This window comes from Thamnophis elegans, chromosome 9, assembly GCF_009769535.1.
Source record: "Thamnophis elegans isolate rThaEle1 chromosome 9, rThaEle1.pri, whole genome shotgun sequence".
Taxonomy (NCBI): domain Eukaryota; kingdom Metazoa; phylum Chordata; class Lepidosauria; order Squamata; family Colubridae; genus Thamnophis; species Thamnophis elegans.
The window spans coordinates 31,698,237-31,956,125 of record NC_045549.1 but is presented as its reverse complement, the minus strand read 5'-3'; the positions used below and the strand labels follow the sequence as shown (position 1 = coordinate 31,956,125).

Here is a 257,889-nt window from a genome sequence, read left to right as displayed (position 1 = left end):
ATTTCTAGTGGCCATTCACTAGTTGATGCATTTGTTTGTTTGCGCCTCTAATGAGAACTGCAGGCACAATCACATAATCTTACATTTTGTTACAGTGCAAAGAAAAATGCCAGGAAAACTGAAGTAATTAGGTCCTTGGTGTAAAATTAGTTACTACGTTGCAGGCAGAAAAAAAATGAAAATAAGAGTTCTGAAAAAAACCTGATTCTTTTAATCCCATGATCCAGGGTGCAAACCCTTTATTACGAATGACAGAAAAATGTATGCTTGAAAGAAGCAAACATTATAATTAGAAGTCTGAATAGCTTTCTAACATAGAATTGAGCAGTTCCTGTAAAGAAGTCCAGCATCTCCACGCGCTAAGGCATAATGCTTTTGTAGGTATCTTTGTCATGTTTGAGAAGCTTTTAACAGCAGTCACAACATTTAATACCTCCTTCAATTTTGCATCACTGAGCAAGGTTATCACTTATCTTAGAGACTGTGCTGGCTCCTAAAGATTTATTTCTAAATTAGGAAACCTAAGAAGATGCTCTGAAATCCCATTGCCCCTGACAAAAGCACATGGGAAAAAAAACAATTTCCCCAAACTTTATGGTCTGACTGCCAAGAACTGGCTTCTGAGGGTGAGTGAGCCATGGCCTATAGCTCTAAGCGTTTTGATCCGAGTTAGACGGAGTTAGAAAAAAGGCTCAGTGTTGCCTTGTAGAAATAGGTCAACCCAGATCTTCTATTGTGGAAATAAAAACCAAAGGCCAGCTGAGAAGGATCCCCAAAGAAAGGCATGGCTTGCTTGGGCCTTCACTGGTAGCTATTAGCAATGCAAGCAGAGATTTGGGATTTAAAAAAATAATACTAGGGCCAGTTTATTCATATGACTTAGGTTTTTTTAGATATTTCCTATTTGACAAATTAATATCAGAATTATAATGAAATTACCTCAAGCAGCTGATTCATATCAGATTTTTTCCCCACATTGATTAAATAAAAAAAATTCCTTTTTATTTTCAGCTGTTGTTTAAACTCTGACTGTAAATATTGGTTATTGTGTTTCCTGATTTGAACACTAGAGAACACTGGTTTACAGAAGCTGGAAGAATTGCATTAAAGCCCCAGAACTTAAATATATCAATAGAATTGCATCTAAGCCTGGCAGGGAACAGTAAGTTCTTTTTAATAACAGCAATAGCCAAAATGCACACAAGCTTATTAAACTGCATAGATCAAAGCAATTGCTGGGTTAGAATTCGCAATGTAACCTCCACACAAAGTTATTGTATGCAGACTTCAGTTTGTATTGGGAGATTTCCTCTTTTTCTCTTCCTGCTTGTATGTAGCCTTGGATGTATCTACTGTACATGTAAGCTCTAGATCACATTTAGGGTGACCTGAGAATTTTGTGGAATTTTAGTATGTATGTCATTTGTTTGATAAATATTAAATTGTTGAATTTTAATTTAAATTGTATATCAATTATCTCTCTTGCACATTAGATCAGAATGTGGAAAGGGATTAGACCAGGGGTGTCAAACTCACATCATCACGGCGGCGTCATGTGATGTATCAGGAGTCCCCCCCCCCCTTCGCTAAACTGGGCGTAGGCGTGACCAGCGCGTGATGCAGTCTGCCCACGGACCGGGAGTTTGACAGCCCTGGACTAGACATACGTATGCTAGTCTTCCCTTTTCTCTAGCTTGATCAAATTCTTTGGTTTGAATGTTTGTTTCAATGTAGAAGCAGTATAAACAGGCTTCTTGTAGAGGGGAAGAGATTTAAGCCTCTCTCCCTCCTCCCCTCTCTCTCTGTTCCCCTCAAAATATGGAGTATATTCTGCTAAACAAGGAAATGGATAAGGCTTCAAGTAGTTTAAAAATAACTGTTGGGTTTCACCCACTTTGTCTTACTCCAGATCACAAGAAAATTATATTGTCCAGAATCAACATAATTCCACATAAATAAAATAAAATCAGCTTGAAGCAAAGTTACTCTGCTTCTTTTTACTGCTATTGCTTTTTTACAGTGAGTCAAAGATTTAATAGTATGCTATGGAACAATAGTAAACTCATCATTTTCCATCATTCACCTTCAGTTCTCTTAAGTTATAGTTTTAAAAAGACCAAGCTTTTAATATTTGTAAAAGTGGGAAGTGCTGGTTTATCTAAGTAATTAAGAACATCTCTTTCTTAGAGGAATGTTTATTCTGTGTTTGGCAAGCAGCCTACAATATTGTGAGGTGGTGAAAAGCCGAGGTGGTGCAGTGGTTAGAGTGCAGTACTGCAAGCTACTTCAGCTGACTGCTAGTTCGGCTGTTCAAATCTCACTGGCTCAGGGTTGACTCATCCTTCCATCCTTCCGAGGTGGGTAAAATGAGGACCCAGATTGTTGTTGGGGGCAATATGCTGACTCTGTAAACCGCTTAGAGAGGGCTGAAAGCCCTATGAAGCGGTATATAAGTCTAACTGCTATTGCTACTGCTATTGTGAATGTTTAAAAAGGAGGCTATGTTTACAACACATGCACATTTATTTATTCCATTTATTTGCCAAATTTGTATTTTTAAATTCTACAGTATGTGTATTCCAAAGCTGTGTAGATATAGTCCTTGACCATTCATTTAGCAATTCATTTAGTTTGAAGTTACAATGGCACCCAAAAAAGTGACATACATAGATTTACAACCATAACATCATCCACATATCACATGATGGACACTTTGCAACTGCTTACATTTACAACTACTTGAGGTCACATGATCACAATTTGTGACATATCCAACCAGCTTACGACAAGTAAAGCCAACAGGGAAGGTTTTAAAATTGGGATCCTTGCATAACAATCACACTGCTTAACAATGAATTTTCTATTCCCAATTGCGATTTTAAGTTGAGGACTACTTGTACATGCTTCCTATCCCCACCTCACTTCATCCCATTGTTGCTCATAACTTGTGAAGTGGATTTGGCTGAAAGTTTGGGAGTATTTTTAAGATCCTATTCAGAGCTTTGAACAGGTATAGATACTCTATCTGCATAGGATATATGAAATCCTGAGAATAAAGTGCATAAAGCACTTTAACCATCAAAAGTAGTATTGAGAAAAAAATATATAGGAGAGATGCATTACTGATTCTACCAGTTACCAACTTTGAAGGCAAATGGACTACCATAGCAATCTTAACCCTAAGCAGGGGTAGTATTCATTTACCTTCCCTACCGATTTGCAAATGTGAGCACACTCGCATGCTAACTTCGCTCGCACCAATCACCTCCGTGTATGCACACAGCCTTCTGCGCATGCCCTTTTGGCGAAAAAAGGGCCTAAATGGGATGCTGTAGAGCCAGGGCCAGTGGGTGGGGCCACGCACGATTTCCACTACCGGTTCAGGCAAACTGGTCCAAACCGGTAGAATACCATCTCTTACCCTAAGGGATATAAAAACGAAAGTGGTATCTGATTTAACTTTTAATGATTTCTCCATTGCACAAGGTTTTTTTTAAATCAGTCAATACCAAAGACAAGTTATAATAAAACCTTTAGACATGATTGTACTAAAATAGAACACCTAGCCAAAGACAGGTTTGGGAAGAATTGATGAGTCTAATACCCTAATACCCTTACTTTTATTCTGCTTCTAAATTATATCAGTATATTAATTTACTGCAGCTTATATCAGTGAGGGAACTAGAAGGGCATGAACTGAGCCACATATTAAATATTGATAGCTGAGTGCAGCTTTTACATTTGATTTGTCAGCTACATATTCACCAGAGGCGTGTGTTCAGTGAATGTGAAGGAATTGGAGTAATGGTGTTGAACATTTCAAATATTTCATCAAGCTTTGTTAACTCTGTAGACCAGTGTTCAGGGAATGATTAAAGCTTCTAACTAAAGGAGAACTATAAAATAGCTAACTCAACTGATGTTGGGAAAATAAAACGGTCATGCTACTTCCCAACCTAGTGTCTTCCAGACGTAGCAAACCATTGCAATATATCTGCAGGGCAGGATACCAGAAAGGTTGATCTGATGTGTTAGCCATCTTTGAAGGCTCAGTAAAACTGCATTAAAACATGCTGAAGAGGCTAAATGCTACTGAATCAAACTTGCTACACTTGCTTGTAGTTCAGCAGTTGGGGTTCCTATTATGTATAGAAGAAATCCTTCAGCCACTCCCTACCATCTCCCATTAGAGGTTTATGATTGGAGATTATGTAAATATGGTCTTGGCCTTAGCAATCTAACGAGCAAAGTTAACCATATATGAAGCACTTCAGGGGTGTCCGCAGTGCTTCTACCAGCAAAAATGGGCTGCCAATCTCCATTTTCAGCTGCCACAGCCTCCGGCAACCCCCTGTCATTGAAAGCTGAGCGTCCCCAAAGGAATGACATCGAGCTGGCCATGCCCCCCTGCCCCCCCAAGGTCAAACATAATGCAGCCGTCAATGAAATCATGTTTGACACCCCTGAAGCACCTTGTATGGGATTGTAAGCACCCCATTTGTGTCTAAACCTATTTCATAATAATAGCAAGAACAACTTGATCACTTATTAGATGGCTTTTCTCTGCCCCATATTGATCTGTGATGTACTTGTTACTTCTAGCAGTTTAGGACAATTTAGGATAATTTTGCTTGAACATGCTATTAAGCTAGAAAAGCTTCCCTTTTAATCCCTTAGTCATAATTGGCCTTGTAATCCTGAAGCCCAAGTTCATGGCAATTATAGACTGCAGTTCCATAAGCCATTGAACCATTTCCTGGCAAAAGGCTGGAAGATATCCACTGTTGCTCATACAACACATATTCTAAAATGTATACATGGTGATAGGGAAGATTTAGGATAAATGTGAAATGGATGCTTTGATTTTCCTCAAATATAACAGGAGCAATTAGTGTGTGTGTGTGTGTGTGGCGGCCACCTATGCGGGGAGCCCTGTGACGGTCACTTGGATTTTCTAAAGGGCTTATTTGAATAGCCCCCTCGGAAAGGCTTGTGAAACCCCTGCTGTTTGCCCCTGTCCCTAAACAAGGACCTATCCTGGGAGCGATCCTGAGGGGGAGCGTAGGCGCGACTGGGTCCACCCAAGGAAGTGGAGGGCTCGTTATTCCAAAAGGAATTCTTATGGAAGGGCTGGCCCTTCCGTTCCTGTTTCTTTGTGACCGGGGGGAGTACTTTGCGTTTGTCCTTGGTCACAGTTAGGAACGGAAGCTACTTTCCATTTCGCCTTCACGTCAGCCTGCCAGTGGTGGGGCCACAGCAGGCGCCTCGAGGTGACATTCGAGGCCAGAGCCCTGGAGGAAAATTTAGTGGCTGCCAGGGTACTCTACGGCGGCAATAATCTTAGTGATATCTTGCCTCATTCTGGAGTTCCCTGCCGGAAACCCAGCCCGCAACTTGCGAAGCCAGAAGAGGGCTGCCCTACCAAAATAGGAGGAGCTGGTGGAAGCATGCATGGCCCAGGCAGTGGCCTGGTGAGTCTTAAGAGCCGCGGATACCGCCCTCTTGTCCTCCGCCTTAAGCCCTTCCAGCAATTCCACGGGAAGGGAGGAGGGAGAGGTAAGGGACATAATAGGGTCGTCCACTTGGGGAAGCTTTAGGAGCTCCTCCAGTGGGGCCTCCATAGTGAACAGTTTCCTGTCCGTCCCACTGGGATTGGCCATTGTCCCCGGCTGTGACCATTGCCATTGGATAATGTCTATGAATTATTGAGGGGCTGGAACCAGGTCCAGAGGTGGAGGCACCTCCTTAAATAGGCCTGCACCGGGATCCTGGGGCCCTATGGTCACGCCCGTGGCCTGGTCAGACGGAGGTTTGGCCTCAGGGGCCGGAAGACCCATTTGGGGTCCCGCTGCCTGGGCCTTGGTGAGAAGAGCCCGAAACATGGCAGGATTAAACAGTCCTGAGCCGGTGGTCTGCTCAGGGGTAGTATTCTCATCGTCAAAGAGAACTGGGATCTCTACCTCAGCCTCCTCCAGATCCGATACCTCACTGTCCTGTTGGGGTAGGAGATGGTGCCCTAGCCTCGGGAGCCTTACGGATCTTGGCCTGGCTGGCAGCCGGCTTGGGAGTCACAGAGGGCAACTTGGCCACTAACTGCACCATGCCATTGGAAATGCCTTTAGATATGGCACGAGCCACAACTTCCTCCATGGCCCTAGATAAAATGGGCTCCTGACCTTGAGGGTGCGGGGGCTCCAATTCTGAAGGAGTCAAGGATTTCCACTCAGCCCCTGAATCCAAGTCTGCCAGGGAGTCTACAGCCATGGAATGGGTAGGTGATCCCAAGGATGCCCTATGAGGGTTGGAGGAGAACCCAAAATCCTCACTGCCTGGGCCTACAGGAGATTCCCCATGCTGGGAGTCACCTCTGGGAGACCCACCCCCGATCTCACTTAGGGAGGGCTCCACTGGATTCTTGCGCTGTGCGGCCTGGGCCTTCTGAAACTGTTTTACCAGGGCCTTCTGACGGTGCAGCGCCATCTTTTCCTTAGCCTTAGAGGCCATCCCCGTCTTAGGCTGATTCTCCCTTCGGGAAACACCCCCCACAACTCCCTTGGCCGATGGATTGGGTCTTCTACATTTGCTGGGAGTGGGCCCGGTCTTTTCCCCTTGCCTCTCTTCCATGCTGTGAAGGCTGAACTGCTCTTCCACTCTGGCAGCGAAGTAGACCAGGCCTGAGGTATGCAGGGCCTGATCCACGCATTGGGCCTCCGAGGGACACTGAGGCCTAGCTGGCTGAAGAGAGGAGAGGGAGGCTGGAGCTGGCTGAGAAGAACAGCCTCGTGCCGGCAGATCCGCGCTAATGGCAGGTAGTCAGGCTGATCAGGCCCAGGTTCCCTGCAGCCGTTGATTAGAAGGAAGGGCAAGAGCCTGCTTGGCCACCCAACGTGAGGCTCCGGGGTTATGGCGGCCCTCCGCGGCGATCCACTGGTTCTGACAAGCTGCACGGCAAAGGCTGGAGCCTGGGAGCAAAAGCGCGCCAAAATGAGGCTTTTAAAATGGCAGCTGTTCACGCGCGCGCGCGCGCCTGGAGCATCCTCGGGAAGTACAGAGCCTAACGCTCCTGTCAGAGACCCCTGACTGCCTGTCTGCCCCCTGGTACTCACAAAAGTTGCAGCCCTGGAGGGCTTCCGACTCAGCAAACTGCCCAAGGCAATGCCCGGGCTGCCAGTGCTCCAGGGAGCCTGTCAGCACGATGCGAAGGCAGATAGATCTAACAGGAGACTAGCACTGCACTAAAACTAACTGCAACCTAATCTAACTCTTTTAAATTCAAAGGAGCTACAATCTCTACAATTAAGGTAAAATTTGGGGTCCAGCTTGCTGCATAAGGACTGGAGCCCCAGAAAAGACGTCCTGTAGGGCGACTGAGTTTTTTGAAACTGAGCCTCTGAGGCAACTAAGAGGCGGAGCTACAATCAAATTTAAACTCAGTTCCTTGGGCAGCAAGCTGAAGTTAACCCGTGCTTGGACACTCCAAGCAGCGCGTAGGAGAATCTGGCATTTGAAGCACGCAAATCTTAAAGCTGTCAAGCTACAAGACCCTTGCGCCCCTAGCCCTTTAGAAAAAAAACCCCAGGGTGTTCAAACTTGACAGCTTTAGGACTTGTGGACTTCAACTCCCAGAATTCCTCCTCTCACTCTTCATCTTGATGATGTGCGGACGGGCGGGGGGAGGAAGCTGGAACCGGTTCTAAACGGCACGATAGATTTGTGGAACCTCTTCTAGAAGAGGTTAGAACTGGCAGGAACCCACCCGTTATGTATGTATATACTAGAACTAGAATAGATTAGGCATTGGAATCTGTTTTCAAAAATATTCCTACATTTCACCTTATTCAGCACAATATGTAAAATGAGGAGTCACATCTAGGATTCATTATTCTCTGTCAAAAGGTGTTTACCATTTAACTTGATCTATAGCCACAACTTCTGCCTTCCTTTCCTATTCTAAAGCAATTTCCTGACTCAATTTTTAAAGTTGGTTACTGAGGAAGAACATTACAATAATTACGTGTTTAATGTGAACATTTTCAAGTAATGTGCTGTGTATGAAAGAATTATTTTGCATTGCTTCCTGTGAAGATGTAAGCCTTAAAAGAGCCCAAGGCTAATAATTATTGTAATTAAAATAAATAAATCAACAAATAAAAACTGCTAGAGCATGGCTAAAGTCCACTCTGATGCAGCATGGTTTTATTGTCTTATAGGGGTCAGACTATATTTTGGTGCTCTGATGTTTCATCGAGGTTTTCAATAGCACAAGTTCCTGTATATAACCGAGATCCATTTGCTATACTGCTTGGGCATGCGAGCAATTATAATCCAATAATAAGCTGATCTTGCTGCCAAATTAATCCCCCCCCCCTTTTTGTATACAGAGAAGCTCCTAATATGAACGACTTAGTTACTAGGAATGGCAACACAAACTTCTACAGCAGATCTCAGAACAGTCCAAAACCTCAAGAAGATTGATGCAGTAGAACATGAGTTAGAAGCATATCTACTTACCTGGGAGAGGACCCTGATCTCATGAGTCATCAGAATATGTCTTTTTTTAGCTAGCTTCCCAAGTACTATTTCATGATGCATTGAGTCATATAGCTTCCTGGGAGTTAGTCTTGGTCTGAAATGCCTTTGAAAATGAATATTTCATTCATAAGGTTTTGGCCTGAAGTCTCCTCTTCCACTTCTTGTCTTTTGTTCTAGTTTGAATGATAGCACATCCAATCTGATTTTCTCTGCATAATACTGGAAATATTTAATTTGTGATTATCTTTATTAAAATCTAAATTGAAATATATTATCCTTAATTATTTTAACCTTTAATCCCAATACATTACAGGTAGTTCTCACGTTACGACCACAATTGAGCCCAGAATTTTTTCCCATTTTATGACTTTTCTTGTCACATCTATTAAATGAATCACTGCAGTTGTTAGTAACATGGTTGTTAAGTGAATCTGGCTTCCCTATTGGCTTTGCTTGTCAAAAGATCGTGAAAATTAAATTGCCACCTTATCCTAGGATGCTGCAATTATCATAATATGAACCTGCTGTCAAGCATCTGAATGTAAATCACATGACCACGAGTTTGCTGCAATGGTCATGAGTGTGAAAAATCATGATGTCACTTTTTCCAGTGCAATTGTAACTTTGAATGGTCACTAAATGAACTGCTGTAAATCGAGGCGACATGTATTCAGTTTTTTTTTTGGCTTAGAAATGAAAATGTATATTTAAGAAGAAGAACAAATAACAAACAACCTGAAAAATGTCTGTAAATCTTAATAGATTCTATGATGGCACAATTCTCTTTTATTGCCATTATCTAAGCACTTTTATTACACCTGTTTTGGGATATAGTATTCTGGATTATTAAACCATATTTTTTTTAGAGATCCTATCCTCTTCCTCTCGTGTGTGCGTGTGTGTTTCCATTGGGAGCCACTACTATTCATGCTTATGCATAGAAATCTATTCAACTAAGAATTAGCACTGTTGTGGCCCTAGATAAGGGTCAATAGAATTCAAGAGGGGTTGGGCTTAGTCTGTTTGTGATTATGTAGAGACTCTAGGCCAGGGGTCACCAACCCCCAGTCCTTGGACCGTCACCAGGCCATGGCATGCCAGAAACCGGGCTGCACAAACAAGTGAAGCCCCATCTGTGGGATGCAGGTAATACATGAAACCACCTCTGGTCTGCAGAAAAGCCTCTTTCCATGGAATTGGTCCCTGGTGCCCAAAAGAGTGGGGGCCACTGCTCTAGGCTGATTCCTCTTTTGACTCCATCTCCAGATTCTGCCACTTTTTGTCCTACAGTTTCTGATCATATCGAAAAGGAAAACCTGTCTAAATGTTGCCTATAAATCATATTTCTTCCTAGTCTCCCATCCTATACCATAGTTTTTCAGTCAGGCATTACAGGATACCGTTGTTTCATAAAGCTTTGCCTTGCCAAGGAAAAGGAAAAGGAAGGAAAGGAAAGAATGAAGAAAGAGAAGAAAACAGAACAGAAGAGAAAGAAAAGAGATACACGTTTTATTTTCTTTCCATTTGAAAATACGAATTTAAGGGATAGTTTTAATACTTATAGATGCTAAAAACAAATAAATTAAGAATACATTTTGGGCTTAAGTTTTTTCATTGAATTCTGGAATTATGACAATTTAGAGATTCCTTTTGGATAGTAAATCAGTGAGGTGGGTTGCAGAATTGACTGTAACAATCAATCCCAAGGTATGGTTCTCTGTACGTTTTGAAGATGTCAGTGTTTCATTTCCACCAAGACCTGAAATTATTGTCTAAGGCTTTGCTGTTGAAGAGCTTGATAGACAGTTTAATCCCTTATTATTGTAGAATTCAGAAGGAATGTTCTTTTTAATGGTGTCCAAACAAATTAACTGTTAAAAATAAGCCTCACGAGCACAGTGAGAAAATTCCACAGACTTAAGAGAGCAGACAGTGTTAAGAGCCTCAGTCCCAGTCTACATGCCCGTAAAATTGACATAACTTCAGTTTAATGCAAAGTGGAACTCTTCTGCACATAGAGTGCTTCCCTGTTGATTTCTAGAAAGTGCAGCAGCTTATACTCCCTGCTGGTGTCCATTAACATATCCATGAATATATAAATGCAAATTGGTGTTTCATGTCTTTTTAAAACCAATCTCTGGGATTTTTTTCTTTATTTAGAAGAAGATTACTATAGCTGGAGTTCAGATTTAAAAAAACCTCAGACATGCTTTGCATGCAGCTAAAACATTAGCTCTTACAGTACCATGTGCCACAGGAAATCAAAATAAAGTGAACGTGGTTTTAAACAACAGTTTGAAATGGCTTTTATTTTTCTTTTGTGTATATGTGTGTCTGCAAAGAAGTCACACAGACAGTTCCCCATCATTGGATAATCCCCCCCACATCTAGTTTTAACTTCATTAGCTCCCCCCCGCCAATACTCCTTATAAGCACATGTGTTTTATGAATATTAAAGAGAAAATATTTCATAATTGTGTAACAATGAGAGCTGCTTCTTGCCAAGCACCATGTATCTCAGTGTATACTCAGTGGCAAGTAGAAATGGCTTGCACATATATCTATATAATATATCTATATCTATATATCTATATCTTAGACATATAGATAGTTACAGCTTTCAGCTATAGAAGAAGCCCTAAGTGACAACATTTATACGGCAATCTTAAGAGATACATATCAACACATTAGTAGCCTGGGTACCGGGTGCATAAGATCTGTGGGAATAAGCTTTTCTTTTGAAGCAATGCTATTCAGCAGATAAGAGATCAGTGTTTGCATCCCAATATTGTGGTGTGTGTTTTATCACTTGCCCTCTTGCCTCCCTTGTTATAAATCATTTTATCATGCCTGCATTGTACATAACCCCTTAAATGCCAGAATGTTGATGTTCAAGTCTGATCCTGCAGATAATTCCCATTGATTCAGATGAATATGGCGACCAAAAACCAGTCATCTATTTAAAAAAAGCTGATACTTGTTTTTGAACTGTAATCAGAATGCTTTTAGAACAAGCCTGTATTTCACTGTAACTAGTAATTACAATATCTCATCTTATGAAAGGTCAGCTTCTGCTGCAGAATTTGGATCTGGGTAGGGCATCTGTTTTAGCTTTGTTTGTCTTGTCAGTGAATTATGTTTGTATATGTTTACAAATTGTTTGTGTAAGAAGAATAAGAAAAGCTCCAAGAGGAAAAAGATTGACAAGAACTCAACCATTTTTAAAGATTTTTCTTTTCTCATAGCATTAAGAACCGCTAAGAAATACACATAAAACACTGAGCTCTGTTTATTAGCTTCAATGTTGATTAATAATTGATTAAACTTGTATGCCACCTTACTCTCAATGTCACTGATTCACAAAGATCTAACAAAGAAATCACAGTAAGATCAATAAAAGATAAAAAAAGATGGCAAGTATGACAGAACTGACGGAATGAAGGGAAGGGTCTCATTGTTTCTCACTATAGCCTAGGTGAAAAACCATATAGATCTTCTAAATATATAAACAGATAATCTCCAAAAATATGCCCACTACCATGGCCATAGTTTATAATTTGCAAACATGACTCCTAAACTTTATTTTGAAGACTGCAGTTTGTGGTTTCCTAAATGTCTAAATTCATAATTATGGTAACAGTCTCTCTCTCTCTCTCTCACACACACACACAATATACATACATAATTTATAAACCATCAAGCTCACTCATTGAGTGACTCTGGGTAGTGTACAATGAAACATATTGGTCTGCTGGGATACCATTATCATGGAGAAATGCTGAAACAGCAAAAAAAAAAATACATACCTATTATTATTGCTATACTCTTACTCAAGAGTTCTCTTCCATTGGCTACAATCCGGAGGTGGCATTTGCTCAGGTTCAGGTTATGCAGCAGCTGTGCCCATTTCTGAATGATTCATGCAATCACCTTCTATTTGGATTACTGTACTACACTCTACAACACGGGGCTGTTCTTGAAGAGCATTTGGAAGCTGCATTTGGTTCAGAATGGAGTGGTGTAGGAATTGTTGGGCATCTCTCACTATGCCTACATAATATCATTGCTCTTTGAGCTGCAGTGGCTCCTAAGAAGTTCTGGGAGCAATTTAAGGTGCTGCTGGTTGACATCTATAAAAACCCCTAAGGCCACACTTTTTGGTGCCATTATTTCTGCTCACATCACCAGATGTAGAAGCAACAACATGTTCTAGGTCCCATTTATTAAACAGTGCCATCTTATTGGACTCAGGAGCCATGTATTCTCTGTGACAGCGCCTGCCTTATGGAATAGCATCCCATCAGAAATCTGAATGGCAATGACCTTGTTAACTTTTTATAAGCTTGCTGCATGTATTTTGGCCAAAAGGTTAGGCAAGTTCTGGTGTTATGGTTTTATGATTAGGATGTATTGTTTACCTTGGGTGCTGTGATTTATTGTTGGTTTTAATCACTGTATGCCATCCAGTGTCACTGTTGTTATATGGTTGGTTATCTAAATTACTTCAATAAGGTCAATAAATTATATACATGTATATTGCTTTAATTGTCACATTTCTTCTTAATCACTTACATTGTGGTCCCTGTTTTATGGCAGTGGAAACAATTCAAACTCAGGCAATAATATGAAAATATGAGTTTTATTTAAATAAAAATACATGCACGCATAATGTACAATGGATATGGCTTACACATATGAATTCTTACAGTTTCTAAAATAATAGGCAAAATGATTTAAAAAAAACAGATAACATGCATAAAAGCAAAATATTTATAAACCATGGCCCAATTTAATAAAAATCAAGCAGGCTTCCAAAAATACACCCAGGTTGTTCCACAATTTAATTAAATGTTTCCATTTACTTCTTCATAATGATGAATGTTTTAATGGCAAAATTAATCATTGCTTCTTCACATTTCTTCATGTGAACAGCACATATGTAATAGTAATAATTTTGAAACTGTATACTAAGCCACAGTCAAGTAAAGTTTCTGATCATGCGTGAAGGTTATTAATGTGCTAATAAACTTTGTTTAAATTTTTGCTCTGAGGAAACATTTCTCTATTTCTCACATACTTCTCTTGCTATCTGATATCACAAACTGTTTTTGAAAATCCACTTTCAAAAACAGTTAGATGCAGTATGTACAAATATGATTGTACCTGTAGGGACTTGGAATTTAGGTGGATTACAATTATAAACAAACATTTTCCTATGACACTGAATCATACATCAGACCCTGTATTTTATTTGCAATATTTTTTCAATGATTATAATTACCTGCCTTTTAAAAATTTTACATGATCAATGATTGCTCACAAAAAAGACCTATTACGGTTTTTTTTGGAATTTGATATCAGAAAATGAATGGTACCTCATACGGTTCCAGAAACAAGAAAGAAAATGCCACAAAGTAAAGAGAGGAAAAAGATTCTTCTAAACAATGTAATGCTATAAAACAATGAGCCTATACTAGTGTGTTGTACTACCATTTAAAATTATTAAAATATAGATTATTTTCAGGGATGTTTGCAGAGGTGGGTAAAAGATCAAGATCAAGATGGCAGCTGCAATCAAACAACTGATGCCCTTTTTCTTTTGCGTATACACATACAAAGGGGAAAGTTTTAGTCATGGCCACCATCTTCACTTTTTTTTATATCTGTTCTGCATTCATCTCTGAGTATTTGGACAAATACACACACTCTCTGTCTCTGTCTATTAAACATACCAGGTATATATGCTCGTTCAGTTAACATTTTTCATGGGACTATAATTTAAACTGCATTATATTGATAGTTTTGTATATCAGCTTATCCTGGCTATCATAGAATTCTTTCTCATCTGCCATACAACCTGGGATGAGAATAAATTCTTAAAATATTTCATCTTTCTACAAGTTAAAATCACATAGTAGCAACAGCTTGAAAATGAGTTGTATATAATGATCTTAAGAAAAACTGTTGGGGTGTTTAGTTGTAGTGTAAGGACTATAAAACTGAAGTGGAGAAAAGAATTATCAGTGGATAATTCTTCAGGACCTGCCCAGCAGAAGTAATTAAATAGTAGCAATCCTGAATAGCCTTTGCTCACTTCAGTCAACATGTATAGAAAGAGTACTTGGAAGATGGTATTACTTGCTGTTCATTTTATGAAAAGTATCCCCATATTGTTCATTTGAGCAAGAAATGCACTTTGTTATTAGAATATGTTGCTATATTATTTCAATCCTAATGGATATATAATGCAATTTTTTCATGTACAGGTCCTTCCAAAATCATTACATTATATGCAAATGTTTGATGATATCTCGTATTCAAGTTTCATGTGTAGCTAGCTCTTTATACATGCTTTGATATTTTGCTGCAGGATCTGTGTTTCAGGAATATGCTACTTTAATAAAAAACTGACTATGCACTCAATTATTCATTCCCATGTAAAGCAAGCAAAGAATAGGAAATTTACCTCACTGATCATTCAGTATTATTAAAATGGGGTGCCTGATAGCATTTTAACACTATACTTTTGGCACTATAAAGAATGAGAAGCCAATGTCTTGTATCTCAAAACAATTTTGATTCCTAAAAGATCATGTAAGCTTCTTACAAAGGAATGGATTTACAATCCCCTAGAGCATTTTTAAATATAATTTTAAAATATATTGTTCTGACATATTATAACAGAGATCTGACCTCTGTGGTTAAAAAGAGATGAAAAAGAAGAAAATCAACTTGGAGTTTGATACTTCACAATGTTTGATTCAATTTCCGGGTTATTATTTCTGCAAAAAATTAGTTACTTTCATTTTGTAAAACAGTTGGACAACCCCAAGAAGTATCATCGTGCTGCCTGTAGATAATAGAAGTTTTGGCTGGACAAAGTCATTCTAAATGTTTGAATTGGATATATTTCAACATCCTGGCCAAATTTTTATTTGCCAGATGTCACTGTTTCATAATAAACATGACATCAATCTAAATTTCTTAAAGAGCACCATTTGTATAAATGATAGCTTACATTGTAGCAACTATGAGTCTAATACACTAACCTTGTATTTTACACAAAAGGCACTTTTTCCAATTCTGTATTAACATTCACAAATTAATTTCTAAATAAATCTTACCTTTTAGCATGTAAAAATAAAGTTTAATCTTCCATGGATGATAATAGATTAACCAAAATGTCAACTAATCAACTCTTCATTCTGATCAATATTTAATTCTAACAGTTCCAACAGTATTTAAATCCTATAACTTTTATTCAAATGTAAACATTCTTTTAAGCTACCAATAAAGGCTCTTTACAGTATTTCCCTTCTTGCTTTCAGTATTTTCAAATAATAAGTTTCTAGTATCTTCTTATAGACTGTCTTTAATGTTCTTTTAGTTAAGAAACACTAGTTCTGCTTACAGGGTGGTTGCAACATGCCACCAACATGAATTAACTTAAAAGAAAAAGCTGGAAGTAAATATAGATGGAACTGCAAAAATAACCCAGAAAATGTGATACCTCCACATATTTAATAAGACAAAGTAATAAAAATCTTTTCTTCAAATTCTATTATGAATTTTATATATAACACCAAAGTAGCAACTTGACATTGCTCTTACTTCCAGCAAGCAATATCAAGAGCTAGATTTAAAGTCCAGAGTTATGATTTACCTTTCTATTGGACTGTGGATCAAACCTTTAACTCTAGTGAGCCTATGATATACATCGTATTTTATGGAAATTCTGTATTTATTGAACAGACAATTCAATGCCTGGATGTTCAATCTATCATTATATACTGAAATTTCTTTTGAGTGATGGTACAGTTTGGTAAAACAAATCCTAGGTATGTCTGCTTAAAGGTATTCTCCCAATCTGTAAAACACACAAAACATATGTGCGTTGACTAATGAGTGGAGCTGTGTAATCCTGCAAAATTTCAAAAGGGCATTTTTGTCTAAGAGGTTAGGTGTCAGCTTTTCCATATGTTCCCTCTGGTGGCCGGTAGTACTTGGGGAAAGCCATCAGCTGAATCATGTTGAAAGCATACTTTCTGCATTTGATATTCTTCAGGACATTTTCTATGCGGCATCCTTGTCTAGTGCAGAGGGGGGGAAAAAGACAACTTCGTGAAACAAGTCATAAATAAATATGTTTTATTTTGTACATTGCAGAGTTTTAGCAACAATTGAAGTAAAAATAACAAAGATAAATCTACAATATATTTCCACAAGTGATGATACATCTTACAGAATTAGATCCAAGGCCAGGCCAATACAGTTATTGCCCTCAAAATTAGGTTATATATATATTTATTCTCACTGTGGCTTGATTAGATGTTATATTTATGATATATTTACTCTAGCATTAGAAATATATTTATTTTAAAAATTATCTTACTTTTTTCAGATTGGTTTCTTTTGCTCATTCATACATGTTAAAGTTTACATGTAACTGTAAGTGTGCAGTTTCCATGAATAAGGCAGTTTTAATGAAATCTGGCCCTATAAATTTGCAAAGAAAAGGTCCACCTTTGTCTCATTTTAAGTTTATGATGAAAGAAAATAAAATGGCTTTCATGGAGCCCAAATCAACTTTCTGTTGTACAAAGAAAGGATGCGGATTCATACAAAGTACAAAATTCACAAGAGCCAACAAAATGCAAAGAAAACTTGTTTAAAATAATATAGACGGATTTTGTAAAGAAAAGGCATCAAAAGCAAAAATTACAAACAGGTTAATTATGTTACACAACATAAGTTATTATATGCCATAGATGGCTTCACAAAAAAGAGTTAGTTATGCAACAAATAATTAAATGGAATACTAAATTATTTGTTAAAACAGAAAGACTCTACTGGTAAGAAATAATGAAAACAGCACACTGAAAATTAATCTTTTGACCTTACCCAGAACACTTAACTTAGTTTTAAATGTCAATGTGTAAATACTTTTCTCTATCTTCTTACATGTTTTGACTAATCGCCACAGAAAAAAATAATAATCACGCTGAAGGTTTTATCATTACATTTTCATACAAGGAATCATTTTATGTGGCTCCTGGCATGAAAACTGCAAAGATAGCACTGTTAAAGGGAATGATTCTATCTAGTAAAGTAGAATTTGGCAATTTTCACACCTGAGTACAAATATTATGCTGGGAAAAATAACTATTCCTGCAAATCTGTCCTGAATTAAAATAAAGTGCTGACAATCCCCTAAATTGGAATTTGATTAGAAGGGGGTGAATCACATTTCATGACTAGGTCACATCTGATCAAGAAACCCTAATGTACATTGGCTGTCTTGGAACTAATGAAACGTGAAAAGGTTTGCTAGAGCTAGATGGTGGATTAAATCAGTTGAGCACAGTATACTTTCTTAATTTCTGGGACGAAAAGGAGAATGTATGCAGTTCAAGACATTGGCTTCTTAAGAACTAGTCTGAGGGTTCAAGAATGTACAATATAGTACAATGGGTAATTTTAAAGTGTTTTTGTTCCTTAAAAAAAGCAACAAACAGAAGTGAACTTTACTGATATTTTGCTAATAGTAAAGCAAGACTTAAAATAAGCCACACAACCAGCAAGTGTGAGCTGACAAGCAGCAAGGCGACAGGATAGAAGTGACGAGAAGTTGGCTTGTTATCAGTTAGACAGCCTGTCTCGGGATCATCCGATTCATTCAGTGCTCCCTGGGTTTGTCTGCTGTTAAACAGGGGAAGTTAGGAACAAATAAAAGACCATTTAATAGGAGAGAAAAGCAATACTTTGGTATTCCAACATCAAAATGGCCATGCAGGATTACAAATCTATACTACATAATTCTATTTTGGGGCTTGACCATCATTCTTTTTAAAATCACATGTTAGGGCTATTCTTTAAAAGGAAAAAACAAGTACCCAAAACTTCCCACTGGTATTATTTGCCACATTACATTGCATTTGTAATTCAAAATGAAATAACTCACATCAAATGAGTAAAATAAATCTGAAATGTTATGAACTGGAAATAAAAGATAAAGGTACTGTATGATTTTCAATATTGGGGGGGGGAATCTCATATGCAACATAGTTTTCAGCATCACCTAGAATTAAAATGGATGGATAATGTTTGTTTTTATACTGGTTTGTTTAGTGGAACTTTATACACAGATCTTAACTTATCCTGCTACTTCTGGATATCCTTGAATCATTGACTTGCCATTCAAAATCTAGCCTCATCCACTTGTTCTGGGATTCATGATGGTTGCACCATCCCAGGGTCATGTGATCACCATTTGTAACCCTACCAGATAAGCAAAATCAATGGAAAAAGCCAGATTCACTTAATGACCGCATGATTCATTTAACAATTGCAGTGATTTGCTTAACAACTCTGGCAAAAAAGGTCCTAAAATGGTGCAAAACTACTTAACCACTGCCTTATTTAGCAATAAACATTTGGGCCCAATTGTGGTTGAAAGTCGAGCACTATCTGTAATTCAGGGCCCGGCTTCATTGCAAGAAAACTCTTTATCAAGATTGCTTTTGTTTTTGAAATTATTTTACAGTTCAGAGACCCCTCACTGGAAAATCTTCCTGGAGATTTGCAGGCTGTTAGTACATGTAGTTTTATTGCAAAGTAAAGGAGAAAGCAGCAAAAGTATGAAAATATGAAGAAGTAGAAGTAGATCCAATTCTCTTATCTTCAAAGAAAATACTTTATAAGACAGCATATGCTGCACATACATTTTGACATTTTAATTTTTATTAATAACATACTTGGATAATGTGCTAGAAGTAATGGAGCCATGTAGGAATCACTGGAAAACAAGAATTTATGTGGTGGTACATTTCTTAAATTCCCATTCCTATCCAATGAGTGTCTAGCTTCCAAAAGGAAGGGGCAGCAATTGGTCATTTGAAGAGCAAAAAACTCAGGAATTTGTGCCAGTTTCCTTTTCTTGGACAACAGTCAGGGAGCTGGATTGCCTTGAACTCAGACTGCCAATGGTTATTCCACGTCTATTTATGAAAAGAACTTCCACAACTTAGTTCTGGATGAACAAATGGTCCTGTGGTGAAACTTTGTAAGGAAAACTAAAATTATCATTCTCTATGAAATATGCTCTCCTAGGTTTTGAGTTCTTCTGAGCCATGATTCCACAGGATAGGGAAGTAAGGGCAGTAATGATACTCATGGACACTATGGCGGTAATCAGGAAACATAAGCTACAGATGACAGGCTTCCTGTATTTGAAGCTAGGCTTTACAGAGTTGGAATTCTTGTTGATCTGCTATCAGTTTTGCTATACCTATAGATGGGGTAGCTTTGTGAGCTTCAAGAATTATTGTTCAATTTTTATTGTAATGTTTCTGTTTTTTTGTGCTGAGGAACTTCAATATTTATACCTTAGGAAGGATAGATCTGTCCCAGGTAATAGCGGCTCATATGACTCATATATTGACTCATATACTGTAGGTAATCATATCATAGGTCTAATTTTCACTTCGGGGCAATTTAGGATGCTGTAATTATAACTTTGCTATCTAGAGACCAATGATATGCAGAAATAAAATTCTATCCTGGGTTAAGCTAGAAACTAGTGTATGTAGCCTGATATGCTGTTTGGCCCCACACCACTGTATATTCAAATGCCTAGGTGTTATCTTATGAAGTGGAGGATTCCTGAACTTATTATTAGTTCTGGCATATCAGTAGACAGTGAGGAGAAGCTTTAATCAAAATATTTGTGTGTACACTCATTTTTAACCCTTTAACTACGTACTTTAAGAATAGATCGCAATGTATGTTATAGATGGATGTTTTTCAAGATTCAGTTTTAAAAACAGAAACTTTATTTGGTGCAAATTGCAGTAGCCCACTTTCTGGCAGCCAAAACAATTTACAGCTATGTAACATTAATTTTGCAACTAATGCCAACAGATTTCCAAATACAATTTAAAGTAAAGTAAAATTCTACCCCAGGGGTCCCCATCCCCTGGTCTCTAGGCTAGTATCGATCTGCAATCCATTGAAAATTGGGCTGCACAAGCGGCAGACCAGCATGCAAAACTCAATTTGTGAATGCATAAGATTAGGTTGCGCACGTGAAACCATCCCCCTGCCACTGCCACTTGCTCCAGGTCTGTGGAGCTGAAAAGACTGGCGACCACTTTCTACCCTATGAACCAATCTTCATGGCTTGGCGCCAGGATATCTTAAAAAATATGCTAGTGAATGGGACTGGCTGATCCCATTTGTTTGTCATGTAAAAATGGTTTAAAAATGTCTATATGTATGGTTCATTTAGTGCCCTCTTTGTAGGTATTTAGGAAGGGTTAGTGTTCCACCAAGCTTTGGATCTGTAAGGATTGTCACTGTTGCTTATGGACAACAGATTTCAGTTGGCACTTTCTATCTGGTTTTATGTATGTAGTTTGTTGTGTTTATCTTTGGAAATGTCTTTAATCACTTTCCAATTCAGCATTGCATATATATATATATATATATATATATATATATATATATATATATATATATGTGTGTGTGTGTGGTGTGTGTGTGTGTGTGTGTGTGTGTGTGTGTGTGTGTGTTTTATTTGTGCTGATAAATAAATAAAGGGAGACTAGGATAGATCTATTTCAAGCTATTTAGCTCTCATCAGCTAGCCATACCTTACTGGGATTCGAACCTGTGCTGTATTGCATCTTAGGCAAACATCTTAGCCATTATGCCACAGGTCTCCTCCTTATCAGCTGAAGCCAGGGAAGAAGGTATATATTTAGTGTCACAACCCCTGGTAAGCCCCAATTATGGGAGGAAGCTAACTGCTTCCATCATCTGTCAATCGGCTCGTCACAAGAGTCCATCACGACAGAAACCCAATATTTTTACTGTTGCCTTTATATATATATATATATATATATATATATATATATATATATATATATAACACACACACACACACCACATACATATATACACACACACACCTTATTAAGATTAATTATGATGTCATTTTAATAAAAGAAATCATTCCACTTATACCATAATTGTCAAAATTAGATCATTCCAATATTCCAGAATTCTTATATTTCTTTTCAGTAAGAATCTGGAATATTTTATGAACATTTTTCCAGTACCATAAAAGGAAAGCACTGTAGTTTTCAATGCTAGCGGGATTTATGGTGGATCACAGCAATTAATCTCTTCACAATGGCTAGTTTTCTGCAAGGGACCAGAGACACGGGAGAGGGTCGGGGTATTGCGGTCGTAACAGGGAGGGGCAGATACGGCGGGGACTTCAGGGCAGGCCATTACCCGGGGAAGGAGGGTTCGCTACATCACAGAGATCCCTCCTTCCGGCCCTGGGGAGTCCCACTCCGAGACCAGATGGCGTAAGTAGTCAGGACCCTGGTCTCAGCTGTTGTCGCTAAATGCCAGGTCTGTTGTCCATAAAGCTCCTCTCGTCCGGGACTTAATTTTAGACGAGAGGGCAGACCTGGCATGTATTACTGAAACCTGGCTGGGCCCAGAGGGAGGAGTCCCCTTGTAGAGCTGTGCCCAGAAGGATTTTCAGGTGCTGCATCAGCCGAGAGCCCAGGGAAGGGGTGGGGGTGTGGCCGCCGTCATCCGGGAGTCGTTAGTTCCTCGTAGGGTCCCTGCTCCGGAGATTGTCGGGTGTGAGTCTTTGCTGTTAAAGTTGGACCTCAAGGGTCAAGTGGGGTTTGCTGCTAACGTACCTGCCTCCCAACAGCGTTGCAGCAGCCCTCCCCTCGCTCCTCGAATCGGTAGCCGAGCTGGCAGTTGAGTTCCCTAGGCTGATGGTCCTGGGGGACTTAAACTTGCCATCGCTCGGTGAAAAACTCTGATGGGGCGCAGGAGTTCATGGCTTCCATGACAGCCATGGGCTTGACCCAAGTAATTCGAGGCCCAACCCATTCAGCGGGACACATGCTTGACCTTGTATTCTCTCGGAGCAGTGGATTTACGATCTTGGTCTGAGGGGGAGCGACATCATACCCTGTCGTGGTCAGACCACTGCCTACTGAGGCTCGACTTCCGGAGGCCAAACCCTCACTGTAGGGAGGAGGGAACCGACCAGGTGGTTCCGCCCCAGGCGCCTTATGGAGCCATCAAGGTTCCAGACAGAGCTTGGGGTTATTCCTGACACTTTCGCCACAGTCCGGTGGAGACTCTGGCTGCTGCGTGGCACTTGGCAGCGTCAGAGGCCCTCGACCGGATTGCGCCACTGCGGCTCCTCCGAGGCGGCGGATCCCGGAGACCCCCTTGGTTTACTGAGGAGCTCGGGAGATGAAGCGCCGGAGGAGATGCCTAGAGCACCGTTGGAGGTCCGATAAGTCCGAATCGAACCGAGCAATGGTAACCACCTGCACCAGGGAATATACTAGGGCACTTAGGTCAGCAAAAAGATCACACATAGCCACCCTGGTTGCATCCGCTGAGTCCCGCCCAGCCGCCCTGTTCAGGATAACCCGCTCCCTATTGAACAAAAGGGAGACGGGGGAACCCCTGCAGGGCAGAGCTGAAGAATATGCCCAATTCTTAGCGGACAAAATTGCTCGGTTTCGGTCGGACTTGGACTCCACACCTGCAGTTCCAGCTGAGGCACAGGGGGATCAAGTAGAACAGCTCTGGGTTGAGTTTCAGGACGTTACCCCCGGGGATGTGGACAAGGCCATGAGAGCTGTAAGTTCCTCCACCTGTGTTCTGGATCCGTGTCCCTCATGGCTGGTTGTTAACTGCAGTGAGGTGACATGAGGCTGGATCCAGGCGGTTGTAACCGCCTCCCTTCGGGAGGGGAACTTCCCCGCCGCACTGAAGCGGCGGTGGTGAGACCCCTCCTGAAGAAACCATCCTTGGATCCAGCTGTCCTCAATAGTTATCGCCCGGTCTCCAACCTTCCCTTCTTGGGGAAGGTTGTTGAGAAGGTGGTGGCCTTCCAGCTCCAACGGTCCTTGGAGGAAGCAAACTATCTAGACCCCTTCCAGTCAGGCTTCAGACCCGGTTACAGCACAGAAACCGCGTTGGTCGCATTGATGGATGATCTTTGGAGAGCCAGAGATGAAGGACATCCCTCCATCCTGGTCCTCCTTGACCTCTCAGCGGCTTTCGATACCATCGACCATGGTATCCTTCTGCGACGACTGCGGGAGGTGGGAGTGGGAGGCACCGTGCTACGGTGGTTCTCCTCCTACCTCTCGGACAGGTCGCAGTCGGTGTTAGTGGGAGGGGAGAGATCGTCCCCAAGGCCCCCTAAATTATGGGGTGCCGCAGGGTTCGGTCTTATCCCCCCTACTATTCAACATCTACATGAAACCGCTGGGAGAGATCATCCGCAGGCACGGGATTAGATACCATCAATATGCGGACGATACTCAACTGTATCTGTCCGCCCCGTGCCACATCAATGAAGCGGTTGACGTGATGGGCCGGGGTCTTGAGGCCGTTATGGACTGGATGAGGGTTAACAAGCTTGTGCTCAACCCAGAAAAGACCGAGTGGCTGTTGTGTTTTCCCTCCCAAGATTTGGCAAACATTCCAACACTCAGGCTGGGGGTCAATTCTACACCCCTCAGAGAGGGTTCGCAACTTGGGAGTCCTCCTGGATCCACAGCTGTCATTCGACCACCATTTAACGGCTGTGACCAGGGGGCATTCGCCCAGGTACGCCTGGTGCGCCAGTTGCGACCCTACCTGGACCGGGAGGCCCTCACAACAGTCACTCGGGCCCTTGTGATCTCTAGGCTGGAATACTGCAATGTGCTCTACATGGGGCTGCCCTTGAGGAGCATCCGGCGACTTCAGCTAGTGCAGAACGCAGCCGCGCGAGTGATTGCGGGTGCACCCCGATTCACCCGCATACACCTATCCTCCGCGAGCTGCGCTGGCTACCTGTCGATCTCCGGATGCGCTTCAAGGTGATAGTAATCACCCATAAAGCCCTACTGGCAGGGATCTGGATACTTGAGAGACCGACCTTCTGCCAATGACCTCCCCTACACCTATAAGATCCCATAGATTAGCCTCCTCCGCATTCCGATCGGCCAGCCAGTGTTCGGCTGGCAACTACAAGGAGGAGGGCCTTCTCAGCAGTAGCCCCGACCCTTTGGAACGCTCCCCGTGGAGATTCTACCCTCTCCACCGTCCAGGCCTTCCGCATAGCCTTGAAGAACGGCTCGCCCGTCAGGCCTGGGGATAAGAATTGCTACCCCGCCCGAATGATGAATGAAAATGTTCTTACTATTTTTATTATATGTTGTTGTCTTAATGTTGTATTCCCCTCTCCCTGGTTTCTGTGAGCCGCCCTGAGTCCCCTCAGGGAAAAGGGCGGCCTACAAATGCTAATAACCATGAACAAACCACTAACAAGGCATGCTTGCAAACAAATGATATTAAATATGCTAGCTGAGCAACTTGCTCAGAAAGAATGTAAGAAGAATATGGTATTTTGCTAACCAACATGGCAAATGTTGATGGTTAATAGATAATTAACATAGTCATTTGTCTGCACTGTTAATTGAATCCTAGCCGTCATCTGAGTAGGCCCTAATGGCAAAATCAATTCTTGATTACTTAATCAGGATTTCTCAGGATTTCTATTACTAGGACATATTTGACAGGGCTAAAAATCACTTAAGTGAATCTGGCACAAATAGGAATATGACAGATCATATATATCTTCAAGTCAACCTTGATTTTTGGTGACTGTATGGACAAGTCGAGGCAATTTTCCCCCCCTGGCAACATTTTGGAAGTGTTGCCACTGCCTTCTTCCCGAGATTTCGCGAGACTGATAGACATAAAGTTACCCTACTGGTTTTGTGTGTAAGAAAGGACTATAATGTGTGTGTGTGTGTGTGTGTGTGTGTGTGCGCACGTGTACACATACACACATGCAAGTATATAGATAGATCTATATGCACACATAAATATATTTTATATTAATTTTAATGTATGCATTTTTAAGGCTGTAGTAAAATAAATTCAGAAGCGTCTAATTGAAATCAAGGAAGAAAATAAAAATGTCACACATTTAAAAATCAAAACTTTAAGAGACTAGAAATAAATTCAAGAACCAAATAATTAATGAAAATTAGATTCTTAACCCCCCATTCACAACTATTGCTACTGAGCACAAATTAACAACACTTCTGTTTCAAGCTTATCTACCCCGAAACATATATTCCAGATTTTTGTATTTTCATAGTAAAGAGCATTCACTCTGGTACACTTAGCTGACTTTTCCTTGATGGTGTTAATAGGGAAATGTTACAAGGATTTCTTCCAAGAACATCTCAATTACAGAAGCAGAATAAGCAAGTAGTTGATGCATCTGTTCGGATATTGAAATTGAGATTGCTGTTCATATACTCATGGTTTGGCCAATATATCACTAACTTCTCTAACTGCAAAATATTCACTAACTAACATCACTGACAGAAAAATGTGGTTTTTACTCACTGATGTTTCCAAGAAGTGGCTAAAATTTGATTACTTGTGTTGCAAGCCATTAGGCTTAATTGGAACTTACATACTGTAAAATTTGTAATTTATCATCTTCAGTTATTGTACTCAACTCACATCCTTTTAATTTGTTTCTTTTAAAATTATATAATGGCTACTTCATCTTTATGTTATTTTTAAGCTGCTGCTTTTTGGTATAATAAGCATATTAGTCTAAAACACAAGATTGCAGCACAAAAATAATTAGATATATACTGGGGAACATGCAGCTTTTTCTTTGCTTGTAGTCTGTATTGCTTTTCAACTTTCTAGTTTGTACTGCTTTTCAACAAAGCTACATCACCTAACAAAAATACTATAGGATTAAGAATTGAGGTATGGCCATCCTCCTCCCCTTTTTGTATCGTTTTAAATACCGTATTTTTAGGAGTATAAGATGCACTGGAGTATAAGATGCACCAAGATTTTGAAGAGGCAAATTACAAAAAAAGTTTTTGCACTCTGCAGACCTCCCAGAAACAGCCCGTTTTTCATGAAAATGGGTCTGTTTTTTGTCAAAAAAAGGACACACATAGCATTTAGGAGGCTTATAGAGTGCTCCTGGGGGCTGGGGGAGGGGAAAGCCTATTTTTCGTTCATTTTTGCCCTCCCCAGCCCCCAGAAGCACTCTATAAGCCTTATGGACAGCCATTTTGGTGAAGGGGGCAGGGTTTCAGGAGGCAAAAAAAATGCTGTATTCAGTATAAGATGCACCCAGATTCCAGCCTCTTTTTGAGGGAAAAAGGTGTGTCTTATACTCCGAAAAATATGGTACATCATAATTTCAGATAATTTTATCTTCTAGCTAGTATGATGAAGAGATAAGAAATAGACTGACAAGGTGCAATGTTATAGCTCAGCAATAGAAACAGTTGCTAAGTTTGAAAACTGATAACTTGCTATTCATGTATGTATGACTACAATTCTGATCCTTGGTGCAGTCAAATTTGCTGGCTTGCAAAAGTAATTATTAGACTATGAACCATGTATTTTCAAGTACAAGGTAAGAACTGTTATTTAAATAAAGAGCAAAGATACAAACATACATAGCTTCATTAATCATAACTTATAAAATCAATATTGAATTGTATTACAGGTATTTAATATCACAACCTTGAATTAATTTAATCTAAATATAGTCACTTTGCACTTCAATAGAACTGTGGCTCTTTTTTTGATTGAAAGAAAAATATTTAAATTCTAACTAGATAACTGCTGAACAAGATAAGATTAGATCAATGAATTTTCTGATGCATATTGAACAGCTTTAACAAGTATGTGCTAAATTTATCACAAATTGAGTTTTGGCAAGATTCAATTTAATACAATAAATCATTCCATGAAAGAGGAGTGATAGAAGAGGATTTTTTTTTTTTAAATGTTGGGATTCAAATTTTTCTTATTTATACATTAGCAGTTAAAAACAATGAGAATATTTTTATCATGGTCAAATATGGTGCAAATAATAAATATGGAATCATAGATCTCTTGGCAAGCACGTATTTCTGATGGCATACTAATCTGATATTAATCTCAGGGTTTTTTATATCTTCAAAGAGGATACAAAATTGTGAAAAGAATTGCTGATGCATACACAAGGATACTTAAGCAAGAGCTCCAAGGAATATTTCAAAATTCAATTCCCCCCAAAATATATAGCTGAATAGTTCTAGGGATCTTAATAGAAAAGCCGAGATATATCAAACAAGACAGTTATAAATTGGCTTCAGATTCTACTCTCTTAGCATATGAAGTTGTCTCAGCTGTTTGTTTTGAATAAACAGATAACGTACTAGCCAGGGTTTGGCAAGGAAACTGAGAACCACTCAATAATGTTAGCAGAAAATCTAGGGTAAATATGTACATTGTCTCCTGGCATTTTAGGAAGGCTTTTCAGGTTGTAGAGCAAATAGAACTATACTTATAGTAACAGGGTGAGAATACAGAAACCTGATTGTATCTAGATGATATGTAATATCTGTATAAGTATTCCTTCTACTTTCAAAATGCTCTTTTGGTTTGTTAATCTCCTTTCTGGTCTTTCCATTTAATCTGAGGGATGGTTTTTGCCCTCCCAAAGTGATCTTTTTATTTATTTGTGTTTGCTTGGAAAAAAATGCAGTGAATAAACAGCCACTGGGGATGAGGGGTTTGGATTATATTTTTACTTTTTTATAAAACTTTCTTTGCCTTCAAATATAGTATATCATTGATTATCATAGGACAATTACACTTGGCAAGTCTCCAAGAGACTGGCCTTCTCTTTCATGGTGCCTGCATTTCTACCTCCCAAACATGAGGTTAGCTTCATCCCTCAAGATCTGGCCATGCCTTCAAACCTGGGGATTCCCAGGGATTGGGAATATCTTGCATAGCTCCTTACTATGGCTAACTTTATCGTCTCTGATTGTGTGCTTTGTAAAGTAGTTTTTTAAATTTTTTTAATGATGAGTGTTTTTATATATTTGTTTTTCTGTTAATAATTGTGCATGTCAGGCAGAGTTACGCTCTTGTGAGATGGGTGGTCACATAAACATGATGAATAAATAAGTTTCATAAGCTAGTCAGAGCCTGCTGGATTGAGCAGCGATAGAAATGTCAGTAAATAAATAAATCATGGAGTCTTCCAGCAGAGAGTGGGACAGACTCTCTATCACATCTGTTTTCTTATTCTAACCCCCAAGAGATAATGGGAATAGACTTCCCTCCTTAAATCTCATTTATCTTAAAAGCTCATTGAACAGCTCTTCCTTAATTGATTTCTGAATTGCAAGTTCACCAAGGTTGTTTCAATATATATTTCTTTAGGAGCAGTAGAAACAGTTAATTTCGTGGTTGCCCCAAAGGTGCTTTTTCAAGAGGCAACTGGACTTTCTTGTTTTTCTTTCAAGACATCTCACTTCTCATCCAAGCTTCTTCTTGGATGAGAAGTGAAACATCTTTAAACAGTTAATCATAGTTAATAAAAGCTACTATTGAATAAAACACCTACATAAATTGTATCTTAAAATAGAATAGCATTTAGATCAGTGTGAGAAATAGTATTACTTCTACATATAAATATTATACAGGAAACACATGCTTATTTATTATATTGACATTTAATGAAATAGATTATGTTGCTTTTTATCTTTCAGAAAATGGAAATACAGTTGCAAGAAAAAGTATGTGAACCCCTTGGGATTACGTGGAGTTTTACATGAATTGGTCATAAAATGTGCTCTGAACTTCATCTAAGTCACAACAATAGAAAAAACACAGTCTGGCTAAAATAATATACACAAACATTAGATGTTGCCATGGTTTAAATTGCACATATGTAAACATTCACAGTGCAGGGAGGAACAACAACTGTGGAAGGAACAACACCCGAAAGTGACATAACTGAACAAAGATTAATGGATCAAAGGTGCTTCAGCACCCGTAATAAAGTTTCACAGAAGTGGAAATGCAACATCTAGAAATATTGGCTAAAGAGTGATGATGAACAAGCTGAAGAAATTGCTCCAACACTTGAACAAATTGACCAGCCGTGGAAGAAACGAACATACAGGAGAAGACCCTCCTGTGCAACAATGATTATGTGAATCAAAGCACAGAAAATTGCTGCAGGCTGTGAAAACAGAGAACAGCATAAAAACAACAGAAACAAAGGCAGAATATAAGGAAAAACAGCTGGATGACAGATTAAAATAGATGGAAAACCAAAGCTTTGCATGGACAGCACTTAAAAAACATTGGAGGAAATGTGATGACAACTTGACATGGCTTAAGATGGGAAATCAAGAAGAAACAGAAGGTTTAATACTGGCTGCTCAAGAACAAGCACTACAAACTAATGCCAGGAAAACGAAAATACAAAAATCCACTGACAACTCATACTGCCGACTTTGTTATTGATATGTGAATGCAGCAGAATCGCACAAACTGATTACAAGCTAGACATGACCAAGTTGCTAAATTAATTCACTGGCCATTATGTTAAAAATATGATTTATCTGTAACCAGAAAGTTACAGGTGAACCATTGGCTTAATAATTGGTTGACCCTCTTTTGGCAGCAATAACCACAACCAAACATTTCCTGTAGTTGCAGATCAGACCTGCACAACGATCTGGAGTAATTGTGGACCACTCCTCTTCACAAAACTGTTTCAGTGTAGCATATTCTTGGGATGTCTGGTGTGAATAGCTCTCTTAAGGTCATGCCATAGCTTTTCAATCGGGTTGAGGGTCAGGACTCTGATTGGGCCACTCCAGAGGGCGTATTCTGTGCTGTTGAAGCCATTTTTGTGTTGACTTATTTGTATGCTTGAGTCATTGTCCTGTTGCATCACCCATCCTCTGTGGAGCTTCAGTTGGCAGACAGATGGCTGTACATTTTCCTGCAAAATGTCTTGATAAAACTCTTGAATTCATTTTCCCATCAATGACAACAATCTGTCCAGACCCTGAGGCAGCAAGTAGCCCCCAACCATGATGCTCCCTCCACCATGTTTTACAGTGGGGATGAGGTTTTGATGTTGGTGTGCTGTGCCTTTTTTTTCTCCACACATAGTGTTGTGTGTTTTTCCCAAACAACTCAATTTTGTTTCATCTGTCCACAGTATATTTTGCCAGTAGTGCTGTGGAACATCCAGGTGCTCTTTTGCAAACTTCAAATGTGCTGCAATATTTTTTTTGGACAGCAATGGCTTCCTCTGTGACGTCCTCCCATGTACTCCATTCTTGTTTAATGTTTTCCTTATTGTAGATGTGTCAACAAAAATGTTAGCATGTGCCAGAGATTTCTGTAGGTCTTCAGCTGACACTCAAGGATTCTTCTTTACCTCATGAAACATTCTGCACTGTGCTCTTGCAGTCATTTTTACAGGAGGACCACACCTAGGGAAAGTAGCAACAGTGCTAAACTTTCTCCATTTGTAGACAGTCTGTCTTACCATGGATACATGAGCATCAAGCCTTTTGGAGATACTTTTGTAACCCTTTCCAGCTTCATGCAAGTCAACAATTCTTGATCGTAGGTCTTCTGAGAGCTCTTTTCTGCGAGGCATGGTTCACATCAGACAGTGCTTCTTGAAACCAGTAAACCCAAAACAGGTGTGTGTTTTTAAAGGGCAGAACAGCTGTCAGCAACACATCCAATATCATCACACTGATTGGAGTCAAGGTTGGCTCACTCCTGGCTCCAATTAGCTCTTGGAGAAGTCATTAGGCTAGGGGCTCACATACTTTTTCCTCCCTGCACTGTGAATGTTTAATGTCATGTTCAATTAAACCATGGCAACATCTAATGTTTGTGTAGTATTATTTTCAGCAGACTATGTTTTTCTATCGTTGTGACTTAGATGAAGTTCAGAGCACATTTTATGACCAATTCATGCAAAACTCCACATAAACCCAAGGGGTTCACATACTTTTTCTTGCAACTGTATGCCTGACGGGTTGAATCCATATTCAGCTTGTTTTGGTATTCAGGTTTCCATTGTAGGAGATGACCAGGCTGAGCCCAAGGAGGTCAAACTCATCATCAATCATGAGTCCTTGAATGTCCAGAGGAGAACTAAGTCCAGCCCATCTTGAATTCCTTTCTTAACTTCCACTAATTCCCCTTGACAGTTAGTAGTTCAGATTCTTGTAGGGAGCTTAAGCTTCCAATAAATCTTTATGCTCATTTGAACTGCCTGAATCTCCTGATTTCTCTGGGCCATGAAATTGATACAAGTGTAGAAAATCTATTTCTCGATATTCAGAATTAACTTGTAGCTAGTAAACAACTAGGTGCTTTTTCATTAAGATTAGTTTTGGATGATGCCAAATTGCAGATTTTGCCTATGTCTAATTCCCAAACTTGTGTTGCGTTTATAGCAGGCTTGTATGCAATGCAAAATTCACTAACTCTAAGTTCTCATTTCTCCATTTTCCTTCTAAACTGTAGTATTTCTATTTCCAAAGTATATATTTTAATTTGCATCAATCAGGAAATGTCACCAATATAGATAACCTTTTAACCAAGTAGCATACATTGTTATACATTTCTTTTGCCAATAACATTCATATCTGACTTACCTGACAATTACATATTCTGCTGAACCATTTAATTCCCCTTAATTCTAGTTCCAATAGCAGTGATTCTAGAAGCTATTTTCTAAGAAATTGGGAAAATGCTATATTTCTTTCCCCCTTTTTGTACGCTTTTGAGTCAGTTTTTACTCATGGTGACTTCCTAGGCTTCAGAATCAAAAAAATCTTGTAAATGTTAGTGTATCGCTATACTGTATTGCATAATTTTTATTTATATCACTACTGCAAACTCCAAAATACCAAAGATTAATACATTATTCATGGGGTTAAAAAGCTATCATTCAAATATCAAGACTGGTCTACCCTGAAGAATGATAATTTATCATTAAATCATAATAAGTGCTATGTTACGATGGTTGAGCTTGTGTGATATTGTTGATGTAAGCTAGCATTTAGTGCCAAGAGAGGTTCACTTTGCAATGCTGTTTTCAAAATGGCAAGACCATCATATGACAATAATTACAACTGATCACTGTTAGCCTAGTCAATATAATCATCACTACTTTACACCATTTCACATTGCAGAAGTAAGAAATGATGCATGTGCTTTGGCTTTCATTCCATTAGAGTGCTTTCAAGTATTCAGAGAATGAAAAGCTTTTCCTACTGCACAGTCCAAAGGACTTTTTTAAAAACTCAAGTCAAGTGCCTGCATTTTCAAATATGTAACTTTTTAAAGGAATGTTTTATCAAACCATCATATAAATGGAGAAACATATATTTACCTAGTAGCATTTATTTTAGATCGTACTTATAAAATATTTTTAAATGAAAGATGTTTAAAAATGCAGAAATCCTTCAAGGATATAGACAAAATTTTCTTCTTTTTTTGAGCTCTAACTTTTTAACATCTCCAAAAATTTGCAATAAATTCAGAAGAATTATAACTTTATTCAGTTGCATCAATTCTGGGCAGATATGCTGATATATCATTTTCATAAACAGTAAAAACACTTTCATGGCAGTTTTCCCCCCATACTAAAAAAAATGTTCCTTATATCTATATTTTGTGGAATAATAAATATGGGAGCACTTTTTCTATGGAAAGTAAAGACAACTGGCTTAATTTGATCTTACTGACAGATCATTATTCAGAGCTTCATTTTTTGTTACCTTGTATGATTTAATGGGTTATTTAAAGTAGTCCCCCTTAGTATTATTGTTAATAGAAAAAGCCTAAAAACGAATACAAGGTTATAATGGACGGCAGATTATTTTTTAAAAGTTCTTTGACTGCTTATGCCATTACTTGTTAATGGTGTTACTTAAATTTTTATTCTGGTGTTATATACATTCCATCAGGAGTAATTCCTGAAAACCATGTATTTTAGTTTGATTCACAAATGGGAGAAAATATGACTCTAGGATGGCTCCACTATAATGGTTAACATCCACTCTCTCTTGTGGTTTTTTATATTTCATATTTTTAATGATGATAGTTTTATATATTTATTTAGTTAATTTTTATACACCACCCAGAGTCACTTTTTGTGTGATGGGCAGCCATATAATGCTTTTATTCCGCCACAATAGATATCTTGTTTTATGGATTACAAGCTGATCGTGAAAGCAGAGTAGCTGTAAATGAATAGAGTTTAGGATTAAATAAATAAAATACACCAATAATCAATGTAAGCACATTCAACATGAAAGCTAGAACATGCATTGCCAATCATGAATGAAAAGCTAAACAGGGATAGGATATATGGCAATAATGGAATATGTGAAATAGTGTAAATAGTATCATGCAACATTAGCAATTTATAAAGAGGTAAAGAATTGAATTGTTCTATGGTCCCACTGATTTATTATTATAGTCATTAGCAGCTTTTCCAAAAGAGTAATTCATCCATTTAATAGAAGGGCATTATTTGAATATCTAATTTCTTTAGTCAAGTCATCTGCATGCAGTTCGAATAATTTATAACAGGAACTGTTATGTTTTCTTTGCATAACAAGGAATATTGATAAATGGCTAGACTTTTAATTTTCTACTGGATTTCAAAGCATGATCAATTAATTCTTGCCAAACAGTTATTCATGAAAGAAGGTATCTGGAATTCAGTATAAAAGAGTTAGTTACCAAGTGTAAACAATGTTTATTTTTTAATTTAAAAAATGTGTTTTTCAGCACTTGTCCAAATTACCAAGTGTACATAATGCAAGTTCCTTTGAAAATAATAAATCTGACCTTTACAAGCTATTATTTTGTTTCATTTAAATTTATTGCCAATAAGGAAATCAAACCACCTCTCCTAATTACGTAGCTTGATTAATTTAATCAGATTCATTGTATAATTACAACTAATTGCAAAGTAATTTAATTTTAAAAAATCAAGTGCCAGCTTAATTAAGTTTGGTTGCTGTACTTTATTTGTCTTTAATTGAAGAAACTCATAAAAGAACCAAGGGAAATAAAGTATGTTTAAAACATAATATATATTTAGCAGTATTCTGACAATCTTTGTGAGAATTCATATTTTAGAAAAAATATATATATATGAAAGTTCTGAAATATGATCCTGGCTTGGGAAAGTAATGAAAACGTCACTTCTTTCAAACTGTACCCTGATTTAGTCAGGGAAGCATAGATTAAAACACATCTAAGAGCTGCAGTGGTGCAGTGATTAGAATGCAGTACTGCAGGCTACTTTTGTTGATCACCGGCTGCCAGAAGTTTGGTGGTTTGGGTCTCACCGGCTTAAGGTTGACTCAGCCTTCTGAATTCGGTAAAATAGGGACCCAGATTGTTGGGGGCAATATGCTAACTCTGTAAACCGTTTAGAGAGGACTGTAAAGCACAGTGAAGTGGTGTGTAAGTCTAAGTGCTATTGCTATCTGCAAACTTGAAAATATGGTAAATAGATAAAATATGAAAATATGGTAAATAGATAACAAACAGTGAAGATTAAGAACATACCTCCTCATGCAGTCCAGTGCTCGAATAAAGAAATCTTTGTGCAAATGATGCTCATCTCTTAAAATTGAACATTGTTCCAGTGTCACTGACATTGATGTCCTATCTTTGGCACTTTTACAGCAGGTGAACCGTACACCATTTAACTTGCGGCAAATCTATAGTGTAAAATGAAGATATCATTTCTTTTCTTTCATATTATAATTTTACACTTCTATACACTTTTACATCCTATTGTTAAGTGCTGTTTTTTGGGCATAATAAAGTTTTTGTTGGATTGTTTATAATGCACAAAGAAAACCAAGTAACTATATTCATAGGCATATTGCTTTATCTAGCACAGGGGTACCCGATCCTGTGGCCTGGTGCTGGGCCACATCTGTTTGGAACCAAGTGTGGAAATGGTGGGGTGAGCGTGTGTGCATGTGAAGCAGCATTGTGGTGTGTGCACATGTGCAAAACCATCCTCTCTCTCACCCACCACTGCCCCCTCAAACAAGGCGGAAAGGTTGGGGAATGCTGATCTAGCATACATAACCATATGCTGTAGAGAAACCAATTCATCACGTCTCAAAAATATTTTCAGCTTTGTTCTTTTGATAACACAAATATAGTTTATTCATTAAATAATACTTTTACAATAATTGTCTATAGTCAAGCAAATGTATAGAAATTTGATAAGAATATAAATGAAATAAATAAAAATCAAGTTCTATTAATATATAGAATGAATATCAATCGTTAGGCTGAATGCATCAAAATTCGCAAGACAGACACCAGTGACAAAAATAAATGTTTTGACTTCGAGTTGGTAAGTCAATTCAAGATGTAGTCTCACAGGAAATTCATTTGCGTTCCTATATCCACTCTTCCCCTGTTCTATGGTTATAGGGAAATGTTTAATTAAATGCCAGCAAGTCATGATAGGGGAGCTATTTGACATGGCAGTCAATGTAGCCTGATATGTAGACATTAAATAATACAATTTCACTTAACAGTGCTTAACAATTTAACTTGTACTTTTGTGAATGGTGGTGGTAGTTTTCATACGCTATTTATTTTTATTATGAATGGGCCTTACATAAGCTAGAATTCATAATTTTTGGATAATTAAAGATGGGATTGCCAGATTTCTTTTGGGATTTTGGTTCTGGATTTCATGGAAATAAATGGCAAATTGAAGACAGTTACAAAAATGGAATCAATGACTGTGGCCGAATGAAGAGTTATTGAACAACTGATTTTTTTGCAATTCCTCTTCGGACATGGACAGGACTTGAAAGTGACCTCAAGTGCTCTAGACAATTGCTCCTCATGAGGAGACTACAAGACAATGATTTCTACTGGGTTTAGAGCTCTGGAAGATGAGGTAATAGTTATTTGAGCAAATTAAGTTGACCTGCTTTTGAAAGGAAACTACCAAATTTTTTGGAGTAAAGATGCACTGGAGTATAAGACGCACCTTAGTTTTTGGGGGAAAAAATAGGGGGAAAAAATTCTGCCTACCAGATATTCATTTTTATTCCCATAACATCAGAAAAGCAAGCAAGCACAATAATATAATAAAACAACACTATTGCCACTTTTTTCTTTCTCCATTTGGCTGAGGAAACTCTTAATAAGTTTAACTAGATGTTTGGGCATTCATCCAAAAGCACTTCACACCTAGTAAAAATGTAACAAAGCTGAATCAACAAACCAGCCAAGCCCTTGCCTGAAGGAAACCATTGAGAAAACTCAGATAGCCAATAGGAAAAAATCTTGCCCTGCCCTTAAAGGGATCTTCCGATTTTCCCTAACCCTAACCCTGTAGGCAAAGCCCAGAAGATCACTTCACTTGTTAACACCTCATTAGGGCTGAAAAAAACTTCTAAAAGGCTACATTTGGAGTATAAGAAGCACCCACATTTTTAGCCTCTTTTGGGGTGGGAGTGCATCTTATACTCTAAAAATATGGTAAGTTTGCAAGTTTGGAAATTGCTTGTTAACAGTTTTTCAACTATTGTGGACTTTTGGATTGACAAATCTAATATCACTAGTGAATTTCCTTCAATCTTCAGTGAAAGAAGTTTTAAATACAAATTTAAGAACTTCGAAACATTTTAAAAAAAGAAACAGCTAAGAAGGATGAGAACTTTGAATTTGGAAAATTCCAAATCGATCAATAATCCAGACTGATTTGAAATTAAGTTTTGGAAGTAATTATCAGAATGATATTGAAAGAGATGCCACTACACGTTTGTACTATATATAAAAGAAATCAAGTGAGAATATAATTAAAAGAAATACTCAAATAATAAGCCATGATAGTTCAGGATAATTTTCCTATATTGGATTTACAAAAGACACATTTAAACTTTGAAGAATTTTGTGAGACGAGACAAAGAGAAAATGAGAAGAAATAAATTATTTAAATGTGCTAAAATGAAAATTATTAAAAGTGGAGGGAAGGAATATAAAATTGGCTTATTTGAACAAGATTATATGTTTATGTTTGTGTGTGTGTGTGTATGTATATGTATGCATGTACATATGTATATATGTGTGCGTGTGTGTGTACGTACACACACACACACACACAAACACACATATATATATATAACATTACTAGAGCAAAGGACGTTAGTGACTGCAAGTCTGATTTTATTGGCTCCAGTAATCCACCTAGAAGCAACTTACAGCAAGAGGAACAAAAAGCACTCACCAACCTGAGGAAAGACAACAACATAATCATTATCCCAGCAGACAAAGGTAATGCCACAGTGGTGATGAACACGTCTGACTACCAAGCCAAACTATTCAACCTACTCCAAGACCCCGCTTACAAACCTCTAAACACAGACCCCACCATCTACCTGGAAAAACCACCAAATCCAAAATAAAAGCCTCTCCCATCAGTGAAGAGATCCGGGCAAAGAATCATCCCCAGAGAGAAATCTTCCAGATGCCCAAAACTATATGGCCTCCCCAAGATACACAAAGAAGGAACACCACTCAGACCCATAGTCAGCTCCATAGGCTCACTTCTACAGAATCTTGCCAAATTCCTTGCCAAACAACTCCAACCCTACGCAGAATCCATCACCTCACACATATAAAACTCATTCCACTTTATAGAAAAAATAAGAAACTAACCTACAACCCAGTGACCTACTCATGAGCTTCAATGTCATATCCCTCTTTACCCAAGCTCCTATAAAAAGAAGGCTTGACAGCTATCCAGAACAAACACAATCCCCCCAAACACATCCTGGACCTGACCAACCACTGCCTAACCAACACATACTTCATCCATAATGGACAAAGATACAAACCGATAGAATGAGCACCCATGGGATCACCCCTCTAACCCATCATTGCAAACTTATACATGGAATATTTGAAACTAACGCCTTAGATAAATCTGAACACAACTCAAACTCTGGCTTAGATATGTTGATGACACTTTTGTGATTTGGCCACACGGGAAATAAAAACTGGACAACTTCCTCACACATCTCAACAGCCTACACCCCTCCTTTCAAATTGAAAAAGGTACAAGACAGGGCTGCCCTCTGTCTCCATTATTGTTTATTATAACCTTGGAAGTATTGTTGAATAAGATACGGGGCTTGAGCGGTCTAAAAGGGATTAAGATTAGACAGCAAGAATACAGAGTCCGCGCATTTGCGGACGACCTGGTTATAATATTGGAACAACCGCAGGAATCCAGTAGGGTCTTAATGAATACGATTAATCAATATGGTCAGGTTTCGGGATTCAAAATAAATTTAGGAAAAACCAAAATATTAGCTATAAATATGAATATCAAGCAGAAGGAAGAACTGGGAGCGATGTTAAGATGTGAGGTAGTTAAAAAAGTCAAATATCTTGGAGTTAATATCTTAACCTCAAATGGGAAATTATAGAAGCATAATTATGAACCACTTTGGCATAGTATACAGTTGGAGTTGAAAAGGTGGGAGAAACTACATTTGTCTTTGCTGGGTAGGATAGCGGCAGTGAAATGAACATTTACCAAAATTTTTATTTCTTTTTCAAATGTTACCAATACTTAAAAGAGATGTGAATCTTTTAGAATGGCAGAAGGGTATCAACAAATTTGTATGGGCAGGAAAGAAGCCGAGGGTAAAGATGAAAATAATGCAAGATACACGTGAAAGAGGAGGATTCAAATTACCTAATTTAAAATTATACTATGATGCAGTGGCATTATCTGCAATTAGTGACTGGACTCATTTAACCAATGATAGAATATTGAATATCGAGGGATACGACTTGGTATATGGTTGGCATGCTTACTTGTTATTTAACAAAAAATTGGATAAGAATTTTAAAAATCATATTTTAAGAAATGCTTTATTGCGGGTCTGGAAAAAATACCAATACAAACTAAATGATAAATTGCCCATGTGGGCAATTCCTAGACATGCAATTGAAAATATGAATACAGAACAAAAACACGATAGAACCACCTATAGACAACTTCTTATTTTAGAAAGAGGAGTATTGCAATTAAAATCTTTAGAGGTACTTAAAGAAGAGAAGGTAGTTCAAACGTGGTTTCAGTATGGTCAACTACAGGCCAGGTGGAAAACAGATCAAAAAATTGGCTTTGTAAAAGTTGAGGATAATTTGTTTAAACAAATAAGAGATCAAAGCTCAATGCATATAAAGAGGATATACAATGTATTAATACAGATGGATTCTGAAACGGAACTGATTAAGGATTGTATGATAAAATGGGCTCAGAATATTGATGAACCAATAATGCTGGACACATGGGAAAGAATTTGGGTAAGAAATGTGAAATTTACACAAGCACAAAATCTGAGAGAAAATTTTTATAAGATGTTTTATAGATGGCACTTAGATCCCAAAAAGCTTGCTTCTATGTATCCGAATGTTCAACCTAAATGTTGGAGATGTGGTTCTCTTGATGCTACATATTTTCATATATGGTGGACATGTCGTAATGTTAAGGCATTTTGGATAAAAATATGGTGGATTCTGCAAAATATCTTCAAAAGAAGGATAAAATTCACCCCCCAGCTGTTTTTACTAGGTATATGTATTGACTTTACGGCAGCAGAGATTAATTTGGTTCTGTACTTAATAACGGCAGCAAGACTCTTGGTGGCGCAATATTGGAAGAAGAAAGATTTGCCTACAATTCAAGAATGGACTTTAAAAGTTATAAACTTAGCCGAAATGGCAAAAATTTCAGCATATCTCAAAGAACATTCAAACGAGAGATATAAACGAAACTGAAAAAAATGGATTGATTATATACAAAGTAAACATGGGATTAAGAAACTCCAGATAGCTTATGTTTAGCATCAGTAAGAACTCAAACTGTTTAAAATTTGGGTAACAGTAACAGCCTACACCCCAAAATACAATTCACTATGGAAATAGAAGCAAACAACCAACTTCCTTTTCTGGACATCCTAATCTACAAAAAACCCAATGGCTCCCTAGGACACACCATCTACCGGAAAAAAACACACACCAACCGCTACTTAAACACACAATCCCATCATCACCCTGCACAGATCAACTCTATAGCCAAGACTCTCATCCCCAGAACCAAACGCCAAGCCGACAAAGACCATCTGAAAACTGAATTACACACTCTCAGAAACATATTAATCTCCAACGGATTCAAAAGAAGAACAATTACCAACCTAATCCAAAGGGAGACTCCAACAAAAAAACCAAGACACAGAACAGGACAACGGCATCGCCCTCCTCCCTTACATCAAAGGCACCACAGATAAAATCAGCAAAATTCTCCACAAACACAATATCAAGACAGCCTTCAACGCTGACCAAAAAATAGCCAACATCTTAAGAAACCCCAAAGACAAGATCAAGCTAGAAAACCAAGGAGTCTATGAAATACCATGCAAAATCTGCCCTGCAACATACATAGGACAAAGAACAGGAGAATAAATGCACGCATCGCAGAACACAAGAACGCAGTAAGAAAAAAAGAAAAAACTTCCTCCCTTTTCCAGCACCTTAAAGCTGCAGGACATGAAATTAATTCTGAAGGAACCAAATTAATCTCCAAAACTGAACACTTTAACAAGAGAAAAATTATGGAAGCTATTGAAATAGAGAAACACCCCCACAACATGAATAAACGTGACGATGCCTCCTGCCTACCAGACATCTGGAAACCAGCCCTGGTAAACAAACGAGCCCCACCCACCACCCAGGCCGTTACAACACAAAACAACAATGGACACACAGCCAGCACCAATCTACCAATCATGATACAGCCACACAGCCAATCAATCCACTTACTGAAACAACGCCAGCACTCCAAAACACCCCGACCAAGATTTATAGAAAGATGGCAGCTCCAACCACGTTTTAAGCCAAAAACTCCAGCCTGAAGATGGTGAGTGATACCTCGCCGAAACATTGTCAAGACAATCTCAATCTTACACAGGAAAAGATCTGAATACAACAAGACCAGCATACCTACACCTGTGAAAATCTATGAAAACATATTTGTGTGTGCGTGTGTGTGTGTGTGTGTGTGTGTGTGTGTGTATGAAGCCTTAATGGACTTTTGGTGATCGGGACTGAAATGTTACGTTTTGAGGATTTTTTTATAGATAAGACACAGGATATGGGAATTAGCAGTTCTTTCTTGTATTTTAAGAAAACAAGGTAGAAGATGGATATTTATATTATAGAAATTTTAAGTAGCAATGACTGTACTTTTGCATTTATATCTATTATTTTATGTACGCAAAAAGCTATATAATGAGTGATAGGTTCAGCAAAGTTTAAAAATAGGAAAAAAACCTATCAACAAGATATACCCGTGGAAGTATTTAGTGCCCATTTATAATAAAAAACATTTATGATATTGAACCTTACCTGTCAAGGTAAGTTGTTCAAACTAGATGCTGCACCAAAAAGACCCAATATCTTGAATCTACTAACCTAGTATCTTCTGGTGTTAAAATATATGTAGGTGACAGCAAGTAGCAAAAAAGTAAAATATAGCAAGCAGCAGTCTTTCATTATGCTTAGAAACCATTTTGGATAGTATTATAGATGCTGACAACAAGTATAAATAGCTTTACCATAAGCTCCATTTTCTGTTTTTAAAGCAATTTAAAGGAATATAATACCTAGATAATCTGATTTTGACTATGCAAACTATTTCATTTTGCTTTCAAAATAGCTAAACAGCAAAACAGCTGCGAAAGCAATCTAAGAAGAAATTCCAAGAATTTTTCAAACCTGATAATCCAGATAGCAATGACATTGTCAATGCAGAACTGGAATGAGATGAATCTCAATTAGCCACTATCACAGGCTATTTCTCATCTGCACATTTTCTTCATAAAGTTCTTTATATTTGGACCCATATTTTGCAGCAAAAAGTCACAGATAAGTACTATTTGAAACATTTAATAGATCTATTGGTAATTGTTTTTCCAATAAGAATGAAATGTTTTTCACTTGCCAGAATTATCTCATATTAATTAAATAATTTTCAAATATGTACTATGTATAGTAGAAAAATCTGTAACACTTAATGCATAATAACATGACATCTTCAATAGCAAATGTCCAGAGAAAATTGAACAACTCTGCTGTTGTTTAAAACTGCCATGTGGATGACTAACCCTAACCCTTTACTTCATTCCCATATGGTCTGTTTTCTTGAAATCATTATCTTTCTTTTTTTTTCTTTTTAATTGGTTTTATTGCAATTTGTATCTTTTGATTGTTGTGAGCTGTTCAGAATTTCTGGAATTCAGGCAGAATATAAGTTTAATAATAAATATTGACTACAATAATCTAGAAATAATGTGGATAGTATACTTTCAAAAGTAATATTGTAATATATATTTGTAATTTGTATCATATCGTATTTGTAAATAGTGTATTTACAAAAGGTATGGAATAGCTTTCACTGATAAAGTGAAAGAACAATAGCATTTTATCTTTTTTCATTTAATTGCCCAAAATATGCTCTGGAGGATCTCTCTAACCCAAAAGCAATTTTTAGGTTGAATTTTTGTTGAAGATAATGAATCAAGTTCAATTCACAAGGTCCCACATAGTAGTATTACTATTTGGTGAAACTTATTCCAAGAATCTATTTTAGGTAAAGGAATATTAAAAGATAAATCGCAAAATGAATAATGAAGCTTTATTTAAATCAACATTCAGGAGAAATGAACATATGAAATGTTGTTTCACATAATCATTGTCACTTTTAGGGCCTGAAATAAAATATGACATACTGTGACATACTGAGCTGAATATAAAACTACGTAATGTGTAGTCTTTTGCTCACTTTCTCTTCATCCATATGTAGGAGCAAATGCCTCATAAGACACGTTTAGCTTGTTAACTCTGTTTTCAGTGTTATGCACAATTCAAATAAAAGTTGAGACCATCACTGTGGTCAATTTTCACAAAATCTTTTCACTGCCTCATACATATCTAATAAGAAAGAAAAATAGAATAAAATAAACTGATTCTACTGCACCTTACATTTGAGATGATTTTAAGAAAGCGGCTCATGTAATTCCTGCATGCAAAAATGCCACAAATCCTTTAGGATTATTTTTCAAATCAATAATCCAGAAAATTATGCTATTTAGTATAACATCAATGTTACTTCCTTGCAAATGAATTTTGAGGCAGTGAGAAAAATATAAGCCACAAATAATAAATTCAAAAACAAAAAAAATATCGGCAAACATAGGGCTAAAAATATTGGGGAGAAGGAAAACAGGAGCAACATTAAAAACTATTCATCCAACAGTCACTCAGAGAATTTTTTTATTTTATTATAAAAAGTAAATTAGTCCCTGCAGATTTTTACTTGGTTACTTGTTGCCATCTATAGGGGCAGTGCTCATCTACATTTCAAGTCCATTGAGTCAGTGCTGCCTGAAGAAATTTCCGCTGTCAAGAGGCCAGCATGACATCACAGAACACTTGTTATCTCCCCACCAAATTGATTCCTATTTATCTACTTGCATTTGCATGCTTTCAAATTGCTAAGTTGGCAGGAGTTGTGGCTAGAATGGCAACTCACCCTGTCATGTGGAGCTTGGGTCTTGAACCTGGGCTGCTGGCTTTCCAGCTGTAAAGCCTAGCAACCTAACCATTGAGTCAGCATTTAAAGAAGACCTGGGTAGATTGTTTTTAAGAGATATGTAATAAAGGTAAACATGGGTACCTCACACATTTCAAAAGGCAGAACAAACCAAGGGCAAGAATGCTTTGAAAAGTCGCTCAATGATGACCAAAAATGATGCTCTATGATTTAAAGGGCCTTCTCAATGGTCTCAGTATTGAAGACATCTATAACGGTGAAGGCATTTCATCAGGTATTTTGTTTCCCAAATTATATCTGTCCCTCCATGTTATAAGCAAGCCATACATGTGTTTCAGTAGCTAATTGGTATTCAATCTGTAGTGCTTCAACAGAAGTGTGTAACTGGGCACATGCACTGACTGTCACATTCTGAACTGCTGCCACTTCCAGATTAAGTGTTCTGCAGTAAGCCAAGTATGATGTTGCCATTACATGGATAATAGTAGGTATCTCCATCAGAAAATTCAGCTAGATTCCAAATTAGATTAATTGATTGATCAAAAGTCCCTGAATCTCCCTGTCATATTAATGCTTTATTATTACTAATTACTAATTTATAGCTGCAAGAAACTTGGATCTAATATGTTCAATAAGATGGTTGCATTATAATTCAACAGAATATATTTCAAGATACATTAAATAATAAACTTATAAAAAACTATATTAAATTACTTGCCCCTGGAAGAGCATCATTTCATTTAGTAAGTTAGCTTGCTAAAGACACGTAGGCAGCAAAAATTACTGCATATTTTTATTTTTATATGCACGTTTTTAAGAATTATAATTCCACAGGATCACCACAGTTCAGTGATTCGAAAAGTTTTATTTACTGGGAAATGAGTGTTCATATATTAGATGGCAGATTCCATAAGCTAAGTGACAGTTGTTTCCGTAGAAGACATTTTCCATGTCTTTTTATCTGCTTTTAATAAAGTACAGTTTCTCCTCATAGGTCTTATCTTTCTGATCTTTTTTTCCTGTTCTGTTGCCAAACTCTTTGTTCTTCAGCATCTGTTTGGTTCAGTTATAACTACTTTGAAGTTCTAATTTTAATTCAGAAAAGCCCAGTCAAAATTCTGTAATGAATTGAACCTAATTTTTAAAAATAGAAGCACAAACGTGAAAGCCTCAACAATTCTTTTGTAGTGCCATCTCATATACAGTAGTAGAAATTAGAATATCAGATATGTGAATAAGTAGAGATCAATGCTTTGTGGTCCTCGGCACAGCTGATATTCTAAAAGTATAACTGTTATTGATTTGTAACATGTAACTATTAATAACACAACAAATGAACAACAAATAACAAATCACCAAAGATGCTGGACAAGGACACTGCAGTTTCTTAGCAAGAGCTACACTTGAGTAGGTAATAACCCTATAGCTCAGTGGTCCCCAACCTTTTTATCGCTGCGGACCAGTCAGCCTTTGATAATTTTACCGTGGCCCGCTGAGCGCGTCGATGACCAGCGCTAGTAGCGTAGCCTTGCGCAGGCGCAGTTCAGTATGGCTAGCGTAGATAGCGTAGCACAAACTGCGCCTACGCAAGGCTACGCTACTAGCGCTGTCTACGCTAGCCCTACGTAGCTGCGCAGGCGCTCTTAGGTTTTTTTCAGGAATCGGCCAGCGCTGAAGCGCTGAAAAGGAATGAGAAGGGCGGCGCTGGACACAGGCGATCATGGCCCCCGGCCGCTGCGCGGCCCGGTGCCAGGTACTCCACGGCCCGGCACCGGTCCGCGGACCGGGGGTTGGGGATCACTGCTATAGCTGAAAGAAATGGTACATGCAACAAGTAACAGAACATGATACTTGCACTCAGTTACAGATTAAAAAACTCAGAACAGAACTATAGACAGCCTGTCAAACTGATCATCAAAGCATCAGAAGATCTCAGGTCTTCAGAAACAGAATGTGTTTTTTTAATACATTACAATGGCTAATTGATGAAATACTTGTAACATGTTACCTGTGTAAGGGCATTTGCATATCCATCATTTCTCCCCATTTTCCTCTTTACCTTTTCAAATCCTATGTTAGTTTAATGCTTCAGAGATCTCCATGAAGTGAGCTACTCCTTATGACAGCTTACGCTTTTCGTAAAATTTTAATTGGAAGGTGTGCTACCAAATTCTTCCTAGTTTTGGCTATCATAGACTAATAAGGCTACCTTTGTATAGTGCATATACTGTTTAACTCAGAATAACTCATTACACTGTGTTTGGGTTTCTAGTGGACTGACTCAGTCTTTGTGCAGTTCCATGATGGTATATCTGTTTGATATGTGAGCTGATTTTATATCCAGTTAAAGTGGGGTTATATGAGACATCCCCAAAACTAGTTTGAATGCTGTGACTCTACGAATCTTGTAAATGGATGGAATTTTAAATTTTTAAATATAAATTTCCCTATTTATGCTTGCTTTCTCCACACTAGCTGTACCACTAGATCTTTCAACAGGAAGGGAATCTTGAAGAAAACAAAACCACTGGTTTTTTTAGTGTTTCTTAAAGCATGGTCTGATGATTTTAGTGTTTGAAAATTATTTGCCAGCCTATATTGAAAAATAATGCAATAATAAAATCCCATCAAACGATCATGAGATGCACTATCAAAAGGAAATAACTCATTTTTAATTGTTAGCACAGTAAATATCTATGAATCAGTGCAAACAAAACCTCTATTGGGATCCTTCATAACTTTTAAAAGTGGGAAGGCATCTTGAAAGAAAAAAGTTTAACAACCATTGCCCTATAAGAAGAGTGTGATTATTTTGCAGACAGACAGATCATGAATGTAATGATAGCTTCAACACAATGTAAGAATGTATATGTACTTTCTCATTAGCTTGATGAGTGGGTTTGAGAACTTAATTTTTGTCACAGGAATAGCTCAGGAGACAGCAGTGCTTACCATTTTTTTCTTAAGAGTTAATATTGAGCAAATGTTAAAATAATTGTGGATCCTCAACTTTTTGAGTAAATATGGTGGCAGTGTTTCAGCCTATTTGCATCTACCTCAGACACTGTATTTGCTTTTCAATAAGACAGTTTTCTGTGAATGACCTTAATTTGCTTTAGCCATTGCAGTTGAGTTCATTTAAGCTGAAATGAACAAGTTTCAACTAGAGTTTAAAGAACAGAAAACTTTAAATGATATCAGAATTTATACTTAATTCTCAAATGATAGATTGAAGAATATGCTCAAAGAAAAAAGAAGCAAAGGTCAGAAAAAAGCCCCAAACTTTCATTTTAATTAGTAAAAATTAAATAGTTAATCTAATTACTCCCCATTTATTTAATCACGTTTATTTCACATTGAAACAATTTGATGACAACTTTGAGAAAGCTTAGAGTGGGCAGGGGTTTCAGGATCTGGAGAAGATCCTGGGATATTAGAATAGAATAATAGAGTTGGAAGGGACCTTGGAGATCTTCTAGTCCAACCCCCTGCTTAGGCAGGAAACCCTACACCACTTCAGACAAATGGTTATCCAATATTCTAATGTACACTTTTGGCTTTCTAACTTCCAGGTATTTGAAGAACTGTAATATGTTTAGTAGCATAATTTATCCTAAATGTTATACAATAGATAAAACTTTCATTCCAATAATTTCAAAGAAAAATATTTTAAATGAAGTTACATTTAGCTGAAAATCTCAGGCAAGAATAAATCGATATGCATCCATGGGTGAACTGGCATCTAAATTCTGTTTAAGATATCTTCAAAACTTTAACTTTCAACTTGCATGGAGCGAGGGATGCGGCTCACCCTTCTAAGTTATGTTATCTATCTATATACCATATTTTTTGAAGTATAAGACGCAACTTTTTCCTCTCAAAAAGAGGGTGAAAATCTGGGTGCATCTTATACACTGAATACAGCATTTTTGGCCTACTGAAACCCCACCCCCTTTGCAAAAATGGATATGCAGAGGGTTTGGGAGGCTTGCAAAATGCTCCTGGGAACTGGGGACAGCAAAAATGAGCAAAAAACAGGCTGGTTCTTGCTCATTTTTGCTCCACCACAGTCCCAGGAGCACTCTACCAGCCTCCCAAAGCTCCGCAAACGCCCCCCCCCTTTTTGTTGCAAAAACCGAGGCATGCAGAGGGTTTGGGAGGCCTCAGAGTGCTAATTTTTTTTTAAAAAAAAAGGTTACCTCCTCAAAATCATGATGCATATTATACTCCAGTGCGTCTTATAGTTCAAAAAATATCAGTGTAGCTCACTTATACAATGATAATCTCTTGTTTGACAATATCAGAGCCAAGGTGGCGCAGTGGTTAAATGCAGCACTGCAGGCTGACTGCTAGATCAGCAGTTCAGCGGTTCAAATCTCACCGGCTCAGGGTTGACTCAGCCTTCCATCCTTCCGAGGTGGGTAAAATGAGGACCCGGATTGTTGTTGGGGGCAATATGCTGACTCTGTAAACCGCTTAGAGAGGGCTGAAAGCCCTATGAAGCGGTATATAAGTCTACTGTTATTGCTATTATTGCTATCTAATTTACCCTGACTTATTCCTATGACAAGCCATGTGGCTATCTGATGTAACTCTGTACAACACAGACATTTGCTTATGTCACCAGTTGCCTCAGCAACTGGGATTCCTGATGACCTATTGTTGGGCTCCCTGTCTGACATGTTTGAGACTCTTTCCATAGAATTTTCTTGGTGACGTTTTTGTTGAAAAAACCATGTCTCGAAAGACATGGCCTGCTGGGTAATCTCTGTATTATCTGAAACAAACTGAAAATTTCTTTCAATTATTTAGGTCAGGAAGTTATAATATTAAAGCTTGCCAGAACACTAGCTCTTTTCTTTCCCAATTGAAGTCCATGGTTATGTGTGTGTGTGTGTGTGTGTGTGTGTGTGTGTGTAAAGCTAGCTGTTACAACACAATGTGCAAATTGTTGTCTGAATTCAGCTGCTTCCCTTGACATGAGGCAGTGTTAAATGGAAGTGATGTACAACAGATCAATTAAGTTGAAGACGTATTAGCAAGAGCATCATTACAGCAATGATGGTTACTACTGTGACTCCCACTTCTCACAACTGTCATTGTTCCAACATAAGTACACTGAAGCAGTTCATAAAAAGAAAGAATGGAAGTGCCACCAAGATACATATATTAGTATTCTGTTTTCTCCAGTCTTTAATTTTCCATCTTGACAGATGCATTCTGAAAATAAATGTAGCCATTTATGGAGAAAATAATCTATCTACTATAGATCTTTTACTGCTATTAACAAAATTAATAAATCAGTAACTATTTGTTATTAGGAAATTCACCAACTATATTACATGGTCCATGGGCTACTTAATATCTATCTTCCCAAGGAAAAAATAAAAACAACCTAGAAGAAATATAATAATAAATAATAAATCAAGCAGCTGATGACAGATTAATGGAATAAATAAATAAATAAATAAATAGAGCAAGTATGCCTTGAATAAAACCCAGGGCTTCTATATAATTAGAGAAGAATCATTTATAACAATTATGATTTGATTTCCATCAATGTGAATTTGAGATAATATATGGTGAAACTGTGGTTAAACTTTGGCTTTTAACAAAGAAAAGTTCTTTGCATCAAACTACTTCTAATACAAAATAAAAGTCAGAATAATTTGCAAACATCTTTATATACATATATTTGAAGATTCACAGTTCAAGTTGGAAACCTTGTCAGACATCATTATTCTTGTGAAACTCAATGAAATTGTGAGGAGAAGATCAGGACAATGGGGATTGCTATAGTTGTATACCTTGTATTCCAAGATTGAATTCCAGGAGCAGGGAAAAGAGGGAACCTTAACTGAAATCCTGTCTGACAAGAAGATTGACTGATTTTCTGGTTTCACATAGATCTTGGATGGACAGATTGCATAGTGATCCATTTGCTGAGTTTGAGGAAGTCTATCCTAACTACCTGGCTTATCAGAATCTTCCTAATATCTATCTCTTCCCACTTACGACTATAAACAGGTTGCTTGTATCTTTCAATTTATATTGTTTTATTTGTTTACTAGTACGATTTGATAGCTTATTAGCAACCTTGACTATCACTAAGTGTTGCATCTTTTTATTCTTGATGAACGTATTTTATTCTCCTTATGTACACTGAGAGCATATGCACCAAAGGTGTGTCCAATCACACTTGGCCAATAAAGAATTCTATTCTATTCTGTTCTGTTCCATTCCATTCCATTCTATTCTAAGGGTTTGCTTGTAGAGATAATGCCCTGATTATTCCCCTGGCTTTTGAAGAGGTGTCTGGAAGGAACACGAGAGGCTCTTGCCCCAAAAACTTTATTGGTGAAGTGCTGAGCTTACTTACTATCTTTTCTTAGTAACTGGTGGGCTACTAAGAATTAGACTCATAGGATGCTGCATTAGCAGTGCAAAACTGCAAGGTCTGTATCCCCTAAAATAGCAGATAAAGGAAGGTATGGAAGCAAATACTTTTCCTGTGCTGAGTTCAAGATAATGGCCAGTGAGGCTCAGGCAGACCAGGGAGTGAATGCAAGCTTCCTCCCTTATTTTCCAGGATCATCAAGCTGCATCCAGTTCTATTCTATCCTGAAATACTTTTTAAATCCATTATTCAGCAATTATGATGGTATCTGGGCATGCTATGTAATCAGCCCATTATTTTACAGAATATATCAAGAACCATAGATAGTAAAAAACAAAATGAATAAATAAATAATAAAGTAGATTCATAGACCTGCTCTTTGTACATTATGACAGCAAAATTATATTAATATAGTTTGGCCACAGGAACTGTCATTTAAATAAGCCTAATTATTTCCAACTATTTTCTTAGTATATCTTACTAATGAAAATGAAATCTAATCCCAACACTTCCTGATTTCACCTCTAGTGTCAATCTTCTCTATTATATCTTGTCGTTCTCAACTGCCCATGAGATGAAAATGCAAATATGATATTCATAAAATGGCTACAGAATCATTTCAATTTCTTTCCTAACTTCAAAACAAACTTCCAGCCAAAACCTAAAATAGTTAATCCCGGTAGAAAAAGTAATTTAAAGTCTATGATGTACAGATAATGTTTTCAAAAGAATATGTAATATCAATATGTGGAGAGATTTAGCATCAACAAAATTTCAAGCAGGGCAGTAGAAAAACTGGCTTGGGTAAAGCATGCATGTGCAACTGATTTAGTTTGATAAAGTACTTGGAAGGAATCTAAAAATATACATATTTTGTAATTAACAAAATTAGAGTGATTTAGAAAAAAGTAAACTCATTAATGACGTTCCTCAGCTCTTTGGGGACCCAAAGTTTAATTTAACAAGACAGAATGACTTCAATGGAATTGCTGTTTGATGAGGCTTCTTACCGTTGCAGCCAACCACATGATTTCTACATTCTTTCTTTTTTTAGTTTGAATATTTTGATGAAGATTTTCTAGTAATCCTTTTAAATCATTCTGGTCCTGAAAATGTGGTAGGCCTGAAAAGGAGAAGGAAGCAGTGATCATATTTCCCATTCATTAAAAAAGTAGCTACGCAATCCTTTCAAATGCATTATTTTCAAACAAAGGTATATCACTATTGATATATTGACTGACCCATAACTATGTTCATTAATATAGATACTACTATTTATGAGTTTCTTCTGAACTGCAAAGCACCCAGTGTTTGTGATTTGAATAAAAACTGGAAGCATTCCACAATAGAATTTATTTCTGTTTCCTCTCTAATCATTCCGAGTGCTGTTTTTCTGTAACTGCAGCAAAGATGAATAAAAAACATTGCACCCTTGATGGGCAGGAGAAAGGGAGACATGAGGAATTAAGAAAAAATAATAATAATAATAACAAAGATCTTAATTCAAATCACTGTCAAATGTAGGCTCTTTATAATAGTTTTATTACTACTGAGTTTTGTGGACATGGAGCTTTAATCAGAGAAATTATCTAAAAACTATAGAACACACCGGCTATTCATTTCTAGAACACAGTAGCCCATGTTATAGCGATGATGACAATTCTTTTGATTGGGTTAGTTCAACCCTATCACAATATCTGAGACTTTCCTTCAAATAGTTGTAAGCCACTGTGTCTTACACTGTGGCCTTTCAGCTCCAGCGGTCCTTGGAGGAAGCTAGCTATCTTGACCCATTCCAGTCCGGCTTCAGGCCTGGCTGCAGCACAGAAACCGCTTTGGTCGCATTGACCGATGACCTCTGGAGAGCCAGGGACGGAGGCTTCGCCTCCATCCTGGTTCTCCTTGACCTCTCAGCGGCTTTCGATACCATTGACCATGGTATCCTTCTGCGACGACTGCGGGAGGTGGGGGTGGGAGGCACTGTTTTGCAGTGGTTCTCCTCTTACCTCTCGGACAGGTCGCAGTCGGTGTTAGTTGGAGGGCAGAGATCGACCCCTAGGCCCCTAACATATGGGGTGCCGCAGGGTTCGGTCTTGTCCCCCCTACTTTTCAACATCTACATGAAACCGCTGGGCGAGATCATTCGGCGGCACGGGATAAAATACCACCAGTATGCGGACGATACTCAGTTGTATCTGTCCGCCCCATGCCAACTCAATGAAGCGGTGGACGTGATGAACCAGGGACTTGAAGCTGTTAGGGACTGGATGAGGGCTAACAAACTCGTGCTCAACCCAGACAAGACCGAGTGGCTGTTGTGTTTCCCTCCCACCAATCCGGCAAGTATTCCACCTCTCAGGCTGGGGGGTCAAACATTATACCCCTCAGACAGGGTCCGCAACTTGGGAGTCTTCCTGGACCCACAGCTGACTTTTGAACATCATTTGTCAGCTGTGACCAGTGGGGCATTTGCCCAGGTTCGCCTGGTGCACCAGTTGCGCCCCTACCTGAACCGGGAGGCTCTCACAACAGTCACTCGTGCCCTTGTGACCTCTAGGCTGGAGTACTGCAATGTGCTCTACATGGGGAAGCCCTTGAAGAGTATTCGGCGACTTCAGCTAGTCCAGAATGCGGCCGCGCGAGCGATTGTGGGTGCACCTCGCTTCACCCACATAACACTTATCCTCCGCGAGCTGCACTGGCTACCTGTCAATCTCCGGGTGCGCTTCAAGGTGCTACTTGTCACCCATAAAGCCCTACATGGTAGTGGATCTGGGTACTTGAGAGACCGCCTACTGCCAATTACCTCCACGCGACCTATTAGATCTCATCGATTAGGCCTCCTCCGAGTTCCATCTGCCGGTCAATGCCGACTGGCAACTACGCGGAGGAGAGCCTTCTCGGTGGTAGCTCCGACCCTATGGAACGATCTCCCTGTGGAGATTCGTACCCTCACCACCCTCCAGACCTTCCGCACAGCCCTCAGAATCTGGCTATCCCGTCAGGCTTGGGGCTAAGACTGTAACCCGCCCGAATGGTATGAATGTTGTGTTTTTTAATTATGTATTGTCTTATATGTTAAAAAGTTTGTCTCCCCCTCCCTCTTGGATTGTGAGCCGCCCTGAGTCCCCCCAGGGAAAAGGGCGGCATATAAATAAACTTCTATCTATCATCTATCTATCTATCTATCTATCTATCTGTCTGTCTGTCTGTCTGTCTGTCTGTCTGTCTGTCTGTCTGTCTGTCTGTCTATCTATCCATCTATCTCTTGTCTTTTGTTATCTTTCCTTCTATTTTTCTACGTTTGCTTTTGTTTTGTAAGAGGAAAAAAAGGAAAATTTATCTGTCCTTCCATATTTGGCGAAACTCTAAAAAGATAACTATATTGATATCTTGCCTCTTTTGAGTTCTTACCAAATGTGGGGCAAGGTAGGGTTTAAACAGATGAAGGTTTGAATTTCTATTTTATAAATTTAGGTTTTAAATGTAAGAACAAAAACAAAAAGTAATCATATAACATTTGCCTTCTTAAGAAATCACACAGAAGTAGTATTTGCATGTTGACATTTTAGAAAATATATTAAAATTCAAAGCTGCAGGTTGTTTGGAAATCTAGGGACTGGTGTGGCTGGGATAAATATTGAATTAACATATTATTAACATCTAGTTCTAACCTACTGCAGTTATTTTTCTAGCTGTAATCAGAAAAAGTGCTTGATGTCTCAAATATTTTTGATTTTTCTAATTACAAAGATGAGTGTTTTAACGTGCAAAAAATGAGCAGCATTAGAACATTTTTTGATCATCTGTCATAGTTAAACACAGGTTTAACCTCATTAGCATTAATTCCAGTAGCTCCAAGAGACTCAGCAAATAAAATCCCATAAATAACATTGTTATCAGCCAGAAAAGACAGGCTTGCATCTGTTCTGGAAATGCACTAAAATATTGATTAAAATCTATTATATCCTAGGGAGAAAGCAATTTTAAATAACAATAGTCTTCATGAAAATCCAGGGGGGGGGGGAAATGCTGCCGTGAACTAAAGATCACCTGAAATAAATAAATCCTTGTTGAATAGCAACAGTGATTTTAAGTCCCTCTTTTGCGGTCGTCTTATATTTTGATGGGAGGTATAATCAGGACTTAACCTGAACTAGGGATTTTCCAGGGTACAATGCGCAAATGCTTTTTCATTACAAGGACAAAGAAATAATAAGCAGCCCAAAAGTCAGTCTACAAAAATAGGAAATTCTATTTTCCTCTATTTGCAGCATTTGGTCATAAAATAAAACGCATAGTAGAAAGAGAAGAAAAGGAAATTTTGGGGCAAGGAACTGAATATTAACATGGAAACAGTTTAATACATGGAATACCTACATCAAATTACATTTGATGTTCTTGTACAATAAGTTTAAACATTTTTATATTAGATGTGATTCCACTCCAATTTTCCACACAGAATGCGGAGATAGGACTTTTAATTCTTCACTTACAAGCCACAGTTCTTATGAGTAAAATTTACTCTCATGAGATATTCAGCATACTTTGTTTCAAAGTGGCAAGGGGAGGAAGAGAAAGAAGTAACATTGGTTACATCCAGAAACCTTCCCTGAATGTGCAAATAGGGAGAGCAATCAGGGGAACTTAACATGGAGTTTGGTAGAAGGAATATGGGCATCCATTCCAATTACCCCTGAACAGAATGAAGACAGAAGGAACCCTTGTGGTGATGCAATACTTGAAGAGAATCTAAACAAACATTCCTGTGGTTCTACCAGAATAGAAGGCAAAATAACATAAATAGAGAGGTTCTATTCTTGCACATACCAGGGAAGGTGAAAAGTTCCTGTACAGAATAAGAGAAGCAGAGAGAGAATTGAAAGCTGGAGTAGTTACTGGGGGAAAGTAAGGGAAGTATGTTACCCAGTAAATCAAGAGAAATAGATGGTTTTCAGTGATGGAGTTCAAAGCCTTGTATCAGCTTCTTGCTCTTGAGGACACCCCATACCTAGCTTGATAAGTCTCATCAACCTAGTTTATCAGAACAAGGTGGAAAACACTTCAACCATGGAGTTGAAGAAAAACAAGTTTGAGAAAAGAGAAATGCTGTTGCAATGATGGGGGAATTCCCTGTGAAATGAACTGAAACTGCATTAAGACTATGCAGATTAATGTGACGTCATGGGAGGTGTGTTATCTTCCAGGTCCTTTATCCTGATTATGACAGACAAGTTGCTGTGTTTCCTTAATCAACAATATCTATTTCTTCCTAATAATTCATGTGATGATGGATGACAATGCCAATAGATACCATAAACAGATCTGCCTAAATTATGAAGCCTGGGCAGGAAAGTGCTTCTGTTAATCCTTTTAATAGAGGATCAAGGCATGAGAAAAAAGAACAAGATCTTGTACTTGAGTGCCTTTTCTGGATTTATATTTTTCATACATACCTACATGAAAAAACTCTGGCAAAAGGTGGCCTACATCTCACAAAGCCTGGGAAGGATATATCTGGAAGAATGTTGGCTAGAGAATGATAGGTGTCAAAGGCTCAGAATTGAACATAATGCCAAAAAATGGGTTGAACAATACATAAGATAAGCATGAAAAAAAAACAGACTTAGAGATTGGTAGAAAACTACAATGGCAAGCTAGTAGAGTTAGTACTTACAGTATAAGGAATTTCTACACAAATGCCAAGAAGAAGCAACGGTTGAAGAAGTAAAAGTAACTGGAATCTTGGGAGAAACGGATCATGCGATCCTTGAGTTCATGTTCAAGAGAAGGAAGAATAGAGAGAAGTCAAACCTTTATGCTAACTTTCAGAGAAGCAGATTTCAATGAACTGAGGTGGAAGGTAAGTCAAATCCAGTAGATTGCAATTCTGAAGGAGAAATATGTCTGGGAAGGATGGAAAGTTCTGTAAAACACAATGCTGAAACTGCAACAGCAAACAATTTATATTACAAAGAAAAATAAAGTCATCTACAGGTCTCAGTGTGGATATAGACAGATATTCTAAAATGCTGAAGAGAAAGGGAGATGTATAGGAAATAAAAGAAGAAACTTATAACAAAAGGGGGCTAGAAGCCAGTCACCAGAACATCACAGAATGAACTGCAGATGAACATTGTAGAATGAATTGAAACTTACAATATATATTACACCCACCATCTCAACAAACCCTCTTCTTGGTGGGGGGGGGGGTTGTTGGGTGGCTGTGTTAGCAGTACTATGTTGGGATTGGTCAGGCGACTGGCAGAAACAGGACTTCAGCTGTTTAGATGTTGGGAGATTCCTGCCACTTGCTAATGATGAAGGGCCTCTGCTTGCTGCTATATGTGCAACCTAGAGACTGCTGCTTGGAGCTTGCCTTGGCAGCTTTCCAGAGCCGAGGTGGCGCAGTGGTTAAATGCAGCACTGCAGGCTACTTCAGCTGACTGCAGTTCGGCTGTTCAAATCTCACCAGCTCAGGGTTGACTCAGCCTTCCATCCTTCCGAGGTGGGTAAAATGAGGATCCGGATTGTTGTTGGGGGCAATATGCTGACTCTGTAAACCTCTTAGAGAGGGCTGAAAGCCCTATGAAGTGGTATATAAGTCTAACTGCTATTGCTATCTGAACGCCCATCCAGGATGTCGGAACTCTAGAGGTATTGTTATTGGCTAGGCAGGGAGGGAGTGAGGGAATAACAAATAGACACCATGGAGGACGTTTTGCCTTCCTTTCTATTACTCCTGAAGATATTCTGGCTTTCAACGGCTGCTTGTAAATGTAATCATCTGTGATTTATTTGTTGATGAGAGGGCTGATCTGGCCTGCATTACCCAGAACTTTTGGAGGTATGGTCATATGGATTTTAGGTGTGGCATCAGTTCAGACTCTGGAGCAGGAAATTGATGATTATCATCTAGAAAACTCCTTTAGTCTCATGAGCGGTGCAACATCGGCTGTCATATATGAGATATGTTCATTAAGTTGTGCTTGTTGCTATTGTACTAACTTCTCTGCTGCATAGCAACTTCCCAGACTGAGTTCACTGAATCCATTCTGGGTTAAAAGCAGAGTTCTCTAGTCCCCAACCTCAGGTCTATGGATCGACACTGGGTTGCGGCTTGCCAGAAACTGGGCCACACAAACAAGCGAAGCTCCATCTGTGGGATGCAGGCAACATGCGAAACCATGCCCCCTGCAGTCTGTGGACAACCTTTCTCCATTGAACCGGTCCCTAGTGCCCAAAAGGTTGGGGCCTCTGCTCTAGGCTTATAATTTTAGGGGAATTCAATCTACCTCCATTGGGAGTGTGGTCACCATGATAGCCACAGTACTATCCCAAGTCATCCAGTGGATACACACCATCTGCCGTAGCTGTGTCTTTTTCTTGGGTTGAACAACAATTACACAATCCCAGAAAATGGATACTGGACTTTTGTTGAGCTACTATGGAAGTTATATAACTTAATGATTGTGTGATTAATATTTTATTGTCTTTGTTATACTTTGCTGGTAAAAATCAAAACAAACATGAAATAGAAAATTATTCACAATTAGAACCTATGAAGATATTATTTCACTATTATTCCATGTAAGCCTTCAGTCAGTTCCACCAATGTTGATGGGAAATTCTATTTCAAGTGAAAGAAATTTGGGAAACAGAAAGGGCAGTGTTTGCAATAAAATAATAAAAATCCCTCAAGTTTATTTAAAAAAAAGGCTCCGTAGAAACAATATTACCTTATGGTTTATGTAACAAATGTAACAAATTCAACATAATGAAATTCTATTAAAATGCTTACAATCAGGAGGCATTTTTTCCATTAATAACTTATAGTATTCTTTTAGCAATTCCAAATTTTCCTGGTTAAGGCTTTCTTGCAAGGAGGTATCCCCAAACCTAAAGAATCACAAAACATACATGGAAAAAATAAGAACAAAAATGGCATAAATGCAGTAATGAACATGTAAACACGATTCAATCAGAGAAACTGAACAATCTCAGCTTTATGTTTACTAATATGGGTTAATTATTTATAGCATTCTAAAGAAATGGTCTGAAGTATGTGTGTAGATCATATCTGTAACTCCTTAAACCAACCATAATATAAAATTGCCCTCACAATTTAAAGATCTTAAGAAAAAGGCTCTATAACAGGGGTGTCAAACTAGTGGCCTAAGGGTTGGATATGTCACGCACAGGGCACGTCCATCAGCTCCACAAAGGGAAAAATGTCATGAAACATCACATGATGGGAATGTGATGTGGCAAGTTTGACACCCATGCTATATAACATGGGTCATGGAAATAATCTGACGTCAGTATTTATAGTTTTGATTTTACTTTATCAGTTGAGATGGCATAGCTGCCCATTCTGATATTTACTGAATAGTAGACTTGAAACTGGAGGTATCACAACAAAAACAAATACCGTATTTTTCGGACTATAAGATGCACCGGTGTATAAGACGCACCAAGATTTCAAAGAGGTAAGTAAAAAAAAAAGCTTTCATCCTCCCTGGCCCCCAGAACAACTGCAGGCTTCAGCAGTGCTGGGGTAAGGCAAAAATGCCCCCATTTTTCACCAAAATGGGGGCATTTTCCCTTCCCCCAGCCCTACTGAAGCCTGAAGAGTGTTTCTGGGGGGGTGGGGGAAGGCAAAACACCCCTGTTTTGGTGAAAAACAACCCATTTTTCACAAAAATGGGATGCGGGGGCAGGCTTTGGGAGGCCAAAAATGGCTATATTCGGTATATAAGATGTACCAACATTTTCATGCTCTTTTAGGGGGGGGGAAGGTGTGTCTTATACTCCAAAAAATAGGGTAATACCCTTGATTGAAAAATTGGTTGAGAATTGCTGGAAAGTCCTCAGTAAAGCATAGATTATGTCTGTGGAAATATTGATGGAATAAAGCTCCAATGTACAGTACTTCTGCCAGTTTTATGCAATGGTGGGTTCCAGATTCCAGTCTCTAACCATTACAAATATTATCTGTACTGTTTTATAGAGTGGATTTTTGGTCAAGGATCTATCAAATGAAGCCACACTGAAAAAGCCCTTCACCTACTCTTGATTGCTGTTGACTTGAAGTACATGTAATATCAGATTGTCTTTCTCAAACCAAGAGAGAATTGGTCTGAATGTATCATTATTTTTCCTATCCAGGAATAGCAGTAACAAATATTCTCTTGTTTAGGTGACTAAACAAGAGAATAAAACAGACAATTATAGTTGTTAAGCACATTACTGAGTTCTCTTGAAATACTTAGGGATTTTTAGTCAATGAGGATCTAACTGAAAATGAAATCTTTCCTGATATTATTTATTTATTGCAAATTCTGTCTATTCCTAGCCATCTTCTTCTGAATTAAGGTTGGAAGCAAGGTGGGTTAGCATGCAGTACTAGATGCTATTCTAAGTAATTTTCTATGGAAGTATCAAATTATAAAAAAACCATTCAATTTACAGCAGCTAAATTCCAATTCTGACATGGCTGAAGAACACCTTGGCTTTACATTCTTTGGCCCAGTACAAAGTAGAGAGTCAGAGGATATGACCATATCCTATAAAAGCCATTCGTTGGATGTCATACCAGTCATACACAAAGTATGCTTTGTTTTGTTTTACCCTGGCCTAATGCTTCGTCTCAAAAAATGCACTCTAACCCTAACTTTATTTAGCTTTATTCTGCATTGAAAATCTTAATTTCACTATTCCTATATAGGATTGACAATTTTGACATTTATTTTTACATAGATTCTTTTCTTAGCACATTACAACAACACCTAGATTATTCTATTATTTTCTATTATGCATCTTGATTCTTTAAAGCATTTAAAATATTGAATTAAGCTGAAGATGAAGAAATATTATTTCAGAAGTATTAAATTTTTTCATAATATATGCACTTAGTAAATGTCTAAATAGCTAAAAAAATCATTCTAATTTGATCAACCTTATCCATCACAGTCTATTAAAGAGACATTAAAATGGTTATTTCTTCAAATGTCCACTATTATCGATACAATGATAGCATTTACATTATGTGCATTCTTTATTTGTTCACTCAATCAAGAGCTTACAATCATGCTTTTTTGTCTGTCCTTCTCTGGAATAGTTTCTCATCAGTAATTTGGATGATTAATTTGGATGATTAAATCCCTGTGGATCTTTAGAAAATTGCTAAGCCTTGACTATGTTACCATGTTTGGGGAGAAGGGCTTTTACAACTCGCCCTCTGAATGAATAGCTCTTTTTTAATTGTTTGATTTCTGATGGAATTATGTGTATCTTAAAAGAGTTTATAATATTTTGGTTTAAATTTTTGATGATAAAATATTTGTTTTAATCCTAATCTTGTAGTGGTAAATTGTACCTACATAGAAGAAGTTAATCGGAATGGCTACAAGTTGTCTATATTTAGCTGAAGATGTCAACATTTATTTGGACCTAAAAATGGAAAAATCTCTTCAGATACACTGTAGCTGACCAATCAGTTGCTGAGACACAAAGAGGAACTATTAGGCCAGACATGCTGTTCAGATAGAATATTGAGGAGATGGTCCTTTTCTCTCTCTCAAATGAGCTTGACTACTCCAGTCATAAACATGCACCACAGTTCCTGACAAGGATGTATCTTTCATGGGATGAGTTGTTCTAAAAAATGAAATAGTGCCTCTACAATTATGTAGCCAGTGGATTCTTGGTAGACATGAATAAATACTTAGTTTGCTTTATTAAAGTTATATATTCCCAATTATGTATTTTTTTCACTATTTTAATGTCAGTTTATGAATAGAAAAACCCAATATGCACACTTCGTAGATATTTTCCAATTTTCATTTCCTAATATATAGAATGTTATGTATTTTTAATGTGCATAATTTTGTGTGCGCGTGTGTATCAAAAAAAATTGAGTTTCAAACTGTATAGTTTCTGTAAAAACCAGTAAGTTCCAGGCTGCCTATAGAGTCTCCTGTAAACAGCTATAGTTTATATAGATATGAACAGAATGATTTTATCATTTCTCCTTTACTGTATCTTCTCCAGGTAAATTATCATATCCAATCATTTAATTATTTCATGGGATGTTAACATATGGGTAGTTTTTCTATCCATATATAAAACAACACATAACCCTGATGATTTACCTTTCTGCAAGTGTTTGTTGTTCATTGATTCCAACATTAAAGAGGACTGGATAGACATAGAGCAGTTTTCCATCTTTAATCTCTTGAGGAAGCAATTCAAACATCTTTTCTGGAAGCTTTATTTCTATTATATAATGTTCCCTATAAAAACAAAAAGACAAAACTAAATTTGAGTTGTTTCACTTTTTTTAAAAAAAATAACTATATTTTCAATCTGTTTTACTCCCAGGCTGGTAGATAATAATATCTATATTTAAAGAGCAGGATGTTTTCTAATCTTTTCTAATTGAAAAAAAAATTGAAAAATCCATCAGGACACCCAATATCCCTCAGAAAGAAATCCGGAAGAATTGGAGGTTTCAGTGTGGATGCTGTTCCATGGGCCTGATATTAAATTGGAAAAAGGCCTGATGAATGATATTGCTTGAGCAGGGTTGTCAGACTCAAGTGCTTAGATCTGACCTGTGGGGCTGGCTTGGAAACAAGAAAAGACCGGCCCGTGGTGCCTCGGCAGTGAAAACCTGAGCTCTGTTTTTGCTGGCAGAGGGCTAGCAAAACAAACTAAAAACAAAAGGAAAGGAGAAATGTTTCCCTTTGGCATTTGAACATGCAAGAACGGACAGGAGAAAGGGAAAGAGGGAAAAATAAAGAAAAAGAAAGGGAGTTGGGAAGAGAGCAAGGAAGGAAAATAAGGAAAGAGGGGAAGGAAGAAGAAAGGAGAATGAAGAGGGAAGGAAAAAGAAGAAAAAGAAGAAAAGGAAGGAAGGAGATTATAATGAGAGTTAGGAAGGGTCTCAGGGAAGTCCTGCCTTAGCACTTGGCCACCACAGGTTTCCTGAGTGATGTCATGTTTGCCATGCCCACACCTACCCCAGCCATGCCCCCCCAGCCCTCAGAGGTCAAACACAACCCTGATGCGGCCCTCAATGAAATTGAGTTTGACACTCCTGTGCTTGAGTGATAGAGATCACGACAGAGGGATATTGAATATTCACCACCATTGGAAGATCATATCTGGAATATGACTACTATCTTGAGTTGGATCTGGGATAACTTGGGATATGCCTATGGCTGTCATGATGGCCATGAACTCCAGAGCCATTTCCAAGGCCAAATCCAGAGATAGCAAATTGAAGTCTCCCAGGACCATAAGCCTGGCAAACTCTACTCTTCTTCCTGAGATGGCCTACAAAAGCAACAACACTCCCCACTGATCCTGCAAACCCAATTTCAGACACAGTCTCATTTCCAGAAGTTTGGGCCCCCAAACTTAATAATAATTAATATTATTAATTCCCTGATGGTTCCATAAATCCAGCCTGAGGGCTCCAAGCCAACAGATCAATTAATGTTTTATTATCCCATTTATAACACAAATTGGTCTGTAATTCGGAACCCTTATCCAGCTTAGAAAAAAATATTACGTAAGTTCAGTAAATAAATAAGATCTTTTAAAGTTAAAAAGACCTCTAATAAAATATTAAAATTAAAATATTATATAGTGCTTCTATTAATAATTGGAGCCACCAGTACACTGTTTACAGTACTGGTAGTCCTCGACATACAACCACAATCAGCCCAAAATTTCGATTGCTAAGCAAGACAAAATTGTTAAGTGAATTTTGCCCCATTTTACGACTTTTGTTGCCAGTAGTTAAGTGAATCCTGTCAGTTATTAAGTTAGTAACATGGTTGTTAAGTGAATCTGGCTTTCCCATTGAGTTTGCTTGTCAGAAAGTTGCAAAAGCTGTTCACATGACCTCGGGACACTACAATTGTCATTAAGGCATGCCAGTTGCCAAACATCCAAATTTTGATTACGTGGGGTAGTGATCAAATGGGGCATCTGCAATGGTTCTAAGCGTGAAAAATGGACATAAGTCACTTTTTCACTGCCATTGTAACTTTGAATGGTCATTAACATGGTTGTTAAGTGAATCTGGCTTTCCCATTGAGTTTGCTTGTCAGAAAGTTGCAAAAGCTGTTCACATGACCTTGGGACACTACAATTGTCATTAAGGCATGCCAGTTGCCAAACATCCAAATTTTGATTACGTGGGGTAGTGATCAAATGGGGCATCTGCAATGGTTCTAAGCGTGAAAAATGGACATAAGTCACTTTTTCACTGCCATTGTAACTTTGAATGGTCATTAACATGGTTGTTAAGTGAATCTGGCTTTCCCATTGAGTTTGCTTGTCAGAAAGTTGCAAAAGCTGTTCACATGACCTTGGGACACTACAATTGTCATTAAGGCATGCCAGTTGCCAAACATCCAAATTTTGATTACGTGGGGTAGTGCTCAAATGGGGCATCTGCAATGGTTCTAAGCGTGAAAAATGGACATAAGTCACTTTTTCACTGCCATTGTAACTTTGAATGGTCATTAAATGAATGACTGTAAGTCAAGGACTGCATGCAGCATCAAATAAAGTGAGATGGAAAATTAAATCCAGTAAAAAATGTGCGAAAAAAGTTTGCTCCCTCCTGCAAATTTAAAAAAGGTAGGTACCAAGGGAATAATTATTGTTAAAATCCTTGTTTCTAAAAATCAAATATATAAAAATCCACACATTCTCTGGTGTACATCTGCAAAATAATAAACCATTAGAAAGGTATCCAGAATTATAGAAAACACAAGGTTGCAATGTGTCTACACTCCATAAATAATTTAGAAAAATATTTTAGGGATATATTAGCATATGTATGAGCTAGTGTCCATTTATAGAACATAGGAAAGAAATTATATGCAATGTATAAATAATCATGTTTATTTCCTTGAAGGCACCTAGAGCCCAGTGCAGTAATATACGTATTTTATGTAACTTTAGAAACGGAAACAAGTTTCAAACTATTGGGAATACAGACAAAGAAGACAATAGAAAAATGCAGTATTTCAGATACTTCAAGTATTTCAGTATTTCAGATTTTTCTTTATTTGCCAAGAATCAGACCTCGAAAACACTCACTGATTACTGATTTTAAAGTTTCCCTTTCTCATAAGTGCACTTTGATTACTTTCAATTGAAAATCTAAGAAATGTTATCAGGTGGTCTGTAAACTATAGGCTGCAGAACTGGAGAGTGATACTGGGGTTCTTCAATACTGTTTCCTATTAATATTGATCCAATCATCTGGTAATATCTAGTATCATATTCTTTCATGACTGAGATTAATTATTTTTTGTTTTTTGCAATTCCAAGACACTCAGGATTTCCTCATTTGAATTATGAATACAATTGCAACACTTATTGTAGCCAGTAGAGGTTTTATAATATTATTTTTATAGATGCAAACATAGTAATCTGTTTATTATCCACAGTTTGTGGATAACAACGAAGAAACTTTAATTATAAAGACTTGGCAATTTCAAGGTTATAAGAAGTTCCTTGTTATTGAAGACTATTGTTTTCATTATTATTATACTTGACCTCATCAAACATATTTTCCATATATAGTAAAAAACAGAAATTGAAGACAAGGAAAAAATGTAAATTTAAAACAAAACCAAGAACGCCAAAAATATTTCCATTTTGTCTCTCCCCTCCCTACATATTTTCAGCATTAACTCATGTTTATTTTTATGTTCCATTTCATACGAAGTATGTGGTAGCATCTACAGTATTATTGTTATCTTAAAACATTTAAATAGTGCTATGTTTGGATCTGATGACCAGGAAATGAGCAGTGTCCCTGGCTGATAGGCTGGACTAGGGAAATTAAAAAAAAAAAAATCCTGAGAAGGCTAAACAAACTACTTCCACAATACTGTTCAGAAAACTTCATGGGCATATATTCGTACAGACATCAAGAGCCAGATACAACTTGAACAAACTTTCTATTCAAATCTATTCAGCTCTAACTATATAATATTCTGAATGTATACTGCTGTTAATGTTCTTGTAATTCTGTTTCTTTTGTACTTTTAAATACCCTGTACTGTGTATGTGTGGAAATACAGGCGTGCTGCAAAGCAGAATTGGTTCTTTCACATTTGGAAGACGTCTGTGTAATGCTGAGTGAGTATGCAAAATTGAGAGTGAGGGTAGAAAGGAGATAGAAGTGAAGGGTAATGAGAAGAATGGTAATGATGGGTGTGGAAGAAAGGGGAGATCTGGGAGGCAGTGAGGAAGAGTAATCTGCAGGGAATTTATGGAAACCTCTGCCTTTTACTTTTCCCCTAGCTTTATAGACTCCATGATCCTATGAGCATGAAACTAACTTGCATAAGTTTCAAAAGGCATTGAGATTCAAAGTGGAGAGAGGGAAAGAGACAGAAGTATAGCAGGTAGGGGAGGGAAGAGAGTGAGGATTCCTTAACCCGGAGCTGTACTTCTCTTTTCCTTTCTGCTTATGTGGAGGACTGCTGCTTTGATCTAGAAACCTAATTTAGGTTTTATTTTATAGTTTGGCATGCCATGGTCTCACCACAGTATCTAGTTTTGACCAGTGCCATTTTCTGAAGATGGAATACTGCCTCAATATATGTATTATGTTCCATGTAGATTGTGGATACTCCTCACAGCAATCTTGATTTCTAGGCCTACATCTTATGCAAACAAAGCTTTAGCCTTGTGAGAACTCAGTTTAATCTGTGTGGACAAGCCAACTATGAAAATACATTCCAATCTGTGTTGTGAGGCATCAAGCTTTCACACACAAAGTCAGAGTTCTGCATGGGTTGTGTATCCAAAGCTGAATTGCTGCCAGAACTTGTTCCTCCTGGGATTGAGTTCTAGCAGGACTCCAATTTATGTACAGGAAATAATAGATGGGCGAGGAAACTCACGTAATGCTAAACTGATCCCTGCTAAACTGATAGCTGCCTGTTCCACTGGAACAAAGGGAAATGGCTCATTAATTCTATTCATGGAGGGAATCACAAAAATCATTTATCATTTTAAAAGGTTGTGGCACTGCAGAGTTTGGAAACTCTGTAATAATATTTAATTGCACTGATGAAATCTGTGCTAGCTGCTCTTACAGGGATCTGAATGGAATAGGCTGGGATGCAAGACAGCTGTGGCTCCCTCAGAAGCAGAACATTTTTTTAAAAAAAATTAATGGAATTCCACTGCCAGAGGATCTCTTGACATGATTCTTGTGGCTATTCTGTTCCCCCACACCATGGCGTATTTCATTAGAAGAAACCTTCTGCACAACATTTTGTACCCTGAGTTGGTAATGTTGATGAGGTTATTAAGAAGTCTGCTTGGTAAATGGCCTATGCTTAAAACAATGTTTTGTATAATGTTTCTTCCTTTGCCACAGAGTCACTGAGTCTGAAAATGCAGGAAATTTATTTCTGGCAGGCTGTCGTATTTTAATTTAGACATTATAGCAACGATGTCTCATCTTACTATCGGTCACTAAGTTAATGAGGCTCCGTTTGTTTGTGGAGGCTGTTTTTTAAGGAGGGTCCCTATGTTTGTGGAGTTTAAGTACTACTCGTGACCCGTCAAAACCGCGGAGGACAAAATCGCGCTCGACGAAAGCGCGCATTTGACGTCATCACAGCGCGACGAAAAAAATTAAAAATTGAAATAAAATTAAAATTAAAGCAAGCCGATTCACATAAAGGTAAGGGTTAGGGTTAGGGTTAGGTTAAGGGTTAGGTTTAGAGCGTTAGGGTTACGTTTAGCGTTAGGTTAAGGGTTAGCGTTAGGTTTAGCGTTAGGTTAAGGGTTACGTTTAGGGTTAGATTTAGGGTTAGGTTAAGGGTTAGGTTTAGGTTTAGGGTTAGGTTTGGGGGGGTTAGGGTAAGGTTTTCGCTTTATTTTTACATTTTTCGATCACAGCGCGATGTTTTCGTCGCGCTGTGATGATGTCAAATGCGCGCTTTCGTCGAGCGCGATTTTGTCCTCCGCGGTTTTGTGGTGGAATTGTACTACTTGCTAGGAGAATAGCACAAAGTTGCCATGAGGTCGGCAGCCTCTACAAGAAAACTGAATCTCACATCGGATCGACTGGACTCTCTGCAAAAAACAAAAAGGTAAGTTGGGTACTTCTGGGCCCTGGAGTTGGTTGAGGAGCAGATTGAATCCTGCAAGTCCCTGGAGTTGCCAGTTGGCTCGGCAAGATGGCTCGGCCTACAGGCTGTAACTGCCTACCACGTGCCAGTTGCTTCTGTTGACCAGCTTTAGGTTCTCTTGCCTGGCTGAATAGCCAGTTGGAGTAGACCAAAGCCAGGGAGACCCTGAAGAACAGGGAGAGGACCATGGGTGCCTCGGGGGAGGGGGGGAAGGCTTCAGAGCCCAGAAAGGTGAGCCTGGGCCTGTGCTAGGCTTCCAAGCACCCCACTTCAACCTTGAAGGATTCAGTGCTCCACTCAATGACCTGCAGGTTTGTTCAACAATTGCATAGGGGACAGCAGTGATGGGGTTATTGGAGGAGATAGAGGATTCTTAACCATCATTGCAACATGCAACTAAAATGGGCAAGCTCCATTATAGTTACATCTTGAAGACTACCTGTATTCTTCTAATTGTAATCTTTTGTTGGGCCAATTTTGGTCTTAAGATAGCAAAGAAACACCTATATTCAAGCATCAGAAGACATGCTGCTGAGTGTTTTTCATATAAAAAGAAAGACACCTATTCTCCTCTCTTCATTTTTGACAATATAAAATTAAAATCAAAGCAATTTCTCTCCTTAATGAGGCCTGCAATTTCCTTAAATAGAACATCATATCACCTGCAATTTCCTTAAAAGGTGTTCATTTTGATTTCTGTCTCTTTCTTAAACATTACATAACTTCCTCTTCAATTTTTTTTTGCACTACATCAAGTTAACATTTTTAAAAAGAACAGAATACGTACCGTCTTCCAGTTATAACAGGCAGTATGTCATCTGATTTAGTTTCAGTTATTTTAAACATGACTTTTTGCAAGTCTGATATTCCTACAGCCATATCTTCTAGCATCCCAATTTCGTCACCTATAGTGAAAAAACAATTTTTAATAAAAAAGAAAAGAAAATATATATGACTAGAAACTCTGCCTAGTTTAAAGGAAAAAAATGTAAATCAAACATAGATGTCAGTTTTTAAAATTAAACTATATCTACATTTACCATGTGTTTACAAAACGTGTAGTTCTTCCCGCTAATTATTTGCTTATTACGGGTTTCTTTATTTGCATATTAACTAGAAGTTTCTGGATATTTGTTATGTTTTACAACTTCTATGTAAATTCCTAATTTCCCACATAGTAGCAATATTTGGAGATATTTATTCACAAAAGCAGATGTAGGCCCAGATCTAGGATAACATACTGCAATGCAGTATTACTGCACCAAGCCATAAATAATGTTTGTTTAATCTGGCAGGGTATGTTATATGAACCCACTATGAGCACATTTCGTGAATAAATCCATCTTTTCCCTCATTATTGCATAAAACCAACCATTCAGGTTTTTAGGATATTATTACATACAACATTCTTTGGCTGATGTTGGCTTTCATTTGCATCAAGTTCTTTCCAACAATCTAGGAGACTGTAACATATTGGCATAGTACATTTTCAGATCCAAATGATATGGCCTTTTGTAATTGACAGATGGAAATTTTGTTTATTGTGGTTGGTTGCACAGTTAGCCAGATCTTTAGACTGGATTTGGGTTTTTTTTGTCCACATATTGCAGTGGTGTTAAACTGGATTTCTTCAGGGGCTGCATCAGCATTGTGGTTTTTATAGGTGGGCCGCCTGAGGGGGAACGGGACAGACACTTCCTGCAGCACTCTGCTGGCCAAAACAGACGGGGGGGGGCTGTGTGCGGGGCGCCCAATTCACCATTTTCGGCCTGGATGGCCTCCTGCAGCAGTTTTGGCTGGCACTGTTTTGGCTGTTTTTAATCTTTCTATCCAAGGCTTCTAGATCAGCTTGAGTCTAATCCATTATTCCCATTGTATATCTAATGACTGGAATTGCTCAGGTATTAATTGCTTTGATAGATTTCCACCACTGAGTTTGTGGTTTAAGATCTTCTTCCTCTTTTGATGAGTTCACTACTAACTTTATCGATTTTGGTATGCTTTATGTTTAGTCTAAATCAGGGGGAGGGGTCAACTCAATCCCATTGCAGGTCGATTTTGTTTGTGCTTGGGGAGCAGGGATGGGCGTGGCCTGGTCATTGTGACTGACTGGGTGGGCATGGCTGGGTTGGGCTGGGGCGGCATGGGCTGGTCCCTCGCCATTTTCAATCCGGCCTGTGGGCTGCATGTTTGACATATCTGGTCTGAAGCATACCCTAGTATTTCTACTCATCTTTTCACTCAATCTCTTTATGTTATTTTCATGGAGCATCTAGATTCCTTCAATATTTGAAGTGATGATGAGCAGCCCTCTTCCTATCCAGGATCAGGGACAAATAATGCACAGCCTGAAGCTGTAGCTGGTCTTCTCAGCCATAGTTGCACCTGCTCCTTGACCAGAAGATATCAGTACAGGAGAATCCCAGATTTCAAACCGGTTCTGTCTGGTTAGTAACATCCATTCCAAAACCAAAGATGAAAGCTTCCTGGAGTTGGGCAATCCAAAAATCTGAAGCACTCAATCTTGCTTGGGTTGAATTGAAACCTATTGTGCCCCATCCAAGCTCCAACAACCTCCAGGCATTGAGACAGAGTCTCCATGGCATCACTTGAGTGACCTGGGGTAAAGATACAAAGCTGAGTATCATCAGCACACTATTAATACCTCACCCTAAACCATTGGATGACCTTACTCTGTAGTTAATGTAGATGTTAAACAGGAGGGGCCACAGGCTGGATCTTTTCTATCAACAGCGACTGGAACCAGTTGTAGAAGAAGAAAGAAAACCAAAAGAACATGATGTCATTGATTGCCTATTCCCAGAGTCATCTCAGAAGAATACGAAGATTGTTGATAACAAAATACCTGAGAAGTCAAGAATGGATGCACTACCCCCATCTTGCTCCTGCCATTCAAGAGTGCAATCAATACAAAGAGCCTAAACCAAGTCAATGGTTAGATAAGAAAAATATGTGTCCTAAGCAGAAATGTAATTTGAGCAAAAGAAATTCTCAGATTTGACCCTCCTTAGTTCTCTTATGGATAAAGGAGGCGGTGGGGAGACTCTTATAACAGAAGATTGGAAACTGGACAAAAATTATCTCAGTTGATGGGGGTTTAATGATGGGACCTTAAGTAGGGGTGAAATACTGTTTCATTAAGAGACATCTGAACCATCTTCTCCTTCAAAAAGGAATTAACCACTATCAGAACCCAAGTGTACATCTCTTCAAGGAATGCCTAAACTAGCCAAGAGCGAAAAAATTTAATAGAGAGGTGGTTGCACTAATAGTCCTGAGGACCCTGTCTACTTTCTCAGTGTAACAGATCAAACTATCCTCAGATAACTGAGCAACACCCCAGTAACTTCTGCAGCATCTGCATCAAGGCCAGAGTGCAACTTTAGAGCAGATGATTGACTTTGTCAGATTCTAGCATAATCTTTACAGCAAACCTGAAGGTGACCTCCAGAGTGACTCCCACCAGGAGGGACTGAGATGCTCTAAATAGGCTGCTGGATAGCTAAATGCAGGTGCCATAAAGCCAGAGAAATAAAAATGTTTTGCCACCCCACTACCATGAGATAGATCCTATAGCTCCAACTCATGTTTAATCAGATTTGCTACTTATCTCCTTTTAGAAGATATTTGCTACGTGTCACCCTTCAGCACTCTTCTAGGTATCTCTTTCCATTTCATCTCTCTTAGGTACTCTGAGAGTAAAGTCAATTCAGGGAGTGAATAGTTATCTGAGGTACATACTTACTATATGTACTGAGAAGTCCTTCATACTGAACAATTAGGCCCACTGAATGAAGTTGCTGGAGGAAGCCTTGATCACGTAAACTGGAGTGTAACTTGATGATGAATCCACAGATCAATCCAGCAAGCTAGGTTAATAACAATAACCACACAAACATATATATTAATTGCTTCAGCCAAAAGTTGTAATTATTGTAATTATGTAAATCAAATCAGAACCACTGGATCCAATGCTCAGTATATTCTTGCCACAGAAATTAGTCTTGAAAAATATGGATAAGTGGCAGGAAAGAGGGAATAGGTTCTTGGATGTTTATTAATCATAAGCTAGTATCCTTTTGATGTTTGGGCTGAATAGAGTCGGTTGGTAGCCTGCATGTGGCCTACAGACCGTATATTAGGCAGGCCTAGCATTCTTTTTCAAATTTGCACACAATATACCCATTAGTTACTGTTTTGAGAACAAATGACTGCTTCAATGTAACTTACAGACTTTTTATTGCTACCGATGAACCCTACAATCTTAGGCGAGATCATTAAAACATACAATTATATATCTGCTTAAGAGCCAAGGTGGCGCAGTGGTTAAATGCAGCACTGCAGGCTACTGCTAGATCAGCAGGTCAGCGGTTCAAATCTCACCGGCTCAGGGTTGACTCAGCCTTCCATCCTTCCGAGGTGGGTAAAATGAGGACCCAGATTGTTGGGGGCAATATGCTGACTCTCTGTAAACCGCTTAGAGAGGCCTGAAAGGCCTATGAAGCGGTATATAAGTCTACTGCTATTGCTATTGCTATATCCTCCTTTTTTCCTGATTAAAAAATAAAAGCTACAAAAGACATCTTAATAGTATAGTTCTATGTAAATTATACATACAGATTGGACCTGCAAAGTCAAAGCAGCCTTATCAATTAGTCAAGGATCCTATTTCATCATCCTGAGAGTAACATAGACCCACAAATCAGACAAAAATGGAGCTCTTGCTGAAGTTCAGGGCTGTCAAACTTTCAGCTTGTGGGCCGGATGAGTCACATGCTGGCCATGCCCAATTTGGGAGGGGGGGAAAGTTGCAATATGACATGTAACGACATCGTGATGGCTCAAGTTTGACACCCCCACTCTAGTTCTTGTTTTCCTTTTCTTTTTCCTTTAGCTGACATTGGCTGATTTCAAAAATATTTGGATGTCTTTGACCATGTTGGCCTTCTGAAATGCATTAACAAATTCCTGAGCACTGGGCCAAAGCATTAGATAAATTCATTCTTTGAATAGAAATAAGTTCTGGTTGCCTTATTGTTCTGTTTTTAGGTACTTTGTGTGTTTTGTTATTGGCTGTTCTATTTTCAATGATAAAATAAATCCAACAGACCAATAAGGAAGCTTTCCGCTGTTGCTATTTGTGAGTTTAGTGGCTGTAGTAATATTGGATCTGATAAGTATATATTCTTGCCAATAATACTACACGGATTTCTTTTTTATCTCATCAGCAGAAGCTAAGCTTATGCCTACTCCTCTTTTTGTTTCACTGCTATTCTGTTGTCAAGGACTGTCAAAGCTTTCAGTGTCAATTTTAATACTTTCCATAGCTTTTTTTTTCTCATTTAGAAAATTCAACACCGTTATAATGAATTATTAATACATTAATGAACAAAATAAATAAATAATTGAATTAAAATAGTAATCAATCCTCAAAGTACGCAAAAGGAAACAGTCACCTTTTGTGCTTCTTTCTTTCTACTAGGCTTATGTGCCTCTCCAGCTGTTCCTGCCTTTAAGCTATTGTTGGCCAGGATTCTGTTGCTGTGACAGTAAGGGATAATTCTTTGGGAATGAACTAACAGGTGATTTTTTTAAACAAAGAACCACTTCTGTGAGATCAGCAGGTTTATAAAATCTGAAGTGTCAGGTTTCAATGACACTGCTGGAAGCTGATCTCAGCTATTGTGAGACAAGAATAGGCTGAAAAGCCTCATGTTTAAGCAACATAAGCACTGCCTTTTGGATTTGTGACTATATAGACAAAAGACTGATCTTTGCTTAAATAGTGATAGTAGATATTAATTATACTAATTATACTAGTACTTATAGTAAATACTAATTATAATACTATTTATAATAAAATCATTTTAAAACCTTAATGTTACTTTATTATCATTAATAAGGATCATTCAATTATTGAAATCACTTGCAATTTTTATAGATCAGCCTTCAGGAGGGCTAAATGGCAGACATTATAGACAAATAATGTTGATATATAGTTTTTTTTTAAGCAGTGTTGAAGTATTTCAATAATGTCCTCTGTAGTTGTCTCTAAATATCTACTTGTGTGGTTTGTTGATTATTTACGTATTTACTTAATCATCACAAAAAGAAATAAAGCGAAATAAATAAACAAGCACTGTTTCAGAACATACCAGAGAAATCCATTAAAGACATGAGTGTTGGCTTCAAACTGATTGACAAATGAGCATTTTATAATAAATAATCTTGTGCCTGAATATCTGAAATATGTAGTATGTATTACATCTGACTAACATTTTGCCAGTAGAATATTCTTGAAATGAATATAGCTCATAAGCAGGTTGTGTCTTGCAAGAAGGCCAGTGAACTATGAATGGAGAGCAAAAGGAACATGTCATTGGACAGACTGAACTCTTTGATGTGTTGTACTACAATTTTCAAAATTCCCAACTAACTTGCTGAAAGTTATAGTTCAACACAGTGATATGAAACCAGATTGAAGAAGGATGCTTCAGAGAAACGAAGATGTTCTTTGCTGACCTTAAAATTGGTTCAATTAATGCTTACATGATTTACATCTATTATTTTTCAATAAAATAACAGATTATTAAAAGAAAACACCTACTGCTTGACTGAAGACTATATCTCTTCTTAATGTCAACATTAAGCACTGTGGCAAACAACATGAAAGCTCCTGAAGCAGAACAAAAGACATTGACTCCTTTGCTCTAGTCACCACTTCTCTAATACAGTCGTTCAGTGTAACTGTGAGAGGGTACAGTTGTTCATACCAGTCACCTGTAACAAATGAGGAACATTGACAGTGACCATCAAAATAGAATTGAAATATATCAGAACATATGCAACTATCATATCTCATTCATGTACATACTAATTTAAGATTATGTGCCTGATAATGAGAACTTCATTTTCCTATGTAGCTTATTATATAGTCCTCTGCTTCTCTGTACTACTATAGAAACAATATAAACTATAGTTTATTATAACTTAAAGTAGCACTAAATATTCTTGATTGATTTCATGTGGATATGCTGTACATGTAGCTATCTTAAACTATTTTTGTAACATTTCTGACATATTTATTTCAGAAAAAAACCTGAACGAAATGCAGATTTCCTCAATCTGGTGTTATTTTTGCCTTGGAAATTGTTATAATTTTTGTTCCAACATTCATGAAAAAAAATCACCAAATTTTGCTTTGTAACTATTTTATAATATAAGAATGTGTACCATATTTAATGATATTTTCAGTTCCAAATAATTTCCCATTTTTATCTTCAAAAGATGAAGAAAGGAGAAAGAAGAATAAAACAGAAAATTGTCTTTCTCAACCCTTTACTGGATTGTAAGCACCGTTATTATAGATACTATATTTAATTTGTCATGGAACACTGCACCATTTGTGCCTGCATTATCTAATGAGTTTAAAACAAATCCATAAAATGTTCTGTATCTTCCTACTCTATATTGTCAGGTGAACCTCCCCCGGATGAAAAGGATAAAAAAATTAAATAGAGTTGAAGCAAAAGAATTCACTCCCATTAAATATTAAAAGCCACTTTGTTACTCACTACTGCTCCTTCAGTATTTGAAAAGTGCATCAGTTTGAAAGGACTTGCTCTGTCTTAGTTATATCATCACAAATCAAATCATATCTATACATCATTTTGTCATGCATTCCACCCTCTCTCTTAACTCCAATGAATTGCAGTCCACTACTGATCTATTAAGTATTAAATTCACTTCCATATATTTTCATGATCTCATGATGTAGGCAGATCTGTTTGTACAGTTCCAAACTGTCATATCATTTCACATGACTTCTGCCTACATACAATTTTGTGAGTATTCAATAAATGCTAGAAACTTTTTAAAAAAAAAGATAAATGATACAAATATAACCCAACAATTGCGAAAAGAACAATACAAGAGATATTACTAACATGATGGAACTAGACAAGTATCTATGATAGACATGATGGACCAATTTGGTAAATACTATCCAATATTATATAGTAAATAGACATCTGGCATGCAGAACCTGGAAAAATATTTGAATACAATATTATAAAAATTAAAGCTCAATAAAAATATTTTAATTAAACCATAACAGAAAATAAAACTAAAGAAGCAATTTAAAAACTGAAACTGAACAGAACTCCAGGAGTTAATGGTACCTCTAAAATATACAACACTTACTTATTAAATTCTAGGTTGCATGAGTCCATTATTCTGGGTGCTTTGATATTCACAATAGTCAAAAAATTGCTAATAAAACCAATAAAACAAGTGTACCTGGAGGGAGCAGCAACCAAGAATCTTGTCCCACACCAGAGACAAAAACAGACAAAATTCCTGCTTATCCATATTAGAGTGAGGGGGAAAACCATAAGATGTTTAACTATTTAGATATTTAAAGAGGCATTTAATTATTGAATGCAATTCTATCATAACTGCAGTGAACAGACAATAAACATGCTTTTTTTTTCCATTTGGACATAATGGTGGAAAATATATTCCTGAAGCCTTGTGATAGAATCTTAAAATAAAAGCTTGTTTAATGTCCAAAGATGGATGCCATCCAAAAGCGTAGCCCATCAACTTCATATCCCTGGCAAAATGTTCCACAAGGAGAAATTCTACATATTATAGATTGCTACCTGAGAATTAAAAAAATCCAGGTCAAAATAACCCATTAGGTAACAGCAGTTTCTGTTTTCTCAGATTCTTATTTCATATCTCATGGGTGACTGCAGGTTACAGCTGAATGGCAATTCTACATTGTTTTTCTCTCACAGTGGGAAATTGTAAAAAAAAAATCTTACTAAATGGAAACTAGCTTGACAGGGAGATAGGGACAAAAACCTCAATGATATCTGACTTTATATCTTCACATTGTTTTCCACCCTATTTTTAGATGGGAGCATATTCCGTTTTCATAATCCATCTCCAGGTTGAAGCACTACAGCTCAAGAAAAAATATATTATTCATCTATTGAAAATGAAGTTTTTTAATATGTAAAAAACTGATAACATGCAAGCTTAACCTATCCATACTTTTCATCCACTTAAATATTTTGAAATTGCAATTTCAAAAGTTTGGTGATTTATTGGAATGTTCCAGCGTTACCATGTTGTATTTTTCAATATATTTTTACACTTTATACATGTGAAGAAAAACAACAACCAATCAAAGAACAGGAAACAAGAAACTACATAGAATCTAATGGACTATGTTTAAATTATTATACTTTAGATATATGTTAATAATGTCAAAATATTAACCAGCAGGAAATTAACCAAGTAAAAGGATAGAAATTATGGAAGAAATTGTTCCTTGTGTAACAATTAAGTAAATAAATATCAAGGAAAAAGGCTGGAATAGATTCCGGTACAATATAAAATACTTGGTCATTATATTCTGAATTGATAATGTAAAATTTGTGAAAGGATAACATCTAAAATGTATAGACCCCCCCAAACCATAAATCTTGTAGAACAATATAAATTCAATGAATTACTTCATGCATGTGATACCAGTTAAAAAACATTACTGTAAGTTCTGCAGTGAAACCACTGCAATTGAAACTAAGGAATTGAGAATTATTTTATGATAGAAATGTAGTTTTTAAAATATTTATCAGTTATATAAATTAATAGTAATTTTATCATATTTTTTATCCTCAAGGCCTAATTCATTTGGGACAGCAAATATGGCACACTTTAAAGAATTTGTCAAAATGCCTCGCATATTACTTTTACTTTCCTAAATCCTAATGTATGTAGTACCAGCTTCTAAAATTCAATAAACTGTCAATGCATGCTGGCTTGTACAAGTTGCCATTTTCAAATATTTAAGCTCATAAACATTACCTATTTTTCATGCAAAGCTTGCACAGAACACTAATAATAGGTGATGCTCATTTTGCCTTAATAAAAACATCTACAGAAAAGTAACCTTTTCTATGAGTTTCACCTCTGCTCTCTGCAGTCCCTCAATAACCTGCAAGATCAATTCATAATGGAATTTAATTGTGGAAAAACTCTGCTCACTCATTCATGCCTCAGTCACCTCCTGTTTGGATTACTACAACATGCTTTGTATGGGACTGCCCCTGAAAACTATTTGGAAGCTGCAACTGATTAAGAATGCAATGGTAGAATTAATTTTGAGTGTCCTACGATCCAACCTTTATTACAATCTTTAGGACAGAAAGTTTGCCATCCTCCTAGGTCAGGTAGAGTAGAAAAGCTCTAGGTTACTTCTTGTAACATAATGGATGACCTTGGGAGCACAAGGGGAGAGATGTTGCCTAGAAAACAATCAGACATGAGAGGCAGGGATTCCCTATGGATTATTGGCCAGAGGAAGAAATTTAGGAAGTGATAATAGGAAGTTTGTACCATCAGACTTGAAAGATTCTGTTAATGTATCATTTCAGTAAAGTAGAGTTAGCTCATTTAGTTATGTTTCCTGTCTGATTTACCTGGCTGACATCTCCCTTTAATGTTGTCTCCAAATGAGACCTGATACATGCCTTCTTAGCAGCCAACCCACCCTTCCACTTGAGTTCCAAGAGATCCCAAATCTTTTAATCTTCAGGAGACCTGTGAACAGCTGACTTTTCCCCAAACAATTAGACTTGGGTGGGGATTAACTGGAAGAATATTTGGTCTAGTGCCTGTGGAGAAGGAATGTTTTATTTTTAAATCATGTTTTTATGAATTATTATGAGTTGGTAGAATTGTTATATGGGACAGGTAGCCATGCAGACCAATGTCATGTAAATTAATAATAATTTTGAAAAAGACTGCCTTGTTTGCCATGAGAAGCACAGTTGAAACTGACATAAGTTGGATATTATTTGTCAATTTCATTTTACTAGTGAAGAAGAATTGGGAATCTTTCTATCTTCTTTAACCCTTGATATTTCTGTCCTTGATATAGAATTTTTTTTATTTCTGGGAATGTGAATAAATTCTGAACATGTATACATATTATTCATGCATGGGTGTATAATAAATTGTACTTTCACCAGCAGTGCAAGTTGTAGTGTAAATTCAATTAGATACAGTTAGAAAGAAGTACTATGCTTGTTTCTAACTGTATCCAACAAACCTTTATTAAATTATTATGATGGCCTTTGGGCAAGAAAGATCTATGGTATATTTGGTTTTCCTAGGAAGTTAAAGCAGAGAGACAAAAACAAGAACCTTGGGTTCTTGTGGTATCTCCATGATGTAAGAAAAATAGAATTGACTATCAACAAAAGTATTATAGTAGCTTCTTTACCAAGGTATTATGAATATTTATATTTCAGGGACCCTAACCAGACTGAAGTAATAGTTATGAGATTTAGCAATAAGTACACATGATGAACTCCAATTAGAACAACAAAATTATAAAGGAAGATATAAAGGTCCACCTGAAGATATATGCTGAGAAATGTGCAGATTTTCTGGGAGACAAAATTGCTCAGCTTTGTTCCTAATTAAATGCTTCTTTCCTCTTTTGCCAATCTCAGTCAGTGTTGATAGGTAGCAAGAGGTAAGTACTCTCGTAGTACTCTCTTTGCTTCTGTTTAACATCTACATGAAGCCACTGGGTGAGATCATCTGTCACCATGGACTGAGATATCATCAATATGCTGATGATACTCAGCTGTATGTCTTAGCCCATGGTGAGTTAAGTGATGCCATAACCTCCTTCTAGTATAAGTGTATTGTCATTGTACTTAAATACAACAAAATTGGTTCTCACAGTGCCTGGAGGCTGTTAGGGGCTGGATGGGCAGCAACAGGCTGAAACTGAATTCTGGCAAGGCTGAGTGGTCTCTGGTTTTGGGGTTCTTTGCCACCTTTGGTCTTGGATGGGGTAGTACTGCCCCAAACAGACCCAATGCATAATCTGGGGGTTCTCCTGGATTCATGACTCCTGCTCAAGGAACAGGTGGCAGTTACAGCCACACAGAGCCTTTGAGCAACTGCAGGTTGTGCACCAATATCGACCAATAATCCCTACTCATATTCATTCATGCCCTGGTCATCTTCTGTCTTGACTATTGCAATGCACTTTATATGGGATTGCCCTTGAATAGCATCCAGAAATACAGTTAATTCAAAATGCAGCAGCCTGCATGATTTTGTGCAGACCTCGATGTGCACATGAAGACACCGCATTGGTTGCAGATTTGCTTCCAGTTGCAATTGAAGGTGTGGTTTGTCTCCTTTAAAGCCCTTCATAGATTGGGACTAGATTATCTGAGGGACCGCCTCTTGCCGGTCACATCTACTTGACCGGCTAGAGCAGGGGAGGCAAGGACTGTTACGGGTTCCATCCCCTAAGAAGGTACATTTGGAGGTCCAGAAGAAGAGCCTTCTCTATGGTGGCTCCTTCCCTTTGGAATATCATTCCTTCAGAAATAAGACTGGTTCCCAATTTGACATTCTTTTATAAATCCCTGAAGACTCAGAAGTGGGACAGAGCCCATGAAATGACTCATTTGACTGTGTGCTGTTGCTGGGGGTGGCGGGGTGGGGTTATTGTTCTTTCTTTCTTTTTTATTTTATTTTATTTTCTATACTGTGCTTTTATTGCTTGAAGGCTGCCAAGAGCGCTGTGAGTGAGTAGGTGGCCATATACATGCCCCCCCCAATAAAATTAATTAATTAATAGATAACATTATAGGACATGTTGAGTCTTCTAATCCAACATCCTGCCCAGATCATGAATCCTGCTACTATCCCAGACAAAATTTGTTGCATGAATGAGAATAACAAATCTCTTTGATAAAGGAATTCCATTTCATAAACAGTTTAATAGAGCTGTTATTAATTCAATAAATACAGCATCAATGGTCATCTACAAATGGCTTGTCAAAGAACAGACAAAATTAGGAGATTGATTTGATTTAGTATTCAAGAAAAAAAGTAAGCTGTTTGCTAAAGTTTTATGTCATTTATCCATCTTGTTTGTTCATGCCATAAACTGAGTGAATGTGTAGATAACAAATATAATCAATCCTATCAATAAATTCCTTTATACTGGAGATTTGTGAGTATTGTATATATGTGTATATGTGTGAACACATACACGTTTCTGTAAATAATGCACAAGGACTTTTTTTTTTAAAAGAGGGACATATAGTGTATGAATTTCAAACTTTCTACTGCGAACACAACAATTGTATAATTGCTTTATAAAAACATTATTTAAAAGGAATATTTTGTATCTGCTTTACTCTGCAATGAAATCATAATGCTGATGACACCATAGATGGTTACTATGGAAACTGATCTGAAATCCAGCCTTAAAAGATATTCATCAAATTTGAAGAAAAATAAGGGGAATATATCTTTCTAGTTTAAGATTGGCAATATAGGGAAATTTTAATGCAATTGGCAATATAGAGAAATTTTAATGCAAAAGAAATATAAACCAAAGATAGAACTACAAAAAATTGTTCCACAAACAAGCATACATAACTATCAAAGGATTCTCTTCTGAGAAAAGAAACATTCAGGAGGATAAAAGGATCAGAAATAGTAAGACAAAGAACTGAAAGTGTGAAGAAAATAAAATAGTAAATATAGTTGAAAATAATTTACTCCCATTCACTCTACCTCTCTGTTTTCCATCCTTGCAAAAATCTCTTGCCTCCTCATACTGCTTTATGCATTGCCTTTTCCTTTTGAAATGTTCTTTTTTATCCTTTTTGGGAAAGCCTAGCGTATGTTTATCTCCTTCTTCTCAATTGTGTATACTGTATATTTGATTTATGATGAGATGGTCATTCATTCTTTCTATATGATCTATGTTTTTTCTACACTTCTATGTTTTTTTAAAATAATAGTCATTAATATTTGTATTCAGTCCACATTCACTCATTTTTAACAATCTCTTATTTTACCACACATACTTAAATAATCTATTCTCATAGCATTTATTGTACTTTTATGTTTCCCAGACATTGCTAACTCACACTTCTGTATATTAAATAGATAGAAGCATGTATAGTTGTTTTCCATTATTTTGACAAACTTTCATGTTTTCCAGCAGACGATAGTACCCATTACTTTTCTATGCACATTTGATTGAGTATCTTAACATTTCTTCAGTTTTCCCCATGTTTACCAAGTTTAAAAATTATATATTTGCTGTTGTTTTAGATACTTATATGTACATTGAAGTTTGCAGTTCATGTTCATTGACAAATGTGACAATCTTGATTTTTGATAATTAATTTAGCTATACATATTATTTACTGATCAGTCATACAATCTAATAAGGTAAAGGTTCCCCTCGCACATATGTGCTAGTTATTCCAGACTCTACAATCTAATACACATGTATAAAACAACCAAGGGGATGTTATACATCTTTGTATGTCCTGTTCGCTATTGAATCATTTGCAAAGCTGATGCTTTTTATAATATTTTAAAGTGTGTTTAAGAACCTGTATTTCATGATAAACAAAGTAAAATACAGAGTGTAGTCATTTTGTATTATTTTATTCTTTTTTCATATAAAATAGAACAGAATAGAACAGAACAGAATTCTTTATTGGCCAAGTGTGATTGGACACACAAGGAATTTGTCTTTGGAGCACATTGCTAAATATTCACAGAATAATATAAAATTAATATGAAAGTTATTTTTCTTGAGACAAGGTATTCTACAATATGTTGTTTCCCCCTAGCTGCTTCAATAGATATGAATAAAATCTGTTTAGTCCCAATTGTGGGGGAAAGAACTTCTTCCCCAGTTTGTATGAAAAATGCAGAGAAGTCCATATCTGAATAATAACTACATTTAACTGTTTTACTCTTTGCCCAGAGACTTTTATTGCGACTGCAGATGCATTAATGGACTTTCATGAGAAGGATTTTATTAGGTATTTATAATAGTTGCAATCCCTGCTTATAATCACACCATACATAAAGGCAACCACAGATACATGAGTAGAGGCACTTTGAAATAATTTATTATCACTTATTCAAAAATATAACATTTGTTTGGAAAAAAAAACTTTGGACATACTAAACCAGAATATTTATCAGTCAAGCTCATAATTGAATGGGAAATGTCACTGCAATCCATAGTAGTAAAAAAAACACTGTCAGTTGAGAACACTTGAATTGATTGATTTGAATTTATTAGCTACTAATGTCCAAGGGACCCTGGATCTAAAGATGAGGTCTCACAAATAAGAACTGCTGAAATGAGCCTATTTCACAAAAATCTAACAAAAGTGTTTACAAGTGTGTACTCCATAACTACATTAAGGCAAAAAAAAAAAAAAAGTAAGGAAATTTGATCTCACAGTGCTGGTTGAGAAATGCAGCTTTAAAAGGCCCTGAGGCTTATGTGAAAGTCTGTGATACGCATTCTTATATTAAACTATCTGCATTTCACAATTCATCACTTCAGGAAATGTATCCAATTGCATGCATGAAATGAAATCTGTGCTGTTTATTTTTAAAATATTAATATTAGAATTTAACAAAGATTTAAAAAATAAAACAGAAAACTGATTACATTTTGTAGAAATTCATGATATGGTTAGTAATCCATCTATTTTGCCATTCAGTAACTGCATTTCTAGAAAGGTTGCAAATTTTTTGGCATTGAAAGATCATGCATCAGTCCAGTTAAATGAAATTAGAATAAAAAAGCTTCACCAAGTTGAAAAATTGAGCTACTTTTGAGCTATCAAAAATAAAGACTGCCTATTCCCCCAAATTCCTTTTTAAAAAACATTTAATATAATCAGCAATATATACATTATAAACCATTTCTAACTTATTCTAATTCTTTTGGCATGCATTTTCCCTCCAGATACTTTGTCTTTCAGAATGACTGTCTAAACCATAAAAAATGTGCCCATCAAAAATTGAAGGCCTCTATCTTTTTCCACTTCTTAGTTATAAACACTCATAGAATGATAGCCTTAACATGCTATTCAGTTAATTACAACTCATCATACATTTTTGATCTATTTCATCCAAAATTTATCTAAAAATGCACATTACTTATATATCTATCTATCTTATATACATCTATATATGAAAAGGACAGCAAAACCCACAATATGACAAAGCTAATAGAAAATAAAGGCAGGGTAAAATGGTGGAAAGCTTTTTTTTGTGGCAAATATGATGTTTGAATGGGTCTCAGGGCTGTCTTTTTCAAGAGTTTTCTGGAGGAAAACAGGAGACTTTTCTTTTTCTGACTCCTATTAGCCAGAAGTCTTGGACATAATAGTCTGGGACAAACTAAACAACTATCCAAATGCTTTAATGCATTCCAGACTTTTTTCGTTATAGAATACATTCAACTCACTTTTTACCCAGGTAACTTTGAGAAGAGTCGAATATAAATATCTAAATCTTACATAATGACACAAAAGAAGTAACTGCTTATAACATGGCTGTTCCAAATAAACAATCATAATTTAGTGGCACACGCAGATTATGGATTCCCAGTTCTTTAAAAAGCTGCTGAATAAAATTATGTAGTATGTGGTCATATATTAGGTAGCAGCAATTAATTAGTTATGTAATTTATGTATAAAGCTAACTGGGCCAAAATACCTGAGCTTATATTAACAGTATTATATAGCACAGCATGCCATTAACTTTACACCTCTGACATTCTATTTGTATTCCCTGAAATCTATTGTCTGTTTTCCCTTTTGGTTTTACAGTCTATCAATATGTTTCTAGAGCTGTTAATTTTTTCATGACTCTTACATTTTCTTTACTATTTAAACTGCAAACGTAGCTATGAGCAATTATCTTACTGCTCTTCAGGTACCTTTTCTTCCATTTAAAAGCCATTCATCTTCAGTTTATCATTTTCAGGTAATTAGCTTCAATATTACACTTTATATTATTTCATTTCAATCTTTAACTCTTATATCTCTTGCCATACCTTTTCTCACATTTTAAATCAACTATTCTATTTTTAATAGTAAATTTTTAAGAGTTGGAATCCATCTTTCTTCATTAGTATATAGTTAAGCTATATTTATAAAACCTGACATTGACTACACTCCATGGAATTAAGGGGGGGGGGCATACAGTATTTCAAAATAAGTTATACACTATGGTATTAGAAATAGTAGCTGCGATAATTCAGAGGCTTATCCGTCAAGTCTTCATGCCCTTTTTGTATTTCTGAAATTTCATTATCCTTTCCACTGCTCACAATTTTTTAGAAGTTTCAGAAATATTATCCCAATGTTTAATAATAATAATAATAATAATAATAATAATAATAATAATAATAATAATAATGCCCAATGGCCAATTAATTAAATGCAAAGAAAATGAAGCCTACAAATACTTAGGCATTCTGCAGTTGGATAACATCAAGCATGGAGAAGTAAAAACTATTGTCAGGCGAGAGTACACCAACAGAGTTAGGAAAATTTTGAAATCTAAATTGAATGGTGGAAATACAATCAAGGCCATAAATACCTGGGCAATACCAGTTATAAGATACACAGCTGGTATAGTTAACTGGACACAAGCTGATTTGGACCTTTTGGACCGAAAAACCAGGAAACTAATGACAATGCACTACAGTTTACATCCACGTGGTGATACTGATAGACTGTACCTGCCCCGAAAATCAGGTGGCAGAGGATTATTACAAGTGAAGCAAACAGTTGAAGAAGAAAAACATGCACTGGCTGATTATTTAAAAGAAAGTCAAGAACATCTATTAATCGAAGTAAAGAACAAAAATCTACTGAAGGCCCAACAGACGAAACAAGAATACAGAAAAGATGTGATAAAATCAAGAATGGAGAGTTGGCAGAACAAAGCACTGCATGGCCAATTTCTGGAAAAAATAAAAGATAAAGTGGACAGTGAACAAACTTGGTTATGGTTAACAACAGGTACATTAAAGAAAGAAACAGAGTCACTAATCCTGGCTGCGCAAGAACAAGCTATCCGCACAAATGCCATTAAGGCCAAAATCGAAAAATCCTCTGATGATGCCAAATGCAGACTTTGCAAAGAAGCTGATGAAACTGTTGATCACATACTCAGCTGCTGTAAGAAAATCGCGCAGACTGATTATAAGTTGCGGCACAATTCAGTAGCACAAATGATCCATTGGAATTTGTGCAAAAATTATAATATTAAAACAGCAACAAACTGGTGGGAACATCAGCCTGAAAAAGTCACCGAAAATCAGATGGTCAAGATCTTGTGGGATTTTCGCACACAAACAGACAAAATACTGGCGCATAATACACCAGACATCACACTGGTTGAGAAAAATAAGGTCACAATCATAGACATCGCAATACCAGGTGATAGCAGGGTCGCTGAGAAGGAACATGAAAAAATCGCAAAATACCAGGACTTAAAAATTGAAATTCAACGACTATGGCACAAACCAGCAGTGGTAATTGGCACACTAGGTGCTATTCCAAAAGCACTGGAATTACATTTAAAACAGTTAAAAATTGACAAAATCACCATCAGTCAAATGCAAAAAGCCGCACTGCTTGGATCTGCACGTATATTACCAAAATACGTTACGACCTCCTAGGCCCCTGGGTGGAGCCCGACTAGTAACCAATGCCAAATCCGGCGAAACAACTGGCCGCTGTGATACAATTGTAGTATAATAATAATAAATTCAGTAGCACAAATAATCCATTGGAATTTGTGCAAAAATTATAATATTAAAACAGCAACAAACTGGTGGGAACATCAGTCTGAAAAAGTCACCGAAAATCAGATCTTGTCAACATCTTGTGGGATTTTCACATACAAACAGACAAAATACTGGCACATAATACACCAGACATCACACTGGTTGAGAAAAATAAGACCACAATCATAGACATCGCAATACCAGGTGATAGCAGGGGTCGCTGAGAAGGAACATGAAAAAATACCTGCAAAATACCAGGACTTAAAAATTGAAATTCAACGACTATGGCACAAACCAGCAGTGGTAATTCCAGTGGTAATTGGCACACTGGGTGCTATTCCAAAAGCACTGGAATTACATTTAAAACAGTTAAAAATTGACAAAATCACCATCAGTCAAATGCAAAAAGCCGCACTGCTTGGATCTGCACGCATATTACAAAAATACGTTATGACGTCCTAGGCCCCTGGGTGGAGCCCGACTAGTAACCAATGCCAAATCCGGCGAAACAACTGGCCGCTGTGATACAATTGTGTAATAATAATAATAATAATAATAATAACAACAACAACAACAACAACAACAACAACAATACCACCTTTATTTTGAAAACAGCATGCAGTTTACAGGGAGGTGACAGCTAATTTATAACTTCTGGCAATATCAGATTATGTTACCAATATATAATCTGATAAACAGCCTTCTAACATAAAAGGTGAAGAACTAGAGCATCTGATTTACTGTTCTGTTTTATTTTATTTTTCCTTTGCAACAATAAAAATGCATTCCTTACCACTTATTTGAGATTCTGATGAAGGTTTTTTTTCATTTTCCTTACTGATGCTGGGAGTGTTCTTCTTTTCAAGCAATCTGTCCACCATTGCAATAATGCAGTTTAAACTCTTCCCTACATTGGCCCACACCCTATCCTGAAAAAAATATCAGTATCATTACTCAGTATTAACAGATTCATGAAAAAGTATAATTGCTTAGTTTATAAGGGTATATTATAGAACAGCAATGAGTAAAATATCAAAGAACAGGGTCCTGCATTAATCAATCTTAAACAGATCTTTGTTGCTATTTTTAAAGCATAATTCTAGAATAAAAATGTTACATAATTAGTGCTGTAGGATAAGAACAGACAGAGCTGGGGGTGGAGTTACAGAGATCCAAGTCTAGCCTCCTGTGAATTCCATTGTCCCAATGGTTAGAATGCAGTACTGCAAGTTGCTTCTGCTCACTGCCAGCAGTTTGAATCTCACTAGGCTGACTCTGTAAATGCTTAGAGACAGCTGTAAAGCACTGTGAAGTGGTATATAAGTCTAAGTGCCATTGCTATTGACTCTTATCTAGCACCAAATTAGTGCTGAACTTTAGTTGATCATATTCTTGACTTGAATAAATCGTCCATGCTTCAACCTTAGAAATGATCCCGATTCTTTGTGTCTTAGAGGTGCTGCTACTACTACATCAATATACATTAGCACTGTATTAAAGCATTCCGGCATAGATCTTCATGAGCTCAGCTTTTACAAGTTTAAGTTAAATATATTTATGTAAATTATTCTCTATATCCTTAGCAGTTCCAATCATTCATTTAAAAAGTACACTGGAATCATATAAATGAACTATACATAGACAATTGTAACTTTCCTCAAAATGAAATATATGTGCATAATAAACTTATAGAATTGACCACAAAGTCTTACTCAATACTTAACACTTCTATATGTTTTATGTGATTATACACACATAATTGCGCATGCACATACACACCAATTGTTCTCTAGGAACTTACAGCTACAATTATAAAAGGAAATTAGAATTTTACAAGCCCAAGAAACATGTTTATTCCATTTTCAGGTAAGCAAAGAATACAGTTTTATGCCTAGAAAAGTGATGATAGATTTTAACTGCATAAGGTGCATCGTTGGAGCCAGTTTGATGTAATGGCCAAGGTTTTGACCTAGAAACCAAGAGACTGTGGGTTCTAGACATGAAAGCTGGCTGGGTGATTTTGGACCAGTCATATGCAAACATGCATTAAACATTTAGATACACTTTGCAGAATAAAAGACATTGTATTACTATTAGAACTGCCTACTGGGTTACAGAGAAGCTAACTTTTGCCTTTGGGTGTAAGGCAGGCAGAGTGGAAGAGGACAGTTTTATATTAGCTCCAGTATTATATGACAAGATCTGAATTATTCTCAGTGAAGTGTTTCTGATAAACATTCATTTCTTCACATTCCAGAAAGGAGTTGCTTCTCTGTATACTAGATTATTCATTCCCATCGGTGAACTAAATATGCTGCTTTTCATCTAAAATGCACTCAATCTATTAACGAATACGACACACAGAAAATGTATTTAGGAATGTTACTTAATTATTGTGTCTTAAATCTTCAAAGTACAGCAAAGTTCTGCAGATCAAATGCATCATTTCCCAAAATACAAACCAATATGGAATAAATTGGTTTTTAAAATACTCTTTTCTCCTCTGAACTGTGGTCAAAATGAGCTTTAGGTTTTGCTGACTACTGCTCAGATAGTTCTTTATAACAAGCCATATTACCTAGTCTGAAATAAACAACTGTGGTTTCCAAGCAGCTTGCTGCCCACCAAATGCTTGCATTATATATAATGTGGTGGATTTTTTTGTAACCCTCCTTACAGGAAGGCTTTAGAACAACAGGCAAGAAAAAATTGGGACCAACCATTCTGAGACTGTGACAATCAGTTTTAAAATGTTAACATTGTTTTGTACAGCCCATGAATGCTATTAGCAATTATATTTTACTCAGCAACTCAATATAGAATAAATCTTAACCAGCTATCAGTATTTTAATTGCTTTTGTAGTAGAAAGAGTAACATTTAATATGAATACTTAGAATACCCCTGTCAGGCAATGTTCCTTATGTCAATTTTCTTGAAAATACTAGCGGAGTTATTAATTTACTGAATACTGAATTAGCTTTTCCCAGGGAAAAAAAGAGAGAACAATTTGCCCTACCGGAGGATTGAATATGTAATTTTTTCTGCTTTCTATTGTTATATTGTGTTTATATATTTACATATTGTTTTTACATATTTACATATTTCCATTGGGGGGTTTACCATCTCTAATGTTTGTGGGAGAGGCAGATATGGTGGGGGCCGAGGACCAAATTATGTTCGGGGGACATGGATTCCCTGTTTTAAGAGTGATCACGCGTTCTGACACTCATCACCCTTCTCGCACCCCTGGGTGCTCGGGATTACGGGACCCTGGTCTCCGGCTGGTGTCGCTTAATGCCAGGTCCATGGTACATAAGGCTCCCCTCATTTATGACCTCATACAAGAGGGTAGAGCAGACCTGGCGTGCATTACGGAGACCTGGTTAGGCCATGAGGGGGGTGTTCCCCTTAGTGAATTATGCCCACCAGGCTTCCGGGCGTTTCACCAGCCGAGAGCCCAGGGCAGGGGCGGGGTGGCGGCGGTGGTTATTAGGGAAAGTCTCGGATCTCAGGAGGTCACTGTGCCTCAGATAGGCGGGTGTGAGTCCCTTTTTGTGAAATGTGGCCTTGGAGTTCAGGTGGGCCTTTTTGTTATGTACCTGTCTCCCTGCTACTTCATCGGCCCTGCCAGAGCTGCTGAATGTGTTAGCCGGATTGGCGGTTGATTTCCCCAGGCTTATGATCCTGGGGGATTTCAATCTGCCTTCCATTGGCAAGACATCTGAGTCAGCTCAGGAGTTCATGGCTTCCACGACAGCTATGGACCTAACTCAGTTAATTCAAGACCCCACCCATAACAGGGAACACACGCTCGACCTGATTTTCATCTCTGGGCAGTGGATGAATGATCTAGATTTAGGGGATATTTCTATCCAACCCTTGTCATGGTCTGATCATTTCCTCATCAGGCTTGACTTTCATACTGCTACCCTTCGCCCCAGGGAGGCAGAACCAACTAGATGGTTCAACCCCAGGCGCCTGATGCACCCTGAAAGATTCCTGATGGAGCTTGGAACTTTTCCTGAATCCCTTGCTCACAACTTGACTGAAGCCCTAGTGGAAGTCTGGGATAGGGTGGCCACTGGGGACTTAGACCACGTTGTGCTTTTGCAGCCTCTGACCCAGTGTCGATCCCAGGTAGCCCCCTGGTTTACCGAGGAGCTCCGGGAGATGAAACGCCGGAAAAGACGCCTAGAGAGTGGTTGGAGGGCCAGCCAGTCCGAATCTGATCGAAAACTAGTAAGAATTCATATTAAATCCTACTGTGGTGATAAAAGCGGCAAAACGGCAACATTTTTCCTCTCTTATCGCATCTGCAGATAACTGCCCAGTTTAGGGTGATCTGCTCCTTACTTAACCAAGAAACTAGGGAAGACCCCTTGCAGGGTAGGGCTGAAGAATTTGTTCAGTATTTGCAGGATAAAATCGCTCAAGCTTGGACTCTGACTGAGTAGATTTGGGCGAGTCGATGGGGATGAATCTTGTGGAGACTATCTGGGATGAGTTTGACCCTGTGACCCCTGAGGGCATGGACAAGATTATGGGGAGACTCAGTGCTGCCACTTGTGTGCTGGACCCGTGTCCCTCTTGGTTAATTTTGGCTTCCTGGGAGGTGACACGAGGCTGGCTCCAAGCGGTTATCAACGCTTCATTGAGAGAGGGGTTCTTTCACACCGCCTTGAAGGAGGCAATGTTGAGGCCTCTCCTTAAGAAGCCTTCCCTGGACCCAGCCTCTTTAGCCAACTATCATCCGGTCTCCAACCTTCACTTTGTAGTGAAGGTTGTCGAGAGTGTGGTAGCACCTCAGCTTCCCCAGTACCTGGATGAAGCTGCCTACCTGGATCCGTTTCAGTTAGCAATAGCAGTAGACTTATATACCGCTTCATAGGCCTTTCAGGCCTCTCTAAGCGGTTTACAGAGAGTCAGCATATTGCCCCCAACAATCTGGGTCCTCATTTTACCCACCTCGGAAGGATGGAAGGCTGAGTCAACCCTGAGCCGGTGAGATTTGAACCGCTGACCTGCTGATCTAGCAGTAGCCTGCAGTGCTGCATTTAACCACTGCGCCACCTTGGCGCAGTTGAGTTGAGTTGAGTTTCAGGCCTGGGTACAGCATGGAGACGGCATTGCTTGCGTCAGTTGATGATCTCTGGTGGCCCCGGGACAGGGGCTGTTCCTCTGTCCTAATCCTATTAGTCCTCTTGGCGGCTTTCAATACCATCGACCATGGTATCCTACTGCGACAACTCAGGAGGTTGGGAGTGGGGGGCACTGTTTTGCGGTGGTTCTCCTCCTACCTGTCGGATCACTCACAGTTCATGTTGACGGGAAGACAGGGATTGACCCCGAGGCGTGTCACTTGTGGGGTGCCCCAGGCGTCGGTTCTCTCATTCCTCCTGTTCGACATATATATGAAACCGCTGGGTGAGATCATCCGTGGTTTTGGGGTACGGTATCATCAATATGCTGATGATACCCAACTTTTCATCTCTACCCCAAAACACCCAAATGATGCCCTCAACGTGATGTCCCGATGGCTGGAGGCTGTGTGGATCTGGATGGGGAGGAACAGGTTCAGGCTCAATCCCTCCAAGACTGAGTGGTTGTGGTTTCCATCATCCCGATTTGTGCATCTTGTTCCATCTTTGATGATAGGGGGAGAAACTTTACCCCACTCAGAGAGGGCCTGCAATCTGGGAGTCCTCCTAAATACGCAGCTTAGTTTAGAAGAACACCTGACGGCCGTGACCAGGGGGGCTTTTTAACAGGTTCACCTGGTATGTCAGTTGCGCCCCTTCCTGGATCGGGATGCTCTGTGCACATTCACTCATGCCCTCGTCCTTTCTTGCCTGGACTACTGCAACACTCTCTACATGGGACTGCCCTTGAAGAGCACCTGGAGGCATCAGCTGGTCCAGAATGCGGCCATGCAGGTTATCATGGGGGTACCTAGGTGCTCCCATGTTACGCCCCTTTTAGGCGGCCTGCACTGGTTGCCGGTTGTTTTCCGGGTGCGATTCAAGGTACTACTTATGACCTTTAAAGCGCTCCATGGCTTAGACCCAGGGTACCTGCGAGACCACTACTGCCACCGGTAGCCTCCCACCGTCCAGTGCGATCCCACAGAGTTGGCCTCCTCAGAGTGCCGTCGGCCAGACAATGTCGGCTAGCGACCCCCAGGGGGAGAGCCTTCTCTGTGGGAGTGCCTTCCCTCTAGAATGAGCTGCCCCCGGAGCTTCGCATAATCCCCAACCTCCAGTCTTTCTGACGCGCCCTAAAAAGTTGGCTTTTCCAGCAAGCCAGCCTGGCCTGAAAAAAATAAAATAAATGATTGATTTAATTGTTAATTTTAATCTAATTTTAAGAGTTATTGTTAATATTAATTGGGTTTGTTTTTGGATACTCTATCTAATTTCCTTTTTAACTTTTGTAATATGTGATTTTTTTTTAAATGTTGTACGCCACTCTGAATCCTTGGGAGAAGGGCAGCATATAAATCCAATAAACCAAACCAAACCAAACTGTTTTTATCATAATACTGAATATCATACAAGAACTTTGATGTAAATGAATATCATTTACATCTTAAAGAAGAAAATTAAACAAATGTAGAAAAATGATATTGTGCTGATAAAACAGTAATGGGTATCCTTCTGGCTACTGTTCCCATAAACTGGCAGATAAACTGATGGATTTCTAATCTGATCCAGGAAGGCAGACAGGTTCTGGCTCAGCAGAATGCAAACCAAGATTAAGTTTATTCCGTCTGCAGAAGGAAAATGAAGAAAGAGAAACTACACTAGATTTCAAACCACCAAGTCCCCTTGCTGCTTATGAACAAAAATATAAAAGTGTTTTTTCCCCTTTTATGCCATTTTTGCATTTACAGAATTGTTCTCCTAAAACACACAAAATTATTTCTGCAATTTAATTGCAGAACATTTTAATTCACCTGGTATCAATTCTTTTTTTATCTGTGGTGGTTAAAGTGCTGGACATGGATTGGGAAGACTTACGTTCAAGTGTCCCTTCAAGCACTGAGCCATCCAGGAACAGTGGACCAACCCCACCCCACCCCACCCAGCCCCAAAGGACTGTTGTTAGGGGAATAAAATTATAGGATACTGACAAGAAAGTTTGTCTCAAGATTACAGAGGGTGGCAAACGTAAAACCATGTATTACAGATAATCTTTACTGCTTGGTGCTACGACTATTTGAATTAAACATACTGTATAACAATCTTATGACCAATATTTGCATTTTAGGTATCTAATGTCTCACAGTCATATTATTGCCATTTACACAGTTTGCAACAAGCAGAATTAATAGGCGAAAGATTTATACGATCTGAAGAGAAACCAGAGTATGAGCAGAATTAATAGAGAAGAAAGTAATAAAGATCCTAAATTGTGGTCACATGATTTTCCAGAAGGCTTCGGAATTAAGTTGCTGGTCCCAATTATTGTTGCTAAGTGAGGACTACCTATAATATCTTATCTTCTTATATACCTGTGCTCCTAAGGGACTCATGTCAATTGACAACATATATTAAAATCAACATAACACAATAATTGAGGTAATAGAAAATAAAATAATGGATTACAAAACTAAATGAAAATCACAAAAAGTTTTCTTCCCATAAGGCTTTTAACATCTCTAAGAAAGGAAGTTCCAGGGATCCTGCCAAATCTCATACTTGAGATAACCTTCAACATTTTTACTCAGGAAGTGCTGATCCAGTGGCTAGGCTCTACCTGAACTAGATGACTCTGAGAGGACATCTGAAGCAGCCATCACTGGCTTTAAATGGCAAGAAAAACTGGATAAACAAAATCCCACTCTTTTTACATGTGTACCAGGCATATAACACACCTTAAAAAGCACAATGCTTTGAAGCCAGTAATGGTCAGTACATACTTTCCCTAGTCATGAGACAGTGGATGTCAAAATCTTTATAGGTCAAAATCAGCATTCTGAATTGTATCCAGAAGTTAATTGGTAATCAATGCAGGGCTTACAACATTAGTTTTATGTTCATATAGCAGCTCTCACTAACTAGGTTTGGCTACTGCATTATGAATTAATTTCAGTCTCTGAATAGTTTCCAAGAGACATATAGAATAATATAGGTCTGTTTATTTATTTATGGCAAATAATGGATGAACACTTTATCTTCCAACAACAATTCTGGTACTTACAGATCAAATGCTTTTGCCAATCTGGGCACCTACACTGAGTTAAAAGTGCCCAGCACCAATCTGCAAGATAACTTTCCCCCTAGAACAATCTGCCGTATACCTCCTATCACATCTCCTTCTATAAGTCTCTTGAAAAATCTTCCTGTTATCCTCTATTTCCCAGATTTCTCACAGGTCTCCTCCCCAGCAGAGGACCTGCACTGGAATCCTGGCCTTATGCCTAAACCACTTCTTCTCATCTATCCCATGCTCCTATTCCATAATCTAAATAGACCAATCTTCTCAAAGTAGTCTACTCTACACTCATTTCCCACAATTTTTCCCATTATTTTTTGTCCATTAAATGCTTCTATTTAACACCTCATACTCCACAGACCTGAAATGATATGATTATTCATCCACTCTCTCCATGCATAGTAGTGGCGCTCACTCAGATCATCTTTAAAGAACTATTGTGAAGAGATGTTTGCAAGGCTGACAAACCAAAATTATGATATGTAATCCTGAAATCTGATACTAGAGGTTAGCATATTTGTGGACTCGGTGGGAGTTACATTTAAATAGACATTATGAGTGTAATGAGGGAGAGCGAATGTGTCCAGAATGAAATAGGCTTAAAGACAACAAGCTGGTGGAAAAAGAAAGAGAGAGAGAGGATTGGGAATAATTATGTTTAAGAGTTTCTTCTCAGGCCATACTTTATAAAATGAATTAGCATGACTTAAATGGGTCAAACAAATGTGTATGCTCTACGGAATGGAGAGCTGGTGTCTGACAGAAAGCCACTTGAAGAGACTAGAAGCATTTAAAATGTGGATTTTCAGGAGGCTGCTATGTATAAGTTGGGTTGACAAAATCAGAAATGAGGAGGTGATAAGCTGCCTGGGAGAGCCAAGGGAAATAATCAAAACCATAAAAAAGTGAAAATTAGAATATTTTGGACATGTGATGCAACAACCAGAAAAATATGGCATACGTCACTTAATCTTCCAAGGAAAGATTGAAGGCAAACGAGGTCCAGGCAGAAGAAGAACACCATGGCTTCAAAATCCAAGGGACTGGTTTGGACAAAACTCAACAGCACTTTTTTGTGCAGCTGTTGATAAAAATAGGATTGCCAACATGATTGCCAACATCCAATGATGGATATGGCACAAGAATAAGAATGAGAAATGTGTATGCTAGAACATACTGTATTTACTCTTCCAGTTGAATGCTAAAGAGAATTTTATAATACAAAATGAAGAAATAGGCAGGATTTTCTAGTATGCTATTTTGTTCAAGGTATCTTATAAGCTAAATTTTGGCATCTGTCTAAAAAGAAAATACTGTGTTTGAAACGTGGTGAAAATAGAGCAAAAAAAAAGTAAGTTTTTAGTTTCAACTACGACAAGGTAACACTTTCAGGTTGAGAAGTGTCTGGATATTTGTAAAGATTCGATTTCTATAACTTTGAATAAAACTGAATTTTTAAAACTCAATTTCAGTTAAATTATTTTTAACCATAAAAATACGCTTTCTCAATAACCAAACTATTTTATAAATATTTTTTTTAGGATGGCTCTTCTTCTGGATTTGAAACCACTGTTCTATGTTGTTATCATCTTACTTCAAGAGATCACTAGGTTAGGCAATAGTGTTTTAAGAATTCTATGTCATATCTTTCAAAAAATATAAGGGTAAAATAGATACTCCAACTTCATACTTATAAAACCTTAAACTACTTATAAAACTTTAAATATACATCCTTTGTAAACAAGAAACACCACTTAAATAAAACAAAACTACAAGCCCTCCACATATTCAGAGTAGATCAGAAATCATTTGCATTTCTTTCTTGGATCTGAGACAGAACAGTACCAATATTTGGATCTTTCTTGCTCAACTGGCCTTTTACTAGAATAGAAGATGAAACCTCATAGCTTTCATTTCATAATTCTGAAATGTATACGTGTACATATATTAAAATTATGAGGATTAGAACAATGGAAAAATGGAAAAATTACAAAGCAGCTTGGTTAGGAGGCAACTCCTGATGAGCAGAAGAAAAATAATAAAATTGATATATGCAAGAAGAAAAATAAAAATGAGTAAAGATGAACTATGGCAGTTGTAATGAAATAAAGTACTTTGTTTAATGTATAGAATTACTATTAATCATTGAAATACTGCATGTTACATTGGAAAAAGAAATGGTCACAGTTCTGAACCACAGGCATTTAGTCTTGCTGAAATCCTTTTCATAGTATATTATAAATTAGTGTCAGAAAAAAATGCAAACTACCGCTAGTGCATGGTATCAGCATTCAAGTTAAAATACTTATTGAATATTAATATGTAGTTTAATGAAGGCATAATAAATGTTAAGTGTCTACTTTAATATCACATGAAGTATACTATACTGGAAGCATACTTTTTTCAATCAAAACCTGTCAATCACTACTTTAGTGTCACATGAATCCAGTATTATTGACATAACTAAACTGGCAAACTCTCCAAATATAAATATTTGATTTGATTTGATTTGATTTTATTAACATTTGTAGGCTGCCCTTTTCCCTGAGGGGACTCAGGGCGGCTCACATAAAATCAGGGAGGGGAAGTACAAACAGTGACATAGACACATATAATAAAAGTAATAAGCAACATACATTCATCATTCGGGAGGGGCAACTATCCTTGTCCCCAGGCCTGACGGGCTAGCCAGTTCTTGAGGGCTGTGCGGAAGGCCTGGACGGTGGTGAGGGTACGAATCTCCACGGGGAGTTCGTTCCAAAGGGTCGGGGCTACTACTGAGAAGGCCCTCCTCCTTGTAGTTGCCAGCCGGCACTGGCTGGCCGATGGAATACGGAGGAGGCCCAATCTGTGTGATCTAATTGGTCGCAGGGAGGTGATTGGCAGGAGGCGGTCTCCCAAGTATCCAGATCCACTACCATGCAGGGCTTTATGAGTGACTAATAGCACCTTGAAGCGCACCCGGAGATCGACAGGTAGCCAGCGCAGCTCGCGGAGGATAGGTGTTATGTGGGTGAACCGCGGTGCACCCACAATCACTCGCGCGGCCGCGTTCTGTACCAGCTAAAGTCGCCGGATGCTCTTCAAGGGCAGCCCCATGTAGAGCACATTGCAGTATTCCAGCCTAGAGGTCACAAGGGCCCGAGTGACTATTGTGAGTGCCTCCCGATTCAGGTAGGGTCGCAACTGGCGCACCAGGCGAACCTGGGCGAATGCCCCCCTAGTCACAGCCGTCAGGTGGTGATCAAACGATAGCTGTGGATCCAGGAGGACTCCCAAGTTGCGAACCCTCTCTGAGGGGCATAAAATTTGACCCCCCAGCCTGAGTGATGGAATATTGGTCGAATCTTTGGGAGGGAAACACAACAGCCACTCGGTCTTTTCTGGGTTGAGCACAAGCTTGTTAACCCTCATCCAGTCCATAACGGCCTCAAGGCCTCGGTTCATCACGACTGCCGCTTCATTGAGTTGGCACGGGGTGGACAGATACAACTGGGTATCATCCGCATATTGATGGTATCTGATCCCGTGCCTACGGATGATCTCTCCCAGCGGTTTCATGTAGATGTTGAATAGTAGGGGGGATAAGACCGAGCCCTGAGGCACCCCATATGTTAGGGGCCTAGGGGACGATCTCTGCCCCCCCACTAACACCGACTGCGACCTGTCCGAGAGGTAGGAAGAGAACCACCGCAACACGGTGCCTCCCACTCCCACCTCCCGCAGTCGTCGCAGAAGGATACCATGGTCGATGGTATCGAAAGCCGCTGAGAGGTCAAGGAGGACCAGGATGGAGGAATGTCCTCCATCTCTGGCTCTCCAGAGATCATCGGTCAATGCGACCAAAGCGGTTTCTGTGCTGTAACCGGGTCTGAAGCCTGACTGGAAGGGGTCAAGATAGTTTGCTTCATCCAAGGACCGTTGGAGCTGAAAGGCCACCACCTTCTCAACAACCTTCCCAAGGAAGGGAAGGTTGGAGACTGGGCGATAGTTATTAAGAACAGCTGGATCCAAAGATGGCTTCTTTAGGAGGGGTCTCACCACCGCCGCTTTCAGTGCGGCGGGGAAGTTCCCCTCCCGAAGAGAGGCGGTCACAGCCGCCTGGATCCAGCCTCGTGTCACCTCACTACTGTTAGTAACCAGCCATGAGGGACACGGGTCCAGTACGCAGGTGGAGGCAATTACAGCCCTCATGGCCTTGTCCACATCCCCGGGGGTAACATCCTGAAACTCAACCCAGAGATGTTCCACCTGATCCTCTTGTGCCTCGGCTGGAACTGCGGGGATGGAGTCCAAGTCCGACCGAAACCGAGCAATTTTGTCCGCTAAGAATTGGGCATAATCCTCAGCTCTGCCCTGTAAGGGTTCCCCCGCTTCCCTTTTATTTAATAGGGAGCGGGTTATCTTAAACAGGGCGGCTGGGCGGGACTCAGCGGACGCAACCAAGGTGGCTATATGAGATCTTTTCGCTGCCCTAAGTGCCCTGGTGTATTCCTTGGTGCAGGTGGTTACCATTGCTCGGTTCGATTCGGACTTATCGGACCTCCATCGGTGCTCTAGGCATCTCCTCCGGCGCTTCATCTCCCGGAGTTCCTCGGTGAACCAAGGGGGTCTCCGGGATCCGCTGACCCAGAGGGGCCGTAGTGGCGCAATCCGGTCGAGAGACTCCGATGCTGCCGAGTACCAGGCAGCAGCCAGAGTCTCCGCCGAACTGTGGGCGAGGGTATCAGGAATAACCCCAAGCTCCGTCTGGAACCTCATAGGGTCCATCAGTCGCCTGGGGCGGAACCACCTGGTCGGTTCCTCCTCCCTACGGTGGGGGTTTGGCCTCCGGAAGTCGAGCCTCAGTAGGCAGTGGTCTGACCACGACAGGGGTATGATCTCACTACCCCTCAGACCAAGATCACACATCCACTGCTCCGAGAGAAATACGAGGTCGAGCATATGACCCGCTGAGTGGGTTGGGCCCCGAATTACCTGGGTCAAGCCCATGGCTGTCATGGAAGCCATGAACTCCTGCGCCCCATCAGAGTGTTCACCGAGCGATGGCAAATTAAAGTCCCCCAGAACCATAAGCCTGGGGAACTCAATTGCCAGCTCGGCTACTGACTCAAGGAGCGAGGGGAGGGCTGCTGCAACGTAGTTGGGAGGCAGGTACGTTAGCAGCAGACCCACTTGACCCTTGAGGTCCAACTTCACCAGCAGAGTCTCACACCCGACAAGCTCCGGAGCAGGGACCCTACGAGGTACTAGAGACTCCCGGATGGCAACAGCCACACCGCCACTCCTTCCCTGGGCTCTCGGCTGATGAAGCACCTGAAATCCTTCTGGGCACATCTCTACAAGGGGGACTCCTCCTTCTGTGCCCCGCCAGGTTTCAGTAATACATGCCAGGTCTCCCTCTCGTCTAAAATTAAGTCCCGGACGAGATGAGCCTTGTGAACAACAGACCTGGCATTTAGCGACAACAGCCTGAGGCCAGGGTCCTGATTACCCGCGCCATCTGGCCTCGGAGTGGGACTCATAGGGCCGGAAGGAGGGATCTCTGTGACATAGCGAACCCTCCTTCCCCGGTAATGGCCAGCCCTAAAGTCCCCGCCATATCTGCCCCTCCCTGTTATGACCGTAATGCCCCGACCCACTCCCGTGGACGTGGTTCCCTCAGCCACCCCTATGGCTCCCGCATTCCCCGGCAGGCCCTCCGAATCAGTCACACTCATATATTCACTCAGTCAGTCCCCACGTGGTAATTAAAACACAAAAATACAGCAAAATGGAATAGTAAAGTGGGATCATTCATTCTATCACTAGCAATCCCATGCACTCACCATACCAATGAAAAATTAAAATTAAAATTAAAAATTACGGAGCACTGCAACAGTGCGCTATCAGGCGATGATGTAACAAATGAGGAGGGAGCTGCTCCATTCTTCTCCCTCTCCTATGTCCCAAAGGAAAGTCCACAGCTGGAAGGCCAGAAATTGATGATATACAAGGCAGTCGCATGTGGGGGGGGGGCAAGGCAAAAATGCCTGATGTTTGTAAGCAGAGTCTGTCCAGTCTTGTCCCTCTTAAAGACCCAGAGGAGGTCAGCAGTCCACGTAGAAGACAGTCTCTTTCCTGAGGTTATATAAGGTCCATAGTCCAATGGGCCAAAGTCTGAAGCTGGCCCCAGCTGCTCAAGGCAGAGGGGGAGAAAGCACCAATTTCGTTGGTGCCAAGGCCTTGTCCCTACAGCTGCCATCATCTATTGCTCCTAATAGGCAATCGATAAGATGGTAAAAAGTCAGAAAAAGCTTCCCAATGACAGGGGGGAGCGACAAGGAGCAATGCCTGAGGCAGCTGTGATGATAAAGGGGCCAGAGGATGGGGGGGGGAGGAGGAGCGTTCAGGCCTCTTTTCTCTTCTGATCAAGCGTAGAATAATAATAGAGCTACTCAGGCTCCGTTTTCCATCTTCCATTCAGTCCCCAGCCGAACAGATAGCGGCCCAGAGGATCGCAGGGCCACAGGATAAGCAGGCAGCTGGCAATAGAACAACAGAGTAGGACGGGGGGGGGGGAAGTCCGGGGGGGGGGGGGGGGGGCTACAGCGGTGGCAGATACAACCAGCCGCCCAACCCACAGCTCCCAAATGATTTCCGGCAAGTTCTAATAACCCCCGCTGTTCAGATGACAAAGAACTGAGCCCCCCGAGCTCACCGCACCACTCCGAGTCCGTCACAGCCGGCAGAGAGAGAGAGGGAGCGCCGAGAAGTTACAAAGTTGCAAAACGCTGAGATCGGCAGCGTGGCGCCGCCATCTTCTCTCTCACGCCGTAGATCGCTGATCCGAGCCGCCGTGGTTCCGCTGTTCCAAGGGACGGCCACAGGTAGCTGCCGACGGAATGCTGGCCCTTACAGGATTCCTGGGACCAAGCCCTTCCAGGGGGTTATGCTGATATTGTTGGTGGACTCCGGAGGCTCTAGAAATCTTTAGTATTTAGCACCGGCTTCTATGGAACGAGAAGCCAGGCAGCCATCCGGGTCCCGCACATGCGCAGAATGACATTGGTAACATCAATAATTTGCAATGAACAAAGTTAGAGGACAAAAATGTGATTTTGAAGTTACTTACCCACTCTTCCTCATCGTATTCTGAGTGGTGAGGTATGGAATCTTGTCTCTTGATTTGTGATGGATGATCCTGATTTTGCTGTTCGCTATTTTCTTCAGTGTTATTCCTTGGTAAAGTTGGTTTTTTTAAGACACAACCAGGGCGGGCTGTGTATAAAGCTAAAAGGGCACTTCTGATAAGCTGATCCTTAAAGGCATGCACAAATAACTCTGTCTAAAATTAAGATGAGTGTGCAATCAACAAAAGGTAGGTAATGCAATCACAGAACTAAGATAATAAAATATACTCTTCTGGCTCTCATGATATGCTAAGCACTATAATACTTGTTGAATCTGGGTATGTGCTGTGTGAACCCTGTCATTATGGCTTATAAATGATCATGGCTCGAAACTTAAGTGAGCTACGTGAATCAAGCCACTGTACACTATTCCATAGCTAAGAAAGTTCAAACACAATTTTGCAGGATAAAAACAGTAATATAACCTAGTCATTATGCAATTCATTTTATTTATGTGAATTTCTGTAATGTATGAAAATTGGAGCTATTCATGCTGCAAAGCATGATTTAGAATCTCTCATCAGCACAGGACACCTCTGCTATTCATTAGTTGTTTTGTTCAAACACTGAAAAAAGTTGTGCTTGCTTTAAGAGTTGCATTCACTCTAATGTCAACCTCCAAAAACAATTGAATTTTTTTTCATGCTTGCATGGAAACCAGAAATATGAGAGAACTGCAGTGCTGATCTTACATAAGATCCAAAGTACTTATTCCAAATATTTTTCAAAGCTTGTATACTCTAATGGATATTATAAACTTTAAGACTAAAATTTCTATTTTTAAGTAAAAATAAACACTATCAAACTCAGTGAGGCTTATTTTTGAACAGATTTATGTTATGGAGTCAATAAAACATCTTTTGTGTGATCATTGTTAAAAAAAGGCAAATATTTAGACTCATAAGGAGCTAAACGAAGCAAAAGCATAACAAGATTGCATTTGAACTATAGTATACAGGTAATCCTCAATTTACCACCATTTGTTTAACAACACTTTGAAATTATGATGGCCTCTGAAAAAGTGACAACCTGTTCTCAAAGTTATAACCGTTGTACTACCACCATAATTGTACTATTACAATTTGGTAACTTGATAATTGACCAGAACTGGTTGCTGTGTCTTGTGGTCAATGTGATTGCAATTTATGACCTTGCCAGCTGGTTTTTGCCAAACAAAGTCAATTGGGGAATTCAGAATCACTTAATGAACGAATACACTTAACAACCATGTGATTCGCTTAATTACTGTAATAATTCACTTAACGACTGTAGTAAAAATGTTGTAAAATTAGGTCCAGTCATGTGATGATTCCCTTAACAGCCACATTGCTTAGCAACCAAAATTCCGCCCCAATTGTGGTAATAAGTCAAGGACTATCTGTATAGTTCTGGCTACTACATATCAAACATATTAAAAGTTGCTGTAGAGCATGATAAATTGAAGGAAATAGCAACCAAAATAATTAAAGTCCTTAAGAAGCTTCCTAAAAAAAACCTATACGGGTCTAGGCTTTTCGTATGCAGTTAAGTTTAACATAAATTTAATAATTAATCATAATGAAAACATGAGTGGGGGCATATTAAAAGTATATAACAATGGTTCATGTAGAAAAAATAAATAGGAAAAATTTCTTCCTTATTTCTGAATTCTGCGAATTCAAAATTCATGAGTGAGGGGACATATTAAAATTCTAAGAATTCAGAATTATTCATTGGAAACCTGGAAGCATTCATAACTGGTAAAAGGAAGTATTCCTTTACATAACACATAATTGAACTTTTAAAAAAAAAACATATACCATCAGATATATCAACTAATGGGGAATGGGCATGAGATTATCAATGACTGTTAGTCCAGGTGATTTTCATTATCTCAAATGCAAATTTATAATTTCATACCATTAAAATATGATGAATGTCATTATAAGTTACTGGCAAAGGAGTATATTAGAGGCTCTGCAATTTGCCTTTTCCTTATTCCAAAGACCAATAGACCAAAAGATGTCTGAATTCAAAATGTCAAATTCTGTTTAATGAATAAAGCAGAAAAGGCCACGATTTGTTTAAAACAAATATATGGGTATGCAATGTGCTTAACAATAAATGGCACTTCAAAGTTATAACAGGTTGAAAGTTGTTCTCCATCACTGTTAATTTCCTTCTTTTATAGTTATGCCACAGTACATCAGGCATAAATAATTATAAAGGAACAATACACTATTAATGATATATATGAAAATGAGAGTTCTCATTCTTCAAAAATAGTAAAGATTTATTATTCATCAGCTGCTAGTTTAAATGTAATATGTTACAGACTTGTCTGTTTTATATTAAAAGCATCAAGATTAAAAACATTGCTTGATAACAATCGAAACAGAGAAGAAAAGAATATGATAATCATCTGATGCTTGTAACTAGTCAACTGTTCCTCATACAGAGGAAGACAGATTCCACAGACCAAAGCAATATCTAGGCATCTAATAATCTAGTTTCCACAGTAGGGATTGTTTTTGAAACTTACAGTTTCTGAAAGCATTGTTAAGGAATTCTTCAAGCTTTCTGGCAACTGCTGTCTGGCCGAATTAAGTAACATGTCTGCATGACTTGATATGAGAGGCTGTAATTGATTGATGTTACTGAGAACTTCTTTTGCCTTGGCAGTGTTTTCAGGTGAATAATAAATACACTGGTACCCAGTACTGCAAGGTAAGACATGACACCAAATAATTCATTAACTATTTTTCAGCTTTAAAGGATAATATTTTACAGTATATATGTGACTGTATGAAATGAAAATAAACATATTTACACAAGGATAATATTTTATGTACATGAAAGATTTCATCAGTTTATAATGAACGTGGAAAGGTATTATAAAATTCATTGTCACACATTATAGGACATTATTTAAAAACTCAATTTACTGTAGATTAGAACATTTTACTGTAGGCCTTGAAAAAGATGGTAACCTTTTGTTAATAAATGCTACAGGCGGTGTTGCTGAAATTAATTATTCTCTGAAGTTTTCTGAATAATCTGTTGCATATTACATTATGAAGTACAATCAAAACAAGCAGACACAAGCCTTATCTTGACAATTGTGAAGGAAACAGAGATTTATACAAGCTCCAACAAAAACATTTGGTAATTTGTAATAGCCTTAAGGAAGATTCTTGTTCCTGGTTTTTCTTCCTCTATTGATAAGCTACTTCATTCTTTGTGCTCAATTCCATTTATTATTTTACTTGCTATATAAAATTATTCTCAGTTAGCTTTTCGGGAGCTTAGACTATAAATCAAATAAACTAAATAATAAATATGGAACAAAGAATACAGAGACTATTCTGTGTTTCGCTAAGACAAGTCTTAAGCAATGAAGTAGGAAATCAACAATTTTTATCATAATTAACAAATTTATCATTTTGTAGGAAAGTTCCTTTTATCATCTTGTTGTACGGTGCCCAAAGTCATTTGTTTTATAAGATGGGCAGCTATATAAAATTTAAAAATAAATAAAAAAGATTAATTTTTTTTGGTGTATTGTTTGGATTCAAATAGTAAAGTTAAGCCATTATAGTTGTAAAAAGTTTTAAGAAGTGCAAATGCTAGTAGTAGATAGAATGTATGCCTTAAAAAGTGAAAGAAGTGCCTACTTCTGCCTACTTTGTTATATAAGAAAGAGTTAGGTATGTCAGGGGAAATTTAAAGGTACATTGGGAAGTTGGAATGAAATTTTGTGTGTGTGTGTCAAAGATCAATAATGAATGTATTTAATGTACATTCTGCTTAAGGAAACATTGTGCAGTGATCTAGTCATATCTAATGAATATATAAAGCCAGAATTTAAAAAACAAAACAAATACATAAAATGTGACTAGGATGAGGGGAAAGAAAGGGGAAAAGGTGGGGGGGACTGAGAACATGGTATTTGGATAGAGGTTTTTAACAAAAAGAGATCTAACTCTAAAAAACAAATGATCTTGCATGGTTGAAATACAGACCATTGACAAGAATGGAGGGATTGGAGGTAATAAATGTGTTGTTTGTTATACATTAGATTGACTGAATTTACTTTATTAAACTCATGCCTTTAATTCTCTGCCTTATCATTTTATGACTTTATTTCTAAACTTCGTCTAATGTTGCTTAGAAATTCTTGAAATTCTTGCAAATGAACCAAAAGTAATTAAGTCTGTTAATTCTGATTTAGTGATAAAATATCTAAGAAGTTATCTAAAACCTATGTATCCTAATTGAGTCACCAAGTTATTGCAATTAATACATTGTTACATGCTACTGAAAATGTATTCTGGACACACAATATGTAAGTTGTCATAATCACATATTTAAATGTATAGATATGGCAAGCTAAACTACCATTACGTCCCAGAAGGTGGAGAGCTTAAAAGACATTTTAAAAACTCAACAGTTTTTTTATATGACAAATTAAAAAGGACGTGGATTTAACAGAGGTATTCTGAAACAACTGGAAGACATAATCAATTGCAAGATTATGGAATTGATGGCAGTAGCTAAAGCAGAAGATAATTGGAAAGATTTTTGAATGCATTTATTCTATCTATCTGTCTGTCTGTCTATCATCTATCTATCTATCTATCTATCTATCTATCTACCTACCTACCTACCTACCTACCTACCTACCTACCTACCTACCTACCTACCTACCTACCTACCTACCTAATACAATAAAATAAAAAACAACTACTGTGTTTCCCCGAAAATAAGGCAGGGTCTTATTTTCTTTTGACCCTCAAAATAAGTACTTGACCTTATTTTTGGGGAGATCTTATTGTTTTTGAGGTATAGAAGGCGGTGAGCGTGGTCACCTCATGGCTGCTGCTGTGGTGCAATATTTTCAGGGAACAATTATTTTGGGGGGAGGGATTATTTTAGTGCATGCGCTCAAAAGCCCGATTGGGCTTATTATCCAGGGAGGTCTTATTTTCAGGGAAACAGGGTAATATATGGCATCATTTATATTCAATTCAGCAATGGTGGGCAATCATTTTGTACTAGTGGGAACATTCAGAATGTTCAAAGCATATTATCTGATTTGACTATTCACAAAAAGATTGTTATGGTAGTCTACATGTTCAATGACAAAGTACCTTTATCAGAAGACAACTGAATATTGCCCATTAAGTCTTTAGTTTCATTCCCTATGTTTTCTACCAATCTCAACTTAACTATTACATTTCTATGAGAGACGGACAAATTTTCAGATAAATAAGTGAAACTAGGCTTTCTTCTGTTTAAACATATTGATGAGATCTAGCTTAAAATCTTTTTTGAAATAAAAACGAGGATGAAACTCTGCCATTTTGATTTACCCATGGTAATTTTCAATTTTTAAATTAAAATCTATATATTAAAATGCATTTATTAAAGTAAAAATATCAGCCGCATAAATTAGATAAAATAAAACTTTGGCTTAAAACCATTTAAATATTAATTTACTTTTGATAACTTATGCCATGAACAAAGCACAAAATTTAGCAGTATCAAGGAAAATAGTTGGTTTTTGGCCTTATCAAAGATGAAGCATGTAAGATGTGAAATCCCTGTCATTCTGTATAATTCATAATGCTTGAATTTCTTTATTGGGAGAATAGAAAGGGAAAATATAGGCTATTAACTCTGCATTTCCTTATCCACACTGGCACAGTCAATTTTGAATGGGATTACTCAAATATTTGTAGAAGAAATGTATTATACTGAGCCAAGATATATTGAAATAATTTTAGAGTAAGAAGAGGCAAGGCTACAAATGTTGGAAAAACCATCATATAAATGCTGGCAATCTATCCTTGTTTTGAAGATCCAAGTCTCAAATTGTTTGTCTAATAGTTCTTTCAGTGTTATCAAAGAGTTAAGGTAAAATAAATCCTCAGGAAAACTGTAAGAATGGAACTTTATGATCAGTATTGTTCTTCCAGAAGATTACCAAGCTTTCTCCTGCAAACATATATTTTAACCAGCTGTTTAAAAGATAGCGCCAAGTGGTCTCTAAGGCAACAAGTCCTATAATTAGATAGAGCAGAAAAAGGTGACAGATGTCTTTGGGTCAGTTTGATAGATAATACAATGCAGAATAGAAAAATATCAAATACAGACATTTAAAAGGACAAGATTACTCACTCCAATATAGGGAAAGAAAAATATACATGAATGTTTATAATCACAGTGGATAAAAATGTTGCAGATAAAAACATGTTATTAGCATTAACACAGAAAAGCAGTTCAGGGAAATATTTAATTAATTAATTAAGGTTTAGAATAGTTTTCTTGAACCTAAATCTTTCCAAATGTATTGGACTTTCACTGCTGTAATATCCAGATGATGAACTGGAAGGTTTTCCAAGCATTTCATTGAAACTTGTTCAAAGGGAAATAAATATTCTCAATATTTATCAAGTAACTTTAAAGAATTTTGATTTAATTGCATTTTAATTAATTAAATAAATTAATATTAATGCACATTACAAAGAGTTTAAAATCCATTTGCCTTTTGTCCTTTATAAAATCCTATTCCCCCATTTATAGGTGCATAATACAATCAGATATAACAGATATTTGGATCTAGAAGTCATTCTTGTTAGTCCATTAAATCAAGAGTTTACTGTGCTGATTTACGTAGTAAAGGGAAAAAAAACCCTGACATTTATTGGACTAATTTGACTATATTTTTCTGGTTCCCTAAACATGCCTCAACTATCTATATGAGCTGACACCACTTTCCTGCTTCTTCTCACTTCTGCTCTTTCTGGTCCACTAATTCTGGCTAAAGTAAATAACAGTTAATGTTATTTTTAAATAAAAATTTTAATTTCATCTGAACTATAAACCTAATAGTTGCATTAGGAACAGTAAGGAGAACAGGCTCTTTTATCTTTGGTAAAATAGATTCGTTAAACAAAGATGTGTTCCTTAATCGAGCCATTTGTTAAAGGAAGGTCTGTTCAATTTTTTTTATTTCCTATTACAGTAATAGATGTACAGGTATCTGCAGATTAAAATTGCTTTTTTAAAAATAACCGAGTGTGTTTAAATTACCTTCATTAATTAAAATCACTCTACAAGTGATTTAAACTTTAATCACCTTCTAGACTTTCGACTGATTTAGGAGGCCAATTGTAGTATTAAGGCATAGCAGCTTGAGCCAAAATTAGTGTTTGCTTCTTTGTTCATAGTTTTTGTTCTTCATTTTCGTAATAAGCCTTCAGGGACAGTTTGGATTCCTTTGGGTTTGTAATGGGGCATTTAAAAACTTCATAATGAGAAGCCTGCATAGTTTTCCTTCAGCGCATCTCATCTGATTAGCTTTTGAATGAGAGGGAAAAGTCTTCCATGCACAGTATTCTGAAAATGATTTATGGATCCTTGAAACCCTGAAATGCTGTATAAATTTAACTTAAAAGCCTTCAACTATTATGGTGCTGCATTATGTGGTTTTAAAAAGTAATAATCTAAAATAATCTTTCTTTAGTGAAAACACAAATAATTCATTCTATGTGAAGATGAAATGTTCTATATAGTAGCAATTCAAAATAAATTAAGATGAAAGTCCAAACAATTTACTTTATGTATGATTATGAAGTTTGCTGCCAAGGAAAGCTAATGGTATAATAAATCAGTTGAATACTAACACATTATTACATTTTTTTCCGCTAGGAATTCTTTGTATCTTTCAAAAAATGACCAAACTAATCTAAAAAGAAGAACATTTTCTATATTCTCTCTCTCTCTCTCTCTCTCTCTCTCTCTCTCCCTCCCCCCCCCATCAGAAATTCAATACTATGTGAGGTTAAAAATACTTCAATTAAAAATATATTAGACAGGCTATCTTTCAATGAATTAACTCTAATTGAGAAATTGGTCTTTAGCTCTATATACACATTTCAGAATGGCCAGGTAAGTAGAGTTTAACATTATGAAACTACAGAGAAAAATATTTGGATGAGAAAGCAATTACTGATTTTGGACACATAACGTATGGAAGTAGTAGACAGATGCACTTGGAGAATATAAATGTATTAACTTGCTTGCTGCTGATTCTCCAACAAAGTCGGCATTCCATATAGACTATCCTTTGAAATCTTATCTTTCAAAACAAGCTGCTTTTCATAAGGAAGTACTGTAGTATGCTGTTTCTGTGTCCCTTGTTTATGCACTTCTATTTTATTTATTGGTTTAATATGATATAATTTATTTTATTATCTGCCTACAGTCTATTAGGATTGGGTCAGGATAATTGCTGGAAAATAAACAATTTAATAAAAGCCTGCCAGATGACCAATTAACAATTTACGTCAAACATTTTTGAAACACCCCAAAAGATTAAAACCTGCAATCCTAAAAGTTTTCTACAAAAAAATAAAACATTTTCTTAAATCAATTTTCAGTCAACATTTTAAAAAGGAGTATGTTATGTATTCCAGGAATGTTCATGCAGAGATGAGCACACACTGTCCAGCACATTCAAATTACTGCAGTTGAAACAACAATATATGGAAGCTATGGAAGAAGTGGATTGCCTGGACCCTTTTTAGCCATTAGACAAAAACATAATTGGTTATTTGTCACTGATGATTTATTGCAATGGACTCTACATTCAAAGCTGCCCTTGAAGACTTCCAGGCAAATAAAACTAGTACAAAATGCACTGGCCTTAATGTTAACTGGGAGAATCAGACACTGCCATGAAACACAAATGTTGGCAAAACTGCATTGGGTGGTGGTTTGTTTCTGATATAATTCAGATGATGGCAATCACTTTAAAATTCCTATGCAGCTTGAAGACTGACTATCTTTGAAATTGCTTGCTTCAAGCAGAATCTACTTAGTCAAAATGTGCTAGTAGTGTTCTTACTGAGAGTCCCCACCTTACAAATGTGATTTGGCAGTGAACATTTTCTACATGATGTCCTTTCTTGTGAATAGTAGTTTAAGAACCACAGTCCTCAATTTACTGTACAGCTCATACTGGAGAGACAGATGCTTTTTACAAGTTCATTTTAATTAATCTCTCCCCTCAAATAAAATAGTTTGCTCTTTACGGGCTTGACAATCAAAACCTGTATTATGGCAGCCTTACAGCTGGCCCAGTTTATATAGATAATCTGGAATTGGTCATACTAAATAGCTCTGTTAGAGGAAACCTAAATGGGGAATTAACCTTCTGGAGATCCAAAGGAGCAAGTGTGGTTGATTGTAAATTCCATGTACTTATGCTCATCTAAAAATACTATCTAATACTAATAATTCTCACAGTTCAAGGTTCAATGCTGTTTTATAGTTAAAGACATGTTTGGTTTCTATGAGTGCCAGAACCTGGTTCTATCACCTTGTTTCCTGGGTGAAATTGACACTTCAAAATGTCTGGCTTTACTGGTTCTCACATACTGTTTTAAACCAACCTGGCTAAAAAAAGAAAATAGCAAATTCTATTCCTTAGGACAGTGTTTTTCAACCTTTTTTGTGCAAAGGCACACTTTTTTCATGAAAAAAATCACGAGGCACACCACCATTAGAAAATGTTAAAAAAATTTAACTCTGTGCCTATATTGACTATATATAAAGTAATTTTCCCACGGCACACCTTACACTATGTCACGGCACACTAGTGTGCCGCGGCACAGTGGTTGAAAAACACTGCCTTAGGAGTTTCTTTGGAAAGTCTTCATCTATTAGGGCTTGAAAATACCAGGAAGTAAACAATGCATCTGGGATACTGATTTACAATCATGTTTAAGCCTAATATCCAACCATACAGTTTATGGATTCTTCTCAAATAATCATGTGCCATCATCATATCTCTCTACAATTCTAATTCTGAAATTCTGTTGGGCTTTCACTTTGGACAGAATGGATGCAGTATTCTCTGCTGTTCTATAGGGGCAGTATAAAAATATCCCTTTTCAGTAGTGCTTATGTCCATGTGGAAATGGCTTTGTAGAATCCCTAAGCCATATGCTCCTTTGTTGCTTGCACTATAGGAATCAAGGAAGATGTACTGGTACATTTATCCCATTTTAAAAAAACTATCCTGGTAAAGAGCACAATGTCTATCTCTCACTGCTTCTATCTAACAAGGACCATGACATATGTTTACAGGTTTTTTATCCTGTGCTATGACAAATAGAATTAATAACACTGATATGTAATTCTCTCTGTGGGCAAGTGGGCCGTCGCAAGCTGTTCTTCTGGTTTCCAGTGCGCCCATGCCTGCTGGCAAGTTGATCTTCGCACATGCCGGAGCCCCAGAAACCTGACAACCAGCTGGCTGGTGCATATGCGCACGCTGGCCACCTGGTCTTCGCGTTTCTGGCACTCCAGCGTCTGCAAAGACCAACTGGCCAGCATGCATGCTTGCACCAGAAACCAGACCAGGTAGCCAGCGTGCGTATGCACACTGGCCAGCTGGTCTTTGAATTTTCGGGGCTCCAGGGCACATGCGTCCATGCGCGCACATACGTTTCAGTTTGAACATTTGGTGCCGAAAAGGTTAGCCATTCCTGTCCTAGCATCATATTATGCTCTTATTGTATTTATAATTTTTCTACAATTAAGTAGTGCTTTCTTATGTAGGCGTGTATTTAGCTTGTTAGTTAGGTAACTGTAGTATTTGAAGTAAATAAATGTTCATTTTCAAAATTACAAAATTAATACAGATGAACTGATGGGTTTTATTTGGATCATATTTTTAAGCGAACTAAACTAATTATCTTCTGAGGCCAATATACAATTTAGAATACAGTTAATCTTCACACAGTTTTCCAAATTCTGTAATATGGCATATGACTCATATCTAAAACTATATATAAAATGCATCAAAAACAATCTTGTTCCAAAATATAAATATTTATTGTATCCAGAAATACATACAGGTTAATGCATACATTGTATGATTTAACTTTTACTGATGAATTTATGATTGAACAACTGAATGACATATACTATTCATTCTCTTCCATTCATTTCTTTAAGTTCATATTATGTTGTGATTTGTAATCACATTCTTAAAAAAACTTTGTATGCTTATTTTTATAGTTTTTCAGTTCCTTTTCTATAAAATTAGAATGATTTTTTTTATAATTAGATATATAATTATTTAATTTTCTAAACAAATTCATATTAATGAGTTACCATATACTCATTTAGGAAAAGCAATAAAAAAGAGAATTAATAATGTTGATAATCCTTATCTCCATAATGCAGGGAGAAAAATTGCTAGAAATGTTGATATACAATTTAAAATTAGTTTGTCTGGATTATTTCTAAATTAATGGCAGTGTACTTACTTTCGTCTTTCTGCCTCAAATTTATTCAATAATTTCTGAAGACCACCATTTTTAAATCCCTGAAAATGTGCTGCAGGAGCTCCCACAGTGATGACATCATAAAGAACATCTGCAAGAGAAAGATTACATGCTAAATCGTACATATAGGGATGCATAATCTTACAGCAATGAAAAGTAGTTTTAATAGTTCTAATTAATATAAATGAATTTGCCTCTCTGCAAATGAATTTCACCAACCATCAATTCCCAACCACCTGCAAATGACCAGCTTTACCATTCCAAATTTGGAAGCTCCTTTCCCTCCTAAAAGCCTTGTTTACTGTCTCATCTGCTTATATTTTAAGGCTTCTTCACCAATTTTAAATTAAGTCAAGAGCTTACTGTATTATATTGTTCAAACCCATCTAGGAAATATTCTGAGGAGACAGTCCTTTATGACAGGAAACAAAGAATCAAACATATTTCCTGCTTCTTCACCCAGTTATTATGATCATGCTTTTGTCAGGCCTGCAGTTATATTCCTTTTAGGATATTTGGCCTGCCACACTCTCTATTATTTTCCTATGCTGTTTCATTAGTGTAGTAGTTGGGAGGGGGGAATAGAAAGGAGTAGAATTGTGGAATATATTGTTGTCATTCCTTTCTAGAAGCCAAGGTCATCTTTTGTCTCTGTACCTCTGCACCTGACCGGAACCAGCTGGGTGGAGATGCCAGCGTGGCTGAAGAAGATTGGACCATGTGATGGATTTATGGGTGTGGGGATAAGATCATGAACTTTCAACTGGGTGGAATCCCGGAAGTTTTCAGATTTGGGATTTCCACAGTTCGTTGCCAACATGTCTGTCTTATTAAATTGAAACTTTAAGGATAAGCCTTGTACTCTGATTTAATTCTGCATGATATTTGGAACGCTGACAGCTTTATTATTAAGAACATATTTAGCAATTGGTTTTATTGTGGTAAGATAGCATTACTGGATTACTATTATGCTTCTTGACAGTTTTAGAAATTTCATAAGAAAAAAAATCCATATGATACTACATGGAATGATAACAGAAAATGCAACTTTTTCAAACACAGTTATTAGCAATAGCAGTTAAATAGCAGTTACATAGACTTATATATCACTTTAAAGTGCTTTACAGCATTCTCTGAGTAGTTTACAATGTCAATTGCCCCCAACAATCTGGCTTTTCATTTTACCAACCTCAAAAAGGATAGAAAGCTGAGTCAACCTTGAACCAGTTAGGATCAAACTCCTGGCAGTGGGCAGAGTTAGCGTGTAATATTGCATTCTAACCACTGCGCCATGACTCAATTATTGGTTCCTTTCATTTTAGTAGTTATTTACTTAGGTACATATATATTTTCTTCCTATTTTCAATATTTTTATTAAATATTATATTATACAGATACAATTAATACAATTACATACTATAGGAATAGATTAAAAATAAAAATCAAGAAAGTGCAGAAAAAGCAAAGAGAGAAAAGTTAGAAAAAGAAGCCTCCCCCTTCATTTGCAGCAAGTCTAAACAACATTACTAATTTATCATCATCTTAAAATATCATCAAACATCTATCCCCATACCTTACATTCTCTATAAGCCCATCCCTGAAACTTCATTTCTACATATTAATCAGCAAAGGTCCGGTAAGGGTTATCAGAAACACTATGTAAATATTATCAATTTTATCTAATACACTCAGTTTGAATCTTTCACTTTACATTTGGATCTTCATTTCTATTTAAACATATGCTGTATTTCTTCAAATATGGGTATCTGTTTGAATAGTAGAAGTTCAATTCCAATCAGAAAAAAATATTAAATATCACAAAAAATAGCAATCCATTATTTTAAAAGATTTTCAAACTTTAACAAGCAGTAAAAAAAGGAAATTCCAAAATGATTAAATAAGAGGATGTTTTTTTAAACCTTGAGACCATAAAATGGTATATCAATAACTCTGAGCTTGCTGAATCCTAGTCCCAGCTGTTTGTCATACAATAGTTAGTACATACAGTAGCAAAATGTCAATATCTGTACGTGTTTATAAAAAAAAATTCAGTTGTATTACATATGTTACATATGTTTTACATATAGGTAACCTCAATATTTTTTCTTGCTCCAGAGATAATTTTTAAAAATCCAGTTGGAGTATCCATCTGCCTTTTGACTGTAATGTCTGCCACTGGACACAGGACATCAATTCACCATTACACATTGGAACCAGCTCTATTATGTTTTTATTCCTAATGTTTTAGGAATTTGCTTCACTCTTCATACATATAATACATTATTTGTTCAATCTTTGTTTTGTATATTACACAGCGAAACAAAGATTAACACTGTATTAATTCATGCAGTTGGTTTAATAAACTTCTGTTTATTTTGGAAGCAGTGTATAAAAACTATTCATAATTTTATGTCTGTATTAGCATTATTAAATAGATGTTCTGGTTGCAATAGGAAACATGTCTTTTTGTACTTCAGACTCACCAATCTAATTCTTTGTAAGAAATTTACCAGTAAAATAAACAATGGAATAAAAATACACATATACACAAATTGGTGAATTTCAGTCTTCTCAAATATGACATGCAAGCTGCATTATATTGTAAGATGTTCATTACAGTAAATTACAGTAAATTACTTCAGCACTGAAAACTCAAGGATAAGAGATAAGGTAAATAAAACAAAGAATTCACAATGCAAGCAGATATGCAAACATCTTAGCATCTTAGTAAGACCTTAAAAATTCTACTAAAACTGACTTGTCTCAATGTCCACTAAAACAATTTAATTTTAATCTGTTTACTTTGTTGATATTAATATTTTAGCTATTTTTACTTTGTGTAATTTTAGATATTATCATATTTAATATAATTTTAGTCCTTATATTATAATTTAATATAGGCTGCACCGTGGAGCTTACAGATATTAGTATATTTTATAAATGTATTTTAACTCTGTTTTAAATAATATTTTATTATCTGCATTGATATGTGACTGCAATAAATTTAATTGAAATAATTTCTGTTTAGTAGTATAAACAATGGTCCAAATCTTGGATACATTAAACATGTTTAGAGGCTGCCAATGTAAAGGATCTACCATTGCCCCATAGTTTTATTTGCATGTTGAATTTATTTGTATTTAAATCAGGGGTGTCAAACTGGATTTTTTCAAGGAACGGATCTGTATTGTACTTCTCCTCCGTGGGCCGGTGGCGGGGACCAGGGGGAAGACAGGACAAACATCTCCTGCAGCGCCCTGCTGGCCAAAATGGGGTGCGGGTAGAATTTTACCGTGACCCGTCAAAAGCGCGGAGGACAAAATCGCGCTCGACGAAAGCGCGCATGTGACGTCATCACAGCGCGACGAAAAAAATTTAAAATTGAAATAAAATTAAAATTAAAGCAAGCCGATTCACATAAAGGTAAGGGGTTAGGTTAGGTTTAGGGTAGGTTAAGGGGTTAGGGTTAGGTTGAGAGCGTTAGCGTTAGGTTTAGCGTTAAGTTAAGGGTTAGCGTTAGGTTTAGCGTTACGTTAACGGTTAGGTTTAGGGTTAGATTTAGGGTTAGGTTAAGGGTTAGGTTTAGCGTTAGGTTTAGGGTTAGGTTTGGGGGGGTTAGGGTAAGGTTTTAGCTTTATTTTTACATTTTTCGATCACAGCGCGATGTTTTCGTCGCGCTGTGATGACGTCAAATGCGCGCTTTCGTTGAGCGCGATTTTGTCCTCCGCGATTTTGTGGTGGAACCGAATTTTACTAGCCAAAAAGGGACATGGGGGCCTGCATGTGCCCCCCTCACCTCATTTTCACCCTCCATGTCTCCTGAAGGACTCTGCTGGCTGAAAACAGGTCTGATGGGTTCCTCGTGGGGCCTGTTTTGGTCAGTACAGTTTGCGTCCATTTTGGCAGCAGAGACACCGTGGCCAGTCCTTTGATATTCCCAGGCTGGCCCTGTGAGCCAGATTTAAGCACCCTGCGGACCAGATTCAGCCTGCAGGCCTTAAATTTAGCACTCCTGATTTAAATGTCTGATGGGTCTTTTAGTGCCCGAGGCATTAGGAATTTGTGGGAGACTCCATTAACCTGCTGCTTTTCTACTGCATAATTTATATTGATATGTTATTTAAAGTAATTTATGTTAGCTTTACATTTTTCCTTATCTTTTATCCTTCCTTATATAAGTTTCTAATGTAGTTTTGGTCTTTGGCAATAAATAAAGATAATATAATATTAAGATTTTTTTCCAGGTTTTGTTATTTTTTTTAAATGTACATTGTACCCAATTACAATTACAATAGCAATAAACATATCTATTGTAAGAAAAGCAACACACAACTATAACAAAACTCCCATGAGCTACATAATTATAAATCCTCCAGTTGAATGAATAATTATCCGTCAAAAGTAATTTCAACTAAACTTTTTAAGTTTGCCAAACTTAAAAATATGCACCCAAATCAGGCTGAAACTAATTCCATAATTAAAGCTACACTTGGTATGTATATAGAAAATGAATAACGATAGATAATATAAATATAAATATAAATGAAATATAAAACATTCATGTACAACGATGATAGTGAGGAAAAAGCAGAATTAGGGTTAACTTGTTTTTCAAGAAGGAACACAATTTTATATACAGCTCTGTACATTTCAACAGCAGAAATACCAAAATCTAAAAGTTCAACCAATAAAGAAAGAAAAAGATATTTCATGATTGAAGTTAAATTATTAGGTAGTGAACCATATGGTGTCATAAAGCCTACCTTTTATGCAAGGACCCTGAACAAGCATTCTCTGCAGATGTAGATTTATTGGAACAAATTCTAGTGTTTTTTCTCCTTTACTGCAACTTGATTTGAAAGAAGAGCCTGAAAAAAATGATAAAATATCCTTAACTTAGGATCCAGATATCTCCTCTTTATTAAAAGCTAGGAAGATATTTTGAAGATATTGTCTGTAACATTTTTGGGTATCAAGAATCTTTGTGCTGCAGTTTCAGTTGGCACCCAGACAATCTCAAGAAAAGAGACCTGCTTTAAAGAATTGCTGACTAGTCCTATAGGACAGTGCTGTGCTCCACATCACATTTTTCTTTTTTAATCTGAATACTGCTCTATTTTCAATTTGTAAGAGTTCGCACCATAGGAATTCTATGATGTCCAAATGCAAAATGTCTACAAGATATAAATTGGATGTGAGAAGTGGAAAAGAGAAATTTAGGAAATATGAAGGGAAATTTCCAAATATCATTATTCAAGACTATCTACACTATTGTAATCAAAGGATTGTCTCTTTTTAAATGGTATATGAAATCCAGAGAACCATCCACTTTAATTAACAGGAACACAATCAGATGGTGATTAAGGCCATAGACCAGCATATTTAATTAATATATGGTTTTACTGACAATGATGATATATTTATTATATATATTTAGTAAAAATAAAAATAAAACTTTGTGGCATCTTAAAGACTTTTTAAAGCAATATCTGATGTATAATATTTAAAGTGTGTACATTCTCCTCTTATGGGAGGTGATGTCTATAAATAGTAACGTTAGAAGTAAATAAAATGAAGGACAATAACTTTTATAGCAAAAAACCCACATATTCTCACCTAGAAATGAATGCATCTAAACAACCACTGCAAAAATCATTTTAAAAGTCTGTAGCATTCTCATTTTATAATCAAGTACTGTAGTTAGTCTTTATTTAGCAGTTGGATATTCTTGGCTTTGGGAGATGAATGCCCATCTCCTAGTTCTAGAATTTTCAGTGCAAAATGTCTGCAAATACCTGATCAATACCTCTCCATTGCTCTCCTCAATTATGAAGAACTCTGCTACTGTGTATGTACAGCAAACCTGAACTAACTCTGTTCTAAGACATAATTGAAATTAGTATAAGTATTTTAGAAATCTTGATATAGAATGAATAAAATACAGATAAATAACTGAGATTAACAGTCAAGAATAATAGAGGCACAAACAGCGACAATAACCTCCCAGCGGCCAGTAAGATCCCACAGATTGGGCCTCCTTCAGATGCCGTCAGACGGACAGTGTCGGCTGGCGGGCCCCCGGAGGAGAGCCTTCTCTGTGGCTGCTCCGACTCTTTGGAATCAGCTACCCCCAGAGATCCGGACCATACCCACTCTCATGGCCTTCAGGAAAGCTGTAAAAACCTGGCTGTTCCGGCAGGCCTGGGGCTGTTGACCTCATTGTTCAGGTCCAGCCCCAATTAGAATGAATGTATTTGGTGTTGTGATTTTAAACTGTCTTTTTTTCTCTCTTTTTTTTCTCTCTCTTTTTTTGTAAGCCGCCCGGAGTCCTTCGGGATTGGGCGGCATATAAATTTTGATAATAAATAAATAAATGAAATAAACTCTTAATATTTAAGAACCACGGTGGTGCAGTGGTTAGAATGCAGTACTGCAGGCCAACTTATTGCTCATTCAAAGTGTTCAATTCAAAGTGTTCAATTCTGAACTTGTTAAGTAACTGATAAGATGAAGAGGCTTTGTGGACGATCTATTTAAAAAAAATCTTTAACTAAAAAGCCCTGATCTGGCAGTATTTGTGCAACCCCGATAACCTGAGAATGAAACAGGAGATTCTTGGTATCATCTGGGCAGTGTTTCTCAACCCTGGCAATTTTAAGATGCGAGGACAAATTCACAATTCTGGGAGTTAAAGTCCATACAGCTTAAAAATAGTCAAGGTTGAAAAACCCTGATCTAGACTCTGAGAAATCTTACATTCAAGTAATATCATAGATGAAATACTGTAATTTTTCTCCATAAATTTGAGAGAAAAGGAAAAGGTCATATGTACTACATACCTGTATAGAATAAAAATTCACAAATTCATATATTTAATTATTAAACATTTTCTGACCTGTATATTTTCCAAGTTCTGCAAGCATATTTTGGTACAGGATCAACATTTGATCACAGTGTGCAATAACATTTTTACGCATATTGTCCCAATGTGGAGAAAGCTCCCCAAGTTCTTTAAGGTCCTGATTCCTGTAGCAAAATAACAATAAAACTTATTTTATAAATCCAATGCTACAAAAATATTAGTACAAATTAAGTGGTTAAACAGCTATAGTATAACAGCTAGTTTTACTATTCTTATTTATATATAATATTATCCTAGGCCTAATCAATAAAGTACTTTTTTTTTGCAAAGAATGAATTTCGTTAATTCAAAGAATCTTTGAATAGGGTAATGAAATGCTAGACTCCAGGCAGTTATAAAAAGGTTTCTTAAACTGGCACCATGTCTTGCTAAGAATTCTAAGAATGAAAATCTCCATATATCTACATTCTAAAAGGCTGCTAGACCATCTTAGACACACAAATGTTGGTCTGTTATTTCTATGTTTTACAGAAATATAGAAATATATTTGAAGAAATATAATACAGGTGAAATAAATGGAAGTAAGCCTTGAGTCAGTATCTCTTAATAGCCATGTCCCACCTCCTTCCATTTACATTTGAAGAGATGTTATCTTTTAAAATCTACATCTCAGCAATTTTTGCAATTCTAATTTTGTTCTCCAGCTTTTATGTGAACATAAGCTGGTTTCCATCTGCGTTTACTGCAACGATTGGCATTTTTTAATACTGAAAAATATATTATACAGAAAAATATGGAACCTAAAACAACAAATCCACCAGCATCAGTAACAAGACTCCCAAAACTCAACAAATAATGAATTCCCCAATTAAAATTGTTTGACTTGGATGATGAGAATGGCACATTGAGATTTTCAATTTTTAATGACACCACTTAAAGAAAAGCTTACTTTCACTTTTAATATGTACTATCAGGATATATCTGTCTGGATTAATCATCTTGGCAAGTGCACCTGCTAAGTGAAAATGTTAGGCTAATAAAAGATAGTCAATTCACAAAATTACAAAAGGAAATCCTTTAACAAATTGCCAGCTTCCTACTAACTGGAGACTGACATAATTGAAACAGACTTCATATCAGTATTAAACATATGGAAAACGTTTATTGCTAGACCTACAACTGCTTGGTTCCATTGAATATAGAAAACTGCAGTAGTTCCTCTTGTGCTGGGTGAAATTTGATTTTAACATATATTAATTCAAGCTAAATGATACTACATATGTCTGTTTCTCCTTGATGTTAGATATTATGGTTGGTGAAACCTTGCTGAAAACAATATAATTGTACAGCTAATTCAAATACATTTTGAGATTATCAAATATCAAATACAGAAAAACCATACAATTTCAAGGTTCTTGCTGAAAAAAATAACCTCACTTAGCCCTTTCATTCTTGAATTTAAGCAATGTGTTGGCATGGGACTCTGCAGCAAATCAACTTTACATCAAAATGATGATACGTGTACTGATGTAAATTCTACCTTTATATAGTTGTGTATTAGTGTCTGTTGCAAGTTATGGTATTTGCATAATTAATAATACATATAAAATAATAATTCTGGGTGTCTTTATTTTTTAGTATTTCCAGGCTCTATGGTTTAATAGTTAGAAGTGCTAATGTTTCATCTAAATTTATTTAAACTTGGATTTTAGATGAAGATGTAGGCAATTTTGATTGCCATGACAGAGGATATGTATCAAAAAGGAGAAAGTATATACTAGTAACTATATTATCAACTTCCAGACTGCTTGCATCAACTAGGGGGACATTACCTCATACTGGAGTTTTTATCTCTAGGAGCTTATATTATTCTACAAATTTTGTTTTTTTTACATCTCCCATCCTTCTCAACATTTATCTCTCAGATAAGGTATAACAAGGTTATCAATTTCATTATGCTGGAAATGTAAGATAATAAAGGGCACATGAATGTTTCCTTTCATTCCATTTTGACATTCTTAAATTCATTAAAATATTTGAGCTTATTTTGAAGTATGTACAGTACTTCACATTTGGAATGTATAAATATATGAAGAATTATTTTTTAAACATGGGATGTAGAAAAATTAGTTCTTTTATGATGGAAAGACATTTGTGAGCACTGTAAGACAGGAATTCATTAATTAACAGGAGCCAATATGGATTTATGCCAACAAATCATGTCAGACTAATTTGTTCTTCTTTAATGATAGCGTTACTAGACTGGATGATCCTATGCTGTAGTAGAATATATCTTGAATTTAGCAAGAGTTTCATGCTGTTATAACATCTTTATTAACAAAATGATCAAATATGGGTTTGACAACTCAGACATTATTTGGATCCACAATTGGCTCAAGGACAACTCAAAATAGTTATAAATGGCATCAAATCTACCTGGAGAGACATATTGAGTAAGATGTCATAGGAATCTGTCCAGATCCTGTTATGATTCAACATTTTTAAAATGATATGGAGGGAGTTAAAGAAATGCATACCTAATTTACAGGCAATACAAAACTAGGAACATTTACTAATATTTAGAAAGAGATGGGGAAAATTCAAAAAGATTTTGCTTAGAACAGTGGATGGAAACAAATGAAATGAAATTTAACATGGAGAAGTATAAAGTCATAGGTAAACAACAACAACACACATTCAAAATCTGGTTCAAGAACACCACATGCAAGAAGAACCTGTATGTACTAGTGGTTCATAAGCTAATTATGTCTGAACAGCATAATCCAACACTGTTTAAGGAAGACAAATAGCATCTTGAAAGTCATTAAAAATCCAGATTTAGAGAGAAAACTCTCCTGCTCTATTCTGTTTTGGAAGGCTTCACTGGGATTATTATATTCAGTTCTACATACTTCAGTCTAAATTGGAACAGTTTATAGCCAAATGAAGGCTACCATATGGTGAAATTACTAAAAACCAAGTTTTACAACGAACAGTTAAAAGACCCAGTTTTCAGAGGAGAATAACAAACAAACAATAATAAAAACGATCAAAACAGAAATGAGTAATAATCTCCAAGGAAAAGCATAAAAATATTTTAAGTAACAACAGAGAAGTGGAGGGAGAGAAAAAGTGGAGGACTAGCATTTTTACATACTTTTTATTTATCTTGTTATAATGGAAGAGATGATACCTAAGGAATTATTAGCTATTTTCTATTATTTATCTCATTTTATATTTTCAGATGTGCATGATTGATTTTAGCCTTCCCAGGGAAATACAATACAATACAATACAATACAATACAATACAATACAATACAATACAGGAAGGGACCCTGGAGGTCTTCTAGTCCAACCCCCTGCCTAGGCAGGAAGCCCTATACCATTTCAGACAAATGGCTATCCAACACGACTACATGAATTAATTCTACTTTCCTGTCAGGCTACATTAACAGAATCTTGAAAGTCTGAAATTACAAATCATCTATGGTCACTTTTAACAGATACATCAGGAGACATCCTTCTTAAGTTCCTTTCTTTGCCTATTAAATATTTCCTGGCTTTTTATCTGTTCATTTCCTAGGCAGCATCTCTTCCCCTTAACTCTCAAGGTCATTTCCACATATTTTATACTTTTTTACTTGTTTATCTTTTTGTTTGTTTGTTTTGCCTTTAAAAAACAGGACTCCACACTGTCATGCTAGCCACATGACTGTGAAAAGTGCTGATTCATGTGCTCGAAATGGAGATGAGTGCCGCCCCTTATAGTTGGCAACAACTAGAAGTAAAATCCACAGGCATTCTTTCTTTTACTTTTATTCTTTCGTTACTTTTAAAGCCCTACATGGTATCGGACCTGGTTACTTGAGAGACCGCTTCCTGCCAGTCACCTCCCAAAGACCTATTAGATCCCGCAGACTAGGCCTCCTCCGAATTCCATCTGCCGGCCAATGTTGGCTGGCGACCCCCCAGGGGAGGGCCTTCTCTATGGCTGCTCCGGCCCTATGGAACGATCTCCCCATTGAGATCCGGACCCTTACTACCCTTCTGGCCTTCCGCAAAGCAACTAAGACCTGGCTGTTCTGGCAGGCCTGGGGCTGTTGAATTATCCAGCCCCATTCGAGGTTATGACTATTGTTGAATTTTAAATTGCTGTTTGTACCCCATCCCCTTAGAGCCAAGGTGGCGCAGTGGTTAAATGCAGCACTGCAGGCTACTGCTAGATCAGCAGGTCAGCGGTTCAAATCTCACCGGCTCAGGGTTGACTCAGCCTTCCATCCTTCCGAGGTGGGTAAAATGAGGACCCAGATTGTTGGGGGCAATATGCTGACTCTCTGTAAACCGCTTAGAGAGGCCTGAAAGGCCTATGAAGCGGTATATAAGTCTACTGCTATTACTGCTATTGCTATTGTTAGCTGCCCTGAGTCTTCCGGGAATAGGGCGGCATACAAGCCAAATACAAGCCAAATAAATCAAATCAAATCAAATTTTAAAAAAATAGTTTAATAATTTTTTATATCTATTGCATTTTTATTTCCACCTTCATTTTAGCTTAAAGTTCATTTTATGTATCTATTTGTATTCTTTTCCTTTCATTTGCCTACCTTAATTCAAAGAATGGTTATTCAGAATTCAACATTTCTACAAGTATGTACTTTTTACATAAATAGCTCTTTTTAACAACTGGGTGTAGAATGAAATGAACATCCAAAATCAATACATAGATAAGCAAAATACCTTGTTGTATTAAAAAAACCCTGAAAAATCATCAATGAAATTTATTATATTAATATGGATATGCTGAAATGAATTTTAGACAAAAGGTTTATTTATATATATATATATATATATTTGTGCTGATAAATAAATAAAGGGAAATACATACACTCTAAATATATATATATAATATAAATATAATATAATATAAATATATGTATATATAACAAAAAGGCAACAGTAAAAATATTGGGTTTCTGCCTGGATGGTCTCTTGTGACGAGCCGAAGGACAGAGAATGGAAGTAGTGATCTTCCTCCCATATTTGGGCATACCGGGGGTTGTAAAAAAAAAAATCTTATATATATATATATATATATATAAGGTTTGATTCCCAGCAAGGGTATGGCCTTTATTTATTTATCAGCACAAATATAACAATATATATATATATATATATATATATATATATATATATATATATATATATATATATATATATACACACATACATACATACACACATACACATACGTATACATACATACATATATGTTATATATATATATATAACATTTTATTATGGATAAACCTAGGGCAATATTAATGGTCTGATTATCAGACCAGTTAACTCAAAACGTAACTTGTAACATATAAAAACTGGCTAGCTAGAATAATGTGATTAAACTTCTTGAAGTCTTCTACTATATTTCCCCACTGAATGCTAATTCAGAAAATACTGTAAAGCAACTATAAAGCAATTTCAGATCTGGATTGGCCATACTTAGTATAGGTAAGCCACTAGATTCTCCAGGAAACGCTATAAAAGATTTTCTGCTTTAGCTGAAACTTGCCTCAGTTCTAACGCCTGTTATGGCCCCTTAGCAACAGTTTGATTCTTTTACGTTATCTCCAGTTTACCTCCACTGGAGCAAGCAGACTGGAATTCTGAATTCCTCGCCTTTTAGTTGATTACTATAATCGATGTTTTAGTCAATTTCTACCAGCAGTTTTCTAAAGACTTTTCTAACAGCACATTTTTTTTAACATTTTCATTTCATTTACCTTCTGAGATCTTCCTTTATGTGTAGGCTGATGAGTTCCTTGGGAATATGAAAAGAAAGATTGCTCTCAAACATCTGTTCTCGTATATACATCCACTTGTTGTCAGAAGTGGGGAACGTATATAATTTACATATTGGGTTTTTTAACACTGTAAAAGAGAAAGAATGGGATGGCTTAACTGCAGCTTACATTTTTTTCAAAAAATACTGCAATGTATATTTCCCAAGTAAGTGAAAGTTGTAGTTTGAAAAGCAGAAAGAGTAGTGACACTTGAATTCTGGTATTGAAAAATACTGAGTATACAGTAGACAGCCAAGAAAATAAATCATGAATCAAACAAGTCAACATAGAGTTCTCACTCAAGAAATAAATGACCATGATGAAATATTAGGATGGTGGGCCAATAGTGGAGGGCAGTTCTATTAATGATTCTCTTAATTCTATTGTTAGTGTCTGCAGTAGGAACTTGCTAGGATATAACTCTTCCTAACTATTTTTTTCCAATCTGCTTCAATAACAGTCCCTTGGCACATAGAGTTGTGTGAATTGAAGGGCAAGATAAATTAATAAAGCTGGATTGAGAAAGTCTTCACTTTAATCTGGGATGGCACAGCATGAACAACCATGAGAGCTCTATGGAGTGACAATGTTCAGCAAAGAAGCAGATTTTTCCTGCACATATTATACAACAATTTTATTGCCTGCTGAGTTTCCTCAGGCTATAACAGTGCTGATTTGAAGGGTTTGAAGGGATTTTGAACATCTTCTAGTAGGAGGTCCCTAACCTATGGGCTGTGGCCCACTAGCGGGTTGTGAGGGAATTGCAACTGGGCCACAGAAATGACCCATGAGCAGGGTGAGTGCATGCACTCCAATTGTGTGAGTGGCAGGCCCGTGTCCATGCCGCTCGCTCAAATGAAACTGCGTACATGCGCACACACTTGTCAGCTACTCACATGGAACCATGCCCTCTCACCACCACCCCCTTCCTGCAGGTCCGCAGAGCCAGAAATGTTGGGTGACTCTAAACCCCTGCCCAATGCAGGACTCCTCAGACTATTCTGGACAAATGGCTGTCCGGTCTTTCCTTGAAAACCTCCAGTAACAGAGCATCCACAACCTCAAGAGGCAGTTGTCCTATTGTTTAATAAATCTCAGTCAGAAATTCCTCCTTCATTCAGCTGTGAATGTCCGACTGTAAAGCTTCCACTCATTTGTTTTTATACTTGAAAAGTGTACCATAAAGTTGAAATTATACTAGTAAGCCAATGAATTATTTTTGTTTGGAAATCAGCATAGAGAATGTACTCTGATTATCCTCTTTTACCTCTGTGTAGCTTTCAATCAATCATGTTATCCTTCTGAATTGTCTGCGAGATTTGAAATTAGAGTCATTGGTATATTATACTATTTTTCAGTCAGGTTTCATATGGTGCAACTAGGAGACAGTTTTTTTTTAATGGGAATTGTTACATGGAATTGGCCCTTGGTTTACCACTTTCAGAATCTACTTGAAACTATTGGGGGAGTTTAGTAGGAGATCTAATATTGGATGCTACACCAAGTGTCAAATTCCACATAGATCTGGGTGAGATCAATAAAGCAAGAATTACACAAATGTCAGTAAAATATATTTAATATTAAACTTGGAGTAAATGGACAATAGGAATTTAAAACTCTCATTTAATATAAGTGTGTGAAGGCAGGATTCTTTATTAATTTGAAACATTTATCAAGGGTTTTTTTATTCCCTGAGTTAAATTGCCATTTAAACTACCAATGTACTTAGCTTCCATGTCTTACTTGTTTATATCTATTTTCTCTTCAATTATATAGCCATAATTGTTCACATGAGGATCTATTTTTTTATGTTAGGAAATGGTGTAGCTCCTTGGCATGCTCTTCATAAAGGGGCTGAAATTGAATTTGTACAAGATGAAAATATTCATAACACCAGAGAGGAGGTAAATTTGCCTGTTCCAGATAGGATTTCATTCTCCTGAGCTTCTGGATTCAAATGTCTCTCTTTTCCAAATTGTTAAAGCAGTCAACGATTGATAGGAAATATGCTAACTTTTTGAAAGATAATTACTTAAAACTGTGATCTGTATGCTGGTAATTTCTATGCTTCACTAGAGTACAGTGTTCTATGTGGGATTGCTTTCATTTAAATCTAGAAACCTCAGTTGATACAACATTCAGCAGCCATGTTGATTTTGGAAGAAGTAAACTGACTTTATTATATTTATGATAAAAGTACTTCACTGATTCCAGTTTATTTCCAGGAAAATATCATGTGCTGGTTACTATATTAAACATCCTTCAGGTTTTTGATAGAATATCCCTTTTTATATGAACTGTCATATTTACTGAGATCTTATGAGGACACTGGCCTCCAGATGCCATGACATGGGAGTAGGATATTTATATTGTCCTTCCAACTGTTTAAAAAAATACTCCCTGAAGTTCTGAGGAAACCTAGTATCTTTATTAGTCTTTAAAAAGCCTTTAAAAGACATTGTTTTGTCTTTGTTTTTCAATGTTGTTTTTAATTGTTTTAATTATTGTCATTTAATTGCTATTTTAATTGTTTTTAATATCTCAATTTTACATTTCTTTTTATTGCCAAGTATTAAAAGAATTCATTTTATATTAATATTTGTTCATAAATCCATGAAAACTTTGCAACAAAAGACTTGTGATTTGTATGAACTTGTGTCAGCCTCTGTTTTGCTGCTTGCTTTCGGCTGCCATTGAAACTGGGAGGGGGGGCATAGTATGTGGGTGGGGAAGTGTCAGCACAGGAATGACTGTAAAAGGGAGGTGTTCTCACCATCTACTGCGCATGCTGCAGATAAAGGATTTGCCGCCAAGGCCAACTGTCTAGCATTCCAGCCTGATGATGCTTTTTGAAGATGTCTCCCACATGACACCTGTGGGGTTGGGTCACATATTGATATCTATGCTTACATGCACTTTTGCCTCAGACCTTGCTTTGCCTAGCTACCAGGGGTGGGTTCCTACCGGTTCGCACCGGTTCTTGCGATCCGGTTTGTCAGTGAACCCGGAAGTAATTAACTTCCGGGTTCCTAGCTCCTAGCCCCTGTCGCTGGGTGCCTGCAGGGTTTTTCTTTTTAAAAAACGCCTCTCCGGAGAGGAAGCCCTGTCAAAGCGCACCTTTCCCGCCTTGGCGGCTGCAGGGACCACCCCACCGCTTTATCTTCCTCCTCCTCCTCCTCCCCTTCTGCCCTGAGCAGCAGCAGCGGCAGCCGAGCTGGGAAATGGGCGCTTTGGCAGGGCTGTGGAAGCCCTGTCAAAGCGCACCTTTCCCGCGTCGGCAGCTGCAGGGACCGCCCCGCCGCTTTATTTTCTTCCTCCTCCTCCTCCCCTTCCGCCCACAGCAGCAGCAACGGCAGCCGAGCCGGGAAAGGAGCGCTTTGGCAGGGCTGTGGAAGCCCTGTCAAAGCGCACCTTTCCCGCGTCGGCGGCTGCAGGGACCGCCGCGCCGCTTTATTTTCTTCCTCCTCCTCCTCCCCCCCTTCCGCCCGCAGCAGCAGCAACAGCAGCCGAGCCGGGAAAGGAGCGCTTTGGCAGGGCTGTGGAAGCCCTGTCAAAGCGCACCTTTCCCGCGTCGGCGGCTGCAGGGACCGCCCCGCCGCTTTATTTTCTTCCTCCTCCTCCCCCCCTTCCGCCCGCAGCAGCAGCAACGGCAGCCGAGCCGGGAAAGGAGCGCTTTGGCAGGGCTGTGGAAGCCCTGTCAAAGCGCACCTTTCCCGCGTCGGCGGCTGCAGGGACCGCCCCGCCGCTTTATTTTCTTCCTCCTCCTCCCCCCCTTCCGCCCGCAGCAGCAGCAACGGCAGCCGAGCCAGGAAAGGAGCGCTTTGGCAGGGCTGTGGAAGCCCTGTCAAAGCGCACCTTTCCCGCGTCGGCGGCTGCAGGGACCGCCCCGCCGCTTTATTTTCTTCCTCCTCCCCTTCTGCCCGCAGCAGCAGCAATGGCAGCTGAGCCGGGAAAGGAGCACTTTTGCAGGGCTTCCGCCGCGCCCCCAAGGACCGCTGACCTCGCGCTGCCGCTTCTTCTTCTTCCCCGGCCTTCCCAGTTAGCTTGCTTGAAGCTCCGAGGAGGCGGGAGGAGGGTCGCAGGAGTGGAAGTGGGGGGAGGTCTTCCCAGCCGGGAAGAGCTGAGAGGCTGCCGGCCCCTTTCGCAGGAAAGTTAACTTTTCTTGGCGAAATCCTGCCCCCCCCCCCGCGTGGGTGAGCTGTCCTCTTCCCGTAAGCCGCCCGGAGTTACCTGTGTGTGAGGTGGGCTGCCCTATGCATTTGCGTGTGTGCGCTGGAAAGAGAGTGAAAAAGAGAGGGAGAAATAATTATATTAATTAGATAGATCAGTCTTTCTCCACCTTGGAGACTTGAAAGTGTGTGGACTTCAACTCCCAGAAAGGGAGTTGGGAGAAAGGGAGAAAGGAGGAGAGAATGAAAGGAAGATGGGGGAAAGAAGAAAGAGGTAAGGAGAGGAGGATGGAAAGGAGAGAAAGAGGGGGAGAGAGGGTAGAAAAGGGAAGAGGAAGAGCAGGAGTAGGAGAAAGGTAAGGGAAGGAGGAAGAAGGAGGAAAGTAGAGAAGGGAGGGAGGGTGAAAAGAAAGAGGTAAGGAGAGGAGGATGGAAAGGAGAGAAAGAGGAGGAGAGAGGGTAGGAAGGGGATGAGGAAGAGCAGGAGTAGGAGAAAGGTAAGGGAAGAAGGAAGGGGAAGGAGAGGAAGAAGGAGGAAAGTAGAGAAGGGAGGAAGGGAGAAAAGAAAGGGAAAATAAGGTGGTGTTATAACAGGAGGAAGGGATGGTAACAAACGCAACCCAAACTGTATATTATAACCTATAAATGAAATAATAAATGTATAAGATGATAAATGTTAAAACACTTGTAACCAAACGACATGCTATATGTGATGATGGGTTTTTTCTTTTGTTTTGTTTTGTTTATTGTTGTGGGTATGTGTCGTCGACGTAACAAAAAAAAAATAAAAAAAATATTTTATAAAAAGGTGGAGAAACACTGAAATAGATGATAATGAGGGAGGAGAGGGGAGAGGGAAGAGAGAGACCATAACTAGCTAGACAGCTAGGCAGGCAGATAGAGGATGGATAGAGAGAAAGAGGAGAGATAGGTAGGCAAGCATATAGATGGATGGAGAAAGAGAGGGGGAAGAGGGAGAGGGATACCTAACTAGATAGGCAGGCAGATAGACAGACAGATGGATGGCTGGATAGAGAGAGAGAGGATGTATATAATTAAGGTGACCAGACGTCCCTAGCGATGTCGCGGGCTGGCCGTAACTGCCGCGGCCTAGCTCCCCCCCCCCCGGTCAATGGGTCCCCTCTTTACCAATCTGAAAATTCTGGTCACCCTTACTTGTTAGGTAATTCTGAGGTGGTTGATGGTCTGTGAGTGCCTGTCTTTATAATTTTCCACATTGCCTCTGATGGTTTTTATTCCAGGACTTTGTCTTTCCTGTTCTTAGGCTTAGGGAAAAAAAAACTGGTTTCATTGGCAGTCTTTTTTTTTTGGGGGGGGGGGATTTTTATTTTTTTGGTGTTTTCCTAGCACTGTCATAGTTTGTGGGTGTGGGTGGGTGTGTAATGTCCCACAGTTATCTATGCATTAATAATGATCTAGTAATATTAATAATATCTAGTAATTAGTAATATCTAGTAATAACATCGTCTTGGCCACTTCCACCAGGTCACATGGGTGGCAGGCCACTCCCATCCGATCACATGGGTGGCAAGCCACTCCCATCCGGTCACATGGGCAGCAAGCCACTCCCACAAAGGAGGCCACGCCCACAGAGTAGGTTCGAACAATTTTTGAAACCCACCCCTGCTAGTTACTATCTACTCATGACCAGTAAAAGTACTCTTACTTCTGCAAAATGGAGTTGAGTGGTTTCTTTCTTGGTTACTGAGCGAAGCAGCCCTGACAACTTGTCTTTCCCAATCTGTGCCATTCAGATGTGTTCAATTTTGTTATTATGTTGTCTGGGGGATTATGGAAGATACAATCCAAAATTAAATATTAAGTTACACTATGCTTCAGAGAAACCTCTGAACAGAGATAATTTAAAATTTCCTCTGCAGTAGTGGCTCTAATAATGTCTCTCATAAGAGAAATTGCTAGTAAAGAACAGAAAAGAAACTTAATTTTGGAAGGTCAAATATTAAGAAAAGTCCCCTTATTTCCTTTATAGGGTCATTATCCTTATGGAACCTTCTCTGACTGACTTTGATTTTTTTTAAAATAAAAATAAAATAAAAATCATGTAGATAAGCTAATTGTCAGGGTAGATCAAAAACAAATGGGCAATATACTAGTATTATTATTATTTATCATTGCTTATTTCACAATAAAGGTTTCATAATTAATAAAAGTATTCGAGCTTTGTATACTAAAAGATATTTAAGAATAAAGACAACAATCTTCCACACCGAGAGATTTTATAATTCACAATTTTCAATTCCCTCATTTTATATTCAGAATTGCTGTATCCAAAAGGATACAGTGAACAGTTCAAGATACAGAAGTTAAACAAATGTACTGTATGTATGTGCATGCGCATGGATTCCACAAGGTCTCTTCAATGCCTGTTGATATCTATATAAACGAACACATTTATCACATTCTCATATGACTGTGATTAAATGCACTGTCCAAATGATCTAGGCCAGGGTTGTCAAACTCCCGGCCGGCAGGCCACACTCCCACCCAATTTAGCCAAGGGAAAAAGATCCTGATGTCATGTGACTACCGCTGTTTTTGTTGGGAAGAATTTTAATGGCGTGTCCAATAAATTGGCTGGATGAGGAACACTACACTGAATCACTATCAAAGAAAGTACTTTAGGGGAAAGTTCAAGTCAAGGGAATAGTGTTAGAAGCACAGAGCTCTGCTTGAAATTGGAACTCCGGTTAACAATTCTGCCTGTCCGCGAATAGTTTGGCCTATACATCTGCCATCATATACATTCCAGATTACACTAATATGCATTAAGTACAATTCTGACCTTCAGTGTAAACCAGCAGAGAAAATGGATGAATGATTTCATGGAATTTCTGCAGGGGATGAACACATTTTCCAACAGTTTCAAATGATTTCTCCTCTGCTATAATAGGACCTACTGCTCCCAAAAAGAAATTCTAGATGACAACATTTACTGAAGCTATAAAAACCAGGGTAACTGCATATAGGTGGAAAGATGATTGTACAATAAGCAAGACATTTGCATATACACTTTGACCCTTACTAGAAGCTGGCAGAAATCATATGAGCCTGAAGCTAGCTCACCCTTTTAATTCAATACTAGGTTAGCATTAAGCATTCAGTTAATCTCACCATTATAAATTAAACCGTACATACCTGCATTTAATAATGGTAAATTATCTTTATTAATTATGTTTTTCTGGAGATGAACATGAAGAAACCAAGGCACACTGAAGATAAAATTAGCATAATACAGAAGTAAAATAAGAGTTATAAAGCAATCATACTATATTCAGGATAATATATTACCCTGGTTAAATACCAAAGTGCATACTGTTTCTTTACTGTTATCTTTAAAATGTTGAAAATGTTGCGAGTTTGAGTGGAAAATATGTTTAACTTCTTACAAAATGAATTAAAGGCTCTTTAGAAAAACTATTATCTTTATTCACAAGATGCTTAAGAATTATTCTTATTCCTTTGGACGATAGTATCCATAATTTTTTATGTTTTTGAGCAATAGCTGGAAGCTACACAGCATCCAGAGAAGACCAATTCCTTCCATCCCAGGAAGGAGCAATACATATTATTAGACACACTATTTTCATCTTGGTTTACTCCTTTCATCCCCTTCTCCCTCTCCCTTCCCCTCTCTTTGGCAAATTCACATATCATATTCAGCCGGCTTTTTGCTCACCAAAGAAAGTGTGCTTTGAAAGTCCTTGACTAAATAAGTAATCTAATATGTGGCCGTAGATCAATATGCTAGGCTTGATGCAATGACTTCTCTAATTAAACTGTCTCAAAATAAATTGGCTTAAAAGTAGCAAAAAGAAACATATTTGCACCCATGCAGAACTTATTGTGTCAATCCAGGAACTTTAATGTAGGGATTGAGAAAAGTAACTAGCTATAACTTTCTTGCCATAGTGTCTGTCAATCACAGGAATGCATCTTAAAGCAATTCTTTCCTAAAATAGCAAATGCTAGAAAGCCAATTCTTAAGATTGAGGATTAAAATGCCCTCCTTTGTTTTCATAGTTCTATTCCTTGTAGAGCAAAAGTGATGGAGTATTTTAAAATATGTGAGGCTAGGATCAGTGGTGGGTTTCCATTTTTTTTTACTACCAGTTTGCTTGTGAATGTGTGCTTGTGCATGATGTTTCTATGCATGCACAGAAGCTTGTGGGTGGGCGGAGTCTCCTGCCGCCACTACCGGTTCGCCCAATCCGGGCAAAATCAGGAGCAACCCACCTCTGGCTAGGATGAGCCAAAATGAGAGCAGAAGAACCATACATTCATCAATAACATGCCTTTTTATTAACAACAATAACAGCACATCTTTGAAACAATCTGCTCCATTTCTATGATAAATAGAAGTAGGGAGAAATAGGATAGCAGCCCAATTTATACTAAGCTAATTACATTTCATTTGTTTCAAAGTTATTTTCTTTTAACAATATGTTAAAATTCTATACCAGATAATAGCTTTGGATATACAATTTTGAAAGTTACACACTTTTCATATAGGTTTCTGAAATAATTGATAATTCTAATTTGTGAACAGACCTGGGTTTTTACCTTTTGTTCTTTTCCATCTGTTGTGACCTGATTTGATTCCTCATCTTCAGTCTTCCCCATGTTTATAAATCTGACATCTATAGTGCCAAATGGCTTCCCACCATCTAAACTCCTGATATGGAAAACAGAAGGGAACTTCATTTACATCCTTATAGCAGTTTCATTAACCAAATGATGGTTATTCTCTATTAAAAGCAATTAAGAACAACGCGCTGTCTTGTAATCACTGTCACAAATCATGGGATTGTTCCTTATTTCTAATGGATCCTGGCATTTAAGCAAACAGTATATCAATCATCACATTTACAATCTGAAATGCTGCAGCATATATTCATTACTTTTCTCCATAACAATTGCTGAAGCGAATAAAGCAAAATATCCACAGAGAGCTAAAACAGATACTGTTCTTAAATATTGACCACTATAGTGAATGCAAGAAGCGTAACATCTCTTTTGTTAGCCTGTGATGTGTTGTTCCACATCACATCCAAATTTACAAGACCATTACCCTGTGTTTCACATGATATTACATTCAAGGGGAAAAATTACCGTTCTAGAATTTTGCAGATTTGATACATCTTACCTTTTCATTTATGTACTGCCAAAATAATACAATTCTGCAAATTACCATTATGATAATATATTTTCAAAAGTCACAATATGAATTCAGCATAAAAAGGATAAATATTATGGAATGAATATCAATTCGCAAAAGCCCATTAAACAACCCCATGTTGCAGCTTAACAGAAGGGCAACACAATTAGTGCCAATCTGGCTTCTGGATGAAGCTTATGACATAAAGTGGGGAGTCACCACAAAAAATACTGCTTCTAAATCCCAATTTATGCCTCTCATATATCATAAAGATTAGTTCTACCTATGGTATAAGGAACTAGAGCTATGCTGGTCAGTTGCTCTAATCAGTGACATCATCAAAGTAAAGTTAAATATCCACCTAGTGCAGATATCATCAGGTTACAAAATCTATTATATATGATAGATCTAGACCTAGGGCAGGGGTGTCAAACTCAAGGCCCCCCAGGTGCTTAGATCTGACCCACGGGGCTGCCTTGGAAACAGTGAAGGATTGGCTTGCAGTGCCTCTGCCAGTGAAAGCGGAGTTCGGGAGACCTGCATGTGCCCTTCCGAGATCCATTTTTGCTGGCAGGGGGTTGCAAGAGGCTGTTGCAGCTGAAAACAGACCTCAGTAGCCCGATTTCGTTGGCAAAACACTCAGGCTGCCATAGGCGCCCCCAACCCAAGTGATATTGAGCTGGCCATGCCCCCTGAGGTCAAACACCACCCTGATGTGGCCCCCAATGAAATTGAGTTTGACACCCCTGGTCTAGTGCATGCTATTTTTCTTGTTTTTTTAAAACCAGCAGGAAAAATATAACTTTTAAAACTACAGAATAGACCCCCCCCACCCGCAAAAAAAACCTTAAATACATGCACATATTTTGCAAATTCTCAACCATGAAACATGACCTTGAGTGTTTCAGGTGATGGATGGTATTGTTATGGACAGCTCAAACTGGAAAGAGTCTGAGCTAGAAGATGCTGCTCCTGGTGGCCCAGATGAATGCTAGAAAAAAGCTGGAAGTGCTACTCCAGAGTCCCCAGAGAATGCCATCCTCAAGGAAAACCTACCAATGAGGCATCTAAATCTGAGGGAGATAAGCAATACGCAGAGCAGCCGGCAGCATGAGGTGATAAGAGATGGAATACATTACTTTCCCTCTAGCTCAAGAACTCAAAACACCAAGCAGCACAAAGGCATTCTGTGTGACTTCTTGTCTTTTGTTATGTTTCTGAACTTGATTACCTGTGGTAATAGGCAGCTCTATTTAAGAACCATCACTGCCCAGTAAGTTTTTGTTCAGGACAACTGCTCCATTTACCCAATGCTCTGTTCATTTACTTCCCAAAAACTTGCTTGTGGAAACATTGTTTGTTTCTTACTTGTATTTGCTACTCCCAAGTAAAATCCATTTACCCACTATGGATCCGCATATGTACACGCTTGATCTGACACAGATCCTGTATCTCCAATTTTAAATTTCTCTGAGAAACACTATCCGAGATCATCATATTTAAAACTATAGATCAATATTTAAAAGTCAAATATCACATCCTTTGAATGTACCATGTATCCTTTATTAACACTTATTTGTGTAATAATTCATTCTGTGCAGACCCCAAAAAATAACAAACCTCTTCTTCCAAAATTTGATTTGTTCATGATAGGAGTAATGATTTGGAGTATAGGATAAATATACCCAAATTTCCCTTGCAGATATGCTTTGTGTACCTTTGCTGTCATTGTGAAGGCATTATTCTGCTCAGTTGCAGATCTGTAGTTATAACTTTGCACACAGGAGTTTAAAGTTTTTACCACTATGTGTTTTGTTTCCAAAAAGTTCAAAATGAGGTTTGCTCAATATATTCATTTTTCATTGCTTGCTACATGATTGTAGGGTCGCGTGTGTGATCATGTATTTCCAATTGAAGTTTGCACATACTTCAAAAACAAAACAAAACCAGATAACATTATTGCACATGATTTGTTTACCTAAAAAGATAAAAGGATAATTCAAGTATAAAGCAAAAAGAAATAGAACAAGTAATCTCCCAATGGGAGTGAATAAAATCCTCCAGCATATCAGGTAAAATTTGCATTAACTTTAAATAAAGATAGAAAAGCACTAGTCATTTGATGGCAGTTTTCTTAATTTGTAATTAACAGGAAGACCTACCTGAGGCTAAGAGTCAACTGCTGCTCTTCTGACTTCACCAACTCGCCTACTTTAAAAGTAGCAGAACCCAGGAAACTTCGCTAGAAACCAAAGGAAAGATTAGATATAGAAAGATTCACAAAACACAAAAGGGTTTTATGAGATATACAAAACACAGTGTTTCTCAAATTGTAATGGCTTCTCTTTCAGCCAAAAAAAAATACTTGATAACCTTTATAGCAAAAGATAAATATTAAGTAGCAAACTGAACATTTATTCACCACTGAATGTTTTCACAGATCAATGATGCTATTCTGGAACAGGAATTTCTTTTTCACTAAAAACAAAGTGAATTGACAACTTGAAAAATTGCATGCTGAAAATATAAAGCTATAAGATAAGGTATCTTTTTAGGTCTACTTATTTTGATATCCCAGTTAAGGTTAACTGTGAAGCTGTTTGCTTCTGTCATTCATTAGTCAGACTTGCAGGGAGTATCAGTTATTTGCCAAATATGAACATATTTATTTTCCAGAGGTATTTCTACATACCGTATTTTTCAGAAGATACACCCTTTTTGCCTCAAAAAAGCTGAAAATCTGGGTGCGTCTTATAGACTGAATACAGCATTTTTTGCCTCCTTAAACCCCGCCCCCTTCACCAAAATGGCTGTGCATAGCCTCTAGGAAGCTTTTAGAGAGCTCCTGGGGGCTGCGGATGGCAGAAATGAACAAAAAATGGCACTTTTTTTGCTCAATTTTACCTCTCCAGCCCCCAGGAGCACTCTATAAGCTTCCTAAAGGCTATCCATGCCCTTCTGTTTACGGAAAACTGGCCCATTTTCATGAAAAACAGGCCATTTTTGGCTCATTTTGGCCCCCTCCCCCGAGCACTCTGCAAGCCCCCTAAAGGCTATTCATGCCTTTTTAGGGGAGGAGGGAAACAGGCCAGTTTTCACGAAAAACGGGCCATTTTTGGGATGTTTGCAGGGTGCAAAAACTTTTTTTTAATTTGCCTCTTCAAAACCTTGGTGCGTCTTATACTCTGGTGCGTCTTAGACTCCAAAAAATATGGTAGCCATTTTATTTATTTTTAAGAGTCAGTATTGACTCCCTGTGGATACCTGGACTAGTCCTTCAAATCTTCTTGGCAAGATGTTTCAGAAGTAGTTTGCCATTGCCACTTTCCTAGGCCTAAGAGATGGTGACTGACACTGATAATTCTCAAAATAATATGACTATTCATAGAAAAACTTTGTGGTATTCAATGCAGACAATTTTGGCAAGAGTGATCAACAAATGTAATGCAATGAAAAATAAAATGTCACTTGGAGTCTTTCTTCAGATTGAATTAGATGAAAAGGAAAGGAGTAGAAAGGAAAATATCAATTCTATATTTATACAGAAAGGTACTATAGAACTGTTACAGAGTCTGGATTACTTCCTACTATAATCAGTGATGGGATTCAAAAAATTTTACTACCAGTTCTGTGGCATGGCTTGGTGGGTGTGGCATGGCTTGATGGGCATGGCAGGGGAAGGATAATGTAAAATCTCCATTCCCACCCCACTCCAGTGGAAGGTTACTGCAAAATCCCCATTTCCTTCTGATCAGCTGGGACTCAGGAGGCAGAGAATAGATGAAGGTGAGGCCAGTCAGAGGTGGCATTTTGAGAGTTCCCCAAACTACTCAAAATTTCTGCTACTGATTCTCCAGAACTGGTCAGAACCTGCTGAATACCACCTCTGACTATAACAACATACAAACAAAAGTACCTAGGAAATGCCATGGTTGTATGTTCAATTCTTGAATATTTTGCATAGATGTAATTTAGGAAAGTTGTGAATAGCTAAGCATTACAATGTTAACATCATTTTACCATTATCTGTTCTAATGTAAATATATATAGACACATATATCAACAATTAACCTACCCCACTGTCTGTCCTTGGATCTTTGTTTTCTGCCAGGATGCTAGTCCGAACCTAGACAAATCAATTGACAAATCAACAAATAATTTAATTTAAAGTTATTATTTGGGAGACTAAACTAAAGACAATTTAGTTAATGAAAGTAATTCAACCTTAGAATTTCTTTTTTCCTGAACAAAAAAGTGGTCCTTTGGATCCAGCCGTCCTTAACAATTACCGTCCAGTCTCCAACCTCCCCTTTGTGGGGAAGGTTGTTGAGAAGGTGGTGGCCTGTCAGCTCCAGCGGGCCTTGGAGGAAGCTAGCTATCTTGACCCATTCCAGTCCGGCTTCAGGCCTGGCTACAGCACAGAAACCGCTTTGGTCGCATTGACCGATGACCTCTGGAGAGCCAGGGATGGAGGCCATGCCTCCATCCTAGTTCTCCTTGACCTCTCAGCGGCTTTCGATACCATCGACCATGGTATCCTTCTGCGACGACTGCGGGAGGTGGGGGTGGGAGGCACTGTTTTGCAGTGGTTCTCCTCTTACCTCTCGGACAGGTCGCAGTCGGTGTTAGTTGGGGGACAGAGATCGAACCCTAGGCCCCTAACATATGGGGTGCCGCAGGGTTCGGTCCTGTCTCCCCTACTTTTCAACATCTACATGAAACCGCTGGGCGAGATCATTCGGCGGCACGGGATAAAATACCATCAGTATGCGGACGATACCCAGCTGTATCTGTCCGCCCCGTGCCAACTCAATGAAGCGGTGGACGTGATGAACCAGGGACTTGAAGCTGTTAGGGACTGGATGAGGGCTAACAAACTCGTGCTCAACCCGGATAAGACCGAGTGGCTGTTGTGTTTCCCTCCTGCCAATTTGGCAAGTATTCCATCGCTCAGGCTGGGGGGTCAAACATTATACCCCTCAGACAGGGTCCGCAACTTGGGAGTCCTCCTGGACCCACAGCTGACTTTCGAACACCATTTGTCAGCTGTGACCAGGGGGGCATTTGCCCAGGTTCGCCTGGTGCACCAGTTGCGCCCCTACCTGAACCGGGAGGCTCTCACAACAGTCACTCATGCCCTTGTGACCTCTAGGCTGGAGTACTGCAATGTGCTCTACATGGGGCTGCCCTTGAGGAGTATTCGGCGACTTCAGCTAGTCCAGAATGCGGCCGCGCGAGCGATTGTGGGTGCACCTCGCTTCACCCACGTAACACCTATCCTCCACGAGCTGCACTGGCTACCTGTCGATCTCCGGATACGCTTCAAGGTGCTACTTGCCACCCATAAAGCCCTCCATGGTAGTGGATCTGGGTACTTGAGAGACCGCCTACTGCCAATCACCTCCATTCGACCAATTAGATCTCACCGATTAGGCCTCCTCCGAGTTCCATCCGCCGGTCAATGTCGACTGGCAACCACGCGGAGGAGAGCCTTCTCGGTGGCAGCTCCGACCCTATGGAACGATCTCCCCGTGGAGATCCGTACCCTCACCACCCTCCAGACCTTCCGCACAGCCCTTAAAAACTGGCCTTCCTGTCAGGCCTGGGGCTAAACATTGCAACCCGCCCGAATGGTATGAATGTTGTGTTTTAATGATGTTTGTTCTATATGTTAAAAGTTTGTTCCCCCCCCCCTTTTTAAGTTGTAAGCCGCCCTGAGTCCCCCCAGGGAAAAGGGCGGCATATAAATAAACTTAAATACCAAATACCAAATACCTTCTCCTCTATTTTATTTAAAAGGAAATATTTTATGTCACGTTCTGAGCATGCTCAATAAAGTTGTGTTTAAGTGGGAGTTGCTCGACAGCTGATTGGCTGACCGTCTGACAGCTCCTAGTATAAAAAGGGAGCTGTCAGATGAGAAGCCGCTGTTCCAGTCTGAAGCCGGTTCCACACTGTTAGCTTGTTACTTTGAGGAATAAACTTGTTAGCCTCTTTATTCCTGCCTCCACCTCAGTCATTCCGGCATAACCCACGGTCCTAGTACACAATACTGGCAACGAGGATGGGATCGCCGAACTGAGGCGTGAGTTAGTTGGTCACTACCGCTGAAGTCACTAGCTGAGTCACTAAGGAACCGAGTTTCTCTGTCGCGACGAGACGTCGCTGCCAGCCTGACAGGAATGGCCACGTTAACATTTGTGCTATTCAGCCAGGGCTCCGAGACGTGGGAGTCCTATACGGCCCGGTTTGAATGCTTCTTGGTCGCACACGACCTCACCGAGTTGACGGATGAAAGGAAATGCACATTTTTCCTGTCAGTTTGCGGAACTGATGTGTTCCATACGGCAAGGGCTCTCACAGCCCCCGACCCCATCAAGGCAGTCCCGTGGCAAACGCTGATGGCCAAGCTGAAGAGCCATTACACCCCATCGGCATCCAAAATTGCCCACCGGCACGCCTTCCATCAGTGGAATCAAAATGAAGGCGAATCCGTTAACAACTATGTCGCTGCGCTATAGTCAGCAGTCCTTCACTGCGAATTTAGGGACCTCGACGAGGCCCTTCTCGACCGTCTGGTTTGTGGCATTCGCGACCTGAGGCTCCAGAGGCGCCTTCTGGCGAAGGCTGACCTGTCCTTCCAGTCCGCTTTTGATGAAGCTCGCGCTGCTGAGCTGGCTGCATCCTCCCTAGCCACCATCACCCAAAACCAGCCTGCTGCCAGAGTTCACCCCTCAGGAACTTTCAGCACGGCTGCCACACCCCAAGGGGATGAGAGCGAAGACTCAGACCCCGATGGGGAGAAGGACATTAACCGCCTCCATGAGGCGAACAAAAAGAGCTTCCAAAGACGCAGGGGTGACCCTAAATCTGCATGTAGTGGGTGCGGAGGCAACCACGAGAGAGCTGAATGTAGATTCAGGCAAGCCCTCTGCCAACACTGCGGCAGAAAAGGCCACATCGCCAGGGTGTGCCGGCTGCCCAGCCCATGTCCTCCTCAGAGTTCCAGGCTGACAGGTCGCGGCAGTTCCGGGGCAGGCAGGACGGTCATAAGAAACCTAGAGTCGATTGCCATGCCATTCTCCGGAAGGTGACTCACTGTGACCTGATCAACTGGCAGTCATGCCACAGCCTACAAAAGACGATCCAGCTGACTGTCAACATTGAAGGAAACCCATGCCAGATGGAGTTAGACACTGGCTCAGCAACCTCTATCGTATCTTGGAGCACAATCAAACAACTCATTCCACATCTTGCTAAGCGCCGATTACAGAGTTGCAATTTGACTCTTAGAGACTATCAGGGCAACCTGATTCCTGTGATCGGCACTAGCAAAGTTAAAGTGTAATTCAAGGGGTTTGAAGGCCGGCTGCCACTCATCATTGTAGAGAGAAAGCTTCCCAGCCTTCTCGGCTTGGACTGGTTTGAATCCCTCGGCCTGCAAATCAGTGGCATCCATCACATCGGGAACTCAGATCTGGACTGCCTTGTAAACAAGTTCCCTGCAGTTTTCGATGGCCAGCTGGGCCAATACACTGGCACCCCAGTGTCCTTCAACCTCGACCCGTCCGTGCCACCCATCAGAATGAAGCCTCGGAGGGTGCCCATTGTCCTCAAACCAAAGGTAGACGTGGAGCTTGACAAGCTCGTAGGCCAAGGGGTCCTGGTGCCGTTGGACCATGCGCATTGGGAGACCCCCATCGTCTTGCCCATCAAGCCAGATGGCAGCGTCAGGATCTGCGCTGACTATCGCTGCTCAATCAACCGTGCCCTGCCATCCAACGTGTACCCGGTGCCGGTGGTCCAACACCTACTCCACACCTTGGGCGAAGGCTCCATCTTCGCTAAGCTGGACCTCACCCCAAGCCTACCAGCAGCTGGTAGTCAACGATGCCGTGGCAGAAGCTCAAACCATCATCACACACCAGGGCGCCTTCAAGTGCCACCGGTTGCAGTTTGGGGTCAGCATCACCCCAGGACTCTTTCAAAGTTTGATGGAGCGGCTGCTTCAAGGACACGAGGCATCATCCTGTACTTTGACGACATCCTCATCTCTGCATCCAACCACGGTGAGCTGATGGCGCGGTTAAGAGCTGTCCTACACAGGTTCCAGCAAGTTGGCCTTAAGGTCAAGAGAGACAAGTGCCAAGTTGCCGTCTGCCAGGTGGAGTTCCTGGGGTTCTTAGTTGATGCCCAAGGCATCCACCCGACTGCTGTCAAAACCAAAGCCATCGTGGAAGCCCCTCCTCCGAAAAATAGAGCCGAATTACAGGCCTTTTATTTATTTATTTATTTATTTATTTATTATTTATTTATTTATTTACACAATTTATAGACCGCCAATCCTGGAGGACTCCTGAACTTTTACGCAGTTTTCCTGCCCCACAAAGTCGCCGTGGCCGAACCGCTCCACCGTCTCCTGGACTCTAATGCACCCTGGCTATGGGGCCGCAGGGAAACTGCCGCCTTCCGTGCTGTCAAGCACTTGCTTGTCTCGAACGCCGTGCTGGCCCAATACAGTGAACACTTGCCTCTTGTACTTGCCTATGATGCTTCCCCCTACGGGGTTGGCGCCGTCCTCTGCCACCAATTGCCCACCGGCATGGAGGTTCCAGTGGCCTTCTTCTCCCGCACCCTGTCCCCTGCGGAACGGAACTATGCACAAATAGACAAAAAGGCCTTCGCAATAGTGGCCGGGGTGCACCGGTTCCATCACTACATCTACGGCCGCCGTTTCCTCATCGTTACCGACAACAAGCCGCTGTTCCTATCTGAAGCCGGTTCCACACTTTTAGCTTGTTACTTTGAGGAATAAACTTGTTAGCCTCTTTATTCCTGTCTCCGCCTCAGTCATTCCGGCATAACCCATGGTCCTAGTAAATAATATTTTATAATTCTCATCGACTCCATCTTCTTCTGGTTCTAATTTAACTTCATAGTTTCACCATTTAATTTATTTAAGAGATTCCTGAGGTTATAAATTATTTTACTAGAGACCAATTAAGTACTAGGTAATCAAACTTTTGATGGATAAGAAGCAAGTTTGTGATTGAGCTTGGTTGGTTGTTTCCTTGAATTGATGATGTTACCTAGTTTGATAATAAAATATCTGCAAGAAAATAACGAAGCTCAGAGAACACCAAGGACCCCGCAGTTCAATCCTGAGCCACAAATATTCTCTTCTATCAGAAACAACATTTCAGGATCTATGGTAACAAAGTGGGTGAGGTGGCATCCTATATATGAAATAGGTAGCTTCTGGAGGTACTTTACAGATTTCTCTGTATGGTATGTTCTCTGTATGGTATGTCCATTTTATATCTTATACTATGTTTTTTCTCTTTTCTATCTCAACATGACTGAAAAAAAGTTTGCCCTGCCCAAGCAATAGACATAAGTTAGTAGTAAATAGTAATCTGTAAAGTGTGTTTGGATAATAATCTTCAAGTACAACTTGTGCACAGCCAATTGTAGCAAAGTAGACTTTGAGTTGCATGTATAGCTCAAAATTCTCATGTAGCTGCACTGAATCTTCAAGTTTTCCATAATCACAAGTTGTATACCGCTGACTATATATCTCTAAGGGACAAACATTGTTTATTGGTTTCTTGAAATCATCAATCATTACTAAATCTAAAATATGGACTAATTAGAATATCCTTTTACAGTCTATAGAACTTTCCTTAGCTCCAGCCTGCACTGTCAAACTCAAGGAAGATACAAGTTATAAAGCAAAACATCAGGAATTTCTAGACAAAAAGAGACAGATTTTCTTAGTAATAGTATTTTAAAGCAGTGTTCAGCAGACAATATAATAGAGTATTTTTATTTAGAGGACTTCTGTTATCTGGCAGGCATATTAAGCATTATCACTGCAGAACTGTGCAATCACCATGCACGTACTATAGCTTCTTTATATTATGGGCAGGTAGGTTTTCTGATACTTGCGTATAAACAAACTGAAAAGGATAACTTAAGAAACATATAACTTTTTACAATCTAAATTCATGAACCAGAATTTAAGCTATGCCCAGATTATGATTTTTCCAGGATTTAGCAATTTCAGACAGCTTTGGTCTGCTTACTCTATGATATGAACTAATGCTAAAATATGCTTAAAACCAACCAACTAAAACTTCATAGTTGGGTTTGTGTTTTTGTTCGCATTAAACAAGTTTGGTAGATGAAAAGTTGAACTCCAACTTTTTACAGCATAAGCCTATCAAGAGTTTATGATGTTGAATTACATATATGTAGTGCTTATACAAGGCTATAGAGTTTATGGGTAGCAATTTTAATCCATTAATTAAAATGGTTTCTAACTGACAAGAAAGCTGCTAAACTACAGTACTTAGGCAGCAGAGTTAAGAATAAATTCAGGCCCCCAAATGTTAGACTATGTTAAAGATGGGTGGGAATATTTAAAGTTCAGTTGCTATTTTACATTAGCCACTTTCCTTCCCACTTTTTTTTAAATTGTAAAGCTAAACATGAAACAGCATGTTCATAAGTGATACCCGTTTCTAAGCTGCATTAAGTTCAACACTCCACTAAGGGATAATGTTGTTTATTTGCCTTTGTTCAGGATGTTGACTTAGCCAACTGATTTACTCAAGGCAAACCAGTTTATTATCAATGTAAGAAACCAGCCATTGAGAAATGGCCAGAAGTCTTATTACTTAGATTACTTACCTGACTGCAGTATCATGTTTATCACCATGATTGTAATTGTTGAAATGCATGTTACCAATGCCAATGTAGAAGAGGCATTTTGCTTTTAATCCAGCAAAAAATAGGCCACAATTTAACACATATTTTCTTGAAAAATGTGCACTTAATGTAGCTGTAATTCATTAAAATTATTAAATTAAAAATCCTTTATTCAGGTTGACGCCATTGTTAAAAGACACAAAATCTTGGAAGAATAAATGCAAACATGATTCTGCACAAATGCTTTTGAATCACTTTAATGAAGAATCTGTTGTTAAACTAGTGCAAAGGTAAAAAGAAATTATTAGGAAACAAAGATTGTTCGTATATCTCACTAAGGGTGAAATTCTTAACCATTTATTATTATTTTTATGTCTAAAGTTAAGAGCTATGATGCAATATGTCAATATACTGATTTTTAATGTCATGAATCAGAATAGATTTATACAAAAGTACATGAATAATCTGCATTTCAGAAACTCAATTTAAACAAATCTGCTGCACAGACGGAATAAAATAAATTATAACAGATACTCTAATAAAAAGTAAAGGCTGAATACCGTAGTGGAATTTGAAAAATTCAATTAGAATCTTCTATCTGACCTCATGTCAAGTTTCCCAAAGCATCTTAAACTTAGCAGAAGCTTCCCAGATATTTCAATAATGTGATTATAAACCAAATCCTTACTGTAACCCAGGAACAGCAGTCATAACAAATAGTTGATAGTTATTGAGCAATACAAGGGAGATTCATAACTTGTATTTCCTCTATATTCATACCCAGCATTTTTTTCATTACATCACAACAGAATTCATGCTTTCCATTTCTTGTATGAGCCGTTATTGGCAGTTGCATATTTATAATCTCCACATTTCTGCTCCCAGACTCTCAGGATCAACTAACAGGATCTTGAGAACTACATATCAGCTAGCTCACTATAATCACTGACTCTTTATGTTTGCTACTGAAACCAGCTCTAAATATTTTTAATCACCTCACATTTTTCAGTGACAGAAGCATATTTTAAGCTCCCCTTTAGAATTTATTCACAAAGAAGCATTTTAAGTGTAGATCAATTCAGATTTGAAAAACTTTGGGTTTCTTTACTGTATTAATCTTGGCAAGCAATGAGACTGCACATTGAACCACCTATAACCGTGATGGCGAACCTGTGGCACGCGGAGCCACTTGTCAGGGCACACGAGGTGTTTCCCTGTCAGCTGGCCAGTGCGCATGCGCACACTGGCCAGCTGTCTTCAGCCTTCTTTTGAGCCATTTTTCGCCCTCCGGAGGCTTCCTTGAAGTCTCTGGAGGACAAAAAACCAGCCCTATGGCCAAACCGGAAGTTCAGGAACAGACTTCTGGTTTTTTGCCCTCCAGAGCCTTCAGGGAAGCCTCCTGAGGTCAAAAATCGGCCCTATGGAAAAACCATTTCCGAACTTCCAGGTTCCCCATAGGTCCGTTTTTCACCCTCTGGAGGCTTCAGGGAAGCTCCTGAGACCTCCGCAGGGCATCCGAGGGGGCTGGGGAAGATGTTTTCACCTTCCCCAGGCTCCTAGAAAGCCTTTTAAGCCTGGGGTGGGCGAAAAAAACCATGCCAAAAGCGGGGAGGGGGATTGTGCAAGTGTGCGGTGGTGATGGTGGTGTCGCATGCATAGCACTATGGACGTGCGCACAACCCCTCTGCTGTTCCCCTGCTTTTGGCATGGGAGCCAAAAAAGGTTTGCCATCACTGACCTATAATATTACAGCTATAGTTAAGATTTGAAAAAAAAAATCATTGTAGATTCCCTACAATGGAATCTGCCCAAATAAATCATCTAATGTTTACATAACACTATAGCTATACTATATAAAACCCATTTAATGTTGGGTTCATGGAGTCAATGGTTAAAGTAAAGAGAATTGGGATGAATGTTCTTCTTTTGGGGCCAGAAATTCTTCTAAGTGGATATGACAATCATTTTAATAATAATAATTATTCCTTTCTTGTGTTTTCCCTGCTTTTCTCTGCTGCATGGTGTATAAGACTGGATCTTCTTTACCAGCAGAGTGGTTATGACACTTGGCCTAACCCTTATTCAAAAGCTGGAAGAAATGGACCCTTTTTATTTCTTATTTTTCTTTTGTGGAACTACCATTTTTCAGCTGTTCTTTTTAAAATAAATACACTTTTTTACCATTTATGGGACATGGGGGGGAGGGAGGGAGGGAGGGAGAGAAATAACAGCTACAATCTGCATGACAGTAATGTCTTCTAACTGCATGGAACTGAAATTTATGGGTGTATTTTGTTATTGTTATTGGTTTTTATTTGGAGGTTGTCTCTTGGGGTCAGATGACAGGAATGTTCTTTAGTGGCTCACATGTTTAGGGCACTGGACTGAAACTGGCAGGCTCACATTTGAGACCCAGTTGCTGTTGCGTGGGGTGAGGGTGAGCTCCCATCCAGCTCCTGCCAGCATAGTTTGAAAGCAAGCGACCACAAGTAGATAAATCAGTACCACTTTGATGGGCAACTTAATAGGGAAATGAAATGAAACAAGCAGAACTCAATAAAATGCCATAAGGTAAGGTAATTTTTGGATAACTCAGATAATTCACTGAAACACTTCAACTGGGTAAAAAAAATGGTCATATATTGAAAGACGGGGATGAAAGTTTACTGCTTTCTAGATTAAGTAAAGATTAAATTAAAATTTTAATTTTTTTTTTTTTTTTTAAAGGTATGGGCAATTTGACTTACACAAAACTGTTAGTTCAGGCAGACATTTCAGTACTACAAATAACTAGGAATAGCTCTCGTAAAAGACCAGCAAACAGTCCAGCAAACTGTGAACTATTATAGTTGAAGCTGATATAGTTCTTCCATACATGGGAAAAGATGAATTAAAATGTAATGTTTCATTCCATTGAAAACTCACTATGCTTTGCCTTTAGCCTAAATAAAGCCTAGCGAGTTTCTGAACGGAAATCAGAATAATATATCATGCCACAATAAAAATAATCTGAATAGATCTCTTTATTAACATCATTGGTGAAAGTAATATTTCACATCCAAATAGTATTATTAAATTATCTATTTTAGAAATTAACTTATTGGTACATATTTTCTCACCATGGACAAACAACACGATTTGATAAATAAAACTGAAGTTAATAAATATAATAGCATGTGTGCATTTTTGTTAGTTGAATCAATACAATAATTGGAAATAATCTCCCTCATTCACCCATCCATCATCTTAGCCAAGTGAAAAACGTCAGTATGGAACATCAGAAAAGAAAATTAACAAAGGAGGGAAAAAGAAAAGAAAGCATAGTCACCATTTTTTTCAGGTATTACATGTTTGTGGCCTATACTTAAAGAGTATGAATGTTTGCTTCAGAAAGTCTCTGTTGTTCTAACAAGGGTATCATACAAACATGGTACATGAACTGTATATACAGTAGATACAAGAAGACAATAAGAAACTTTTCCTATATTATTGCAGCATCAGGTTCTAGGACAGATCAAGGATGTAGTTGTTTTTTAAAAAAATAATTATGATAACAACAAAAATATATGAGGCCTATCCAATAACCCTCTTTGTCAATGTCTGAGCAATTTTTCTACATGTGCAATTTATATGTCAAACATGCTTTTTAAAAAACATATATATTTACATCATCACAGTAATCCTTTGACCAAATTGAATGCAACAAATGTATTGGAAAAATATTAACACTTGTCATTTGAGCTTATGTGTCTTCATTTGTAATAGTACAAATTGAAATGCAGCAGAAAATTGCTACTTCATTTAACTACTGGCTCTTATCTAGTACAACTGTGCCCTGTAAGGCACTTTGCATAACAAAGTCTATTGCCATGTAGCTGTCTTTGATGTACTTTGCACAAAGAAGCTTTTTACAGATTCCCCTGTTGCAGAAATGTTTGATCCATAACGTATCAGGAGAAAAAAGACAAATACTGTGCAGAAAAAGGCACATAATTTCTAGTAAAACACATTAATCTAGTGAGACAATATAAATAGCTGAATGCTTCCTCTTGAATTGTAGAATGGGATGATGAAAATCATTGCTAGAACAGAGCAAACATTCTAATTTTAAAAAATTGAATCTACATGGGATGGACACATGATCAAACCTCTTCTACTTATATTTTGTAAATATGAGTTTTATTTATGTTGAAGCTTACTGCTTAGTAAGCCATTTATAAACCACGACTCTTGATAAGCCAAGTAGTTAATCTGTTAGAAAAGGGATTATTTCTTACTTCCATGAGAAGGCATGGTTAATCATAAATTTCATATTGTTCTCAGAGTGGAAGCATGTTAAGCTAAAGTTTCACAGCCAATGCTCTAAAGCCATGAACAGTATTCTAGAAACCTACAGTGGTCTATATGGACATTGCAGAGGAGTCTTCTGTAGAAGTCAAATCCAAGATTTTTAAAGATAAAAGTTCTAAATCTCAAGAGAAAGCCATTTTTTTCAAGATTCTAGCATCATTTAGCTCCAATGCCACATTATGTTTTTTAATGCCATAATAAACAACTTTGAGAACCATTGCCTTCTACCAGACTAAATTGGACAAAATATGGTTACAATAAATTATAGCTTGTCAGTTTAATTGACACTTTATCATTATTTGACCCATTTATACCTCACAGTTATAAAACATAAGCTGAAAAAGTAAAGAAGGAAGAATAATTTAAAAGGGAAGATAGAAGTGTCTCACCTGAAGTAAGGTAGGAAACCAATAAGCCAAACCAAATGACCAAATAAACCAAGCTTACGTATATAAACTATTAACAGAAATTAAACAAACCTTGCTTCTAAGTTGCCCAAACAATGTTACCTATTTTAATAAAGTGTAATGGCTCCCTCAGGTGCCAGTTTGAACAATAGGCTGCTCTGAGGACATCTGACAGGGACCCAGGAGACATAGAAGGCTCAGGGGAGGGTTCGGATGGTCAAGGTGAAACTGTGTCAGGAGTGTCAAGGGAATCTGAAAGCAAATGACTGGATGAACGTCCGGTTGCACAGGCAGGATAGAGCCAACTGCAGCTAGTAAGCATGGACAACCAGCTGGCCACACAGCCAGAAAAAAGACACAGCTGCAGCCAGTCAGTGATAAAGAGTGGCCTCCTCAACTGGATCCTAGGTCATGAGAGAGCAGAGAATGGAAGTCAATGGAAGTTAGCGAGGCTACTCATGAGGAGGCAGCCTCACCTTTCCTAATGAGATGCACTGGTCAGGACATATTTAGTTTAGTGTTTGGAGTCTGAGGGTTTTCAGAAACAACTGTTCACAATCTGTCTTTAATGTGTGCTCTTGACTTCCTTGGACCTAATTACTTTCTTGTGCCTTGACTCTTTTGAATCCATGCTTTGGACCTATAGACTTGCATTGTCCTCACAGTGCCATCATCCCTTTGAATCCTCATGTTTTAGGCCTATGGACTTGTATAGACAGTTGTGCTGTATTCCAAATGATTCAGTGCTGACTTCTTTGTGCCTTTGATTAGTTCTTGACTTTGTTGGGCTTTGACTCTATTGACTTTGCTGGGAGCAGATTCCGGAAGAACTGCACTGGCAGTTGGGATCTGAGGAATGCCAAAGGAGCTTGGTGGTGTGGAATAAACCCCACTTTTGTGTGTGTGTGTGTGTGTGTGTGTGTGTGTGTGTGTGTGTGTCACTTGGAGCAAGAAATAAAGAATCTTAATTAAACAATATCTTCTTGTATTAAACAGCCATTGACAATGGCAATATAAAACATATAAAATTGTAAAAATGAAGAGATCACAGCAAGTATAACTAGTGTAACTGAAAGTCACACAACTTATTAGATGAAGTATGGGTTAATATTTTGACAGCCCATGTGATAAAATATACTGTATTTTTCGCTTCATAAGACGCACTTACCCCCCCCCCCAAAAAAAAGTGGGTGGAAACGATGTCAGTCCTTTGATGAATAGCAGCGAGGCCACAGCGGCGAGGACCTCTTACAGTGCTGAACCCAGTCTCTTCTGTCTTTGTCATTGCCCACCTCTTCTGTCTCTTTTTCGCAGTGCAGAGTCAATAGGCAGAGGTAGTACATGAGAGGACACCTTTCTGGTCCTCTCAGGCTCCGCCTGATATTTTTGTTCTTATTTTCCTCCTCTAAACCTAGATGCATCTAATGATCTGGTGTGTCTTATAGAGTGAAAAATATGGTAGTTGGTATATAAGTAATTGCAAACTTGAAAGCATCTGGGAATTTAAAAGTAAGAAAAATAACTTTACATGTTATTTAGTGGCCTAATTGCATGCATCAACTGCATAATATTTCCTCTTCCTTCTTGATATGGCATTTATAATTCCTTGCAGGTATTCCAAAATATTTCAAATGATGTGGGGATAGAAATATTGGCTAGGTAACTGACAAGATCTTCAATAAAGTTGCAATTTCATTATGTTAAACAGTTACAGAACTTGAATTATTGCAACATGTCCATTCAAACTTTACTCCCCTTTATTGCCATAGGGATGCTGAGGTTGAAGTCACAGGAAATGCATGTCCCAATCTCCCTTACATATTATTTTCTAAGACACTTTTATGGGTTTTCTACCATATTATTCTACTCTAACTATCATAATTATAGAAATTGAAGTAGATATTCATAAACCATTTCACCAATCACATTTCAAAAATATTTAATTCAATTATAAAATAAAGTATACCTTGCTATACTTTAGGGAAGGACATGGAAAAAAATATTTTTTGTTCAATTCCTGCTCTTGAAGCAATGAAAAATGAACAAGAATACAAACATATTATTTGTATTATAACAGAGGTGGGTTCCGACTGGTTCAGCTGAACTGGTAGTGGTATGCCAGTCTGGGTCGCCAGAACCGGCAGTGACCCAGACCTGTCACACATCCGAACTGGTTCCTCAGTCAGCACGGAATGTTTTTTTTAAAATTTTAAACGTTGTGCGCATGCGCAGACCTATTTATAGGCAACTGCACACACGTGAGCGAAGCAAGCTGGCGTGTGCAAAATTACACACACACCAAACCGGCAGTAATGCCAGCAGCAACTCATTCCTGAAACATACCCTCAAGTACCAAAAAAAAACCCATAAATTAACAAAGTGATAACCATAGAAAAGGAATCACTAAAATTACACATCAGAGCTGAAGTCTGTATGATGTATTTTCCTGCTGAAAGAAAAACAAGTTAAATATGTCTATTCGAAAACTTCCCAGATTAATCTTCTAAGGCAGAAGTCAACTGCATTTCATTGATTTTCTATTCTATTCCTCAAGAATGATTTATATAAATCTAGTTTTATTTTTCCAAATTAAGGTATTGTGGCTGCAATGACAACAGAAAAATGTTGCCAGACCGAAAGCAATCTTTCTAAATGGAAATATGAACTCCTACAGAAAAAAGCTTATGGAACTATAATTCCTTCCTAACCCAATACATACTGATATTAATCATTTGCAAAACTAACTATTGATGAGAATGAGAAAATAAATACAAATCTTTTTCAATTACCATGAAATAAAATCTATAAGTTTATCCTATTGATGCCATATATGGAGTTATGTCATTAATATTTTTATATCTTAAAAATATTATTTTTAAAATCTATTTCTTAGCTGTCTTTAAGGTCCATAATCTTCCAAAGGTGATTTATAGTAAAAATAAACAAAAGCAACAAAATCATACTGAACCTAATTTTTTTTAATTAAAATACCATAAGTACTTAAAGTTTATGTAATATGTAGAATCTTCATCAATTCTTATTTAAAAATACACTGGAACATAAAACAAATAATAAATTATAACTCATCAGAAATATGCAAAATTGTTTCAAATCTTTGGCATGGAGGAAAAAATCCTAAAAGTAACTACAATACAGTTGTTTTAAATATAAAGTTTCAAGCAGTTCTATACAAACTCTATATAAATACTTTAAATCTTGTGCTTTAAATAAATAAATAAAATAATTATTTTTCATAATATATTCACATTTTAAAGCATTACCGATGGGCTGTAAGAATGTGAGCCTCACTATCAGAATACCGCAATTATATTATCTTTCTTCTCCTCAAGACTGACCTTTCAATGTTACTTAACAGTCAATGATCAGAAACAGATTTTTAGGGTTTCTTTTTTTTTTTCTAGACATTTTAACTTGATCCATTCCAAATGCTGGTCATCCACCATTAGGTGGATGTGTTATACAAAACATTAACTCTATTTTCTGAGCTAACCTATAATAACTTCAGCAAAATGCAACATGGAAACGCCAAGAAATAAAAGAATGAAAAAATAATAAAGAGAACCGATTAAAAGATCGTAGCAAAAGTAGTAGTAAGATACCTACTGTGTCCTGAGATTTATCCTTGACATCATAGACTGTTAGCTTTATTTTAGTCTCCTTGTAGATAGGATAATCTGGGGGGAACGTCACACCAGTCAAAAACAGTGGGTCTTTTGTTCCCTGCATAGCAAAAGGACATAATTCAGATTTAGCTAGGTAGCAGCTGTGTACCGTCTTGGATTCAATTATGGTCAAGAGCAGAATAGTTACAGAGATTTCCAAATGCAGTACTTCTAGATAGAAAAAACTGATTTTGATTGCCAACTGAATCAAAAATGCAAATTATAAAAGCTCTCAAAACACAGACGAACGTTTCAGGATGCAAAACTTAAATTTGCAACAGTTAACTATTACAGGTGATTGTGTTAGAATATGCAGTATTTTTTTAATACTAACCAGGAGGAGCAGTTCATCCACTGATCCATTATTGAAGTCATGTAATTTTGCACATATTTAGTTTATGCACTGCCATAAAATGTCAAAACGTGGGAAGCATAAACTAAACCAAAAACAGAATTATAAACAGTTTGGGGAATAAAATAAATAAAAGAGTTAATAAATAATAAATAATAAATAAATAATAATAATAATAAATAAATAAATAATAACAAATAAAGTAAAATAAATATTTTTAAAATAAGTAGAATAATATGGTTTGGAGTGGGATCCGAAGCACAAGTTTAGCTAATTTTATCAGCCCATAGAACAAAAATATATTTTTTATATTTTCAAGGTTGCAAACTAATTATGAAAATGGGAAAAATTCAGAAGCAATCCATAATAGTGCATAAGTCATGCAGCAAAGCTACCTGTACAATTTATGACTATTATAAAGATATTTTGTAATTTGTTTGTAGCTTAACAGCTGTATATTAGCTATTTGGAGGGCAAATACAGGTAATCTTCAATTTATGACCCCAATTGAATCCAAAATTTATATTCCTAAGTGAAACATTTGTTAAATAATTTTGGCCTTTTTACAAGTCACCCTTTCCAGAACTGTTGTAACTTCAAATGGTGAACTGTTCTAAATTGAGGATTACCTGTACCTGCATGCAAACACAAAAACATAAAATTGCCCAGTGTCAACTTGTGCCTAAATGATTTGCTCCGAAAACCAAAGCTCAGCTTCTCAGTCTACACTGACCTTTTCCACTCAGTTATATATTTTAGTCAGTTATCGGCACTTTATATAAAAAACTAAGAAGCCATCCAGAAGATTATTTCAGGAATGGATGAATTTGACAACCTAATTTTTAGAAATGAATTTGAATGCGGTTGAGTGCAACTAAGTGTTTTGTTTTCTCTCCCAGGAAATAAGGTAAATACATCTCAATATGCACTCTGCTAAATTTTTTAAGATTAATCTTTTTTGATTCTTAACAAACATGACAAGAAGTAGACAAAACAAAAAGGAACCAAGTTAAATTAGAAAATGCCATGTTTACTTCAATTTGCTTATAAAGTATGCCAATATAAAACATCCTCTAGAGACAATACACTAGTAGCCCAACACACCTGAAAATAACTTACTTGGGAAAGAAAGATATAAAATATAATCCATTTTGTATAATCTGTATTGTGACTATAAAGAACAAAGTGCCTTGCTGTACATAATATATGAATATAGAATTCATAGAGAATTAACATTTTTGTAATCAAACTTTTATATTAGTTTAAAACAATGACTTTGCATTTTTAAAATTCAAATTAGTCAATAATTAAGAATCCAAACACCAGTCTATACCTTAAAATGCAAGCAATCTTTAGCAACAGCAAAAGCATTTAGACTTATAAACCACTTCCTCAAGCTTTAAAGCCCCCTCTAAGCAGTTTAGAGAGTCAGTGTATTGCTCCCAACAATCTGGGTCTTCATTTTACCAACCTCAGAAGGATAGAAGGATGAATCAAACTTAAACTGCTCAGAATCAAACTCCTGGAGTGAGCAGTAGTTAGCCTGCAATACTGCATTCTAACCACTGCACCATAAGGGCTCTTAAATGTCCCTCTGCAAAAATAACTTTATTTTTGCAGGAAACACTGCAGTTATTCACACTGGTTAAATGAAGAAAAGAAAGGACAGAAAAGGGAAGGGAAGGGAAGAGAGAAAAGAGAAAGGAGAAAGGGCAAAGAGGAAAGAATCACCTCCACAATTTCCGTGCTTGCGTATCTTGTTTGGTTCTGTTCCCCTGGATGCACTACAGTGACCTGCACAAATGTATTCAGTTTTCGATCCCGTGTAGGAGCCACTAAATCTTTACATGCTGAAATGGTACAGAGGGGGAATGAAGAGAAAGAAAAGGGAAAATCTCATTTAAAAAAAAACCTAAATCACAATGAGCACATTGTTGTGTGAGAGGCAGATTGAATAATGTTTCGAAGCTCTAGAGACTTAAGCTTGTTTAGCAGAGGAAGTCTCTTAGAAATACTCCACAAAAATAGGAAATCACATGCTGCAATCTATTTTTTTTATTCAACTATGCCATTATGCACTTCATGCAAAGATTTTCTAAGAGCTCATTTCAATTTTTGCAAATTAATACATATATGTATATATACCCATCATACTGTTATAAACCACCTGAGTCACTTAGGCAAATTGGGTAATATAGGAAAGAAAGGAAGGAGGGAAGGAAAGAAGGGAGGGAGGGAGAGAGGGATGCATGCATGCATGCATGCAGGCAAATAGGCATTTCTTTGCCATGTCAACTACATTATGTATAGCTCAGAAAAGTATTAAGAAACAATGAGGCCAAAAAATTAAGAATGAGGTAAGGAAATATAGCTAAATATTGTTCATAACAATTAACATCATTCTTCATAACAAAGTTTCATTATACATTTTCAAACTTCTCTAAAATTGCAAACCATCCATTATTTCTATGGATTATTTAGAACAATTCACACATTTTCTCTCACTGTTTTTCAGAACTTGATCAACTCTACTCAATCATGACTTTCTTGGTCTTCTTTTCTCATAATATGTATCATATATTTCTTTTGAGATATGATCTAATTGATTCTTGAGACTATACATCTTTCATACTTGTTACTCTTTGTATATTGATCCACATTCATTCAGCAGCTATCCATTTCTAGCTTTTCCTGTTTCACCATATATGGTGTGCGACATGGAACAATTGATGGAGGCCACATTGCTGCACCCACTTCACTGTGGGCTTATCCACCATAGCCATTACACTGGAGGCTTTCATCTTTGGCTGATTCTCTGCTGGCATTCCTCCCATGGCAATGGTCTGCTGGTGCTCCGCCCTCACTCCCTTGTCCTGGGAGATTCACCAAGGAACACTTGTCCCTGGACAATTCACTACATGGAACAATTAGCTGCACCTCCTGATGACTGGGTGGGGCACGCCTTGGGTGCTGGGCCGGGAGTCAGGAGAGGTGGTGGTTGCTGTGTGTGGGGCAACCAGCCATATAGCATCTCCAGTCAACAGTCCTTTAAAACAACAAAGGGGAAAGGAGGGACAGGACAGAAAGAGCCTGACATTTTTTTGCAAATATCATTCTGTCACTCATTCCCTAAACAGTATCCTTGAGAAATGAGTTTTTTTACAAGAAAAGTGCAAAGTTATGGGAAACATATTCTTTAAACTAAGAACAGTTCAGATAGGCATGTTTTGAAATCCCTTTCATAAAGGAGACACACTATTTTTTCCATTTACCGTATTTTTCGGAGTATAAGACGCATCCTTTTCCCCCCAAAAAGAGGCTGAAAATCTGGGTTCGTCTTATACACTGAATACAGCATTTTTTTGCCTCCTGAAGCCCTGCTCCCTTCACCAAAATGGACGTACATACCCTTATGGAAGGTTTCAGAGAGCTCCTGGGGGCTGGGGAGGGCAGAAATGAGCAAATGATGGGGCGTTTTTTGCCCCCCCCCCCAGCAGCACTCTATAAGCCTCTATAAGGCTATGCATGCAATTTTTTTTTGACAAAAATAGCCTGTTTTTGCAAAAAACAGGCCTTTCTTCCTCTTTTTGCCCCCCCCCCCCCATGGAGCACTCTGCAAGCCCCCCAAGGCTATTCATGCCTTTTATTTGAAAAAAAAACAGGGCCTGTTTTTGCGAAAAACAGACCGTTTTGGGGAGGATTGCAGAGTGCAAAAACTTTTTTTTCCCTTTCGGAAAGCTCTTTAGTTAGAGTGATTGATAAGAATTACATTGATCAAGTGCTGTCCCAGCAGAAACAAAGCCTTAGGTGCTGCAGGTTGTCAGTGATTTCCTTCTCCAGCACATGGATAAATACACCTGGAAACATCTACCTACTTACCTACCTACCTACCTACCTACCTACCTACCTACCCTCTCTCTCTCTCTCTCTCCCTACCTACCTACTGTATTTCTCTCTCTCTCCCTCTCTAACCCTCTGTCTACCTACCTACTTTAAAAAAAAATTTCCTCTTCAAAACCTTGGTGCGTCTTATACTCCAGTACTTCTTATACTCTAAAAAATACGGTAATCTTTTTGCATTTCCTTAGGAAATTACACAATTCTCTCAAAAACATTTTCTACTTGGCAATTAGAATTTAAAACTTATTTATGTGTTTAATTAATACGTTTACTCATAGAATTACCAAAATACTGAAAAGCAAAGCATATTAATAGACAAAATAAAAGCAATAACATTAAAGTTTTAATGGAAGGATGGGTGGTTAGCCTATCCCTTCTCAGCAGTGACCCTTAAAATTACTACTTTTCCCATGTAGCAATGATACTTTAAATGACTTTTCATTCTCTACAATGGAGAAAGTTCAAAGTAGTGCAAAACTACTTAGGTAAAATTAGCTGCTTGCTGAACATTAAAATTTTCCATTGAGATAAGAGCATAGCATGGATGGCTCGCCAATGATATTTCAGGAATAGAAATTACATAAGCCTGCTTAAATATATCCCAAGGCAAGTGAGGAAATTATACAATTATTACAAATTGTCTTTGCCAAAATAGTTTCCATCATCATCTTGCCACTTCTGTAATGTCAAGCACATTCAAACATTTTGTTGATAAACAGAAAAATTAAACAAGCAATATAAAGATTTGCCAAATGCTGCTTGATAATAGGTTTTCATTTTAATAATTTTTTCATTATCTCAAACATCTATATTCAGAACTACCACAGTTTTAATATGAGCTAAAGAAAACCATGCAAAGGTCTAACAAAAACTTTCAAGGATCTTTTCTTCAAGCACAAATCTATGAATAAACAAACTTTTCAGGCATCTAATACTAAGATATGGTTTTTCTATACCTGAACAAATATTACGTTCAACATGGTTCAGTCTTTTTAATGCTCATATTTTGACCCATTCTCTGAAGTTTCAATAATTTTCCTTCTGCTGAAGTATAATAAAGCTATCTCAAAGGTTCTTAACTAACATAGTACATTAGCTAACATAAAAAGCATTTCATAAGACTAATAAAAATGCAAAATAATCATATTCTGCAATCAATAGCATAGGTGAATCTTTAATGTCACATTCAGAGAGGCTTATATTCTTCAGCCATTTGTATAACATGTTACAAATCTGCTTCACTCCCCATTAAATATTAAGAAACATTTGATTTGTTCATACTAGACTAGTGACCCCGATTTTCTAATCAGAACACAATGTTAATTTTTATTTCTGCATAATAATTATATACTGTACTTCAAAAGATATTGTGATTGTGAAACTTCTTATGCTAAATACAATATTTTGTATGCAAGTTGCATATATTTCTTATGTTAAGCATAACAAACATTATGCAGGAAACCCCAATATTGTTTTTTGGATTCACCAATATTCAAATCATTTTATTTTTATTGTACTCATTGTTTTTTACTTAGGATAAAACTTCTGAAGCTAAATGAAATTTTAGGCAGCCTGGACAAAATTGTAACGGGGAATAATTCTTCTACTTTATTCTCCTTTTCCCAGACCACGGCTCAAGTAGTCTTCCTGGTTCCAGGCACAGAATTCTGAAATTCTGTGAAACTGAAAGAGAAGGCTACTAGGGAAAAAAAATCCCATAAAGAAACAAGAAAGAATATATATGTATATATATATATATAATTATAATTATATAATTATAGCTATATATGATTATATCTATATATTATATATACATATTATAAAGATATAATACTCTTGAAATACCTGATCAAATGTCATAAGAGAAACAAATCATACTTCTAATAGTAACAAATCAGTTTTATTCCTAACAATCAGTTGTTTTTTTATTTTGCTGCCTCCCTAGGACTAAGAGAAGTGACTAATCCAAAATCATCCATCTGGCTTTGCATCTAAGGCAGGACTAGTCTGAGGCCTTAATCATTAAAAACAAACTGGTTTTTAGCTGTCAACCTAATATCCTGTTCTTAGAACATAAATCATAAAAATAGATTGTATCCATGGCATAAACTAATAAAGAAGTATATTCAACATCTTTAATGTTGCAAAACTTAACCAAAAGCCCATTACTAATAGCATACAAAATAAAAGTGACAAACAATGGAGCACAACAGGGTGTTCAGAAAACCACCTGATCTTAAATAACTTAATGTGTAAATGCACTTAAATTTAAAACTTCTTCATACTTCTTATCCTCAAAATACATAGCTTCTTCTGCCTTGTTGTTTATACTTTTAGTCAGAAAAGCACTATAATAATAAAACAATATATTATTACTGTAAAAGGAGAATTTAAAACTGTGCTTGTTAAAAATGGTAAAATCTCAGCAGAATCCACTCAGCTCTTAAATAAATTTATAAGTTCAGATATCCATAGATTTATTTTTAACTTAATGCATAGTTTAACAACATGATCTTTGTTATCCAAAGCTGTGAATTCCAGTTGGAACAAACCTTATACTTCACCCAACTTTACCAATGTTTCATGTGACTGATACAGTAGAATCTCTGGTCATGAACGCTTCTGACCATGACCGAATTGGATTCCCCCCCCCAAATCACTTTTTTTCCACAGCAGATTTCCCCTTCTGCGCCATTTTTTTGTAAGCGCCAGTTTTCCAAAATTAGGTTCAGATCACAACCAAATTGGTTTGCAACTAAAGTTATGGAATGAAATATGGTCGTGACCAGAGGTTCTACTGTATATAACTATGTGGCATATATATATATATCTACCAGAAAGAAAAAAGGCAGGGCCAGGACAAACCCTACCAGAGGTGGGTTGCTACTGGTTCAGCCCAGTTCGGCCAAACTGGTAGTGGTATTTTGGCCTGGGTCGCAGAACCGGCAGTGACCCAGGATGGCCACGCCCCCGAACTGGTTCCCCGGTGGGTTTTTTTCCCAATTTATAGTCAACTGTGCACGCACGAGGGAAGCAAACCAGCAGCAATGCCAGCAGCAACCCACCCCTGAACCCTACCTACCAAAAACAACAACTCAGAAGTAAAAAAGGTTAATTCAATTAACCTTAATAGTAGCAATTACTATTATCTGTAAAATTAAGGGCCCCTTTTATAAAATTTATTGATGTCCTTTCTTTATACACCAATCCTTCTTTGTCTCATGAATAAACTCCTCTCAGATACAAAATCTTGCAAATAATCCTAGGTACACATACATAGACACACACACACACCTTTTCTTCCACAGAAAAAAGTAAAACAATAGGAAAAATCTGAAGGTGATAGAAAAGATAGCTTTGGGAAAGAGAATAAGGAAAACTAGAGTGGAGGTCATGGGAAAAGGAATACAAGAGAAAGCTCTATTTAGGTGTTTGAAAAAGGCAAATACTTTGTTTAAGCAAGAGCTAATCTTTAATGGGATTATCCTTTGCAACAGCGACATGTACAATCTTTACATATCTGCTTGGTCTTTGTTCTAGTATTTATTGTTTTTATTTGGTATGTGCCTATATGTAAGTGAAGTGCAAGAATTATTTCTCCAAAGAATAATTCTGTTGAATAACAGATAATAACTGTCCCAACCCTACCAGAGAGCTTCCATGACTGACTGGGAATGTGAACATGGATCATAACTTCATAACTATTTTCCCACATTGGCTATCGGCATCTAAGCATCTCCTGTTCTTTCCAGCAACTTTAAGATCCCTTGCCAAGGATTATTTAGGTGGAAATAATGTCATATTTCTATGTGATAATTATGTTTATATATGTCTATAAAGAAGGCCTATTTCTTTCGGAGCTCTTTCTCTAACTGGTTCAGGATATTATTATTCAGCAGAAAAACAAAAGCATTTGTCAAAATCAGAGCAAGGCTTATTAATAGAAAATGTTGAAGAAAAAAACATCTAATACATTTGGAGCACAACACAATTTTTTCTGTGAAAGCGTTTTCTGCTGTTGGGATGCTTTGTCATTGATAATTGCCTCCTCTTAGAAGCCACACAAATAGGAAAAATAAATTAAAATGTCCCACCTACTGTGGTGATTTATTTCTTCTACCTGATCTTCAATGTAAAGGAAGAAAGGCAGGCAGGAAAGAAGGTTAATACTACATTCTTTCTCTGTATAGAGAAGGAAACTATAATAAAAAAGAGTGCTACTGCATTTTCTACTGATAAAAAATCCGCACCTTATGGACAGAAACTGTATCTAAGATCTCATAAAAATAATTCAAGATTTGTTATAAATTATTTCAGAAATATCACTTCATTTTCAGACTTTCTAAAATAAAAAGACATTTTAGAAATATTAACATAGATTGTACACTTTGTCTTACCAAGACTGAATTCAAACTTTGGTTCATTAACAAACTTCTTGAGACCTATTGGTGAAAGCATATATTATATTACATTACATTACTATATTGCATTATAAAAGTATTCATACATGAGAATGTGTATATTGTATTACAGTAGCTACAGCATTAAGGAAAGATTTCCATCAGCAGCATTTTAGACTATCACACAAGAGCTGCCCTTCTCCATTTTTTAAATCTATCACTATTTTACTAACTGGAATTATTTATACTTAACAAACACATTTTATCACCACTATTTATTCACACCATTCACTATTCAGGGTACATGCTCATTCCTTCCCCATTATAATGAAAAGCAAAACATATTTTCACTTCAGCAGGTTGTATTACTACATACTGAATGCTATAAAGATGTTAAAGTACTTTATATTCTTTAATGGATTAGCCCATCCCACTTGCTCCTGCATAAGAAACTTGCTTCAAATCCCGTCTGCCTAAGAATTTTGGCTGGCATGGTTCAGAAGAAGAGTCTTTTCTGCTGTGGTCCCTCCCCGTGGAATATTCTACAACCAAATATGAAATTGGCTCCCATCTCCTGGCCTCCAGGAAGAGCCCTAAAACCCTATTCTGCCAGCTGGGATGGAGCCCTGCAAGGGGTGCTCTTTGCTCGGGTGGCTGACAGGGTAGAGAGAGGATTCCCACCTCATGTTGCCTGTCCTCTTGGTTTTTACTCTTTAACTAATCTTTTGTAATTTTAATTAAATTGTTTTGTATTATCTTTTTACCATTTTGTAAGCCACTCGAGTCACGGCTACAGTAGGATGGGCGGCACATAAATCTAACAGAGAAATATTACAAGGCAAAATAAGGTTACAACTTAAATTATGAAGAATTTTAAAATGAAATTTGTTTGTCTAAATGTCATAAATTCCAATGAATGGTTTTTTAGCCTGTGGAAGGCTGCTGTCAAAGCCAACATGCTTAATTTAGTATGCTTAATTTAGGATATCGAGACTTTTGCTACTTCATTTAGAACAGCAAATGTAGCTGTTACTACATCATTAGCTGTTGTAAAGCTTTTTGAAGCAGTTTCACAGTAATAGAGCAATGATGAGCACACTAACCTAAATATCTAATGATTCAGAAGTACAATCAACAGGGTTCAGCAGACTGAGATATGAGATTTGGAGCTAATCATTCTCCAAATCCTGTTGCCAATTTGTAAAATGGAAATATATTTTATCTATGATATTTTATGAAAGTGAGTACCTACACATTTAGAATGAGTTTTTCTAAATCATTCACAGGATCATGATACAGCAGACAGCTTATATACTGGATTTACTTACGTGTGAGTTTAGACTCTGCATAATTATCCGCCTGTGCAGATGGAATAAACTGCTGTTCTTCCTCCGGTGCTCTCTCTTCCTTGATATCCATAGTCAATCTCTCAAGCCACCAAATTTGAATTCGCAGTTCTTCAGAATTTACCTGGGTGCCAACAGCCCAAGATTCACAGCCAGTCTTAGTCCTTGGTGCAGCTTTAAGATAAAGATCTGGGTCTCCAGACTGAAATTCTGTGTTCAGAAAACATTTGATGAAAAAAAGAAAAAGAAAACATTTGACGAAGTTCCATTAATCCAAACTTTACCATACATCTTTTTGAAAATTAGCAACATGATGTTTCTAGCAACAATTTTGCACATATTTCCCTCCTGTTACCAAAGCATAAATAATCAAGCTGGTGTTTCATAACCAATCCTAGAAGTAGATGGCAGCATGAAACCTCTATTTCAGTGATGGCTAACCTTTTTGTCGAGTGCCAAAGGCACGTGTGCACACGCAATCACCCATAATGCAATGTACATGTGACCCCCCCACATGTGCACCCTGCCCCTCACACATGCGCTTCTCCCATATGTCCCCACCTGCCCCTCACATGCACATGTGACCCCCACACATGTGCTCATGACCCCATACATGGGCCTCATCCCGACACATGTACTGTGACCTCACATGCATCCCCACCCACCACTCATGCATGCGCATCTCCCACATATGTCTCATCCCCCTCACGCATGCACAGCAGAGACCCGAAAACCAGCTAGCCAGCGGGAGGCACACACATATGCAAGGTGAAACTGAGCTGAGGCAATGGCTCGCAAGTCCGCAGAGAGAGCTCTACGTGCCACCCGTGGCATGGGTGCCATAGGTTTGCCTTCATGGCTCTATTTGGTACATTTTTTCAGTCCTCTCTTGGCAAGACAAAGAACTGCAAAAGCATATTTCCCTGGAGGTAAAAGCTCAGATGAGTAGATTTACTGTTACAAAACTATAACATCATTACAAAACAATTCCACCAACTGCAGTGTATAAAATGCAAGCTCAATGTGTAACGATCAGTGTTCAATTTTTTTCCTGTTATTTCTCCTGTCCACTTTAGGTAAAGGGCTAGAAAAAAAATCTCTTTGGTAGGAAATACAATTTCCATCCATTCCTGGTTTTTTTTTTTTTTTTGTAACAACTGAATTTTATTTTGAGTTGTTTACTTTTGATCGTGTAAAAACCAAGTTTCGTATTTAGAATTTCAGCAAGAGGTTTGTTCATACTTTTAACTTAAAAATTTTTGTAGTCTGAACAGAATTAATCAAATGTATTTTTGAGATTCATTTGAGAAACAAGTATTCATTATTTGTTTTTATTGAAGCTATACATTTCAAGTTGTATATATTCCTGTCAGAACTCTGCTAACCCTAACCTTGTCAATGAAAGTCAGACTGTCTGGGAATTATAACACTTGAAACCTTCCCTGGAACAATTCCTCCTTCCCTTGTCTCAGTTTCCCCAAAATGAGCAAAACAAGAGCTCTGATCTTCAGAGATATAAGGAATTCTACTATAGAACTGGAGGGATTAGTGCTTTTTGCCCATGTAATGTCTGATCTTGGGAAAAGAATATCCATATTCCCTTCATCACTACTATCAACTAGTTATGACAAATTAAAAGGAATTACAAAGCTTGCTAGAATAATTTAACTTTGAGCTGCAGGAATTTGTGCTACCTCTTCTCTTTTGCCAATCTTTTCTAAATACCTTGTGAAGACTGCATTTCTTCCATAACCTTGGGGGTAATTTCATGAAAGATTCAAAGATTTACCATGTCTTGCTAAAGTCAGTAATGGCTATCAATGGCTCAGCCTATAACGCCCCAAAAGTATATTAACTCTAAGCTATCAAACAAACAAACCAAAATAAATCAGAGGAGTTATTGGTGGCTATTTTGTTGTCTACAGGTGAAACTAATCAAGAGAAGGACAATATGGAGTATGACAATAGGCTATTTGAAATTACCTGGCATTACAGTGTGCCAGCAGCAACGCTGATTTCTTTGTTGCCACGTTGTAAAGAGAAATTACGGAGGTAAAGTTTTTCATACCTTCATAGATGTCAGGCTCCAAAAGTTAAAAAAAAAGACATCCTGAGATTCTCCTAAGCAGTTTCCTTTATTGTGCCTCACCTATTGATAGAAATCTTGACAAATTGAAAGAAACTACTTGCACAATATCGCCAACTGAGCAATTGCCAGAGCTATTTACGATGCCAATAGGAGGCTAATGGAGAAAGCAAAATATACAAATTAAATCAAATGTTCAAAGTTTGTTGAAAACTATCAGCTGCAATAACCATTGCATTATATATATTAACTTTCTGAGATAATAATTAACTAAAAAAACCTCCCAACAGTTGATGCATTTGTGAGATAAAAACATCAAGTGAAGTATGTGATTGTCAGGATATACCGATGCTGCAGGAGAAAGGAAGCTGAACAATCAGATGTGTGATAAAATATGTGAAAGCACAGCTTTCCCATTTTTTCCTTATTTTTGTAGCAGCAGAAACAAATACACAATCTGATAGCTTATGCATCAATTACATGCATGCTAATATTCAAACTATAAAGAACAAATACTTTCATAATATACATCCTAAACACATTTGCCAGTGTAAGATGTAATATCAATATCATACCTACATTTAAACTATTGGTTAAGAGAAGCCATTGACTTGCTTTGCTGAAATGGTATACCCGACTAGAAAATTCCAAGGTCTACATAAGTATAGAAAAGACCTGCCCCCAATTTACTGAGCTATATAAAGGAAATGAGCTATATAAAGGAACAAAGAAACAGAAAAGAAGAAAAGAGAGAAAGATCAAAAAGTTCAGACAATTGTATTTTAGTGTAAAGCATGTAATACAAAATTTCATATATAATATGATACCTCTCCAAGCAAACAATGAAGGCCAGAGTTCAACCCTGATCTACATATAAATAAACAAACAAACAAATAAATAAATAAAACAAAGGAAATGTAGTATATATTTGTGTGTACACCCCCCCACACACACACACACTACATTTCCTCGGTATTGTGTGTGTGTATGTGTGTATATATACATATACATATACATACACATACATATATATTAATCAGGGTTGAACTCTGGGCTTCGTTGTTTGCTTGGAGATATTTCATTACCTGAGTAGGTAACATTATTTGCACTAAATGGGTGTCGGTTTATTACATTCATTAATTTATTTATTCACATTGACTGTTATGGTATTTTTAACATCTGTTCTTTCATATGTTAATATGTCAGTCAATAAATTTATTCACAACTACAATCTGCACAAACCTAAGAGGAGATACTATTCAGTTATGTTGTGGAGATATAGTTATTCTACATCAGTTCTAGGTTTTTGGCCGGTCTTCTCCTGAGTATCAACTGTCTAAATTTTCCTAAGACAAATATGGTTGTCTGCCATTTGACTCTAGTTAATTACTCAATGTTGTTTTCTGCCAGCTGGTCAAGAAATATTAAATGACATATATTTTAAGGTTTCTTATGTTTTTAAAAGTTCCTATTCGTTTTACAATTAGTTTGGCATTTCTTTTATTTTTCTACACCTCTGTCAACTGAACTATGTTTGTTTATTATGTAGACTATGAATATTTTTACATAATGTACATGTACTCTTAGTAGAACTAACAATGTAGAATAAACAAGATCTCCTCAGATGTCTTTCTGTTACAGGTAGTCCCCAATTTACATTCATTTATTTAGTTATCATTTGAAGTTACAATGGCACTGAAAATGACTTATGATAGTTTTCATACTTAGGACATTATGTGATCAAAACTCAGGCATTTGGTATGCATTTATGAAAGTTGCACTGTTCCATGGATATGTGGTCACCATGACCTTCCCACCCAGCTTCTCCCAAGCAAAATCAATGGCAGGGGAGCTGAATTAATGAGGGTGTGAGTCACTTAAGAACTGTAGAGATTCCTTGAACAATTGTGGCACAAAAGGTTGTAAACTGGGACAAAACTCACTTAACAACTCACTTAACTTGCTTAGAAGTGAAAATTTTGTGAATTGTGGTCGTAAGTTGAGGACTACCTATACTGATCTCAAATATAAGAATTCCCCCCATGTTCTTGCATTTGCATACCTTTTTAATGGATTTTAACCTTTACAATTACATGAGTCTCGAATTTTGTAACATTTAATTGGCATTACATATATAGAGTTGTAAATTCTCAAAAACCCAAGAACAAAAATTTGAACATCTGGATGGAACCAATTTAAATTAGAAAAAAAATCCCATTTTATTGTCAAAAAAGAATATATAGCTACCTAAGCCATAGACAAGTTTGACTTACCATTAGTTTTTCAATAATGCCTTTCTGGTTGCTTTTGTTCATAATATACTTGGTTTGTTCTTCCTCAAATTTGTATATTTAACGTAACTCTAACTTTCATTCTTCAAATAGCCATGGTGAGTTTGCTTTTCCATATAATTTCATCATCGACTTTAGCAAAACAATAGGATGAATTAACAATTGAATCTTTGTCTTTTGCATTATTTAATAAAGTTTTAAAACAGAAACACATTTATACAGATAAGACTAGCATTTTACTATCAGACCATGGTAGTATGTTATCCTATTCTTCATCCCCCTTGAAAGGACCAGTCAATAATAGCAAGGCAGCTTTTTAGTGGACAAGGGCTGCTCTTAACATTTGAAGTAAAAAGGTGGCTGAATGTGAGAGTAAAGGTGCAATCATTTCATGCATGAGCACGAACAGTTTTAAGGCATCAGGGGAAAGTTATTTATTTCTGTGATATACATAATTGTACAATTTTGTTACTGTAACTTTACAATAAAAGCAATATTAATACTTGTCATTAATGCTTCCTTCTGGACTATCTCAAAGGGCTGACAAGATGTCACTGATAATCAGATGCATGGGAATTGGTAATAAGTCCATACGATACATCACACATTGGTTTCAGGTACCTTCTTTAATGTAAGCAGTACATAAAATAATGTAATTACAAATAAAAATCAACTTTTAGAAAAAAGAGTAGCATAAAAGTGATTGAAAATAACATAAATGTGGAAAAGTATATGTTATAAAGGTTGTAATAAAAGAGTAGAATAGAGTAGATAGAATAACAGAGTTGGAAGCGATCCTGGAGGTCTTCCAGTCCAACCTCCTGCTTAGGTAGGAAACTCTATACCATTTCAGACAATTGGTTATCAAATCTCTTTTTAAAAACTTCCAGTCTTGGAACATTCAACACTTCTGGAGGCAAGTTGTTCCACTGATTAATTGTTCTGTCAGAAAATTTCTTCTAGTTCTAGTTCTAAACCTAGAACTAAGCTATTCACAAGCTATTCTCCAAAGCACCTTTATTGCATTTAAAATACAATAAATTGCTTAAATTATGATGAGTGTGGAATTAGGAATGGAAGTGAGACAAGATTCTTCTAGTTTCGATCCCTCCACATCAGCAAATATAGGTGGCACAATGCCTCAATGGTTAAGACACTGGGCATATCAGCTGGAAAGCTGAGAGCCTGGGTTTGAAACACGAGTATTGTATGATGGGGTGAGCTCCCATATTTACCAAGCTCCTGCCAAAGTAGCCATTCCAAAGCATGCAAATGCAAGTAGATAGATAAGTACCACTTCAATGGGGAGGAAACAGTGCTCTGTGACATTACACTGGCCACATGACCATAGAAACGTCATCAGATAGCGCAGGCTCAATGGCCCTTGAAATGGAGATGAACACTGCCCTCTATAATCAGTTATGACCAGCGAGTAGTGATTATGATTCGCAGAAACTCCATTCCCTTTTTCCTTTCCATCAGCAAAACCTGCAGTTATCACCCCAATGATCAGACAAAAATAAACTAGTTACAACTTTGTAAGAATACAGAATTACAAATAGCTCTATCTGTCCATCCTTATACAGATGAATGTTTTCCTATAATTGGTTATAAATATAGGAATAAACCAAATATCCTTCTGATTCATAAATTACTTGGTGCCACTATGATTTATTTCCATTAGACGATATTACACTGCTGCATAACTCTCTTGGGTTTAACCATTTGACAGATGTGTTTTACAATTGTTGTCCATACTAGTTAGTGTTCAACAGATATATTACACTAATTCATCTGAAAAATATAAATTATCAAGCTAACTACAGATAAGATGTAGGTTGGTATTAATTTTACCACTGGCTCCATGGTTCTAAAATCTTGTAATATAATCTCATGGTTTGAATAACTTTATAGCCCCATAAGAGGTTTATGATCTTGTGCAGACACTAACAGAAGATACTATAAAAAATGAGTCTGCAGCTGTTCTGAATTCATCCAAAACTGTTATGTTTTTAAACTTTTAAATGTTTTCAAAGTATTATTTTATATTCATTAAATTATAATTGGAATGTGTGTTACAAATAGATATATTTATTAGTTAGCAACTCATTAGCAGTAAGCTTATTTGGTTTTTATCCATAATGTCATAATGAAAGGAAGCGTGGAACACAGAGGTGCAATTACAATATTTTTGACAAAAGAAAATAAACATTAGAAATCTAAATTTTATAATTAGTAGTCCTAAAATCCAAATTAGGATCATTAATAAGTTTTGGGAGTTTTCAAATTCCTTTCAACAAATACCCTAGCATGACATCTTTATAAAAAGAATTATTCTATGCAGAGTTTACAATTTTATGAAAAATCATTTGCCCACTTTCATACTTGTTGAATGTCTGCATATTGTCGTCAGTGAATATTATCGGAATGCCCGAGTAAAGAGGTAACACCAAAATTGGTGCTTGTCTTATTTCATAAACCAAATAATTCAACATATGGATATTATAAAAGTCACTGTGCCTTTAGAGTCAATAAACGATCGTAACCATCTTCAACTGCAGCAACTAAAATTATCTAGTTTTAATTGACAATCAGTCTCTCATAATGCTGGATAGGAATTTCAGCTTACTTTTCCATAGGAAATGCATTCAGCTAATACACTTGACAGTTTTCTAGATTCATCTGTGTTTTGGATGCTATCACAATCATTACGTAAGATTTACAATTGAACTTTGACTTGTCCATTCCAAAATGCTATTTTTTTCAAAACCTTGCTTATAAGGCTGTGGTCTATGTCTGGCCCAATGACCCACTACTCTTCAGTTTCAACTGACAAGACAAATGGACTGATACTCTCCTATTGAATTTTTAGATATGTAGCAGAATTCACAAATGATGCCAAGCTGTCCCTATCTAAAAGCAGCAACTCAACTCCAAACTAAAACATCACCAACTCCATGCTTGACATTTGCGATCATGTCTGGTTTCTGCTATGCATAATAATGCTCATCTAGCCTGAAAGGTTCTGCTTTTAAACAGTTCCACTTAGTGTCTGTTTAAAAAATAACAAAAGAAACTTCATCATCTCTAAAAGGTAATTCTGTCCTGTTTTCTACATGATGGACATCCAAATATTTGAAGCTTTATTAACAGTACCCACATACCTTGTAAGTCAACTCTCCTCTACAGGTCTATGTTTAATGGGGATAAGGAGGCCAACTGTGTTATACGCACAAACATTATTTTTATATTTTATATTACTATTTATACCTAGTATCCTGATCATCTATATTCACTTTACATAGTACAGTAAGTAAGGCAGGACAGAATCTGTCTTTCTAGATTTCAGAAAATTATATGCATGATAAACTGAAAGACATACATTTACATCCTTTCCCTTGTTTTTGAATAAACGACCAGGATATTTTAAGTACCCATATTAATTACCGTGTCCTCAGACAATAAAGTTCAAGATCAAGCTATGTGATTTTTTTATTATCTGATTTATAAAGCATTTCAGGCTCTATTATTTGAAATTTAGAAATTATGGAATTGAAGATAGCACTAACTGCAATGTTTTTTAATTCATATAGAGTATGAAGAAATTCAGAAATAGAATTGATTAGTATCTGAAAAGAGAGAAGAAAAGGAATGCATAAAACTGCAACAGTTCTCTTAATTCCAAAATGCAGAATTTGGCCTAGATTTGGAATCCTTTCTACAGTTTCTATAATTCTGTGTATCTTCTGGTGTTGATATTTAAATTTTTCTCTAGGTGGGTATCTTTACATGATCTGATATAAAAGCTTTTTATGCTCAATACTTTAGGATAAAATGTAAGTTTAAATTGTAGAGTTTTGTAGATGTTTTGTAGAAATGGTTATCACCAAATGGCAATGTTCAAAAAGCCAAATACATAGCAGAAAAAAAGTCAGTGCTCCAATAAAACTCTTTAGACAAATTATGAGATCTGAAACTAGCACATTGAAATAGTTCAAGAGCTGAGTTCCTGTGATTCAAATTGACCTTCAAGTAACCAGAAGTATAAGACAGAATAAAAGGCCGGTTTACAGCATCCAGCATAAATTGACAGGAAAAAAAGGTGAAACTTGAAGGCTTATCATTTTCCCCCGGTGAATTTTGTTCACCTATAAGAGTGCTATGTTTCAAGTATGCCAAAAGCCAGCAAATCAATTCAGCAGAACTCATGAGGCCTTTTTCAGGATCTGCTGCATTAAGTAACCTAGAAAACTGTTAAGATTCAAAATTATGTGTGCATGGAAGGTAAGAATGACAGCAAGTGACTACTAGCTTCTTAAAATTATACAGAGGACTGAGGACAGCAAGAGAATATATATATTTACCGTGATGTTCACCACATGCAATGGAAGCTTAAAAATATTAACTTCTAGGGTGTTTTTAGTGGCCTAGTATAAATTATCGTCCAATTTGCAAGTCTAAGATAACACTAATGAGAACATAAACTAGGATTCTCGTTAAACAAAAATCATAGATTTTAGTGCTTCCTTCAAAGTAAAGTCTTAAAGGGATGGAGCTCTTGGGAAATTCAGTGAAACAACCAATTCTGTAACTTGTATATGTCCTTGGTCTAGAGCCAATAGAACAGTTAATCTTATTTGGAGACTGGGAGTCTGAAGTAGAATTCTGAACAGGCGCTGGGCATGCTTCCAAAATATTACACTATATATATCTATATATCTATATCTATATATCTATATCTATATCTATATCTATATCATCTATATATCTATATCTATATCTATATCTATATCTATATCTATATCTATATCTATATCTATATCTATATCTATCTATCTATCTATCTATCTATCTATCTATCTATCTATCTATATATATATATATATATATATATATATATATATATATATATTCTGTTCTATTTGTGCTGATAAATAAATAAAGGGAGACTAGTATAGATCTATTTCAAGCTATTTAGCTCTCATCAGCTAGCCATACCCTTATTGGGATTTGAACCTGGGCTATATTACATACTAGGCAGACTTCTTAGCCATTAGGCCACAGGCTCTTATCCGTTATCAGCGAAGCCAGGGTGAAAGGTATCTATTAGATTTCTTTTACAACCCCCGGTATGCCCAAATATGGGAGGAAGATCACCACTTCCACTCTCTGTCCTTCGGCTCGTCACAAGAGACCATTCAGGCAGAAACCCAATATTTTTATTGTTGCCTTTTTGTTACATTTTGTTCTATTTGTTCTAACAAAAAGACAACAGTAAAAATATTGGGTTTCTGCCTGGGCATACCAGGGGTTGTAAAAGAAATCTAATAGATACCTTTCACCCTGGCTTCGCTGATAATGGATAAGAGCCTGTGGCCTAATGGCTAAGAAGTCTGCCTAGTATGTAATATAGCCCAGGTTCAAATCCAAATAAGGGTATGGCTAGCTGATGAGAGCTAAATAGCTTGAAATAGATCTATACTAGTCTCCCTTTATTTATTTATCAGCACAAATAGAACAAAATGTAACAAAAAGGCAACAGTAAAAATATTGGGTTTCTGCCTGGATGGTCTCTTGTGACGAGCCGAAGGACAAAGAGTGGAAGTGGTGATCTTCCTCCCATATTTGGGCATACCAGGGGTTGTAAAAGAAATCTAATATACATACATACATACATACATACATACATACATACATACATACATACATACATTGTTTTTGTAGATTTTCACGGGTGTAGGTATGCTGGTCTTGTTGTATTTGGGTCTTTTTCCATGTAAGATTGAGATTGTCTTGGCAACATTTCGGCGAGGTCTCACTCGCCATCTTCAGACTGGGTTTTGGGCTTAAAGGGTGGTCGGAGCTGCTGTCTTTCTATAAATCTTGGTGGGGGGTGGAGTTCTGTCTCTGTTTCAGTAAGTGGAATGATTGGTTGTGTAGTTGTATCATGATTGGTAGATTGGTGCTGATTAGTGCTGGCTGTGTGTCCGTTGTTTCATGTTGTAATGGCCTAGGTGGTGGGTGGGGCTCGTTTGTTGACTCAGGCTGGTTTCAAGATGTCTGGTAGGCGGGAGGTATCGTCACATTTATTCATGTTGTGGGGGTGTTTCTCTATTTCGATAGCTTCCATAATTATTCTCTTGTTGAAGTGTTCAGTTTTGGAGATTAACCTGGCTCCTTCAAAATTAATTTCATGTCCTATAGCTTTACGGTGTTGGAAAAGGGAGGAAGATTTTTCTTTTTTTCTTACTGCGTTCCTTTGTTCTGCGATGTGTGCATTTATTCTCCTGTTTGTTTGTCCTATGTATGTTTCAGGGCAGATTTTGCCTGGTATTTCGTAGACTCCTTGGTTTTCTAGCTAGATTTTGTCTTTGGGGTTTCTTAAGATGTTGGCTATTTTTGGTCAGTGTTGAAGGCTGTCTTGATATTGTGTTTGTAGAGAAATTTGCTGATTTTATTTGTGGTGCCTTTGATGTAAGGGAGGAGGGTGATGCCATTGTCCTTATCTGTGTCTTGGCTTTTGGGGGGACTCTCCCTTTGGATTAGGTTGGTAATTGGAATTCAATTTCTCTTGAATCTTGGACTGGATATTTCTGTAATTTATACACCACATCTGAAGGCATTAAACTTCCTTTTATCTATTTTATGAACCGCTCTTTGATGGCCTTTGTTTTTATCCCAGAAGTCCAAAAACTAACTGGAAAATATCAAAGCTTCTGGTAAATATTTAGACCTACCAGCATTCCTAAAACACTACATGATGGACATATGTACTTGCTTCCACCTTCAAAGCCATAAATAATTTCTTATGTGTCTGCAAAGATGGATTAAATCTATGATTATTCCTATTTACAAGAAATCTATCAAATGTGATCCAATATGTCTCCAATAATATATTACATGCTACATTTCTATATTAACAAACTTCTGGACTGGATGTCCGCCAAAAACATTTTGGCCTAAGGCAAGCAAGCTGTAGCTCCAAACTTTTAACTATGGATCAATATCATACTGCATACTGTAACTGTCAGTAAATATGACAGTAAATATTATTGTCAGCCCAAAAATCATTTTCATGTACTTTATTGACTTCAAGAAAGCCTTCAATTGTGTTAATTGCATTGAACCTGTGGAGAGCCCTGCAAAACCTGAAGCTACCAACACATCTAGTCAAGTTGGTGCAATCATTGTAGATAAATCAGGAAAGCACTGTGCAAATACCATATGGAGACACCAATTGGTTTAAGATTGCATTCTCTCCCTCTTCTTATTCAATCTGTATGCCAAAATGATAATGAGGAAGCTAGATCTTGAATAATCAAAAAATGAAATAAATATTGTAGGAAAAAAGGATCAACAATTTTCAATATGCTAATAATACAACTCTACTCCCAGAAACCAAAGAAGGCCTGGAATATCTGATCAAGAAAATCAAAGAAAAATGTGTGAATTTTGGTCTCTTTCTGAACATCAAAAAGACCAAACTGCAAGAAATGGAAACATCAAAATAGAAATTAACAGTAAAGCAATAGAATACATGGAAAAGAATCCATGAATCACAGATAGCGCTAAGGGTTGAATGGAGCACAGAAATAAAATGTGGGATTGCACTGGGTGACACAGCAATGATGAACGTGAGTTGAATATGGAAAAGCAAGCACATCAAAATGGCAACCAAACGTAGGTTAGTCCATGCCATTGTGTTACCTGCAGCTACCTATGGTTATGAAAGTTGGAGCTTAAAAAAGCAAGGCAGGAGGAAAAGTGACTTATTTAAGCTATGGTGCTAAAGAAGGCTTATATGTATTCCTTGGACAGCAAAGGTGACTAACAAGCAAATACTAGGGTGCTAGATGTGTCACTGGAAAGGCAATATCACAAAGCTGCATCTTACTTATTTGGGTCATACCATTAGGAGAATTCAATAGAGAAAGCAATTATGTTTGGAAGACTTAGCAGTAAAAAGAAACCAGGCTGTCAAAGAACAAGGTGGCTGGTTATCATCAAAGCTGGTGCTTTAAGTTTTAGAAAAACTCAAAATAGTAGTACAAGATTAGAAGTTGTGGTGAGATCTGGCTGATAGAATCGCCAAGAATCAGACATGACTGAATGGATAACATCATCATTATCATTATATAGTCTTTAGAGACCCAAAGACAGCCTTTGATTTTGTTCTATAAATATGCCTCTAGATCAATGATAGCTAATCTTTTTGTCGTACACACAACAGTGCGTGTGCATGTGCCCACACCCATAATACAATGTGCATGCACAGACCCCTTCCCAGCACCTTAATATGGGACTAGAAGCCCTCCCTAAAGCCTCCTGGAACCAAAAATTGGATGCAGGGGGCCGCACCCCCTCCCACGCTTCCCCCCCCATGCATCCCTATGCAGTTACAGGACTTATGTCAGCCTTGTATGCAGTTTTATTCCTCTCTAGCATTCATCTCCATTGTTCAGTGATGCATTTCCTGCCTCTCTAGGATTTACTTCTATCTACTCCTGTAAGGCACTTCCTGTTCTTGTTGGATGTATACTGATGACTTATATAGTGTTTTGCAGAGACCCGAAAATCAGCTGACCAGTAGCGCATGCTTGTTGGAGCTCAGTTAGGGCTCACTCGCCAACAGAGAGGCCTCTGTGTGCCACCTGTGGCACATGTGCCATAGGTTTGCCAACAAGGCTCTAGAGGATCAACAGTTGGCCATCTTCTTAAACTAACAAACCTGTCTATCACAGCACAACTACTAGCAAAGGTATTAAGCGAGGCTGTAATTGAACTATTATTTAAGATTTATATTAGCACTATTGATGGACATTTGCTAAGCCAGAATTTCATCCTCCTGCCTTGCCCACGCCCAATTCTCCTTTGATGATGCAGCCATAAGGTCAGTAACCAAAGTAGACCTTTAAAGATGACTTTAAAGAGTTTTCTCTATCATTTTTCTGTTCAAGAGATCACCTTGAAATAAACTACAAAACAAAAAGTATTGGTATTTTTTAGAAAGTACTTTAAGACCCTAATTATATAGACCAGGGGTATCAAACTTGCAATGACATTTTGTCATCATGTGACGTATCACAACTTTCCCCCCTTCACTAAAACAGGTAACTAGCAGGTAACTTGGCTCTTACTTACTCAGCTGGCAGGTAACTTGGCTCTTACTTACTTGGGTTGACCTATGGTCCTGATGGCAGTGCGCTATGTGGTTGGTTGAGTGAGAGACAAAAGGCATCCCTGTACCATTAGTTCCCTTGCTTTTAGCGTTTATTTAAGTGTTTTAATTTTAATGTTTTTTATATTTATGCTTTTATGGCATTTTAAGATGCTCAGAGTCACATTTGATAGTTAGATGGGTGGCATATTAAATGAATGAACAAATAAAATCCCTTAAATATCTAGATATCAGTTTTCAGTATTCTATCTGATAATCTATTCAAACAAAAGAGCTTCTAGTAAAAGCCCCAAAACTGTTCCTTGCAAATGCTAAATTTGCACATCAATTTTGTAATAATTATGTCCCAGAAGCTATTAAAATATTTAAAGCCACAGTTCTGGGTTTGATGTTGTATGGTGCTCAGATGTGCATGTACAAGTTTAGTTCTAGTTTAGAAGCAATTCAATTAAAATACTTGCAAATCTTCCTACAAATTCCTTTTCAACTTTTCATGTTCTAACATAACTAGAATTAGACTGTATTCCCCTTGGGACCTGATTAAGATTTCGCCGTCTTAGATTCTGACCGAAGTAAGTAAGTGTAGACCCATTTCATCTTGCTAGATAGGCTTTCTTCCATCTTAAGACAAATTAATGATATTCTGACATACTGCAGTCTCACCTTGTCAGCACTCCCTGCTGTGGGACTTGATAAAACCTTGGCTGAATTAAGCAGAGGATTTAGGATCTAGATATCTAAAACAATTGAACCAAATATGTCATCCCTTTTACAGCACAACTGCACCTTCTCCCTAGACTATCCCTAGATATAAGCTATCCCAATACAGTAGAATCTCTGGTCACGAATGCTTATAACCACAACCAAATCAGGATCTGACCTAAAAATTAAAAAATAAAACATTTCATGGCCAATTTCCCCTTACGCACCATTTTTTTTGGGTAAGCGCCAAATTCCCAAAACAAACCAAATAGGGTTGCAACCAAAGTTATGGAACGAATTATGGTTGTGACCAGAGGTTCTACAATATAAGCTTCCCATATGAAAGCCAAACTTGTTTCTATTCAGACTCAGAATTACTGGTGTTCTCACATATGCTACTAGAATCGCCAGTGTCCACTCAGTAGTAATCAAGTTTAATAATTCCAATTGTGAACATGCTAGTTTCATTTGTAACAGTAGGCCATTATCCTTGTCCAACTATGTTTCCCACCAACTTCCCTAGAAGGCAAAACTCGAGATACAGTGTAGCCTAGGGGGGTGAAACCCTTCGCCCCTCAGAGAGGGTCCGCAATTTGGGTGACTTCCTGGATCCTCAGCTGACATTAGAATACCATCTGTCGGCTGTGACCAGGGGGGCTTTTGCCCAGGTTTGCCTGGTGCACCAGTTGCGGCCCTACCTGGACCGGGAGGCACTTCAAATGGTCACTCATGCTCTCGTCACCTTTAGGCTTGATTACTGTAATGCGCTTTACTTGGAGCTGCCCCTGAAGAGTGTTCGGAGACTACAATTGGTCCAGAATGCAGCCACGCGACCGATATCGGGTGTACCTAGGTACACCCCTGTTACACCTATCCTCCACGAGCTGCACTGGCTTCCCATCAGTCTCCGAATGTACTTCAGGGTGCTGGTCGTTACCTTTAAAGCCCTACATGGCTTAGGACCTGAATACCTACGGGACCGCTTCCTGCCACATACCTCCCAACGACCTATAAGATCCCACAGATTGGGCCTCCTTCGGGTACCATCAACCGGGCAATGCCGGTTGGCGACTACTCGGGGGAGGTCTTTCTCTGTAGCTGCTCCGGCCCTGTGGAATGATCTCCCCGCAGAGATCCGGACCCTTCCCACTCTCTCGGCTTTCCGTAAGGCCACTAAAACCTGGCTATTCTGGCAGGCCTGGGGCTGTTGACCCCAAAATATGGTCCAGCCCCACTTGGAATGGAGTGCATGGTGTGTTTTTAAGTCTATCTTTTCTTTTTTTCTATGCCTTTTGATTTATTTGTATTGTGAGCTGCCCGGAGTCCTACGGGATTGGGTGGCATACAAGTGTTATTAAACTTTGAAACTTTGAAATTTTTGGGAACCAGGAACAGGATTGAGTAGAATCCTGTCCCCTCCTGGCCTGACGGAACTGGCTCTATGGCCCTGATATCCCTGAGATGCCTGATCTTCTGTTCCATAAGTGCTCTTTTGACCAGGCACGATGGAACTGGGCATCTGATAAAGTGCTGGGGGGGAAGGGATAGGAATTCCAGGGTGAGTCGTAGCCTGATTGTTTGTAGGACCCACTGGTCTGATGTGGTCTGCTCCCTTTGGGCGTGGTATAACTGAAGATGCCCTCCTATGGGAGCTGACCTCTGATAGTCATTTGTATCTCCTGAAAGGACGGGAGCCAGACCTCCCCCCCCCCAAAAGGGATGTCTGGAATAGTGCTCCTGGCAACCCCTGTCGCGAAATGACTGACGGTCCTGGGACTGGTCGGCCTGCTGGGAGTACGGCCGATGGGGCGGAGCGGAACTAGAGGATGGTTCCGTGTTCCGAAAGGGCTGCCTCCTGTAGGAATAGGATTCCTTCTGGTCTGACATCTTAGTGACCGATGGCATTACTTTCTTTTTGTCCTTGTTTTCTACTAGGACCGGGTCTAGGACCTCCCCGAAAAGCTTGTCCCCTTTAAAGGGAGCAGAGACTAGCTTCCACTTGGAGCGCATGTCCATGTTCCAGTGCCTGAGTCATAAGAGGTGCCTGGTAGTCACATTGGATGCCAGGGCCCGCGAGGCAAATTTGGCCGCGCTCAGGGTGGCATCAGCAGTATACTCCGTGGCTGCCACAATCTTATTGATATCCTGCCTTAATTTGGTATCCCTGGCTAGAATCTTAGTCAATAACTGTCTCAATCAGAGAAGGGCGGCCCTGGAAAGAAAAGAGGTCTTAATTGCCCAAGCGGCCGCCTGGTGCGTCTTTGATTGGTTGATTTATTGGATTTATATGCCGCCCTTCTCCCAAGGACTCAGGGCAGCGTACAACATTAAAAAAAACACATATTACAAAAGTTTTTAAAAAATTAGATAGAATATCCACAAAACAAACCCAATTAAGATTAACAATAACATTTTTTTAAAAAATCAATTAAAATTAACAATAATCAATAATTTATTTTGTTTTGTTCAGGCCAGGCTGGCTTGCTGGAAAAGTCAACTTTTTAGGGCGCGCCGGAAGGACCAGAGGCAGTCTCAGACTTCTTATCCTCCGCCTTGAGACCCTCCAATAAATCAGGTAGCTTAAGCAAGTCCTTCAGGCTGGCATCTACCGTGTACAATTTCTTATCATTGCCACTGGGGGTAGCCATGGTGGCAGGCTGAGCCCACTGCTTTTGAACCATGTTGAGAAAGAGATTGGGAATTGGCACTATCTCTTGGGCCAACACTGGTTCCTTAAAGAGGTCCCCGGAAAGATCATCTGGGTCATTAACCGTCTGAACCGGGGGCATGGATCCCATGCGGGTCGCTACCTTAGCCTTATCCAAAATGGTTTTGAAGTTGGCTAGCTTAAACAGACCTGAAAAGGTAGGTTTTGCAGAGGTGCCACCCTCGGCCCCAGAGAACTCAGCTTCCTGTCTGGGTAGGAAATCCTCCTCCTCCCATTCCGAATCCTCAGAGGCTAGAGAAGAATGGGGAGACTGGGGATCTTGGGTAACAGAAGCCACCCTGGGAGCTTCTGGGGGCTGCAGATGTCAGGTCTTGCGAGTGTGCTTGCCCTTCTGCTGCATGCCTGCCTCAATGCCCTGGGAGATAGCTCTGTTAATGACCTCCTGCATTTCCGCTGAGATCAGGTCCCCAATCTTCAACAGGACGCACCCTGGGGTCTGGTCTTGGGTGTGGCTGCTGTGGTGCCAAGGGCCCCAAGACTGGCCCCTCCTCCAGATCCGAAGGACAGGCAAATAGGTCGGCCTGATCCCCCATATAGATGCCCAGGGAGACCTCCATGGCCAAGGAGGCCGTGGGAGAAAATTCCTGGCCTTCCTCCTCACTGTCGGAAATAGGTGAGCAGGAGGAACCCCCAAGGATGGCTCCTCAGGAGTCACCAGTTGGGAGGCTTGGGTCTGCTGTTGGGTCTTGGAGAAGTGCTTTGCAAGGGCCTTCTGGCTGCGTAGGGCATCCTTATCGGGTCCCGATCCCTGCTTAGGCCCTGGCCTGGAATACGGCTTAGAGCCCCTAATTGCCTCCCTGGCAGCCACGCCTGCCTGCCTAGAAAAGGCATTAGAAGGGGCCTCCAACTTCCCAGGCTCCTCGGGAGTCTGATCTGCCATGGCACTGAACCCAACTTAAACAGGTAAGGGGCCTCCACCACTCACCACCTCACAGCATCCCACCACCGACCAAAGCGCTACTGAAGAGGCACAAAAGGTCACAGAATCAAATACAATCAAAGGTTAGGCGCGAGCAATCACAGCTCCCAGCGCCCGCAGGAATGATTGGATCATGACCCAGAGGGCCTCAAACCCCTGCTGCTGTGAATGAGATGCTCCGGAGCTAGATCGCCAGCCAGGTCAGTCAATAAGAGTTCCGTGCGGCTCCTGCGATGAGTCAGGCTTCAGGCAGCTGCGGCATGTGCGAAGGATCAAAAGCGAAACCAGCAAGGCTAAAAAATGGTGCGCGGAGCATTTTCCCGCTTCGCCTGCACTTTAAATTAGCCAGCTGAGCAGAGGAGAGCCCAGAGAAGCCATGCCGAACGCCGGCTCCGAAAAACACAGATGACGGCCTACGGAGCTCTCCGCAGGGATTCCCACCACAGTGGGGGTGCTGCGGCAGCGCTGGCATCGGCGCTCTTACCCACGGGCCTCCCCAACAGCTGCCTGTGTCCCCCAATGGCGCCTAGAGTAACCAGGGCACCGGGAAGACAAGGGGGGTGAGACAACAGCCGAATTAAAGAAAGGGGAATTTTGCTCACCAAGCCTGCTCTAATTTGCAATGCTATTTTACTTACTGCTAGCAAGAGAGTCCAAGCAAATAAACAGAATTGAAGAGAAACTCTAAGCGCGTCCACTGGGCTAGCTGAATTGAAAAAAACTGAAGATAATCAGCACCAGAGGTGTGGCTTAAAGTTTCAATTCAGTTCTGGGCAGTTTGGCTGTATTTAACCCTTGCTTGAACTCTCCTGAGCAGCGCCCTGGAAAAATATGGTATTCATCCCCCATTGCCAAACCCAAAGGAATCAAGTGGAGCATGCATCTAGTCCACAAAGTGTTGCTTCTGTCACGTTGTCAGACCACACTCAATTTACCCACAGAATGTTGTGCAAATAACTCAAAGAAATCTATGGATTCATTGTCTTCCCACCCTAACATGTCCCGCATTTGAATATTTATAGCACAACATAATCCATGTTCATCCTTTTTAGGAAACAAAGTTCTCAATGTAGTATTTTGCCTTTCTGACCAAGATCTATTGTGAGCTTACTAATGGGAAAGCTTGAGGATCACTGAAACCTATTTGCTATCCTCCAACAATTTTGGTGCCTTCCATAGTTACCATCCATAAGAATAGGGAAATCAGGTATACAGTTTAAACATTAATCTATACAGTGCAGATCAAAAGGAACATTTAAATCAACAGAATATTTTTACCATTATTTATGGATCCCATTGAAAGGACATTGTGATAAATGCCTTCATTACTATAGTTATTATTATAATTATATATACTGTTTATAAATGTAAAGATGTTCTCAGATTAACCTCAGCTCCTGGTGAATACAGATAGTCCTTGATTTATGACCACCATTGAGCCCCAAATTTCTGTTGTTAAGTGAGACATTTATTAAGTGAATTTTGCCCTATTTTACAATCTTCCTTGCTACTGTTGTTAAGTGAATCACTGCAGATTCATTTATTTGTTAAATAAATCTGGCTTCCCAATTGATTTTGCTTGTCACAAGGTTGCAAAAGATGATCACATGACCTTGGGACACAGCAATGGTCATAAATACCAACCAGCTGCCAAGCATCTGAATTTTGATCAAATGGACAAGGGAATGCTGCAACGGTCGTAAGTGTGAAAAATGATTGTTAAGTCACTTTTTTCAAATGGTATTGTAACTTTGAACAGTTTCAAATGGTATTGTAACTTTAAATAAAATGTTGTAAGTCGAGGACCATCTGTATTAATAACTGTATTTAAAAAAACCCACAAGGAAGTTTCAGGGCTGTACATTACCCTGGAAAGTGAGGAGAGGATAAAAGACTGGAATAAGACAACAACAATCCAGTTCTGTATCGTTGCCAAGAAAATTATGACTTAGATTATGTCTAAGAAATCACCAGAAGGAAACTTTATCATTTATATTTGATAGAAGTCATCTTTCTTGAACTAGAGAGATGATTCTTCACATGGATGCCTTTTCTAAAGTAATTTATCTTCTGAGATATACTAACAGAGTATCTTTTGCTTTGAACAACCCAATCATCCTGGCTCTCATGTAGTTTCTTTATGGTCCCAGTAGACGATAAATGCATCTATCATCTGCTTTGTTTTATTTTATTATTTTATGCCTTTGTCCAGCTTAAATTTTATTATTCATGCATGACTGGTATTGTACTATTAAAGTGATTATGCACTCTAGACGTTGATATAGAACAAGTGTTTAAAATGAGAATTATGTGCCTAAACAATAAAATGTCTCAAAAATTCTTTTTTTAACCTATTCCACTAAATATGAAGAATGTAATGGCATTAAAGGTAAAGGTAAAGGTTCCCCTTGCAAATATGTGCTAGTCTTCTAGGGGGCAGTGCTCATCTCAGTTTCAAAGCCGAAGAGCCAAAGCTGTCCAAAGACGTCTCCATAGTCATATGGCCGGCATGACTAAACGGCGAAGATGCACAGAACGCTGTTACCTTCCCGTCAAAGTGGTCCCTATTTTTCTACTTACATTTTTACATGCTTTTGAACTGCTAGGTTGGCATAAGCTGGGACAAGTAATGGGAGCTCATTCCGTTTCGCTTCTAGGGATTTGAACCGCCGAACTGCTGACCTTTCTGACAGACAAGCTCAGCATCCTAGCCACTAAGCCACTGTGTCCCTATCACTACCACCCCAAATTGCAATGCTTAAACTGTTAGATTGTCAGAAGGCAATGATCCATATGAATAGCAAAATGGTTTCAAGTATTAAAATTCCTCAGGGTGAAAATTGCACACACACAATTATGGCATGCTGATTTCCATTACAGGGTCCATCAGAAAAAACTAGTATTTCTTCCATATTATATTGGTTGTCTCTTAAAAAAAACAGAAAATAAGCTAGTAGATATTTTGTTGGAACTGGCATTGATGTCCAGACTTTGAAAAATGATACATTAAATTTCAAATTAACATAAGAGGATTCAAAAGACAGAGAATAGTAGGATCAAAGCATATCCAGAAAAGAATAATTATATTTCCAATAAATTCTGAAGCCTTTCTATTCTTCTATTATGTGTCTCTATTTAATTTTTGTAAGTATCTGACATAAGATTTAAACTTCAGAGATGATTCAGTGGTAATTAAAATTAATAATAGAAATACGATGTTTCAAGAAGATGGATGCAGTTCTGATAAATCAACATTGGTCATAATCTCATATACTTAAGTATAGAAATTTAATGGTTTGGCAAAAGAAAAAGAAAAAGAAAGTGTGTATTTCAGTAAATCAGAACAGTAAATTACACTCTGCGTGTTTTTCAATATGATAAAAGGCAGCATTTATTATATGATTCACAACAGTCCAATTAATAACAAGCCTGCATTTACAATTCCATCTAATTGTGATTATACAGAAATGTTAGTGGGCTTTGCTCTGTGGTTGCTTATCCTAATTTGGGAGGGGGGGGGAATTTAAACATTCAAGAAGCCTTTAAGTAAAGATAAATGTTCCCCTAGCACATATGTGTTAGTCGTTCCTGACTCTAGGGGATGGTGCTCATCTCTGTTTCAAAGCCGAAGAGCCAGTGCTATCAGGAAGATGTCTCCATGGTCATGTGGCCGGCATGACTAAATGCCAAAAGCTATGGAACGCTGTTACCTTCCCACCAAAGGTGGTTCCTATCTTTTCTACTTGCATTTTTACATGCTTTTGAACTGCTAGGTTGGCATAAGCTGGGACAAGTAACAGGAGCTCACTCTGTTACGCAGCGGTAGGGATTTGATCCCCCAAACTGCCGACCTTTCAATTGACAAGCTCATCATGTTAGCCATTGAGCCACCGCATCCCTAAGAAGTTTTTATGTTTGATTGATTTAATGTCATGTGCAAATTGGGAATGCTGCTTTTCACTCTCAAGCTAGTCTGAAATTGTAAACTGTAAACAGACATGCTTCCGACTGTTCCAGTTTCCACAATATAATGGTGAAGCAAGCCAAGTTTGTATAAAATTACTTGTTTACAAGTTATTCTAAACAAACCTTGGCTTGCTTAATTCCTCTCACAAGCAGAAGAAGCTAAATGGAAAGTCAAACATCCTGTGCTAGAACACAATGTCCTAATGTCTGCGGTCATATTTGTTTTAGAGTAAAGAACAAGTTATAATTATCACCTTTGAAGAGGCAGTAAACAAACAAATATTCAAATAAGCACTGCAGATAAATTAAGAAGGAGTAAACCTTTCTATTTTGAAGGCTTTATTTGAGTTCATAAACAAAGGCTGATCATTATTATTTGGGAGCAAGATAAACACCCATTTGAGGAGTACTTGGAAAAGGAATACTTTGTAACTCATGGTCTATTTCAGAGGCATTAGCTAAATTTAATATTTTTTGGTACTGTATGTTTCCAATATCTCCTATAGTCAGAAAAGGTAGTTATATATTGTAAGATTGGACCAATATCATACACCAAATAAATACACTTTAAGTTTAAGTGCTGAATAGTCTACTTGATTTTTTTTTAAAAAATGAGAAGATATCTTAAATTTTACATGGGTAATAGTAGCAACACCTGGCTTAGTCTGTAGAGCATTGCAAATTGAGTAAGCTTGGTTTGTTTTAGATGCAAGAGCGCTAAAAATATTACAGCTGTCAGCTAGATCTGGGAGCTGAAAGATATGCCAGCAGAACATAGTAGCATGTGTCACCAGGAGTTTTACTTGTCTTTACCTTTACAGAGTAATTCTGTATTTTTATTGTACTGGACACCACTCAGGCTTCTGAGAGAAAAGGAAATATTTAAACAGCGTGCATAATAAATGCCACTGTTCATTCTAAAGTGCTCCTGTCTGTCAAATATACTTCTGCACCTTTGGACGTATTCCTATTCTTGAATATGTATTAAAGAAATATATTCAAGGCATGTACCGATACCCAATTCTTCTTCATTTTCTAAATCAGAATAATACACACTGTAAGGTTGCAAGCACTGTGTGTATCTCTTAAACCTTTCCCCAAAGTCTTATAAAATTGAAATAGGTACTATGACAAGGAAGGAAAAACATGCAGAATGTGTTCAGAATTTTATACAACTCCTCAGTAGCAGTTTAACTCTGGGTGAAGGGGGAAAGAGGAAAAAAAAAAGGACTTAAGATAGGAGCTGTCCGTAGCATTCCAAAGGGTGGCAACTGGTTTTAACAGGGACGGTTTTCTGGATTTTCTTAATCTTTAAACTTGTTCTCACTTTGCCAGCTTTTTCCTCTACACCAAATTTGTTCCTATTCTTTTTTCAGAATAGGAATCTGTTGTGGCCCAGCAGGAGCCGTTGGAGCTGCCACCAGACTCTGACAGTGAGGGGCCCTATGAGTCGGCCCTGGAGGATGTGGAGGACTCTGAACAGGGTTCCAACTCTAAGCAGGGCGCAGAGAGACTAGTTGGCCACCAGGTGGCACCTGAGCCTTGGATCAGTGGGGAGGAGACAAGGGAGAGTGATCCAAATACCAACAGTGAGTTGTTCCGGGATGCACGCCATCGAAGAGCTACTCAGCGTCAAGAACAATTACATAATTACAGGAGGTAATTATGCTCAACTGATGGTCATTAGGCTCCTCTCCAGACTATAAAAAAGACTGCTTGTGCCACGCCCTTCTTCCAGAAGTCAACGCTTTGACTAAAGAGAAACTAACTTGGCAGGCTGGATTGCTGCCACGGTTTGTCTGAATTGCTGCCAAGGTTTGTTGGACTTGCTGCCAAGGTCCTTATCTGTTTGTTTACTTGGCTTTCAGCCACCGAGCGTCTGGTCTTGCTATTAAAGGACATTCTCATTAAGCGTGTCTCGGCTTTCGTTACTGGATGGAGGAGGGGGTCAGAACAGGAATCACACACAGAGAGAAAGTCCTGAACCCTTTATATAATTTCGTGCGCAAATTCTTTTAAGAGGTGGGGGAAAAATAACTAAAGGAAAAAGATGGGTGGATATTTACATAGGCATGGTATTTTCAGATAAGCTGAATAATATAGAACAAAAATCACAAACAAGAAAAAGTCACAAATGAAGGATAAGAAAATAAGAGTAGAAAACAATGTATTCTTGGAAATCTTTTTACTAATATAATTCACTATATCATTTCATTCCTTTTGTCCTTGTAAAGCATTTTTGTTTCCACCACTTCCAGACAGTATTTACCACTGCTTTTTGCTCTCTGGGCTATTCATTTTTGATCATATAATTTCTCATAACTTTCATTATTACCTATTCTTCTTGATCCATTCAATCTTCATTCGTATATTTATTTTGAGATTTGATCCTCATTCATTTATACCAGTCATTCATTTCTGCACTACATCCATATTCATTCAGCACACACTTATTATTGACCATATCTCTTTATCACATAAAGTTCGCACTTAACCATCAACTTGGTTTAAAATAAAATCCTCAAATATAGGCTAATATATATATTTAAGGAGATTTTCTTCTCTGGTGTCTTGAGATAACAATTCAAATGTAATGTTAGCTGATTAAGGTACTGCAGCTAATTAGACACTAATTTGTTAGGTGGCTAACCTAACCTTATATTTAGGTGGCTAAATATAATTCCACTTTAAAATGCTTCAAAATCCAAAACTGAAATATCTGTACATGACACAATGCCTATGAAACATGGAGAGATTTTGTTATATCAATATCTATTGAATATGATATCACTGAAGAAAAATTCATTCTATTATGTCTTTCTTTGAAAGTTATTCCTTCTATGTGTGCTATTAGTAAACTAAATGGTCTGGTATCACCCAAATTCATTGGCTTACATTTTTTGGTTTATTAAACAAATTGAAGGAAGTTCAAAAATTCTTGAACTTTATATATGAAATATTAATTTGGATTAAATAGACCTACAAAGCTATATTTCCAGAATTAGAACTGTAAAATTTATCTTTCCCAAACTTGTACATTTTATCATACAAAAGATGTAATAAGTCATGTAACTTAAGCTCATACACCATAATAGCCAAACTGTCTGTAAACAAGATTTAATCTGCTTTCATTTTATATAACTGTCAGGAAAGCAAAAAATCAATCAATATACTACTTTTAAAGTTCATGATATTCTTTTCTGTTAGTGTAGATTAAGACAAAGAGAAATAATTATGCAAAATGTATTAATATTGGAGAAGTTAATTATGGTTATAATCTGTTATGAGAATAAAAACAAATCCCAGTAGCACTTTAGCATGCCCATACACACAAAAATACCACAATTTCTTGACCTCATTATTTCTGTTTGGTTTATGCCATTTTAGGAAATTAGCTTTAAAACCTTTTTTTCAACTTGAACATTTCCAGCCATATTAATGTTGAATTACTGCTATCCACCCCTGGTCTTTTGACTTTCCTGCCTCAAACATTCTTATCTTTATTTACTTTAATTTTAGGGCTAATGTTTTCAAACAAGTCACTTAACCAATCTGCTCTGATAAAGCCAAAGGTGCCTGGTGGGTGGGGCTGGTGGGTGGGTGATGCTGGTGGATGGGGTCAAAAATGCTGACAGCAGTGAATGTGCTATCAAAGTCCTTTACCTTTGCACATGTGTGCAATGTCACTGTTTAATTGTGCTGCCATCTAGCATTTTTAGACTATGCTGACCAGGCTGAGCATGAGGGAGGGTGAAGCGCATGATCAGTCTCGAATCCCTTTGCATCCACAAGAAATCTAAGCCCAGTACACCTTGAATTCTGTTGATTCTTATCTAATTCCAATTTGCTTTGAATGTTACTAGTTCAGATTCTTACCTAGAGCATGGTTAACAGTGAAGAGAGAGAAATCCTTTCACTATAAGTGTAAATCATCATCTTCTTTTTTCCAATCTCAGATTATTTGACTAATTGAGTCACAATCCATCTGCTAATCAGCACCAAAGTGGTAATATTTAAGATGATGGGAAATTAGCCCATCCTCTTCCTTCCAGTAATTGAGCCCCTGGACAACAGAAAATGTTTTCATTTGTCAAACAATTTTATTAATACTCAAATATTCAGGAAAGTTCGAGTAAGTTCTACATTACAAATAGTAATATCAGTCTGAGAACTCATTTCATGAAGAATAAAGGACAAACCACATGTTCAGTCTTATATAATAGTTGAATATAATGTAAAGTTACATTATTGACAGCTCAAGACCAGAGACAAGGCAGCAAAATCCAATTAAGTTCAATCCTTTATTAGCTTAGCTCTAGTGGACAGAATCTTGCCAAACTAAAGCTATAACTTTTTAATAATTAGATCTATCCTAAGGGATTCTAGGGTAAGGCTACCCTGAACCTCTTCCCTCTTGCTCACCCATCTCAGGAGAGGTAGTCTTTTAATCAGGATTTCTTTTTGGGAAAGTTCTATGTTGCCAAGTCTCCCCCACTGCTGCTGCAGGTGGACGTTGATCATGTATAATTGGATACCGCAATTATAAAAATAATACACTACACTGTACTTCATTGTATGGTCAAGACTATCTTAGTACAATGGAAGCTATAAGGTCATACAAACAGAAAAGAGTAACTGTTAGCACTGTACTTTGTTTGCATTAGATTATACATTATTGTCAAATAATATAAATTATGAACTGTTCTAGCTTCTCGTTATTTAGTTATGTATCCAACCATATCAAATAATCATTCATACACTTAACACTTACAGTATCTTCAGTATGAGAAAAATAGAACTAGATGCATTCTGAGAAAAAATAATAAATTTCTTAGCCTAGTTTATTGCTATAAGCAAACGCCAATCACACAGCAATTAGTCAGATCTTTCAAGCAATCTGCAAGATTTTGCTAAAACTTTAATGATAAAGCAATAGTATATATCTTTGAAGTCCTAAATAAATAAAACACACATTTATTGACAACTTTAAAGCATTGTGTTTGCCCAGAGAATATTTGATAATTTCATGGAGGTTATATAAATATATATTTACATTCAGGGTTTGCTGAGCCACATGTTATAATTGGAACAAATTAATTTTCCACATTTTCTCTGTCATTACCTGATGTTTTATCTTCATATTTTATCCTTCTTTCTCACTTAAGTTTTTCTCCTGTCCTTATTTTATCTAATTCCAACTTTCATTTCTTATCCTTCTTTACTCCCCTTTATTTTAGTGTAGTTGAAAATAGTAACTTATTTACTTCTATGTTTTCCAGTAGAAGAGAGGGAGAGGTCACGTGTGGGTATTCTCAAAGCCTGATTGGTCCAAAGATTGAGAGAAAAACTCTTAAATGCTCCTTCCTTCTCCTTATTTCCCAGTTTCCTCTCAGTCTTTTGGTCCAAGCACTATTGAGTTATTACTAGGTCAGAATTAATTTATTGATACAGATCTGTAATTCGATTAATTGACAACTCTAAATTTCTAAATTTCTTCAAATTCTGCTGCGAGCCCAAGGAACAGTCATTTCTGCCTCGCGTGGTCAGGGAGAGCCCCGTGGGGCATTGCCCTCCCTCTCCATGGGTCTCGAGCTCTTAATCATATCCCTGGGCCAGCGGGGGTGACGAGCTCAAGCGCAGCTTCGGGAGCCTTCCGGATAGCGAACGGCAAAACTAGAGGCTTCGGATTATCGGAGCTCACAGAGAGCGCACAAAAAAGCTCCGCTCAGTCACCGCCTCCAAATAGAACGGCTGCCAGCATCCGCGCTGTCCCAGGCTTCAGAGACACCGCGAAGCCATTTTCTAGAACAGGCAAGCCTCGCCGTGGAACTTTCAGGGCAGGAACAGTTCTATCCCATGCGAGAGACGAACGGCCACGAAGTTTGAGAGCCAGTCGTGGCCGCCATTGACTCAAGACGAGCGCCCGGAGTTCCATCTGCCATTTTGGGACGCCATGTGCGGAAGGCCTCTAACGGCCACGTGGGCAATAGAAAAGGCCTCAGTCAGGAGAAAGTTTTAAAACAGCCTGCAAAGCTCCTGAAGGTCCAGGCTCCGGCAGGGCCTACAGAGGTTTTATCTATTCACAAGAGTGGGACGATGGAGGCGAGACCAGAGGTTACTCAAGGCCCGGTAGAGACTTCCATGGCAGTTGGGGAGGACCAGGGCCAGGGTTCGATAACCAGGGCACCTGCAGCCAAAACCATGGCGACTCAGCGCCAATCTAGAGCCATAACAAGGGAGGAGGCAAGGAGACAGAAGGCCCTGGAGAAAACTTTTGCCAGGGCTGAGAAGCAAGCCCAATCAACCAGGCCCAGATCGATCAGCAGGCCCAGATCCCCAGTCAAGCCTTCATCTAACCAATCAGGTTCTCCTAAGGGGTTCAGCCCGTCCTCTCCTTCAGTTTCCCCGTTTAGATCCCATGCTTATTCCAGGCAGGGAGTGTCCCCTTCCCCTTCTGCTTCCCCAGAACCAGCAAGGAGGGTGGCTGTGGACCCATTGGAGGGCACCTCCAGAGCCCACTAGCCTGCACCTAGATTGGCTCCACAGGATCCAGGCTCCTCTCATGAGAACCTAGAGGACCTGGAACACCTCTCTGAGAGCATTAAGAGGCATTTCAGCAGCCATTTCCCAGGGCATCACCCAGAGAGACAGGAGCTCCCAATCTTCTAGAGCTCAGGTCAGCCACAACCTGCAGCATCACAGGATCTCATAGCAACTATGCCCAATATGGGTTCCTTACTTTGCCCAAAGATATGACCAATTCAAGCCAGCATTCAAAAATACACTAGACTGTGATTTATATATCTCAATCACAGTAATCATCAGATCACCAACAATTTAAAGGTTCCCCGGAGTTTATGGGAGATAAAGAATCAATATCACGAGCAGATAGAAAATCCAATTCACTTTTAACACATAAAAATGAAAAATAGTCTTTTTTCTGACATGCTTTCAAAGAACCTTTTTTTAAAGTTAAAAGTACTATAGGTAAGTTCCAAATAATTTCAAAGTGAGTCTAACACTATGTGGTAAATCTCAAGGTTTCTTTATCCACTGTGAGTTTCAAACAAAATAAAACTCTGTGCATTCTTTGAATACATACTTTAAATCAAATCATTTCCTGGCAAATATAAGGGAAAGAAATGGAAGCAGTAACAGATTTTATTTCCTTGGGCTCTAAGATCATTGCAGATGGAGACTGCAGTCATGAAATTAAAAGATACTTGAGAAGAAAGCTATGTCTATCCTAGATAGCATATTAAAAAGTAGCAACATCACCTTGTGAAACAAAGGTCTATATTGCAAAAGCTATAATTTTCCCAGTAAAATTGTATGTGAGAGTTGAACCATGAGCATCAAAGAATTGATGCTTTTGAATTGTGTTGTTGGAGAAGACTCTTGAGAGTCCTTTGGACTGTAAGGAGATCTAATCAGTCAATCTTAAACGAAATCAACCCTGAGCCCTGACTGTTCTTTAGAGTCAGATACTGACTCTGAAGCTCAAATACTTTTGGCCACAAAATGAGAAGAGAAGATTCATCAGAAAAGACCCTAATGTTGGGATAGATTGAAGGCAAAAGGAGTACAGAAGAGGATGAAATGGTTAGACAGTGTTATCAATGCAGTGGGCATGAGTTTAGGAAGTGGAGAACAAGGGGTCCTGGCATGCTTGGACCATGGAGTCATGAGGAGCTGGAGACAATTTATCAAATAAACAACAAAGAACAAAGTTTAAAAAGTTACTGTTCAAGAAAGTCCTATCAACCCCTCTGATCAAATGATTGAAGAAAGATATGAAGCTAAATCCACAAAACTTCCCTATTTAGGTCTAAAGGAGCCACAGTGGCACAGTGGTTAGAGGGCAGTACTGCAGGATACTTTTGCTGATTGCTGCTGACTACAATTTGGCAGTTCAAATCTCACCAGGCTTAAGGTTGATTCAGTCTTCCATCCTTCCAAGAAGACCCAGATTGTTGGGAGCAATATGCTGATTCTGTAAACCGCTTAGAGAGGGCTGTAAAGCACTGCAAAGCAATAGATAATTCTAAGTGCTATTGCTATTGCTAAATAGGCTTAATTCAACAAGTTTGATTCATACAATTTTAAATCTATATATCTAAAACCATGGAAATAGTATCCAAACTCTGGGTGAAAAATATTACATCCTGGGTATCATTCAAACTGACAACATCAACCACACAAAAGTCAAAAACTAGATTAGAAGTGAATCCATCATGACACTGAAAAAATCTTAAAGTCCAAACTTAGTGGAGTAAATATCATCAAGGCAATTAACACCTAGGCAGTTCCAGTTATTAGATACCCAGCTAGAATACTGAACTGGATTCCAGCAAAACTAAAAGTCCTGAATAGGAAGACCAAAAAATAATGACAATTAAATAATGCCCTTCATCCACACAGCAATGTTGACAGACTTTAATTACTAAGGAAAGTGATAGGCATGGAATGTTACAAGTACACCAGATAGTTGAAGGGAAAAAAATGGCACTGGAAAAATATATGAAAGAGAGTAAAGAAGATGTACTGAACCTAGTATGCCATGATGGCTTATTCAGTACTGGAGAGACCAAACCGGCCTACAGGAAAGACCAAATGAAGAATAGAAATGACATGGCAAGAAAAGATAATACACGTGTGCAAAAAATGCAGGCAAAGCAGATAACAACAAGAACTGGGAATGGTTAAGTGCAGGAAAATTGAAGAAAGGCAGAGGGACGAATTCTGGCCACACAAGACCAAGTCTTTAGAACAAATGCATAGAAAACAGAATTGAGACGAAAGCAAGAGATGGCAAATGCTGCCACTGCAAAGAAGCTGAAGAAACTATGGACCACCTAGTTAGGTACTTCAAGAAGACACAGACTTGCTATAAAAAATAATGTGACTAAATAGTAATAATCGTATATTGGAATATCTGCAGAAAATATCGTCTGAAGCAGCTAAAATGCTCTGGGATTTTAGACTGCCACATAACCCCTCAGACCATTTTCTATAAAAAAGACAAAAAAGTCTGGATAGTGGTCAGGGCTATCCAGAAACAGGAGTAAAGAAGAGAAAAAAACCAGGACAAAATTTTCACAGAAGCAGAATTGGAAGATCTGCAAAGGTCTACTCAGGCAAAGAAACTGAAGTCTTGCAGAAGTAGCTCAGACAAACCAAAGGGAGGGAATAGCAAAAGACTAGAATCATTACTGAACCATTCTTATTCTCAAGTCAAGCACCTGGACGATATGACCAACCATAATAATACATTTATTATGCTGCCCAACTCCCAAAGATTCTGTCTTCCATTTGTCATGCCAGCATTCACATTTCTAATTTCATTTTACAATGACTTATATAAATTGCTGATAATAGGTAAGATCTCTAGAGATTGCCAACTCATATTTGAATGAGGACACAACATTCTAAATCAATGAGAATACATCATTCTAAATCAAACTGATTCTTTTTCTGATACACTATTAAAGCCATGTTGTTAAAAACAGATAATAGGAAATGGCAAAGTAAGCTTATATTTTTTCCTTTGAGGTCAATTTTTTTCCTGTTTTTCTTTCTTCCTCAACTGTTTTTTCTAACTATATCTATTCCTTCTAAATGTACAAATTCTATTTCTCTTTTACATTAGAGTATACCAGTTTATCTTTAGTTTCAACCTATATTTATTAACTCCAAATAGTACTTATTACTTATGCCAAATGCTTCTCAAATTCCTAACTACTTGGATTATGTTTGGCATTTTATTTGAAACTTATTTAGTACACTGACATCAGGATTACAAAATCATTCAGAGTTGCCATGCCTCACTGCTTCCACATACAAATAATTCATTCACGGCCAGACTACAAATTGTATTTCCACTGCTTTTTTGTAGTTGTAAGCATGCAAAACCTGAGATCATCATGTGATAAATAACTTAGGTTCAGTTATTAAGAGGCAACTACATGTTTACATGTGACCCTCTGTATTTTAAGGGGGGGGGAGCTCCAAGAGCCATATGGATAAAGATTAGCAGCTAAGGCTTCCATACATTTTCATCACTAATCATGCTGGTTGAGGCTGCTGAAAGTTGTAATTCAGCCATAGTTGCAGGTCAATGTGTTTCCCAATCTTCTTCAATCATACATACAAGAAAAAAAGTAGGGCAAGGGAGAACAAGGGCCCATGGAGCAGAGAAACCGTTCCATGCCTAGTATAGTTGTTTAAATATTCGGATGTACTTCTATCCTCTTTTAAAACCTGTGTTTGCTTGTTTGGCATTATTCTACTTAGTACGATATGAGTGTAGATCTCTGCCAGATATTTCTCTAGCCTGCAGCCCTTTCTCACTATTGCCAATTTTCAGTAAGTAAATAGTTATTTAAAAGAATATGGTGAGAAATAGTAGAATAAAATTGTGAGAAGGAAAGTGAGACATTATGAGAAGAAATGATTTTTCACTGTGGATGTGTCCAATTTGCTCTCCTCTTTTTCCTGCTCATTTGCAATTCCTGAAACTTTTGACCAAAATCACCATAAAACACAAATCTTAGAAAAACCGTGAACCCATTATTTAGTGTTCAACCAAAGCAAACAAAAAAACAACAGCCCAACCTTTTCTTTTGGAACAGAAATTTGAAAGTTTGTGTTACAGAAATTTGTGTTGTGAGTGGTTGATAACCTTAAAGTTCGGATTTGAAGTTTGCATTACGATGTCATAAAATATCCTCCTACCCAGTTGTTGACCTCTCCTGTTGATCATATACATGCTCAACTGTCAATTGAAATTAACATATGGATCTGGCAGAATATATTTTATATATATTTTACTACACCATTTATATACTGTATTTACTATATTGCTATACTATCATATATTTATATATTTTATTTACTGTTTATATAATATATTTTACTATACCAAAGCTTGTATCACTGTAAACATGTTGGCAATAACATTCATAACGTAGTGGCATTTTGTTTATTACTAAAGGCATAGATTTGAAAAAATCACTCTAGAATAGCAGCAATTACAACTCACACAGACAGAAAACTAAAGGTGATGTCTGACTTGTATAAAAACACTCCAATAATAAAGGAAGAAAATGAAAAAAGCACTAGAGAGAGAAAATGCAGCAGAAAACTATTTGAAGTAAATGTTACCAGGCTAGTTTTTTTAAAAAATAACAACACAAAAACTATTTTCCTTTCTCCTCTATAAAGCTCTCCAATTATCTCGGTTAGGCCATGCTGTTTTTTTCCTGAACAAAGCTTGCATAAAGAAATCCTTTATCAATGTTGTCATTAGAGTAGAACTTCTAAGCCTGACATAGCAGATTATGAAAGAGCCCCTTAAATAAGGACAGGTACAGTGGTGGGTTGCAGGCGGTACGCCCCGATACACGCGTACTAGTGCCTGCCGGAAGCAGCAGCCACCATACCAGAACGGTGCTTTGGAGGGCCTACCCGCCTTCGTTCCTTACTTGTATTTGAAGGAAACGGGCCAACTGCGCATGCACGTGTAGTGTACAGCGCCTGCACGACCCTCCGCTGAGCAGCTGGAGCTTCACAGGTGGTGGGTGTGCATGCGTGCACAGCACAGGTGCCTGTGATGCATGCCCGGCTCCCGTTGCAGCATACCGGTTGCAACGGGAGTCGAAAACCACTACTGGACAGGTACCTTTCTCCCAAAGCAAACCACCAGAAAAAAGCTTTGTATTTATTCTCTAGAGCAATAATTTGGTGCCCTCTTGATTCTTTGGATTGTAAGCTGCTCATTGGCCATGTTATTTGTAAACAATGGGTACTGTAGTCCATGAAGGATAGAAATTAAAGTTTTCTTGTGACAATATATAGTTATTTTATTCTCTGTTCATGATTTGATATCAGGCACAACTGAATGTACGTATCCTTAGACTAAATGAAATAAGGAGCATATTGTGCTCACAAGTCAAGGAATACCTGTAATTTTTATGTCAATGAGCCTTAGGGATAATGCATTCCCTTCTTCCAATATAGCCATAAAAAGGTCACAAATTTCACTTCAATCTGTAAATTAACGGGATTATAAATAATTAAGTTAGTCAAAATAAGAAATCACAAGTGTCTGGAGTTGTAAATAATGGCTGGACCAAGAGGCCCCTTTCACTTGCATTTTTGTTACCTCTCAACTGCTCTACTGAACAGCTTTCCTAATCCAGGCACCTTGCAGGTTTATAGATATTAACCTGCAGATTTCCTCAGCCAAATAGATCACAATGTAGAAAATTCTGGTGCCTAGAAAGACTAGCTTAACATAAAAGGTGATTCAGCCAAAGCTAAACTACAATTAGTTGCATATGTAAGCAATTAGTTGCATATGGAGGGCTTTTCTCAGCCACACCATAGGAGAGGAAAAGCAGATGGAATTCAACTTTATTGATGTGATTACACAGTAAATTTCATAACTTTTTGAGTTTAACATAATCCATAGTTCAACATAATCCATAGTTTAGAGATATATAAATTATATCTATGTTTCAACATGCCACTAGCGTTTTTAATTCTAGGAAATCAAAGTACACCTTAAGCTGCTAACCAAATAGATGAAATGACTTTTTAATCTATACATTCCATATTTTTCATAGTATAGTATAACACCTGGCAATCTTTTCATATCTTTTTGGGAATTACCATGGGAGTGAAATTACAACACTTAAAATAAGCCATTATACTTATATTTGTTCTACACACGGTATATAGTTATTGATTTATGAACCAATGGACTATTTTATTAATGCTTTTCTATCAACTAATAATCATTATAAATAGTTTTATGTGTGCTGTATTTTATAGCAAGCTTTTTTAAATAATTAAAAAGTTATTTTATGGGGATACATTTTCAACTAGTTACTGGTAAAAATAACTAGTTAATTCAGAATAATAGCAACCGATTATGACATTTGCAGTTCATAAAAAATATTTTATATCTACATGAAGCCGCTGGGTGAGATCATTCGTCGGTACGGGATTAAATACCACCAGTATGCGGACGATACCCAGTTGTATCTGTCCGCCCTGTGCCAACTCAGTGAAGCGGTGGAAGTAATGTGCAGTGCCTGGAAGCTGTCAGGGTCTGGATGGGAATGGACAAGTTGGCGCTCAACCCTGACAAGACTGAATGACTTTGGATGTTACCCCCAAAAGATAGTCCAGATATTCCACCGTTAAACCTGGGGGGTGAAACTCTACACCCCTCAGAGAGGGCTCGCAACTTGGGTGTTCTCCTGGATCCACAGCTGACATTAGAACACCATTTGTCATCTGTGACCAGGGGAGCTTTTGCCCAGGTTCGCCTGGTGCACCAGTTGTGGCCCTACCTGGACCGGGAGGCACTCCAAATGATCACTCATGCCCTCGTCACCTCCAGGCTTGACTACTGTAATGCGCTCTACATGGGGCTGCCCTTGAAAAGTGTTCGGAGACTACAATTGGTCCAGAATGCAGCCGCGCGAGCGATACTGGGTGTACCCAGGTACACCCATGTTACACCTATCCTCCGTGAGCTGCACTGGCTTCCTATCGGTCTCCGAACACGCTTCAAGGTGCTGGTTATCACCTTTAAAGCCCTACATGGCCTAGGACCTGGATATCTCCGTGACCGCCCCTTGCAACATACCTCCCAGCGCCCAATAAGATCCCACAGGGCGGGCCTTCTCCGGGTACTGTCGACCACACAATGTCGTCTGGCGGCTCCTCGGGGAAGAGCCTTCTCTGTAGCTGCCCCGGACCTCTGGAATGATCTCCCCCCTGAGATCCGGACCCTCCCCACTCTCTCGGCCTTCCGAAAGGCTGTTAAGACCTGGTTGTTCTGGCAGGCCTGGGGCTGCTGATCTTTGATTGGACTTCAGCCCCATTATAATCGAATGTATGTTGTGTCTCTTTTAATCTATTTCTGTTTGTATTTTAAACTCTTTTTAATATTTTTAAATGTTTTATGTAAGCCGCCCAGAGTCCTTCGGGATTGAGCAGCATATAAATCTATTAAAATTACAAAAATTAAATTACAAATAGTGAATGAATAAAATATGCAATTTTAGAATATTTTCTATCTCTGTACAAATAATCAAAAGTGAAGTGTATAAGGAAAATAAAAATAGCATCACACAAGGAACAAACTGATCTAATAGATGAGATCAGTTCCAATTATTACATCATTTGGCTAAAAATTAAGAAACATAAACTGCAATAGACAATGCCTATTTTTAAAAAATAACTGCAGCCTATTAATCACAAGCCTACTGTTAAGTAAAGCCTTAAATGCATTTAAAAAGCACTTCCAAATGTATGTTTATTCAGATTACAACAGTTTTAGGAGATGTTAATTTCATAGAAAAACCAGAATTAGTATCGTTGTTCCTTTTGCTTGTAAAACATCAGTTAATGTCACTTAACACAACTCTGTGAACCATTTTGAAATTGAATAAAAGACAGAATGGAATTCCTATAACATGAGAATAGTTCCAGTTTTTTTTTTATTTCATTTATTGATTACATTTATATTCTATCCATCTCATCATTTTGCAGTGATTCTGGGAAGTATACAATATAATAAAATATAGAAATATAGAAAAGCAATATAACTATAAAAACAGATTTTAAGAAAATTGTCTTCTATACAGACTGCTTACTTTCCAGTGTTCTAAATAGTAAAGGCTCGGGCAAAAAGAGACAAAGTAGAAGAGCTAATAGCAATACATCCAGGACTATTCAGGATTCTGAATTAGAGGAATTCTGCTAAAAACTTCAGGATTCAAGATCAGGACAATGGACAGCAACCCAGCATCTAAGATTAAAACAATGTATGCTCCTTCTGGTAAATCCACCCATTTAGATTCTACAAATTTTTACAGATTCAGTGGTCTTTTCTTTGAAGACGATAGGAATTGGGCTCAAGGAATAGGGGTTTTGGTGAAAAATGCTTCTTATAATGTTTCAAATCACTGGTTGAATCTGAAAAGCATTCATACATGGATAGTTCAGAATATACTCAATTTGAGTTAACTATGGCTAACCAATCCTGCACAAGTGAATACTAACTCTGTATACTCTGCTCTTACAGAATTATGGAGTCTAAGAAATTATTCCTGAATGCCCTGGAGGACTTACCAAGTGATACTGGTTGATAATTCCATTGAGGACCTATATTCGTGGTAAAATAGCAAATAAGATGGGCCAGTGATGTTATCATACATTCAAAATGCAACCAAGTGTCCATTCATGAGATTCTGAATGGGATCACACTTGGGTTCTGGATTCACAACTTCTTCACACCAGCAGACAAAAGGAGTGTTTGTCCAGCTTCTACTAATTTATCAGTTGCATCCTTTTTAAGGGTAAACTGAAAGTGACTCATGCCCTCATAACCTCAAAGTTTTATTTTACAATGAAGTTTTTTAATGTTTTTCAAGGGCAGTCAGAAGTATATCAAGCATATACAGAGCAATCTACTTGACAGCTGGTGAAGCCACTCTGTCTGGGTAACAAAAGTTTCATGGATGGTGTTTTTATCAACAGGTTTCTGAATAGAACTGAATGCAGGTTTTAACCTGTAAACTCCTACCTGCCTTGGCTCCCTGTTATCCAAAAACCTTCAGACCGAATCTGCCTATTCAGTGCTCTCCATTCAAAAAGGAAGACTTTGAATTCCTCCTTTGAAGCAAAGTTTAGGGTCAGGCTTATCACGATATCTTTCTCTCTGTAGTAATCCAACTGCATGTGCTTAAAAATAATTCTTACATTTGATTGTGATTTTATAGCTATTTTACGGAAATAGCTGTGTGGTTGTTTATTTTGTTTTACTGATACAAACTGTTCAAAATGACCAGACATACTGTTGAAGATTCTCTCACATTTTATAAAACATCTATAAAGTCAAGTGGAAAGCTTTTGGGACAGTGCTGAATCTTCTATTAAGAACAACAAACCAAGTGATAAAAAGATAAAAAGAAGCTGGTGAATTCAGAGGAAAAGCAGAGACATGAACTGGTAAATCACATAAATTACCTTTGGCTTACTTTTCATTAGAAAGATCAGTTTTCCTTTCAGATGACACCAATTCTCTTCTGGCTCTGTGTAGAACAAAAACAATTTCAGTTTGAATAGTCTTCCTTGATGCACTGATTCTTAAAAATAATAAAACTGGGGAATCATTAATTAAAAATATGCTTCATTGGTAGCTGATATACGATACATTTTACATAGGCCTTTTATGCAGCAGAATGAATATGACATCCAGTGTAGCAAGGTGATATTTCCACTACAATATTTATTATTATTACCATTCCATTCTATAGAACACCTCCCCCCCCCACCAAACAATTATATTTGCAAAATTAGATGACTGTATGGCATTAGGCTAGTTTTAAATGCCTTTATTTAACCCCCCCCCAAAAAAAAACCCCACACCAAACCCCCCAAATTCTGCCTTTTGTATCCCATAGATAATTGTCAATTTTTCTTTTTAAGATACCCAATAGGGATTAGGTGCCCTAAACAAATCCACTGGATGGCTATTAATGGATGTAATAAGGTTGAAGAAATATTGATGCTTCGCCATCCTTATTGAGATGGTCCCTAATTTGCAAGCAAAGAGTACCTCAGGATCACCGAGTGGTTACACAGGAGCAATACGATCCAAGGGTTCTGCCACTTACCCATCCCAGGCAGAGATTAGGGCCTCAACCAAATCGCCCACCAGAACTTCTGGGGAAAATCCCAAGTTTTCTCTGGAATCCCATTTGATCTATCAATTGTATAGAGCAGGCTGATTTTAAAAAAAAAGCCCCGTCTCTCTACAGGAAGGCAGGATACCAGTGAGTTAAAAGAAAACCAGAAAGGAATCTGTCCATGGCAATGGACAAATATTAATATACTCCACTATCCACTAGATCATATCAAAGATATGCAAGTTGTGGGCCTGCACCCTGGAGACACAGCTGACTGTGCAAAGTGGTGTTCAATTATCTGAAAAGCAGACCCTGCACTTGCAGGAGTACACTAGGAAGAAGACGACTACCAGATCATTTCTCAAAAGTTCCTGAGAAAAAAAGAAAATATGTGTGGCCTGTAGTATAAGTTGAATAATCAGTGACTCAGGAGAGGTCCATGGTGGCCATGGAGGCTATGAACTGTTCCCTTAAGCCCAAGTTCAGACAGAATGAGTAAAATCTATAACAATTCATGGATGACAACAGCCATCCTTCTTCCCCATCATGGACTCTTGTTTGGTGCAAATAGGAAACCTGAACATATTTTCTGAGAGGGTAACCTCTCCTCTAGGCCAAATCAGTAAAATTTGTCAGATCTGTGACTTCCTCCAAGATAAAATCATGGAGGAGGCACTTTTATTATACACCAAGCTAGCATTTAGATGCTCCAAATCACACATATCACAATGAATTAAAATTTTAAAATTTTACTTTATAGCTGTATATTATATGTGAATCATATCTATTCACTGACCAAAGTAGGACATTTTCTTCTTGCTTGCAATCAGTAAAAAAAGTAGCCATTTTTCATGCAAAGCGAGGCTCCAATAACTTAAATAATATCCTCTAAAAATCTAAGTGGAGACACTAATTTTAAAATTGGAGGAGGTTTCTAACCTTTGTTCCACATATTCAGTTGTGCAACTACACATTTGTCTATAGATAACAACTTCAGCTGGGTACCTCTAGCTTCATTAATCTGTTTCTACCCTACATTAAAAAACATGTCAGGGAATATGACTACTCTGTTTCTAAATTAAACATACAAAAAAAAAATTCACCTATATAAAATAATCCAGTTAATAGCCAATAATAGCAGGACTAATCTGCCAGCATGAGTCTAATTCACCACAGCTATGGCAGAAGAGCAATCACTTCAAAGACGTTTAGCAGCACTCAACCATTAGCAAAGAAGAAAATGGATTACACTGAGAAATCTGTGGATAATAAGACTGTAAGCTGACAAGAGCTGCCAAACACATGTTTGTAGACAATTGGCAATTGCCTGTTATTTTTACTTCTATATTTGCCATTCCTGAATATTCTGCATATCTCCTCTACATATTTCTTTCCTTGTCAAAACCAGACACTATGGAATGTGCTTAAAAAAGTGGGAATCCAAGAACATCTCATTGTCCTCATGAGAAATCCATACACAGGTCAAAAAGCCAAACGACAGACAAACCATGGCAAAACAGAGTGACCCCAGGTTGGTATAAGAGTGAAACAACCTGTATATACTCTCCTTCTTTATTCAATTTATATGCCGAATACCTCCCAAGGAAACTAGATGTCAAAGAAGGCTCCTGAAAGTATTGTGGACAAAAACAAATGGATCACTAACAAAATCATTATTACTATAGGTACAAGTGATTAGGCTTATTTCATCTGCTTACTTCAGACACATTATGCCAATATCTTTGGAAAAAGTTCTAATGCTGGGAAAGGTGGAAGAGAACAACCAGCAGCAAAGTGAACACACTGAGTTACAGTGGTGAGGGGATGTTGCCAGAAGACCTCAAAGTCAATTTTAGTAACAGACTGTCTGAAATCTATCTCTGTGGTTTCTAGGAGTCAAAAATGATTTGATGTCATATAATAAACAAATCAGCTGTTCATGAAGAGGAGTTAGAAAGTTCAGACTAAAAGAGAGATTACAATGGGTTGGTTGAAAACATGCAAGATCAACTACAACATAAAGTAAAGATTGTGCTTATTTATTACTTCAGTTTATATATCAGCCCATCTCAAATATATGACTCTGGGAGGCCATAACAATTAAGAATATAAAAAGTGAGCATTAAAAAAATAAAAAATAACCATACAATCCATATATATTAAAGTACAATATATCTACATTGTTGTTAGCACTGTCATACCCATCCTAAACAATATATTTCATTTACTGTCTATTTTTGTGGATTAACATCTCAGTTTATTGCAAATAAGAACAGCAACAGGGTTTTGAATGTTAAATTACACATGAAAATATTTAAAAACAAGGCGCAAACATTGAAGCATTCCTTCCTGTGCAGGTGTTCACAAGACACTTCAAAGGATTCTAAATGACACAGAACCGGTCTATTCATCCTTTTCTGCTATTCTCCCTGATTTGTATGGCTAGCAAATAACTCCTTGGATTCTGGAGTTGCTACCAATATGAGTGTCTAGGATTTTATGCTAGGCCCTCAACTACTTAGAGATACTGGTTGGCTAGTGTGGCTTAGAGAGGAAAAGCCAAAAGTTATGGCCAAACACAATACTGTATGTGCCATGCCTTTAGCTTGGCTTAACCTGCCTCTTGAACAGCAGTAGAAAAACAAGATGTTTTCTCTGATGTTTTTATGGATATATCCATGTGCAATTCAAAATTTAAATGTGGGCTAAGCCATAGGTTTAAAGGTCAAATGTCATTTGAGAATCATCCCTGTGTATGAGAGAAGAAAAGCTAATGCTAGCTCACTATAGTTTTGTAATTTTGAAGTTATTTCTTTTGTTTTGCTGGAGATTGGAAACACTAGCAATAGCACTCAGTGGATTCATTCAGGAGAACTGAATTATTCTCCCTTGCTTTTTGAAATCAAAGCCTTTGTGGTTGTAGTCCTACCACAATGGCTTTGCGGTTATAGTACTAAACCTGGGGAAGAAAAGACTCCTGATTGTTGGGTGAAAATTGGTATTGGTTCTTACCTGATATGCCCCTTCTCCGGACGGTGGAGACAGCAGCCAGGATGGGTCGTCTCTGTCCATTGACCAATCGGACTGCGTCTACAGATGTGATATCATTAGTACCACTGGTCGTTCCTCCCAGCTTCAACGAAGGTAGATCTGTAGACTGATGCATTGTGTTAATCACAAGAATTGATAACACACTCACGTTCTCCTCCAGAATGCCCTGATCTATTGCTAAGTCCAAATCAGTAAAAAGTCCCAGGAGAAGTGTGGGACTGGCTGCAGTCTTCACCGTCTGGAGAAGGGGTGTATCAGGTAAGAACCAATGCCCATTCTCCCCAGTTGGTGGAGACAGAAACCAGGATGGGACATACCAAAGCTTGTCCATAACGTTAAAGGTGGGAAGATGACTGGCCTGAGGATGATTGTTCAGATCTGACTTGTTGGAGCGCCCTCTTGCCAAAAGCAGCATTTGCCAATACATATCTCTCTAGTCTATAGTGGTTTACAAATAGAGATAGTGAAGACCATGTAACTGCCTTGCAGATTTCCTCGATAGTAGCTTGGGTAGACTACACTTCCAAGGTAGCTGCGCTGCGAGTTGAATGTGCTGTCACGTGCTGAGGGAGAGGTAGTCCAGGAGCTCCATATGCCTTCAAGATGCAGGACCTGATCCAACATCCGACAGACCTAGAAGAGACTTTAGCACCCATGTTAGTTTGATTAAAAGAAACAAACAAGGCCTCAAAATGCCAGAAGGAAGCAGTTCTTGAGATGTAGATGCGGAGTGTACAGTGCATGTCCAGCTTGTGCCATTTGTGTTCAGGTCTATGTGCAGGGGAAGGACAAAAGTTGGGGAGGACGATCTCCTGGGCCCTGTGAACTCTACTGTTGACCTTCGGGGTGAATGTCAGGTCACGATGGAGCACCACCTTGTCATCATGGGAAAAAAAGAAATCTTGTCTAGTGGACAGGGCTGCAGTTTCAGAGACGCAGCACGCAGAGGTAATTGCCACCAAAAAGGAGACTTTGAGAGACAGGTACTTCATGCAGACCATGTGGAGCGGCTCAAAGGGGGATTTAGTGAGAGCGTTCAGAATTCTGCCCAGGTCCCAGGTGGGGAATCTGTGCATGGTGGGAGGACTGATGTTGGCTGCACCCCGGAGAAATCGAGTTACTAGTGGATGGTCAGAGAGAGTCTCGAAAGGTGGTGATATAAGAACTGACGCTAGCACAGCCACTTGCCTTTTTAGGGTGTTGATGGAAAGTCCAGAGTCCAGCCCTTGCTGAAGGAAGTCCAAGATTGCCGGAACCGATGCAGAAGATGGAGCACTGTGACTGTCACACAAAGTGTGGAAGGCCCTCCAGGTGGCGTTATGGATACAATTGGTTGAGGCATGCCTGGAGGCTTGGAGAGTCTGAATGACCCTTGGAGTGAGGTTCACCGCAGCTAGGGCTGTCCACTCAATCTCCAAGCGGTCAACTGTATCCAGAGTGGGTCTGGATGGACGAGTGAGCCTTGTGTCAGGGTGGCTTTGTGCAGGAGGGGTCCACCACAGAGGGGCCACCGAGAGGTTGACCAAGTCCACGAACCACAGCCTGCGTGGCCAGTGAGGGGCTAGAAGAATGAGCTCAGACCGCTCCTTGATCATCTTCCCTGATAACCTTCTGGACCATCGGAAGTGGGGGAAATGCGTAGAGCAGGCCCTCCAGCCACCTGCAAAGGAGAGCATCTACCCCTGCTGATCCAGAGCCCGCATACCTGATGAAGATTGGCAGCTTGTTGTTGAGATGAGTCAAGAACAGGTCAATCACTGGAATGCTGAACCTGTTGGTCAGTTTGAGGAACAGCTCTGGTGTTATGTTCCATTCCACGTGATTGACGTGGGATTGACTCAGCCAGTCTGCCTGGACATTGTCCACTCTGCTGATGTGCTCCACGCGAAGAGACAATAGATGGGCCTCCCAACCTGCGAGGCTGGCATCTGTGGTGACCATGATGCAGGCCGGATCCCGAAAGGAGGACTACTTTCGAAGAGGTCCACCACCCCAGGGACCTGGTTACCTCTGACCAGTCTTGGTGAGCAGCTCGTGTTAGCTCTTTGGAATGGCAGCAGGAACCATTGCAGTTTCCGGCTGTGCAGTCTGGAACAGGGGACAATGCTTCCCCAGCAATGGGGAGAGACAAAGTAGAGATGTTCTGTGGCTTCTTTTCATCTGTCAAGCCATCTGCTGCAGACTGGAGAGGCAGTCTGGGGTGGGGGGGGGGGAGAGACTGTGCCCTGCACCATGTCGATTACTGCACCTAGGTGTAGGGGACTTGTTGTGGGGAGAAGTGGCTTTTCTCCGTGTTTCTGGAGAAATTGTGCTCCCTGAGTATCAACAAAGTGGCCTGGAGGTCCCTACGCACCTGGAGTGCTGATCTGGACTGAATGAGCACATTGTCAAGGTAGCACTGTAGTCTAATGGGCTGGACATGAAGATGGGCTGCTATTGTCACCAGTACTTTGGTGAACCCTCGGAGCAGATGAAAGACCAAATGGGAGCGCCTTGTACTGGTAATGCTTTGAGGCAAAGCAGAACCTTAGGTACTGTCTGTGGGCAGGCAGAATGGGGATATGGAGGTATGCCTCTATCAAGTCCACCGATCTTAGGCCCTCCCTGATCCCCTCTAGAATAGTTTGAAGCGAATGCATTTTGAACCTGCGGTATTTGACATACAGGTTCAGGGTTTTAGGTCGAGGATTGTCCTCCACCACCACCCCCAATGCTTTTGGGACGACAAGGAGTTGAGAGTAAAATCCTTGACCTATCTGATCCAGAGGGACCGGTTGAATTGCCTGGATCTCCATGATGGATGGCTTGTTCCATCAGGAGTCTGTGAGATGGTTCCTGAGGTGCAGGACAAGGGAGAAAAGGCATCGGGAGGGAGGGGGAGAGAAATTCCAATGACAGGTCGAATTGTATCATATTTAGGACCCACTGGTCCAAAGATGTGGTTGTCCACCGATCGGCAAAGGCCGATAGGAGACCACCCTATCAGGAGACCATCCAGATAGTCACTTCTAACATCTGAATGGTCAGTTGGAAGGTCTCTTGAAGGGCTTCTTGGTAGGGAAACATTGATTTCCCTTCCAAATCTGTCCTGAGGTTGGTAGGACTGTCTGAAGTTAGATTGTCGTTGGGGACGAGAGGCATAGAACCCCCATCCCCTCCCCTAAAAGAAGACCTTTGGTAGAAGGGAGTAGATTTAGTTTCAGGCTTTCGAAAAAGGGAGGATAGAATCTTGCATGTCGTGAGATTTCACCAGGAGAGGTTCCAATGGAATCCAAAAAGTCCCCCCCCCCAATGAGCTGAAGACAGCTTCCACTTGGCCCTAGCAACGGCTTGCCATTGTTTCAACCAGAGCAAGCATCTGGTGGAAACAGACAAAGCCATGGCTTTGGATGAGAATCTGACCAAATTGAGGGAAGCATCAGCTGCAAATTTCATGGCAGCCTTAATTTTGTTAAGGTCCCTATGGGTCCTAGAATCAGAAGGGGGAAGTCCTTCCTGGATCTGTTTTATCCAGAGAATGGGGGCTCTACTGAAGAAAGAAGCAGGGGTGGATGATCTAATGGCCCAGGCCGAAGCCTGGTGTCCCTTGACCAGCGTTTGCTCGAAACACTAGTCTTCGGGCTTCAAGACCTCCTCTGGGGACCTTGTCAGGGCCAAGGGGGAAGGACAGGGATGCCACATATGGGTCTACAGATGGGGTCTCCAGGAGCTTAGCAAGCTCTTGGCCCACATTGTACAGCCTTTTGCCTAGAGAACTGGGGAGGGGACCCAATCCCGGGGAGCTCCATTGTCTTTGGACCAGATCCAAAAATAATTTGGTGGAAGGAATGACTTCCTTTTGCATGGTGCGTTCCAGAAAGAGAGGATCCGCAGGTTCCCCAGCTCCTGAATCGGACACCTGAGGAGGGGTTAATCCCACCTTGGCATTTTTTTTTTTTGGCTTTCAGGAGAAGGGATTTAAAGATAGCTGGTTTGAATAATCCTACGAAGGTAGGTTGGTCAGGGGTTAAATCCTCTTCTTCAGACAAGTCAGAATCCTGACTGCCTGATCCTCTTCCACCCCCATTGAGGCCTGATCTGAATGAGATGGAATTGATTGGGTAGAAGGACTTTTGCCGGTGTGAGAAGGTCTAGGTGATGGTGCAGTAGAAGCAGGTAAGGGGGCCTGAGAAACAGCAGTTTGTTGTTGTTGTTGGAGGCCTCCTGCAATCCCCTGTTTAATGGCCTCAGAGATAATGGAAGCCATCTCTAGCCCTGTTGCAGGCAGGGGGCCTTGGGGCAATATAAAGGAAGGCTGTACCTCAGGAGAAGGCAGTGGAGCTGAAGCTGCAGGGGATGGTTCAATAGGCCCAGAACTGGCCTGGTGGGGAGACTCCTATGATTCTTCCTCACTGTCTGAGGACAGATCAGTGGGACTTGGGCTTTCCAATGGCAACGGGCCTGGCAGAAATGCATGAGGGCTGGCAGGGTGCTCTGCAGAGCCTTGAGCCTGAAGTTTGGAGCTAGATGTGCCTTTGTAAATTCCTTGTCCAGCTGGCACTGGCGACGGTCCTCAGCCTTTTGGGAAGCCTTGGAGACTTTGGGAGGCCTGCCTTTTAGGTGAGGCTCTGGGGCCTGTCTTTTCTTAGAGGTTGTTACCCCAGAAGGGCCTGCCACCGGGCTATCGGGAGATAAAATGCCTGGGAGAGTCTGGCTTTGATCCTCCCTTGGAGAGGCCATAATTATTGGTGTTTCAGTGAGCTGCGCTGTGCCCTGCAGGGTTGTGGAGAAGAAGAGAGGCTTGGTACCAATTCCAATGGACCCGGCAGAGGCTTAGAGCTGAGGATAGGTTTGGCACCAATTTAAATGGTCAAGGGAGTTTAAAATGGCCACCGGAGCTTTGGCATGCTTTAAAATGGCCACCAGAACTTCAAAAAGAGAAAAAACTGCTCCAGAGGCTTTTCACAGCTGAAATACATCGGACGAGCCACAACAATGAAATTGTTGAACAGGTGGCCTCATGATGGGCAGAGGCCCTTGGGTTGCCGCCCGGAGGCTTGCCCGATGCTTTGGAGTCGCGGAGTGCTCCAGAGTTACCTCGTGGCACCCGCGATGTCAGGAAGGCATAATAAAGTCGTTTGCAATTCACAATAGAAGAAAAGAAGCAGCCAAACTTTAGATAAACCAATTAAAATTGTAGAGAATTAAATTTGGAAAAATGACCTAATTAACTAATTAATTTGGAGGAGAACAAATTTATGCATCGAGTCCTGATCGGAGTGAGTCTAAAGCTGGGAGGAGCCACCAGTGGTATCAGTGATGTCACATCTGTAGACTCAGTCCGATTGGTCAATGGACAAAGACAACCCATCCTGGCTGATGTCTCCACCAACTGGGGAAAATTGAAAATTACTAGGGATCAGGAGGCATATTTATTACATTTTTGTTGGCTAACATGAGTTAGTTTTGGCTAATAAAGCCAAAAAGAATTTCTGGACTCCAGCTAAACTGTAAGAGACTTAAATTAAAAATTAAAGATAATTCTTCAGGAGGTAGGAAAAGTAATGACAATGACAGAATCAAATGTTATTTCTGCTTTTCATGGTCAATTGCAATTATAAAAAAGCATTAGACATTTGCCTTTCAATTTTTCACACCAAATACTTTAAAGCTATGTTCAACTCTGACAAAATTGGATCACAACATTTTAGAGCTGTATCAGCATTAAGTTTAATTTAAAGTAGTTAAATCTGGTATTAATATTACTGCAAATGTCTTTTTTAGGTTATAAAGATTCTTGTATCTCATAAACATTAGGAAATCTTCCTCTAATCAGCATTTCTTCTTTTCAGCAATAACACTTTGCTAATTTAGAGCTGCTATATCAAAAAATGTAGCAAGTAAACAGTTGTTATCTGTCCTTTTCCTCTTTTAGTTTTCAGACATTAAGGCTTAAATAGTCAGGGCTAACAATATTTTAAAGTTATTATTTATTTTTTAATGTCCAATAGGCATGATAGAAGCATTATCAATTGCAAGAATAGTTGAACTTTCAAACTTCGAACCTCTGGAGATCACTAGAAAGAAAATTTGGAATTTTAGACAACATTTGAAGCACACAATGGGCAGTTATGCATGCATTTGTTCATTGTTATTATTTAATGACTATTTCTATTTGTACCCTATGGTCCATTAAACTTACAGCATTTAAGGTGGCTAGCTGAAAAATAGCAGCAGAGCAATAGGTAGTAAAATCAAGAAGCTTTTGAAAGGCCTTGCTAAATAAAACTGAAGAGTACGTAAACAATAATGATATTCATTTGTTAAGAAAATCATTGCAAGATAGTGTTCACATGACAGTAAAAGATAAGTAACAAGGAATCAGCGTTTCTGTCAGAAGACCAAAGTGCCCCAAACTCATCTTTCAACCTAAAATAATAGAAACCACTTATGGTACTACCAAATTAGACCAGGGGTGTCAAATTCAAGGCCATGGGCCAGATCATGCACGCAGGATGCTTAAATCTGGTGTGTGGGGTCAGCCTGGAAATAAGACTGGCCCATGGTGCCATTTTGGCTGGCAGGGAGGTGTCTATCCCATCTCCCCCGCCCCCCGGCCCATGGAGAACTACGATGCTGATCTGGCCCTCGAAGAAATCCAATATGACACCCCTGCCTTAGACCCTACACTACAAACACATATAATACATAACCAACATGGTCACAAGCAAATGTCTTGCTTTATCTCCTCAGAATTGCCTTCAAATTCCTCACAATAACATCTTAAACCACAAAACCACAAGTTCCTATTCCAGGTCATTCCTATTCAAGGGCACAACTGCACTGAATCTCTCAATCACTCATATTGCCTGCAGAACTGTCACAGCATCTGAGTTATCAAATAGATGTTCTCTTTGTTTTTAGCTTTAAGTGTGGGCATTTATTCACTAATTATTGTACCTCCATGTTGTTCTATTCAAAATCAGCTCCAAGCATTGAAACTAAGCAGCATCCCAGCCACTACCTTCATTCTATAGATCACTGTTTCTCAACTTTGACAACTTTCAGATGGATGTCAGCTCCCAGGATTCCCCAATTAGCCTGGCTAGAAGAGCAACATGGAAGTACGCTAACTAATGAATACATGTCCTCTCTTAAAGCTAAAAAAAGAGGATATCTGCTTGAGAACTTGGATGTTGGGGTAGTTCTAGAGCAGGGGTGTCAAGGTGAAAATGTCACGATATATCACATGACAGAAACATGATACCAGTTTGACACCCATGTTCTAGAGGCAATATTGTGAGAAATTCAGTGCAATTGTACCCTAGAGTAGGATCAATATGGATCACAGGTGTCAAACTTGCAGCGTCATGTTGCCATGTTTTGCGATGTTTTTCCCATGAACTGGAGGTGGGTGTGTCCTGTATGTGACGTATCCAGCCGACAAGCTGCCAGGTTGACACCCCTGATCTAGATTGTTCTAGCACTAATGCTGAGTTGCACTCAGGTAGCTGCAACTCAGTGTTAAGTTTAAAACATACCATCCTGGTTTTGCCAGTTAATAAAAACATTTTAAAATGCTTTTTCAACTCACTCATAGGAGGGTTCACAGAGCAAAAGAAAAGGTGTGATAATACTTTTTTGTCCAATTATAACCCTTTGTTCAATTAAGGAAGTAACATACAAAAGTATTTCAATTATGTTACATTCATAGAGATTGATACTTTAACAAGTGCATTTTTTCCCAATCTGCACATTTTTTAAATTCATATATTCAGCATCCCATAAACCTAGGATTAAACACTGTGCTTATTAAGAATGTACAATTTTTTGGGAGGAGGAGAAGCCAACGTCACGATGGTACATCGTGCGGACTCAACAGTCCGAGTCCGCCGATGACACTTTTGCCCTTGGACGGTCCGGCAGGACCTAAACTGTCCCGAAGAGACGGTGACTGGGAAGTCAAAACTTTGCTGGTCGCAGGGACCAGCAGGGACACCGCGGGACCCAAGGGTAGCGCTTCTAACCAGCGGCAAACAGGCAGCCCCCAGGCTGACATCGTTGGAGACGGCTCCCGAAGGAAAAGAAGTAGTGAAAGCATTCCATCTGGTGAGGTTTTTTTTTACTTTCAGAAGATTGCCCTAAGAAACTTTTTTTAAAAAAAAATAATAATTATCCCCTAAGTAAGAATAAAGCGGCGAATTTAATCCTTATTGGACTGCCTTAGAAAGTTTTCTGCTCTTGCTTGTAACAATGTTTTGTGGATTGAAGTGATTGCAACGTTTCCTGTTTCTCCGCTTGAAGTTTATGGACTGATCTTTTTTCCTCTATTTTTTTTTCTACCTTAACTTTTTCTTTTGGCTTAAACTAAAACTTTTTCTTATTTTAACAAATTTCTCCTTCTATTTGTTATAAAATTATATATAAAAAGATACTTAAGGAAAAAGCATAAAAAATAATAATTATATCTGCCATTTGGAAGCCTAAGCCTGAAGTTTTTTTTTTCCTTCTTGAAACAATGTATCCTTTGTTCTTTTCTATTTGGCTTCACTGACTTTGCAACGGAAGGGTTTGGAACTTGTTTATAAAACCTGATAAAGAATCAAGGGCATGAATAGTGTTTTGCAGGTGCTCTTGGAAAATATTTTGGCAAGAGAAGGAAAAGAAAGGAAAGAGACAAGAACCCTTCTACTTTGAAAATCACAAAAGAACTTGTGCTTAAGATTTAAAATAAATATATATATATATATCACCCCAAAAATTCTTGACAGGCTAGAGTAGCAGATTCCTTTTTCTTTTTTTCTTTTTCTTTATATTCTTTTACATTTTGAAAAATGGATCAATATTCAGATGAAGAAAACTTAATAATCCAAAACATCCTGGCTGGACTCCAAAACATTTCAGAAGAACTTGAGAGATTTGACAAGAAATGGGACAGACTATGGGGTACCACAGTAAAAGAGGAGAGGGTTGGAGCCCCAGAGATTAAAGAAGAGAATGAAAATACAGAAAACAAAGACAAGATGCTAGATGAACCCATTAATGAAGTAAATGCGAGTGAAAGCGAAAAGAAGGGAAGCTGGAAAAGTGACTTTGACAACTTGGAGCTTTTTCCCAAATTCCAAGATGCAGGAGGAAAAAAAAAAGAGCGAAAAAGATGGAATTAAGAAGACAAATCCATCCAGAAATAAGTTTGACAACCAAAGTTAAGCCTATGTTAATAACAACTCAAGGGCAACGAAACTACGTGAGAGATCTTTCAAGCTACAAAGTGCAGAGATAAGTTCTAAACTCTGAAAAGATGCTAAAAAGAGAACAACTGCTGGCGAGAGAGAAAGGACCATTTTGCTACTGGAAAGACATTGGTTGATAATGCTAGTCAGTGATAAAAATTAGCTAACTTTTGATGATTAATAAGTAGGGATCTTAGTATTTTGTAGACTGTTTTAGATTATCATTGAATGTTTATTCGTTAACATATAATTTACTATGATATTAATAATGAAACGATAACCTTAATTAGGATAAATAACCAGGCCACAAATTGTAAATTGAGATTTGACGAAAAGACTTATAAATCTTATAAATTTTTGTTTAGATCTTGTTATGAAGGTATAAATAATTTGGATCAGAAGAGAGGAGACGTGATATAAATAGCAAACAATTGTTTTTTCTTTTTTTCTTTTAACTATAATAACAAGAAGGAAATGTTAATGCATACTTTTGGTGATTATTAACTAGAAATGTCAATATCTTTTAGATTGTTTTAGATTTTAAATGGTTATTTTGTTAACACTTATTAATAAATTTCTGTTTAGAGATGGTTATAAAGGTAAATTTCTTTTGGGCCTGTGGAGAGGAGAGGTGAGAAAAATAGTAAATAATTTTTAGCTAACTACAATAATAACAAAGAAATGTTAATGGATAATATTTAATGATACAAGCAGGTATGTTGTACTAGTAAAAGTAAAATGGACAGAAGCGTTAATCTGTGAGTTTGGGGGGGGGGGAGGGAGAAAAAAGGGAGAGGGAATGTTAGATATCTTTTTAACCGACTTTCTTCTAGAATATGTTATAAAGATGTAAAGTTACGGCAGATTCATTGAGATTGGGAAAAAAAATGCCAGTAGGTGGCTGTGTCCTTAAAACCCTATAAAATGAAAATGGTGGTATAGTGATAGTAAAATATATAAATTTTAAAATGTATAATTTAAACTGAATGAAATATATGTGATTGTGGAAGAAACGCACGAAATGTACCTGTAACCAATGGATACGCTTTCTACAAGATGTAATGAAAGATGATTTTTTTTGTGTGTTCTTCTTTAATAAAAACAATAAAAACTTTTTAAAAAAAGAATGTAGAATTTTTTGTTTAGCTTTGCCATTGAATCTTGTAAATTATGATTTCACACAATGTATAAATCCGTGTAACATGATTTGCAGCACTTGCAGTTAGGTACCCTTTTTGTGGGTGGGAGCACTAACCGCAGATGGGCAGCCAGCATAAAATTATGCATTGCAACATTCAAACATGTTCAAAAACAAAAACAATCTCTTTAAAGATTTAATTGAACAATTCAAGTCCTCAGTGTTTTTCTTTATATATTGGTTAATAATAATACGCTTCTAAAATAGCTTCTACGTTGCTAGCAGAATGTCAAAAGCAAAAGAACTGTCATTATGTTCTGACGTTGAAGTGCTGGGCTTGTTCATTCAGTTCAGTGACAGTTATAATAATTGTAAGTTTACCTTCATGGTTCACGTGCAAACTGTTTGTACATTCCCCCACTTTTCCTTTGTATATATTCCATCTGTTTCTGTCATTTGCAATTCAACTGTTCAAACAAATGAAAAGAAATTAAGGCTTCTAAAGTAGCAATGAAATCTCAGGACAGACAGAAAGTAGTAATAGGATATTTTAAGTCCCATAAAGGATAAGATAAATAAAAAAGATCTTGCTAGATTGCTATTCCCCACAATGATCACTTCCTCATGATTCATACTAATGTAATTTTTCTGTTCCAAATGGGAGGACGGCAAGAAAAATGAAAGCATTATTGGTTTTACTTTAAAACTGCTTTCTTACATTAGCTGAGTAAAATGAGTCATGTAGTTTTCTAAAAAAAAATACTGTGTTCTTCTATAGAATAAACTACATTACCTACAGTGTTCACAACTAATCAATGCAGTAGCGCTAATGATGGATGGTAGAGAGGAAGAAAGTATATCTATGGAAAAAATAGAAAAAGGAATTTTACAGTGATTCTTTTATCCTTCTTCTTCAATAATATTATAAAATTTACCATGGAGGAGGAGAGCCACATTAGTCTACGGTAGCAGTTTCTCTGACTAATGATTTTATTACATGTCTCATGGAATCTTATGCATTTTATACCTTTTAATAAAATTTCTTGGTTAGAAAATGTGCTCTCAGACTCCTGATTTTTATACAACTCAGCTGTGAGCTGTAGTTTGCGCTGCATTATTTGATGTTGCAGTCAAAATAGAGATTTTTTTTAAAAAAAGCAAGCTACAACAGTATCTTTTCTTAAAAGTCTTTTTTTTTTAATCTCCAGAGGATGATATTTCTTTATGACACCTATATTTGTTAATGACACTTACTGTATATTGGCTTAGCAATACCTTCCAGTCTCCATGACTATGAATTCCTCCCTTCCAAGCACACTGGGGTGCTCCATCAACACCAGAACATATTTTCTCTTAGGGTTTACTTCTCTGCTCATCATAATTCATCACTATGGCAATAAATCCCATACTCTAATCTTTTGTCCCTAATAACGGATAACCTCCATTCTTGCCAAAGCTATATAATTCACTCTCAATCACTCAACCAAGGCACCCCTTAAGTGGGCAATTTATTGGAACTGGACATTTTCTTTTTAACTGAATTAGTCTTGATTAGCTACATAGCACAGTAGGGGCTGCTTGATGGGAGGGAACCCAAAGTGCTGGTGAACAAGTAGAAGACTGTTGGCCTTTGGATCAGTGCTTTCATTGCTGCTGTTTTTGGACTTGGGTCCTTTACTTTATTTCTCTTCCTGTTACCTTCTTTTCAGATAGCATTTCCTGCTTGGCCAATGGAGAAGGAGCTAGTGATATATCCTTGCAGCACTCCCTTGGTGCAAGACATTAAGTACATTCCAAACTGTGAATTGTTGTCATAATTAGTGTATTTTTTGTTCATGAAAAATCATTAGGTTGGTTAGTTGATTGAATCAAGCATGTTGTTGGAACACAATCATATAACACACGTGTGACTCTGCCAGTTTTTATTGCCTTACATTCCGTTTTTCAAGCTTTTTCACACAAATAACACTGATTTTAAATGCTAAAAGTGCTATGCTAGGTTTTAGTCTCTGAAATTCGTAGTACCAGATTAGGGTTTCCAAAGACAGATAAATTAAAGAACATTTCTAAAGTCAGATCACTTAAAAGGTCATCTTGCCATAAACTTTAAAAATTATGGCAGAACTGACACAATATGCTGGGCTGCAATGCCTTTGGTTACCTTAAGGCTCACTGTTTTGTGCAATGTAGGGCTGCTATGTTTCCCCAATAACAGGGAATAACTTTGTATTTAAATTAATGAGCTTAGTGTGTTCTGGAAGCATAAACACAGATCATTATATACTGATGTCCCAAGGACAGAACACTTTCTGACATGACTCACAAGATAAGTCCTATTTAACAGACTTAACTTGTTGATCCCAATATACTGCCAGATGTAGTTTGATTTATTATTGATACACATGAAACATAATATTAAATTTTAATTATTATTACATAAATAGCATCAAATATGAGGTGAGGACAAATTTGCATATCAGTCATGCAGAGGAATAGTAAAAAATAAAAAATAGCTTGGCAAATAAGTTACCAAGCATGGTCAAATCTAGTACAGATTTGGGGGGCTTATTGTTTTTGGGTTGCCGGGAAGCTGCTCCCTTGCGAGTGGGCTCCTGAAGAGCTGGGCACAGCCTCAGGGGTGAACAGCTGTGTTGCGCTGTTGCAGCAGTGCAACACAGCAGCCATGAGGTGACCACGCCCAGCAATCCCCCTCTCCAGCTGGGCAGAGCGCTACTCATTGACCTAGCGGTATCCCGAAGGCACCAAGCCGCATGAGCGCCTTTCCCGCCCCCCACAGCTCCCTTCAGGCTCCCTTGGCGCCTTCGGGATACTGCTAGGTCGGTGAGTGGCGCTCTGCCTGGCCAGAAGGGGGGTTGTCCAAGGGCCTTATTTTGGCCTTATATTTTTGCCCACTCCAAAAATCTGCCATGGCCTTATTTTCAGGCCATGTCATATTTTGGGGAAAACACGGTACTATGAAATAGCATTGTGGTTTCCTGGTTAGTGTAACAATACCATACGCTAATCATCATCAACATCATCATCCAATCCTGTTGTTAGTTCCTCTAACCCCCATACTTTTTACCTTAAGCTGTCTACCGTGGACTTTACACATTTCTTAAGAGGTCCCTAAGGAGGGCATGCATAAGCACCAGCGTGCCTACCGCCCCTGTTCTTCTGTCCCACTTATATGTACTCTTTTATGTGTTAATGACTATGTTTTGCTTATTTTTATCCATTTATTTGTGCCATTTTTTCATGTGGTTTTCCTACTTATTTCCTTGTACTAGTTGACAAATTATAATAAATAAATAAATAAATCATTGTTACTGATTTTTCTGTCAGCAATACTGAATCTGCCAGGCTATCTACCTACTTTACATGGATGATCTGAAGCTGTATGGAAATAGAATTGCTGCTCAACACTGTCCATATATACACCCAAGATATTGCAATGGAGTTTGGACTGAACAAATGCACCACACTCACCATCAAATAGGGAAAACTGAAGAAATCAAGATGCTGTATGGAAATAACATCAAGAGTGGATGGAAGATGACCACTACAAAAACCTGGGTATCTTTCAGGCGGATAACATAAAACACACTGAAGTCAAGAAAAGGGTTAGAAGTGAATACATCAAGAGAGGGAAGAAGATCTGAAAGTACAAATCAAAGGAAATACCATTAGGCATTATAAACACCTGGGCAATTCCAGTCATTAGATACTTAGCTGGAATAGCGGACTGGGCTTAAGAAAAATGAAAAGAAATGGATAGGAAGACCAAAAAATAATGATAATGAATGATGCCCTTCATCCTCGCAGTGACATTGACAGACTACCTATCAAGAAAAATAGGTGGGTGTGGAATGTTGCAAGTTCATCAGATGATTGAAGAAAAAAGCATTGGAAACTATCTGAAGGACAGTGAAGATGCACTGAAACTAGTATACCAGAAAGGCATACTGAGTACTAGAGAGACCAACCTGTTCTACAAGAAAGATCAAATGAAGAATAGAAAAGAAGCATGGCAGGACAAAGCACTACAAAGCCAATTAAAAAAAAAAACAAGAAAAGCAAACAATAACAAGACTGACAACAGCTAAGAGCAGGAAAGTTGAAGAAAGATAGATGGGTTAATTCTGGCTGCACAAGACCAAGCCTTAAGAACGAATGCAAAGAAAGTCAGCATTGAGAAAATAGCAACAGATAGCAAATGCCATCTTTGCAAAGAAGCTGAAGTAATAGTAGACTACCTGGTTAACTGCTGCCAGAAGATCGCCCAGACTGACTACAAGCAATGGCATGACGAAGTAGTAACATAGTGTGCTGGAAGATCTGCAAGAAATATCACTTACCTGCAAGCAAGTACTGGTGGGACCATAAAACAGAGAAAGTCTTAGAAAATGAAAAAGCTAAATTGCTCTGGGATTTTAGAATTCAGACAGATAAGTACCTTCTACATAACACCATGCCCTTAACAATTGTCCTTAACAATTGTCAATAAGAAAGACAAAAGAAAGTCTGGATAGAGGACGTGGCAGTACCAGAAGACAGCAGAATTTTATTTATTATTTATTTATTTATTTATTTATTTGTCTTGTATACTGCCGGGCGGCTCACAAAAGACAAGGGAAAGGGGGGAACGAGACAAAGACAACATATTAAAAACAAAACCAACATTCACAATTTCCGTGGAGGTAGATGCTTCTCAGCTCCCCCCAGCCTGCTGGAACAGCCAGGACTTGGTGGCTTTGCGGAAGGCCGGGAGGGTAGTAAGGGTCTGGATCTCAACAGGGAGCTCGTTCCAGAGGGCCGGAGCTGCAACAGAGAAAGCCCTCCCCCGGGGAGTCGCCAGCCGACATTGGCTGGCAGATGGAATCCGGAGGAGACCCAACCTGTGCGATCTAATTGGTCTGAGAGAGGTAATTGGCAGGAGGCGGTCTCTCAGGTACCCAGGTCCGATGCCATGTAGGGCTTTATAGGTAGCGACCAGCACCTTGAAGTGGATTCGGAGACTAATAGGTAGCCAGTGCAGCTCGCGGAGGATAGGTGTAACATGGGTGTACCTTGGTGTACCCACAATCGCTCGCGCGGCTGCATTCTGGACTAATTGGAGTCTTCGAACACTCTTCAAGGGCAGCCCCATGTAGAGCGCATTACAATAATCCAGTCTTGAAGTCACAAGGGCGTGAGTGACTGTCTGAAGGGCCTCCTGATCCAGATAGGGTCGCAATTGGTGCACCAGGTGGACCTGGGCAAAGGTCCCTCTGGTCACAGCCGACAGATGGTGTTCTAGAGTCAGCTGTGGGTCCAGGAGGACTCCCAAATTGCAAACCCTCTCTGAAGGGCGTATAATTTCGCCCCCCAGCCTGAGAGATGGAACAGTTGGACAATCTTTGGGAGGGAACATCAGAAGCCACTCGGTCTTGTCTGGATTGAGTGCCAACTTGTTTGCTCCCATCCAGACTCTAACAGCCTCCAGGCACTGGCACATCACTTCTACTGCTTCGCTGAGTTGGCACGGGGGAGACAGATACAGCTGCGTATCGTCTGCATATTGGTGATACTTAATCCCGTGCCGGCGTATGATCTCACCCAGCGGCTTCATGTAGATGTTAAATAGGAGGGGGGACAGGACCGAACCCTGTGGCACCCCATACTTGAGGGGGCCTTGGGGTCGATCTCTGCCCTCCGACCAACACCGACTGCGACGTGTCCGAGAGGTAGGAGGAGAACCACCGCAAAACGGTGCCTCCTACCCCCACCTCTCGCAACCGTCGCAGAAGGATACCATGGTCGATTGAAAGAACTGGAGAAAATAACAAAACACAAAGATCTGCAAACCGAAATAGGAGACTGGCAAAAGCAAGCAAAGTTAATACCAATAGTAATAGGCGCTTTGGGTGCAATCCCTAAACAAATTGAATATTATTGTCATTGACAAATTCACCATTATCAATTGCAAAATGTAGCTCTCCTCAGAACAGCTTATATCCTGTGACAATATCTGTAACACCATCAAATATCCACATCTGTAACATCATCAAACATCTACACCTGCCTATCCCAGGTCCTTGGAAAGGACTTGATGGTAGACAAAAATGCCAAATCCAGTCTGAACATCTGGCTGACTGTGAAACAAACCATAATCTAATATAACCAATTTCATATTCTTAAAGGCTATTGGTTAAAAAGAGAGACAGCTGCGTATTTTGATATATTCTAATTTTCACTCAGTGTTATGGGCTTGCTGGACATATCCTCATATGAGGAAGGTGATGAAGATCTGCAGCCAGGACCATCTAAATGTGGGTGATTTGAGCAGTAATGGAGCCAATAACTCCACTCTGGTTTAGGCAGGTCTAGATATCTCCAGTACTCTTTGGCTGCTTCCACTGACAGAACTCTTAGACCAGTGGTTCTCAACCTGTGGGTCGGGACCCCTTTGGGGGTCGAATGACCCTTTCACAGGGGTTGCCTAAGACCATCGGAAAACACGTATTTTCAAAAAAATATGGAAAACATAAAATAATTTTATGGTTGGGGGTCACCACAACATGAAGAACTGTATTAAAGGGTCACAGCATTAGGAAAATTGAGACCCACTGTCTTAAACTCTGAAATTCAGACACCCAGTCATATACAGGGCTATGTCATAAAGATTCAACAAGAGAGAGCTGAAAGACTTGCCAAGAAACAAGCCAACAAAACAACCAATGCCAAGAAGTAAAGTGCCTCAGCTGGGTATTAGTGGAGGCTGAGCATGATTGATTTTTTTGGCCTCACTCCATGAGAGCGGGTGTTAAAAATCACCTTTGAATTCTCAGCTTTGTCATGTTTACCTTGCTGTGGTGTGCATTCTGTTTCACAATGCCTCCTGTGTTTCCCACTGGATTAGTCATTTGTTCATTGGATTCCTGGTCTCAGTCTATGCCAAGGTTATTGACGATGTTTCAGTTATCATTTTATGATTCCTCAAAAGTCTGTTCTGCCTGAGCTTTGCCTACCATTGAACTGTGGCAGGCATCTGGCTTGCTATCTTGTTGGCTGGCAGCCAAGCTTGCCAGCACAGAAAAATTGATGATAAATATCTATTTATTCATGTATATGCAAACTAGTGAAGTACCTTTAGGAGAAGAATTTCATAGGTGACATCCTTTCGAAGAACCATCATGTTCATAAACTTTTTTATCTCAGATATGAAACCAAAGTAACTAATTAGAAAAACCAAAGGCACACTGGAAAGAAGTATTTTTAATGATATCACCATATTGTTAAAAAAAAGAATAATATTTAGGTGGGGGGCAGTATATAAGAATGGAGATTTAGCCTTCTATCCAAAGATAATTGTGACATTCCCAAAATTGATATGGATTGGTAATGAGTTCAGGTTGCAGAACTTTCATTAGGGAAGAAAAATAATTTGAAATCTATGCCAGGAAGAATGAAAACCTGGACAAATTCTGTTTCCTAACAATGATGAAAGAAAAAGATTGCAAAGGTGAAAATCAAATTTATTAAATTATATATAGGACATAAAGAAAACTTTGATCTCTTTGCTGAGATCCTTCTGCAGGCTAAAGTCAAGGCCAGTAATATTATTTCCTCAAAGATGTAAATTATGGAGACAGTCTTATTACAGTTTTTCACAACTTGTATTCAGGTATTAACAGCTTCAGAAACTGACAATTCTATCACAATTATATTAAAGAAAAAAACCAAATGTTACCAGTTAACAATCTAAGAAACATTAACAGGAGGAAAAAATAAAGATTTAAGGTCCAAGAGATCCGTGTTTCCAAAAGCTATTTGAACATTTGCATGGTTGCACGCTATTAAAAAAATGGATAGCTATGTAGCCTACATAATTACCCAATTATAGTACTGTACTGAAAATCAATGAAATAGTATTTAAGCAAAAATTGATAAGGAAACTAACCTCATTTTTAATCCTGTAAATCACTTTTAATCTGGTAAATCACTTTTACAAGGTAAAATTAAACACAGTTGTTTTTGCCTTCTGTCTTTCCTTAGTTTTGTTTTAGTGTAACATATCAGCAGGAACAGCCATTTTAAAAATGTCCTGCGGGGACTGTTTTATTTCTATATTAAAAGATGAGTGCAAGCCAAATGGAGGATTGCAGAAGATAATACAAGAGTAAAAAACATGCTGTTGAGTTGTTTTCAACTCAAAGTTGGCCAAATTATAAAGTTCACATTTTAGCAGTCATTTATAGTTTCAGAAATTCAGAATCTATTATACTAAGCCAATCCAAATTGGCTTTTTTTAGTATGCAATGGTTAATTGTATTAGTCATATTAAAGAAGCTTTAATCACTGCCATTCAATCTGAATATATTAGTAAAAAAAGAATTTAAAAAAGGAGGAACTTATTGCAAAGGTAATTTTTCTGACAATATACAAGTATATTGATTCAAACACCAAATAAATCAGCTTCAGTTTGAATCACTATTTCAAGTTTTTTGCAGTTTGGTGAAATTTTCCTGGACAATTGCACAAGGTTTAATTTGGTCCCCTGTTTTATTTAATAACCCACATGAAACTGCTGGGAATAATCATATATAGATTTGGAGCCATTTATCACAGGTCACGCTTTATGGACCTCAATCCTTCATATTTACCAGTATCTGATAAATATTCTGCTGACACAGTAATGAGAGGCTTTCCCCTGGCTAGATGCATTATTTTGACTTCAAGGAAACTTGAAAAAGGAACACAACATTGTTTTACGAGACCATTTCTCAAAGCAGACAACTGAATCAATCTCCTGTGTCCTATTGTGATGCTCAGTCTATTTCAGTGTATTAATGTCTCTCCTAATGAACCAGCCAGGGAGACCATATAAAATTATACAATCTTTCTATTAGCAGATCAATCAACTGAAATTTTAGGAAGAGTAGTGAGATTTTATTCATTTGCACTCTAGATTATTAATCAGAATATATGTTTGCTACTGCGTGTAGCAATATTTCTTGACCTACAACTACAAGTAATCTTCAACTTACAACAGTTCATTTAGTGATGGTTCAAAGTTACAGACACACTGAAAAAAGTGACTGTTTTTTACTTATGACATTGCAGCATGGTCACGTGACCAAAATTCAGACACTTGGCAACTAACTCATATTTGATGGTTGCAGTGTCTTTGGGTCATATGATCATCTTTTGCGAACTTCTGTCAAGCAAAGTCAATGGGGAAGACAGATTCACTTAACAATCGTGTTATTAACTGAACAGTTACAGTGATTCACTTAATAACTGTGGCAAGAAAGGTCATAAAATACCCACTTAGCAGATGTCTCATTTAATATCAAAAATTTTGGACTCAATTGTGGTCATAAATCGAGGATCACTTGTATTTGGTAAGCAATTGCTTCAGGTTATGGCAGGATTTCAACAAATGGTAGTTATCACAAGTCTTTGGAGTTCCAGCCATTCTGGCATTCCTACAGAATACAAGAGATGTGGTAGTGCAGTGGTTAGAATGCAGTATTGCAGACTAACTCTGCTCAAAGCCAGGAGTTTGATCCTGACAAATTCAAGGTTGACTCAGTCTTCCATCCTTCCAAGATTGGTAAAATGGGAACCCAGATTGTTGGGGGCAATATGCTGGCTCTATAAACTGCTTGGAGAGGGCTGTAAAGCACTGTTGCTATTGCTACTATCATGTGACTGCAATCTGGATGCTTAACAACCTATTTGCATTTACGATTTAATTGTCAAGTGCCCACATCACACATTTGCCAGTTATAACCTTCCCTGCTGATTTTTCCAGAACAACAATAGGGAAGGAAGCAGAGAAGATTTATAAAGTCTTTAAAGTCACTCTGGCACACTCTGACTCTAAGTCTTCCACTGGCACACACTCCCTCAGACACTTGAAGATGTGCTACACTGGCCACTCTCCTGCATCCTCGTACATCCTTTCCAAACCATTCCACTCCTGTGCATACTCTTTTAACCTACATGGCACTTGTCATGCACCCTCTCTAATCTGCGTGGCATCTCTCATGCACCTGCTCGCACCCTTCCCAATCTGCACTCCTCATATATCCCCTTAAACTCTTGCACATCCTCCAGGACCCACATTATGTCTCTCATGAAGCATACCCATTCCTCTTGCATATCCCTTTGCATCCTCTCTGACCCTCAATGCTATGACTCTTACACACTCTTATGTTTCAACATGACCTCCTTGAACCATGCAGTGCCTATCATCTGCTTCCTCACACCCTTCCTCACCTGCCTCACACCTGTCATGCCCCACTTTGCACATTATGCACCTTCCCATATCTGGATAGCATCTCACGCACACTCTTGCACAGCTTCCCAGACTCTCTCCTACACTCATACTCACACAAACTCTCCTACCAGGCAGGAGAAACTTACCTGCGGCCTGGCACTTGCAACTTCCTGCCAAGTTCCCCATTGACTTTCATTTGGGAAGCCAGTAGGAAGTTTTCTCATCTAGTAATATGGTATCAGTTAACAAAGGCAACTAGGACTTCAGGAATTGCCATCACTAAGCGATGCAGTCGTAAAGTAAAAATCCAGTCTCATTGCTGTTATAAGACAAGGACTACCTATATGTTATTTTATTTCTTGTTGATTATGTTGCACTTTCTTTTGCTGACTTTATGTTCCCCAGATTATTGTCCTCCTATCATAGCTAAATAAATAATACTATTAAATAATAATTTCCTATTTATAATTTATGAGTGCAAATGCAATCAGGTTAGTTTCTTTGCTCTTCAGCTATAAAATGTGTTTCTAGAAGGCAGGGAGGATTTCAAATTGGAAAACAACTACTACAACAACCCCATCTGAATAATCAGATTATTCTGATTATGACATACACAAATAGATGTTTAGAGCAGAAGATAAACAGAGCCAAAATGCCAATAAAGTGATTTTCTAGAATTAGTTCAGCATTGCTTTTTTGCACAGATGTACTGGGAGGATTAGCTTGTGTAGAGGTTTTTTCTTATGTTAAAGCTGCATTTTTAGAGGCAGCCATGGGAATAATTCCTCAGCTTTCTCAGCTATTCAGAAAGTAATGGGACCAAAGAGTCTACAAATCATATCCCCATCTGTAGGTCATGTTCATGACGGAAGCTTTTAGAGAAGAGTAAGTCATCCAGTGACAACGTCTTTTAGCTTTTATAACCATAATTGCCATAGGCATGAAAGGCATGGTCCAAAGAATCCACTCTGCCATCCAATGCTTTTGAATTAAAAATTCTAACGAGGAAAGATTTAACCTTTATAACATCTGGACTGCATCAAGCAAAAGAGCAATAGGAATAGAAAAAGCAAAGCTAGCTGCCTTAGCAATATATGTTAAGAAATACTAAGAAAATGTGTGTTTTTCACAAAACTTCTATGTTCTCCAGAATTCCTTCTCTAATCAGATAGCAATAATACTTCAAAAGCTGATCTCATCTCTCTCCACATACATGTTTATAGGCAGATACTTGCTTTTATTTGAAAAATGAAAAAAAATCATGAGCAGGAAGTCCCAATCTGACATCAGAAAAAATGAACAGCAAAATTTCCACTGACTTGAAAAGTGAAGGAGGAAAAAGGCCACCTTTGGAATGTGTGTCTGTGTGTGTTTACACATCTGTGCATTTATTTACCAATTAGGACATGAAAAACAAGAAACAATGTTGCTTTCATAATTAAGAAGGAACAGTATTTGGCTACAATGCAAAAATATTACCAGTTAGTTTTTATGATAATCCTTTAATATGAAGTTTATGTTCCCGTCCTTGATGCAGAAGAAGAGGTGGCTGATGAGTTCTATGATGATATTCAATTTGAAATCAACAGAATAGAATATGCCAGCAAAATGTGCTTCTTGTGGTTGGAGACTGGGATGCCAAAGTTAGAAATATCAAGGAGGAAAATGTAGTTGGACTATATGGCTTAGGAAACCGCAAAGATGAAAGAGAATGATTTATCAATTTCTGCCAATCCAATAATTACCTTCATTACTAAAACAGCCTTGGTAGTTTAGGATCACCTTATATCTAAATTTAACTGTAATTTATTTTTCTGTTTTTTTTAAGTAGATTTTATTTTTTAATGTTTGCCTTTTTAAGGACTGTTTTTATGTGATCACGTTATTATAAATCCTTTGCATCGTAAACTAATATAGGCTCATCTAGATAAGGGGGACTGTTGTAGAGGGTGGACAGAAAATCAGCCATGCTGGGAAGGCCACTGGAATAGAAAAGGGACAGACAGGAAGTTCTTCCCAGCCAAAATAAAGGGTCATGTAGTAAATCATGTGATTTGTTTGGCATTCATTGCTTTTAGTACTCATCAGGCCTACCGGAACTAATTAACGAGTAATAAGATACCACTGTATGCAAATTAATTTTTTTTAAAACTATGCATAAATCCAGGAACCAAGAGACAGAAGATACGGGGATGATACCCTAAGACTGAGATGGCAAACCTCTGGCAAGCGTCCCATAGGTGGCACACGGAGCCATTTGTTAGGGCATGCAAGGCGTTGCCCTGTCAGCTCCAGTGTGCAGACTTTGGCCTTCATTTTCGGCTGTTTTTTGCCCTCCTGAGACTTCCAGGAAGCCTCCTGAAACCTCTGGAGGGCCTTCGGGGGTGGGGGGTGGATGCCATTTTCACCTTCCCTATGCTCCTAGAAAGCCTCTGGAGTCTATCACGGGCCAAAAGCAGGGGGAGGGCAGGGGTCACACACACACATGTGTGTGCGGGGGTGCGCATATAGATCCCCCTGCTCTCCCCTCGCTTTTGGCATATAATGGTAAAAAGACCTAAGACCTGCCAGTGAGCACCATACTCAGGGCCCCAACCAGCAAAACTAAGTTTTAATGCCCTTCCAGAAGGCTAGAAAGTTTGGTGCAGTTCTCAAAATATCCCAAAAATGAAACTGCAAACTTTATTTATAGTCTAAAGGCATACTCACAATATATTTCAAATATAAAAACAGAATTCTTCATAGTACAAATTCCATAGCAAATTCAGCAGTAATTGTTCTTTTATTTTTTTACCAGACAAATACTGTTCTGATTAACCAACTAAGAAAGGACAAAAATAAGAAAGTGGGGAAGAGGTATAACACAGCTTCTAGAGAGATGTCCAACCACATATTCCAATATAACTCATCAAAAGTAACTATGTGGGATACAATTGTATCATACCTTAAAATAAACAGGCACATTTTTAATAGTCTACTAATCTGTTCTTTATTTCTATAAAGCTTAATAAATATTCATGAGTAGCTCCATGACATCTCATTAGTGAACTGTTAAACAAGTTGAATAAATGCTGAATTAAACATCTGTAATGAATTACTGAAGCCTCCTAATGCAATATGAAACATTTATGCACACATACAAAAACAAATTTACTTTACTAGTTCCAATTTGTATTTTCAATCTGAAAAACAACTGTGTTGCAAAGGCTAAATCTATATTGCATTTTTATTTTAAATATTCAAGCCAACAATACCAGCTCTGTATGGGTAAGATTACTCATAATAAAATTTGCAGAATAACTTCATATGTTGTATTGGAAATTTGCTTAAGTCAACCTTTTCCATTCTGATGTCCTTCAAATATGTTGATTTCAATTCCCAGACTCTTTTAGACACCTTGTCATTGACTCTGCTAGCTGGAGGATATGGGAGTTTAATTCCAGTATATTTGGAAGGGATAAAATTGGAGAAGACTCTGTAAACAATTCAGCTCATTCTAACTGAGCATCAAATGAAATTCACTTTTACCAAACACTATTTTTAGTATAATTATATTCACAAGCAAATACAAGAGCAATATATTATTCAACATTGATAAAACCTTTTGCATTTTAAGCATTTTACTGTTGCTATGTAAATGCATTTTTGTTTAATACAAGTGATTGAAAAACTAAAGTTCAGCTTCCCAATTATAAAATTTGAAGATCTAATTATTGTGTATGCTAGTTAGGAATTTCTGTTCGTTACATTGGTAAGAGTTAATAAATCTTAATTTAGATTTAATAAATCTTAATTTAAAAAAACTATTGCCAGTTAATTACAAAGGAAAAAGAAGAAGAAACATAAAAGTATAACCCACCGGTGTCAAACTTGATCACATCACATGATGTATCATGATGTATCGTGACGTTTCTTGCCTTTGGGAAGCCGGAGTGGCTGTGGCCTGCGCATGACACATCCAGCCCATGGGCTACCAGTTCAACACCTCTGGTAACCCAACTCTTTAGCAACAGCAACATAATATTTGTTAGGCTACTGATAATTCATGACACCTTGTTTATTTCTGAATAGGAAGCCAATTTCAGAAGTCGGAGTTCTCAAATTCTGGCTTTCACAAAATTGTTTTCTCTTTCAGATTCTTATATTGAACTAATCCTACCTAATGCATTTGAAAATTAAATGGTCAAATAGAGAGAGAGAGAGAGAGAAATAGCCAACACATATTAAAATAATTTAATGAATTCTTTTTACTGCATGGATTTTGTGGTGAAACTGCCTATTACAATATCTCTTGAATTACATAAAAAGTAGGAAGTATTATATTATTATTTATTGCTGTGGCGCATTTCTATCTAATCTTGTTGTTCTAGTTATTTCTCCTTCTGTGACAACAATACATGCAAAATAAGAAAATATCATAAGTCAAGAAAGAGACCCAGTGATTACACAAACTCTGTCATGACTCTCATTTACATCAATTTCCCTTACATTACATTACTCTATCAGTATATATTTTCATTATTTGAAATGTGTGTGTGTGTTTGTTTGTGTATGTGTGTATCTTTCCAACAACTTAAATTCCATAAGATTGTTAAGTACTGTATATTGCCATGTAGTTTACAGTTTTTTTAAAGAGCAAAACAGTTCATAAAATATTTAATATAGCAACAAGGTTTTCATTACAGGTAGTCCTTGGCTTACAACCACAATTGAGCCCAAAATTTATGTTGCTAAGTGAAACATATGATAAGTGAGTTTTGCCCATTTTATGATTTTTCTTGCCACTGTTGTTAAGTGAATCATTGCAATTGTTAAGAAAGTAACATGGTTGTTAAGTGCATCTATCTTCCCCATTGACTTTGCTTGTCAGAAGGTTGCAAAAGTCCCAGGATGCTGAATCTTCATAAATACGAATCAGTTGCCAAGCATCTGAATTTTGATGCTGCAATGGTCACAAGGGTGAAAAACAGTCATGTGACTTTTTTCAGTACCGTTCTAACTTTGAATTGTCACTAAATGAACTGTTGTAAGTCAAGGACTATCTGTGTACTGCACCAGTGGATTTTGGATATTACAACATGATTTTCTCATTCTTATATTTTTCCCATAGTTCTGAATCTGTTCCATGAAACTCAGGGTCAGACTGAGTAATTCACAAAAGAAGAAATATTACCTCTTTTTATTCTATCAACAAATTAAAGCATTTTATTGCTAAAGTGAAACTTACCTGAACTACTTCACACTATCATAATTAGAATTAGATACAGAATTATGTGATACATAATGTAGGTAAAATTATTTTTTTATTCTATTTACTAATTATTCATGAAGAAATGTAATCTTTACTAAATTATTCATATGTATTTAGTAATACATCTAGTATCTAGTAAGTATTTAATCATATTCTACTTAGAATATTCCCTGACAAAGGATCCTTAAAGGGACAGATAACCAGCATCCCTAACTTGTAACTCTAGAACATGGGGTGTCAAACTCGCTGCATCACATTGCCATCACGTCACGTATTGTGAGGTTTTTTTCTCTTCACGGAGCTGGTGTGGGAGTGGCCTGCGGGTGATGCATCTGGCCCACAGACCGCCAGTTTGACACCAGTGCTCTAGAATCTCCTATTGCAATTTCTAATTAATTTTAGCTTAAGAGTAAAGGAAATAGATGTGATAAGCTTCTTAATGCTTAGTATACTTTCACCAAGAAAAAAACATCTCCCAATCCTTGCAAAATTATTAAATAGAGAAAGAAATCCCATTTGCTTCTCCTTTGATGATAACAATTACAGCCCCATCTTGCCCACCCATAGACCTTAAATGTAAAAAAAAGGCAATTAAAAGGACGTTGGTCTTACCTGAACGTCTATTTTCAGAAGGGGGAGGGAATGGTCACACGTGGGTTGTTGTCAAAGCCTGATTGGTCCAAGACTGAGAGAAAACGCTTAAATACTGGTGCCTTCCATTCCTATCCCAGTTTCCTCGAAGGCGAACGGTAGAACTGAAAAGACAAAAAAAAAAAACACACACAACAAAACCCCCGGGAACCACCTGGGCCCTCCCCTTGGCCCCGACGGAAAGGTCTCAGGGCGGGTTGTGACCATTCCCTCCCCCTTCTGAAAATAGACGTTCAGGTAAGACCAACGTCCTTTTTCCAGAAGAGGGGGAGGGAATGGTCACACGTGGGACATACCCAAGCTACCGTCCCAGGGAGGGAGAACGAGAATCACCAGGGCCCAAGGGGAGCCTCAACCGCCACCCCCAGAGGGTCCCACCACCAAGGACACACTCGCATCTGCAAAGCTCCCAGACCATAGCGCCGGAGGAAGAAGCCGGGGAATCCAGAGGCCGCGCGACAGACGGCCTCAACTGGCCCCCCCGCGGCCCCCGAGGCCACGCTCGTGTCGCTCCTAATAGGCTGGGCCGCGAACTCTGACGGGACTGGCCCGTCGACCCGAAACCCTGAGGGCTTCCGCAATGGCCCGGCGCAGCCAACGCCAACTGTGGCTGAAGACACGCTCGAACCCAGCGACCCCCGGCTGGAGGATCAGTCCACAAGGGCTCGACCTACGGACCCCTCGGTCCGCTGGCGATGGAGCCGCAGGGCGCGGTGCGCGCCCAACCAATGCCAGAGCTTAGCGAAGGAAGTGGCCACCTACGGGAAGAAGGCACGAGCAAGGCGAAGCCTCGCCCCGCCCCTTGGAGGCGACGGGAACGACCTCAGAGCAGGGTGCCCAACTCCACGTACCCGGGCGGAGACAACCGCCACAAGGGAGCCAGCCGACGAGCATACCGAAGAGATTCGAAGAAGCCCCCCCTGAGCACAAGGGGGAAGAACACACGGGGAACCCGCGGACCGAGGGAAACCCAGAAGCCGCCCCCTACCGAGAAGCTCGATCAGGGGGACCTGAGAGAGGGAGAACCCCCACCCCCTCCAGGGCTGAAACAATTCCGCCACCAGGCGGCACAATCTTGTGGATTTCCGAAGTCAGGCCCCTCCTGCAGGAACTCCTGACGTTTGAGGGAAAGGTGCCCTGCCAGGCGAAGCCAGGGGAGGCCAGGCGGATAACACCGCCGGACGATACCCAAGTGGAACCGCAGCCGCGGTCCGTAAGGCCCCCAGGCATCCCTAGTCGAGAGTGACCCCGTTGGCTAGAGCAGCCTCCAACAGCTGCCAGACAAGAGTCATGGGCCAGATGCAACCCCAGGGACCAGGCGAAGCAGGACCACCACCCCCCGCTGCCAGGCCAAGCCTTCCCGCGGGCGCCTCCGCGGGGGGCCACCGACAGCTGGACGAGGTCCGCGAACCAAGGCCCCTAGGTCCTAATGGCCCACCCCCACGGTCAGGGTCCCCATGGAACCAGGGGGACGGGAGGCCCCATACCGAGACCGCAGGTCACCTCCTTTCGAGGGCGCTTGCGCCCTCCACAGAACAGGATAGGAAATGGGTGAAACCCCAGGGAGGAATAGAACACGCGGCGAGCAAGGGAGCGTCGAACTGTCGACAGATCCGCCAAAAAAGAAGAACCGACGACTGAGGGAGTAGGCCCGCTCCCCTGGTCAGGGCCGCCCGATGCTGCCGAGCCGCCCGGAGACAGGAGAGCCCGGGGAGATTCTCGACTCTGGGGGCAACAGAGGCCCCACCGCCCAGACGTCCAGTCCCGAGCATTCCGGTCGAGGGCTGGAGAAGACCCCCCCCCGACAGATGAGGGCCTGAGCGGTCCCCGTGCCAACGGGAGGTCACGCGATGCCCAGCTACGGGGCCCAAGGGAAGCGCAGAGCCCAGCAGGACAGCACTAGTGCCATACCAGTGACGAAGGGTAAGCCCCGAAAGCGACCACCTGCCGAGAGCGAACCGGGAGCCCCCTAACCAGGACGAGGCTCCCCAGGAGAGTCCAAGGGTCCGGCGGGCGGAACTATCCCTGCTCAAGAAACATCTCGCCCGATCTGATAGAGGGAGGTTGAAACCGAACAACATCCCTAAGGCCCTACGCCAGCGGGCATAGGCCGAGGTGGAGCTCCTGGACAGACTCACCCCCTCCCCTGACATGGAGCCTATGACCGACACCAGGCAAGCGGAAAGGGAAGAGGTGGACGCCGGAGAAGCCAGCTGAGGAACAGGACGGGGCTCCGAGCTCCTAGAACAGGCGCTAAATAACCGAAGACCTGAATAGGCTAGCCCGCCAAGGAATCAGAGCCCCCAGGATGGGGCGCGGACAAGCCGCCCGGGCCGCCAGGCCTTAGTGAAATCCGGAGAACGGAGACCAGACCAAGGGAAAAGCCCCGGGGGGGGAACCCCATGGACCCGCGATGACCGGCCAGAGCCGAGGAACGAAGATAAGCCCCCCGAAGAGCCACCAGGCCAGGGGCCTCCTGTCTGAAACCCCGAAGGACCGAAAGGGGGGAGAACGCTCTCCCCGCCTGTGCACTAGAGCGGTGCAGAAACGAGAGGGCCCGCTAAGCCTTCCGGCCACCCGTCCGAACCGCAGACAGATGCGAGAGGCGCTCCAGGCCCTGGTCATCCGGAGGAGTCATCTGCACTCCCTGAAGGCCGAAGAGAAGGACAATGGCCTGAACCACCGGGTAGCAGCCCCCCCCCGGCTCCGGGATGGAGGGATCCCCCAAAGAGCCGGCGGGGAGGAGAGAACCAACGCGGGAGCGAGGCAAGCAGAGGCCCGTGCCCAAGCGTCCAATGCCGGCCGCTCTGAGAACACGCCTAGCGGCTGATGGCCTCCAATGGGACGACCCGAGGTCAAGCCCCCCCCCGAGCGGAAGGGGTGCTGCCCCCCCCTTGTGGCTGGACCGTCTGGACCAGAGGAGGGAGCCGTAGGCGCTCCTGAGGGATGAGCTGGAGAACTGCCTACAAATGGAAGAGAAAAACGCAAGATTATTGACAGAATCGGAAATCCATGCCGGCACATGACAAAGAAGATTTGGATCCGGCTCAGCTGTCACAAGTGGGCGAACTGTCCCGTGTCTCCATCCTCGGACCGGGAAGAGCCCCCCCCCCAAGGGGTCAGTCCTCTCGAAGGCATGGTCATCCAGAGACAGCGGGCCGAGCCGGTCCTCAGTCAGTGACGCCGGCAATGAAGCCCGGACGACGTGACCGAAGTGGTCAGCATCCTGGACGCAAACTTGAGCGAGCTCCGGTCGCCCCAGGGAGGAAGGGCGGGCTGCCCCGAGTCAGAAGAGACCCAGGCGGCGAGGCTCCCTGGGACGTGAAAGCGCTCCCGGCGCTGCCCCAGTCACTGACCGAGGCCTGACGAAACTACCGGGAGTTGAGTCCGCAGAGGGCGACCCCCGTAGCGGCAACGGGAGGACATCTTAGAAGCTCAGCGCGCCCGATGAAACCAGGGCAGCCACTAGAAGGTGACGGACTGCAACTGAATCGCCCAGGCAAGGGCCCAGTTACTCTAGAGCCAATGGCCCAGGCCCCCAGACAAGTCGGAGGAATGCGTCCACTGAATGGTCAGCGCCTCCGTGCCAAGGGAGGAGTCGAGATCTCTTTCCAGACCATGGCCGTGGCAGAACGTGGTCCTGCCAGGATCAGTGGGCGGAGGCATCAAGGTCCCCCCCACCAGCTGGCCATGCACCGAGCCTGCCCCAGGCACAGCAAACAGTCTGAGCCAAGACGCCCAGAGATGGGCCCATCCAGGGCCACAGCTGCGATTAAAACGCCTGAGCCGGTCTACTCTACATAACAAAGGTCGGATTAGCCTGCAACAGAAACTCACCACCTGGCATCTTGGAACTCAATCTCCAAAAGGGAATGCTACAGATCTAAGCAGGCCAGGAAGAACCCCTGGCCTCAATAGAAATGGTTTTTTTTTTTTTTTTTAATTATCATTATTATTTACTTATTTATTTATTTATTCATTAACTTTTAGTCCACTTTATTTCCCTAGCAAATTTCCAATTTCATCATTGACCGCGGATCAAGTAGGGGGGAACATAGCCCAACGATGGGCGCGGCCCAGACCCCCATGTCTAGAAGGGGCGGAGAACCATCTAATCCTCCGTACCACCATAGGCAAAACCAGGCCCCGGGAGAGCCTACCTGCACACGGGTTAAGACCCTCGACTCACCACCACCCCCTGGACCCCCTGAGTGGGGGAGGGAGAGAGGGACCCCACTCTACTTGGAAGGAAGGGGAAACCTGCCTGGGAACCCCAGGGCAGGAAAACCAACCCCTAGGAGTGATCTGGGGGGAAAAAGGCCTGAGGCGGGACCAACCCCAGACCCTGGGATAAGGTCAAAGGCTCATACATGTAGATCTGATGCAAGTCCCCAGAAATGTGCACGGCCCTCTGTTGGGCCCCACAGAACAACAGTTCCCAAATGGCTAACCTCTGAAGGAGGAAGGCAGAGCCAACCCAGAGTAGGCCCGGGTAGAATCCCCGGGCACCAGTAGCAAAAGGAAGACCAATATTGCAAGCCCTTAAGTTCTCATCTGCTAGTCATCCCTTACTGGCATCGAATTAAGCACAGTTGTGAAGTGCGTTTGTACATATATGCATATATATATATATATATATATATATATATATATATATATATATATATATATATATATATATATATATAAATAAATATTTGTATTTGAGCTGATAAACAAATAAGGGAGACTCGTATAGCCTATTACAATCCATTTAGCTCTCATCAGCTAGCCTTATAATAAGGGAGACTAGAATAGGTCTATTTCAAGCTATTTAGACCTTATGTTAATTGCAATGTGAAACCTCCGAGCCACAATACTGTTCCTGCACAATGCAGCCCCTGACCTCCTCCCACAAGAAGGACTTCAGGGCAGAGGAAGACATGGGGGGGGGGAAACACCCTCCCCCTCCCCCTGCAAGGGCTTTTCTCACCTGCCGCCAGGTCTGCCACCTGGCCCTGGGGAAACTCCAAGCCCCCCCTCCATTTCCCCACTTACGCGTCCAGCCGGAAGGAATGGAGGATTCCAAGCCACTGTAGGCCCCACCGGGACCTGGGCCTGCTTTCTCTGCTGCCTGCCATGCCAAGGAAGAGACCGCACCAGCCAATGGACCTGGGTCGAGGCCCGGTCCTCGCACACGTGGCGACCAAGCCAACATGGCCGCCGGAACTTTCATTTTCGATCTGCGGCTCCGATGGCCCATTGAAAGGCCGTGCTGAGGCAGGCAAGGACGGGAGGCAAGGACGGGGGAGGCCACACGGCTCTCAGGCACGCTCCCCCTCCCCCAGGAATGCTCGTAGCAGTCCGAGCCGATTCTCCTGCCTCTCCTGGCTATTTAAAGGAGAAGGCAGCCTCTCCAGCAGCTGAAAGGAGATCTGGCACCCCCGCACCCGGGGACGGGCTGAGACTCTGGGCCTGCGGGGGGGAGGCAGCATGCCCCACTGGGCCCTCCCCCACCGCCCGGGGCAGTAAACTGTCCCTTGGGGCCGCAGCTGCTGAATTTAGTAATTTAGAAATCTTTTAAATGCCCAATTAAACCAAATAAGACCAAATTGAATAAAGTAATCCTACCAGTAATTCTCAACAGTTCTTGGACCAGAAAAGACTGAGAGGAAACTGGGATAGGAATGGAAGGCACCAGTATTTAAGCGTTTTCTCTCAGTCTTGGACCAATCAGGCTTTGACAACAACCCACGTGTGACCATTCCCTCCCCCTCTTCTGGAAAAAAGGCTGTTCATGATTTGCCCATTTGTTTAAACATGATTTTCATTTCATTTGAAACAATCGTTTGTAGTCTATCTTGTCCTGCAGTTTTTACATCTTGCCTTAACAAATTAAGAGTGGGACTGGAGGGTTAATAACATTTCAAACTGCGAAGAGAAAAAGAATAAAGAATTTCCACTTTATAATGTTTATTTAATATTATGGGCACTTAATGAATGCTCAAAGTGTATGTTTGTTTTATTGGATACATAACAGCCAATTCATAAAGCAACTCTGATTAACTAACCTAATAAAAACAGCAATATATTAACAAATAACACAACACCATACTAATCAAAAAAGAAAATGAAAAAGATGGCAACTAAGGAGAATATAATAGTATACATTATATTCACACATAAGCCCATCTGCAGATAAGCCACCATCAATTTCTTAATCAAAATGCCAAGAAAAACGTGCTCCCTGTGAATAAGCCAGGGTGGATAAAAATCAATGATTTTTTTAAAAAAATTAAAAAAACATTTTAAAAAATTTAAATCAGATTTTAAAAATTAAAACAATTTATTTATTTTTTATTAAATTTATTTCAATAAAATGCTTTTGGAATAAAAATCTATCTAAAGATAGTTTTCTGTTTAAGATACATTAATAATCCATTTTATTCAGCATGAAATGGATATTAGTTATGTAGCATGAGACTGTATATTCTGCAATATTGGAACTGTTGATGAGTCAACAGCAGGTCAGAGGAGGAGCCACTACGGGACGGATGAGATAACAGTTGCTCTTTAAAAATTATGATTTAAATTGAGTTAATTTCAATCAAGCCTTTTTTACTAGTGATTTAAATCAAATACACCCTGGAATAAGCTTCACTGGCCCCAAAACTCCATATATCCACAGGCATATATGATAACAGCAAGTTCATACAATTCAGCAGCTTAACTATCTCCTGACCCCTATGGACAGCCAGATCCAGGTCTTAAAAGCTTTGAGGAAGCCACATGGGTACGCCTCAATCTAATTTCCGGTTGAATGCATGGAAGGCATTACAACAGACTACTTCTTAGGTTCTTCCACGTGGTAATCTTTAATTGACAGGATCCATAAGATCCACTTTCTTCCAGATTTCATGGGGAGGATGGAGACAATTAGACAAAGAGAGTTCATGAAATATTCCAGCATCATTTCAGGCTTTATAGATAACAAGCAGCACTTACAGTTGCATATATAAACCTACTAGAAGCCAAGGCAGTTCACAAAGCAAGGTTATAACATGGGTTTACCTAGATATGCCTATAATTGCTCTTACTACTATTTTCTGGGCCAACTAAAGCTTCCAGATGTTCTTTGAGGACAGTCTCATATAGAGTGCATTGCAGTAATCAACTCAGGAAGTGACCAAAGTACATCACAATTGCTTTCTTTTAAACAAATTACAGTTGCAATGCAACTGCTCTGGTAAAAATAAACAACTCACTTTATTGTAGAAATGTTACCTTGACATTATTTTAAAATGTTAACTTATCTGAATTTTAATTTTACCTTTCATCACAAAATTATTTAAAAAAGAAGGAGACATCCTATAAAATAACTGCAAAGTAAACGAAATTTAATCCTCAAACAGGAAAATCTATGTAACATAAAAGCAGGAATAAAGTATCCAAAGTAAAAGATCTACCAATACTTCTGACAGTTTCAGTCTTGTGTTCCATTACTGTTGGGTCTAATGCAGGGGTGAGTTGCTGCCAGTTTGCAACCCCTGCGTGTGCACTATTCAATGTAAATTGTTCTGCGCACATGCGCAGAACAATTTACAGTGAACTGTGCACGCACAGTCACTAAAATCCAAAATGGTGGCAGCCCAGGGGCGGCAAGGGAACCAGTTTGGGGGCATGGCAGGCCTGACTTCCACTACCGATTCGGCTGAACCAGGTCAAACCAGCAGCAACTCACCTCTGGTCTAATGTAGTAGAATAGTAGAACAGAATTGGCATTTCACTATCATTTCTGGCTAGACAACCAAGTTCAATTATTTTTGAGAAAAAATAATTAGAATCTCTGACTCTATAGTTCACTATCTTAGCCACTATTTTACATCTCTTATTTTTCTTCAGGTTAGAGTAAAAGAAACAAAAATAGATTATACAGCATGCCAAGATACAAACCACCTAATGATCAAATCTGTATCTCCAAAAACTTGACACCATGTCATTGCTATAGTTGTTACAATTAGACTGCTTCAAAAAGGCTTTACAACGTAAACTTGAAAGAAATCAGCAGATACTACAGGGAGGATTTACTTGTATATTTTATTTTGCAAGATATAAGAACCCATTTGACTATCTATGCATGTCAACTATAACATCAATTTCGTCCCACTAAAATATAGTAGGATTAAAATCCAGCAGAGATAACCAAATAATATAGCAAAATTCTGGGGGTTTTAAGTGACAAAGTTTTTCTCCTGGTAATGGTCCACCTATTTGAAAACTGATAGGTTGGGAGGAAAAACCTGTAGAACATGTAGATTCTCTACAAATATTCACACTAAGTACAAATCTCTCATGTCATTAGACTTAGTTCAATATGAAAGCACATCTTCAGATGAAAGAAAGACCTTCCACATCAGAATGTAAATAAATATTTGCACTGCAATAAATGTGGATTACTTGTTTCCTTCGCTGTTCCTCATGGCCATGTTAATGTGTAATCTCCCATTCAATTAGCAGAAAAGCATACAGTCTTTTGCCCCAACAGATGGACTCTTTTCTGTCTCAACTACAAGGCTAGCTATTGAAGCTGTTTCTAACAGCTTTAATGTATGACAATTTACACAAGTAATTGGTAAGTTGTATTGACTGCATTTTTTTGCATTCCCATCCAGTGTCATCTGCCAGTGGGAGGAAGAAACACCAATTGCTTCCATTAATAAGCTCTACCTGGGTCTACTCATGGGGATTATTCAAAAGCTAAAACTAGCGTAGACTGCAACATCAGGGGCAGTTCTTGGGGCCTCTAGCTTAGCCCATATTACACTGCTGTTCTGCAAGCTACACTGACTGCCAGTTTGCTTCTGGGTGCAATTTAAAACTCTACATGGAATGGGTCCATGCTACCTGAGGAACCATTTCCTCAGGTAGCATGGAGGAAGAAGAGGTGTGCTTACAGCAGCCTAAATTGACAAATAGGTTTTAGGAACACATCAATTCCCCCCCACCTCCATGATATCATCATCAACACAGACAACAAAGCAATGGCACTGAGAACAATAAACGAAGGTATTCAGTCATTCAGGTAATGTCCCACTTGCGACAAAGGGAATCTATGAGAGACACAGTGGAAGTTCATTTCCCAGGAAAGGTTGACTATATCAAGTGACCAATTGCTTCGTCATAATGAGCGTGAAAAATGCAAAACCATGTAGTTATTAAACCATGAAACAAGTTGGAAGAAAATAGTGGCTTTTACCTGGAGTAGTTATATGGAATTTCAGCCTCATTTTAGCAGACAGTAACCAAATATTTAAGAGGCTTAATTCAAGTGTGCAATAAAAAGTCTTCACTAGCTGTACCATACTGTCTACTTAGCATATGCTAAGCCACCTAAAAAGGGATTTGACAGTTCCACAGGATTGTATCATGTCCTCTATGCTGTTCCATTTCTACATGAAACTACTGGAAATGGTCACTCAGAACTCAAGCATGGCTTTAAAAACACTAGTAATTTGGTACTTATGAATCCTGCCTGAGCTTGAAAATAGGGAGAATGATAAGTGCTTGGGGTTCTCTGAGCTTGGTTGTTTCCTTGCAGACATTTCATTACTAGACTAGGAAACCTCTTCCATGCTAGAAGGGAATAGAATTTGCTCTGTTTATATAGTAACACACTCTGTCAATGTCATGTTGTTTTCTTCTTGGGTATTATGTTCATAAATTATGATAGTCATAAAGGGAGTCATCACATGATTGACCTGATTTTAAAACATTTTTGCAGCAATCATTAAGTGATCTGTGTTTGTTAAGTGAAGCTATTGTTCATGGCCAGAACCATGGGGACACCGTGATTAAAATATACTATTGCTGGCTGAATCTGCCTTCTGCCAGAAGTTCAATCCTGACCAATTCAAGGTTGACACAGCCTTCCATGGTCAGTAAAATGAGGGTCCAGATTGTTGGGGGCGATATGCTGATTAGAGGACAGGAAGTCGTCCATGGGGTCATGATAAGTCAGACACGACTTTGCAACTAGCAACAACAATGCTGATTCTGTAAATTGCTTAGAGAATGCAGTAAAGCACTATGAAGAGGTATATAAGTTTATTGTTATTATTATATGGTGCTTTTGCCAAAAAACAAAACACAGCAAAAACATAGTAAATCATAGTCATGTGACTGCAGGCTACTGCAAATGGCTGTAAATTTGGCCCAGTTGCTGAGTGCCTGAAATGCAGTCATGTGACTATAGTGGGCAGCCCTGCTGTCAGAACTGTCAGAATCAGATCATAAGTACCTTTTGGGAGGTCATTCGTAACTTTGAAAGGTCGCTAAGTGACTGATTGTAAGTTGAGGACTACCTGTAGTACCTTGTTGGGGCTGTTTACTGCTTGATTGATTGTCTGTGGCAATTGTTCATTGATTAGGGTATTGTTACCTGTTTCCTTATCTGATGATAACATTGGTGTTAATCCCCGGGTTATCTGGGTATTGATTACTAATGAAGATATGTTTTGGTCTTTTTGTTTCCTTTTCAGCTTTTTTATTTTTCTTTTGAATGGTATATAGATGTTGTTTCAACAGATAAACTGTTGATGGCTGATTTGTCAAGAGTGCAAGGCTTCCAGAAATTCTTTAGCATTTTTTGATTTAGCTTGGTCTTCATGGTCACAGTCTCCTAGTTGAAATCATGGTTTTCATTGTGTCTTCTGATTGCTAGTTTGTGGTCATGGATGCACTCCAATCTTCTGCTTATCTGTCATAGTGGCTATTATAATTCTTTAAATATTTACATGTTTTGTTCTTTGGCTTTTGAATCTACTTCTGTTTTACTTAAGATGTTTTTTTAGTGGGATTTGGTTGGTTTGTGCTGATTATGCCATGTGGTTGTAATACTCTGTTGATTGTTTCTGAGATGTTTGAGGGCTGTTAGCCTTTTCATAACTTGCATTGGTTGTGTTATAGTGGGCTAGATGGCACTTTTTGATAAAGTTGTGTGGGAAAAAGTTCCATATTTATGGAAGATGTTGTATAGGCAGTCTGTTTCCTTTTTGGGGGGCTTCTGGATTGTTGCAGTGCATTTGTGCTTGTTAGAATAATGTTCTTACATAGCTGCTCTTGAGAGAAATGGGGTTGTTAATTTGGTAGTGGAGCGCTTGATTAGTGTGGGTGTTTTTCAATAAACTTGTATTTCTAATTTGCCACCATTTCCTCTAATCAATGAGGATATCCAGGAAGAGTAGTGACTTGTTCTCTTCTTTCCTTCTGAATTTTATTTTTTGAAGTTGTTGTTAAACAGTATATTCCTGGATGAGTGCCTTCTCTAGTTGTTCCTTTTTTATTGAAACAAAAGTATTATATTGCAGCAACCCATGTTTAGATTACTGCAACCATGAAAAGCATCTGAACATTTCAACTGGTAAAAAATGCAGCAATCTTTCAGAGCACAAAAATGAGATTATATAATCTCAATAGTGAAAGTCCAGTGATTGCTAATTGTTTAGGACTTAATTTAGAGTGTTGCTTTTAATATTTATGTATCTAAAAATCTGTTTCATTATGAAATTGGGTTATTAATTGGGAATGTTACTCCACTGGCATATTTCAGCCAATTGGCATCAACACTGGATCCAGTCAGCAATCCTTCAAGGACCTGAATTTTGGACTGTTGCTACTGAACACCAGGTCAAGTTTTTAATGAAGCTGGCTTCATCCGTAATCTAATCCTCTGGCAGGAAGCTTTTCTGTCATGGTACCTGCCATCTGGAAACTTATTCCTCCACATATTAGAGCTGATCCAACCCTGCTAACTTTTTGTAAGGCCCTGAAGACAAGATTTTGCCACAAAGCTCTCCACCCTAAGGGTTTGGGTAAGTCTATTTTCATGCTGTGTTAGTTGTTTTTTCCTGCATGTTATTTATAATTTTGTTATATTTTATTGTGTTCTTCAATAATGGTAGCTACCCAAAGTTGTATGTGTGAGATGGACAGTCATATAAATTCAATAAATAAATAAAATCAAGTGAAATATAATCAGACATATGAGAAAAAAAGTTACAACTGCCCCAAAGTCTTGGTTTTTGAAAAGGCCTTAAGACTCAGACTTTTGCTTCTGGACTCTTAAAATGCTTTTAACATCTTCATTGTTCTTTATCACTGTTAGTGATATTATATTTTTGGATTAACATTTTTATGACTATAATTTTTATGACTATTGCTATTTCCTATTTGTTTTATGGTTTAGGACAGTGATGGCGAACCTATGACACGCGTGTCAGTGCTGACACGCGTAGCCATTTGGGGTGACACGCACAGGATTTCATGCGATTCATCCTCGGCTCCTGCACGGCCGCCGAGGATGAAAGAATCTTTGCTGGAGGAACGGGGGGGGACGTGTGATCTCCCCCGCCCACACTCACTTACTGTATCGCCGCCGCCCCTTTCTGAGCGCAGGGGCTGCTGGTAAGGCGTGCGTGCCGTGCGCACACACGTCATCAGCGCGGCGAGGGAGGACCCGCAGGAGAGGAGCGCGGGAACAGTGCGCGCCTCTCTCCAGTCAGGCCGGCACAGAGAGTCTACTCCTGGGACTGTCGGTTACGACCGCACCACAGCAGGGAACAGCGGAGTGCCAACGGGAACTGTGAGCGCCATTAGCAGCAACTATTGGGGTGCCATGGACTTGTAATTGCCCACAATAACTGAGATAAGTGAGGGGGAGGTTGTGTTAGCTTGTTAGGCTAGTTAACCCCTAATTGGCTATCTATAATTCTATCTGCTGTCACTGGCCCACTGATGGAGCACCCAAAAAATAAAAAAACAAAGGTTAAGTAAAGGGAGTGGTAGTGGCAGTGGCCGACCATTTCAAGAGGCATGGAGCGAGATGTATGGCATTATAGAAAAAAATGGCAGATCATTTTGCGTTCTATGTACTGAAACGGTAGTAAGCAGAACGTGGAATATAAATAGACATTTTGAAACTAATCATTCCCAGCTCTTGGAAAAAAGTGAGGATGAAAGAAGTTACTAAGCAGGTATGTTAAATAATTTGTTTTTGGTTTATTAAATACAATTATATATTGCAATTATACATTTTTGTAGTTTAAACTATAAATTGCGCAAAATTATGTTTTTGTCGAAGTGACACACAACGTGAGTTATGCTCGATTTTTTGCCGATTTTTGACACACCACGCCAAAAAGGTTGCCCATCACTGGTTTAGGATACTCTACATTCAATTTTGCTAGTTACACAGACAAAAGGTATAAATGTATTAGAAACAATGAAATAATATTCTCACAAAAATTCAATCCCTTCTTTTTTTCTATAAGCAAAGACAAATACCATTACCAAAGTCAAGGGTAAGAGAATTAATGCTACTTATAACATCTGCAATACTAAAATATACAGTATGTGAATAAAATATCTGGGAAAACACAAACATCATAGCCCTTATCTACCCCAGAGTATTATAAAGTGCTACATTCAAAAAATATCTTCATCTGTTAATTACTCCCAGATCTACAAAAAACTTGTAATATATTTATGATAAAATGTGCGTTGACCTGTACATGTTATGCACACTGTTATCTTTCATTCAAAGCTGTAGGCATCCCTACAATTACAGCCCCTTAGGTACTCTATCTATGGAGCATAACACTCCAAGTTAAATCCATAATAATTCATGAATTTCTAATTTAAAAATGACTATAAAAGTAAATCATTGAAGTGCACCGCAATTAATCCTGGCTGAGTCATACATCTCATACACCATTTCTAAAACTTAACCAGCACATAATAATTAGGCTAAGAATGGACAATGGCTTTTAAAAAAATATTTTTCTTTCAATTAGAAAGAAAAATGGCAAATTAAGGTAACTAGCAACAGAACGTTGTTTCTATAAGCATATTGGGATATGAAAGACTGATATGAAAGACCACCAACAAAATAACCCTTTGACACTGAATTACACATTTTCAGCTGTGATTGGCCAATAGAATAAAATAATCAAAATAGCAAGATACGGCCTTTATGAATCGGCATTAACTAAAAATTACAAAATAGTGATTGAAATATGCAGATTTTTTTAGTCTAGAACAGTGGTAGTCAACCTGGTCCCTACCGCCCACCAGTGGGCGTTCCAGTTTTCATGGTGGGCGGTGGGGGTTTGCTGTAACTCTGCTTTGTAAATTTTATAAAGTAAAGTTACTTCCCTACTTTGTAAATCACCATTACTGTGGAACCGGTGGGCGGTTAGAAAATTTTACTGCTAACAGAGATACAAAACTGGGCGGTAGGTATAAAAAGGTTGACTACCCCTGGTCTAGAAAATAGGCAATGATTTAAAAATTGATTCCAGAAAACTACTGGTATGGTCATAATTTCAAAATCAAAATGGAAAATTATTTAATGTAATTATTTTGGGAAATTATGTGTACCAGAGAGTGCAGTATTTGTTTATTTTATTGGATTTATATCTGAGCTTTTTCATACTGAACCTACTATTTTATATTGTGATAAAAAAGGCTTTTTCATTGAGTGAAAAAAATAATACCATAGGACTTAATATGGAAATTAATAACAAAATGGAAAATACTATTTATGGTAACTTAGACAATTTACATATCAATTAATTTAAGCTATTATAAATTAAATTACAGCAAGATTAATTTTAATGGTTTTAATAGCTGATTTTATTTAAATATGATTTGAACTTAATTATTAAGAAGCAGTTTTATTGGATTTACATCTGAGCTTTTTCATACTGAACTTTCAGCTATGGTTGAGACATTTGGTCTTTAATTTGATGTTAATTATTCTTAAAAACACCCCACAATGTCACAATGAAATTAGCTCTAAAAACAAACAACAAACCATCAGCTCAGAATTTTTTAAAACAGATATAGGAACCTGCAGTTATGCAGATATTCCTGAATTATAACCATGCAAACCCAGTAGGAAAAGATTGTGAAAGTTCTCAACAACTCTGGAGAGCCACTGATTTTCCTATTTTCAATTATTTATGATTAGTCTCTTTAGTTCACTAAAATTATAATTATTGTTTAATAACTGTGTCTCTACTGTCTGTTCATCTAATATGTAAAATTAGCAATGCTCATCTAATTTGCATAATACATTATGTAAAACACACCCTCTGTAAGCTCTGATTTAACAAGAAACAACCTTTATATTTAGCTTTAATCTGTTAGGCTGAAATCTTAGTAAAAGAACTAAGCAATGTGAGCCTTTAATAAAAACTCTTTAATAAAGAGTTTTCTTTCATTTGCAGACTTTCCTAACCATAAAATAAAATGAAGACATACGAATGAGAAAAAGAAGTGTAATACTGCATGTTTTTGTTTGTTTCTTTAAAAATGTTATATGGCCTCCAAATCAAACAACATGACTCTGAATGGCACAAGACAATCAAAATAAAACAATTAATAGTAATAGTAGTAATCAATAATATGTGATCTCGCTCAGACTCCTACCTTCTTCCTGCACATCATGATCCTAATTCTTTGGGACATAACCATATTTTAAAGCCTTTTGAAAGATCAATAGGGTCAGAACCAACTGAACTATTTCTAGCTATTGCCTATTACTACTAATAACTATTTGAAATAGAACAGAACCAAATAAAATCTTTATTGCAGTCAATGTCCAGGCCATAGACTATTTAATATGTGTTGTACTAAATTCAGTTGAAAATTTAAAGATCATGGAAAGGTCCATACTATCTATTCTCTATTCCGTATAGCAAATTCCAAATTAAAAGTATACCCAAGAGATGACTGTTAACATCTGTCTGGTAAAAGGCAGAGGATTAGAAATCCATTACCCATCATATTAGTTCAATCATCTGACTGACTACATTTATCCTAATACTCACTGCACAATCTGCTGTCGTCTAACTTAGTACCATTACATTAAGTCTTGCCATTCTTGCAGTAGAAAAAATAAGGGTCTCTTTTGATGAGTGCTATCACATATCTTTTTTGCCATTCAAATCATCTTACGGCTAAATGTATCCAATTCTTTCAAATGTTTATAGACCTTGTTTTCAGAATGGTTACTCATCTTTTGAATCTATTCTAATTTATTTTGAATCACAGGGCCCAGAATGTCTCAAAACAGCTTTATTATGTAATATGAGTTATAAACTTTTAATAAACCCATAATTTAATTTTTTCATATATGGAGAATACTTAAATCAGTACCATAAGGAACAGATAAAAAGAAAATGATCTGTAGCAATGTGCGAAAACATATAAAAAGAAAATGATCTGTAGCAATAGTCTTCACTATTCAGCTGTACAATAATTATAAATTACAATGAGTCCTGCATCCTCTGAAACTACATTTCAAAGATGAATCAAACTTACTTTATTTACTTTGCAGCACTGTAGTCAGTACATTCACATTCAGAGCTAGGTATTTCCCGCTGGATCATATTAAAGCTGTACTTAGCGTGAGGACAAGAATAGTTCTCATTTTAGAGAACTAAGAATATACAAGAATGCAGGTCTAATGCAACTAAGCCCCACAATGTCCTTAATGCTACCTCCGTCTCATTCTGGAGCACCAGTAGCGAGGAGATGGGCATATATACACACGTCATGTGGACTTAAACAGATAGCCATAAAGCAGCTTTTGGATATCATGACCAGAGATTATAGGACATAATTCAAACCAGCTAGAGAGCATCTTGTTGAAAGAAGCTGCACTAAAAGTAGTCCTCCGATATTCTTCATTGTTCTCTTTCCCCTCTCCAAATACAAACTACATATCTATAGCGATATTAATGTAGATATAGACAGTGATACAGATTTATATTCAGAGAGACACAACAATGTATTCTAAGAGCTACAGTTCCTATAGGATAGCTATGCAAGTTGCACACTTTCCCAGGTAGCTTTGAAAATATGTAGAGAAAATATTTTTCCCCTGAAAATCTTAACAAATGTATCAAAGAGCATATACATCCCTATGAAAGCCCAGAACTTTCAGATCCTGCTTCCCTTTCTTTGCATGATAGCATCTTCTCACTGTATGCAATTTAACAATTAAAATGTAGAGTTGTATATTAGATATAAAGTCCTATGCAGAATATAATATCTGCTTATCTGCACTCCAGAAGAAAATCTAGAAACTCATTAATAATGTTTACGGGTAATCCTCAACTTACAACAATTCAAAGTTTATTTATTTATTTAACATTATTTATAAAATGTACTGGCCACCCATTGTGCCTCAGGGTAACCCTGAGCCACTTACAATCATAAAAAATAAAAACTGCAAAGATGAAAGGATAAAAATACTACACAGAGCCAAAAACAGCAGTCCAATAAAAATATGTGTTGAGAGGAAACAGAATGGGAGGAGAGATGGTATCTGATGTGCTGCTCCCCCATTGAAGCCCACAAGCCAACTGGTAGAGACAGTTCTTTAGTCTCTTATAGAAGGTCGGGAGGGTTGGGCCAACTTCACTTCAGGGGGCAAGATGTTACAACGTCATTGAAAAAAATGACTTATGACTGACTGTCCCACCTTCCCACTGTTGCAGCATCCCCATGGTCACATGATCAAAATTAGTACATTTGGAAACTGGCATGTATTTGGGACTGTGCACTATCCCAGGGTGATCACCATTTGCAACCTTCACAGCCAGTTTCGGACAAGCTAAATCAGTGGGGGAAGCCAGATTTGCTTAATAACCATCTGATTTACTTAACAACTGCAATGATGCTCTAAACAACTGTAGAGAAAAATGTTGTAAAATGGAGGGAAACTCACTTGAAAAATGTCGTAAAATGGAGGGAAGCTCACTTAACAACTGCCTTGCTTAGCAATGGAAATGTTGGATTCAATTGTGGTCATAAATTGAGGAGTACCTGTATACTTTCCAACCCAATAGATATTGTGAAAGAATAAAGGGGCTGGAACTTTACCTATTAGCATGACAATTGTTTTATAACAAAACAGAATGGGACCAAATTTAGAATGGGGGAAGAAGCACCAAAAGAACGATTAAGTTTGAAAATGGGCAGAATCCTGATGGTTGCAGAGGAAAATAATATCCTTGCATGCTAATGCATTCATGGAGCAGTATTTTGTAACTCTGGCAACTTTAATATATGTGGATTTCAATTCTAAGAATGCTGGCTGGGGAATTCTGGGAACTGAAGTCCACACATCTTAAAATTGCCAAGGTTGAGGAATCTGCTCTAGAGGAGGAAAAGTTAGTAACAGGTCAGAATGTTACCCAAGCCTTCGTTCTAAGCCTCTCCTCCTCCCTCTCAGGCGCATGACTGCTGTTATTAAGGGATTAAAAAGAATTTAAGAAACCATGTTCTGTGTGCTTTCCATGGCTTTTTAAAAACCCAATTCTATAGATTTTTTATGCATGACTAATCTGATGCCCTGAGTCATACCGCCTTTGACTCCAGTACTAGATGATATTCACTCCAATAATAAGCCTGTTTGTGTGCATCTATTTGAACCAATTCAGGGTTTTTCCTGTTTGCAAATGAATATTTATGAATGGTTATATAACATCCCATGTACAAAAAGGTCCAGATCAAACATAGACATGCTTCTACTTCAAACAGCTTGTTATTATGTTTTATTAGTACTCAGTAATAATTTATTGACCCTGTATATTTATTTAGAAGAAAATGTCTATTACTCAAAATCATTATAATTTAAAAAACCATTTTCCCAGGATGGTTGAGAAGCTTTGAGACTACAGTGAAGCAGCTTTCAGCTATGAAACCACAAAAGAAATACTGCAGACCATGACATTAATCATTTATCATATTTTCAGAATAAAACAATGACATTTAATGCTGTGAATACCGTTTATTACCCAATGCAACATTAGGCCATTAGCAATCTATACTTAGTATTAAGAACATATATTTTACCCAATTAACAAGTACTATTATTTATTCAATTATTATGCTGTCCAAGTCCAGTAGAAAAGTATGGATGCTTTTCAAAGAGGCCACTGTATAATGGAGATTCACCTAGTAACTTTCCCCCAAAATGTAGCTACAAAATTCTTTATGGATTCATATTTAAATATATGCAGGGCAATGTTTCCTTATAAGGTTAGATGGAGAGATAAGGCGCTTCTAGATTCTAGAGCATGACACATCAAGTGTCATCTCTAACTTTCCTTCCAGAGCAATCAGTTGTAGCACTTCAGCATTCATGTAGTTGGAAGGGACATGTATCTTTTTTCCCTTGGTTGATTTCATCTGGGATTTTTAGTAAAAATTAGGTATGCACCAAGTAATCCACTCCCTGCACAAGATTCTCCAGAATAAAGGGATTGTTCTCAGTTCTACCTCTAGTTCTCTCGCAGTGCTGCTGACAGATTCTTTTCCAAATCTCTTAATCAAGGGGAGCAAGCAAGCAAGACGGGGAGACTTCAGAATTAGCAATCTGTTATTTCTTTTTCCATGCCTACCCAAAGGAACTGAAATGCAGCTGCTGTGTTGCTGCTGGTGGTGGTGCTGGCTTTAAAAAAAAAACAACGCCGTTACAAAGGACCGACACGAGGAGCATCCTGCTTTATTGGAAAGCAATTCAGGATCCTTCTTGAGAGTTTTAGGCTTAATTCGTTTCAGCGCGAGAGTTGCGCGACCACAGCTTACCTCCGCGACTTTTCCGCTTCAATATAGGCGCAGTTTCTCGGGCAAAGGGACCGAAGGGGGGGGGGGGTAAATAAATAAATAAATAAATAAATAAATAAATAAATAAATAAATAACACAATGCAGTCGGAGGATCAAAGAGGATTGCAAGGCTTACTCCCTTCTTCGTTCGCCCCTTCCTTTCTCCTCCCCCCAGAGAGGAGGAGGCAGCTTACAAAAACGATCGCCTTGGAAAGAACAACTGCAGGTAAGGAGAACAAGCTCTAAGCACTAAAAAAAAAAAAAAAAACCACTACCCATCGGCACCAGTTTTGGAAAACACTAAGCCGAGACACCCGCGCCCCGCTTTGCCCTTCGGTCTCCGACTGAAAACCGCACCCGCGACCTACTCGGGAACCAACGCAGCTCCCCTTCCGCCTCCGCAAAGGAGAGCCTTCCACCGATTTCGGGGATGGGGAGGGGGGTGGATCCGCCTGCCGCCTCGGCCCTCCCGCCAGCCCAGACTCCAGCCAGACTTGCGCTCCCAGCGAAACTGCAACAGGAAGAAACTTGAAAGGGGATCCAGAAGCGACGTCGGGGCAAAGAGGGAACGATCTTCGCCCTAAAAGAGACCGTCCCGGCTGCAGAAGCAACAGCTGGCCGCCCCTTCGTGCAAACTCGCACCTGAGCGTCCTCCGAGGAAAAAAAGGGCCAAAGCAAACTCTCTCTCTCTCTCTCTCTCTCTCTCTCTCTTTTCTTTTTCTGTGATTTAATTTTTTTTTTTTTTACCTGGCGGTTCCTCCTTTCCAGCCGAGACGTCGCGGTCAGCTGTGCCTCCCAGTCCGTTGCACACAGCGTCCGTAGCCGGAGCTATTTATAGTCCGCAGCTTCCTTCCAGCGCACTCCGGCATGGGGCAGGAGAAGTGGCCAGTAGAAGCGGGGCTGGCGGGAAATGGGGGGACTCCGCCAAAGCGACAGGCTCCGAGCCTTCTCCCTGAGCGCCAGAGCCGCCGCACGCGCCGCGAGGATAAGTTACCTCCTGCCCCGCAGTTGCTGCAGCTGCCGCTCGCTCGAGCCAGGGGCGCAAAGCAAGGCGCGCGCTCTTCCTTTCGGCGCCGCCTCCACCCTCCCAAGTCTCCTCCCTTTCACCCCCTCCTTCCGACAATGTCACCGCAACTCGCCGGAGTCTCCCGAGCTCGGATGGAGCGAAGGGGCTGAAAGGCGCAGGCGCTTTAGGAGACGGGAAAGCGGGTGCGCCACGCTGCGCTCGGCTGTTTACCACCACCCTCCTCCTCCTCCTCCTGCTCTCTCTCTCTCTCTCTCTCTCTCTCTCTCTCTCTCTCTCGCTCTCGCTCTCGTAGGCTCTGCAAAGCAGCTCTCTGAGGTGACCGTTGGTTCAAGAGCCGGAGTCGGAGGAGAGGAACAGGAAGAAGCCGAGGCTTCTCATTTGTCTCCTGGTGCCCAGAGGGAGCTCCGCTCCTGCTTTCTTTGGCCCAGCAAAGACGGGAAGGAGAAAATGCTTTTCACCGCTTCTGATTGCCTATTTTCCTGGCGGTGTCCTTGGCGAGGGGTCTCCAACCTTGGCAACTTTAAGACTTGTGGACTGCAACTCCCAGAATTCCTCATCCAACTTTACTGGCTGAGGATTTCTGGGACTTGCAGTCCACAAATCTTAAAGTTGCCAAAGTTGGAGACCCCTGTACTAGGTGGCAGGCGTGCTTTTCTGAAATAGTAATGACTAACCATGATGATCCGATGAAGTTACCTGGCAGGCAGCTATATGTCTGCACCTTGTCAATATTTTTCTGAACAACCTTTATGAAACCCGAGATAAACGAAGTAAAGGTTGTTTTCAGGTGGATTTATTTTATGATAATTGCATTGGGCATTCATGTGTTGGTGTCTGTTATGAATCTTCAGCCTATGTTTTAGCTCTCTTTGGGCTTATTATCTAACAAGTGTGATGATGAATTAGAAAGACTTGATAAGTGCCCTGGAGCACTTCAGACAGAGCAGGAAACTAGCTGTTGCTCATGAGAAAAAGCCTCGGGCATGTCTGAATCCCACTGTAGCCGCACTAAGGAGAACTAAGGAGCAATTTCCTGACAAAACAACAACTCGCCTCCAGAAGTTATGGGTGCTCCATTACTGGAGCTTTTTAAGACGAGATTGGACAACCATTTGTCTGAAATGGTATAGCTGAAAGTCTTGTGCAGGGCGTTGACTAGAAGATCTCCAAAATGCTTTCCAACTTCCCCCCCCCCCCTCCGTTATTCAATCTAGAACTAGGGAGAAATTTCCTGACAGAATAATTATAATCAGTAGAATGACTTACCTCCAGAAGTTGGGGGTGCTACATCACTGGAGATTGGACAGCCATTTGTTCAGAAAGATATAGGGTTCCTATTTGTACAGGGGGTTGAACTAGAAGACCTCCAAGGTCTCTTCCAACACTACTATTCTTCTTTTAATATTTTTAAAAGATATTGAGACTTTGCTAAAGGTTTCCGGAAGAGCCAGTACAGTACAATAGGGACATTTATTATCATTAATCTCTTCCATTTATTCCTCTAAATCTTGTAGGTTTTCTGAAGGTGTATGCAGGTGTGTATATTGCTAGTTGGTTAATTTTACATCAGAATTCTGGGATTTTAAAGAATCACAATATTTCCATCTTTCATATTCAGGCTAAAATGAATGTTCTCATATAAATGCCAAAGTAGATAGTCTATTTGCAAATGTCTGAATATCATACTTTTCTCTTGACTTAATTTTTTCTGAATTCTAATATTTTGAGAGATACATTCACCATTCTTTCCTTTTTTAATGCAGAATATTAAAATATTGTGTAATAAATCAAACACTCTTTCAGCCTGGTTTTTTTTTCAGATCTACAATATTCTTTTTAGATTCAATGTCTGAAATTGTTTTATAAACCTGACTAATGATTCTTTTTTATCAACAATTTTACTGGATCAGGGTTTCCAAAAGAAGAAATTACCAGTTTATATTATAAACATGTGACAAATGTATTCTTCCAGTGGCATTCTATATTACTTAAGGACTGGTTCACAGGAATTTTATGCAATATGCCCTTAGAGTCTCTGCTAATCTTCTCTCACAATGAACCATAGCATGCAAATTTCCCTCACAGATACAAATCTGTAGTTTTCCAACATTTATTACCACAATCATGGCAGCTATAAAAATGTTTGGACACCATGGGAAGAATCAGTACCATGAAAACAATAACTATTTTTTCCATATAATATGGTTATCTATCATTGATGTATGTATCATTGAGGACTATTGGGTCATATCATAAGAATATTTTTGATGACACACCAATAGTCTTTAATATTCTGAATAAGTAGTATATGAAAAAAGTATTTGGGAAGACTTACTGTGGCAAATAAGTAAGAGAAATTAATTTTAATCTAAGTTAATATGAAAACAATGTTACAATGATCTGTGAAAAAATACCACAATTTCTCAAGTAAATCTTGGTGGGCACTCAGAAAGAGGACTGTAGGGACATGCAATCATGTACCCTAAGATGGAAATGCTGCTGCCTTAATTCTGATTTGCAATGCCACATACTAGCAATACAATTATTTTTATATACAGAATTATGGGCTTTATGGATTCTTGCAGTGTGATGCTGAGACCTCAGAATTCTACCTAGCAATGGGAAGGAATATTTTCATTTTATTTGGAGTGCCCTAGCAACAAAAAAGAAAAGCATAGCATCACCAACATCTGTATTGATTGGGAATCCTGAGTCTTTAAAGGAAAATAATTTATCTTATATTGTGACATAACTAATCCACATAACAATAAGATACAGTAGACCAAATGGTTTTTTAATCTTATATTTGTTTTTTATACCTAAATATTCAACATCTCACGTATCTTTCATTCTGTTTATTAAAAAACTTGGAGAATGAATGAAAATACATTTGTACAGATAAATTTAAAGCTGCTTACAATACAAAGTGGAACAGAATCTTGATTTTTATGCAGCTGTTGAAAATGTTTCTGCCCTATCAGAAATGAATGGTGACAATCAGCACCATAAATGTGAATATCTAATTTTTTAAGAGCTAAAACACATGAACTGGTCTATTTGCATGAATGCATCTTTCATATACTGTATTTTGGATTACAATTTCAACCAGATACTCAAATGAGCCATACTAGCTGGAGCTGATGGAAACTGAAATCAAAGTTCCTGGTTATAGAACGCTTGTGATTTCTTTCACATTCAAAATCTTTTCCAATCTACACTCCTTTGTACAATATTTATGCTGAGGTTGGAGAATTACCACAATTTAAAAAAAAACCAAGCTTAACTTCTTGCCCTTTTCGAGTTCTATGAAGCCAAAAAGGTTGGGAAAGCAGTGAGGTTCATTTTTTTTAATGAAAAACCTATTTTTAACTGCAACTGCAATTAAATGTAAGCAATTACTGCTTACAGAATTCTAGGTTAGATTACACAAAGATGTGATATTGACTGTACAAGAAATCATTGAAACAGATAATGAAACAAGTGCCTTATCTGCTTTATGCAGTTGACAGCAGTTAATATATGACTGGAGAAATGTCCATTATTGTGATGGGTAAAGGTTAGAAGTGTTGTAAATTGCAGGGACACATTATATTTATGCTTAGCTTTATTAAATTCTGGTCAGCAAATTCATGGAGGACATTATTCTAACATTTTAGTTTATTCATCAAGATAAAAACTGGCTTATTATTATTATTATTACAGCCAGATCCTACCCAGCTCTTCTTGCAAAACTTCATTTATTTACATATCCTCGTATCTGTACCAGTATATACTTAAGATCAGTGACGTGCGGTGAGGTTTATGGCTGGTGAGGCAAGCGGGCAAAAGCAGCCCTGCTGCCCCGGCACTGTGTCTACCATAGAGGCGGAATGCCTCTATGTCGGACACAGCCGCAGAGATTTCGGCTGTCGGACACAGTCCTCGATGTCGGACACAGCGCCAGGGCGTCCGAAAGCCCCACAGCTGTTTCTGACATAGAGGGGTCCTGCCTCTGTGGCGGACACAGCGCCGGGGCGTTGAAAAGCCCTGCGGCTGTTTCCGACATAGAGGCATCCCGCCTCTGTGGCGGACACAGCACCGGGGCATCCAAAAGCCCCACGGCTATGTCTGACATAGAGGCATCCCACCTCTGTGGCGGACACAACACCGGGGCGTCCAAAAGCCCCGCAGCTGTGTCCCAGTGACGTGCAGTCAGGGGACGCAGGGCCTCACCACTGTCATCATGAAAAGAAAAAAATGTAAAAGAAAAAAGGCTGAGGTAGTTGCTGCCAGAGTCACAGTGGATGACTCTGCTTAGTGCTTAACTGTTTAAAAAAGCCTCTAAAAAGTGCCCTCTACAGGAGGAGGCGGGAGAACCATGTGCCTCATTTAGTCTATCTTTATGATCACTCGAGCAGAGTTAAGCAAGGGTTAAAAGCTGAAAAATTCCTTATGTAAATGAGGCACGTGGTTCTCTTGCCTCCTTCTGTAGAGGGCACTTTTTTAGAGGCTTTTTTAAACAGTTAAGCAGAGTCATACATAGGAGACACTGGTTGCATTAATTTGGTGATCAGAATGCCTTGTTTTGTTTTGTTTTAATAGTGGGCAAAGCATCTTTGTTTGTTGCTACTGTTAGATCAAGCCTGTAGAGAAGAAAGGACCAAATTGATAAATTTAAAATCCTTATGGTCCTCAAAAGAATTCTTGGGCTGCTGATCC

The 257,889-nt window shown here is 38.6% G+C and overlaps 1 protein-coding gene across 1 annotated transcript; it reads right to left on the bottom strand.

Annotated features, from left to right (window-relative positions):
• Positions 1-16,933: 16,933 nt before the first annotated feature.
• Positions 16,934-252,193, bottom strand: INPP4B (inositol polyphosphate-4-phosphatase type II B). Its single transcript, XM_032223560.1, is given in 26 exon segments — positions 16,934-18,231; positions 35,038-35,192; positions 51,545-51,657; positions 58,336-58,433; positions 61,688-61,828; positions 68,505-68,622; positions 71,484-71,607; positions 74,346-74,518; positions 87,211-87,346; positions 101,747-101,959; positions 104,326-104,503; positions 113,126-113,234; positions 117,907-118,011; positions 120,039-120,169; positions 125,788-125,935; positions 133,194-133,233; positions 133,235-133,267; positions 134,619-134,730; positions 137,376-137,455; positions 139,289-139,339; positions 154,305-154,421; positions 156,447-156,565; positions 163,013-163,057; positions 164,344-164,571; positions 202,287-202,340; positions 252,146-252,193. Coding segments are annotated over 25 exon segments (2,949 nt in total). The 5' UTR covers positions 202,294-202,340; positions 252,146-252,193; the 3' UTR covers positions 16,934-18,056.
• Positions 252,194-257,889: the final 5,696 nt, after the last annotated feature.